We start from the raw sequence: 257,835 nt of genomic DNA, 5'->3' as shown, positions 1-257,835 counted from the left end.
AACTTTTTAAAATGATTTCATTCATGACACGTATTTCTCTAACCTGTGATTGTGGTCCATGCTCAATTTCTCTTTTCCTCATCCCCATCCTGATTCTACTTCTTGAGACACCAGGTTCACTTCTTTATCCACCCCAACCAATCAAGGTCACCAAATCTATCAAACAAGTCTGCCTGCATTCACTTTCACTTTAAGTACAAGATAAGTTGTATCATTTGAACAGAGAGCATGAGAAAAGGAAGTTTATGGTGAGTGGTGGCTGGGGTTTTGAGGATTCACCTCATTTTCCTGAGAGCCGAGGTATCTGGGAGCTATAGTGTTTTGAGAGGAAAGAAATTAAAATCTCCAAGGTGCCACTGCTCGAGCCCTATAACGCTCGTTATGTGGAAGCAGATTGAGCAGAAAGAGAGGTCAGATACTCGCTCAACCTTTCCAAGGGACGGTAAACATTGAGTTATTATCTGGTTTTGCCTAGCAGGGTGAGAACAGCGTTTGTCAGGCGTTTGTCAGGCAATCGGAAGGGGAGACGAATGAGTCGTAGTTCTCTGGTATTATTCAAGTCTTCTTGCTAAGATAAAAGCAGAAAAGGGAACGTTGACAATAAGCAAGCTTAAAACGAGGTGTGATTCCTAGGTGAAATAACTTGAAAAGAGTTAAGATTTAAAAGATAAACAGAAGACCCTGATGAGGATTGAACTCGTGTCCCCTGGTTCCAAAAAATCCGTGCTTTGCCACCGAGCTACAAAGCCGGAGGTTTTCCATATCTCAGAGTGCCATATGTAGTCTTAAGGCAGAATGTGGCCAGCTGTGAGTTTCAGAGTATGAGTGGAAACCTATGTACTTATGAATGTCAACATATAGGCACACATTAAACTACATTCTTAAGGCACTTTTCGTGGAAGGTGGCAAAACTCTATATTCTTAGGAGAATATTAAAGTACTCACATTACTCAGGATATGGATATCAGTAGTTAGTATCTCTGCAATCTGAGACATTTACAGGAAACTACTCATCAGAAGGGATATGTCAGTGCAGGGCAGACATAAATAAATGGCTCTTCAAACAGCTGACACTTTAGTAGTAAGAGCTGCTTTCTATTCCTTCCAGATATCCAAACTAAGTAGAAGGCCATGCTTGAAGGAAAGACATTCTTCTGGGCTCTCCATGAAAGACTAACTTTCTAATAAACACAACACCCTCTATTTTATTTAATGTATTTGCTACAATGGATTAGCCAGATGGGATCATCTAACGATTTCTGGATGTGTCTCGAAAGAGAGCGTAATTATACTGGGAGCAGTGCTGACCTTCAAAAACCAACATGATCGGACTTTGACGATGGTGGGATTTGTATCCACACATGCAGAGCACACTGTATGGGCAGTCCGCCACCTTAACCACTCACCCACTTCATCCACCCTGGAACAGGATTTAAAGCATTTGTACACACGAGGTACTCTGTTGACACTAGTCTGTAGCTAAAATGAAAACAGTTGAAGTAAGATATCCAACTACCCACCTTCCCCCAACTTGGGTCCAACATATCATTTTCTGGCTAAATTCCTACTTTGTGCTTATGAGACATAACAATTAGATTCCCCTAGACTTTGTCGGAACTGACGAGATATAATTGAATGTGGTTTTCAAAAGACTGAATTTTATGTTACAGGACAATTATAGAATCTTTTCCGGTTCCACTGTAATTGTAGTAATCAGGGTAACATGTTTGCATGTGAGCTGATCTTGCATACGGTATGTTGATGACGATCCTGTCGTCTACTAAGTCACCTCTAGGTGGCGCAGTTGGACTCATGGTGTATGTGTGAGCTCCAGTGGCGCAATCGGTTAGCGCGCGGTACTTATACAGCAGTACTTGCACTGAGCCATGCCGAGGTTGTGAGTTTGAGCCTCACCTGGAGAAACTGCATTATCTTTTTTAAATCATTTCAATGAAAGGAAAAATTAAACTCAGATTAAAGATGGCGCTTGCTAAAGATTATTTACTTCTATTCAGAATCTTCCTGTCTAACTCCTCCGGGTCCCTAGGATCACATCGCCTTCGGGACGATTCGTTTCACTGCATTATGATGTGCTGACTTGTGAACTATGCATTCACATCAGTGTATTCAAAAAGAAATTTGCTAAATAACAAGAATAATAAAAACAGTATAGTCGCATGAATAGCCATAAATTGAAGAGCTGCAAAAAATGTTGATCAACCAAATTGAATAAAATATAACTCATATAAATGGCAAAAGGATAGCATCATCACACAAAGGCCTTAGCCAATTATGCTATTCCTCTAAAGTAGATTGAACCTCTTGTGTGCTGTGATTGTTCCTCCAATACAAAATTCATTTTTAATTTGTCTGCAATTTTGAAAAATAATGCCTGCTAGAAGTCAATTTTTTAAAATGATTTCATTCATGACACGTATTTCTCTAACCTGTGATTGTGGTCCATGCTCAATTTCTCTTTTCCTCATCCCCATCCTGATTCTACTTCTTGAGACACCAGGTTCACTTCTTTATCCACCCCAACCAATCAAGGTCACCAAATCTATCAAACAAGTCTGCCTGCATTCACTTTCACTTTAAGTACAAGATAAGTTGTATCATTTGAACAGAGAGCATGAGAAAAGGAAGTTTATGGTGAGAGGTGGCTGGGGTTTTGAGGATTCACCTCATTTTCCTGAGAGCCGAGGTATCTGGGAGCTATAGTGTTTTGAGAGGAAAGAAATTAAAATCTCCAAGGTGCCACTGCTCGAGCCCTATAACGCTCGTTATGTGCAAGCAGATTGAGCAGAAAGAGAGGTCAGATACTCGCTCAACCTTTCCAAGGGACGGTAAACATTGAGTTATTATCTGGTTTTGCCTAGCAGGGTGAGAACAGCGTTTGTCAGGCGTTTGTCAGGCAATCGGAAGGGGAGACGAATGAGTCGTAGTTCTCTGGTATTATTCAAGTCTTCTTGCTAAGATAAAAGCAGAAAAGGGAACGTTGACAATAAGCAAGCTTAAAACGAGGTGTGATTCCTAGGTGAAATAATTTGAAAAGAGTTAAGATTTAAAAGATAAACAGAAGATCCTGATGAGGATTGAACTCGTGTCCCCTGGTTCCAAAAAATCCGTGCTTTGCCACTGAGCTACAAAGCCGGAGGATTTCCATATCTCAGAGTGCCATATGTAGTCTCAAGGCAGAATGTGGCCAGCTGTGAGTTTCAGAGTATGAGTGGAAACCTATGTACTTATGAATGTCAACATATAGGCACACATTAAACTACATTCTTAAGGCACTTTTCGTGGAAGGTGGCAAAACTCTATATTCTTAGGAGAATATTAAAGAACTCACATTACTCAGGATATGGATATCAGTAGTTAGTATCTCTGCAATCTGAGACATTTACAGGAAACTACTCATCAGAAGGGATATGTCAGTGCAGGGCAGACATAAATAAATGGCTCTTCAAACAGCTGACACTTTAGTAGTAAGAGCTGCTTTCTATTCCTTCCAGATATCCAAACTAAGTAGAAGGCCATGCTTGAAGGAAAGACATTCTTCTGGGCTCTCCATGAAAGACTAACTTTCTAATAAACACAACACCCTCTATTTTATTTAATGTATTTGCTACAATGGATTAGCCAGATGGGATCATCTAACGATTTCTGGATGTGTCTCGAAAGAGAGCGTAATTATACTGGGAGCAGTGCTGACCTTCAAAAACCAACATGATCGGACTTTGACGATGGTGGGATTTGTATCCACACATGCAGAGCACACTGTATGGGCAGTCCGCCACCTTAACCACTCACCCACTTCATCCACCCTGTAACAGGATTTAAAGCATTTGTACACACGAGGTACTCTGTTGACACTAGTCTGTAGCTAAAATTAAAACAGTTGAAGTAAGATATCCAACTACCCACCTTCCCCCAACTTGGGTCCAACATATCATTTTCTGGCTAAATTCCTCCTTTGTGCTTATGAGACATAACAATTAGATTCCTCTAGACTTTGTCGGAACTGACGAGATATAATTGAATGTGGTTTTCAAAAGACTGAATTTTATGTTACAGGACAATTATAGAATCTTTTCCGGTTCCACTGTAATTGTAGTAATCAGGGTAACATGTTTGCATGTGAGCTGATCTTGCATACGGTATGTTGATGACGATCCTGTCGTCTACTAAGTCACCTCTAGGTGGCGCAGTTGGACTCATGGTGTATGTGTGAGCTCCAGTGGCGCAATCGATTAGCGCGCGGTACTTATACAGCAATACTTGCACTGAGCCATGCCGAGGTTGTGAGTTCGAGCCTCACCTCGAGCAACTGCATTATCTTTTTTAAATCATTACACTGAAAGGAAAAATTAAACTCAGATTAAAGATGGCGCTTGCTAAAGATTATTCACTTCTATTCAGAATCTTCCTGTCTGACTCCTCCGGGTCCCTAGGATCACATCACCTTCGGGACGATTCGTTTCACTGCATTATGATGTGCTGACTTGTGAACTATGCATTCACATCAGTGTATTCAAAAAGAAATTTGCTAAATAACAAGAATAATAAAAACAGTATAGTCGCATGAATAGCCATAAATTGAAGAGCTGCAAAAAATGTTGATCAACCAAATTGAATAAAATATAACTCATATAAATGGCAAAAGGATAGCATCATCACACAAAGGCCTTAGCCAAATATGCTATTCCTCTAAAGTAGATTGTACCTCTTGTGTGCTGTGATTGTTCCTCCAATACTAAATTCATTTTTAATTTGTCTGCAATTTTGAAAAATAATGCCTGCTAGAAGTCAACTTTTTAAAATGATTTCATTCATGACACGTATTTCTCTAACCTGTGATTGTGGTCCATGCTCAATTTCTCTTTTCCTCATCCCCATCCTGATTCTACTTCTTGAGACACCAGGTTCACTTCTTTATCCACCCCAACCAATCAAGGTCACCAAATCTATCAAACAAGTCTGCCTGCATTCACTTTCACTTTAAGTACAAGATAAGTTGTATCATTTGAACAGAGAGCATGAGAAAAGGAAGTTTATGGTGAGTGGTGGCTGGGGTTTTGAGGATTCACCTCATTTTCCTGAGAGCCGAGGTATCTGGGAGCTATAGTGTTTTGAGAGGAAAGAAATTAAAATCTCCAAGGTGCCACTGCTCGAGCCCTATAACGCTCGTTATGTGGAAGCAGATTGAGCAGAAAGAGAGGTCAGATACTCGCTCAACCTTTCCAAGGGACGGTAAACATTGAGTTATTATCTGGTTTTGCCTAGCAGGGTGAGAACAGCGTTTGTCAGGCGTTTGTCAGGCAATCGGAAGGGGAGACGAATGAGTCGTAGTTCTCTGGTATTATTCAAGTCTTCTTGCTAAGATAAAAGTAGAAAAGGGAACGTTGACAATAAGCAAGCTTAAAACGAGGTGTGATTCCTAGGTGAAATAACTTGAAAAGAGTTAAGATTTAAAAGATAAACAGAAGACCCTGATGAGGATTGAACTCGTGTCCCCTGGTTCCAAAAAATTAGTGCTTTGCCACTGAGCTTCAAAGCCAGACGGTTTCCGATCTCAGAGTGCCATATGTAGTCTTAAGGCAGAATGTGGCCAGCTGTGACTTTCAGAGTATGAGTGGAAGCCTATGTACTTATGAATGTCAACATATAGGCACAAATTAAACTACATTCTTAAGGCACTTTTCTTGGAAGGTGGCAAAACTCTATATTCTTAGGAGAATATTAAAGTACTCACATTACTCAGGATATGGATATCAGTAGTTAGTATCTCTGCAATCTGAGACATTTACAGGAAACTGCTCATCAGAAGGGATATGTCAGTGCAGGGCAGACATAAATAAATGGCTCTTCAAACAGCTGACACTTTAGTAGTAACAGCTGCTTTCTATTCCTTCCAGATATCCAAACTAAGTAGAAGGCCATGCTTGAAGGAAAGACATTCTTCTGGGCTCTCCATGAAAGACTAACTTTCTAATAAACACAAAACCCTCTATTTTATTTAATGTATTTGCTACAATGGATTAGCCAGATGGGATCATCTAACGATTTCTGGATGTGTCTCGAAAGAGAGCGTAATTATACTGGGAGCAGTGCTGACCTTCAAAAACCAACATGATCGGACTTTGACGATGGTGGCATTTGTATCCACACATGCAGAGCACACTGTATGGGCAGTCCGCCACCTTAACCACTCACCCACTTCATCCACCCTGTAACATGATTTAAAGCATTTGTACACACGAGGTACTCTGTTGACACTAGTCTGTAGCTAAAATGAAAACAGTTGAAGTAAGATATCCAACTACCCACCTTCCCCCAACTTGGGTCCAACATATCATTTTCTGGCTAAATTCCTCCTTTGTGCTTATGAGACATAACAATTAGATTCCCCTAGACTTTGTCGGAACTGACAAGATATAATTGAATGTGGTTTTCAAAAGACTGAATTTTATGTTACAGGACAATTATAGAATCTTTTCCGGTTCCACTGTAATTGTAGTAATCAGGGTAACATGTTTGCATGTGAGCTGATCTTGCATACGGTATGTTGATGACGATCCTGTCGTCTACTAAGTCACCTCTAGGTGGCGCAGTTGGACTCATGGTGTATGTGTGAGCTCCAGTGGCGCAATCGGTTAGCGCGCGGTACTTATACAGCAGTACTTGCACTGAGCCATGCCGAGGTTGTGAGTTCGAGCCTCACCTGGAGCAACTGCATTAACTTTTTTAAATCATTTCAATGAAAGGAAAAATTAAACTCAGATTAAAGATGGCGCTTGCTAAAGATTATTCACTTCTATTCAGAATCTTCCTGTCTAACTCCTCCGGGTCCCTAGGATCACATCACCTTCGGGACGATTCGTTTCACTGCATTATGATGTGCTGACTTGTGAACTATGCATTCACATCAGTGTATTCAAAAATAAATTTGCTAAATAACAAGAATAATAAAAACAGTATAGTCGTATGAATAGCCATAAATTGAAGAGCTGCAAAAAATGTTGATCAACCAAATTGAATAAAATATAACTCAAATAAATGGCAAAAGGATAGCATCATCACACAAAGGCCTTCGCCAAATATGCTATTCCTCTAAAGTAGATTGTACCTCTTGTGTGCTGTGATTGTTCCTCCAATACAAAATTCATTTTTAATTTGTCTGCAATTTTGAAAAATAATGCCTGCTAGAAGTCAACTTTTTAAAATGATTTCATTCATGACACGTATTTCTCTAACCTGTGATTGTGGTCCCTGCTCAATTTCTCTTTTCCTCATCCCCATCCTGATTCTACTTCTTGAGACACCAGGTTCACTTCTTTATCCATCCCAACCAATCAAGGTCACCAAATCTATCAAACAAGTCTGCCTGCATTCACTTTCACTTTAAGTACAAGATAAGTTGTATCATTTGAACAGAGAGCATGAGAAAAGGAAGTTTATGGTGAGTGGTGGCTGGGGTTTTGAGGATTCACCTCATTTTCCTGAGAGCCGAGGTATCTGGGAGCTATAGTGTTTTGAGAGGAAAGAAATTAAAATCTCCAAGGTGCCACTGCTCGAGCCCTATAACGCTCGTTATGTGGAAGCAGATTGAGCAGAAAGAGAGGTCAGATACTCGCTCAACCTTTCCAAGGGACGGTAAACATTGAGTTATTATCTGGTTTTGCCTTGCAGGGTGAGAACAGCGTTTGTCAGGCAATCGGAAGGGGAGACGAATGAGTCGTAGTTCTCTGGTATTATTCAAGTCTTCTTGTTAAGATAAAAGCAGAAAAGGGAACGTTGACAATAAGCAAGCTTAAAACGAGGTGTGATTCCTAGGTGAAATAACTTGAAAAGAGTTAAGATTTAAAAGATAAACAGAAGATCCTGATGAGGATTGAACTCGTGTCCCCTGGTTCCAAAAAATCAGTGCTTTGCCACTGAGCTACAAAGCCGGAGGATTTCCATATCTCAGAGTGCCATATGTAGTCTTAAGGCAGAATGTGGCCAGCTGTGAGTTTCAGAGTATGAGTGGAAACCTATGTACTTATGAATGTCAACATATAGGCACACATTAAACTACATTCTTAAGGCACTTTTCGTGGAAGGTGGCAAAACTCTATATTCTTAGGAGAATATTAAAGAACTCACATTACTCAGGATATGGATATCAGTAGTTAGTATCTCTGCAATCTGAGACATTTACAGGAAACTACTCATCAGAAGGGATATGTCAGTGCAGGGCAGACATAAATAAATGGCTCTTCAAACAGCTGACACTTTAGTAGTAAGAGCTGCTTTCTATTCCTTCCAGATATCCAAACTAAGTTGAAGGCTATGCTTGAAGGAAAGACATTCTTCTGGGCTCTCCATGAAAGACTAACTTTCTAATAAACACAACACCCTCTATTTTATTTAATGTATTTGCTACAATGGATTAGCCAGATGGGATCATCTAACGATTTTTGGATGTGTCTCGAAAGAGAGCGTGATTATACTGGGAGCAGTGCTGACCTTCAAAAACCAACATGATCGGACTTTGACGATGGAGGGATTTGTATCCACACATGCAGAGCACACTGTATGGGCAGTCCGCCACCTTAACCACTCACCCACTTCATCCACCCTGTAACAGGATTTAAAGCATTTGTACACATGAGGTACTCTGTTGACACTAGTCTGTAGCTAAAATGAAAACAGTTGAAGTAAGATATCCAACTACCCACCTTCCCCCAACTTGGGTCCAACATATCATTTTCTGGCTAAATTCCTCCTTTGTGCTTATGAGACATAACAATTAGATTCCCCTAGACTTTGTCGGAACTGACAAGATATAATTGAATGTGGTTTTCAAAAGACTGAATTTTATGTTACAGGACAATTATAGAATCTTTTCCGGTTCCACTGTAATTGTAGTAATCAGGGTAACATGTTTGCATGTGAGCTGATCTTGCATACGGTATGTTGATGACGATCCTGTCGTCTACTAAGTCACCTCTAGGTGGCGCAGTTGGACTCATGGTGTATGTGTGAGCTCCAGTGGCGCAATCGGTTAGCGCGCGGTACTTATACAGCAGTACTTGCACTGAGCCATGCCGAGGTTGTGAGTTCGAGCCTCACCTGGAGCAACTGCATTAACTTTTTTAAATCATTTCAATGAAAGGAAAAATTAAACTCAGATTAAAGATGGCGCTTGCTAAAGATTATTTACTTCTATTCAGAATCTTCCTGTCTAACTCCTCCGGGTCCCTAGGATCACATCACCTTCGGGACGATTCGTTTCACTGCATTATGATGTGCTGACTTGTGAACTATGCATTCACATCAGTGTATTCAAAAATAAATTTGCTAAATAACAAGAATAATAAAAACAGTATAGTCGCATGAATAGCCATAAATTGAAGTGCTGCAAAAAATGTTGATCAACCAAATTGAATAAAATATAACTCATATAAATGGCAAAAGGATAGCATCATCACACAAAGGCCTTAGCCAAATATGCTATTCCTCTAAAGTAGATTGTACCTCTTGTGTGCTGTGATTGTTCCTCCAATACAAAATTCATTTTTAATTTGTCTGCAATTTTGAAAAATAATGCCTGCTAGAAGTCAACTTTTTAAAATGATTTCATTCATGACACGTATTTCTCTAACCTGTGATTGTGGTCCCTGCTCAATTTCTCTTTTCCTCATCCCCATCCTGATTCTACTTCTTGAGACACCAGGTTCACTTCTTTATCCATCCCAACCAATCAAGGTCACCAAATCTATCAAACAAGTCTGCCTGCATTCACTTTCACTTTAAGTACAAGATAAGTTGTATCATTTGAACAGAGAGCATGAGAAAAGGAAGTTTATGGTGAGTGGTGGCTGGGGTTTTGAGGATTCACCTCATTTTCCTGAGAGCCGAGGTATCTGGGAGCTATAGTGTTTTGAGAGGAAAGAAATTAAAATCTCCAAGGTGCCACTGCTCGAGCCCTATAACGCTCGTTATGTGGAAGCAGATTGAGCAGAAAGAGAGGTCAGATACTCGCTCAACCTTTCCAAGGGACGGTAAACATTGAGTTATTATCTGGTTTTGCCTAGCAGGGTGAGAACAGCGTTTGTCAGGCGTTTGTCAGGCAATCGGAAGGGGAGACGAATGAGTCGTAGTTCTCTGGTATTATTCAAGTCTTCTTGCTAAGATAAAAGTAGAAAAGGGAACGTTGACAATAAGCAAGCTTAAAACGAGGTGTGATTCCTAGGTGAAATAACTTGAAAAGAGTTAAGATTTAAAAGATAAACAGAAGATCCTGATGAGGATTGAACTCGTGTCCCCTGGTTCCAAAAAATCAGTGCTTTGCCACTGAGCTACAAAGCCGGAGGATTTCCATATCTCAGAGTGCCATATGTAGTCTTAAGGCAGAATGTGGCCAGCTGTGAGTTTCAGAGTATGAGTGGAAACCTATGTACTTATGAATGTCAACATATAGGCACACATTAAACTACATTCTTAAGGCACTTTTCGTGGAAGGTGGCAAAACTCTATATTCTTAGGAGAATATTAAAGAACTCACATTACTCAGGATATGGATATCAGTAGTTAGTATCTCTGCAATCTGAGACATTTACAGGAAACTACTCATCAGAAGGGATATGTCAGTGCAGGGCAGACATAAATAAATGGCTCTTCAAACAGCTGACACTTTAGTAGTAAGAGCTGCTTTCTATTCCTTCCAGATATCCAAACTAAGTTGAAGGCTATGCTTGAAGGAAAGACATTCTTCTGGGCTCTCCATGAAAGACTAACTTTCTAATAAACACAACACCCTCTATTTTATTTAATGTATTTGCTACAATGGATTAGCCAGATGGGATCATCTAACGATTTTTGGATGTGTCTCGAAAGAGAGCGTGATTATACTGGGAGCAGTGCTGACCTTCAAAAACCAACATGATCGGACTTTGACGATGGAGGGATTTGTATCCACACATGCAGAGCACACTGTATGGGCAGTCCGCCACCTTAACCACTCACCCACTTCATCCACCCTGTAACAGGATTTAAAGCATTTGTACACATGAGGTACTCTGTTGACACTAGTCTGTAGCTAAAATGAAAACAGTTGAAGTAAGATATCCAACTACCCACCTTCCCCCAACTTGGGTCCAACATATCATTTTCTGGCTAAATTCCTCCTTTGTGCTTATGAGACATAACAATTAGATTCCCCTAGACTTTGTCGGAACTGACAAGATATAATTGAATGTGGTTTTCAAAAGACTGAATTTTATGTTACAGGACAATTATAGAATCTTTTCCGGTTCCACTGTAATTGTAGTAATCAGGGTAACATGTTTGCATGTGAGCTGATCTTGCATACGGTATGTTGATGACGATCCTGTCGTCTACTAAGTCACCTCTAGGTGGCGCAGTTGGACTCATGGTGTATGTGTGAGCTCCAGTGGCGCAATCGGTTAGCGCGCGGTACTTATACAGCAGTACTTGCACTGAGCCATGCCGAGGTTGTGAGTTCGAGCCTCACCTGGAGCAACTGCATTAACTTTTTTAAATCATTTCAATGAAAGGAAAAATTAAACTCAGATTAAAGATGGCGCTTGCTAAAGATTATTTACTTCTATTCAGAATCTTCCTGTCTAACTCCTCCGGGTCCCTAGGATCACATCACCTTCGGGACGATTCGTTTCACTGCATTATGATGTGCTGACTTGTGAACTATGCATTCACATCAGTGTATTCAAAAATAAATTTGCTAAATAACAAGAATAATAAAAACAGTATAGTCGCATGAATAGCCATAAATTGAAGTGCTGCAAAAAATGTTGATCAACCAAATTGAATAAAATATAACTCATATAAATGGCAAAAGGATAGCATCATCACACAAAGGCCTTAGCCAAATATGCTATTCCTCTAAAGTAGATTGTACCTCTTGTGTGCTGTGATTGTTCCTCCAATACAAAATTCATTTTTAATTTGTCTGCAATTTTGAAAAATAATGCCTGCTAGAAGTCAACTTTTTAAAATGATTTCATTCATGACACGTATTTCTCTAACCTGTGATTGTGGTCCCTGCTCAATTTCTCTTTTCCTCATCCCCATCCTGATTCTACTTCTTGAGACACCAGGTTCACTTCTTTATCCATCCCAACCAATCAAGGTCACCAAATCTATCAAACAAGTCTGCCTGCATTCACTTTCACTTTAAGTACAAGATAAGTTGTATCATTTGAACAGAGAGCATGAGAAAAGGAAGTTTATGGTGAGTGGTGGCTGGGGTTTTGAGGATTCACCTCATTTTCCTGAGAGCCGAGGTATCTGGGAGCTATAGTGTTTTGAGAGGAAAGAAATTAAAATCTCCAAGGTGCCACTGCTCGAGCCCTATAACGCTCGTTATGTGGAAGCAGATTGAGCAGAAAGAGAGGTCAGATACTCGCTCAACCTTTCCAAGGGACGGTAAACATTGAGTTATTATCTGGTTTTGCCTTGCAGGGTGAGAACAGCGTTTGTCAGGCAATCGGAAGGGGAGACGAATGAGTCGTAGTTCTCTGGTATTATTCAAGTCTTCTTGTTAAGATAAAAGCAGAAAAGGGAACGTTGACAATAAGCAAGCTTAAAACGAGGTGTGATTCCTAGGTGAAATAACTTGAAAAGAGTTAAGATTTAAAAGATAAACAGAAGACCCTGATGAGGATTGAACTCGTGTCCCCTGGTTCCAAAAAATTAGTGCTTTGCCACTGAGCTACAAAGCCAGACGGTTTCCGATCTCAGAGTGCCATATGTAGTCTTAAGGCAGAATGTGGCCAGCTGTGACTTTCAGAGTATGAGTGGAAGCCTATGTACTTATGAATGTCAACATATAGGCACAAATTAAACTACATTCTTAAGGCACTTTTGTTGGAAGGTGGCAAAACTCTATATTCTTAGGAGAATATTAAAGTACTCACATTACTCAGGATATGGATATCAGTAGTTAGTATCTCTGCAATCTGAGACATAAACAGGAAACTGCTCATCAGAAGGGATATGTCAGTGCAGGGCAGACATAAATAAATGGCTCTTCAAACAGCTGACACTTTAGTAGTAAGAGCTGCTTTCTATTCCTTCCAGATATCCAAACTAAGTAGAAGGCCATGCTTGAAGGAAAGACATTCTTCTGGGCTCTCCATGAAAGACTAACTTTCTAATAAACACAACACCCTCTATTTTATTTAATGTATTTGCTACAATGGATTAGCCAGATGGGATCATCTAACGATTTCTGGATGTGTCTCGAAAGAGAGCGTAATTATACTGGGAGCAGTGCTGACCTTCAAAAACCAACATGATCGGACTTTGACGATGGTGGGATTTGTATCCACACATGCAGAGCACACTGTATGGGCAGTCCGCCACCTTAACCACTCACCCACTTCATCCACCCTGTAACATGATTTAAAGCATTTGTACACACGAGGTACTCTGTTGACACTAGTCTGTAGCTAAAATGAAAACAGTTGAAGTAAGATATCCAACTACCCACCTTCCCCCAACTTGGGTCCAACATATCATTTTCTGGCTAAATTCCTCCTTTGTGCTTATGAGACATAACAATTAGATTCCCCTAGACTTTGTCGGAACTGACGAGATATAATTGAATGTGGTTTTCAAAAGACTGAATTTTATGTTACAGGACATTTATAGAATCTTTTCCGGTTCCACTGTAATTGTAGTAATCAGGGTAACATGTTTGCATGTGAGCTGATCTTGCATACGGTATGTTGATGACGATCCTGTCGTCTATTAAGTCACCTCTAGGTCACGCAGTTGGACTCATGATGTATGTGTGAGCTCCAGTGGCGCAATCGATTAGCGCGGTACTTATACAGCAATACTTGCACTGAGCCATGCCGAGGTTGTGAGTTCGAGCCTCACCTCGAGCAACTGCATTATCTTTTTTAAATCATTACACTGAAAGGAAAAATTAAACTCAGATTAAAGATGGCGCTTGCTAAAGATTATTCACTTCTATTCAGAATCTTCCTGTCTGACTCCTCCGGGTCCCTAGGATCACATCGCCTTCGGGACGATTCGTTTCACTGCATTATGATGTGCTGACTTGTGAACTATGCATTCACATCAGTGTATTCAAAAAGAAATTTGCTAAATAACAAGAATAATAAAAACAGTATAGTCGCATGAATAGCCATAAATTGAAGAGCTGCAAAAAATGTTGATCAACCAAATTGAATAAAATATTACTCATATAAATGGCAAAAGGATAGCATCATCACACAAAGGCCTTAGCCAAATATGCTATTCCTCTAAAGTAGATTGTACCTCTTGTGTGCTGTGATTGTTCCTCCAATACAAAATTCATTTTTAATTTGTCTGCAATTTTGAAAAATAATGCCTGCTAGAAGTCAACTTTTTAAAATGATTTCATTCATGACACGTATTTCTCTAACCTGTGATTGTGGTCCATGCTCAATTTCTCTTTTCCTCATCCCCATCCTGATTCTACTTCTTGAGACACCAGGTTCACTTCTTTATCCACCCCAACCAATCAAGGTCACCAAATCTATCAAACAAGTCTGCCTGCATTCACTTTCACTTTAAGTACAAGATAAGTTGTATCATTTGAACAGAGAGCATGAGAAAAGGAAGTTTATGGTGAGTGGTGGCTGGGGTTTTGAGGATTCACCTCATTTTCCTGAGAGCCGAGGTATCTGGGAGCTATAGTGTTTTGAGAGGAAAGAAATTAAAATCTCCAAGGTGCCACTGCTCGAGCCCTATAACGCTCGTTATGTGGAAGCAGATTGAGCAGAAAGAGAGGTCAGATACTCGCTCAACCTTTCCAAGGGACGGTAAACATTGAGTTATTATCTGGTTTTGCCTAGCAGGGTGAGAACAGCGTTTGTCAGGCGTTTGTCAGGCAATGGAAGGGGAGACGAATGAGTCGTAGTTCTCTGGTATTATTCAAGTCTTCTTGCTAAGATAAAAGCAGAAAAGGGAACGTTGACAATAAGCAAGCTCAAAACGAGGTGTGATTCCTAGGTGAAATAACTTGAAAAGAGTTAAGATTTAAAAGATAAACAGAAGATCCTGATGAGGATTGAACTCGTGTCCCCTGGTTCCAAAAAATCCGTGCTTTGCCACCGAGCTACAAAGCCGGAGGTTTTCCATATCTCAGAGTGCCATATGTAGTCTTAAGGCAGAATGTGGCCAGCTGTGAGTTTCAGAGTATGAGTGGAAACCTATGTACTTATGAATGTCAACATATAGGCACACATTAAACTACATTCTTAAGGCACTTTTCGTGGAAGGTGGCAAAACTCTATATTCTTAGGAGAATATTAAAGTACTCACATTACTCAGGATATGGATATCAGTAGTTAGTATCTCTGCAATCTGAGACATTTACAGGAAACTACTCATCAGAAGGGATATGTCAGTGCAGGGCAGACATAAATAAATGGCTCTTCAAACAGCTGACACTTTAGTAGTAAGAGCTGCTTTCTATTCCTTCCAGATATCCAAACTAAGTAGAAGGCCATGCTTGAAGGAAAGACATTCTTCTGGGCTCTCCATGAAAGACTAACTTTCTAATAAACACAACACCCTCTATTTTATTTAATGTATTTGCTACAATGGATTAGCCAGATGGGATCATCTAACGATTTCTGGATGTGTCTCGAAAGAGAGCGTAATTATACTGGGAGCAGTGCTGACCTTCAAAAACCAACATGATCGGACTTTGACGATGGTGGGATTTGTATCCACACATGCAGAGCACACTGTATGGGCAGTCCGCCACCTTAACCACTCACCCACTTCATCCACCCTGGAACAGGATTTAAAGCATTTGTACACACGAGGTACTCTGTTGACACTAGTCTGTAGCTAAAATGAAAACAGTTGAAGTAAGATATCCAACTACCCACCTTCCCCCAACTTGGGTCCAACATATCATTTTCTGGCTAAATTCCTACTTTGTGCTTATGAGACATAACAATTAGATTCCCCTAGACTTTGTCGGAACTGACGAGATATAATTGAATGTGGTTTTCAAAAGACTGAATTTTATGTTACAGGACAATTATAGAATCTTTTCCGGTTCCACTGTAATTGTAGTAATCAGGGTAACATGTTTGCATGTGAGCTGATCTTGCATACGGTATGTTGATGACGATCCTGTCGTCTACTAAGTCACCTCTAGGTGGCGCAGTTGGACTCATGGTGTATGTGTGAGCTCCAGTGGCGCAATCGGTTAGCGCGCGGTACTTATACAGCAGTACTTGCACTGAGCCATGCCGAGGTTGTGAGTTTGAGCCTCACCTGGAGCAACTGCATTATCTTTTTTAAATCATTTCAATGAAAGGAAAAATTAAACTCAGATTAAAGATGGCGCTTGCTAAAGATTATTTACTTCTATTCAGAATCTTCCTGTCTAACTCCTCCGGGTCCCTAGGATCACATCGCCTTCGGGACGATTCGTTTCACTGCATTATGATGTGCTGACTTGTGAACTATGCATTCACATCAGTGTATTCAAAAAGAAATTTGCTAAATAACAAGAATAATAAAAACAGTATAGTCGCATGAATAGCCATAAATTGAAGAGCTGCAAAAAATGTTGATCAACCAAATTGAATAAAATATAACTCATATAAATGGCAAAAGGATAGCATCATCACACAAAGGCCTTAGCCAAATATGCTATTCCTCTAAAGTAGATTGTACCTCTTGTGTGCTGTGATTGTTCCTCCAATACAAAATTCATTTTTAATTTGTCTGCAATTTTGAAAAATAATGCCTGCTAGAAGTCAACTTTTTAAAATGATTTCATTCATGACACGTATTTCTCTAACCTGTGATTGTGGTCCATGCTCAATTTCTCTTTTCCTCATCCCCATCCTGATTCTACTTCTTGAGACACCAGGTTCACTTCTTTATCCACCCCAACCAATCAAGGTCACCAAATCTATCAAACAAGTCTGCCTGCATTCACTTTCACTTAAAGTACAAGATAAGTTGTATCATTTGAACAGAGAGCATGAGAAAAGGAAGTTTATGGTGAGTGGTGGCTGGGGTTTTGAGGATTCACCTCATTTTCCTGAGAGCCGAGGTATCTGGGAGCTATAGTGTTTTGAGAGGAAAGAAATTAAAATCTCCAAGGTGCCACTGCTCGAGCCCTATAACGCTCGTTATGTGGAAGCAGATTGAGCAGAAAGAGAGGTCAGATACTCGCTCAACCTTTCCAAGGGACGGTAAACATTGAGTTATTATCTGGTTTTGCCTAGCAGGGTGAGAACAGCGTTTGTCAGGCGTTTGTCAGGCAATCGGAAGGGGAGACGAATGAGTCGTAGTTCTCTGGTATTATTCAAGTCTTCTTGCTAAGATAAAAGCAGAAAAGGGAACGTTGACAATAAGCAAGCTTAAAACGAGGTGTGGTTCCTAGGTGAAATAACTTGAAAAGAGTTAAGATTTAAAAGATAAACAGAAGATCCTGATGAGGATTGAACTCGTGTCCCCTGGTTCCAAAAAATCCGTGCTTTGCCACTGAGCTACAAAGCCGGAGGATTTCCATATCTCAGAGTGCCATATGTGGTCTTAAGGCAGAATGTGGCCAGCTGTGAGTTTCAGAGTATGAGTGGAAACCTATGTACTTATGAATGTCAACATATAGGCACACATTAAACTACATTCTTAAGGCACTTTTCGTGGAAGGTGGCAAAACTCTATATTCTTAGGAGAATATTAAAGAACTCACATTACTCAGGATACGGATATCAGTAGTTAGTATCTCTGCAATCTGAGACATTTACAGGAAACTACTCATCAGAAGGGATATGTCAGTGCAGGGCAGACATAAATAAATGGCTCTTCAAACAGCTGACACTTTAGTAGTAAGAGCTGCTTTCTATTCCTTCCAGATATATAAACTAAGTAGAAGGCCATGCTTGAAGGAAAGACATTCTTCTGGGCTCTCCATGAAAGACTAACTTTCTAATAAACACAACACCCTCTATTTTATTTAATGTATTTGCTACAATGGATTAGCCAGATGGGATCATCTAACGATTTCTGGATGTGTCTCGAAAGAGAGCGTAATTATACTGGGAGCAGTGCTGACCTTCAAAAACCAACATGATCGGACTTTGACGATGGTGGGATTTGTATCCACACATGCAGAGCACACTGTATGGGCAGTCCGCCACCTTAACCACTCACCCACTTCATCCACCCTGTAACAGGATTTAAAGCATTTGTTAACATGAGGTACTCTGTTGACACTAGTCTGTAGCTAAAATTAAAACAGTTGAAGTAAGATATCCAACTACCCACCTTCCCCCAACTTGGGTCCAACATATCATTTTCTGGCTAAATTCCTCCTTTGTGCTTATGAGACATAACAATTAGATTCCTCTAGACTTTGTCGGAACTGACGAGATATAATTGAATGTGGTTTTCAAAAGACTGAATTTTATGTTACAGGACAATTATAGAATCTTTTCCGGTTCCACTGTAATTGTAGTAATCAGGGTAACATGTTTGCATGTGAGCTGATCTTGCATACGGTATGTTGATGACGATCCTGTCGTCTACTAAGTCACCTCTAGGTGGCGCAGTTGGACTCATGGTGTATGTGTGAGCTCCAGTGGCGCAATCGATTAGCGCGCGGTACTTATACAGCAATACTTGCACTGAGCCATGCCGAGGTTGTGAGTTCGAGCCTCACCTCGAGCAACTGCATTATCTTTTTTAAATCATTACACTGAAAGGAAAAATTAAACTCAGATTAAAGATGGCGCTTGCTAAAGATTATTCACTTCTATTCAGAATCTTCCTGTCTGACTCCTCCGGGTCCCTAGGATCACATCACCTTCGGGACGATTCGTTTCACTGCATTATGATGTGCTGACTTGTGAACTATGCATTCACATCAGTGTATTCAAAAAGAAATTTGCTAAATAACAAGAATAATAAAAACAGTATAGTCGCATGAATAGCCATAAATTGAAGAGCTGCAAAAAATGTTGATCAACCAAATTGAATAAAATATAACTCATATAAATGGCAAAAGGATAGCATCATCACACAAAGGCCTTAGCCAAATATGCTATTCCTCTAAAGTAGATTGTACCTCTTGTGTGCTGTGATTGTTCCTCCAATACTAAATTCATTTTTAATTTGTCTGCAATTTTGAAAAATAATGCCTGCTAGAAGTCAACTTTTTAAAATGATTTCATTCATGACACGTATTTCTCTAACCTGTGATTGTGGTCCATGCTCAATTTCTCTTTTCCTCATCCCCATCCTGATTCTACTTCTTGAGACACCAGGTTCACTTCTTTATCCACCCCAACCAATCAAGGTCACCAAATCTATCAAACAAGTCTGCCTGCATTCACTTTCACTTTAAGTACAAGATAAGTTGTATCATTTGAACAGAGAGCATGAGAAAAGGAAGTTTATGGTGAGTGGTGGCTGGGGTTTTGAGGATTCACCTCATTTTCCTGAGAGCCGAGGTATCTGGGAGCTATAGTGTTTTGAGAGGAAAGAAATTAAAATCTCCAAGGTGCCACTGCTCGAGCCCTATAACGCTCGTTATGTGGAAGCAGATTGAGCAGAAAGAGAGGTCAGATACTCGCTCAACCTTTCCAAGGGACGGTAAACATTGAGTTATTATCTGGTTTTGCCTAGCAGGGTGAGAACAGCGTTTGTCAGGCGTTTGTCAGGCAATCGGAAGGGGAGACGAATGAGTCGTAGTTCTCTGGTATTATTCAAGTCTTCTTGCTAAGATAAAAGTAGAAAAGGGAACGTTGACAATAAGCAAGCTTAAAACGAGGTGTGATTCCTAGGTGAAATAACTTGAAAAGAGTTAAGATTTAAAAGATAAACAGAAGACCCTGATGAGGATTGAACTCGTGTCCCCTGGTTCCAAAAAATTAGTGCTTTGCCACTGAGCTACAAAGCCAGACGGTTTCCGATCTCAGAGTGCCATATGTAGTCTTAAGGCAGAATGTGGCCAGCTGTGACTTTCAGAGTATGAGTGGAAGCCTATGTACTTATGAATGTCAACATATAGGCACAAATTAAACTACATTCTTAAGGCACTTTTCTTGGAAGGTGGCAAAACTCTATATTCTTAGGAGAATATTAAAGTACTCACATTACTCAGGATATGGATATCAGTAGTTAGTATCTCTGCAATCTGAGACATTTACAGGAAACTGCTCATCAGAAGGGATATGTCAGTGCAGGGCAGACATAAATAAATGGCTCTTCAAACAGCTGACACTTTAGTAGTAAGAGCTGCTTTCTATTCCTTCCAGATATCCAAACTAAGTAGAAGGCCATGCTTGAAGGAAAGACATTCTTCTGGGCTCTCCATGAAAGACTAACTTTCTAATAAACACAAAACCCTCTATTTTATTTAATGTATTTGCTACAATGGATTAGCCAGATGGGATCATCTAACGATTTCTGGATGTGTCTCGAAAGAGAGCGTAATTATACTGGGAGCAGTGCTGACCTTCAAAAACCAACATGATCGGACTTTGACGATGGTGGGATTTGTATCCACACATGCAGAGCACACTGTATGGGCAGTCCGCCACCTTAACCACTCACCCACTTCATCCACCCTGTAACATGATTTAAAGCATTTGTACACACGAGGTACTCTGTTGACACTAGTCTGTAGCTAAAATGAAAACAGTTGAAGTAAGATATCCAACTACCCACCTTCCCCCAACTTGGGTCCAACATATCATTTTCTGGCTAAATTCCTCCTTTGTGCTTATGAGACATAACAATTAGATTCCCCTAGACTTTGTCGGAACTGACAAGATATAATTGAATGTGGTTTTCAAAAGACTGAATTTTATGTTACAGGACAATTATAGAATCTTTTCCGGTTCCACTGTAATTGTAGTAATCAGGGTAACATGTTTGCATGTGAGCTGATCTTGCATACGGTATGTTGATGACGATCCTGTCGTCTACTAAGTCACCTCTAGGTGGCGCAGTTGGACTCATGGTGTATGTGTGAGCTCCAGTGGCGCAATCGGTTAGCGCGCGGTACTTATACAGCAGTACTTGCACTGAGCCATGCCGAGGTTGTGAGTTCGAGCCTCACCTGGAGCAACAGCATTAACTTTTTTAAATCATTTCAATGAAAGGAAAAATTAAACTCAGATTAAAGATGGCGCTTGCTAAAGATTATTCACTTCTATTCAGAATCTTCCTGTCTAACTCCTCCGGGTCCCTAGGATCACATCACCTTCGGGACGATTCGTTTCACTGCATTATGATGTGCTGACTTGTGAACTATGCATTCACATCAGTGTATTCAAAAAGAAATTTGCTAAATAACAAGAATAATAAAAACAGTATAGTCGCATGAATAGCCATAAATTGAAGAGCTGCAAAAAATGTTGATCAACCAAATTGAATAAAATATAACTCATATAAATGGCAAAAGGATAGCATCATCACACAAAGGCCTTAGCCAAATATGCTATTCCTCTAAAGTAGATTGTACCTCTTGTGTGCTGTGATTGTTCCTCCAATACAAAATTCATTTTTAATTTGTCTGCAATTTTGAAAAATAATGCCTGCTAGAAGTCAACTTTTTAAAATGATTTCATTCATGACACGTATTTCTCTAACCTGTGATTGTGGTCCATGCTCAATTTCTCTTTTCCTCATCCCCATCCTGATTCTACTTCTTGAGACACCAGGTTCACTTCTTTATCCATCCCAACCAATCAAGGTCACCAAATCTATCAAACAAGTCTGCCTGCATTCACTTTCACTTTAAGTACAAGATAAGTTGTATCATTTGAACAGAGAGCATGAGAAAAGGAAGTTTATGGTGAGTGGTGGCTGGGGTTTTGAGGATTCACCTCATTTTCCTGAGAGCCGAGGTATCTGGGAGCTATAGTGTTTTGAGAGGAAATAAATTAAAATCTCCAAGGTGCCACTGCTCGAGCCCTATAACGCTCGTTATGTGGAAGCAGATTGAGCAGAAAGAGAGGTCAGATACTCGCTCAACCTTTCCAAGGGACGGTAAACATTGAGTTATTATCTGGTTTTGCCTAGCAGGGTGAGAACAGCGTTTGTCAGGCGTTTGTCAGGCAATGGAAGGGGAGACGAATGAGTCGTAGTTCTCTGGTATTATTCAAGTCTTCTTGCTAAGATAAAAGCAGAAAAGGGAACGTTGACAATAAGCAAGCTCAAAACGAGGTGTGATTCCTAGGTGAAATAACTTGAAAAGAGTTAAGATTTAAAAGATAAACAGAAGATCCTGATGAGGATTGAACTCGTGTCCCCTGGTTCCAAAAAATCCGTGCTTTGCCACCGAGCTACAAAGCCGGAGGTTTTCCATATCTCAGAGTGCCATATGTAGTCTTAAGGCAGAATGTGGCCAGCTGTGAGTTTCAGAGTATGAGTGGAAACCTATGTACTTATGAATGTCAACATATAGGCACACATTAAACTACATTCTTAAGGCACTTTTCGTGGAAGGTGGCAAAACTCTATATTCTTAGGAGAATATTAAAGTACTCACATTACTCAGGATATGGATATCAGTAGTTAGTATCTCTGCAATCTGAGACATTTACAGGAAACTACTCATCAGAAGGGATATGTCAGTGCAGGGCAGACATAAATAAATGGCTCTTCAAACAGCTGACACTTTAGTAGTAAGAGCTGCTTTCTATTCCTTCCAGATATCCAAACTAAGTAGAAGGCCATGCTTGAAGGAAAGACATTCTTCTGGGCTCTCCATGAAAGACTAACTTTCTAATAAACACAACACCCTCTATTTTATTTAATGTATTTGCTACAATGGATTAGCCAGATGGGATCATCTAACGATTTCTGGATGTGTCTCGAAAGAGAGCGTAATTATACTGGGAGCAGTGCTGACCTTCAAAAACCAACATGATCGGACTTTGACGATGGTGGGATTTGTATCCACACATGCAGAGCACACTGTATGGGCAGTCCGCCACCTTAACCACTCACCCACTTCATCCACCCTGGAACAGGATTTAAAGCATTTGTACACACGAGGTACTCTGTTGACACTAGTCTGTAGCTAAAATGAAAACAGTTGAAGTAAGATATCCAACTACCCACCTTCCCCCAACTTGGGTCCAACATATCATTTTCTGGCTAAATTCCTACTTTGTGCTTATGAGACATAACAATTAGATTCCCCTAGACTTTGTCGGAACTGACGAGATATAATTGAATGTGGTTTTCAAAAGACTGAATTTTATGTTACAGGACAATTATAGAATCTTTTCCGGTTCCACTGTAATTGTAGTAATCAGGGTAACATGTTTGCATGTGAGCTGATCTTGCATACGGTATGTTGATGACGATCCTGTCGTCTACTAAGTCACCTCTAGGTGGCGCAGTTGGACTCATGGTGTATGTGTGAGCTCCAGTGGCGCAATCGGTTAGCGCGCGGTACTTATACAGCAGTACTTGCACTGAGCCATGCCGAGGTTGTGAGTTTGAGCCTCACCTGGAGCAACTGCATTATCTTTTTTAAATCATTTCAATGAAAGGAAAAATTAAACTCAGATTAAAGATGGCGCTTGCTAAAGATTATTTACTTCTATTCAGAATCTTCCTGTCTAACTCCTCCGGGTCCCTAGGATCACATCGCCTTCGGGACGATTCGTTTCACTGCATTATGATGTGCTGACTTGTGAACTATGCATTCACATCAGTGTATTCAAAAAGAAATTTGCTAAATAACAAGAATAATAAAAACAGTATAGTCGCATGAATAGCCATAAATTGAAGAGCTGCAAAAAATGTTGATCAACCAAATTGAATAAAATATAACTCATATAAATGGCAAAAGGATAGCATCATCACACAAAGGCCTTAGCCAAATATGCTATTCCTCTAAAGTAGATTGTACCTCTTGTGTGCTGTGATTGTTCCTCCAATACAAAATTCATTTTTAATTTGTCTGCAATTTTGAAAAATAATGCCTGCTAGAAGTCAACTTTTTAAAATGATTTCATTCATGACACGTATTTCTCTAACCTGTGATTGTGGTCCATGCTCAATTTCTCTTTTCCTCATCCCCATCCTGATTCTACTTCTTGAGACACCAGGTTCACTTCTTTATCCACCCCAACCAATCAAGGTCACCAAATCTATCAAACAAGTCTGCCTGCATTCACTTTCACTTAAAGTACAAGATAAGTTGTATCATTTGAACAGAGAGCATGAGAAAAGGAAGTTTATGGTGAGTGGTGGCTGGGGTTTTGAGGATTCACCTCATTTTCCTGAGAGCCGAGGTATCTGGGAGCTATAGTGTTTTGAGAGGAAAGAAATTAAAATCTCCAAGGTGCCACTGCTCGAGCCCTATAACGCTCGTTATGTGGAAGCAGATTGAGCAGAAAGAGAGGTCAGATACTCGCTCAACCTTTCCAAGGGACGGTAAACATTGAGTTATTATCTGGTTTTGCCTAGCAGGGTGAGAACAGCGTTTGTCAGGCGTTTGTCAGGCAATCGGAAGGGGAGACGAATGAGTCGTAGTTCTCTGGTATTATTCAAGTCTTCTTGCTAAGATAAAAGCAGAAAAGGGAACGTTGACAATAAGCAAGCTTAAAACGAGGTGTGGTTCCTAGGTGAAATAACTTGAAAAGAGTTAAGATTTAAAAGATAAACAGAAGATCCTGATGAGGATTGAACTCGTGTCCCCTGGTTCCAAAAAATCCGTGCTTTGCCACTGAGCTACAAAGCCGGAGGATTTCCATATCTCAGAGTGCCATATGTAGTCTTAAGGCAGAATGTGGCCAGCTGTGAGTTTCAGAGTATGAGTGGAAACCTATGTACTTATGAATGTCAACATATAGGCACACATTAAACTACATTCTTAAGGCACTTTTCGTGGAAGGTGGCAAAACTCTATATTCTTAGGAGAATATTAAAGAACTCACATTACTCAGGATACGGATATCAGTAGTTAGTATCTCTGCAATCTGAGACATTTACAGGAAACTACTCATCAGAAGGGATATGTCAGTGCAGGGCAGACATAAATAAATGGCTCTTCAAACAGCTGACACTTTAGTAGTAAGAGCTGCTTTCTATTCCTTCCAGATATCCAAACTAAGTAGAAGGCCATGCTTGAAGGAAAGACATTCTTCTGGGCTCTCCATGAAAGACTAACTTTCTAATAAACACAACACCCTCTATTTTATTTAATGTATTTGCTACAATGGATTAGCCAGATGGGATCATCTAACGATTTCTGGATGTGTCTCGAAAGAGAGCGTAATTATACTGGGAGCAGTGCTGACCTTCAAAAACCAACATGATCGGACTTTGACGATGGTGGGATTTGTATCCACACATGCAGAGCACACTGTATGGGCAGTCCGCCACCTTAACCACTCACCCACTTCATCCACCCTGTAACAGGATTTAAAGCATTTGTTAACATGAGGTACTCTGTTGACACTAGTCTGTAGCTAAAATTAAAACAGTTGAAGTAAGATATCCAACTACCCACCTTCCCCCAACTTGGGTCCAACATATCATTTTCTGGCTAAATTCCTCCTTTGTGCTTATGAGACATAACAATTAGATTCCTCTAGACTTTGTCGGAACTGACGAGATATAATTGAATGTGGTTTTCAAAAGACTGAATTTTATGTTACAGGACAATTATAGAATCTTTTCCGGTTCCACTGTAATTGTAGTAATCAGGGTAACATGTTTGCATGTGAGCTGATCTTGCATACGGTATGTTGATGACGATCCTGTCGTCTACTAAGTCACCTCTAGGTGGCGCAGTTGGACTCATGGTGTATGTGTGAGCTCCAGTGGCGCAATCGATTAGCGCGCGGTACTTATACAGCAATACTTGCACTGAGCCATGCCGAGGTTGTGAGTTCGAGCCTCACCTCGAGCAACTGCATTATCTTTTTTAAATCATTACACTGAAAGGAAAAATTAAACTCAGATTAAAGATGGCGCTTGCTAAAGATTATTCACTTCTATTCAGAATCTTCCTGTCTGACTCCTCCGGGTCCCTAGGATCACATCACCTTCGGGACGATTCGTTTCACTGCATTATGATGTGCTGACTTGTGAACTATGCATTCACATCAGTGTATTCAAAAAGAAATTTGCTAAATAACAAGAATAATAAAAACAGTATAGTCGCATGAATAGCCATAAATTGAAGAGCTGCAAAAAATGTTGATCAACCAAATTGAATAAAATATAACTCATATAAATGGCAAAAGGATAGCATCATCACACAAAGGCCTTAGCCAAATATGCTATTCCTCTAAAGTAGATTGTACCTCTTGTGTGCTGTGATTGTTCCTCCAATACTAAATTCATTTTTAATTTGTCTGCAATTTTGAAAAATAATGCCTGCTAGAAGTCAACTTTTTAAAATGATTTCATTCATGACACGTATTTCTCTAACCTGTGATTGTGGTCCATGCTCAATTTCTCTTTTCCTCATCCCCATCCTGATTCTACTTCTTGAGACACCAGGTTCACTTCTTTATCCACCCCAACCAATCAAGGTCACCAAATCTATCAAACAAGTCTGCCTGCATTCACTTTCACTTTAAGTACAAGATAAGTTGTATCATTTGAACAGAGAGCATGAGAAAAGGAAGTTTATGGTGAGTGGTGGCTGGGGTTTTGAGGATTCACCTCATTTTCCTGAGAGCCGAGGTATCTGGGAGCTATAGTGTTTTGAGAGGAAAGAAATTAAAATCTCCAAGGTGCCACTGCTCGAGCCCTATAACGCTCGTTATGTGGAAGCAGATTGAGCAGAAAGAGAGGTCAGATACTCGCTCAACCTTTCCAAGGGACGGTAAACATTGAGTTATTATCTGGTTTTGCCTAGCAGGGTGAGAACAGCGTTTGTCAGGCGTTTGTCAGGCAATCGGAAGGGGAGACGAATGAGTCGTAGTTCTCTGGTATTATTCAAGTCTTCTTGCTAAGATAAAAGTAGAAAAGGGAACGTTGACAATAAGCAAGCTTAAAACGAGGTGTGATTCCTAGGTGAAATAACTTGAAAAGAGTTAAGATTTAAAAGATAAACAGAAGACCCTGATGAGGATTGAACTCGTGTCCCCTGGTTCCAAAAAATTAGTGCTTTGCCACTGAGCTACAAAGCCAGACGGTTTCCGATCTCAGAGTGCCATATGTAGTCTTAAGGCAGAATGTGGCCAGCTGTGACTTTCAGAGTATGAGTGGAAGCCTATGTACTTATGAATGTCAACATATAGGCACAAATTAAACTACATTCTTAAGGCACTTTTCTTGGAAGGTGGCAAAACTCTATATTCTTAGGAGAATATTAAAGTACTCACATTACTCAGGATATGGATATCAGTAGTTAGTATCTCTGCAATCTGAGACATTTACAGGAAACTGCTCATCAGAAGGGATATGTCAGTGCAGGGCAGACATAAATAAATGGCTCTTCAAACAGCTGACACTTTAGTAGTAAGAGCTGCTTTCTATTCCTTCCAGATATCCAAACTAAGTAGAAGGCCATGCTTGAAGGAAAGACATTCTTCTGGGCTCTCCATGAAAGACTAACTTTCTAATAAACACAAAACCCTCTATTTTATTTAATGTATTTGCTACAATGGATTAGCCAGATGGGATCATCTAACGATTTCTGGATGTGTCTCGAAAGAGAGCGTAATTATACTGGGAGCAGTGCTGACCTTCAAAAACCAACATGATCGGACTTTGACGATGGTGGGATTTGTATCCACACATGCAGAGCACACTGTATGGGCAGTCCGCCACCTTAACCACTCACCCACTTCATCCACCCTGTAACATGATTTAAAGCATTTGTACACACGAGGTACTCTGTTGACACTAGTCTGTAGCTAAAATGAAAACAGTTGAAGTAAGATATCCAACTACCCACCTTCCCCCAACTTGGGTCCAACATATCATTTTCTGGCTAAATTCCTCCTTTGTGCTTATGAGACATAACAATTAGATTCCCCTAGACTTTGTCGGAACTGACAAGATATAATTGAATGTGGTTTTCAAAAGACTGAATTTTATGTTACAGGACAATTATAGAATCTTTTCCGGTTCCACTGTAATTGTAGTAATCAGGGTAACATGTTTGCATGTGAGCTGATCTTGCATACGGTATGTTGATGACGATCCTGTCGTCTACTAAGTCACCTCTAGGTGGCGCAGTTGGACTCATGGTGTATGTGTGAGCTCCAGTGGCGCAATCGGTTAGCGCGCGGTACTTATACAGCAGTACTTGCACTGAGCCATGCCGAGGTTGTGAGTTCGAGCCTCACCTGGAGCAACAGCATTAACTTTTTTAAATCATTTCAATGAAAGGAAAAATTAAACTCAGATTAAAGATGGCGCTTGCTAAAGATTATTCACTTCTATTCAGAATCTTCCTGTCTAACTCCTCCGGGTCCCTAGGATCACATCACCTTCGGGACGATTCGTTTCACTGCATTATGATGTGCTGACTTGTGAACTATGCATTCACATCAGTGTATTCAAAAATAAATTTGCTAAATAACAAGAATAATAAAAACAGTATAGTCGCATGAATAGCCATAAATTGAAGAGCTGCAAAAAATGTTGATCAACCAAATTGAATAAAATATAACTCATATAAATGGCAAAAGGATAGCATCATCACACAAAGGCCTTAGCCAAATATGCTATTCCTCTAAAGTAGATTGTACCTCTTGTGTGCTGTGATTGTTCCTCCAATACAAAATTCATTTTTAATTTGTCTGCAATTTTGAAAAATAATGCCTGCTAGAAGTCAACTTTTTAAAATGATTTCATTCATGACACGTATTTCTCTAACCTGTGATTGTGGTCCCTGCTCAATTTCTCTTTTCCTCATCCCCATCCTGATTCTACTTCTTGAGACACCAGGTTCACTTCTTTATCCATCCCAACCAATCAAGGTCACCAAATCTATCAAACAAGTCTGCCTGCATTCACTTTCACTTTAAGTACAAGATAAGTTGTATCATTTGAACAGAGAGCATGAGAAAAGGAAGTTTATGGTGAGTGGTGGCTGGGGTTTTGAGGATTCACCTCATTTTCCTGAGAGCCGAGGTATCTGGGAGCTATAGTGTTTTGAGAGGAAAGAAATTAAAATCTCCAAGGTGCCACTGCTCGAGCCCTATAACGCTCGTTATGTGGAAGCAGATTGAGCAGAAAGAGAGGTCAGATACTCGCTCAACCTTTCCAAGGGACGGTAAACATTGAGTTATTATCTGGTTTTGCCTTGCAGGGTGAGAACAGCGTTTGTCAGGCAATCGGAAGGGGAGACGAATGAGTCGTAGTTCTCTGGTATTATTCAAGTCTTCTTGTTAAGATAAAAGCAGAAAAGGGAACGTTGACAATAAGCAAGCTTAAAACGAGGTGTGATTCCTAGGTGAAATAACTTGAAAAGAGTTAAGATTTAAAAGATAAACAGAAGACCCTGATGAGGATTGAACTCGTGTCCCCTGGTTCCAAAAAATTAGTGCTTTGCCACTGAGCTACAAAGCCAGACGGTTTCCGATCTCAGAGTGCCATATGTAGTCTTAAGGCAGAATGTGGCCAGCTGTGACTTTCAGAGTATGAGTGGAAGCCTATGTACTTATGAATGTCAACATATAGGCACAAATTAAACTACATTCTTAAGGCACTTTTCTTGGAAGGTGGCAAAACTCTATATTCTTAGGAGAATATTAAAGTACTCACATTACTCAGGATATGGATATCAGTAGTTAGTATCTCTGCAATCTGAGACATTTACAGGAAACTGCTCATCAGAAGGGATATGTCAGTGCAGGGCAGACATAAATAAATGGCTCTTCAAACAGCTGACACTTTAGTAGTAAGAGCTGCTTTCTATTCCTTCCAGATATCCAAACTAAGTAGAAGGCCATGCTTGAAGGAAAGACATTCTTCTGGGCTCTCCATGAAAGACTAACTTTCTAATAAACACAACACCCTCTATTTTATTTAATGTATTTGCTACAATGGATTAGCCAGATGGGATCATCTAACGATTTCTGGATGTGTCTCGAAAGAGAGCGTAATTATACTGGGAGCAGTGCTGACCTTCAAAAACCAACATGATCGGACTTTGACGATGGTGGGATTTGTATCCACACATGCAGAGCACACTGTATGGGCAGTCCGCCACCTTAACCACTCACCCACTTCATCCACCCTGTAACATGATTTAAAGCATTTGTACACACGAGGTACTCTGTTGACACTAGTCTGTAGCTAAAATGAAAACAGTTGAAGTAAGATATCCAACTACCCACCTTCCCCCAACTTGGGTCCAACATATCATTTTCTGGCTAAATTCCTCCTTTGTGCTTATGAGACATAACAATTAGATTCCCCTAGACTTTGTCGGAACTGACGAGATATAATTGAATGTGGTTTTCAAAAGACTGAATTTTATGTTACAGGACAATTATAGAATCTTTTCCGGTTCCACTGTAATTGTAGTAATCAGGGTAACATGTTTGCATGTGAGCTGATCTTGCATACGGTATGTTGATGACGATCCTGTCGTCTACTAAGTCACCTCTAGGTGGCGCAGTTGGACTCATGGTGTATGTGTGAGCTCCAGTGGCGCAATCGGATAGCGCGCGGTACTTATACAGCAGTACTTGCACTGAGCCATGCCGAGGTTGTGAGTTCGAGCCTCACCTGGAGCAACTGCATTAACTTTTTTAAATCATTTCAATGAAAGGAAAAATTAAACTCAGATTAAAGATGGCGCTTGCTAAAGATTATTCACTTCTATTCAGAATCTTCCTGTCTAACTCCTCCGGGTCCCTAGGATCACATCACCTTCGGGACGATTCGTTTCACTGCATTATGATGTGCTGACTTGTGAACTATGCATTCACATCAGTGTATTCAAAAAGAAATTTGCTAAATAACAAGAATAATAAAAACAGTATAGTCGCATGAATAGCCATAAATTGAAGAGCTGCAAAAAATGTTGATCAACCAAATTGAATAAAATATAACTCATATAAATGGCAAAAGGATAGCATCATCACACAAAGGCCTTAGCCAAATATGCTATTCCTCTAAAGTAGATTGTACCTCTTGTGTGCTGTGATTGTTCCTCCAATACAAAATTCATTTTTAATTTGTCTGCAATTTTGAAAAATAATGCCTGCTAGAAGTCAACTTTTTAAAATGATTTCATTCATGACACGTATTTCTCTAACCTGTGATTGTGGTCCATGCTCAATTTCTCTTTTCCTCATCCCCATCCTGATTCTACTTCTTGAGACACCAGGTTCACTTCTTTATCCATCCCAACCAATCAAGGTCACCAAATCTATCAAACAAGTCTGCCTGCATTCACTTTCACTTTAAGTACAAGATAAGTTGTATCATTTGAACAGAGAGCATGAGAAAAGGAAGTTTATGGTGAGTGGTGGCTGGGGTTTTGAGGATTCACCTCATTTTCCTGAGAGCCGAGGTATCTGGGAGCTATAGTGTTTTGAGAGGAAATAAATTAAAATCTCCAAGGTGCCACTGCTCGAGCCCTATAACGCTCGTTATGTGGAAGCAGATTGAGCAGAAAGAGAGGTCAGATACTCGCTCAACCTTTCCAAGGGACGGTAAACATTGAGTTATTATCTGGTTTTGCCTTGCAGGCTGAGAACAGCGTTTGTCAGGCGTTTGTCAGGCAATCGGAAGGGGAGACGAATGAGTCGTAGTTCTCTGGTATTATTCAAGTCTTCTTGCTAAGATAAAAGTAGAAAAGGGAACGTTGACAATAAGCAAGCTTAAAACGAGGTGTGATTCCTAGGTGAAATAACTTGAAAAGAGTTAAGATTTAAAAGATAAACAGAAGATCCTGATGAGGATTGAACTCGTGTCCCCTGGTTCCAAAAAATCCGTGCTTTGCCACCGAGCTACAAAGCCGGAGGGTTTACATATCTCAGAGTGCCATATGTAGTCTTAAGGCAGAATGTGGCCAGCTGTGAGTTTCAGAGTATGAGTGGAAACCTATGTACTTATGAATGTCAACATATAGGCACACATTAAACTACATTCTTAAGGCACTTTTCGTGGAAGGTGGCAAAACTCTATATTCTTAGGAGAATATTAAAGAACTCACATTACTCAGGATATGGATATCAGTAGTTAGTATCTCTGCAATCTGAGACATTTACAGGAAACTACTCATCAGAAGGGATATGTCAGTGCAGGGCAGACATAAATAAATGGCTCTTCAAACAGCTGACACTTTAGTAGTAAGAGCTGCTTTCTATTCCTTCCAGATATCCAAACTAAGTTGAAGGCCATGCTTGAAGGAAAGACATTCTTCTGGGCTCTCCATGAAAGACTAACTTTCTAATAAACACAACACCCTCTATTTTATTTAATGTATTTGCTACAATGGATTAGCCAGATGGGATCATCTAACGATTTCTGGATGTGTCTCGAAAGAGAGCGTAATTATACTGGGAGCAGTGCTGACCTTCAAAAACCAACATGATCGGACTTTGACGATGGTGGGATTTGTATCCACACATGCAGAGCACACTGTATGGGCAGTCCGCCACCTTAACCACTCACCCACTTCATCCACCCTGTAACATGATTTAAAGCATTTGTACACACGAGGTACTCTGTTGACACTAGTCTGTAGCTAAAATGAAAACAGTTGAAGTAAGATATCCAACTACCCACCTTCCCCCAACTTGGGTCCAACATATCATTTTCTGGCTAAATTCCTCCTTTGTGCTTATGAGACATAACAATTAGATTCCCCTAGACTTTGTCGGAACTGACGAGATATAATTGAATGTGGTTTTCAAAAGACTGAATTTTATGTTACAGGACAATTATAGAATCTTTTCCGGTTCCACTGTAATTGTAGTAATCAGGGTAACATGTTTGCATGTGAGCTGATCTTGCATACGGTATGTTGATGACGATCCTGTCGTCTATTAAGTCACCTCTAGGTCACGCAGTTGGACTCATGGTGTATGTGTGAGCTCCAGTGGCGCAATCGATTAGCGCGCGGTACTTATACAGCAATACTTGCACTGAGCCATGCCGAGGTTGTGAGTTCGAGCCTCACCTCGAGCAACTGCATTATCTTTTTTAAATCATTACACTGAAAGGAAAAATTAAACTCAGATTAAAGATGGCGCTTGCTAAAGATTATTCACTTCTATTCAGAATCTTCCTGTCTGACTCCTCCGGGTCCCTAGGATCACATCGCCTTCGGGACGATTCGTTTCACTGCATTATGATGTGCTGACTTGTGAACTATGCATTCACATCAGTGTATTCAAAAAGAAATTTGCTAAATAACAAGAATAATAAAAACAGTATAGTCGCATGAATAGCCATAAATTGAAGAGCTGCAAAAAATGTTGATCAACCAAATTGAATAAAATATAACTCATATAAATGGCAAAAGGATAGCATCATCACACAAAGGCCTTAGCCAAATATGCTATTCCTCTAAAGTAGATTGTACCTCTTGTGTGCTGTGATTGTTCCTCCAATACAAAATTCATTTTTAATTTGTCTGCAATTTTGAAAAATAATGCCTGCTAGAAGTCAACTTTTTAAAATGATTTCATTCATGGCACGTATTTCTCTAACCTGTGATTGTGGTCCATGCTCAATTTCTCTTTTCCTCATCCCCATCCTGATTCTACTTCTTGAGACACCAGGTTCACTTTTTTATCCACCCCAACCAATCAAGGTCACCAAATCTATCAAACAAGTCTGCCTGCATTCACTTTCACTTTAAGTACAAGATAAGTTGTATCATTTGAACAGAGAGCATGAGAAAAGGAAGTTTATGGTGAGTGGTGGCTGGGGTTTTGAGGATTCACCTCATTTTCCTGAGAGCCGAGGTATCTGGGAGCTATAGTGTTTTGAGAGGAAATAAATTAAAATCTCCAAGGTGCCACTGCTCGAGCCCTATAACGCTCGTTATGTGGAAGCAGATTGAGCAGAAAGAGAGGTCAGATACTCGCTCAACCTTTCCAAGGGACGGTAAACATTGAGTTATTATCTGGTTTTGCCTTGCAGGGTGAGAACAGCGTTTGTCAGGCGTTTGTCAGGCAATCGGAAGGGGAGACGAATGAGTCGTAGTTCTCTGGTATTATTCAAGTCTTCTTGCTAAGATAAAAGTAGAAAAGGGAACGTTGACAATAAGCAAGCTTAAAACGAGGTGTGATTCCTAGGTGAAATAACTTGAAAAGAGTTAAGATTTAAAAGATAAACAGAAGATCCTGATGAGGATTGAACTCGTGTCCCCTGGTTCCAAAAAATCCGTGCTTTGCCACTGAGCTACAAAGCCGGAGGATTTCCATATCTCAGAGTGCCATATGTAGTCTTAAGGCAGAATGTGGCCAGCTGTGAGTTTCAGAGTATGAGTGGAAACCTATGTACTTATGAATGTCAACATATAGGCACACATTAAACTACATTCTTAAGGCACTTTTCGTGGAAGGTGGCAAAACTCTATATTCTTAGGAGAATATTAAAGAACTCACATTACTCAGGATATGGATATCAGTAGTTAGTATCTCTGCAATCTGAGACATTTACAGGAAACTACTCATCAGAAGGGATATGTCAGTGCAGGGCAGACATAAATAAATGGCTCTTCAAACAGCTGACACTTTAGTAGTAAGAGCTGCTTTCTATTCCTTCCAGATATCCAAACTAAGTTGAAGGCCATGCTTGAAGGAAAGACATTCTTCTGGGCTCTCCATGAAAGACTAACTTTCTAATAAACACAACACCCTCTATTTTATTTAATGTATTTGCTACAATGGATTAGCCAGATGGGATCATCTAACGATTTCTGGATGTGTCTCGAAAGAGAGCGTAATTATACTGGGAGCAGTGCTGACCTTCAAAAACCAACATGATCGGACTTTGACGATGGTGGGATTTGTATCCACACATGCAGAGCACACTGTATGGGCAGTCCGCCACCTTAACCACTCACCCACTTCATCCACCCTGTAACATGATTTAAAGCATTTGTACACACGAGGTACTCTGTTGACACTAGTCTGTAGCTAAAATGAAAACAGTTGAAGTAAGATATCCAACTACCCACCTTCCCCCAACTTGGGTCCAACATATCATTTTCTGGCTAAATTCCTCCTTTGTGCTTATGAGACATAACAATTAGATTCCCCTAGACTTTGTCGGAACTGACGAGATATAATTGAATGTGGTTTTCAAAAGACTGAATTTTATGTTACAGGACAATTATAGAATCTTTTCCGGTTCCACTGTAATTGTAGTAATCAGGGTAACATGTTTGCATGTGAGCTGATCTTGCATACGGTATGTTGATGACGATCCTGTCGTCTATTAAGTCACCTCTAGGTCACGCAGTTGGACTCATGGTGTATGTGTGAGCTCCAGTGGCGCAATCGATTAGCGCGCGGTACTTATACAGCAATACTTGCACTGAGCCATGCCGAGGTTGTGAGTTCGAGCCTCACCTCGAGCAACTGCATTATTTTTTTTAAATCATTACACTGAAAGGAAAAATTAAACTCAGATTAAAGATGGCGCTTGCTAAAGATTATTCACTTCTATTCAGAATCTTCCTGTCTGACTCCTCCGGGTCCCTAGGATCACATCGCCTTCGGGACGATTCGTTTCACTGCATTATGATGTGCTGACTTGTGAACTATGCATTCACATCAGTGTATTCAAAAATAAATTTGCTAAATAACAAGAATAATAAAAACAGTATAGTCGCATGAATAGCCATAAATTGAAGAGCTGCAAAAAATGTTGATCAACCAAATTGAATAAAATATAACTCATATAAATGGCAAAAGGATAGCATCATCACACAAAGGCCTTAGCCAAATATGCTATTCCTCTAAAGTAGATTGTACCTCTTGTGTGCTGTGATTGTTCCTCCAATACAAAATTCATTTTTAATTTGTCTGCAATTTTGAAAAATAATGCCTGCTAGAAGTCAACTTTTTAAAATAATTTCATTCATGACACGTATTTCTCTAACCTGTGATTGTGGTCCATGCTCAATTTCTCTTTTCCTCATCCCCATCCTGATTCTACTTCTTGAGACACCAGGTTCACTTTTTTATCCACCCCAACCAATCAAGGTCACCAAATCTATCAAACAAGTCTGCCTGCATTCACTTTCACTTTAAGTACAAGATAAGTTGTATCATTTGAACAGAGAGCATGAGAAAAGGAAGTTTATGGTGAGTGGTGGCTGGGGTTTTGAGGATTCACCTCATTTTCCTGAGAGCCGAGGTATCTGGGAGCTATAGTGTTTTGAGAGGAAAGAAATTAAAATCTCCAAGGTGCCACTGCTCGAGCCCTATAACGCTCGTTATGTGGAAGCAGATTGAGCAGAAAGAGAGGTCAGATACTCGCTCAACCTTTCCAAGGGACGGTAAACATTGAGTTATTATCTGGTTTTGCCTAGCAGGGTGAGAACAGCGTTTGTCAGGCGTTTGTCAGGCAATCGGAAGGGGAGACGAATGAGTCGTAGTTCTCTGGTATTATTCAAGTCTTCTTGCTAAGATAAAAGCAGAAAAGGGAACGTTGACAATAAGCAAGCTTAAAACGAGGTGTGATTCCTAGGTGAAATAACTTGAAAAGAGTTAAGATTTAAAAGATAAACAGAAGATCCTGATGAGGATTGAACTCGTGTCCCCTGGTTCCAAAAAATCCGTGCTTTGCCACTGAGCTACAAAGCCGGAGGATTTCCATATCTCAGAGTGCCATATGTAGTCTTAAGGCAGAATGTGGCCAGCTGTGACTTTCAGAGTATGAGTGGAAGCCTATGTACTTATGAATGTCAACATATAGGCACAAATTAAACTACATTCTTAAGGCACTTTTCTTGGAAGGTGGCAAAACTCTATATTCTTAGGAGAATATTAAAGTACTCACATTACTCAGGATATGGATATCAGTAGTTAGTATCTCTGCAATCTGAGACATTTACAGGAAACTGCTCATCAGAAGGGATATGTCAGTGCAGGGCAGACATAAATAAATGGCTCTTCAAACAGCTGACACTTTAGTAGTAAGAGCTGCTTTCTATTCCTTCCAGATATCCAAACTAAGTAGAAGGCCATGCTTGAAGGAAAGACATTCTTCTGGGCTCTCCATGAAAGACTAACTTTCTAATAAACACAACACCCTCTATTTTATTTAATGTATTTGCTACAATGGATTAGCCAGATGGGATCATCTAACGATTTCTGGATGTGTCTCGAAAGAGAGCGTAATTATACTGGGAGCAGTGCTGACCTTCAAAAACCAACATGATCGGACTTTGACGATGGTGGGATTTGTATCCACACATGCAGAGCACACTGTATGGGCAGTCCGCCACCTTAACCACTCACCCACTTCATCCACCCTGTAACATGATTTAAAGCATTTGTACACACGAGGTACTCTGTTGACACTAGTCTGTAGCTAAAATGAAAACAGTTGAAGTAAGATATCCAACTACCCACCTTCCCCCAACTTGGGTCCAACATATCATTTTCTGGCTAAATTCCTCCTTTGTGCTTATGAGACATAACAATTAGATTCCCCTAGACTTTGTCGGAACTGACGAGATATAATTGAATGTGGTTTTCAAAAGACTGAATTTTATGTTACAGGACAATTATAGAATCTTTTCCGGTTCCACTGTAATTGTAGTAATCAGGGTAACATGTTTGCATGTGAGCTGATCTTGCATACGGTATGTTGATGACGATCCTGTCGTCTATTAAGTCACCTCTAGGTCACGCAGTTGGACTCATGATGTATGTGTGAGCTCCAGTGGCGCAATCGATTAGCGCGCGGTACTTATACAGCAATACTTGCACTGAGCCATGCCGAGGTTGTGAGTTCGAGCCTCACCTCGAGCAACTGCATTATCTTTTTTAAATCATTACACTGAAAGGAAAAATTAAACTCAGATTAAAGATGGCGCTTGCTAAAGATTATTCACTTCTATTGAGAATCTTCCTGTCTGACTCCTCCGGGTCCCTAGGATCACATCGCCTTCGGGACGATTCGTTTCACTGCATTATGATGTGCTGACTTGTGAACTATGCATTCACATCAGTGTATTCAAAAAGAAATTTGCTAAATAACAAGAATAATAAAAACAGTATAGTCGCATGAATAGCCATAAATTGAAGAGCTGCAAAAAATGTTGATCAACCAAATTGAATAAAATATTACTCATATAAATGGCAAAAGGATAGCATCATCACACAAAGGCCTTAGCCAAATATGCTATTCCTCTAAAGTAGATTGTACCTCTTGTGTGCTGTGATTGTTCCTCCAATACAAAATTCATTTTTAATTTGTCTGCAATTTTGAAAAATAATGCCTGCTAGAAGTCAACTTTTTAAAATGATTTCATTCATGACACGTATTTCTCTAACCTGTGATTGTGGTCCATGCTCAATTTCTCTTTTCCTCATCCCCATCCTGATTCTACTTCTTGAGACACCAGGTTCACTTCTTTATCCACCCCAACCAATCAAGGTCACCAAATCTATCAAACAAGTCTGCCTGCATTCACTTTCACTTTAAGTACAAGATAAGTTGTATCATTTGAACAGAGAGCATGAGAAAAGGAAGTTTATGGTGAGTGGTGGCTGGGGTTTTGAGGATTCACCTCATTTTCCTGAGAGCCGAGGTATCTGGGAGCTATAGTGTTTTGAGAGGAAAGAAATTAAAATCTCCAAGGTGCCACTGCTCGAGCCCTATAACGCTCGTTATGTGGAAGCAGATTGAGCAGAAAGAGAGGTCAGATACTCGCTCAACCTTTCCAAGGGACGGTAAACATTGAGTTATTATCTGGTTTTGCCTAGCAGGGTGAGAACAGCGTTTGTCAGGCGTTTGTCAGGCAATGGAAGGGGAGACGAATGAGTCGTAGTTCTCTGGTATTATTCAAGTCTTCTTGCTAAGATAAAAGCAGAAAAGGGAACGTTGACAATAAGCAAGCTCAAAACGAGGTGTGATTCCTAGGTGAAATAACTTGAAAAGAGTTAAGATTTAAAAGATAAACAGAAGATCCTGATGAGGATTGAACTCGTGTCCCCTGGTTCCAAAAAATCCGTGCTTTGCCACCGAGCTACAAAGCCGGAGGTTTTCCATATCTCAGAGTGCCATATGTAGTCTTAAGGCAGAATGTGGCCAGCTGTGAGTTTCAGAGTATGAGTGGAAACCTATGTACTTATGAATGTCAACATATAGGCACACATTAAACTACATTCTTAAGGCACTTTTCGTGGAAGGTGGCAAAACTCTATATTCTTAGGAGAATATTAAAGTACTCACATTACTCAGGATATGGATATCAGTAGTTAGTATCTCTGCAATCTGAGACATTTACAGGAAACTACTCATCAGAAGGGATATGTCAGTGCAGGGCAGACATAAATAAATGGCTCTTCAAACAGCTGACACTTTAGTAGTAAGAGCTGCTTTCTATTCCTTCCAGATATCCAAACTAAGTAGAAGGCCATGCTTGAAGGAAAGACATTCTTCTGGGCTCTCCATGAAAGACTAACTTTCTAATAAACACAACACCCTCTATTTTATTTAATGTATTTGCTACAATGGATTAGCCAGATGGGATCATCTAACGATTTCTGGATGTGTCTCGAAAGAGAGCGTAATTATACTGGGAGCAGTGCTGACCTTCAAAAACCAACATGATCGGACTTTGACGATGGTGGGATTTGTATCCACACATGCAGAGCACACTGTATGGGCAGTCCGCCACCTTAACCACTCACCCACTTCATCCACCCTGGAACAGGATTTAAAGCATTTGTACACACGAGGTACTCTGTTGACACTAATCTGTAGCTAAAATGAAAACAGTTGAAGTAAGATATCCAACTACCCACCTTCCCCCAACTTGGGTCCAACATATCATTTTCTGGCTAAATTCCTACTTTGTGCTTATGAGACATAACAATTAGATTCCCCTAGACTTTGTCGGAACTGACGAGATATAATTGAATGTGGTTTTCAAAAGACTGAATTTTATGTTACAGGACAATTATAGAATCTTTTCCGGTTCCACTGTAATTGTAGTAATCAGGGTAACATGTTTGCATGTGAGCTGATCTTGCATACGGTATGTTGATGACGATCCTGTCGTCTACTAAGTCACCTCTAGGTGGCGCAGTTGGACTCATGGTGTATGTGTGAGCTCCAGTGGCGCAATCGGTTAGCGCGCGGTACTTATACAGCAGTACTTGCACTGAGCCATGCCGAGGTTGTGAGTTTGAGCCTCACCTGGAGCAACTGCATTATCTTTTTTAAATCATTTCAATGAAAGGAAAAATTAAACTCAGATTAAAGATGGCGCTTGCTAAAGATTATTTACTTCTATTCAGAATCTTCCTGTCTAACTCCTCCGGGTCCCTAGGATCACATCGCCTTCGGGACGATTCGTTTCACTGCATTATGATGTGCTGACTTGTGAACTATGCATTCACATCAGTGTATTCAAAAAGAAATTTGCTAAATAACAAGAATAATAAAAACAGTATAGTCGCATGAATAGCCATAAATTGAAGAGCTGCAAAAAATGTCGATCAACCAAATTGAATAAAATATAACTCATATAAATGGCAAAAGGATAGCATCATCACACAAAGGCCTTAGCCAAATATGCTATTCCTCTAAAGTAGATTGTACCTCTTGTGTGCTGTGATTGTTCCTCCAATACAAAATTCATTTTTAATTTGTCTGCAATTTTGAAAAATAATGCCTGCTAGAAGTCAACTTTTTAAAATGATTTCATTCATGACACGTATTTCTCTAACCTGTGATTGTGGTCCATGCTCAATTTCTCTTTTCCTCATCCCCATCCTGATTCTACTTCTTGAGACACCAGGTTCACTTCTTTATCCACCCCAACCAATCAAGGTCACCAAATCTATCAAACAAGTCTGCCTGCATTCACTTTCACTTAAAGTACAAGATAAGTTGTATCATTTGAACAGAGAGCATGAGAAAAGGAAGTTTATGGTGAGTGGTGGCTGGGGTTTTGAGGATTCACCTCATTTTCCTGAGAGCCGAGGTATCTGGGAGCTATAGTGTTTTGAGAGGAAAGAAATTAAAATCTCCAAGGTGCCACTGCTCGAGCCCTATAACGCTCGTTATGTGGAAGCAGATTGAGCAGAAAGAGAGGTCAGATACTCGCTCAACCTTTCCAAGGGACGGTAAACATTGAGTTATTATCTGGTTTTGCCTTGCAGGGTGAGAACAGCGTTTGTCAGGCAATCGGAAGGGGAGACGAATGAGTCGTAGTTCTCTGGTATTATTCAAGTCTTCTTGTTAAGATAAAAGCAGAAAAGGGAACGTTGACAATAAGCAAGCTTAAAACGAGGTGTGATTCCTAGGTGAAATAACTTGAAAAGAGTTAAGATTTAAAAGATAAACAGAAGACCCTGATGAGGATTGAACTCGTGTCCCCTGGTTCCAAAAAATTAGTGCTTTGCCACTGAGCTACAAAGCCAGACGGTTTCCGATCTCAGAGTGCCATATGTAGTCTTAAGGCAGAATGTGGCCAGCTGTGACTTTCAGAGTATGAGTGGAAGCCTATGTACTTATGAATGTCAACATATAGGCACAAATTAAACTACATTCTTAAGGCACTTTTCTTGGAAGGTGGCAAAACTCTATATTCTTAGGAGAATATTAAAGTACTCACATTACTCAGGATATGGATATCAGTAGTTAGTATCTCTGCAATCTGAGACATTTACAGGAAACTGCTCATCAGAAGGGATATGTCAGTGCAGGGCAGACATAAATAAATGGCTCTTCAAACAGCTGACACTTTAGTAGTAAGAGCTGCTTTCTATTCCTTCCAGATATCCAAACTAAGTTGAAGGCCATGCTTGAAGGAAAGACATTCTTCTGGGCTCTCCATGAAAGACTAACTTTCTAATAAACACAACACCCTCTATTTTATTTAATGTATTTGCTACAATGGATTAGCCAGATGGGATCATCTAACGATTTCTGGATGTGTCTCGAAAGAGAGCGTAATTATACTGGGAGCAGTGCTGACCTTCAAAAACCAACATGATCGGACTTTGACGATGGTGGGATTTGTATCCACACATGCAGAGCACACTGTATGGGCAGTCCGCCACCTTAACCACTCACCCACTTCATCCACCCTGTAACATGATTTAAAGCATTTGTACACACGAGGTACTCTGTTGACACTAGTCTGTAGCTAAAATGAAAACAGTTGAAGTAAGATATCCAACTACCCACCTTCCCCCAACTTGGGTCCAACATATCATTTTCTGGCTAAATTCCTCCTTTGTGCTTATGAGACATTACAATTAGATTCCCCTAGACTTTGTCGGAACTGACGAGATATAATTGAATGTGGTTTTCAAAAGACTGAATTTTATGTTACAGGACAATTACAGAATCTTTTCCGGTTCCACTGTAATTGTAGTAATCAGGGTAACATGTTTGCATGTGAGCTGATCTTGCATACGGTATGTTGATGACGATCCTGTCGTCTATTAAGTCACCTCTAGGTCACGCAGTTGGACTCATGGTGTATGTGTGAGCTCCAGTGGCGCAATCCATTAGCGCGCGGTACTTATACAGCAATACTTGCACTGAGCCATGCCGAGGTTGTGAGCTCGAGCAACTGCATTATCTTTTTTAAATCATTACACTGAAAGGAAAAATTAAACTCAGATTAAAGATGGCGCTTGCTAAAGATTATTCACTTCTATTCAGAATCTTCCTGTCTGACTCCTCCGGGTCCCTAGGATCACATCGCCTTCGGGACGATTCGTTTCACTGCATTATGATGTGCTGACTTGTGAACTATGCATTCACATCAGTGTATTCAAAAAGAAATTTGCTAAATAACAAGAATAATAAAAACAGTATAGTCGCATGAATAGCCATAAATTGAAGAGCTGCAAAAAATGTTGATCAACCAAATTGAATAAAATATAACTCATATAAATGGCAAAAGGATAGCATCATCACACAAAGGCCTTAGCCAAATATGCTATTCCTCTAAAGTAGATTGTACCTCTTGTGTGCTGTGATTGTTCCTCCAATACAAAATTCATTTTTAATTTGTCTGCAATTTTGAAAAATAATGCCTGCTAGAAGTCAACTTTTTAAAATGATTTCATTCATGGCACGTATTTCTCTAACCTGTGATTGTGGTCCATGCTCAATTTCTCTTTTCCTCATCCCCATCCTGATTCTACTTCTTGAGACACCAGGTTCACTTTTTTATCCACCCCAACCAATCAAGGTCACCAAATCTATCAAACAAGTCTGCCTGCATTCACTTTCACTTTAAGTACAAGATAAGTTGTATCATTTGAACAGAGAGCATGAGAAAAGGAAGTTTATGGTGAGTGGTGGCTGGGGTTTTGAGGATTCACCTCATTTTCCTGAGAGCCGAGGTATCTGGGAGCTATAGTGTTTTGAGAGGAAATAAATTAAAATCTCCAAGGTGCCACTGCTCGAGCCCTATAACGCTCGTTATGTGGAAGCAGATTGAGCAGAAAGAGAGGTCAGATACTCGCTCAACCTTTCCAAGGGACGGTAAACATTGAGTTATTATCTGGTTTTGCCTTGCAGGGTGAGAACAGCGTTTGTCAGGCGTTTGTCAGGCAATCGGAAGGGGAGACGAATGAGTCGTAGTTCTCTGGTATTATTCAAGTCTTCTTGCTAAGATAAAAGTAGAAAAGGGAACGTTGACAATAAGCAAGCTTAAAACGAGGTGTGATTCCTAGGTGAAATAACTTGAAAAGAGTTAAGATTTAAAAGATAAACAGAAGATCCTGATGAGGATTGAACTCGTGTCCCCTGGTTCCAAAAAATCAGTGCTTTGCCACTGAGCTACAAAGCCGGAGGATTTCCATATCTCAGAGTGCCATATGTAGTCTTAAGGCAGAATGTGGCCAGCTGTGAGTTTCAGAGTATGAGTGGAAACCTATGTACTTATGAATGTCAACATATAGGCACACATTAAACTACATTCTTAAGGCACTTTTCGTGGAAGGTGGCAAAACTCTATATTCTTAGGAGAATATTAAAGAACTCACATTACTCAGGATATGGATATCAGTAGTTAGTATCTCTGCAATCTGAGACATTTACAGGAAACTACTCATCAGAAGGGATATGTCAGTGCAGGGCAGACATAAATAAATGGCTCTTCAAACAGCTGACACTTTAGTAGTAAGAGCTGCTTTCTATTCCTTCCAGATATCCAAACTAAGTTGAAGGCCATGCTTGAAGGAAAGACATTCTTCTGGGCTCTCCATGAAAGACTAACTTTCTAATAAACACAACACCCTCTATTTTATTTAATGTATTTGCTACAATGGATTAGCCAGATGGGATCATCTAACGATTTCTGGATGTGTCTCGAAAGAGAGCGTAATTATACTGGGAGCAGTGCTGACCTTCAAAAACCAACATGATCGGACTTTGACGATGGTGGGATTTGTATCCACACATGCAGAGCACACTGTATGGGCAGTCCGCCACCTTAACCACTCACCCACTTCATCCACCCTGTAACATGATTTAAATCATTTGTACACACGAGGTACTCTGTTGAGAATAGTCTGTAGCTAAAATGAAAACAGTTGAAGTAAGATATCCAACTACCCACCTTCCCCCAACTTGGGTCCAACATATCATTTTCTGGCTAAATTCCTCCTTTGTGCTTATGAGACATAACAATTAGATTCCCCTAGACTTTGTCGGAACTGACGAGATATAATTGAATGTGGTTTTCAAAAGACTGAATTTTATGTTACAGGACAATTATAGAATCTTTTCCGGTTCCACTGTAATTGTAGTAATCAGGGTAACATGTTTGCATGTGAGCTGATCTTGCATACGGTATGTTGATGACGATCCTGTCGTCTATTAAGTCACCTCTAGGTCACGCAGTTGGACTCATGGTGTATGTGTGAGCTCCAGTGGCGCAATCGATTAGCGCGCGGTACTTATACAGCAATACTTGTACTGAGCCATGCCGAGGTTGTGAGTTCGAGCCTCACCTCGAGCAACTGCATTATCTTTTTTAAATCATTACACTGAAAGGAAAAATTAAACTCAGATTAAAGATGGCGCTTGCTAAAGATTATTCACTTCTATTCAGAATCTTCCTGTCTGACTCCTCCGGGTCCCTAGGATCACATCGCCTTCGGGACGATTCGTTTCACTGCATTATGATGTGCTGACTTGTGAACTATGCATTCACATCAGTGTATTCAAAAAGAAATTTGCTAAATAACAAGAATAATAAAAACAGTATAGTCGCATGAATAGCCATAAATTGAAGAGCTGCAAAAAATGTTGATCAACCAAATTGAATAAAATATAACTCATATAAATGGCAAAAGGATAGCATCATCACACAAAGGCCTTAGCCAAATATGCTATTCCTCTAAAGTAGATTGTACCTCTTGTGTGCTGTGATTGTTCCTCCAATACAAAATTCATTTTTAATTTGTCTGCAATTTTTAAAAATAATGCCTGCTAGAAGTCAACTTTTTAAAATGATTTCATTCATGACACGTATTTCTCTAACCTGTGATTGTGGTCCATGCTCAATTTCTCTTTTCCTCATCCCCATCCTGATTCTACTTCTTGAGACACCAGGTTCACTTTTTTATCCACCCCAACCAATCAAGGTCACCAAATCTATCAAACAAGTCTGCCTGCATTCACTTTCACTTTAAGTACAAGATAAGTTGTATCATTTGAACAGAGAGCATGAGAAAAGGAAGTTTATGGTGAGTGGTGGCTGGGGTTTTGAGGATTCACCTCATTTTCCTGAGAGCCGAGGTATCTGGGAGCTATAGTGTTTTGAGAGGAAAGAAATTAAAATCTCCAAGGTGCCACTGCTCGAGCCCTATAACGCTCGTTATGTGGAAGCAGATTGAGCAGAAAGAGAGGTCAGATACTCGCTCAACCTTTCCAAGGGACGGTAAACATTGAGTTATTATCTGGTTTTGCCTAGCAGGGTGAGAACAGCGTTTGTCAGGCGTTTGTCAGGCAATCGGAAGGGGAGACGAATGAGTCGTAGTTCTCTGGTATTATTCAAGTCTTCTTGCTAAGATAAAAGTAGAAAAGGGAACGTTGACAATAAGCAAGCTTAAAACGAGGTGTGATTCCTAGGTGAAATAACTTGAAAAGAGTTAAGATTTAAAAGATAAACAGAAGATCCTGATGAGGATTGAACTCGTGTCCCCTGGTTCCAAAAAATCAGTGCTTTGCCACTGAGCTACAAAGCCGGAGGATTTCCATATCTCAGAGTGCCATATGTAGTCTTAAGGCAGAATGTGGCCAGCTGTGAGTTTCAGAGTATGAGTGGAAACCTATGTACTTATGAATGTCAACATATAGGCACACATTAAACTACATTCTTAAGGCACTTTTCGTGGAAGGTGGCAAAACTCTATATTCTTAGGAGAATATTAAAGAACTCACATTACTCAGGATATGGATATCAGTAGTTAGTATCTCTGCAATCTGAGACATTTACAGGAAACTACTCATCAGAAGGGATATGTCAGTGCAGGGCAGACATAAATAAATGGCTCTTCAAACAGCTGACACTTTAGTAGTAAGAGCTGCTTTCTATTCCTTCCAGATATCCAAACTAAGTTGAAGGCTATGCTTGAAGGAAAGACATTCTTCTGGGCTCTCCATGAAAGACTAACTTTCTAATAAACACAACACCCTCTATTTTATTTAATGTATTTGCTACAATGGATTAGCCAGATGGGATCATCTAACGATTTTTGGATGTGTCTCGAAAGAGAGCGTGATTATACTGGGAGCAGTGCTGACCTTCAAAAACCAACATGATCGGACTTTGACGATGGAGGGATTTGTATCCACACATGCAGAGCACACTGTATGGGCAGTCCGCCACCTTAACCACTCACCCACTTCATCCACCCTGTAACAGGATTTAAAGCATTTGTACACATGAGGTACTCTGTTGACACTAGTCTGTAGCTAAAATGAAAACAGTTGAAGTAAGATATCCAACTACCCACCTTCCCCCAACTTGGGTCCAACATATCATTTTCTGGCTAAATTCCTCCTTTGTGCTTATGAGACATAACAATTAGATTCCCCTAGACTTTGTCGGAACTGACAAGATATAATTGAATGTGGTTTTCAAAAGACTGAATTTTATGTTACAGGACAATTATAGAATTTTTTCCGGTTCCACTGTAATTGTAGTAATCAGGGTAACATGTTTGCATGTGAGCTGATCTTGCATACGGTATGTTGATGACGATCCTGTCGTCTACTAAGTCACCTCTAGGTGGCGCAGTTGGACTCATGGTGTTGTGTGAGCTCCAGTGGCGCAATCGGTTAGCGCGCGGTACTTATACAGCAGTACTTGCACTGAGCCATGCCGAGGTTGTGAGTTCGAGCCTCACCTGGAGCAACTGCATTAACTTTTTTAAATCATTTCAATGAAAGGAAAAATTAAACTCAGATTAAAGATGGCGCTTGCTAAAGATTATTTACTTCTATTCAGAATCTTCCTGTCTAACTCCTCCGGGTCCCTAGGATCACATCACCTTCGGGACGATTCGTTTCACTGCATTATGATGTGCTGACTTGTGAACTATGCATTCACATCAGTGTATTCAAAAATAAATTTGCTAAATAACAAGAATAATAAAAACAGTATAGTCGCATGAATAGCCATAAATTGAAGTGCTGCAAAAAATGTTGATCAACCAAATTGAATAAAATATAACTCATATAAATGGCAAAAGGATAGCATCATCACACAAAGGCCTTAGCCAAATATGCTATTCCTCTAAAGTAGATTGTACCTCTTGTGTGCTGTGATTGTTCCTCCAATACAAAATTCATTTTTAATTTGTCTGCAATTTTGAAAAATAATGCCTGCTAGAAGTCAACTTTTTAAAATGATTTCATTCATGACACGTATTTCTCTAACCTGTGATTGTGGTCCCTGCTCAATTTCTCTTTTCCTCATCCCCATCCTGATTCTACTTCTTGAGACACCAGGTTCACTTCTTTATCCATCCCAACCAATCAAGGTCACCAAATCTATCAAACAAGTCTGCCTGCATTCACTTTCACTTTAAGTACAAGATAAGTTGTATCATTTGAACAGAGAGCATGAGAAAAGGAAGTTTATGGTGAGTGGTGGCTGGGGTTTTGAGGATTCACCTCATTTTCCTGAGAGCCGAGGTATCTGGGAGCTATAGTGTTTTGAGAGGAAATAAATTAAAATCTCCAAGGTGCCACTGCTCGAGCCCTATAACGCTCGTTATGTGGAAGCAGATTGAGCAGAAAGAGAGGTCAGATACTCGCTCAACCTTTCCAAGGGACGGTAAACATTGAGTTATTATCTGGTTTTGCCTTGCAGGCTGAGAACAGCGTTTGTCAGGCGTTTGTCAGGCAATCGGAAGGGGAGACGAATGAGTCGTAGTTCTCTGGTATTATTCAAGTCTTCTTGCTAAGATAAAAGTAGAAAAGGGAACGTTGACAATAAGCAAGCTTAAAACGAGGTGTGATTCCTAGGTGAAATAACTTGAAAAGAGTTAAGATTTAAAAGATAAACAGAAGATCCTGATGAGGATTGAACTCGTGTCCCCTGGTTCCAAAAAATCCGTGCTTTGCCACTGAGCTACAAAGCCGGAGGATTTCCATATCTCACAGTGCCATATGTAGTCTTAAGGCAGAATGTGGCCAGCTGTGAGTTTCAGAGTATGAGTGGAAACCTATGTACTTATGAATGTCAACATATAGGCACACATTAAACTACATTCTTAAGGCACTTTTCGTGGAAGGTGGCAAAACTCTATATTCTTAGGAGAATATTAAAGAACTCACATTACTCAGGATATGGATATCAGTAGTTAGTATCTCTGCAATCTGAGACATTTACAGGAAACTACTCATCAGAAGGGATATGTCAGTGCAGGGCAGACATAAATAAATGGCTCTTCAAACAGCTGACACTTTAGTAGTAAGAGCTGCTTTCTATTCCTTCCAGATATCCAAACTAAGTTGAAGGCCATGCTTGAAGGAAAGACATTCTTCTGGGCTCTCCATGAAAGACTAACTTTCTAATAAACACAACACCCTCTATTTTATTTAATGTATTTGCTACAATGGATTAGCCAGATGGGATCATCTAACGATTTCTGGATGTGTCTCGAAAGAGAGCGTAATTATACTGGGAGCAGTGCTGACCTTCAAAAACCAACATGATCGGACTTTGACGATGGTGGGATTTGTATCCACACATGCAGAGCACACTGTATGGGCAGTCCGCCACCTTAACCACTCACCCACTTCATCCACCCTGTAACATGATTTAAATCATTTGTACACACGAGGTACTCTGTTGAGAATAGTCTGTAGCTAAAATGAAAACAGTTGAAGTAAGATATCCAACTACCCACCTTCCCCCAACTTGGGTCCAACATATCATTTTCTGGCTAAATTCCTCCTTTGTGCTTATGAGACATAACAATTAGATTCCCCTAGACTTTGTCGGAACTGACGAGATATAATTGAATGTGGTTTTCAAAAGACTGAATTTTATGTTACAGGACAATTATAGAATCTTTTCCGGTTCCACTGTAATTGTAGTAATCAGGGTAACATGTTTGCATGTGAGCTGATCTTGCATACGGTATGTTGATGACGATCCTGTCGTCTATTAAGTCACCTCTAGGTCACGCAGTTGGACTCATGGTGTATGTGTGAGCTCCAGTGGCGCAATCGATTAGCGCGCGGTACTTATACAGCAATACTTGTACTGAGCCATGCCGAGGTTGTGAGTTCGAGCCTCACCTCGAGCAACTGCATTATCTTTTTTAAATCATTACACTGAAAGGAAAAATTAAACTCAGATTAAAGATGGCGCTTGCTAAAGATTATTCACTTCTATTCAGAATCTTCCTGTCTGACTCCTCCGGGTCCCTAGGATCACATCGCCTTCGGGACGATTCGTTTCACTGCATTATGATGTGCTGACTTGTGAACTATGCATTCACATCAGTGTATTCAAAAAGAAATTTGCTAAATAACAAGAATAATAAAAACAGTATAGTCGCATGAATAGCCATAAATTGAAGAGCTGCAAAAAATGTTGATCAACCAAATTGAATAAAATATAACTCATATAAATGGCAAAAGGATAGCATCATCACACAAAGGCCTTAGCCAAATATGCTATTCCTCTAAAGTAGATTGTACCTCTTGTGTGCTGTGATTGTTCCTCCAATACAAAATTCATTTTTAATTTGTCTGCAATTTTTAAAAATAATGCCTGCTAGAAGTCAACTTTTTAAAATGATTTCATTCATGACACGTATTTCTCTAACCTGTGATTGTGGTCCATGCTCAATTTCTCTTTTCCTCATCCCCATCCTGATTCTACTTCTTGAGACACCAGGTTCACTTTTTTATCCACCCCAACCAATCAAGGTCACCAAATCTATCAAACAAGTCTGCCTGCATTCACTTTCACTTTAAGTACAAGATAAGTTGTATCATTTGAACAGAGAGCATGAGAAAAGGAAGTTTATGGTGAGTGGTGGCTGGGGTTTTGAGGATTCACCTCATTTTCCTGAGAGCCGAGGTATCTGGGAGCTATAGTGTTTTGAGAGGAAAGAAATTAAAATCTCCAAGGTGCCACTGCTCGAGCCCTATAACGCTCGTTATGTGGAAGCAGATTGAGCAGAAAGAGAGGTCAGATACTCGCTCAACCTTTCCAAGGGACGGTAAACATTGAGTTATTATCTGGTTTTGCCTAGCAGGGTGAGAACAGCGTTTGTCAGGCGTTTGTCAGGCAATGGAAGGGGAGACGAATGAGTCGTAGTTCTCTGGTATTATTCAAGTCTTCTTGCTAAGATAAAAGCAGAAAAGGGAACGTTGACAATAAGCAAGCTCAAAACGAGGTGTGATTCCTAGGTGAAATAACTTGAAAAGAGTTAAGATTTAAAAGATAAACAGAAGATCCTGATGAGGATTGAACTCGTGTCCCCTGGTTCCAAAAAATCCGTGCTTTGCCACCGAGCTACAAAGCCGGAGGTTTTCCATATCTCAGAGTGCCATATGTAGTCTTAAGGCAGAATGTGGCCAGCTGTGAGTTTCAGAGTATGAGTGGAAACCTATGTACTTATGAATGTCAACATATAGGCACACATTAAACTACATTCTTAAGGCACTTTTCGTGGAAGGTGGCAAAACTCTATATTCTTAGGAGAATATTAAAGTACTCACATTACTCAGGATATGGATATCAGTAGTTAGTATCTCTGCAATCTGAGACATTTACAGGAAACTACTCATCAGAAGGGATATGTCAGTGCAGGGCAGACATAAATAAATGGCTCTTCAAACAGCTGACACTTTAGTAGTAAGAGCTGCTTTCTATTCCTTCCAGATATCCAAACTAAGTAGAAGGCCATGCTTGAAGGAAAGACATTCTTCTGGGCTCTCCATGAAAGACTAACTTTCTAATAAACACAACACCCTCTATTTTATTTAATGTATTTGCTACAATGGATTAGCCAGATGGGATCATCTAACGATTTCTGGATGTGTCTCGAAAGAGAGCGTAATTATACTGGGAGCAGTGCTGACCTTCAAAAACCAACATGATCGGACTTTGACGATGGTGGGATTTGTATCCACACATGCAGAGCACACTGTATGGGCAGTCCGCCACCTTAACCACTCACCCACTTCATCCACCCTGGAACAGGATTTAAAGCATTTGTACACACGAGGTACTCTGTTGACACTAATCTGTAGCTAAAATGAAAACAGTTGAAGTAAGATATCCAACTACCCACCTTCCCCCAACTTGGGTCCAACATATCATTTTCTGGCTAAATTCCTACTTTGTGCTTATGAGACATAACAATTAGATTCCCCTAGACTTTGTCGGAACTGACGAGATATAATTGAATGTGGTTTTCAAAAGACTGAATTTTATGTTACAGGACAATTATAGAATCTTTTCCGGTTCCACTGTAATTGTAGTAATCAGGGTAACATGTTTGCATGTGAGCTGATCTTGCATACGGTATGTTGATGACGATCCTGTCGTCTACTAAGTCACCTCTAGGTGGCGCAGTTGGACTCATGGTGTATGTGTGAGCTCCAGTGGCGCAATCGGTTAGCGCGCGGTACTTATACAGCAGTACTTGCACTGAGCCATGCCGAGGTTGTGAGTTTGAGCCTCACCTGGAGCAACTGCATTATCTTTTTTAAATCATTTCAATGAAAGGAAAAATTAAACTCAGATTAAAGATGGCGCTTGCTAAAGATTATTTACTTCTATTCAGAATCTTCCTGTCTAACTCCTCCGGGTCCCTAGGATCACATCGCCTTCGGGACGATTCGTTTCACTGCATTATGATGTGCTGACTTGTGAACTATGCATTCACATCAGTGTATTCAAAAAGAAATTTGCTAAATAACAAGAATAATAAAAACAGTATAGTCGCATGAATAGCCATAAATTGAAGAGCTGCAAAAAATGTCGATCAACCAAATTGAATAAAATATAACTCATATAAATGGCAAAAGGATAGCATCATCACACAAAGGCCTTAGCCAAATATGCTATTCCTCTAAAGTAGATTGTACCTCTTGTGTGCTGTGATTGTTCCTCCAATACAAAATTCATTTTTAATTTGTCTGCAATTTTGAAAAATAATGCCTGCTAGAAGTCAACTTTTTAAAATGATTTCATTCATGACACGTATTTCTCTAACCTGTGATTGTGGTCCATGCTCAATTTCTCTTTTCCTCATCCCCATCCTGATTCTACTTCTTGAGACACCAGGTTCACTTCTTTATCCACCCCAACCAATCAAGGTCACCAAATCTATCAAACAAGTCTGCCTGCATTCACTTTCACTTAAAGTACAAGATAAGTTGTATCATTTGAACAGAGAGCATGAGAAAAGGAAGTTTATGGTGAGTGGTGGCTGGGGTTTTGAGGATTCACCTCATTTTCCTGAGAGCCGAGGTATCTGGGAGCTATAGTGTTTTGAGAGGAAAGAAATTAAAATCTCCAAGGTGCCACTGCTCGAGCCCTATAACGCTCGTTATGTGGAAGCAGATTGAGCAGAAAGAGAGGTCAGATACTCGCTCAACCTTTCCAAGGGACGGTAAACATTGAGTTATTATCTGGTTTTGCCTTGCAGGGTGAGAACAGCGTTTGTCAGGCAATCGGAAGGGGAGACGAATGAGTCGTAGTTCTCTGGTATTATTCAAGTCTTCTTGTTAAGATAAAAGCAGAAAAGGGAACGTTGACAATAAGCAAGCTTAAAACGAGGTGTGATTCCTAGGTGAAATAACTTGAAAAGAGTTAAGATTTAAAAGATAAACAGAAGACCCTGATGAGGATTGAACTCGTGTCCCCTGGTTCCAAAAAATTAGTGCTTTGCCACTGAGCTACAAAGCCAGACGGTTTCCGATCTCAGAGTGCCATATGTAGTCTTAAGGCAGAATGTGGCCAGCTGTGACTTTCAGAGTATGAGTGGAAGCCTATGTACTTATGAATGTCAACATATAGGCACAAATTAAACTACATTCTTAAGGCACTTTTCTTGGAAGGTGGCAAAACTCTATATTCTTAGGAGAATATTAAAGTACTCACATTACTCAGGATATGGATATCAGTAGTTAGTATCTCTGCAATCTGAGACATTTACAGGAAACTGCTCATCAGAAGGGATATGTCAGTGCAGGGCAGACATAAATAAATGGCTCTTCAAACAGCTGACACTTTAGTAGTAAGAGCTGCTTTCTATTCCTTCCAGATATCCAAACTAAGTTGAAGGCCATGCTTGAAGGAAAGACATTCTTCTGGGCTCTCCATGAAAGACTAACTTTCTAATAAACACAACACCCTCTATTTTATTTAATGTATTTGCTACAATGGATTAGCCAGATGGGATCATCTAACGATTTCTGGATGTGTCTCGAAAGAGAGCGTAATTATACTGGGAGCAGTGCTGACCTTCAAAAACCAACATGATCGGACTTTGACGATGGTGGGATTTGTATCCACACATGCAGAGCACACTGTATGGGCAGTCCGCCACCTTAACCACTCACCCACTTCATCCACCCTGTAACATGATTTAAAGCATTTGTACACACGAGGTACTCTGTTGACACTAGTCTGTAGCTAAAATGAAAACAGTTGAAGTAAGATATCCAACTACCCACCTTCCCCCAACTTGGGTCCAACATATCATTTTCTGGCTAAATTCCTCCTTTGTGCTTATGAGACATTACAATTAGATTCCCCTAGACTTTGTCGGAACTGACGAGATATAATTGAATGTGGTTTTCAAAAGACTGAATTTTATGTTACAGGACAATTATAGAATCTTTTCCGGTTCCACTGTAATTGTAGTAATCAGGGTAACATGTTTGCATGTGAGCTGATCTTGCATACGGTATGTTGATGACGATCCTGTCGTCTATTAAGTCACCTCTAGGTCACGCAGTTGGACTCATGGTGTATGTGTGAGCTCCAGTGGCGCAATCGATTAGCGCGCGGTACTTATACAGCAATACTTGCACTGAGCCATGCCGAGGTTGTGAGCTCGAGCAACTGCATTATCTTTTTTAAATCATTACACTGAAAGGAAAAATTAAACTCAGATTAAAGATGGCGCTTGCTAAAGATTATTCACTTCTATTCAGAATCTTCCTGTCTGACTCCTCCGGGTCCCTAGGATCACATCGCCTTCGGGACGATTCGTTTCACTGCATTATGATGTGCTGACTTGTGAACTATGCATTCACATCAGTGTATTCAAAAAGAAATTTGCTAAATAACAAGAATAATAAAAACAGTATAGTCGCATGAATAGCCATAAATTGAAGAGCTGCAAAAAATGTTGATCAACCAAATTGAATAAAATATAACTCATATAAATGGCAAAAGGATAGCATCATCACACAAAGGCCTTAGCCAAATATGCTATTCCTCTAAAGTAGATTGTACCTCTTGTGTGCTGTGATTGTTCCTCCAATACAAAATTCATTTTTAATTTGTCTGCAATTTTGAAAAATAATGCCTGCTAGAAGTCAACTTTTTAAAATGATTTCATTCATGGCACGTATTTCTCTAACCTGTGATTGTGGTCCATGCTCAATTTCTCTTTTCCTCATCCCCATCCTGATTCTACTTCTTGAGACACCAGGTTCACTTTTTTATCCACCCCAACCAATCAAGGTCACCAAATCTATCAAACAAGTCTGCCTGCATTCACTTTCACTTTAAGTACAAGATAAGTTGTATCATTTGAACAGAGAGCATGAGAAAAGGAAGTTTATGGTGAGTGGTGGCTGGGGTTTTGAGGATTCACCTCATTTTCCTGAGAGCCGAGGTATCTGGGAGCTATAGTGTTTTGAGAGGAAATAAATTAAAATCTCCAAGGTGCCACTGCTCGAGCCCTATAACGCTCGTTATGTGGAAGCAGATTGAGCAGAAAGAGAGGTCAGATACTCGCTCAACCTTTCCAAGGGACGGTAAACATTGAGTTATTATCTGGTTTTGCCTTGCAGGGTGAGAACAGCGTTTGTCAGGCGTTTGTCAGGCAATCGGAAGGGGAGACGAATGAGTCGTAGTTCTCTGGTATTATTCAAGTCTTCTTGCTAAGATAAAAGTAGAAAAGGGAACGTTGACAATAAGCAAGCTTAAAACGAGGTGTGATTCCTAGGTGAAATAACTTGAAAAGAGTTAAGATTTAAAAGATAAACAGAAGATCCTGATGAGGATTGAACTCGTGTCCCCTGGTTCCAAAAAATCAGTGCTTTGCCACTGAGCTACAAAGCCGGAGGATTTCCATATCTCAGAGTGCCATATGTAGTCTTAAGGCAGAATGTGGCCAGCTGTGAGTTTCAGAGTATGAGTGGAAACCTATGTACTTATGAATGTCAACATATAGGCACACATTAAACTACATTCTTAAGGCACTTTTCGTGGAAGGTGGCAAAACTCTATATTCTTAGGAGAATATTAAAGAACTCACATTACTCAGGATATGGATATCAGTAGTTAGTATCTCTGCAATCTGAGACATTTACAGGAAACTACTCATCAGAAGGGATATGTCAGTGCAGGGCAGACATAAATAAATGGCTCTTCAAACAGCTGACACTTTAGTAGTAAGAGCTGCTTTCTATTCCTTCCAGATATCCAAACTAAGTTGAAGGCCATGCTTGAAGGAAAGACATTCTTCTGGGCTCTCCATGAAAGACTAACTTTCTAATAAACACAACACCCTCTATTTTATTTAATGTATTTGCTACAATGGATTAGCCAGATGGGATCATCTAACGATTTCTGGATGTGTCTCGAAAGAGAGCGTAATTATACTGGGAGCAGTGCTGACCTTCAAAAACCAACATGATCGGACTTTGACGATGGTGGGATTTGTATCCACACATGCAGAGCACACTGTATGGGCAGTCCGCCACCTTAACCACTCACCCACTTCATCCACCCTGTAACATGATTTAAATCATTTGTACACACGAGGTACTCTGTTGAGAATAGTCTGTAGCTAAAATGAAAACAGTTGAAGTAAGATATCCAACTACCCACCTTCCCCCAACTTGGGTCCAACATATCATTTTCTGGCTAAATTCCTCCTTTGTGCTTATGAGACATAACAATTAGATTCCCCTAGACTTTGTCGGAACTGACGAGATATAATTGAATGTGGTTTTCAAAAGACTGAATTTTATGTTACAGGACAATTATAGAATCTTTTCCGGTTCCACTGTAATTGTAGTAATCAGGGTAACATGTTTGCATGTGAGCTGATCTTGCATACGGTATGTTGATGACGATCCTGTCGTCTATTAAGTCACCTCTAGGTCACGCAGTTGGACTCATGGTGTATGTGTGAGCTCCAGTGGCGCAATCGATTAGCGCGCGGTACTTATACAGCAATACTTGTACTGAGCCATGCCGAGGTTGTGAGTTCGAGCCTCACCTCGAGCAACTGCATTATCTTTTTTAAATCATTACACTGAAAGGAAAAATTAAACTCAGATTAAAGATGGCGCTTGCTAAAGATTATTCACTTCTATTCAGAATCTTCCTGTCTGACTCCTCCGGGTCCCTAGGATCACATCGCCTTCGGGACGATTCGTTTCACTGCATTATGATGTGCTGACTTGTGAACTATGCATTCACATCAGTGTATTCAAAAAGAAATTTGCTAAATAACAAGAATAATAAAAACAGTATAGTCGCATGAATAGCCATAAATTGAAGAGCTGCAAAAAATGTTGATCAACCAAATTGAATAAAATATAACTCATATAAATGGCAAAAGGATAGCATCATCACACAAAGGCCTTAGCCAAATATGCTATTCCTCTAAAGTAGATTGTACCTCTTGTGTGCTGTGATTGTTCCTCCAATACAAAATTCATTTTTAATTTGTCTGCAATTTTTAAAAATAATGCCTGCTAGAAGTCAACTTTTTAAAATGATTTCATTCATGACACGTATTTCTCTAACCTGTGATTGTGGTCCATGCTCAATTTCTCTTTTCCTCATCCCCATCCTGATTCTACTTCTTGAGACACCAGGTTCACTTTTTTATCCACCCCAACCAATCAAGGTCACCAAATCTATCAAACAAGTCTGCCTGCATTCACTTTCACTTTAAGTACAAGATAAGTTGTATCATTTGAACAGAGAGCATGAGAAAAGGAAGTTTATGGTGAGTGGTGGCTGGGGTTTTGAGGATTCACCTCATTTTCCTGAGAGCCGAGGTATCTGGGAGCTATAGTGTTTTGAGAGGAAAGAAATTAAAATCTCCAAGGTGCCACTGCTCGAGCCCTATAACGCTCGTTATGTGGAAGCAGATTGAGCAGAAAGAGAGGTCAGATACTCGCTCAACCTTTCCAAGGGACGGTAAACATTGAGTTATTATCTGGTTTTGCCTAGCAGGGTGAGAACAGCGTTTGTCAGGCGTTTGTCAGGCAATCGGAAGGGGAGACGAATGAGTCGTAGTTCTCTGGTATTATTCAAGTCTTCTTGCTAAGATAAAAGTAGAAAAGGGAACGTTGACAATAAGCAAGCTTAAAACGAGGTGTGATTCCTAGGTGAAATAACTTGAAAAGAGTTAAGATTTAAAAGATAAACAGAAGATCCTGATGAGGATTGAACTCGTGTCCCCTGGTTCCAAAAAATCAGTGCTTTGCCACTGAGCTACAAAGCCGGAGGATTTCCATATCTCAGAGTGCCATATGTAGTCTTAAGGCAGAATGTGGCCAGCTGTGAGTTTCAGAGTATGAGTGGAAACCTATGTACTTATGAATGTCAACATATAGGCACACATTAAACTACATTCTTAAGGCACTTTTCGTGGAAGGTGGCAAAACTCTATATTCTTAGGAGAATATTAAAGAACTCACATTACTCAGGATATGGATATCAGTAGTTAGTATCTCTGCAATCTGAGACATTTACAGGAAACTACTCATCAGAAGGGATATGTCAGTGCAGGGCAGACATAAATAAATGGCTCTTCAAACAGCTGACACTTTAGTAGTAAGAGCTGCTTTCTATTCCTTCCAGATATCCAAACTAAGTTGAAGGCTATGCTTGAAGGAAAGACATTCTTCTGGGCTCTCCATGAAAGACTAACTTTCTAATAAACACAACACCCTCTATTTTATTTAATGTATTTGCTACAATGGATTAGCCAGATGGGATCATCTAACGATTTTTGGATGTGTCTCGAAAGAGAGCGTGATTATACTGGGAGCAGTGCTGACCTTCAAAAACCAACATGATCGGACTTTGACGATGGAGGGATTTGTATCCACACATGCAGAGCACACTGTATGGGCAGTCCGCCACCTTAACCACTCACCCACTTCATCCACCCTGTAACAGGATTTAAAGCATTTGTACACATGAGGTACTCTGTTGACACTAGTCTGTAGCTAAAATGAAAACAGTTGAAGTAAGATATCCAACTACCCACCTTCCCCCAACTTGGGTCCAACATATCATTTTCTGGCTAAATTCCTCCTTTGTGCTTATGAGACATAACAATTAGATTCCCCTAGACTTTGTCGGAACTGACAAGATATAATTGAATGTGGTTTTCAAAAGACTGAATTTTATGTTACAGGACAATTATAGAATTTTTTCCGGTTCCACTGTAATTGTAGTAATCAGGGTAACATGTTTGCATGTGAGCTGATCTTGCATACGGTATGTTGATGACGATCCTGTCGTCTACTAAGTCACCTCTAGGTGGCGCAGTTGGACTCATGGTGTTGTGTGAGCTCCAGTGGCGCAATCGGTTAGCGCGCGGTACTTATACAGCAGTACTTGCACTGAGCCATGCCGAGGTTGTGAGTTCGAGCCTCACCTGGAGCAACTGCATTAACTTTTTTAAATCATTTCAATGAAAGGAAAAATTAAACTCAGATTAAAGATGGCGCTTGCTAAAGATTATTTACTTCTATTCAGAATCTTCCTGTCTAACTCCTCCGGGTCCCTAGGATCACATCACCTTCGGGACGATTCGTTTCACTGCATTATGATGTGCTGACTTGTGAACTATGCATTCACATCAGTGTATTCAAAAATAAATTTGCTAAATAACAAGAATAATAAAAACAGTATAGTCGCATGAATAGCCATAAATTGAAGTGCTGCAAAAAATGTTGATCAACCAAATTGAATAAAATATAACTCATATAAATGGCAAAAGGATAGCATCATCACACAAAGGCCTTAGCCAAATATGCTATTCCTCTAAAGTAGATTGTACCTCTTGTGTGCTGTGATTGTTCCTCCAATACAAAATTCATTTTTAATTTGTCTGCAATTTTGAAAAATAATGCCTGCTAGAAGTCAACTTTTTAAAATGATTTCATTCATGACACGTATTTCTCTAACCTGTGATTGTGGTCCCTGCTCAATTTCTCTTTTCCTCATCCCCATCCTGATTCTACTTCTTGAGACACCAGGTTCACTTCTTTATCCATCCCAACCAATCAAGGTCACCAAATCTATCAAACAAGTCTGCCTGCATTCACTTTCACTTTAAGTACAAGATAAGTTGTATCATTTGAACAGAGAGCATGAGAAAAGGAAGTTTATGGTGAGTGGTGGCTGGGGTTTTGAGGATTCACCTCATTTTCCTGAGAGCCGAGGTATCTGGGAGCTATAGTGTTTTGAGAGGAAATAAATTAAAATCTCCAAGGTGCCACTGCTCGAGCCCTATAACGCTCGTTATGTGGAAGCAGATTGAGCAGAAAGAGAGGTCAGATACTCGCTCAACCTTTCCAAGGGACGGTAAACATTGAGTTATTATCTGGTTTTGCCTTGCAGGCTGAGAACAGCGTTTGTCAGGCGTTTGTCAGGCAATCGGAAGGGGAGACGAATGAGTCGTAGTTCTCTGGTATTATTCAAGTCTTCTTGCTAAGATAAAAGTAGAAAAGGGAACGTTGACAATAAGCAAGCTTAAAACGAGGTGTGATTCCTAGGTGAAATAACTTGAAAAGAGTTAAGATTTAAAAGATAAACAGAAGATCCTGATGAGGATTGAACTCGTGTCCCCTGGTTCCAAAAAATCCGTGCTTTGCCACTGAGCTACAAAGCCGGAGGATTTCCATATCTCAGAGTGCCATATGTAGTCTTAAGGCAGAATGTGGCCAGCTGTGAGTTTCAGAGTATGAGTGGAAACCTATGTACTTATGAATGTCAACATATAGGCACACATTAAACTACATTCTTAAGGCACTTTTCGTGGAAGGTGGCAAAACTCTATATTCTTAGGAGAATATTAAAGAACTCACATTACTCAGGATATGGATATCAGTAGTTAGTATCTCTGCAATCTGAGACATTTACAGGAAACTACTCATCAGAAGGGATATGTCAGTGCAGGGCAGACATAAATAAATGGCTCTTCAAACAGCTGACACTTTAGTAGTAAGAGCTGCTTTCTATTCCTTCCAGATATCCAAACTAAGTTGAAGGCCATGCTTGAAGGAAAGACATTCTTCTGGGCTCTCCATGAAAGACTAACTTTCTAATAAACACAACACCCTCTATTTTATTTAATGTATTTGCTACAATGGATTAGCCAGATGGGATCATCTAACGATTTCTGGATGTGTCTCGAAAGAGAGCGTAATTATACTGGGAGCAGTGCTGACCTTCAAAAACCAACATGATCGGACTTTGACGATGGTGGGATTTGTATCCACACATGCAGAGCACACTGTATGGGCAGTCCGCCACCTTAACCACTCACCCACTTCATCCACCCTGTAACATGATTTAAATCATTTGTACACACGAGGTACTCTGTTGAGAATAGTCTGTAGCTAAAATGAAAACAGTTGAAGTAAGATATCCAACTACCCACCTTCCCCCAACTTGGGTCCAACATATCATTTTCTGGCTAAATTCCTCCTTTGTGCTTATGAGACATAACAATTAGATTCCCCTAGACTTTGTCGGAACTGACGAGATATAATTGAATGTGGTTTTCAAAAGACTGAATTTTATGTTACAGGACAATTATAGAATCTTTTCCGGTTCCACTGTAATTGTAGTAATCAGGGTAACATGTTTGCATGTGAGCTGATCTTGCATACGGTATGTTGATGACGATCCTGTCGTCTATTAAGTCACCTCTAGGTCACGCAGTTGGACTCATGGTGTATGTGTGAGCTCCAGTGGCGCAATCGATTAGCGCGCGGTACTTATACAGCAATACTTGTACTGAGCCATGCCGAGGTTGTGAGTTCGAGCCTCACCTCGAGCAACTGCATTATCTTTTTTAAATCATTACACTGAAAGGAAAAATTAAACTCAGATTAAAGATGGCGCTTGCTAAAGATTATTCACTTCTATTCAGAATCTTCCTGTCTGACTCCTCCGGGTCCCTAGGATCACATCGCCTTCGGGACGATTCGTTTCACTGCATTATGATGTGCTGACTTGTGAACTATGCATTCACATCAGTGTATTCAAAAAGAAATTTGCTAAATAACAAGAATAATAAAAACAGTATAGTCGCATGAATAGCCATAAATTGAAGAGCTGCAAAAAATGTTGATCAACCAAATTGAATAAAATATAACTCATATAAATGGCAAAAGGATAGCATCATCACACAAAGGCCTTAGCCAAATATGCTATTCCTCTAAAGTAGATTGTACCTCTTGTGTGCTGTGATTGTTCCTCCAATACAAAATTCATTTTTAATTTGTCTGCAATTTTTAAAAATAATGCCTGCTAGAAGTCAACTTTTTAAAATGATTTCATTCATGACACGTATTTCTCTAACCTGTGATTGTGGTCCATGCTCAATTTCTCTTTTCCTCATCCCCATCCTGATTCTACTTCTTGAGACACCAGGTTCACTTTTTTATCCACCCCAACCAATCAAGGTCACCAAATCTATCAAACAAGTCTGCCTGCATTCACTTTCACTTTAAGTACAAGATAAGTTGTATCATTTGAACAGAGAGCATGAGAAAAGGAAGTTTATGGTGAGTGGTGGCTGGGGTTTTGAGGATTCACCTCATTTTCCTGAGAGCCGAGGTATCTGGGAGCTATAGTGTTTTGAGAGGAAAGAAATTAAAATCTCCAAGGTGCCACTGCTCGAGCCCTATAACGCTCGTTATGTGGAAGCAGATTGAGCAGAAAGAGAGGTCAGATACTCGCTCAACCTTTCCAAGGGACGGTAAACATTGAGTTATTATCTGGTTTTGCCTAGCAGGGTGAGAACAGCGTTTGTCAGGCGTTTGTCAGGCAATCGGAAGGGGAGACGAATGAGTCGTAGTTCTCTGGTATTATTCAAGTCTTCTTGCTAAGATAAAAGTAGAAAAGGGAACGTTGACAATAAGCAAGCTTAAAACGAGGTGTGATTCCTAGGTGAAATAACTTGAAAAGAGTTAAGATTTAAAAGATAAACAGAAGATCCTGATGAGGATTGAACTCGTGTCCCCTGGTTCCAAAAAATCAGTGCTTTGCCACTGAGCTACAAAGCCGGAGGATTTCCATATCTCAGAGTGCCATATGTAGTCTTAAGGCAGAATGTGGCCAGCTGTGAGTTTCAGAGTATGAGTGGAAACCTATGTACTTATGAATGTCAACATATAGGCACACATTAAACTACATTCTTAAGGCACTTTTCGTGGAAGGTGGCAAAACTCTATATTCTTAGGAGAATATTAAAGAACTCACATTACTCAGGATATGGATATCAGTAGTTAGTATCTCTGCAATCTGAGACATTTACAGGAAACTACTCATCAGAAGGGATATGTCAGTGCAGGGCAGACATAAATAAATGGCTCTTCAAACAGCTGACACTTTAGTAGTAAGAGCTGCTTTCTATTCCTTCCAGATATCCAAACTAAGTTGAAGGCTATGCTTGAAGGAAAGACATTCTTCTGGGCTCTCCATGAAAGACTAACTTTCTAATAAACACAACACCCTCTATTTTATTTAATGTATTTGCTACAATGGATTAGCCAGATGGGATCATCTAACGATTTTTGGATGTGTCTCGAAAGAGAGCGTGATTATACTGGGAGCAGTGCTGACCTTCAAAAACCAACATGATCGGACTTTGACGATGGAGGGATTTGTATCCACACATGCAGAGCACACTGTATGGGCAGTCCGCCACCTTAACCACTCACCCACTTCATCCACCCTGTAACAGGATTTAAAGCATTTGTACACATGAGGTACTCTGTTGACACTAGTCTGTAGCTAAAATGAAAACAGTTGAAGTAAGATATCCAACTACCCACCTTCCCCCAACTTGGGTCCAACATATCATTTTCTGGCTAAATTCCTCCTTTGTGCTTATGAGACATAACAATTAGATTCCCCTAGACTTTGTCGGAACTGACAAGATATAATTGAATGTGGTTTTCAAAAGACTGAATTTTATGTTACAGGACAATTATAGAATTTTTTCCGGTTCCACTGTAATTGTAGTAATCAGGGTAACATGTTTGCATGTGAGCTGATCTTGCATACGGTATGTTGATGACGATCCTGTCGTCTACTAAGTCACCTCTAGGTGGCGCAGTTGGACTCATGGTGTTGTGTGAGCTCCAGTGGCGCAATCGGTTAGCGCGCGGTACTTATACAGCAGTACTTGCACTGAGCCATGCCGAGGTTGTGAGTTCGAGCCTCACCTGGAGCAACTGCATTAACTTTTTTAAATCATTTCAATGAAAGGAAAAATTAAACTCAGATTAAAGATGGCGCTTGCTAAAGATTATTTACTTCTATTCAGAATCTTCCTGTCTAACTCCTCCGGGTCCCTAGGATCACATCACCTTCGGGACGATTCGTTTCACTGCATTATGATGTGCTGACTTGTGAACTATGCATTCACATCAGTGTATTCAAAAATAAATTTGCTAAATAACAAGAATAATAAAAACAGTATAGTCGCATGAATAGCCATAAATTGAAGTGCTGCAAAAAATGTTGATCAACCAAATTGAATAAAATATAACTCATATAAATGGCAAAAGGATAGCATCATCACACAAAGGCCTTAGCCAAATATGCTATTCCTCTAAAGTAGATTGTACCTCTTGTGTGCTGTGATTGTTCCTCCAATACAAAATTCATTTTTAATTTGTCTGCAATTTTGAAAAATAATGCCTGCTAGAAGTCAACTTTTTAAAATGATTTCATTCATGACACGTATTTCTCTAACCTGTGATTGTGGTCCCTGCTCAATTTCTCTTTTCCTCATCCCCATCCTGATTCTACTTCTTGAGACACCAGGTTCACTTCTTTATCCATCCCAACCAATCAAGGTCACCAAATCTATCAAACAAGTCTGCCTGCATTCACTTTCACTTTAAGTACAAGATAAGTTGTATCATTTGAACAGAGAGCATGAGAAAAGGAAGTTTATGGTGAGTGGTGGCTGGGGTTTTGAGGATTCACCTCATTTTCCTGAGAGCCGAGGTATCTGGGAGCTATAGTGTTTTGAGAGGAAATAAATTAAAATCTCCAAGGTGCCACTGCTCGAGCCCTATAACGCTCGTTATGTGGAAGCAGATTGAGCAGAAAGAGAGGTCAGATACTCGCTCAACCTTTCCAAGGGACGGTAAACATTGAGTTATTATCTGGTTTTGCCTTGCAGGCTGAGAACAGCGTTTGTCAGGCGTTTGTCAGGCAATCGGAAGGGGAGACGAATGAGTCGTAGTTCTCTGGTATTATTCAAGTCTTCTTGCTAAGATAAAAGTAGAAAAGGGAACGTTGACAATAAGCAAGCTTAAAACGAGGTGTGATTCCTAGGTGAAATAACTTGAAAAGAGTTAAGATTTAAAAGATAAACAGAAGATCCTGATGAGGATTGAACTCGTGTCCCCTGGTTCCAAAAAATCCGTGCTTTGCCACTGAGCTACAAAGCCGGAGGATTTCCATATCTCAGAGTGCCATATGTAGTCTTAAGGCAGAATGTGGCCAGCTGTGAGTTTCAGAGTATGAGTGGAAACCTATGTACTTATGAATGTCAACATATAGGCACACATTAAACTACATTCTTAAGGCACTTTTCGTGGAAGGTGGCAAAACTCTATATTCTTAGGAGAATATTAAAGAACTCACATTACTCAGGATATGGATATCAGTAGTTAGTATCTCTGCAATCTGAGACATTTACAGGAAACTACTCATCAGAAGGGATATGTCAGTGCAGGGCAGACATAAATAAATGGCTCTTCAAACAGCTGACACTTTAGTAGTAAGAGCTGCTTTCTATTCCTTCCAGATATCCAAACTAAGTTGAAGGCCATGCTTGAAGGAAAGACATTCTTCTGGGCTCTCCATGAAAGACTAACTTTCTAATAAACACAACACCCTCTATTTTATTTAATGTATTTGCTACAATGGATTAGCCAGATGGGATCATCTAACGATTTCTGGATGTGTCTCGAAAGAGAGCGTAATTATACTGGGAGCAGTGCTGACCTTCAAAAACCAACATGATCGGACTTTGACGATGGTGGGATTTGTATCCACACATGCAGAGCACACTGTATGGGCAGTCCGCCACCTTAACCACTCACCCACTTCATCCACCCTGTAACATGATTTAAAGCATTTGTACACACGAGGTACTCTGTTGACACTAGTCTGTAGCTAAAATGAAAACAGTTGAAGTAAGATATCCAACTACCCACCTTCCCCCAACTTGGGTCCAACATATCATTTTCTGGCTAAATTCCTCCTTTGTGCTTATGAGACATAACAATTAGATTCCCCTAGACTTTGTCGGAACTGACGAGATATAATTGAATGTGGTTTTCAAAAGACTGAATTTTATGTTACAGGACAATTATAGAATCTTTTCCGGTTCCACTGTAATTGTAGTAATCAGGGTAACATGTTTGCATGTGAGCTGATCTTGCATACGGTATGTTGATGACGATCCTGTTGTCTATTAAGTCACCTCTAGGTCACGCAGTTGGACTCATGGTGTATGTGTGAGCTCCAGTGGCGCAATCGATTAGCGCGCGGTACTTATACAGCAATACTTGTACTGAGCCATGCCGAGGTTGTGAGTTCGAGCCTCACCTCGAGCAACTGCATTATCTTTTTTAAATCATTACACTGAAAGGAAAAATTAAACTCAGATTAAAGATGGCGCTTGCTAAAGATTATTCACTTCTATTCAGAATCTTCCTGTCTGACTCCTCCGGGTCCCTAGGATCACATCGCCTTCGGGACGATTCGTTTCACTGCATTATGATGTGCTGACTTGTGAACTATGCATTCACATCAGTGTATTCAAAAAGAAATTTGCTAAATAACAAGAATAATAAAAACAGTATAGTCGCATGAATAGCCATAAATTGAAGAGCTGCAAAAAATGTTGATCAACCAAATTGAATAAAATATAACTCATATAAATGGCAAAAGGATAGCATCATCACACAAAGGCCTTAGCCAAATATGCTATTCCTCTAAAGTAGATTGTACCTCTTGTGTGCTGTGATTGTTCCTCCAATACAAAATTCATTTTTAATTTGTCTGCAATTTTTAAAAATAATGCCTGCTAGAAGTCAACTTTTTAAAATGATTTCATTCATGACACGTATTTCTCTAACCTGTGATTGTGGTCCATGCTCAATTTCTCTTTTCCTCATCCCCATCCTGATTCTACTTCTTGAGACACCAGGTTCACTTTTTTATCCACCCCAACCAATCAAGGTCACCAAATCTATCAAACAAGTCTGCCTGCATTCACTTTCACTTTAAGTACAAGATAAGTTGTATCATTTGAACAGAGAGCATGAGAAAAGGAAGTTTATGGTGAGTGGTGGCTGGGGTTTTGAGGATTCACCTCATTTTCCTGAGAGCCGAGGTATCTGGGAGCTATAGTGTTTTGAGAGGAAAGAAATTAAAATCTCCAAGGTGCCACTGCTCGAGCCCTATAACGCTCGTTATGTGGAAGCAGATTGAGCAGAAAGAGAGGTCAGATACTCGCTCAACCTTTCCAAGGGACGGTAAACATTGAGTTATTATCTGGTTTTGCCTAGCAGGGTGAGAACAGCGTTTGTCAGGCGTTTGTCAGGCAATCGGAAGGGGAGACGAATGAGTCGTAGTTCTCTGGTATTATTCAAGTCTTCTTGCTAAGATAAAAGTAGAAAAGGGAACGTTGACAATAAGCAAGCTTAAAACGAGGTGTGATTCCTAGGTGAAATAACTTGAAAAGAGTTAAGATTTAAAAGATAAACAGAAGATCCTGATGAGGATTGAACTCGTGTCCCCTGGTTCCAAAAAATCAGTGCTTTGCCACTGAGCTACAAAGCCGGAGGATTTCCATATCTCAGAGTGCCATATGTAGTCTTAAGGCAGAATGTGGCCAGCTGTGAGTTTCAGAGTATGAGTGGAAACCTATGTACTTATGAATGTCAACATATAGGCACACATTAAACTACATTCTTAAGGCACTTTTCGTGGAAGGTGGCAAAACTCTATATTCTTAGGAGAATATTAAAGAACTCACATTACTCAGGATATGGATATCAGTAGTTAGTATCTCTGCAATCTGAGACATTTACAGGAAACTACTCATCAGAAGGGATATGTCAGTGCAGGGCAGACATAAATAAATGGCTCTTCAAACAGCTGACACTTTAGTAGTAAGAGCTGCTTTCTATTCCTTCCAGATATCCAAACTAAGTTGAAGGCTATGCTTGAAGGAAAGACATTCTTCTGGGCTCTCCATGAAAGACTAACTTTCTAATAAACACAACACCCTCTATTTTATTTAATGTATTTGCTACAATGGATTAGCCAGATGGGATCATCTAACGATTTTTGGATGTGTCTCGAAAGAGAGCGTGATTATACTGGGAGCAGTGCTGACCTTCAAAAACCAACATGATCGGACTTTGACGATGGAGGGATTTGTATCCACACATGCAGAGCACACTGTATGGGCAGTCCGCCACCTTAACCACTCACCCACTTCATCCACCCTGTAACAGGATTTAAAGCATTTGTACACATGAGGTACTCTGTTGACACTAGTCTGTAGCTAAAATGAAAACAGTTGAAGTAAGATATCCAACTACCCACCTTCCCCCAACTTGGGTCCAACATATCATTTTCTGGCTAAATTCCTCCTTTGTGCTTATGAGACATAACAATTAGATTCCCCTAGACTTTGTCGGAACTGACAAGATATAATTGAATGTGGTTTTCAAAAGACTGAATTTTATGTTACAGGACAATTATAGAATTTTTTCCGGTTCCACTGTAATTGTAGTAATCAGGGTAACATGTTTGCATGTGAGCTGATCTTGCATACGGTATGTTGATGACGATCCTGTCGTCTACTAAGTCACCTCTAGGTGGCGCAGTTGGACTCATGGTGTTGTGTGAGCTCCAGTGGCGCAATCGGTTAGCGCGCGGTACTTATACAGCAGTACTTGCACTGAGCCATGCCGAGGTTGTGAGTTCGAGCCTCACCTGGAGCAACTGCATTAACTTTTTTAAATCATTTCAATGAAAGGAAAAATTAAACTCAGATTAAAGATGGCGCTTGCTAAAGATTATTTACTTCTATTCAGAATCTTCCTGTCTAACTCCTCCGGGTCCCTAGGATCACATCACCTTCGGGACGATTCGTTTCACTGCATTATGATGTGCTGACTTGTGAACTATGCATTCACATCAGTGTATTCAAAAATAAATTTGCTAAATAACAAGAATAATAAAAACAGTATAGTCGCATGAATAGCCATAAATTGAAGTGCTGCAAAAAATGTTGATCAACCAAATTGAATAAAATATAACTCATATAAATGGCAAAAGGATAGCATCATCACACAAAGGCCTTAGCCAAATATGCTATTCCTCTAAAGTAGATTGTACCTCTTGTGTGCTGTGATTGTTCCTCCAATACAAAATTCATTTTTAATTTGTCTGCAATTTTGAAAAATAATGCCTGCTAGAAGTCAACTTTTTAAAATGATTTCATTCATGACACGTATTTCTCTAACCTGTGATTGTGGTCCCTGCTCAATTTCTCTTTTCCTCATCCCCATCCTGATTCTACTTCTTGAGACACCAGGTTCACTTCTTTATCCATCCCAACCAATCAAGGTCACCAAATCTATCAAACAAGTCTGCCTGCATTCACTTTCACTTTAAGTACAAGATAAGTTGTATCATTTGAACAGAGAGCATGAGAAAAGGAAGTTTATGGTGAGTGGTGGCTGGGGTTTTGAGGATTCACCTCATTTTCCTGAGAGCCGAGGTATCTGGGAGCTATAGTGTTTTGAGAGGAAATAAATTAAAATCTCCAAGGTGCCACTGCTCGAGCCCTATAACGCTCGTTATGTGGAAGCAGATTGAGCAGAAAGAGAGGTCAGATACTCGCTCAACCTTTCCAAGGGACGGTAAACATTGAGTTATTATCTGGTTTTGCCTTGCAGGCTGAGAACAGCGTTTGTCAGGCGTTTGTCAGGCAATCGGAAGGGGAGACGAATGAGTCGTAGTTCTCTGGTATTATTCAAGTCTTCTTGCTAAGATAAAAGTAGAAAAGGGAACGTTGACAATAAGCAAGCTTAAAACGAGGTGTGATTCCTAGGTGAAATAACTTGAAAAGAGTTAAGATTTAAAAGATAAACAGAAGATCCTGATGAGGATTGAACTCGTGTCCCCTGGTTCCAAAAAATCCGTGCTTTGCCACTGAGCTACAAAGCCGGAGGATTTCCATATCTCAGAGTGCCATATGTAGTCTTAAGGCAGAATGTGGCCAGCTGTGAGTTTCAGAGTATGAGTGGAAACCTATGTACTTATGAATGTCAACATATAGGCACACATTAAACTACATTCTTAAGGCACTTTTCGTGGAAGGTGGCAAAACTCTATATTCTTAGGAGAATATTAAAGAACTCACATTACTCAGGATATGGATATCAGTAGTTAGTATCTCTGCAATCTGAGACATTTACAGGAAACTACTCATCAGAAGGGATATGTCAGTGCAGGGCAGACATAAATAAATGGCTCTTCAAACAGCTGACACTTTAGTAGTAAGAGCTGCTTTCTATTCCTTCCAGATATCCAAACTAAGTTGAAGGCCATGCTTGAAGGAAAGACATTCTTCTGGGCTCTCCATGAAAGACTAACTTTCTAATAAACACAACACCCTCTATTTTATTTAATGTATTTGCTACAATGGATTAGCCAGATGGGATCATCTAACGATTTCTGGATGTGTCTCGAAAGAGAGCGTAATTATACTGGGAGCAGTGCTGACCTTCAAAAACCAACATGATCGGACTTTGACGATGGTGGGATTTGTATCCACACATGCAGAGCACACTGTATGGGCAGTCCGCCACCTTAACCACTCACCCACTTCATCCACCCTGTAACATGATTTAAAGCATTTGTACACACGAGGTACTCTGTTGACACTAGTCTGTAGCTAAAATGAAAACAGTTGAAGTAAGATATCCAACTACCCACCTTCCCCCAACTTGGGTCCAACATATCATTTTCTGGCTAAATTCCTCCTTTGTGCTTATGAGACATAACAATTAGATTCCCCTAGACTTTGTCGGAACTGACGAGATATAATTGAATGTGGTTTTCAAAAGACTGAATTTTATGTTACAGGACAATTATAGAATCTTTTCCGGTTCCACTGTAATTGTAGTAATCAGGGTAACATGTTTGCATGTGAGCTGATCTTGCATACGGTATGTTGATGACGATCCTGTTGTCTATTAAGTCACCTCTAGGTCACGCAGTTGGACTCATGGTGTATGTGTGAGCTCCAGTGGCGCAATCGATTAGCGCGCGGTACTTATACAGCAATACTTGTACTGAGCCATGCCGAGGTTGTGAGTTCGAGCCTCACCTCGAGCAACTGCATTATCTTTTTTAAATCATTACACTGAAAGGAAAAATTAAACTCAGATTAAAGATGGCGCTTGCTAAAGATTATTCACTTCTATTCAGAATCTTCCTGTCTGACTCCTCCGGGTCCCTAGGATCACATCGCCTTCGGGACGATTCGTTTCACTGCATTATGATGTGCTGACTTGTGAACTATGCATTCACATCAGTGTATTCAAAAAGAAATTTGCTAAATAACAAGAATAATAAAAACAGTATAGTCGCATGAATAGCCATAAATTGAAGAGCTGCAAAAAATGTTGATCAACCAAATTGAATAAAATATAACTCATATAAATGGCAAAAGGATAGCATCATCACACAAAGGCCTTAGCCAAATATGCTATTCCTCTAAAGTAGATTGTACCTCTTGTGTGCTGTGATTGTTCCTCCAATACAAAATTCATTTTTAATTTGTCTGCAATTTTTAAAAATAATGCCTGCTAGAAGTCAACTTTTTAAAATGATTTCATTCATGACACGTATTTCTCTAACCTGTGATTGTGGTCCATGCTCAATTTCTCTTTTCCTCATCCCCATCCTGATTCTACTTCTTGAGACACCAGGTTCACTTTTTTATCCACCCCAACCAATCAAGGTCACCAAATCTATCAAACAAGTCTGCCTGCATTCACTTTCACTTTAAGTACAAGATAAGTTGTATCATTTGAACAGAGAGCATGAGAAAAGGAAGTTTATGGTGAGTGGTGGCTGGGGTTTTGAGGATTCACCTCATTTTCCTGAGAGCCGAGGTATCTGGGAGCTATAGTGTTTTGAGAGGAAAGAAATTAAAATCTCCAAGGTGCCACTGCTCGAGCCCTATAACGCTCGTTATGTGGAAGCAGATTGAGCAGAAAGAGAGGTCAGATACTCGCTCAACCTTTCCAAGGGACGGTAAACATTGAGTTATTATCTGGTTTTGCCTAGCAGGGTGAGAACAGCGTTTGTCAGGCGTTTGTCAGGCAATCGGAAGGGGAGACGAATGAGTCGTAGTTCTCTGGTATTATTCAAGTCTTCTTGCTAAGATAAAAGTAGAAAAGGGAACGTTGACAATAAGCAAGCTTAAAACGAGGTGTGATTCCTAGGTGAAATAACTTGAAAAGAGTTAAGATTTAAAAGATAAACAGAAGATCCTGATGAGGATTGAACTCGTGTCCCCTGGTTCCAAAAAATCAGTGCTTTGCCACTGAGCTACAAAGCCGGAGGATTTCCATGTCTCAGAGTGCCATATGTAGTCTTAAGGCAGAATGTGGCCAGCTGTGAGTTTCAGAGTATGAGTGGAAACCTATGTACTTATGAATGTCAACATATAGGCACACATTAAACTACATTCTTAAGGCACTTTTCGTGGAAGGTGGCAAAACTCTATATTCTTAGGAGAATATTAAAGAACTCACATTACTCAGGATATGGATATCAGTAGTTAGTATCTCTGCAATCTGAGACATTTACAGGAAACTACTCATCAGAAGGGATATGTCAGTGCAGGGCAGACATAAATAAATGGCTCTTCAAACAGCTGACACTTTAGTAGTAAGAGCTGCTTTCTATTCCTTCCAGATATCCAAACTAAGTTGAAGGCTATGCTTGAAGGAAAGACATTCTTCTGGGCTCTCCATGAAAGACTAACTTTCTAATAAACACAACACCCTCTATTTTATTTAATGTATTTGCTACAATGGATTAGCCAGATGGGATCATCTAACGATTTTTGGATGTGTCTCGAAAGAGAGCGTGATTATACTGGGAGCAGTGCTGACCTTCAAAAACCAACATGATCGGACTTTGACGATGGAGGGATTTGTATCCACACATGCAGAGCACACTGTATGGGCAGTCCGCCACCTTAACCACTCACCCACTTCATCCACCCTGTAACAGGATTTAAAGCATTTGTACACATGAGGTACTCTGTTGACACTAGTCTGTAGCTAAAATGAAAACAGTTGAAGTAAGATATCCAACTACCCACCTTCCCCCAACTTGGGTCCAACATATCATTTTCTGGCTAAATTCCTCCTTTGTGCTTATGAGACATAACAATTAGATTCCCCTAGACTTTGTCGGAACTGACAAGATATAATTGAATGTGGTTTTCAAAAGACTGAATTTTATGTTACAGGACAATTATAGAATCTTTTCCGGTTCCACTGTAATTGTAGTAATCAGGGTAACATGTTTGCATGTGAGCTGATCTTGCATACGGTATGTTGATGACGATCCTGTCGTCTACTAAGTCACCTCTAGGTGGCGCAGTTGGACTCATGGTGTATGTGTGAGCTCCAGTGGCGCAATCGGTTAGCGCGCGGTACTTATACAGCAGTACTTGCACTGAGCCATGCCGAGGTTGTGAGTTCGAGCCTCACCTGGAGCAACTGCATTAACTTTTTTAAATCATTTCAATGAAAGGAAAAATTAAACTCAGATTAAAGATGGCGCTTGCTAAAGATTATTTACTTCTATTCAGAATCTTCCTGTCTAACTCCTCCGGGTCCCTAGGATCACATCACCTTCGGGACGATTCGTTTCACTGCATTATGATGTGCTGACTTGTGAACTATGCATTCACATCAGTGTATTCAAAAATAAATTTGCTAAATAACAAGAATAATAAAAACAGTATAGTCGCATGAATAGCCATAAATTGAAGTGCTGCAAAAAATGTTGATCAACCAAATTGAATAAAATATAACTCATATAAATGGCAAAAGGATAGCATCATCACACAAAGGCCTTAGCCAAATATGCTATTCCTCTAAAGTAGATTGTACCTCTTGTGTGCTGTGATTGTTCCTCCAATACAAAATTCATTTTTAATTTGTCTGCAATTTTGAAAAATAATGCCTGCTAGAAGTCAACTTTTTAAAATGATTTCATTCATGACACGTATTTCTCTAACCTGTGATTGTGGTCCCTGCTCAATTTCTCTTTTCCTCATCCCCATCCTGATTCTACTTCTTGAGACACCAGGTTCACTTCTTTATCCATCCCAACCAATCAAGGTCACCAAATCTATCAAACAAGTCTGCCTGCATTCACTTTCACTTTAAGTACAAGATAAGTTGTATCATTTGAACAGAGAGCATGAGAAAAGGAAGTTTATGGTGAGTGGTGGCTGGGGTTTTGAGGATTCACCTCATTTTCCTGAGAGCCGAGGTATCTGGGAGCTATAGTGTTTTGAGAGGAAAGAAATTAAAATCTCCAAGGTGCCACTGCTCGAGCCCTATAACGCTCGTTATGTGGAAGCAGATTGAGCAGAAAGAGAGGTCAGATACTCGCTCAACCTTTCCAAGGGACGGTAAACATTGAGTTATTATCTGGTTTTGCCTAGCAGGGTGAGAACAGCGTTTGTCAGGCGTTTGTCAGGCAATCGGAAGGGGAGACGAATGAGTCGTAGTTCTCTGGTATTATTCAAGTCTTCTTGCTAAGATAAAAGTAGAAAAGGGAACGTTGACAATAAGCAAGCTTAAAACGAGGTGTGATTCCTAGGTGAAATAACTTGAAAAGAGTTAAGATTTAAAAGATAAACAGAAGATCCTGATGAGGATTGAACTCGTGTCCCCTGGTTCCAAAAAATCAGTGCTTTGCCACTGAGCTACAAAGCCGGAGGATTTCCATATCTCAGAGTGCCATATGTAGTCTTAAGGCAGAATGTGGCCAGCTGTGAGTTTCAGAGTATGAGTGGAAACCTATGTACTTATGAATGTCAACATATAGGCACACATTAAACTACATTCTTAAGGCACTTTTCGTGGAAGGTGGCAAAACTCTATATTCTTAGGAGAATATTAAAGAACTCACATTACTCAGGATATGGATATCAGTAGTTAGTATCTCTGCAATCTGAGACATTTACAGGAAACTACTCATCAGAAGGGATATGTCAGTGCAGGGCAGACATAAATAAATGGCTCTTCAAACAGCTGACACTTTAGTAGTAAGAGCTGCTTTCTATTCCTTCCAGATATCCAAACTAAGTTGAAGGCTATGCTTGAAGGAAAGACATTCTTCTGGGCTCTCCATGAAAGACTAACTTTCTAATATTCACAACACCCTCTATTTTATTTAATGTATTTGCTACAATGGATTAGCCAGATGGGATCATCTAACGATTTTTGGATGTGTCTCGAAAGAGAGCGTGATTATACTGGGAGCAGTGCTGACCTTCAAAAACCAACATGATCGGACTTTGACGATGGAGGGATTTGTATCCACACATGCAGAGCACACTGTATGGGCAGTCCGCCACCTTAACCACTCACCCACTTCATCCACCCTGTAACAGGATTTAAAGCATTTGTACACATGAGGTACTCTGTTGACACTAGTCTGTAGCTAAAATGAAAACAGTTGAAGTAAGATATCCAACTACCCACCTTCCCCCAACTTGGGTCCAACATATCATTTTCTGGCTAAATTCCTCCTTTGTGCTTATGAGACATAACAATTAGATTCCCCTAGACTGTGTCGGAACTGACAAGATATAATTGAATGTGGTTTTCAAAAGACTGAATTTTATGTTACAGGACAATTATAGAATCTTTTCCGGTTCCACTGTAATTGTAGTAATCAGGGTAACATGTTTGCATGTGAGCTGATCTTGCATACGGTATGTTGATGACGATCCTGTCGTCTACTAAGTCACCTCTAGGTGGCGCAGTTGGACTCATGGTGTATGTGTGAGCTCCAGTGGCGCAATCGGTTAGCGCGCGGTACTTATACAGCAGTACTTGCACTGAGCCATGCCGAGGTTGTGAGTTCGAGCCTCACCTGGAGCAACTGCATTAACTTTTTTAAATCATTTCAATGAAAGGAAAAATTAAACTCAGATTAAAGATGGCGCTTGCTAAAGATTATTTACTTCTATTCAGAATCTTCCTGTCTAACTCCTCCGGGTCCCTAGGATCACATCACCTTCGGGACGATTCGTTTCACTGCATTATGATGTGCTGACTTGTGAACTATGCATTCACATCAGTGTATTCAAAAATAAATTTGCTAAATAACAAGAATAATAAAAACAGTATAGTCGCATGAATAGCCATAAATTGAAGTGCTGCAAAAAATGTTGATCAACCAAATTGAATAAAATATAACTCATATAAATGGCAAAAGGATAGCATCATCACACAAAGGCCTTAGCCAAATATGCTATTCCTCTAAAGTAGATTGTACCTCTTGTGTGCTGTGATTGTTCCTCCAATACAAAATTCATTTTTAATTTGTCTGCAATTTTGAAAAATAATGCCTGCTAGAAGTCAACTTTTTAAAATGATTTCATTCATGACACGTATTTCTCTAACCTGTGATTGTGGTCCCTGCTCAATTTCTCTTTTCCTCATCCCCATCCTGATTCTACTTCTTGAGACACCAGGTTCACTTCTTTATCCATCCCAACCAATCAAGGTCACCAAATCTATCAAACAAGTCTGCCTGCATTCACTTTCACTTTAAGTACAAGATAAGTTGTATCATTTGAACAGAGAGCATGAGAAAAGGAAGTTTATGGTGAGTGGTGGCTGGGGTTTTGAGGATTCACCTCATTTTCCTGAGAGCCGAGGTATCTGGGAGCTATAGTGTTTTGAGAGGAAAGAAATTAAAATCTCCAAGGTGCCACTGCTCGAGCCCTATAACGCTCGTTATGTGGAAGCAGATTGAGCAGAAAGAGAGGTCAGATACTCGCTCAACCTTTCCAAGGGACGGTAAACATTGAGTTATTATCTGGTTTTGCCTAGCAGGGTGAGAACAGCGTTTGTCAGGCGTTTGTCAGGCAATGGAAGGGGAGACGAATGAGTCGTAGTTCTCTGGTATTATTCAAGTCTTCTTGCTAAGATAAAAGCAGAAAAGGGAACGTTGACAATAAGCAAGCTCAAAACGAGGTGTGATTCCTAGGTGAAATAACTTGAAAAGAGTTAAGATTTAAAAGATAAACAGAAGATCCTGATGAGGATTGAACTCGTGTCCCCTGGTTCCAAAAAATCCGTGCTTTGCCACCGAGCTACAAAGCCGGAGGTTTTCCATATCTCAGAGTGCCATATGTAGTCTTAAGGCAGAATGTGGCCAGCTGTGAGTTTCAGAGTATGAGTGGAAACCTATGTACTTATGAATGTCAACATATAGGCACACATTAAACTACATTCTTAAGGCACTTTTCGTGGAAGGTGGCAAAACTCTATATTCTTAGGAGAATATTAAAGTACTCACATTACTCAGGATATGGATATCAGTAGTTAGTATCTCTGCAATCTGAGACATTTACAGGAAACTACTCATCAGAAGGGATATGTCAGTGCAGGGCAGACATAAATAAATGGCTCTTCAAACAGCTGACACTTTAGTAGTAAGAGCTGCTTTCTATTCCTTCCAGATATCCAAACTAAGTAGAAGGCCATGCTTGAAGGAAAGACATTCTTCTGGGCTCTCCATGAAAGACTAACTTTCTAATAAACACAACACCCTCTATTTTATTTAATGTATTTGCTACAATGGATTAGCCAGATGGGATCATCTAACGATTTCTGGATGTGTCTTGAAAGAGAGCGTAATTATACTGGGAGCAGTGCTGACCTTCAAAAACCAACATGATCGGACTTTGACGATGGTGGGATTTGAATCCACACATGCAGAGCACACTGTATGGGCAGTCCGCCACCTTAACCACTCACCCACTTCATCCACCCTGGAACAGGATTTAAAGCATTTGTACACACGAGGTACTCTGTTGACACTAATCTGTAGCTAAAATGAAAACAGTTGAAGTAAGATATCCAACTACCCACCTTCCCCCAACTTGGGTCCAACATATCATTTTCTGGCTAAATTCCTACTTTGTGCTTATGAGACATAACAATTAGATTCCCCTAGACTTTGTCGGAACTGACGAGATATAATTGAATGTGGTTTTCAAAAGACTGAATTTTATGTTACAGGACAATTATAGAATCTTTTCCGGTTCCACTGTAATTGTAGTAATCAGGGTAACATGTTTGCATGTGAGCTGATCTTGCATACGGTATGTTGATGACGATCCTGTCGTCTACTAAGTCACCTCTAGGTGGCGCAGTTGGACTCATGGTGTATGTGTGAGCTCCAGTGGCGCAATCGGTTAGCGCGCGGTACTTATACAGCAGTACTTGCACTGAGCCATGCCGAGGTTGTGAGTTTGAGCCTCACCTGGAGCAACTGCATTAACTTTTTTAAATCATTTCAATGAAAGGAAAAATTAAACTCAGATTAAAGATGGCGCTTGCTAAAGATTATTTACTTCTATTCAGAATCTTCCTGTCTAACTCCTCCGGGTCCCTAGGATCACATCGCCTTCGGGACGATTCGTTTCACTGCATTATGATGTGCTGACTTGTGAACTATGCATTCACATCAGTGTATTCAAAAAGAAATTTGCTAAATAACAAGAATAATAAAAACAGTATAGTCGCATGAATAGCCATAAATTGAAGAGCTGCAAAAAATGTCGATCAACCAAATTGAATAAAATATAACTCATATAAATGGCAAAAGGATAGCATCATCACACAAAGGCCTTAGCCAAATATGCTATTCCTCTAAAGTAGATTGTACCTCTTGTGTGCTGTGATTGTTCCTCCAATACAAAATTCATTTTTAATTTGTCTGCAATTTTGAAAAATAATGCCTGCTAGAAGTCAACTTTTTAAAATGATTTCATTCATGACACGTATTTCTCTAACCTGTGATTGTGGTCCATGCTCAATTTCTCTTTTCCTCATCCCCATCCTGATTCTACTTCTTGAGACACCAGGTTCACTTCTTTATCCATCCCAACCAATCAAGGTCACCAAATCTATCAAACAAGTCTGCCTGCATTCACTTTCACTTTAAGTACAAGATAAGTTGTATCATTTGAACAGAGAGCATGAGAAAAGGAAGTTTATGGTGAGTGGTGGCTGGGGTTTTGAGGATTCACCTCATTTTCCTGAGAGCCGAGGTATCTGGGAGCTATAGTGTTTTGAGAGGAAAGAAATTAAAATCTCCAAGGTGCCACTGCTCGAGCCCTATAACGCTCGTTATGTGGAAGCAGATTGAGCAGAAAGAGAGGTCAGATACTCGCTCAACCTTTCCAAGGGACGGTAAACATTGAGTTATTATCTGGTTTTGCCTTGCAGGGTGAGAACAGCGTTTGTCAGGCAATCGGAAGGGGAGACGAATGAGTCGTAGTTCTCTGGTATTATTCAAGTCTTCTTGTTAAGATAAAAGCAGAAAAGGGAACGTTGACAATAAGCAAGCTTAAAACGAGGTGTGATTCCTAGGTGAAATAACTTGAAAAGAGTTAAGATTTAAAAGATAAACAGAAGACCCTGATGAGGATTGAACTCGTGTCCCCTGGTTCCAAAAAATTAGTGCTTTGCCACTGAGCTACAAAGCCAGACGGTTTCCGATCTCAGAGTGCCATATGTAGTCTTAAGGCAGAATGTGGCCAGCTGTGAGTTTCAGAGTATGAGTGGAAGCCTATGTACTTATGAATGTCAACATATAGGCACAAATTAAACTACATTCTTAAGGCACTTTTGTTGGAAGGTGGCAAAACTCTATATTCTTAGGAGAATATTAAAGTACTCACATTACTCAGGATATGGATATCAGTAGTTAGTATCTCTGCAATCTGAGACATAAACAGGAAACTGCTCATCAGAAGGGATATGTCAGTGCAGGGCAGACATAAATAAATGGCTCTTCAAACAGCTGACACTTTAGTAGTAAGAGCTGCTTTCTATTCCTTCCAGATATCCAAACTAAGTAGAAGGCCATGCTTGAAGGAAAGACATTCTTCTGGGCTCTCCATGAAAGACTAACTTTCTAATAAACACAACACCCTCTATTTTATTTAATGTATTTGCTACAATGGATTAGCCAGATGGGATCATCTAACGATTTCTGGATGTGTCTCGAAAGAGAGCGTGATTATACTGGGAGCAGTGCTGACCTTCAAAAACCAACATGATCGGACTTTGACGATGGTGGGATTTGTATCCACACATGCAGAGCACACTGTATGGGCAGTCCGCCACCTTAACCACTCACCCACTTCATCCACCCTGTAACATGATTTAAAGCATTTGTACACACGAGGTACTCTGTTGACACTAGTCTGTAGCTAAAATGAAAACAGTTGAAGTAAGATATCCAACTACCCACCTTCCCCCAACTTGGGTCCAACATATCATTTTCTGGCTAAATTCCTCCTTTGTGCTTATGAGACATAACAATTAGATTCCCCTAGACTTTGTCGGAACTGACGAGATATAATTGAATGTGGTTTTCAAAAGACTGAATTTTATGTTACAGGACATTTATAGAATCTTTTCCGGTTCCACTGTAATTGTAGTAATCAGGGTAACATGTTTGCATGTGAGCTGATCTTGCATACGGTATGTTGATGACGATCCTGTCGTCTATGAAGTCACCTCTAGGTCACGCAGTTGGACTCATGATGTATGTGTGAGCTCCAGTGGCGCAATCGATTAGCGCGCGGTACTTATACAGCAATACTTGCACTGAGCCATGCCGAGGTTGTGAGTTCGAGCCTCACCTCGAGCAACTGCATTATCTTTTTTAAATCATTACACTGAAAGGAAAAATTAAACTCAGATTAAAGATGGCGCTTGCTAAAGATTATTCACTTCTATTCAGAATCTTCCTGTCTGACTCCTCCGGGTCCCTAGGATCACATCGCCTTCGGGACGATTCGTTTCACTGCATTATGATGTGCTGACTTGTGAACTATGCATTCACATCAGTGTATTCAAAAAGAAATTTGCTAAATAACAAGAATAATAAAAACAGTATAGTCGCATGAATAGCCATAAATTGAAGAGCTGCAAAAAATGTTGATCAACCAAATTGAATAAAATATTACTCATATAAATGGCAAAAGGATAGCATCATCACACAAAGGCCTTAGCCAAATATGCTATTCCTCTAAAGTAGATTGTACCTCTTGTGTGCTGTGATTGTTCCTCCAATCCAAAATTCATTTTTAATTTGTCTGCAATTTTGAAAAATAATGCCTGCTAGAAGTCAACTTTTTAAAATGATTTCATTCATGACACGTATTTCTCTAACCTGTGATTGTGGTCCATGCTCAATTTCTCTTTTCCTCATCCCCATCCTGATTCTACTTCTTGAGACACCAGGTTCACTTCTTTATCCACCCCAACCAATCAAGGTCACCAAATCTATCAAACAAGTCTGCCTGCATTCACTTTCACTTTAAGTACAAGATAAGTTGTATCATTTGAACAGAGAGCATGAGAAAAGGAAGTTTATGGTGAGTGGTGGCTGGGGTTTTGAGGATTCACCTCATTTTCCTGAGAGCCGAGGTATCTGGGAGCTATAGTGTTTTGAGAGGAAAGAAATTAAAATCTCCAAGGTGCCACTGCTCGAGCCCTATAACGCTCGTTATGTGGAAGCAGATTGAGCAGAAAGAGAGGTCAGATACTCGCTCAACCTTTCCAAGGGACGGTAAACATTGAGTTATTATCTGGTTTTGCCTAGCAGGGTGAGAACAGCGTTTGTCAGGCGTTTGTCAGGCAATCGGAAGGGGAGACGAATGAGTCGTAGTTCTCTGGTATTATTCAAGTCTTCTTGCTAAGATAAAAGCAGAAAAGGGAACGTTGACAATAAGCAAGCTCAAAACGAGGTGTGATTCCTAGGTGAAATAACTTGAAAAGAGTTAAGATTTAAAAGATAAACAGAAGATCCTGATGACGATTGAACTCGTGTCCCCTGGTTCCAAAAAATCCGTGCTTTGCCACCGAGCTACAAAGCCGGAGGTTTTCCATATCTCAGAGTGCCATATGTAGTCTTAAGGCAGAATGTGGCCAGCTGTGAGTTTCAGAGTATGAGTGGAAACCTATGTACTTATGAATGTCAACATATAGGCACACATTAAACTACATTCTTAAGGCACATTTCGTGGAAGGTGGCAAAACTCTATATTCTTAGGAGAATATTAAAGTACTCACATTACTCAGGATATGGATATCAGTAGTTAGTATCTCTGCAATCTGAGACATTTACAGGAAACTACTCATCAGAAGGGATATGTCAGTGCAGGGCAGACATAAATAAATGGCTCTTCAAACAGCTGACACTTTAGTAGTAAGAGCTGCTTTCTATTCCTTCCAGATATCCAAACTAAGTAGAAGGCCATGCTTGAAGGAAAGACATTCTTCTGGGCTCTCCATGAAAGACTAACTTTCTAATAAACACAACACACTCTATTTTATTTAATGTATTTGCTACAATGGATTAGCCAGATGGGATCATCTAACGATTTCTGGATGTGTCTCGAAAGAGAGCGTAATTATACTGGGAGCAGTGCTGACCTTCAAAAACCAACATGATCGGACTTTGACGATGGTGGGATTTGTATCCACACATGCAGAGCACACTGTATGGGCAGTCCGCCACCTTAACCACTCACCCACTTCATCCACCCTGGAACAGGATTTAAAGCATTTGTACACACGAGGTACTCTGTTGACACTAGTCTGTAGCTAAAATGAAAACAGTTGAAGTAAGATATCCAACTACCCACCTTCCCCCAACTTGGGTCCAACATATCATTTTCTGGCTAAATTCCTACTTTGTGCTTATGAGACATAACAATTAGATTCCCCTAGACTTTGTCGGAACTGACGAGATATAATTGAATGTGGTTTTCAAAAGACTGAATTTTATGTTACAGGACAATTATAGAATCTTTTCCGGTTCCACTGTAATTGTAGTAATCAGGGTAACATGTTTGCATGTGAGCTGATCTTGCATACGGTATGTTGATGACGATCCTGTCGTCTACTAAGTCACCTCTAGGTGGCGCAGTTGGACTCATGGTGTATGTGTGAGCTCCAGTGGCGCAATCGGTTAGCGCGCGGTACTTATACAGCAGTACTTGCACTGAGCCATGCCGAGGTTGTGAGTTCGAGCCTCACCTGGAGCAACTGCATTATCTTTTTTAAATCATTTCAATGAAAGGAAAAATTAAACTCAGATTAAAGATGGCGCTTGCTAAAGATTATTTACTTCTATTCAGAATCTTCCTGTCTAACTCCTCCGGGTCCCTAGGATCACATCGCCTTCGGGACGATTCGTTTCACTGCATTATGATGTGCTGACTTGTGAACTATGCATTCACATCAGTGTATTCAAAAAGAAATTTGCTAAATAACAAGAATAATAAAAACAGTATAGTCGCATGAATAGCCATAAATTGAAGAGCTGCAAAAAATGTTGATCAACCAAATTGAATAAAATATAACTCATATAAATGGCAAAAGGATAGCATCATCACACAAAGGCCTTAGCCAAATATGCTATTCCTCTAAAGTAGATTGTACCTCTTGTGTGCTGTGATTGTTCCTCCAATACAAAATTCATTTTTAATTTGTCTGCAATTTTGAAAAATAATGCCTGCTAGAAGTCAACTTTTTAAAATGATTTCATTCATGACACGTATTTCTCTAACCTGTGATTGTGGTCCATGCTCAATTTCTCTTTTCCTCATCCCCATCCTGATTCTACTTCTTGAGACACCAGGTTCACTTCTTTATCCACCCCAACCAATCAAGGTCACCAAATCTATCAAACAAGTCTGCCTGCATTCACTTTCACTTAAAGTACAAGATAAGTTGTATCATTTGAACAGAGAGCATGAGAAAAGGAAGTTTATGGTGAGTGGTGGCTGGGGTTTTGAGGATTCACCTCATTTTCCTGAGAGCCGAGGTATCTGGGAGCTATAGTGTTTTGAGAGGAAATAAATTAAAATCTCCAAGGTGCCACTGCTCGAGCCCTATAACGCTCGTTATGTGGAAGCAGATTGAGCAGAAAGAGAGGTCAGATACTCGCTCAACCTTTCCAAGGGACGGTAAACATTGAGTTATTATCTGGTTTTGCCTAGCAGGGTGAGAACAGCGTTTGTCAGGCGTTTGTCAGGCAATCGGAAGGGGAGACGAATGAGTCGTAGTTCTCTGGTATTATTCAAGTCTTCTTGCTAAGATAAAAGCAGAAAAGGGAACGTTGACAATAAGCAAGCTTAAAACGAGGTGTGGTTCCTAGGTGAAATAACTTGAAAAGAGTTAAGATTTAAAAGATAAACAGAAGATCCTGATGAGGATTGAACTCGTGTCCCCTGGTTCCAAAAAATCCGTGCTTTGCCACTGAGCCGGAGGATTTCCATATCTCAGAGTGCCATATGTAGTCTTAAGGCAGAATGTGGCCAGCTGTGAGTTTCAGAGTATGAGTGGAAACCTATGTACTTATGAATGTCAACATATAGGCACACATTAAACTACATTCTTAAGGCACTTTTCGTGGAAGGTGGCAAAACTCTATATTCTTAGGAGAATATTAAAGAACTCACATTACTCAGGATACGGATATCAGTAGTTAGTATCTCTGCAATCTGAGACATTTACAGGAAACTACTCATCAGAAGGGATATGTCAGTGCAGGGCAGACATAAATAAATGGCTCTTCAAACAGCTGACACTTTAGTAGTAAGAGCTGCTTTCTATTCCTTCCAGATATCCAAACTAAGTAGAAGGCCATGCTTGAAGGAAAGACATTCTTCTGGGCTCTCCATGAAAGACTAACTTTCTAATAAACACAACACCCTCTATTTTATTTAATGTATTTGCTACAATGGATTAGCCAGATGGGATCATCTAACGATTTCTGGATGTGTCTCGAAAGAGAGCGTAATTATACTGGGAGCAGTGCTGACCTTCAAAAACCAACATGATCGGACTTTGACGATGGTGGGATTTGTATCCACACATGCAGAGCACACTGTATGGGCAGTCCGCCACCTTAACCACTCACCCACTTCATCCACCCTGTAACAGGATTTAAAGCATTTGTTAACATGAGGTACTCTGTTGACACTAGTCTGTAGCTAAAATTAAAACAGTTGAAGTAAGATATCCAACTACCCACCTTCCCCCAACTTGGGTCCAACATATCATTTTCTGGCTAAATTCCTCCTTTGTGCTTATGAGACATAACAATTAGATTCCCCTAGACTTTGTCGGAACTGACGAGATATAATTGAATGTGGTTTTCAAAAGACTGAATTTTATGTTACAGGACAATTATAGAATCTTTTCCGGTTCCACTGTAATTGTAGTAATCAGGGTAACATGTTTGCATGTGAGCTGATCTTGCATACGGTATGTTGATGACGATCCTGTCGTCTACTAAGTCACCTCTAGGTGGCGCAGTTGGACTCATGGTGTATGTGTGAGCTCCAGTGGCGCAATCGATTAGCGCGCGGTACTTATACAGCAATACTTGCACTGAGCCATGCCGAGGTTGTGAGTTCGAGCCTCACCTCGAGCAACTGCATTATCTTTTTTAAATCATTACACTGAAAGGAAAAATTAAACTCAGATTAAAGATGGCGCTTGCTAAAGATTATTCACTTCTATTCAGAATCTTCCTGTCTGACTCCTCCGGGTCCCTAGGATCACATCACCTTCGGGACGATTCGTTTCACTGCATTATGATGTGCTGACTTGTGAACTATGCATTCACATCAGTGTATTCAAAAAGAAATTTGCTAAATAACAAGAATAATAAAAACAGTATAGTCGCATGAATAGCCATAAATTGAAGAGCTGCAAAAAATGTTGATCAACCAAATTGAATAAAATATAACTCATATAAATGGCAAAAGGATAGCATCATCACACAAAGGCCTTAGCCAAATATGCTATTCCTCTAAAGTAGATTGTACCTCTTGTGTGCTGTGATTGTTCCTCCAATACTAAATTCATTTTTAATTTGTCTGCAATTTTGAAAAATAATGCCTGCTAGAAGTCAACTTTTTAAAATGATTTCATTCATGACACGTATTTCTCTAACCTGTGATTGTGGTCCATGCTCAATTTCTCTTTTCCTCATCCCCATCCTGATTCTACTTCTTGAGACACCAGGTTCACTTCTTTATCCACCCCAACCAATCAAGGTCACCAAATCTATCAAACAAGTCTGCCTGCATTCACTTTCACTTTAAGTACAAGATAAGTTGTATCATTTGAACAGAGAGCATGAGAAAAGGAAGTTTATGGTGAGTGGTGGCTGGGGTTTTGAGGATTCACCTCATTTTCCTGAGAGCCGAGGTATCTGGGAGCTATAGTGTTTTGAGAGGAAAGAAATTAAAATCTCCAAGGTGCCACTGCTCGAGCCCTATAACGCTCGTTATGTGGAAGCAGATTGAGCAGAAAGAGAGGTCAGATACTCGCTCAACCTTTCCAAGGGACGGTAAACATTGAGTTATTATCTGGTTTTGCCTAGCAGGGTGAGAACAGCGTTTGTCAGGCGTTTGTCAGGCAATCGGAAGGGGAGACGAATGAGTCGTAGTTCTCTGGTATTATTCAAGTCTTCTTGCTAAGATAAAAGTAGAAAAGGGAACGTTGACAATAAGCAAGCTTAAAACGAGGTGTGATTCCTAGGTGAAATAACTTGAAAAGAGTTAAGATTTAAAAGATAAACAGAAGACCCTGATGAGGATTGAACTCGTGTCCCCTGGTTCCAAAAAATCAGTGCTTTGCCACTGAGCTACAAAGCCAGACGGTTTCCGATCTCAGAGTGCCATATGTAGTCTTAAGGCAGAATGTGGCCAGCTGTGACTTTCAGAGTATGAGTGGAAGCCTATGTACTTATGAATGTCAACATATAGGCACAAATTAAACTACATTCTTAAGGCACTTTTCTTGGAAGGTGGCAAAACTCTATATTCTTAGGAGAATATTAAAGTACTCACATTACTCAGGATATGGATATCAGTAGTTAGTATCTCTGCAATCTGAGACATTTACAGGAAACTGCTCATCAGAAGGGATATGTCAGTGCAGGGCAGACATAAATAAATGGCTCTTCAAACAGCTGACACTTTAGTAGTAAGAGCTGCTTTCTATTCCTTCCAGATATCCAAACTAAGTAGAAGGCCATGCTTGAAGGAAAGACATTCTTCTGGGCTCTCCATGAAAGACTAACTTTCTAATAAACACAAAACCCTCTATTTTATTTAATGTATTTGCTACAATGGATTAGCCAGATGGGATCATCTAACGATTTCTGGATGTGTCTCGAAAGAGAGCGTAATTATACTGGGAGCAGTGCTGACCTTCAAAAACCAACATGATCGGACTTTGACGATGGTGGGATTTGTATCCACACATGCAGAGCACACTGTATGGGCAGTCCGCCACCTTAACCACTCACCCACTTCATCCACCCTGTAACATGATTTAAAGCATTTGTACACACGAGGTACTCTGTTGACACTAGTCTGTAGCTAAAATGAAAACAGTTGAAGTAAGATATCCAACTACCCACCTTCCCCCAACTTGGGTCCAACATATCATTTTCTGGCTAAATTCCTCCTTTGTGCTTATGAGACATAACAATTAGATTCCCCTAGACTTTGTCGGAACTGACAAGATATAATTGAATGTGGTTTTCAAAAGACTGAATTTTATGTTACAGGACAATTATAGAATCTTTTCCGGTTCCACTGTAATTGTAGTAATCAGGGTAACATGTTTGCATGTGAGCTGATCTTGCATACGGTATGTTGATGACGATCCTGTCGTCTACTAAGTCACCTCTAGGTGGCGCAGTTGGACTCATGGTGTATGTGTGAGCTCCAGTGGCGCAATCGGTTAGCGCGCGGTACTTATACAGCAGTACTTGCACTGAGCCATGCCGAGGTTGTGAGTTCGAGCCTCACCTGGAGCAACAGCATTAACTTTTTTAAATCATTTCAATGAAAGGAAAAATTAAACTCAGATTAAAGATGGCGCTTGCTAAAGATTATTCACTTCTATTCAGAATCTTCCTGTCTAACTCCTCCGGGTCCCTAGGATCACATCACCTTCGGGACGATTCGTTTCACTGCATTATGATGTGCTGACTTGTGAACTATGCATTCACATCAGTGTATTCAAAAAGAAATTTGCTAAATAACTTGAATAATAAAAACAGTATAGTCGCATGAATAGCCATAAATTGAAGAGCTGCAAAAAATGTTGATCAACCAAATTGAATAAAATATAACTCATATAAATGGCAAAAGGATAGCATCATCACACAAAGGCCTTAGCCAAATATGCTATTCCTCTAAAGTAGATTGTACCTCTTGTGTGCTGTGATTGTTCCTCCAATACAAAATTCATTTTTAATTTGTCTGCAATTTTGAAAAATAATGCCTGCTAGAAGTCAACTTTTTAAAATGATTTCATTCATGACACGTATTTCTCTAACCTGTGATTGTGGTCCCTGCTCAATTTCTCTTTTCCTCATCCCCATCCTGATTCTACTTCTTGAGACACCAGGTTCACTACTTTATCCATCCCAACCAATCAAGGTCACCAAATCTATCAAACAAGTCTGCCTGCATTCACTTTCACTTTAAGTACAAGATAAGTTGTATCATTTGAACAGAGAGCATGAGAAAAGGAAGTTTATGGTGAGTGGTGGCTGGGGTTTTGAGGATTCACCTCATTTTCCTGAGAGCCGAGGTATCTGGGAGCTATAGTGTTTTGAGAGGAAAGAAATTAAAATCTCCAAGGTGCCACTGCTCGAGCCCTATAACGCTCGTTATGTGGAAGCAGATTGAGCAGAAAGAGAGGTCAGATACTCGCTCAACCTTTCCAAGGGACGGTAAACATTGAGTTATTATCTGGTTTTGCCTTGCAGGGTGAGAACAGCGTTTGTCAGGCAATCGGAAGGGGAGACGAATGAGTCGTAGTTCTCTGGTATTATTCAAGTCTTCTTGTTAAGATAAAAGCAGAAAAGGGAACGTTGACAATAAGCAAGCTTAAAACGAGGTGTGATTCCTAGGTGAAATAACTTGAAAAGAGTTAAGATTTAAAAGATAAACAGAAGATCCTGATGACGATTGAACTCGTGTCCCCTGGTTCCAAAAAATCCGTGCTTTGCCACCGAGCTACAAAGCCGGAGGTTTTCCATATCTCAGAGTGCCATATGTAGTCTTAAGGCAGAATGTGGCCAGCTGTGAGTTTCAGAGTATGAGTGGAAACCTATGTACTTATGAATGTCAACATATAGGCACACATTAAACTACATTCTTAAGGCACATTTCGTGGAAGGTGGCAAAACTCTATATTCTTAGGAGAATATTAAAGTACTCACATTACTCAGGATATGGATATCAGTAGTTAGTATCTCTGCAATCTGAGACATTTACAGGAAACTACTCATCAGAAGGGATATGTCAGTGCAGGGCAGACATAAATAAATGGCTCTTCAAACAGCTGACACTTTAGTAGTAAGAGCTGCTTTCTATTCCTTCCAGATATCCAAACTAAGTAGAAGGCCATGCTTGAAGGAAAGACATTCTTCTGGGCTCTCCATGAAAGACTAACTTTCTAATAAACACAACACACTCTATTTTATTTAATGTATTTGCTACAATGGATTAGCCAGATGGGATCATCTAACGATTTCTGGATGTGTCTCGAAAGAGAGCGTAATTATACTGGGAGCAGTGCTGACCTTCAAAAACCAACATGATCGGACTTTGACGATGGTGGGATTTGTATCCACACATGCAGAGCACACTGTATGGGCAGTCCGCCACCTTAACCACTCACCCACTTCATCCACCCTGGAACAGGATTTAAAGCATTTGTACACACGAGGTACTCTGTTGACACTAGTCTGTAGCTAAAATGAAAACAGTTGAAGTAAGATATCCAACTACCCACCTTCCCCCAACTTGGGTCCAACATATCATTTTCTGGCTAAATTCCTACTTTGTGCTTATGAGACATAACAATTAGATTCCCCTAGACTTTGTCGGAACTGACGAGATATAATTGAATGTGGTTTTCAAAAGACTGAATTTTATGTTACAGGACAATTATAGAATCTTTTCCGGTTCCACTGTAATTGTAGTAATCAGGGTAACATGTTTGCATGTGAGCTGATCTTGCATACGGTATGTTGATGACGATCCTGTCGTCTACTAAGTCACCTCTAGGTGGCGCAGTTGGACTCATGGTGTATGTGTGAGCTCCAGTGGCGCAATCGGTTAGCGCGCGGTACTTATACAGCAGTACTTGCACTGAGCCATGCCGAGGTTGTGAGTTCGAGCCTCACCTGGAGCAACTGCATTATCTTTTTTAAATCATTTCAATGAAAGGAAAAATTAAACTCAGATTAAAGATGGCGCTTGCTAAAGATTATTTACTTCTATTCAGAATCTTCCTGTCTAACTCCTCCGGGTCCCTAGGATCACATCGCCTTCGGGACGATTCGTTTCACTGCATTATGATGTGCTGACTTGTGAACTATGCATTCACATCAGTGTATTCAAAAAGAAATTTGCTAAATAACAAGAATAATAAAAACAGTATAGTCGCATGAATAGCCATAAATTGAAGAGCTGCAAAAAATGTTGATCAACCAAATTGAATAAAATATAACTCATATAAATGGCAAAAGGATAGCATCATCACACAAAGGCCTTAGCCAAATATGCTATTCCTCTAAAGTAGATTGTACCTCTTGTGTGCTGTGATTGTTCCTCCAATACAAAATTCATTTTTAATTTGTCTGCAATTTTGAAAAATAATGCCTGCTAGAAGTCAACTTTTTAAAATGATTTCATTCATGACACGTATTTCTCTAACCTGTGATTGTGGTCCATGCTCAATTTCTCTTTTCCTCATCCCCATCCTGATTCTACTTCTTGAGACACCAGGTTCACTTCTTTATCCACCCCAACCAATCAAGGTCACCAAATCTATCAAACAAGTCTGCCTGCATTCACTTTCACTTAAAGTACAAGATAAGTTGTATCATTTGAACAGAGAGCATGAGAAAAGGAAGTTTATGGTGAGTGGTGGCTGGGGTTTTGAGGATTCACCTCATTTTCCTGAGAGCCGAGGTATCTGGGAGCTATAGTGTTTTGAGAGGAAATAAATTAAAATCTCCAAGGTGCCACTGCTCGAGCCCTATAACGCTCGTTATGTGGAAGCAGATTGAGCAGAAAGAGAGGTCAGATACTCGCTCAACCTTTCCAAGGGACGGTAAACATTGAGTTATTATCTGGTTTTGCCTAGCAGGGTGAGAACAGCGTTTGTCAGGCGTTTGTCAGGCAATCGGAAGGGGAGACGAATGAGTCGTAGTTCTCTGGTATTATTCAAGTCTTCTTGCTAAGATAAAAGCAGAAAAGGGAACGTTGACAATAAGCAAGCTTAAAACGAGGTGTGGTTCCTAGGTGAAATAACTTGAAAAGAGTTAAGATTTAAAAGATAAACAGAAGATCCTGATGAGGATTGAACTCGTGTCCCCTGGTTCCAAAAAATCCGTGCTTTGCCACTGAGCCGGAGGATTTCCATATCTCAGAGTGCCATATGTAGTCTTAAGGCAGAATGTGGCCAGCTGTGAGTTTCAGAGTATGAGTGGAAACCTATGTACTTATGAATGTCAACATATAGGCACACATTAAACTACATTCTTAAGGCACTTTTCGTGGAAGGTGGCAAAACTCTATATTCTTAGGAGAATATTAAAGAACTCACATTACTCAGGATACGGATATCAGTAGTTAGTATCTCTGCAATCTGAGACATTTACAGGAAACTACTCATCAGAAGGGATATGTCAGTGCAGGGCAGACATAAATAAATGGCTCTTCAAACAGCTGACACTTTAGTAGTAAGAGCTGCTTTCTATTCCTTCCAGATATCCAAACTAAGTAGAAGGCCATGCTTGAAGGAAAGACATTCTTCTGGGCTCTCCATGAAAGACTAACTTTCTAATAAACACAACACCCTCTATTTTATTTAATGTATTTGCTACAATGGATTAGCCAGATGGGATCATCTAACGATTTCTGGATGTGTCTCGAAAGAGAGCGTAATTATACTGGGAGCAGTGCTGACCTTCAAAAACCAACATGATCGGACTTTGACGATGGTGGGATTTGTATCCACACATGCAGAGCACACTGTATGGGCAGTCCGCCACCTTAACCACTCACCCACTTCATCCACCCTGTAACAGGATTTAAAGCATTTGTTAACATGAGGTACTCTGTTGACACTAGTCTGTAGCTAAAATTAAAACAGTTGAAGTAAGATATCCAACTACCCACCTTCCCCCAACTTGGGTCCAACATATCATTTTCTGGCTAAATTCCTCCTTTGTGCTTATGAGACATAACAATTAGATTCCCCTAGACTTTGTCGGAACTGACGAGATATAATTGAATGTGGTTTTCAAAAGACTGAATTTTATGTTACAGGACAATTATAGAATCTTTTCCGGTTCCACTGTAATTGTAGTAATCAGGGTAACATGTTTGCATGTGAGCTGATCTTGCATACGGTATGTTGATGACGATCCTGTCGTCTACTAAGTCACCTCTAGGTGGCGCAGTTGGACTCATGGTGTATGTGTGAGCTCCAGTGGCGCAATCGATTAGCGCGCGGTACTTATACAGCAATACTTGCACTGAGCCATGCCGAGGTTGTGAGTTCGAGCCTCACCTCGAGCAACTGCATTATCTTTTTTAAATCATTACACTGAAAGGAAAAATTAAACTCAGATTAAAGATGGCGCTTGCTAAAGATTATTCACTTCTATTCAGAATCTTCCTGTCTGACTCCTCCGGGTCCCTAGGATCACATCACCTTCGGGACGATTCGTTTCACTGCATTATGATGTGCTGACTTGTGAACTATGCATTCACATCAGTGTATTCAAAAAGAAATTTGCTAAATAACAAGAATAATAAAAACAGTATAGTCGCATGAATAGCCATAAATTGAAGAGCTGCAAAAAATGTTGATCAACCAAATTGAATAAAATATAACTCATATAAATGGCAAAAGGATAGCATCATCACACAAAGGCCTTAGCCAAATATGCTATTCCTCTAAAGTAGATTGTACCTCTTGTGTGCTGTGATTGTTCCTCCAATACTAAATTCATTTTTAATTTGTCTGCAATTTTGAAAAATAATGCCTGCTAGAAGTCAACTTTTTAAAATGATTTCATTCATGACACGTATTTCTCTAACCTGTGATTGTGGTCCATGCTCAATTTCTCTTTTCCTCATCCCCATCCTGATTCTACTTCTTGAGACACCAGGTTCACTTCTTTATCCACCCCAACCAATCAAGGTCACCAAATCTATCAAACAAGTCTGCCTGCATTCACTTTCACTTTAAGTACAAGATAAGTTGTATCATTTGAACAGAGAGCATGAGAAAAGGAAGTTTATGGTGAGTGGTGGCTGGGGTTTTGAGGATTCACCTCATTTTCCTGAGAGCCGAGGTATCTGGGAGCTATAGTGTTTTGAGAGGAAAGAAATTAAAATCTCCAAGGTGCCACTGCTCGAGCCCTATAACGCTCGTTATGTGGAAGCAGATTGAGCAGAAAGAGAGGTCAGATACTCGCTCAACCTTTCCAAGGGACGGTAAACATTGAGTTATTATCTGGTTTTGCCTAGCAGGGTGAGAACAGCGTTTGTCAGGCGTTTGTCAGGCAATCGGAAGGGGAGACGAATGAGTCGTAGTTCTCTGGTATTATTCAAGTCTTCTTGCTAAGATAAAAGTAGAAAAGGGAACGTTGACAATAAGCAAGCTTAAAACGAGGTGTGATTCCTAGGTGAAATAACTTGAAAAGAGTTAAGATTTAAAAGATAAACAGAAGACCCTGATGAGGATTGAACTCGTGTCCCCTGGTTCCAAAAAATCAGTGCTTTGCCACTGAGCTACAAAGCCAGACGGTTTCCGATCTCAGAGTGCCATATGTAGTCTTAAGGCAGAATGTGGCCAGCTGTGACTTTCAGAGTATGAGTGGAAGCCTATGTACTTATGAATGTCAACATATAGGCACAAATTAAACTACATTCTTAAGGCACTTTTCTTGGAAGGTGGCAAAACTCTATATTCTTAGGAGAATATTAAAGTACTCACATTACTCAGGATATGGATATCAGTAGTTAGTATCTCTGCAATCTGAGACATTTACAGGAAACTGCTCATCAGAAGGGATATGTCAGTGCAGGGCAGACATAAATAAATGGCTCTTCAAACAGCTGACACTTTAGTAGTAAGAGCTGCTTTCTATTCCTTCCAGATATCCAAACTAAGTAGAAGGCCATGCTTGAAGGAAAGACATTCTTCTGGGCTCTCCATGAAAGACTAACTTTCTAATAAACACAAAACCCTCTATTTTATTTAATGTATTTGCTACAATGGATTAGCCAGATGGGATCATCTAACGATTTCTGGATGTGTCTCGAAAGAGAGCGTAATTATACTGGGAGCAGTGCTGACCTTCAAAAACCAACATGATCGGACTTTGACGATGGTGGGATTTGTATCCACACATGCAGAGCACACTGTATGGGCAGTCCGCCACCTTAACCACTCACCCACTTCATCCACCCTGTAACATGATTTAAAGCATTTGTACACACGAGGTACTCTGTTGACACTAGTCTGTAGCTAAAATGAAAACAGTTGAAGTAAGATATCCAACTACCCACCTTCCCCCAACTTGGGTCCAACATATCATTTTCTGGCTAAATTCCTCCTTTGTGCTTATGAGACATAACAATTAGATTCCCCTAGACTTTGTCGGAACTGACAAGATATAATTGAATGTGGTTTTCAAAAGACTGAATTTTATGTTACAGGACAATTATAGAATCTTTTCCGGTTCCACTGTAATTGTAGTAATCAGGGTAACATGTTTGCATGTGAGCTGATCTTGCATACGGTATGTTGATGACGATCCTGTCGTCTACTAAGTCACCTCTAGGTGGCGCAGTTGGACTCATGGTGTATGTGTGAGCTCCAGTGGCGCAATCGGTTAGCGCGCGGTACTTATACAGCAGTACTTGCACTGAGCCATGCCGAGGTTGTGAGTTCGAGCCTCACCTGGAGCAACAGCATTAACTTTTTTAAATCATTTCAATGAAAGGAAAAATTAAACTCAGATTAAAGATGGCGCTTGCTAAAGATTATTCACTTCTATTCAGAATCTTCCTGTCTAACTCCTCCGGGTCCCTAGGATCACATCACCTTCGGGACGATTCGTTTCACTGCATTATGATGTGCTGACTTGTGAACTATGCATTCACATCAGTGTATTCAAAAAGAAATTTGCTAAATAACTTGAATAATAAAAACAGTATAGTCGCATGAATAGCCATAAATTGAAGAGCTGCAAAAAATGTTGATCAACCAAATTGAATAAAATATAACTCATATAAATGGCAAAAGGATAGCATCATCACACAAAGGCCTTAGCCAAATATGCTATTCCTCTAAAGTAGATTGTACCTCTTGTGTGCTGTGATTGTTCCTCCAATACAAAATTCATTTTTAATTTGTCTGCAATTTTGAAAAATAATGCCTGCTAGAAGTCAACTTTTTAAAATGATTTCATTCATGACACGTATTTCTCTAACCTGTGATTGTGGTCCCTGCTCAATTTCTCTTTTCCTCATCCCCATCCTGATTCTACTTCTTGAGACACCAGGTTCACTACTTTATCCATCCCAACCAATCAAGGTCACCAAATCTATCAAACAAGTCTGCCTGCATTCACTTTCACTTTAAGTACAAGATAAGTTGTATCATTTGAACAGAGAGCATGAGAAAAGGAAGTTTATGGTGAGTGGTGGCTGGGGTTTTGAGGATTCACCTCATTTTCCTGAGAGCCGAGGTATCTGGGAGCTATAGTGTTTTGAGAGGAAAGAAATTAAAATCTCCAAGGTGCCACTGCTCGAGCCCTATAACGCTCGTTATGTGGAAGCAGATTGAGCAGAAAGAGAGGTCAGATACTCGCTCAACCTTTCCAAGGGACGGTAAACATTGAGTTATTATCTGGTTTTGCCTTGCAGGGTGAGAACAGCGTTTGTCAGGCAATCGGAAGGGGAGACGAATGAGTCGTAGTTCTCTGGTATTATTCAAGTCTTCTTGTTAAGATAAAAGCAGAAAAGGGAACGTTGACAATAAGCAAGCTTAAAACGAGGTGTGATTCCTAGGTGAAATAACTTGAAAAGAGTTAAGATTTAAAAGATAAACAGAAGATCCTGATGACGATTGAACTCGTGTCCCCTGGTTCCAAAAAATCCGTGCTTTGCCACCGAGCTACAAAGCCGGAGGTTTTCCATATCTCAGAGTGCCATATGTAGTCTTAAGGCAGAATGTGGCCAGCTGTGAGTTTCAGAGTATGAGTGGAAACCTATGTACTTATGAATGTCAACATATAGGCACACATTAAACTACATTCTTAAGGCACATTTCGTGGAAGGTGGCAAAACTCTATATTCTTAGGAGAATATTAAAGTACTCACATTACTCAGGATATGGATATCAGTAGTTAGTATCTCTGCAATCTGAGACATTTACAGGAAACTACTCATCAGAAGGGATATGTCAGTGCAGGGCAGACATAAATAAATGGCTCTTCAAACAGCTGACACTTTAGTAGTAAGAGCTGCTTTCTATTCCTTCCAGATATCCAAACTAAGTAGAAGGCCATGCTTGAAGGAAAGACATTCTTCTGGGCTCTCCATGAAAGACTAACTTTCTAATAAACACAACACACTCTATTTTATTTAATGTATTTGCTACAATGGATTAGCCAGATGGGATCATCTAACGATTTCTGGATGTGTCTCGAAAGAGAGCGTAATTATACTGGGAGCAGTGCTGACCTTCAAAAACCAACATGATCGGACTTTGACGATGGTGGGATTTGTATCCACACATGCAGAGCACACTGTATGGGCAGTCCGCCACCTTAACCACTCACCCACTTCATCCACCCTGGAACAGGATTTAAAGCATTTGTACACACGAGGTACTCTGTTGACACTAGTCTGTAGCTAAAATGAAAACAGTTGAAGTAAGATATCCAACTACCCACCTTCCCCCAACTTGGGTCCAACATATCATTTTCTGGCTAAATTCCTACTTTGTGCTTATGAGACATAACAATTAGATTCCCCTAGACTTTGTCGGAACTGACGAGATATAATTGAATGTGGTTTTCAAAAGACTGAATTTTATGTTACAGGACAATTATAGAATCTTTTCCGGTTCCACTGTAATTGTAGTAATCAGGGTAACATGTTTGCATGTGAGCTGATCTTGCATACGGTATGTTGATGACGATCCTGTCGTCTACTAAGTCACCTCTAGGTGGCGCAGTTGGACTCATGGTGTATGTGTGAGCTCCAGTGGCGCAATCGGTTAGCGCGCGGTACTTATACAGCAGTACTTGCACTGAGCCATGCCGAGGTTGTGAGTTCGAGCCTCACCTGGAGCAACTGCATTATCTTTTTTAAATCATTTCAATGAAAGGAAAAATTAAACTCAGATTAAAGATGGCGCTTGCTAAAGATTATTTACTTCTATTCAGAATCTTCCTGTCTAACTCCTCCGGGTCCCTAGGATCACATCGCCTTCGGGACGATTCGTTTCACTGCATTATGATGTGCTGACTTGTGAACTATGCATTCACATCAGTGTATTCAAAAAGAAATTTGCTAAATAACAAGAATAATAAAAACAGTATAGTCGCATGAATAGCCATAAATTGAAGAGCTGCAAAAAATGTTGATCAACCAAATTGAATAAAATATAACTCATATAAATGGCAAAAGGATAGCATCATCACACAAAGGCCTTAGCCAAATATGCTATTCCTCTAAAGTAGATTGTACCTCTTGTGTGCTGTGATTGTTCCTCCAATACAAAATTCATTTTTAATTTGTCTGCAATTTTGAAAAATAATGCCTGCTAGAAGTCAACTTTTTAAAATGATTTCATTCATGACACGTATTTCTCTAACCTGTGATTGTGGTCCATGCTCAATTTCTCTTTTCCTCATCCCCATCCTGATTCTACTTCTTGAGACACCAGGTTCACTTCTTTATCCACCCCAACCAATCAAGGTCACCAAATCTATCAAACAAGTCTGCCTGCATTCACTTTCACTTAAAGTACAAGATAAGTTGTATCATTTGAACAGAGAGCATGAGAAAAGGAAGTTTATGGTGAGTGGTGGCTGGGGTTTTGAGGATTCACCTCATTTTCCTGAGAGCCGAGGTATCTGGGAGCTATAGTGTTTTGAGAGGAAATAAATTAAAATCTCCAAGGTGCCACTGCTCGAGCCCTATAACGCTCGTTATGTGGAAGCAGATTGAGCAGAAAGAGAGGTCAGATACTCGCTCAACCTTTCCAAGGGACGGTAAACATTGAGTTATTATCTGGTTTTGCCTAGCAGGGTGAGAACAGCGTTTGTCAGGCGTTTGTCAGGCAATCGGAAGGGGAGACGAATGAGTCGTAGTTCTCTGGTATTATTCAAGTCTTCTTGCTAAGATAAAAGCAGAAAAGGGAACGTTGACAATAAGCAAGCTTAAAACGAGGTGTGGTTCCTAGGTGAAATAACTTGAAAAGAGTTAAGATTTAAAAGATAAACAGAAGATCCTGATGAGGATTGAACTCGTGTCCCCTGGTTCCAAAAAATCCGTGCTTTGCCACTGAGCCGGAGGATTTCCATATCTCAGAGTGCCATATGTAGTCTTAAGGCAGAATGTGGCCAGCTGTGAGTTTCAGAGTATGAGTGGAAACCTATGTACTTATGAATGTCAACATATAGGCACACATTAAACTACATTCTTAAGGCACTTTTCGTGGAAGGTGGCAAAACTCTATATTCTTAGGAGAATATTAAAGAACTCACATTACTCAGGATACGGATATCAGTAGTTAGTATCTCTGCAATCTGAGACATTTACAGGAAACTACTCATCAGAAGGGATATGTCAGTGCAGGGCAGACATAAATAAATGGCTCTTCAAACAGCTGACACTTTAGTAGTAAGAGCTGCTTTCTATTCCTTCCAGATATCCAAACTAAGTAGAAGGCCATGCTTGAAGGAAAGACATTCTTCTGGGCTCTCCATGAAAGACTAACTTTCTAATAAACACAACACCCTCTATTTTATTTAATGTATTTGCTACAATGGATTAGCCAGATGGGATCATCTAACGATTTCTGGATGTGTCTCGAAAGAGAGCGTAATTATACTGGGAGCAGTGCTGACCTTCAAAAACCAACATGATCGGACTTTGACGATGGTGGGATTTGTATCCACACATGCAGAGCACACTGTATGGGCAGTCCGCCACCTTAACCACTCACCCACTTCATCCACCCTGTAACAGGATTTAAAGCATTTGTTAACATGAGGTACTCTGTTGACACTAGTCTGTAGCTAAAATTAAAACAGTTGAAGTAAGATATCCAACTACCCACCTTCCCCCAACTTGGGTCCAACATATCATTTTCTGGCTAAATTCCTCCTTTGTGCTTATGAGACATAACAATTAGATTCCCCTAGACTTTGTCGGAACTGACGAGATATAATTGAATGTGGTTTTCAAAAGACTGAATTTTATGTTACAGGACAATTATAGAATCTTTTCCGGTTCCACTGTAATTGTAGTAATCAGGGTAACATGTTTGCATGTGAGCTGATCTTGCATACGGTATGTTGATGACGATCCTGTCGTCTACTAAGTCACCTCTAGGTGGCGCAGTTGGACTCATGGTGTATGTGTGAGCTCCAGTGGCGCAATCGATTAGCGCGCGGTACTTATACAGCAATACTTGCACTGAGCCATGCCGAGGTTGTGAGTTCGAGCCTCACCTCGAGCAACTGCATTATCTTTTTTAAATCATTACACTGAAAGGAAAAATTAAACTCAGATTAAAGATGGCGCTTGCTAAAGATTATTCACTTCTATTCAGAATCTTCCTGTCTGACTCCTCCGGGTCCCTAGGATCACATCACCTTCGGGACGATTCGTTTCACTGCATTATGATGTGCTGACTTGTGAACTATGCATTCACATCAGTGTATTCAAAAAGAAATTTGCTAAATAACAAGAATAATAAAAACAGTATAGTCGCATGAATAGCCATAAATTGAAGAGCTGCAAAAAATGTTGATCAACCAAATTGAATAAAATATAACTCATATAAATGGCAAAAGGATAGCATCATCACACAAAGGCCTTAGCCAAATATGCTATTCCTCTAAAGTAGATTGTACCTCTTGTGTGCTGTGATTGTTCCTCCAATACTAAATTCATTTTTAATTTGTCTGCAATTTTGAAAAATAATGCCTGCTAGAAGTCAACTTTTTAAAATGATTTCATTCATGACACGTATTTCTCTAACCTGTGATTGTGGTCCATGCTCAATTTCTCTTTTCCTCATCCCCATCCTGATTCTACTTCTTGAGACACCAGGTTCACTTCTTTATCCACCCCAACCAATCAAGGTCACCAAATCTATCAAACAAGTCTGCCTGCATTCACTTTCACTTTAAGTACAAGATAAGTTGTATCATTTGAACAGAGAGCATGAGAAAAGGAAGTTTATGGTGAGTGGTGGCTGGGGTTTTGAGGATTCACCTCATTTTCCTGAGAGCCGAGGTATCTGGGAGCTATAGTGTTTTGAGAGGAAAGAAATTAAAATCTCCAAGGTGCCACTGCTCGAGCCCTATAACGCTCGTTATGTGGAAGCAGATTGAGCAGAAAGAGAGGTCAGATACTCGCTCAACCTTTCCAAGGGACGGTAAACATTGAGTTATTATCTGGTTTTGCCTAGCAGGGTGAGAACAGCGTTTGTCAGGCGTTTGTCAGGCAATCGGAAGGGGAGACGAATGAGTCGTAGTTCTCTGGTATTATTCAAGTCTTCTTGCTAAGATAAAAGTAGAAAAGGGAACGTTGACAATAAGCAAGCTTAAAACGAGGTGTGATTCCTAGGTGAAATAACTTGAAAAGAGTTAAGATTTAAAAGATAAACAGAAGACCCTGATGAGGATTGAACTCGTGTCCCCTGGTTCCAAAAAATCAGTGCTTTGCCACTGAGCTACAAAGCCAGACGGTTTCCGATCTCAGAGTGCCATATGTAGTCTTAAGGCAGAATGTGGCCAGCTGTGACTTTCAGAGTATGAGTGGAAGCCTATGTACTTATGAATGTCAACATATAGGCACAAATTAAACTACATTCTTAAGGCACTTTTCTTGGAAGGTGGCAAAACTCTATATTCTTAGGAGAATATTAAAGTACTCACATTACTCAGGATATGGATATCAGTAGTTAGTATCTCTGCAATCTGAGACATTTACAGGAAACTGCTCATCAGAAGGGATATGTCAGTGCAGGGCAGACATAAATAAATGGCTCTTCAAACAGCTGACACTTTAGTAGTAAGAGCTGCTTTCTATTCCTTCCAGATATCCAAACTAAGTAGAAGGCCATGCTTGAAGGAAAGACATTCTTCTGGGCTCTCCATGAAAGACTAACTTTCTAATAAACACAAAACCCTCTATTTTATTTAATGTATTTGCTACAATGGATTAGCCAGATGGGATCATCTAACGATTTCTGGATGTGTCTCGAAAGAGAGCGTAATTATACTGGGAGCAGTGCTGACCTTCAAAAACCAACATGATCGGACTTTGACGATGGTGGGATTTGTATCCACACATGCAGAGCACACTGTATGGGCAGTCCGCCACCTTAACCACTCACCCACTTCATCCACCCTGTAACATGATTTAAAGCATTTGTACACACGAGGTACTCTGTTGACACTAGTCTGTAGCTAAAATGAAAACAGTTGAAGTAAGATATCCAACTACCCACCTTCCCCCAACTTGGGTCCAACATATCATTTTCTGGCTAAATTCCTCCTTTGTGCTTATGAGACATAACAATTAGATTCCCCTAGACTTTGTCGGAACTGACAAGATATAATTGAATGTGGTTTTCAAAAGACTGAATTTTATGTTACAGGACAATTATAGAATCTTTTCCGGTTCCACTGTAATTGTAGTAATCAGGGTAACATGTTTGCATGTGAGCTGATCTTGCATACGGTATGTTGATGACGATCCTGTCGTCTACTAAGTCACCTCTAGGTGGCGCAGTTGGACTCATGGTGTATGTGTGAGCTCCAGTGGCGCAATCGGTTAGCGCGCGGTACTTATACAGCAGTACTTGCACTGAGCCATGCCGAGGTTGTGAGTTCGAGCCTCACCTGGAGCAACAGCATTAACTTTTTTAAATCATTTCAATGAAAGGAAAAATTAAACTCAGATTAAAGATGGCGCTTGCTAAAGATTATTCACTTCTATTCAGAATCTTCCTGTCTAACTCCTCCGGGTCCCTAGGATCACATCACCTTCGGGACGATTCGTTTCACTGCATTATGATGTGCTGACTTGTGAACTATGCATTCACATCAGTGTATTCAAAAAGAAATTTGCTAAATAACTTGAATAATAAAAACAGTATAGTCGCATGAATAGCCATAAATTGAAGAGCTGCAAAAAATGTTGATCAACCAAATTGAATAAAATATAACTCATATAAATGGCAAAAGGATAGCATCATCACACAAAGGCCTTAGCCAAATATGCTATTCCTCTAAAGTAGATTGTACCTCTTGTGTGCTGTGATTGTTCCTCCAATACAAAATTCATTTTTAATTTGTCTGCAATTTTGAAAAATAATGCCTGCTAGAAGTCAACTTTTTAAAATGATTTCATTCATGACACGTATTTCTCTAACCTGTGATTGTGGTCCCTGCTCAATTTCTCTTTTCCTCATCCCCATCCTGATTCTACTTCTTGAGACACCAGGTTCACTACTTTATCCATCCCAACCAATCAAGGTCACCAAATCTATCAAACAAGTCTGCCTGCATTCACTTTCACTTTAAGTACAAGATAAGTTGTATCATTTGAACAGAGAGCATGAGAAAAGGAAGTTTATGGTGAGTGGTGGCTGGGGTTTTGAGGATTCACCTCATTTTCCTGAGAGCCGAGGTATCTGGGAGCTATAGTGTTTTGAGAGGAAAGAAATTAAAATCTCCAAGGTGCCACTGCTCGAGCCCTATAACGCTCGTTATGTGGAAGCAGATTGAGCAGAAAGAGAGGTCAGATACTCGCTCAACCTTTCCAAGGGACGGTAAACATTGAGTTATTATCTGGTTTTGCCTTGCAGGGTGAGAACAGCGTTTGTCAGGCAATCGGAAGGGGAGACGAATGAGTCGTAGTTCTCTGGTATTATTCAAGTCTTCTTGTTAAGATAAAAGCAGAAAAGGGAACGTTGACAATAAGCAAGCTTAAAACGAGGTGTGATTCCTAGGTGAAATAACTTGAAAAGAGTTAAGATTTAAAAGATAAACAGAAGACCCTGATGAGGATTGAACTCGTGTCCCCTGGTTCCAAAAAATTAGTGCTTTGCCACTGAGCTACAAAGCAAGACGGTTTCCGATCTCAGAGTGCCATATGTAGTCTTAAGGCAGAATGTGGCCAGCTGTGACTTTCAGAGTATGAGTGGAAGCCTATGTACTTATGAATGTCAACATATAGGCACAAATTAAACTACATTCTTAAGGCACTTTTCTTGGAAGGTGGCAAAACTCTATATTCTTAGGAGAATATTAAAGTACTCACATTACTCAGGATATGGATATCAGTAGTTAGTATCTCTGCAATCTGAGACATTTACAGGAAACTGCTCATCAGAAGGGATATGTCAGTGCAGGGCAGACATAAATAAATGGCTCTTCAAACAGCTGACACTTTAGTAGTAAGAGCTGCTTTCTATTCCTTCCAGATATCCAAACTAAGTAGAAGGCCATGCTTGAAGGAAAGACATTCTTCTGGGCTCTCCATGAAAGACTAACTTTCTAATAAACACAACACCCTCTATTTTATTTAATGTATTTGCTACAATGGATTAGCCAGATGGGATCATCTAACGATTTCTGGATGTGTCTCGAAAGAGAGCGTAATTATACTGGGAGCAGTGCTGACCTTCAAAAACCAACATGATCGGACTTTGACGATGGTGGGATTTGTATCCACACATGCAGAGCACACTGTATGGGCAGTCCGCCACCTTAACCACTCACCCACTTCATCCACCCTGTAACATGATTTAAAGCATTTGTACACACCAGGTACTCTGTTGACACTAGTCTGTAGCTAAAATGAAAACAGTTGAAGTAAGATATCCAACTACCCACCTTCCCCCAACTTGGGTCCAACATATCATTTTCTGGCTAAATTCCTCCTTTGTGCTTATGAGACATAACAATTAGATTCCCCTAGACTTTGTCGGAACTGACGAGATATAATTGAATGTGGTTTTCAAAAGACTGAATTTTATGTTACAGGACAATTATAGAATCTTTTCCGGTTCCACTGTAATTGTAGTAATCAGGGTAACATGTTTGCATGTGAGCTGATCTTGCATACGGTATGTTGATGACGATCCTGTCGTCTACTAAGTCACCTCTAGGTGGCGCAGTTGGACTCATGGTGTATGTGTGAGCTCCAGTGGCGCAATCGGATAGCGCGCGGTACTTATACAGCAGTACTTGCACTGAGCCATGCCGAGGTTGTGAGTTCGAGCCTCACCTGGAGCAACTGCATTAACTTTTTTAAATCATTTCAATGAAAGGAAAAATTAAACTCAGATTAAAGATGGCGCTTGCTAAAGATTATTCACTTCTATTCAGAATCTTCCTGTCTGACTCCTCCGGGTCCCTAGGATCACATCGCCTTCGGGACGATTCGTTTCACTGCATTATGATGTGCTGACTTGTGAACTATGCATTCACATCAGTGTATTCAAAAATAAATTTGCTAAATAACAAGAATAATAAAAACAGTATAGTCGCATGAATAGCCATAAATTGAAGAGCTGCAAAAAATGTTGATCAACCAAATTGAATAAAATATTACTCATATAAATGGCAAAAGGATAGCATCATCACACAAAGGCCTTAGCCAAATATGCTATTCCTCTAAAGTAGATTGTACCTCTTGTGTGCTGTGATTGTTCCTCCAATACAAAATTCATTTTTAATTTGTCTGCAATTTTGAAAAATAATGCCTGCTAGAAGTCAACTTTTTAAAATGATTTCATTCATGACACGTATTTCTCTAACCTGTGATTGTGGTCCATGCTCAATTTCTCTTTTCCTCATCCCCATCCTGATTCTACTTCTTGAGACACCAGGTTCACTTCTTTATCCACCCCAACCAATCAAGGTCACCAAATCTATCAAACAAGTCTGCCTGCATTCACTTTCACTTTAAGTACAAGATAAGTTGTATCATTTGAACAGAGAGCATGAGAAAAGGAAGTTTATGGTGAGTGGTGGCTGGGGTTTTGAGGATTCACCTCATTTTCCTGAGAGCCGAGGTATCTGGGAGCTATAGTGTTTTGAGAGGAAAGAAATTAAAATCTCCAAGGTGCCACTGCTCGAGCCCTATAACGCTCGTTATGTGGAAGCAGATTGAGCAGAAAGAGAGGTCAGATACTCGCTCAACCTTTCCAAGGGACGGTAAACATTGAGTTATTATCTGGTTTTGCCTAGCAGGGTGAGAACAGCGTTTGTCAGGCGTTTGTCAGGCAATGGAAGGGGAGACGAATGAGTCGTAGTTCTCTGGTATTATTCAAGTCTTCTTGCTAAGATAAAAGCAGAAAAGGGAACGTTGACCATAAGCAAGCTCAAAACGAGGTGTGATTCCTAGGTGAAATAACTTGAAAAGAGTTAAGATTTAAAAGATAAACAGAAGATCCTGATGAGGATTGAACTCGTGTCCCCTGGTTCCAAAAAATCCGTGCTTTGCCACTGAGCTACAAAGCCGGAGGATTTCCATATCTCAGAGTGCCATATGTAGTCTTAAGGCAGAATGTGGCCAGCTGTGAGTTTCAGAGTATGAGTGGAAACCTATGTACTTATGAATGTCAACATATAGGCACACATTAAACTACATTCTTAAGGCACTTTTCGTGGAAGGTGGCAAAACTCTATATTCTTAGGAGAATATTAAAGTACTCACATTACTCAGGATATGGATATCAGTAGTTAGTATCTCTGCAATCTGAGACATTTACAGGAAACTACTCATCAGAAGGGATATGTCAGTGCAGGGCAGACATAAATAAATGGCTCTTCAAACAGCTGACACTTTAGTAGTAAGAGCTGCTTTCTATTCCTTCCAGATATCCAAACTAAGTAGAAGCCCATGCTTGAAGGAAAGACATTCTTCTGGGCTCTCCATGAAAGACTAACTTTCTAATAAACACAACACCCTCTATTTTATTTAATGTATTTGCTACAATGGATTAGCCAGATGGGATCATCTAACGATTTCTGGATGTGTCTCGAAAGAGAGCGTAATTATACTGGGAGCAGTGCTGACCTTCAAAAACCAACATGATCGGACTTTGACGATGGTGGGATTTGTATCCACACATGCAGAGCACACTGTATGGGCAGTCCGCCACCTTAACCACTCACCCACTTCATCCACCCTGGAACAGGATTTAAAGCATTTGTACACACGAGGTACTCTGTTGACACTAGTCTGTAGCTAAAATGAAAACAGTTGAAGTAAGATATCCAACTACCCACCTTCCCCCAACTTGGGTCCAACATATCATTTTCTGGCTAAATTCCTACTTTGTGCTTATGAGACATAACAATTAGATTCCCCTAGACTTTGTCGGAACTGACGAGATATAATTGAATGTGGTTTTCAAAAGACTGAATTTTATGTTACAGGACAATTATAGAATCTTTTCCGGTTCCACTGTAATTGTAGTAATCAGGGTAACATGTTTGCATGTGAGCTGATCTTGCATACGGTATGTTGATGACGATCCTGTCGTCTACTAAGTCACCTCTAGGTGGCGCAGTTGGACTCATGGTGTATGTGTGAGCTCCAGTGGCGCAATCGGTTAGCGCGCGGTACTTATACAGCAGTACTTGCACTGAGCCATGCCGAGGTTGTGAGTTTGAGCCTCACCTGGAGCAACTGCATTATCTTTTTTAAATCATTTCAATGAAAGGAAAAATTAAACTCAGATTAAAGATGGCGCTTGCTAAAGATTATTTACTTCTATTCAGAATCTTCCTGTCTAACTCCTCCGGGTCCCTAGGATCACATCGCCTTCGGGACGATTCGTTTCACTGCATTATGATGTGCTGACTTGTGAACTATGCATTCACATCAGTGTATTCAAAAAGAAATTTGCTAAATAACAAGAATAATAAAAACAGTATAGTCGCATGAATAGCCATAAATTGAAGAGCTGCAAAAAATGTTGATCAACCAAATTGAATAAAATATAACTCATATAAATGGCAAAAGGATAGCATCATCACACAAAGGCCTTAGCCAAATATGCTATTCCTCTAAAGTAGATTGTACCTCTTGTGTGCTGTGATTGTTCCTCCAATACAAAATTCATTTTTAATTTGTCTGCAATTTTGAAAAATAATGCCTGCTAGAAGTCAACTTTTTAAAATGATTTCATTCATGACACGTATTTCTCTAACCTGTGATTGTGGTCCATGCTCAATTTCTCTTTTCCTCATCCCCATCCTGATTCTACTTCTTGAGACACCAGGTTCACTTCTTTATCCACCCCAACCAATCAAGGTCACCAAATCTATCAAACAAGTCTGCCTGCATTCACTTTCACTTAAAGTACAAGATAAGTTGTATCATTTGAACAGAGAGCATGAGAAAAGGAAGTTTATGGTGAGTGGTGGCTGGGGTTTTGAGGATTCACCTCATTTTCCTGAGAGCCGAGGTATCTGGGAGCTATAGTGTTTTGAGAGGAAAGAAATTAAAATCTCCAAGGTGCCACTGCTCGAGCCCTATAACGCTCGTTATGTGGAAGCAGATTGAGCAGAAAGAGAGGTCAGATACTCGCTCAACCTTTCCAAGGGACGGTAAACATTGAGTTATTATCTGGTTTTGCCTAGCAGGGTGAGAACAGCGTTTGTCAGGCGTTTGTCAGGCAATCGGAAGGGGAGACGAATGAGTCGTAGTTCTCTGGTATTATTCAAGTCTTCTTGCTAAGATAAAAGCAGAAAAGGGAACGTTGACAATAAGCAAGCTTAAAACGAGGTGTGGTTCCTAGGTGAAATAACTTGAAAAGAGTTAAGATTTAAAAGATAAACAGAAGATCCTGATGAGGATTGAACTCGTGTCCCCTGGTTCCAAAAAATCCGTGCTTTGCCACTGAGCTACAAAGCCGGAGGATTTCCATATCTCAGAGTGCCATATGTAGTCTTAAGGCAGAATGTGGCCAGCTGTGAGTTTCAGAGTATGAGTGGAAACCTATGTACTTATGAATGTCAACATATAGGCACACATTAAACTACATTCTTAAGGCACTTTTCGTGGAAGGTGGCAAAACTCTATATTCTTAGGAGAATATTAAAGAACTCACATTACTCAGGATACGGATATCAGTAGTTAGTATCTCTGCAATCTGAGACATTTACAGGAAACTACTCATCAGAAGGGATATGTCAGTGCAGGGCAGACATAAATAAATGGCTCTTCAAACAGCTGACACTTTAGTAGTAAGAGCTGCTTTCTATTCCTTCCAGATATCCAAACTAAGTAGAAGGCCATGCTTGAAGGAAAGACATTCTTCTGGGCTCTCCATGAAAGACTAACTTTCTAATAAACACAACACCCTCTATTTTATTTAATGTATTTGCTACAATGGATTAGCCAGATGGGATCATCTAACGATTTCTGGATGTGTCTCGAAAGAGAGCGTAATTATACTGGGAGCAGTGCTGACCTTCAAAAACCAACATGATCGGACTTTGACGATGGTGGGATTTGTATCCACACATGCAGAGCACACTGTATGGGCAGTCCGCCACCTTAACCACTCACCCACTTCATCCACCCTGTAACAGGATTTAAAGCATTTGTTAACATGAGGTACTCTGTTGACACTAGTCTGTAGCTAAAATTAAAACAGTTGAAGTAAGATATCCAACTACCCACCTTCCCCCAACTTGGGTCCAACATATCATTTTCTGGCTAAATTCCTCCTTTGTGCTTATGAGACATAACAATTAGATTCCTCTAGACTTTGTCGGAACTGACGAGATATAATTGAATGTGGTTTTCAAAAGACTGAATTTTATGTTACAGGACAATTATAGAATCTTTTCCGGTTCCACTGTAATTGTAGTAATCAGGGTAACATGTTTGCATGTGAGCTGATCTTGCATACGGTATGTTGATGACGATCCTGTCGTCTACTAAGTCACCTCTAGGTGGCGCAGTTGGACTCATGGTGTATGTGTGAGCTCCAGTGGCGCAATCGATTAGCGCGCGGTACTTATACAGCAATACTTGCACTGAGCCATGCCGAGGTTGTGAGTTCGAGCCTCACCTCGAGCAACTGCATTATCTTTTTTAAATCATTACACTGAAAGGAAAAATTAAACTCAGATTAAAGATGGCGCTTGCTAAAGATTATTCACTTCTATTCAGAATCTTCCTGTCTGACTCCTCCGGGTCCCTAGGATCACATCACCTTCGGGACGATTCGTTTCACTGCATTATGATGTGCTGACTTGTGAACTATGCATTCACATCAGTGTATTCAAAAAGAAATTTGCTAAATAACAAGAATAATAAAAACAGTATAGTCGCATGAATAGCCATAAATTGAAGAGCTGCAAAAAATGTTGATCAACCAAATTGAATAAAATATAACTCATATAAATGGCAAAAGGATAGCATCATCACACAAAGGCCTTAGCCAAATATGCTATTCCTCTAAAGTAGATTGTACCTCTTGTGTGCTGTGATTGTTCCTCCAATACTAAATTCATTTTTAATTTGTCTGCAATTTTGAAAAATAATGCCTGCTAGAAGTCAACTTTTTAAAATGATTTCATTCATGACACGTATTTCTCTAACCTGTGATTGTGGTCCATGCTCAATTTCTCTTTTCCTCATCCCCATCCTGATTCTACTTCTTGAGACACCAGGTTCACTTCTTTATCCACCCCAACCAATCAAGGTCACCAAATCTATCAAACAAGTCTGCCTGCATTCACTTTCACTTTAAGTACAAGATAAGTTGTATCATTTGAACAGAGAGCATGAGAAAAGGAAGTTTATGGTGAGTGGTGGCTGGGGTTTTGAGGATTCACCTCATTTTCCTGAGAGCCGAGGTATCTGGGAGCTATAGTGTTTTGAGAGGAAAGAAATTAAAATCTCCAAGGTGCCACTGCTCGAGCCCTATAACGCTCGTTATGTGGAAGCAGATTGAGCAGAAAGAGAGGTCAGATACTCGCTCAACCTTTCCAAGGGACGGTAAACATTGAGTTATTATCTGGTTTTGCCTAGCAGGGTGAGAACAGCGTTTGTCAGGCGTTTGTCAGGCAATCGGAAGGGGAGACGAATGAGTCGTAGTTCTCTGGTATTATTCAAGTCTTCTTGCTAAGATAAAAGTAGAAAAGGGAACGTTGACAATAAGCAAGCTTAAAACGAGGTGTGATTCCTAGGTGAAATAACTTGAAAAGAGTTAAGATTTAAAAGATAAACAGAAGACCCTGATGAGGATTGAACTCGTGTCCCCTGGTTCCAAAAAATTAGTGCTTTGCCACTGAGCTACAAAGCCAGACGGTTTCCGATCTCAGAGTGCCATATGTAGTCTTAAGGCAGAATGTGGCCAGCTGTGACTTTCAGAGTATGAGTGGAAGCCTATGTACTTATGAATGTCAACATATAGGCACAAATTAAACTACATTCTTAAGGCACTTTTCTTGGAAGGTGGCAAAACTCTATATTCTTAGGAGAATATTAAAGTACTCACATTACTCAGGATATGGATATCAGTAGTTAGTATCTCTGCAATCTGAGACATTTACAGGAAACTGCTCATCAGAAGGGATATGTCAGTGCAGGGCAGACATAAATAAATGGCTCTTCAAACAGCTGACACTTTAGTAGTAAGAGCTGCTTTCTATTCCTTCCAGATATCCAAACTAAGTAGAAGGCCATGCTTGAAGGAAAGACATTCTTCTGGGCTCTCCATGAAAGACTAACTTTCTAATAAACACAAAACCCTCTATTTTATTTAATGTATTTGCTACAATGGATTAGCCAGATGGGATCATCTAACGATTTCTGGATGTGTCTCGAAAGAGAGCGTAATTATACTGGGAGCAGTGCTGACCTTCAAAAACCAACATGATCGGACTTTGACGATGGTGGGATTTGTATCCACACATGCAGAGCACACTGTATGGGCAGTCCGCCACCTTAACCACTCACCCACTTCATCCACCCTGTAACATGATTTAAAGCATTTGTACACACGAGGTACTCTGTTGACACTAGTCTGTAGCTAAAATGAAAACAGTTGAAGTAAGATATCCAACTACCCACCTTCCCCCAACTTGGGTCCAACATATCATTTTCTGGCTAAATTCCTCCTTTGTGCTTATGAGACATAACAATTAGATTCCCCTAGACTTTGTCGGAACTGACAAGATATAATTGAATGTGGTTTTCAAAAGACTGAATTTTATGTTACAGGACAATTATAGAATCTTTTCCGGTTCCACTGTAATTGTAGTAATCAGGGTAACATGTTTGCATGTGAGCTGATCTTGCATACGGTATGTTGATGACGATCCTGTCGTCTACTAAGTCACCTCTAGGTGGCGCAGTTGGACTCATGGTGTATGTGTGAGCTCCAGTGGCGCAATCGGTTAGCGCGCGGTACTTATACAGCAGTACTTGCACTGAGCCATGCCGAGGTTGTGAGTTCGAGCCTCACCTGGAGCAACAGCATTAACTTTTTTAAATCATTTCAATGAAAGGAAAAATTAAACTCAGATTAAAGATGGCGCTTGCTAAAGATTATTCACTTCTATTCAGAATCTTCCTGTCTAACTCCTCCGGGTCCCTAGGATCACATCACCTTCGGGACGATTCGTTTCACTGCATTATGATGTGCTGACTTGTGAACTATGCATTCACATCAGTGTATTCAAAAAGAAATTTGCTAAATAACTTGAATAATAAAAACAGTATAGTCGCATGAATAGCCATAAATTGAAGAGCTGCAAAAAATGTTGATCAACCAAATTGAATAAAATATAACTCATATAAATGGCAAAAGGATAGCATCATCACACAAAGGCCTTAGCCAAATATGCTATTCCTCTAAAGTAGATTGTACCTCTTGTGTGCTGTGATTGTTCCTCCAATACAAAATTCATTTTTAATTTGTCTGCAATTTTGAAAAATAATGCCTGCTAGAAGTCAACTTTTTAAAATGATTTCATTCATGACACGTATTTCTCTAACCTGTGATTGTGGTCCCTGCTCAATTTCTCTTTTCCTCATCCCCATCCTGATTCTACTTCTTGAGACACCAGGTTCACTTCTTTATCCATCCCAACCAATCAAGGTCACCAAATCTATCAAACAAGTCTGCCTGCATTCACTTTCACTTTAAGTACAAGATAAGTTGTATCATTTGAACAGAGAGCATGAGAAAAGGAAGTTTATGGTGAGTGGTGGCTGGGGTTTTGAGGATTCACCTCATTTTCCTGAGAGCCGAGGTATCTGGGAGCTATAGTGTTTTGAGAGGAAAGAAATTAAAATCTCCAAGGTGCCACTGCTCGAGCCCTATAACGCTCGTTATGTGGAAGCAGATTGAGCAGAAAGAGAGGTCAGATACTCGCTCAACCTTTCCAAGGGACGGTAAACATTGAGTTATTATCTGGTTTTGCCTTGCAGGGTGAGAACAGCGTTTGTCAGGCAATCGGAAGGGGAGACGAATGAGTCGTAGTTCTCTGGTATTATTCAAGTCTTCTTGTTAAGATAAAAGCAGAAAAGGGAACGTTGACAATAAGCAAGCTTAAAACGAGGTGTGATTCCTAGGTGAAATAACTTGAAAAGAGTTAAGATTTAAAAGATAAACAGAAGACCCTGATGAGGATTGAACTCGTGTCCCCTGGTTCCAAAAAATTAGTGCTTTGCCACTGAGCTACAAAGCCAGACGGTTTCCGATCTCAGAGTGCCATATGTAGTCTTAAGGCAGAATGTGGCCAGCTGTGACTTTCAGAATATGAGTGGAAGCCTATGTACTTATGAATGTCAACATATAGGCACAAATTAAACTACATTCTTAAGGCACTTTTCTTGGAAGGTGGCAAAACTCTATATTCTTAGGAGAATATTAAAGTACTCACATTACTCAGGATATGGATATCAGTAGTTAGTATCTCTGCAATCTGAGACATTTACAGGAAACTGCTCATCAGAAGGGATATGTCAGTGCAGGGCAGACATAAATAAATGGCTCTTCAAACAGCTGACACTTTAGTAGTAAGAGCTGCTTTCTATTCCTTCCAGATATCCAAACTAAGTAGAAGGCCATGCTTGAAGGAAAGACATTCTTCTGGGCTCTCCATGAAAGACTAACTTTCTAATAAACACAACACCCTCTATTTTATTTAATGTATTTGCTACAATGGATTAGCCAGATGGGATCATCTAACGATTTCTGGATGTGTCTCGAAAGAGAGCGTAATTATACTGGGAGCAGTGCTGACCTTCAAAAACCAACATGATCGGACTTTGACGATGGTGGGATTTGTATCCACACATGCAGAGCACACTGTATGGGCAGTCCGCCACCTTAACCACTCACCCACTTCATCCACCCTGTAACATGATTTAAAGCATTTGTACACACCAGGTACTCTGTTGACACTAGTCTGTAGCTAAAATGAAAACAGTTGAAGTAAGATATCCAACTACCCACCTTCCCCCAACTTGGGTCCAACATATCATTTTCTGGCTAAATTCCTCCTTTGTGCTTATGAGACATAACAATTAGATTCCCCTAGACTTTGTCGGAACTGACGAGATATAATTGAATGTGGTTTTCAAAAGACTGAATTTTATGTTACAGGACAATTATAGAATCTTTTCCGGTTCCACTGTAATTGTAGTAATCAGGGTAACATGTTTGCATGTGAGCTGATCTTGCATACGGTATGTTGATGACGATCCTGTCGTCTACTAAGTCACCTCTAGGTGGCGCAGTTGGACTCATGGTGTATGTGTGAGCTCCAGTGGCGCAATCGGATAGCGCGCGGTACTTATACAGCAGTACTTGCACTGAGCCATGCCGAGGTTGTGAGTTCGAGCCTCACCTGGAGCAACTGCATTAACTTTTTTAAATCATTTCAATGAAAGGAAAAATTAAACTCAGATTAAAGATGGCGCTTGCTAAAGATTATTCACTTCTATTCAGAATCTTCCTGTCTGACTCCTCCGGGTCCCTAGGATCACATCGCCTTCGGGACGATTCGTTTCACTGCATTATGATGTGCTGACTTGTGAACTATGCATTCACATCAGTGTATTCAAAAATAAATTTGCTAAATAACAAGAATAATAAAAACAGTATAGTCGCATGAATAGCCATAAATTGAAGAGCTGCAAAAAATGTTGATCAACCAAATTGAATAAAATATTACTCATATAAATGGCAAAAGGATAGCATCATCACACAAAGGCCTTAGCCAAATATGCTATTCCTCTAAAGTAGATTGTACCTCTTGTGTGCTGTGATTGTTCCTCCAATACAAAATTCATTTTTAATTTGTCTGCAATTTTGAAAAATAATGCCTGCTAGAAGTCAACTTTTTAAAATGATTTCATTCATGACACGTATTTCTCTAACCTGTGATTGTGGTCCATGCTCAATTTCTCTTTTCCTCATCCCCATCCTGATTCTACTTCTTGAGACACCAGGTTCACTTCTTTATCCACCCCAACCAATCAAGGTCACCAAATCTATCAAACAAGTCTGCCTGCATTCACTTTCACTTTAAGTACAAGATAAGTTGTATCATTTGAACAGAGAGCATGAGAAAAGGAAGTTTATGGTGAGTGGTGGCTGGGGTTTTGAGGATTCACCTCATTTTCCTGAGAGCCGAGGTATCTGGGAGCTATAGTGTTTTGAGAGGAAAGAAATTAAAATCTCCAAGGTGCCACTGCTCGAGCCCTATAACGCTCGTTATGTGGAAGCAGATTGAGCAGAAAGAGAGGTCAGATACTCGCTCAACCTTTCCAAGGGACGGTAAACATTGAGTTATTATCTGGTTTTGCCTAGCAGGGTGAGAACAGCGTTTGTCAGGCGTTTGTCAGGCAATGGAAGGGGAGACGAATGAGTCGTAGTTCTCTGGTATTATTCAAGTCTTCTTGCTAAGATAAAAGCAGAAAAGGGAACGTTGACAATAAGCAAGCTCAAAACGAGGTGTGATTCCTAGGTGAAATAACTTGAAAAGAGTTAAGATTTAAAAGATAAACAGAAGATCCTGATGAGGATTGAACTCGTGTCCCCTGGTTCCAAAAAATCCGTGCTTTGCCACCGAGCTACAAAGCCGGAGGTTTTCCATATCTCAGAGTGCCATATGTAGTCTTAAGGCAGAATGTGGCCAGCTGTGAGTTTCAGAGTATGAGTGGAAACCTATGTACTTATGAATGTCAACATATAGGCACACATTAAACTACATTCTTAAGGCACTTTTCGTGGAAGGTGGCAAAACTCTATATTCTTAGGAGAATATTAAAGTACTCACATTACTCAGGATATGGATATCAGTAGTTAGTATCTCTGCAATCTGAGACATTTACAGGAAACTACTCATCAGAAGGGATATGTCAGTGCAGGGCAGACATAAATAAATGGCTCTTCAAACAGCTGACACTTTAGTAGTAAGAGCTGCTTTCTATTCCTTCCAGATATCCAAACTAAGTAGAAGCCCATGCTTGAAGGAAAGACATTCTTCTGGGCTCTCCATGAAAGACTAACTTTCTAATAAACACAACACCCTCTATTTTATTTAATGTATTTGCTACAATGGATTAGCCAGATGGGATCATCTAACGATTTCTGGATGTGTCTCGAAAGAGAGCGTAATTATACTGGGAGCAGTGCTGACCTTCAAAAACCAACATGATCGGACTTTGACGATGGTGGGATTTGTATCCACACATGCAGAGCACACTGTATGGGCAGTCCGCCACCTTAACCACTCACCCACTTCATCCACCCTGGAACAGGATTTAAAGCATTTGTACACACGAGGTACTCTGTTGACACTAGTCTGTAGCTAAAATGAAAACAGTTGAAGTAAGATATCCAACTACCCACCTTCCCCCAACTTGGGTCCAACATATCATTTTCTGGCTAAATTCCTACTTTGTGCTTATGAGACATAACAATTAGATTCCCCTAGACTTTGTCGGAACTGACGAGATATAATTGAATGTGGTTTTCAAAAGACTGAATTTTATGTTACAGGACAATTATAGAATCTTTTCCGGTTCCACTGTAATTGTAGTAATCAGGGTAACATGTTTGCATGTGAGCTGATCTTGCATACGGTATGTTGATGACGATCCTGTCGTCTACTAAGTCACCTCTAGGTGGCGCAGTTGGACTCATGGTGTATGTGTGAGCTCCAGTGGCGCAATCGGTTAGCGCGGGGTACTTATACAGCAGTACTTGCACTGAGCCATGCCGAGGTTGTGAGTTTGAGCCTCACCTGGAGCAACTGCATTATCTTTTTTAAATCATTTCAATGAAAGGAAAAATTAAACTCAGATTAAAGATGGCGCTTGCTAAAGATTATTTACTTCTATTCAGAATCTTCCTGTCTAACTCCTCCGGGTCCCTAGGATCACATCGCCTTCGGGACGATTCGTTTCACTGCATTATGATGTGCTGACTTGTGAACTATGCATTCACATCAGTGTATTCAAAAAGAAATTTGCTAAATAACAAGAATAATAAAAACAGTATAGTCGCATGAATAGCCATAAATTGAAGAGCTGCAAAAAATGTTGATCAACCAAATTGAATAAAATATAACTCATATAAATGGCAAAAGGATAGCATCATCACACAAAGGCCTTAGCCAAATATGCTATTCCTCTAAAGTAGATTGTACCTCTTGTGTGCTGTGATTGTTCCTCCAATACAAAATTCATTTTTAATTTGTCTGCAATTTTGAAAAATAATGCCTGCTAGAAGTCAACTTTTTAAAATGATTTCATTCATGACACGTATTTCTCTAACCTGTGATTGTGGTCCATGCTCAATTTCTCTTTTCCTCATCCCCATCCTGATTCTACTTCTTGAGACACCAGGTTCACTTCTTTATCCACCCCAACCAATCAAGGTCACCAAATCTATCAAACAAGTCTGCCTGCATTCACTTTCACTTAAAGTACAAGATAAGTTGTATCATTTGAACAGAGAGCATGAGAAAAGGAAGTTTATGGTGAGTGGTGGCTGGGGTTTTGAGGATTCACCTCATTTTCCTGAGAGCCGAGGTATCTGGGAGCTATAGTGTTTTGAGAGGAAAGAAATTAAAATCTCCAAGGTGCCACTGCTCGAGCCCTATAACGCTCGTTATGTGGAAGCAGATTGAGCAGAAAGAGAGGTCAGATACTCGCTCAACCTTTCCAAGGGACGGTAAACATTGAGTTATTATCTGGTTTTGCCTAGCAGGGTGAGAACAGCGTTTGTCAGGCGTTTGTCAGGCAATCGGAAGGGGAGACGAATGAGTCGTAGTTCTCTGGTATTATTCAAGTCTTCTTGCTAAGATAAAAGCAGAAAAGGGAACGTTGACAATAAGCAAGCTTAAAACGAGGTGTGGTTCCTAGGTGAAATAACTTGAAAAGAGTTAAGATTTAAAAGATAAACAGAAGATCCTGATGAGGATTGAACTCGTGTCCCCTGGTTCCAAAAAATCCGTGCTTTGCCACTGAGCTACAAAGCCGGAGGATTTCCATATCTCAGAGTGCCATATGTAGTCTTAAGGCAGAATGTGGCCAGCTGTGAGTTTCAGAGTATGAGTGGAAACCTATGTACTTATGAATGTCAACATATAGGCACACATTAAACTACATTCTTAAGGCACTTTTCGTGGAAGGTGGCAAAACTCTATATTCTTAGGAGAATATTAAAGAACTCACATTACTCAGGATACGGATATCAGTAGTTAGTATCTCTGCAATCTGAGACATTTACAGGAAACTACTCATCAGAAGGGATATGTCAGTGCAGGGCAGACATAAATAAATGGCTCTTCAAACAGCTGACACTTTAGTAGTAAGAGCTGCTTTCTATTCCTTCCAGATATCCAAACTAAGTAGAAGGCCATGCTTGAAGGAAAGACATTCTTCTGGGCTCTCCATGAAAGACTAACTTTCTAATAAACACAACACCCTCTATTTTATTTAATGTATTTGCTACAATGGATTAGCCAGATGGGATCATCTAACGATTTCTGGATGTGTCTCGAAAGAGAGCGTAATTATACTGGGAGCAGTGCTGACCTTCAAAAACCAACATGATCGGACTTTGACGATGGTGGGATTTGTATCCACACATGCAGAGCACACTGTATGGGCAGTCCGCCACCTTAACCACTCACCCACTTCATCCACCCTGTAACAGGATTTAAAGCATTTGTTAACATGAGGTACTCTGTTGACACTAGTCTGTAGCTAAAATTAAAACAGTTGAAGTAAGATATCCAACTACCCACCTTCCCCCAACTTGGGTCCAACATATCATTTTCTGGCTAAATTCCTCCTTTGTGCTTATGAGACATAACAATTAGATTCCTCTAGACTTTGTCGGAACTGACGAGATATAATTGAATGTGGTTTTCAAAAGACTGAATTTTATGTTACAGGACAATTATAGAATCTTTTCCGGTTCCACTGTAATTGTAGTAATCAGGGTAACATGTTTGCATGTGAGCTGATCTTGCATACGGTATGTTGATGACGATCCTGTCGTCTACTAAGTCACCTCTAGGTGGCGCAGTTGGACTCATGGTGTATGTGTGAGCTCCAGTGGCGCAATCGATTAGCGCGCGGTACTTATACAGCAATACTTGCACTGAGCCATGCCGAGGTTGTGAGTTCGAGCCTCACCTCGAGCAACTGCATTATCTTTTTTAAATCATTACACTGAAAGGAAAAATTAAACTCAGATTAAAGATGGCGCTTGCTAAAGATTATTCACTTCTATTCAGAATCTTCCTGTCTGACTCCTCCGGGTCCCTAGGATCACATCACCTTCGGGACGATTCGTTTCACTGCATTATGATGTGCTGACTTGTGAACTATGCATTCACATCAGTGTATTCAAAAAGAAATTTGCTAAATAACAAGAATAATAAAAACAGTATAGTCGCATGAATAGCCATAAATTGAAGAGCTGCAAAAAATGTTGATCAACCAAATTGAATAAAATATAACTCATATAAATGGCAAAAGGATAGCATCATCACACAAAGGCCTTAGCCAAATATGCTATTCCTCTAAAGTAGATTGTACCTCTTGTGTGCTGTGATTGTTCCTCCAATACTAAATTCATTTTTAATTTGTCTGCAATTTTGAAAAATAATGCCTGCTAGAAGTCAACTTTTTAAAATGATTTCATTCATGACACGTATTTCTCTAACCTGTGATTGTGGTCCATGCTCAATTTCTCTTTTCCTCATCCCCATCCTGATTCTACTTCTTGAGACACCAGGTTCACTTCTTTATCCACCCCAACCAATCAAGGTCACCAAATCTATCAAACAAGTCTGCCTGCATTCACTTTCACTTTAAGTACAAGATAAGTTGTATCATTTGAACAGAGAGCATGAGAAAAGGAAGTTTATGGTGAGTGGTGGCTGGGGTTTTGAGGATTCACCTCATTTTCCTGAGAGCCGAGGTATCTGGGAGCTATAGTGTTTTGAGAGGAAAGAAATTAAAATCTCCAAGGTGCCACTGCTCGAGCCCTATAACGCTCGTTATGTGGAAGCAGATTGAGCAGAAAGAGAGGTCAGATACTCGCTCAACCTTTCCAAGGGACGGTAAACATTGAGTTATTATCTGGTTTTGCCTAGCAGGGTGAGAACAGCGTTTGTCAGGCGTTTGTCAGGCAATCGGAAGGGGAGACGAATGAGTCGTAGTTCTCTGGTATTATTCAAGTCTTCTTGCTAAGATAAAAGTAGAAAAGGGAACGTTGACAATAAGCAAGCTTAAAACGAGGTGTGATTCCTAGGTGAAATAACTTGAAAAGAGTTAAGATTTAAAAGATAAACAGAAGACCCTGATGAGGATTGAACTCGTGTCCCCTGGTTCCAAAAAATTAGTGCTTTGCCACTGAGCTACAAAGCCAGACGGTTTCCGATCTCAGAGTGCCATATGTAGTCTTAAGGCAGAATGTGGCCAGCTGTGACTTTCAGAGTATGAGTGGAAGCCTATGTACTTATGAATGTCAACATATAGGCACAAATTAAACTACATTCTTAAGGCACTTTTCTTGGAAGGTGGCAAAACTCTATATTCTTAGGAGAATATTAAAGTACTCACATTACTCAGGATATGGATATCAGTAGTTAGTATCTCTGCAATCTGAGACATTTACAGGAAACTGCTCATCAGAAGGGATATGTCAGTGCAGGGCAGACATAAATAAATGGCTCTTCAAACAGCTGACACTTTAGTAGTAAGAGCTGCTTTCTATTCCTTCCAGATATCCAAACTAAGTAGAAGGCCATGCTTGAAGGAAAGACATTCTTCTGGGCTCTCCATGAAAGACTAACTTTCTAATAAACACAAAACCCTCTATTTTATTTAATGTATTTGCTACAATGGATTAGCCAGATGGGATCATCTAACGATTTCTGGATGTGTCTCGAAAGAGAGCGTAATTATACTGGGAGCAGTGCTGACCTTCAAAAACCAACATGATCGGACTTTGACGATGGTGGGATTTGTATCCACACATGCAGAGCACACTGTATGGGCAGTCCGCCACCTTAACCACTCACCCACTTCATCCACCCTGTAACATGATTTAAAGCATTTGTACACACGAGGTACTCTGTTGACACTAGTCTGTAGCTAAAATGAAAACAGTTGAAGTAAGATATCCAACTACCCACCTTCCCCCAACTTGGGTCCAACATATCATTTTCTGGCTAAATTCCTCCTTTGTGCTTATGAGACATAACAATTAGATTCCCCTAGACTTTGTCGGAACTGACAAGATATAATTGAATGTGGTTTTCAAAAGACTGAATTTTATGTTACAGGACAATTATAGAATCTTTTCCGGTTCCACTGTAATTGTAGTAATCAGGGTAACATGTTTGCATGTGAGCTGATCTTGCATACGGTATGTTGATGACGATCCTGTCGTCTACTAAGTCACCTCTAGGTGGCGCAGTTGGACTCATGGTGTATGTGTGAGCTCCAGTGGCGCAATCGGTTAGCGCGCGGTACTTATACAGCAGTACTTGCACTGAGCCATGCCGAGGTTGTGAGTTCGAGCCTCACCTGGAGCAACAGCATTAACTTTTTTAAATCATTTCAATGAAAGGAAAAATTAAACTCAGATTAAAGATGGCGCTTGCTAAAGATTATTCACTTCTATTCAGAATCTTCCTGTCTAACTCCTCCGGGTCCCTAGGATCACATCACCTTCGGGACGATTCGTTTCACTGCATTATGATGTGCTGACTTGTGAACTATGCATTCACATCAGTGTATTCAAAAAGAAATTTGCTAAATAACTTGAATAATAAAAACAGTATAGTCGCATGAATAGCCATAAATTGAAGAGCTGCAAAAAATGTTGATCAACCAAATTGAATAAAATATAACTCATATAAATGGCAAAAGGATAGCATCATCACACAAAGGCCTTAGCCAAATATGCTATTCCTCTAAAGTAGATTGTACCTCTTGTGTGCTGTGATTGTTCCTCCAATACAAAATTCATTTTTAATTTGTCTGCAATTTTGAAAAATAATGCCTGCTAGAAGTCAACTTTTTAAAATGATTTCATTCATGACACGTATTTCTCTAACCTGTGATTGTGGTCCCTGCTCAATTTCTCTTTTCCTCAACCCATCCTGATTCTACTTCTTGAGACACCAGGTTCACTTCTTTATCCATCCCAACCAATCAAGGTCACCAAATCTATCAAACAAGTCTGCCTGCATTCACTTTCACTTTAAGTACAAGATAAGTTGTATCATTTGAACAGAGAGCATGAGAAAAGGAAGTTTATGGTGAGTGGTGGCTGGGGTTTTGAGGATTCACCTCATTTTCCTGAGAGCCGAGGTATCTGGGAGCTATAGTGTTTTGAGAGGAAAGAAATTAAAATCTCCAAGGTGCCACTGCTCGAGCCCTATAACGCTCGTTATGTGGAAGCAGATTGAGCAGAAAGAGAGGTCAGATACTCGCTCAACCTTTCCAAGGGACGGTAAACATTGAGTTATTATCTGGTTTTGCCTTGCAGGGTGAGAACAGCGTTTGTCAGGCAATCGGAAGGGGAGACGAATGAGTCGTAGTTCTCTGGTATTATTCAAGTCTTCTTGTTAAGATAAAAGCAGAAAAGGGAACGTTGACAATAAGCAAGCTTAAAACGAGGTGTGATTCCTAGGTGAAATAACTTGAAAAGAGTTAAGATTTAAAAGATAAACAGAAGACCCTGATGAGGATTGAACTCGTGTCCCCTGGTTCCAAAAAATTAGTGCTTTGCCACTGAGCTACAAAGCCAGACGGTTTCCGATCTCAGAGTGCCATATGTAGTCTTAAGGCAGAATGTGGCCAGCTGTGAGTTTCAGAGTATGAGTGGAAGCCTATGTACTTATGAATGTCAACATATAGGCACAAATTAAACTACATTCTTAAGGCACTTTTGTTGGAAGGTGGCAAAACTCTATATTCTTAGGAGAATATTAAAGTACTCACATTACTCAGGATATGGATATCAGTAGTTAGTATCTCTGCAATCTGAGACATAAACAGGAAACTGCTCATCAGAAGGGATATGTCAGTGCAGGGCAGACATAAATAAATGGCTCTTCAAACAGCTGACACTTTAGTAGTAAGAGCTGCTTTCTATTCCTTCCAGATATCCAAACTAAGTAGAAGGCCATGCTTGAAGGAAAGACATTCTTCTGGGCTCTCCATGAAAGACTAACTTTCTAATAAACACAACACCCTCTATTTTATTTAATGTATTTGCTACAATGGATTAGCCAGATGGGATCATCTAACGATTTCTGGATGTGTCTCGAAAGAGAGCGTAATTATACTGGGAGCAGTGCTGACCTTCAAAAACCAACATGATCGGACTTTGACGATGGTGGGATTTGTATCCACACATGCAGAGCACACTGTATGTGCAGTCCGCCACCTTAACCACTCACCCACTTCATCCACCCTGTAACATGATTTAAAGCATTTGTACACACGAGGTACTCTGTTGACACTAGTCTGTAGCTAAAATGAAAACAGTTGAAGTAAGATATCCAACTACCCACCTTCCCCCAACTTGGGTCCAACATATCATTTTCTGGCTAAATTCCTCCTTTGTGCTTATGAGACATAACAATTAGATTCCCCTAGACTTTGTCGGAACTGACGAGATATAATTGAATGTGGTTTTCAAAAGACTGAATTTTATGTTACAGGACATTTATAGAATCTTTTCCGGTTCCACTGTAATTGTAGTAATCAGGGTAACATGTTTGCATGTGAGCTGATCTTGCATACGGTATGTTGATGACGATCCTGTCGTCTATTAAGTCACCTCTAGGTCACGCAGTTGGACTCATGGTGTATGTGTGAGCTCCAGTGGCGCAATCGATTAGCGCGCGGTACTTATACAGCAATACTTGCACTGAGCCATGCCGAGGTTGTGAGTTCGAGCCTCACCTCGAGCAACTGCATTATCTTTTTTAAATCATTACACTGAAAGGAAAAATTAAACTCAGATTAAAGATGGCGCTTGCTAAAGATTATTCACTTCTATTCAGAATCTTCCTGTCTGACTCCTCCGGGTCCCTAGGATCACATCGCCTTCGGGACGATTCGTTTCACTGCATTATGATGTGCTGACTTGTGAACTATGCATTCACATCAGTGTATTCAAAAAGAAATTTGCTAAATAACAAGAATAATAAAAACAGTATAGTCGCATGAATAGCCATAAATTGAAGAGCTGCAAAAAATGTTGATCAACCAAATTGAATAAAATATTACTCATATAAATGGCAAAAGGATAGCATCATCACACAAAGGCCTTAGCCAAATATGCTATTCCTCTAAAGTAGATTGTACCTCTTGTGTGCTGTGATTGTTCCTCCAATCCAAAATTCATTTTTAATTTGTCTGCAATTTTGAAAAATAATGCCTGCTAGAAGTCAACTTTTTAAAATGATTTCATTCATGACACGTATTTCTCTAACCTGTGATTGTGGTCCATGCTCAATTTCTCTTTTCCTCATCCCCATCCTGATTCTACTTCTTGAGACACCAGGTTCACTTCTTTATCCACCCCAACCAATCAAGGTCACCAAATCTATCAAACAAGTCTGCCTGCATTCACTTTCACTTTAAGTACAAGATAAGTTGTATCATTTGAACAGAGAGCATGAGAAAAGGAAGTTTATGGTGAGTGGTGGCTGGGGTTTTGAGGATTCACCTCATTTTCCTGAGAGCCGAGGTATCTGGGAGCTATAGTGTTTTGAGAGGAAAGAAATTAAAATCTCCAAGGTGCCACTGCTCGAGCCCTATAACGCTCGTTATGTGGAAGCAGATTGAGCAGAAAGAGAGGTCAGATACTCGCTCAACCTTTCCAAGGGACGGTAAACATTGAGTTATTATCTGGTTTTGCCTAGCAGGGTGAGAACAGCGTTTGTCAGGCGTTTGTCAGGCAATCGGAAGGGGAGACGAATGAGTCGTAGTTCTCTGGTATTATTCAAGTCTTCTTGCTAAGATAAAAGCAGAAAAGGGAACGTTGACAATAAGCAAGCTCAAAACGAGGTGTGATTCCTAGGTGAAATAACTTGAAAAGAGTTAAGATTTAAAAGATAAACAGAAGATCCTGATGACGATTGAACTCGTGTCCCCTGGTTCCAAAAAATCCGTGCTTTGCCACCGAGCTACAAAGCCGGAGGTTTTCCATATCTCAGAGTGCCATATGTAGTCTTAAGGCAGAATGTGGCCAGCTGTGAGTTTCAGAGTATGAGTGGAAACCTATGTACTTATGAATGTCAACATATAGGCACACATTAAACTACATTCTTAAGGCACTTTTCGTGGAAGGTGGCAAAACTCTATATTCTTAGGAGAATATTAAAGTACTCACATTACTCAGGATATGGATATCAGTAGTTAGTATCTCTGCAATCTGAGACATTTACAGGAAACTACTCATCAGAAGGGATATGTCAGTGCAGGGCAGACATAAATAAATGGCTCTTCAAACAGCTGACACTTTAGTAGTAAGAGCTGCTTTCTATTCCTTCCAGATATCCAAACTAAGTAGAAGGCCATGCTTGAAGGAAAGACATTCTTCTGGGCTCTCCATGAAAGACTAACTTTCTAATAAACACAACACACTCTATTTTATTTAATGTATTTGCTACAATGGATTAGCCAGATGGGATCATCTAACGATTTCTGGATGTGTCTCGAAAGAGAGCGTAATTATACTGGGAGCAGTGCTGACCTTCAAAAACCAACATGATCGGACTTTGACGATGGTGGGATTTGTATCCACACATGCAGAGCACACTGTATGGGCAGTCCGCCACCTTAACCACTCACCCACTTCATCCACCCTGGAACAGGATTTAAAGCATTTGTACACACGAGGTACTCTGTTGACACTAGTCTGTAGCTAAAATGAAAACAGTTGAAGTAAGATATCCAACTACCCACCTTCCCCCAACTTGGGTCCAACATATCATTTTCTGGCTAAATTCCTACTTTGTGCTTATGAGACATAACAATTAGATTCCGCTAGACTTTGTCGGAACTGACGAGATATAATTGAATGTGGTTTTCAAAAGACTGAATTTTATGTTACAGGACAATTATAGAATCTTTTCCGGTTCCACTGTAATTGTAGTAATCAGGGTAACATGTTTGCATGTGAGCTGATCTTGCATACGGTATGTTGATGACGATCCTGTCGTCTACTAAGTCACCTCTAGGTGGCGCAGTTGGACTCATGGTGTATGTGTGAGCTCCAGTGGCGCAATCGGTTAGCGCGCGGTACTTATACAGCAGTACTTGCACTGAGCCATGCCGAGGTTGTGAGTTCGAGCCTCACCTGGAGCAACTGCATTATCTTTTTTAAATCATTTCAATGAAAGGAAAAATTAAACTCAGATTAAAGATGGCGCTTGCTAAAGATTATTTACTTCTATTCAGAATCTTCCTGTCTAACTCCTCCGGGTCCCTAGGATCACATCGCCTTCGGGACGATTCGTTTCACTGCATTATGATGTGCTGACTTGTGAACTATGCATTCACATCAGTGTATTCAAAAAGAAATTTGCTAAATAACAAGAATAATAAAAACAGTATAGTCGCATGAATAGCCATAAATTGAAGAGCTGCAAAAAATGTTGATCAACCAAATTGAATAAAATATAACTCATATAAATGGCAAAAGGATAGCATCATCACACAAAGGCCTTAGCCAAATATGCTATTCCTCTAAAGTAGATTGTACCTCTTGTGTGCTGTGATTGTTCCTCCAATACAAAATTCATTTTTAATTTGTCTGCAATTTTGAAAAATAATGCCTGCTAGAAGTCAACTTTTTAAAATGATTTCATTCATGACACGTATTTCTCTAACCTGTGATTGTGGTCCATGCTCAATTTCTCTTTTCCTCATCCCCATCCTGATTCTACTTCTTGAGACACCAGGTTCACTTCTTTATCCACCCCAACCAATCAAGGTCACCAAATCTATCAAACAAGTCTGCCTGCATTCACTTTCACTTAAAGTACAAGATAAGTTGTATCATTTGAACAGAGAGCATGAGAAAAGGAAGTTTATGGTGAGTGGTGGCTGGGGTTTTGAGGATTCACCTCATTTTCCTGAGAGCCGAGGTATCTGGGAGCTATAGTGTTTTGAGAGGAAATAAATTAAAATCTCCAAGGTGCCACTGCTCGAGCCCTATAACGCTCGTTATGTGGAAGCAGATTGAGCAGAAAGAGAGGTCAGATACTCGCTCAACCTTTCCAAGGGACGGTAAACATTGAGTTATTATCTGGTTTTGCCTAGCAGGGTGAGAACAGCGTTTGTCAGGCGTTTGTCAGGCAATCGGAAGGGGAGACGAATGAGTCGTAGTTCTCTGGTATTATTCAAGTCTTCTTGCTAAGATAAAAGCAGAAAAGGGAACGTTGACAATAAGCAAGCTTAAAACGAGGTGTGGTTCCTAGGTGAAATAACTTGAAAAGAGTTAAGATTTAAAAGATAAACAGAAGATCCTGATGAGGATTGAACTCGTGTCCCCTGGTTCCAAAAAATCCGTGCTTTGCCACTGAGCTACAAAGCCGGAGGATTTCCATATCTCAGAGTGCCATATGTAGTCTTAAGGCAGAATGTGGCCAGCTGTGAGTTTCAGAGTATGAGTGGAAACCTATGTACTTATGAATGTCAACATATAGGCACACATTAAACTACATTCTTAAGGCACTTTTCGTGGAAGGTGGCAAAACTCTATATTCTTAGGAGAATATTAAAGAACTCACATTACTCAGGATACGGATATCAGTAGTTAGTATCTCTGCAATCTGAGACATTTACAGGAAACTACTCATCAGAAGGGATATGTCAGTGCAGGGCAGACATAAATAAATGGCTCTTCAAACAGCTGACACTTTAGTAGTAAGAGCTGCTTTCTATTCCTTCCAGATATCCAAACTAAGTAGAAGGCCATGCTTGAAGGAAAGACATTCTTCTGGGCTCTCCATGAAAGACTAACTTTCTAATAAACACAACACCCTCTATTTTATTTAATGTATTTGCTACAATGGATTAGCCAGATGGGATCATCTAACGATTTCTGGATGTGTCTCGAAAGAGAGCGTAATTATACTGGGAGCAGTGCTGACCTTCAAAAACCAACATGATCGGACTTTGACGATGGTGGGATTTGTATCCACACATGCAGAGCACACTGTATGGGCAGTCCGCCACCTTAACCACTCACCCACTTCATCCACCCTGTAACAGGATTTAAAGCATTTGTTAACATGAGGTACTCTGTTGACACTAGTCTGTAGCTAAAATTAAAACAGTTGAAGTAAGATATCCAACTACCCACCTTCCCCCAACTTGGGTCCAACATATCATTTTCTGGCTAAATTCCTCCTTTGTGCTTATGAGACATAACAATTAGATTCCCCTAGACTTTGTCGGAACTGACGAGATATAATTGAATGTGGTTTTCAAAAGACTGAATTTTATGTTACAGGACAATTATAGAATCTTTTCCGGTTCCACTGTAATTGTAGTAATCAGGGTAACATGTTTGCATGTGAGCTGATCTTGCATACGGTATGTTGATGACGATCCTGTCGTCTACTAAGTCACCTCTAGGTGGCGCAGTTGGACTCATGGTGTATGTGTGAGCTCCAGTGGCGCAATCGATTAGCGCGCGGTACTTATACAGCAATACTTGCACTGAGCCATGCCGAGGTTGTGAGTTCGAGCCTCACCTCGAGCAACTGCATTATCTTTTTTAAATCATTACACTGAAAGGAAAAATTAAACTCAGATTAAAGATGGCGCTTGCTAAAGATTATTCACTTCTATTCAGAATCTTCCTGTCTGACTCCTCCGGGTCCCTAGGATCACATCACCTTCGGGACGATTCGTTTCACTGCATTATGATGTGCTGACTTGTGAACTATGCATTCACATCAGTGTATTCAAAAAGAAATTTGCTAAATAACAAGAATAATAAAAACAGTATAGTCGCATGAATAGCCATAAATTGAAGAGCTGCAAAAAATGTTGATCAACCAAATTGAATAAAATATAACTCATATAAATGGCAAAAGGATAGCATCATCACACAAAGGCCTTAGCCAAATATGCTATTCCTCTAAAGTAGATTGTACCTCTTGTGTGCTGTGATTGTTCCTCCAATACTAAATTCATTTTTAATTTGTCTGCAATTTTGAAAAATAATGCCTGCTAGAAGTCAACTTTTTAAAATGATTTCATTCATGACACGTATTTCTCTAACCTGTGATTGTGGTCCATGCTCAATTTCTCTTTTCCTCATCCCCATCCTGATTCTACTTCTTGAGACACCAGGTTCACTTCTTTATCCACCCCAACCAATCAAGGTCACCAAATCTATCAAACAAGTCTGCCTGCATTCACTTTCACTTTAAGTACAAGATAAGTTGTATCATTTGAACAGAGAGCATGAGAAAAGGAAGTTTATGGTGAGTGGTGGCTGGGGTTTTGAGGATTCACCTCATTTTCCTGAGAGCCGAGGTATCTGGGAGCTATAGTGTTTTGAGAGGAAAGAAATTAAAATCTCCAAGGTGCCACTGCTCGAGCCCTATAACGCTCGTTATGTGGAAGCAGATTGAGCAGAAAGAGAGGTCAGATACTCGCTCAACCTTTCCAAGGGACGGTAAACATTGAGTTATTATCTGGTTTTGCCTAGCAGGGTGAGAACAGCGTTTGTCAGGCGTTTGTCAGGCAATCGGAAGGGGAGACGAATGAGTCGTAGTTCTCTGGTATTATTCAAGTCTTCTTGCTAAGATAAAAGTAGAAAAGGGAACGTTGACAATAAGCAAGCTTAAAACGAGGTGTGATTCCTAGGTGAAATAACTTGAAAAGAGTTAAGATTTAAAAGATAAACAGAAGACCCTGATGAGGATTGAACTCGTGTCCCCTGGTTCCAAAAAATTAGTGCTTTGCCACTGAGCTACAAAGCCAGACGGTTTCCGATCTCAGAGTGCCATATGTAGTCTTAAGGCAGAATGTGGCCAGCTGTGACTTTCAGAGTATGAGTGGAAGCCTATGTACTTATGAATGTCAACATATAGGCACAAATTAAACTACATTCTTAAGGCACTTTTCTTGGAAGGTGGCAAAACTCTATATTCTTAGGAGAATATTAAAGTACTCACATTACTCAGGATATGGATATCAGTAGTTAGTATCTCTGCAATCTGAGACATTTACAGGAAACTGCTCATCAGAAGGGATATGTCAGTGCAGGGCAGACATAAATAAATGGCTCTTCAAACAGCTGACACTTTAGTAGTAAGAGCTGCTTTCTATTCCTTCCAGATATCCAAACTAAGTAGAAGGCCATGCTTGAAGGAAAGACATTCTTCTGGGCTCTCCATGAAAGACTAACTTTCTAATAAACACAAAACCCTCTATTTTATTTAATGTATTTGCTACAATGGATTAGCCAGATGGGATCATCTAACGATTTCTGGATGTGTCTCGAAAGAGAGCGTAATTATACTGGGAGCAGTGCTGACCTTCAAAAACCAACATGATCGGACTTTGACGATGGTGGGATTTGTATCCACACATGCAGAGCACACTGTATGGGCAGTCCGCCACCTTAACCACTCACCCACTTCATCCACCCTGTAACATGATTTAAAGCATTTGTACACACGAGGTACTCTGTTGACACTAGTCTGTAGCTAAAATGAAAACAGTTGAAGTAAGATATCCAACTACCCACCTTCCCCCAACTTGGGTCCAACATATCATTTTCTGGCTAAATTCCTCCTTTGTGCTTATGAGACATAACAATTAGATTCCCCTAGACTTTGTCGGAACTGACAAGATATAATTGAATGTGGTTTTCAAAAGACTGAATTTTATGTTACAGGACAATTATAGAATCTTTTCCGGTTCCACTGTAATTGTAGTAATCAGGGTAACATGTTTGCATGTGAGCTGATCTTGCATACGGTATGTTGATGACGATCCTGTCGTCTACTAAGTCACCTCTAGGTGGCGCAGTTGGACTCATGGTGTATGTGTGAGCTCCAGTGGCGCAATCGGTTAGCGCGCGGTACTTATACAGCAGTACTTGCACTGAGCCATGCCGAGGTTGTGAGTTCGAGCCTCACCTGGAGCAACAGCATTAACTTTTTTAAATCATTTCAATGAAAGGAAAAATTAAACTCAGATTAAAGATGGCGCTTGCTAAAGATTATTCACTTCTATTCAGAATCTTCCTGTCTAACTCCTCCGGGTCCCTAGGATCACATCACCTTCGGGACGATTCGTTTCACTGCATTATGATGTGCTGACTTGTGAACTATGCATTCACATCAGTGTATTCAAAAAGAAATTTGCTAAATAACTTGAATAATAAAAACAGTATAGTCGCATGAATAGCCATAAATTGAAGAGCTGCAAAAAATGTTGATCAACCAAATTGAATAAAATATAACTCATATAAATGGCAAAAGGATAGCATCATCACACAAAGGCCTTAGCCAAATATGCTATTCCTCTAAAGTAGATTGTACCTCTTGTGTGCTGTGATTGTTCCTCCAATACAAAATTCATTTTTAATTTGTCTGCAATTTTGAAAAATAATGCCTGCTAGAAGTCAACTTTTTAAAATGATTTCATTCATGACACGTATTTCTCTAACCTGTGATTGTGGTCCCTGCTCAATTTCTCTTTTCCTCAACCCATCCTGATTCTACTTCTTGAGACACCAGGTTCACTTCTTTATCCATCCCAACCAATCAAGGTCACCAAATCTATCAAACAAGTCTGCCTGCATTCACTTTCACTTTAAGTACAAGATAAGTTGTATCATTTGAACAGAGAGCATGAGAAAAGGAAGTTTATGGTGAGTGGTGGCTGGGGTTTTGAGGATTCACCTCATTTTCCTGAGAGCCGAGGTATCTGGGAGCTATAGTGTTTTGAGAGGAAAGAAATTAAAATCTCCAAGGTGCCACTGCTCGAGCCCTATAACGCTCGTTATGTGGAAGCAGATTGAGCAGAAAGAGAGGTCAGATACTCGCTCAACCTTTCCAAGGGACGGTAAACATTGAGTTATTATCTGGTTTTGCCTTGCAGGGTGAGAACAGCGTTTGTCAGGCAATCGGAAGGGGAGACGAATGAGTCGTAGTTCTCTGGTATTATTCAAGTCTTCTTGTTAAGATAAAAGCAGAAAAGGGAACGTTGACAATAAGCAAGCTTAAAACGAGGTGTGATTCCTAGGTGAAATAACTTGAAAAGAGTTAAGATTTAAAAGATAAACAGAAGACCCTGATGAGGATTGAACTCGTGTCCCCTGGTTCCAAAAAATTAGTGCTTTGCCACTGAGCTACAAAGCCAGACGGTTTCCGATCTCAGAGTGCCATATGTAGTCTTAAGGCAGAATGTGGCCAGCTGTGAGTTTCAGAGTATGAGTGGAAGCCTATGTACTTATGAATGTCAACATATAGGCACAAATTAAACTACATTCTTAAGGCACTTTTGTTGGAAGGTGGCAAAACTCTATATTCTTAGGAGAATATTAAAGTACTCACATTACTCAGGATATGGATATCAGTAGTTAGTATCTCTGCAATCTGAGACATAAACAGGAAACTGCTCATCAGAAGGGATATGTCAGTGCAGGGCAGACATAAATAAATGGCTCTTCAAACAGCTGACACTTTAGTAGTAAGAGCTGCTTTCTATTCCTTCCAGATATCCAAACTAAGTAGAAGGCCATGCTTGAAGGAAAGACATTCTTCTGGGCTCTCCATGAAAGACTAACTTTCTAATAAACACAACACCCTCTATTTTATTTAATGTATTTGCTACAATGGATTAGCCAGATGGGATCATCTAACGATTTCTGGATGTGTCTCGAAAGAGAGCGTAATTATACTGGGAGCAGTGCTGACCTTCAAAAACCAACATGATCGGACTTTGACGATGGTGGGATTTGTATCCACACATGCAGAGCACACTGTATGTGCAGTCCGCCACCTTAACCACTCACCCACTTCATCCACCCTGTAACATGATTTAAAGCATTTGTACACACGAGGTACTCTGTTGACACTAGTCTGTAGCTAAAATGAAAACAGTTGAAGTAAGATATCCAACTACCCACCTTCCCCCAACTTGGGTCCAACATATCATTTTCTGGCTAAATTCCTCCTTTGTGCTTATGAGACATAACAATTAGATTCCCCTAGACTTTGTCGGAACTGACGAGATATAATTGAATGTGGTTTTCAAAAGACTGAATTTTATGTTACAGGACATTTATAGAATCTTTTCCGGTTCCACTGTAATTGTAGTAATCAGGGTAACATGTTTGCATGTGAGCTGATCTTGCATACGGTATGTTGATGACGATCCTGTCGTCTATTAAGTCACCTCTAGGTCACGCAGTTGGACTCATGGTGTATGTGTGAGCTCCAGTGGCGCAATCGATTAGCGCGCGGTACTTATACAGCAATACTTGCACTGAGCCATGCCGAGGTTGTGAGTTCGAGCCTCACCTCGAGCAACTGCATTATCTTTTTTAAATCATTACACTGAAAGGAAAAATTAAACTCAGATTAAAGATGGCGCTTGCTAAAGATTATTCACTTCTATTCAGAATCTTCCTGTCTGACTCCTCCGGGTCCCTAGGATCACATCGCCTTCGGGACGATTCGTTTCACTGCATTATGATGTGCTGACTTGTGAACTATGCATTCACATCAGTGTATTCAAAAAGAAATTTGCTAAATAACAAGAATAATAAAAACAGTATAGTCGCATGAATAGCCATAAATTGAAGAGCTGCAAAAAATGTTGATCAACCAAATTGAATAAAATATTACTCATATAAATGGCAAAAGGATAGCATCATCACACAAAGGCCTTAGCCAAATATGCTATTCCTCTAAAGTAGATTGTACCTCTTGTGTGCTGTGATTGTTCCTCCAATCCAAAATTCATTTTTAATTTGTCTGCAATTTTGAAAAATAATGCCTGCTAGAAGTCAACTTTTTAAAATGATTTCATTCATGACACGTATTTCTCTAACCTGTGATTGTGGTCCATGCTCAATTTCTCTTTTCCTCATCCCCATCCTGATTCTACTTCTTGAGACACCAGGTTCACTTCTTTATCCACCCCAACCAATCAAGGTCACCAAATCTATCAAACAAGTCTGCCTGCATTCACTTTCACTTTAAGTACAAGATAAGTTGTATCATTTGAACAGAGAGCATGAGAAAAGGAAGTTTATGGTGAGTGGTGGCTGGGGTTTTGAGGATTCACCTCATTTTCCTGAGAGCCGAGGTATCTGGGAGCTATAGTGTTTTGAGAGGAAAGAAATTAAAATCTCCAAGGTGCCACTGCTCGAGCCCTATAACGCTCGTTATGTGGAAGCAGATTGAGCAGAAAGAGAGGTCAGATACTCGCTCAACCTTTCCAAGGGACGGTAAACATTGAGTTATTATCTGGTTTTGCCTAGCAGGGTGAGAACAGCGTTTGTCAGGCGTTTGTCAGGCAATCGGAAGGGGAGACGAATGAGTCGTAGTTCTCTGGTATTATTCAAGTCTTCTTGCTAAGATAAAAGCAGAAAAGGGAACGTTGACAATAAGCAAGCTCAAAACGAGGTGTGATTCCTAGGTGAAATAACTTGAAAAGAGTTAAGATTTAAAAGATAAACAGAAGATCCTGATGACGATTGAACTCGTGTCCCCTGGTTCCAAAAAATCCGTGCTTTGCCACCGAGCTACAAAGCCGGAGGTTTTCCATATCTCAGAGTGCCATATGTAGTCTTAAGGCAGAATGTGGCCAGCTGTGAGTTTCAGAGTATGAGTGGAAACCTATGTACTTATGAATGTCAACATATAGGCACACATTAAACTACATTCTTAAGGCACTTTTCGTGGAAGGTGGCAAAACTCTATATTCTTAGGAGAATATTAAAGTACTCACATTACTCAGGATATGGATATCAGTAGTTAGTATCTCTGCAATCTGAGACATTTACAGGAAACTACTCATCAGAAGGGATATGTCAGTGCAGGGCAGACATAAATAAATGGCTCTTCAAACAGCTGACACTTTAGTAGTAAGAGCTGCTTTCTATTCCTTCCAGATATCCAAACTAAGTAGAAGGCCATGCTTGAAGGAAAGACATTCTTCTGGGCTCTCCATGAAAGACTAACTTTCTAATAAACACAACACACTCTATTTTATTTAATGTATTTGCTACAATGGATTAGCCAGATGGGATCATCTAACGATTTCTGGATGTGTCTCGAAAGAGAGCGTAATTATACTGGGAGCAGTGCTGACCTTCAAAAACCAACATGATCGGACTTTGACGATGGTGGGATTTGTATCCACACATGCAGAGCACACTGTATGGGCAGTCCGCCACCTTAACCACTCACCCACTTCATCCACCCTGGAACAGGATTTAAAGCATTTGTACACACGAGGTACTCTGTTGACACTAGTCTGTAGCTAAAATGAAAACAGTTGAAGTAAGATATCCAACTACCCACCTTCCCCCAACTTGGGTCCAACATATCATTTTCTGGCTAAATTCCTACTTTGTGCTTATGAGACATAACAATTAGATTCCCCTAGACTTTGTCGGAACTGACGAGATATAATTGAATGTGGTTTTCAAAAGACTGAATTTTATGTTACAGGACAATTATAGAATCTTTTCCGGTTCCACTGTAATTGTAGTAATCAGGGTAACATGTTTGCATGTGAGCTGATCTTGCATACGGTATGTTGATGACGATCCTGTCGTCTACTAAGTCACCTCTAGGTGGCGCAGTTGGACTCATGGTGTATGTGTGAGCTCCAGTGGCGCAATCGGTTAGCGCGCGGTACTTATACAGCAGTACTTGCACTGAGCCATGCCGAGGTTGTGAGTTCGAGCCTCACCTGGAGCAACTGCATTATCTTTTTTAAATCATTTCAATGAAAGGAAAAATTAAACTCAGATTAAAGATGGCGCTTGCTAAAGATTATTTACTTCTATTCAGAATCTTCCTGTCTAACTCCTCCGGGTCCCTAGGATCACATCGCCTTCGGGACGATTCGTTTCACTGCATTATGATGTGCTGACTTGTGAACTATGCATTCACATCAGTGTATTCAAAAAGAAATTTGCTAAATAACAAGAATAATAAAAACAGTATAGTCGCATGAATAGCCATAAATTGAAGAGCTGCAAAAAATGTTGATCAACCAAATTGAATAAAATATAACTCATATAAATGGCAAAAGGATAGCATCATCACACAAAGGCCTTAGCCAAATATGCTATTCCTCTAAAGTAGATTGTACCTCTTGTGTGCTGTGATTGTTCCTCCAATACAAAATTCATTTTTAATTTGTCTGCAATTTTGAAAAATAATGCCTGCTAGAAGTCAACTTTTTAAAATGATTTCATTCATGACACGTATTTCTCTAACCTGTGATTGTGGTCCATGCTCAATTTCTCTTTTCCTCATCCCCATCCTGATTCTACTTCTTGAGACACCAGGTTCACTTCTTTATCCACCCCAACCAATCAAGGTCACCAAATCTATCAAACAAGTCTGCCTGCATTCACTTTCACTTAAAGTACAAGATAAGTTGTATCATTTGAACAGAGAGCATGAGAAAAGGAAGTTTATGGTGAGTGGTGGCTGGGGTTTTGAGGATTCACCTCATTTTCCTGAGAGCCGAGGTATCTGGGAGCTATAGTGTTTTGAGAGGAAATAAATTAAAATCTCCAAGGTGCCACTGCTCGAGCCCTATAACGCTCGTTATGTGGAAGCAGATTGAGCAGAAAGAGAGGTCAGATACTCGCTCAACCTTTCCAAGGGACGGTAAACATTGAGTTATTATCTGGTTTTGCCTAGCAGGGTGAGAACAGCGTTTGTCAGGCGTTTGTCAGGCAATCGGAAGGGGAGACGAATGAGTCGTAGTTCTCTGGTATTATTCAAGTCTTCTTGCTAAGATAAAAGCAGAAAAGGGAACGTTGACAATAAGCAAGCTTAAAACGAGGTGTGGTTCCTAGGTGAAATAACTTGAAAAGAGTTAAGATTTAAAAGATAAACAGAAGATCCTGATGAGGATTGAACTCGTGTCCCCTGGTTCCAAAAAATCCGTGCTTTGCCACTGAGCTACAAAGCCGGAGGATTTCCATATCTCAGAGTGCCATATGTAGTCTTAAGGCAGAATGTGGCCAGCTGTGAGTTTCAGAGTATGAGTGGAAACCTATGTACTTATGAATGTCAACATATAGGCACACATTAAACTACATTCTTAAGGCACTTTTCGTGGAAGGTGGCAAAACTCTATATTCTTAGGAGAATATTAAAGAACTCACATTACTCAGGATACGGATATCAGTAGTTAGTATCTCTGCAATCTGAGACATTTACAGGAAACTACTCATCAGAAGGGATATGTCAGTGCAGGGCAGACATAAATAAATGGCTCTTCAAACAGCTGACACTTTAGTAGTAAGAGCTGCTTTCTATTCCTTCCAGATATCCAAACTAAGTAGAAGGCCATGCTTGAAGGAAAGACATTCTTCTGGTCTCTCCATGAAAGACTAACTTTCTAATAAACACAACACCCTCTATTTTATTTAATGTATTTGCTACAATGGATTAGCCAGATGGGATCATCTAACGATTTCTGGATGTGTCTCGAAAGAGAGCGTAATTATACTGGGAGCAGTGCTGACCTTCAAAAACCAACATGATCGGACTTTGACGATGGTGGGATTTGTATCCACACATGCAGAGCACACTGTATGGGCAGTCCGCCACCTTAACCACTCACCCACTTCATCCACCCTGTAACAGGATTTAAAGCATTTGTTAACATGAGGTACTCTGTTGACACTAGTCTGTAGCTAAAATTAAAAGAGTTGAAGTAAGATATCCATCTACCCACCTTCCCCCAACTTGGGTCCAACATATCATTTTCTGGCTAAATTCCTCCTTTGTGCTTATGAGACATAACAATTAGATTCCCCTAGACTTTGTCGGAACTGACGAGATATAATTGAATGTGGTTTTCAAAAGACTGAATTTTATGTTACAGGACAATTATAGAATCTTTTCCGGTTCCACTGTAATTGTAGTAATCAGGGTAACATGTTTGCATGTGAGCTGATCTTGCATACGGTATGTTGATGACGATCCTGTCGTCTACTAAGTCACCTCTAGGTGGCGCAGTTGGACTCATGGTGTATGTGTGAGCTCCAGTGGCGCAATCGATTAGCGCGCGGTACTTATACAGCAATACTTGCACTGAGCCATGCCGAGGTTGTGAGTTCGAGCCTCACCTCGAGCAACTGCATTATCTTTTTTAAATCATTACACTGAAAGGAAAAATTAAACTCAGATTAAAGATGGCGCTTGCTAAAGATTATTCACTTCTATTCAGAATCTTCCTGTCTGACTCCTCCGGGTCCCTAGGATCACATCACCTTCGGGACGATTCGTTTCACTGCATTATGATGTGCTGACTTGTGAACTATGCATTCACATCAGTGTATTCAAAAAGAAATTTGCTAAATAACAAGAATAATAAAAACAGTATAGTCGCATGAATAGCCATAAATTGAAGAGCTGCAAAAAATGTTGATCAACCAAATTGAATAAAATATAACTCATATAAATGGCAAAAGGATAGCATCATCACACAAAGGCCTTAGCCAAATATGCTATTCCTCTAAAGTAGATTGTACCTCTTGTGTGCTGTGATTGTTCCTCCAATACTAAATTCATTTTTAATTTGTCTGCAATTTTGAAAAATAATGCCTGCTAGAAGTCAACTTTTTAAAATGATTTCATTCATGACACGTATTTCTCTAACCTGTGATTGTGGTCCATGCTCAATTTCTCTTTTCCTCATCCCCATCCTGATTCTACTTCTTGAGACACCAGGTTCACTTCTTTATCCACCCCAACCAATCAAGGTCACCAAATCTATCAAACAAGTCTGCCTGCATTCACTTTCACTTTAAGTACAAGATAAGTTGTATCATTTGAACAGAGAGCATGAGAAAAGGAAGTTTATGGTGAGTGGTGGCTGGGGTTTTGAGGATTCACCTCATTTTCCTGAGAGCCGAGGTATCTGGGAGCTATAGTGTTTTGAGAGGAAAGAAATTAAAATCTCCAAGGTGCCACTGCTCGAGCCCTATAACGCTCGTTATGTGGAAGCAGATTGAGCAGAAAGAGAGGTCAGATACTCGCTCAACCTTTCCAAGGGACGGTAAACATTGAGTTATTATCTGGTTTTGCCTAGCAGGGTGAGAACAGCGTTTGTCAGGCGTTTGTCAGGCAATCGGAAGGGGAGACGAATGAGTCGTAGTTCTCTGGTATTATTCAAGTCTTCTTGCTAAGATAAAAGTAGAAAAGGGAAGGTTGACAATAAGCAAGCTTAAAACGAGGTGTGATTCCTAGGTGAAATAACTTGAAAAGAGTTAAGATTTAAAAGATAAACAGAAGACCCTGATGAGGATTGAACTCGTGTCCCCTGGTTCCAAAAAATCAGTGCTTTGCCACTGAGCTACAAAGCCAGACGGTTTCCGATCTCAGAGTGCCATATGTAGTCTTAAGGCAGAATGTGGCCAGCTGTGACTGTCAGAGTATGAGTGGAAGCCTATGTACTTATGAATGTCAACATATAGGCACAAATTAAACTACATTCTTAAGGCACTTTTCTTGGAAGGTGGCAAAACTCTATATTCTTAGGAGAATATTAAAGTACTCACATTACTCAGGATATGGATATCAGTAGTTAGTATCTCTGCAATCTGAGACATTTACAGGAAACTGCTCATCAGAAGGGATATGTCAGTGCAGGGCAGACATAAATAAATGGCTCTTCAAACAGCTGACACTTTAGTAGTAAGAGCTGCTTTCTATTCCTTCCAGATATCCAAACTAAGTAGAAGGCCATGCTTGAAGGAAAGACATTCTTCTGGGCTCTCCATGAAAGACTAACTTTCTAATAAACACAAAACCCTCTATTTTATTTAATGTATTTGCTACAATGGATTAGCCAGATGGGATCATCTAACGATTTCTGGATGTGTCTCGAAAGAGAGCGTAATTATACTGGGAGCAGTGCTGACCTTCAAAAACCAACATGATCGGACTTTGACGATGGTGGGATTTGTATCCACACATGCAGAGCACACTGTATGGGCAGTCCGCCACCTTAACCACTCACCCACTTCATCCACCCTGTAACATGATTTAAAGCATTTGTACACACGAGGTACTCTGTTGACACTAGTCTGTAGCTAAAATGAAAACAGTTGAAGTAAGATATCCAACTACCCACCTTCCCCCAACTTGGGTCCAACATATCATTTTCTGGCTAAATTCCTCCTTTGTGCTTATGAGACATAACAATTAGATTCCCCTAGACTTTGTCGGAACTGACAAGATATAATTGAATGTGGTTTTCAAAAGACTGAATTTTATGTTACAGGACAATTATAGAATCTTTTCCGGTTCCACTGTAATTGTAGTAATCAGGGTAACATGTTTGCATGTGAGCTGATCTTGCATACGGTATGTTGATGACGATCCTGTCGTCTACTAAGTCACCTCTAGGTGGCGCAGTTGGACTCATGGTGTATGTGTGAGCTCCAGTGGCGCAATCGGTTAGCGCGCGGTACTTATACAGCAGTACTTGCACTGAGCCATGCCGAGGTTGTGAGTTCGAGCCTCACCTGGAGCAACAGCATTAACTTTTTTAAATCATTTCAATGAAAGGAAAAATTAAACTCAGATTAAAGATGGCGCTTGCTAAAGATTATTCACTTCTATTCAGAATCTTCCTGTCTAACTCCTCCGGGTCCCTAGGATCACATCACCTTCGGGACGATTCGTTTCACTGCATTATGATGTGCTGACTTGTGAACTATGCATTCACATCAGTGTATTCAAAAAGAAATTTGCTAAATAACTTGAATAATAAAAACAGTATAGTCGCATGAATAGCCATAAATTGAAGAGCTGCAAAAAATGTTGATCAACCAAATTGAATAAAATATAACTCATATAAATGGCAAAAGGATAGCATCATCACACAAAGGCCTTAGCCAAATATGCTATTCCTCTAAAGTAGATTGTACCTCTTGTGTGCTGTGATTGTTCCTCCAATACAAAATTCATTTTTAATTTGTCTGCAATTTTGAAAAATAATGCCTGCTAGAAGTCAACTTTTTAAAATGATTTCATTCATGACACGTATTTCTCTAACCTGTGATTGTGGTCCCTGCTCAATTTCTCTTTTCCTCATCCCCATCCTGATTCTACTTCTTGAGACACCAGGTTCACTTCTTTATCCATCCCAACCAATCAAGGTCACCAAATCTATCAAACAAGTCTGCCTGCATTCACTTTCACTTTAAGTACAAGATAAGTTGTATCATTTGAACAGAGAGCATGAGAAAAGGAAGTTTATGGTGAGTGGTGGCTGGGGTTTTGAGGATTCACCTCATTTTCCTGAGAGCCGAGGTATCTGGGAGCTATAGTGTTTTGAGAGGAAAGAAATTAAAATCTCCAAGGTGCCACTGCTCGAGCCCTATAACGCTCGTTATGTGGAAGCAGATTGAGCAGAAAGAGAGGTCAGATACTCGCTCAACCTTTCCAAGGGACGGTAAACATTGAGTTATTATCTGGTTTTGCCTTGCAGGGTGAGAACAGCGTTTGTCAGGCAATCGGAAGGGGAGACGAATGAGTCGTAGTTCTCTGGTATTATTCAAGTCTTCTTGTTAAGATAAAAGCAGAAAAGGGAACGTTGACAATAAGCAAGCTTAAAACGAGGTGTGATTCCTAGGTGAAATAACTTGAAAAGAGTTAAGATTTAAAAGATAAACAGAAGACCCTGATGAGGATTGAACTCGTGTCCCCTGGTTCCAAAAAATTAGTGCTTTGCCACTGAGCTACAAAGCCAGACGGTTTCCGATCTCAGGCCAGCTGTGACTTTCAGAGTATGAGCTGGAAGCCTATGTACTTATGAATGTCAACAGTATAGGCACAAAATTAAACTACATTCTTAAGGCACTTTTCTTGGAAGGTGGCAAAACTCTATATTCTTAGGAGAATATTAAAGTACTCACAGTTACTCAGGATATGGATATCAGTAGTTAGGTATCTCTGCAATCTGAGACATTTACAGGAAACTGCTCATCAGAAGGGATATGTCAGCTGCAGGGCAGACATAAATAAATGGCTCTTCAAACAGCTGACACTTTAGTAGTAAGAGCTGCTTTCTATTCCTTCCAGATATCCAAACTAAGTAGAAGGCCATGCTTGAAGGAAAGACATTCTTCTGGGCTCTCGCATGGAAAGACCTAACTCTTTCTAATAAACACAACACCCTCTATTTTATGTTAATGTATTTGCTACAATGGATTAGCCAGATGGGATCATCTAACGATTTCTGGATGTGTCTCGAAAGAGAGCGTAATTATACTGGGAGCAGTGCTGACCCTTCAAAAAACCAACATGATCGGACTTTGACGATGGGTGGGCATTTGTATCCACACATGCAGAGCACAGCTGTATGGGCAGTCCGCCACCTTAACCACTCACCCACTTCATCCACCCTGTAACATGATTTAAAGCATTTGTACACACCAGGTACTCTGTTGACACTAGTCTGTAGCTAAAATGAAAACAGTTGAAGTAAGATATCCAACTACCCACCTTCCCCCAACTTGGGTCCAACATATCATTTTCTGGCTAAATTCCTCTTTGTGCTTATGAGACATAACAATTAGATTCCCCTAGACTTTGTCGGAACTGACCGAGATATAATTGAATGTGGTTTTCAAAAGACTGAATTTTATGTTACAGGACAATTATAGAATCTTTTTCCGGTTCCACTGTAATTGTAGTAATCAGGGTAACATGTTTGCATGTGAGCTGATCTTGCATACGGTATGTCTGATGACGATCCTGTCGTCTACTAAGTCACCTCTAGGTGGCGCAGTTGGACTCATGGTGTATTGTGTGAGCTCCAGTGGCGCGAATCGGGATAGCGCGCGGGTACTTATTCAGCAGTACTTGCACTGAGCCATGCCGAGGTTGCTGAGTTCGAGCCTCACTGGAGCAACTGCATTAACTTTTTTAAATCATTTCAATTGAAAGGAAAAATTAAACTCAGATTAAAGATGGCGGCTTGCTAAAGATTATTCACTTCTATTCAGAATCTTCCTGTCTGACTCCTCCGGGTCCCTAGGATCACATCGCCTTCGCGGACCGATTCGTTTCACTGCATTATGATGTGCTGACTTGTGAACTATGCATTCACATCAGTGTATTCAAAAAGAAATTTGCTAAATAACAAGAATAATAAAAACAGTATAGTCGCATGAATAGCCATAAATTGAAGAGCTGCAAAAAATGGTTGATCAACCAAATTGAATAAAATATTACTCATATAAATGGCAAAAGGATAGCATCATCACACAAAGGCCTTAGCCAAATATGCTATTCCTCTAAAGTAGATTGTACCTCTTGTGTGCTGTGATTGTTCCTCCAATACAAAATTCATTTTTAATTTGTCTGCAATTTTGAAAAATAATGCCTGCTAGAAGTCAACTTTTTAAAATGATTTCATTCATGACACGTATTTCTCTAACCTGTGATTGTGGTCCATGCTCAATTTCTCTTTTCCTCATCCCCATCCTGATTCTACTTCTTGAGACACCAGGTTCACTTCTTTATCCACCCCAACCAATCAAGGTCACCAAATCTATCAAACAAGTCTGCCTGCATTCACTTTCACTTTAAGTACAAGATAAGTTGTATCATTTGAACAGAGAGCATGAGAAAAGGAAGTTTATGGTGAGTGGTGGCTGGGGTTTTGCAGGATTCACCTCATTTTCCTGAGAGCCGAGGTATCTGGGAGCTATAGTGTTTTGAGAGGAAAGAAATTAAAATCTCCAAGGTGCCACTGCTCGAGGCCGCTATAACGCTCGTTATGTGGAAGCAGATTGAGCAGAAAGAGAGGTCAGATACTCGCTCAACCTTTCCAAGGGACGGTAAACATTGAGTTATTATCTGGTTTTGCCTAGCAGGGTGAGAACAGCGTTTGTCAGGCGTTTGTCAGGCAATGGAAGGGGAGACGAATGAGTCGTAGTTCTCTGGTATTATTCAAGTCTTCTTGCTAAGATAAAAGCAGAAAAGGGAACGTTGACAATAAGCAAGCTCAAAACGAGGTGTGATTCCTAGGTGAAATAACTTGAAAAGAGTTAAGATTTAAAAGATAAACAGAAGATCCTGATGAGGATTGAACTCGTGTCCCCTGGTTCCAAAAAATCCGTGCTTTGCCACCGAGCTACAAAGCCGGAGGTTTTCCATATCTCAGAGTGCCATATGTAGTCTTAAGGCAGAATGTGGCCAGCTGTGAGTTTCAGAGTATGAGTGGAAACCTATGTACTTATGAATGTCAACATATAGGCACACATTAAACTACATTCTTAAGGCACTTTTCGTGGAAGGTGGCAAAACTCTATATTCTTAGGAGAATATTAAAGTACTCACATTACTCAGGATATGGATATCAGTAGTTAGTATCTCTGCAATCTGAGACATTTACAGGAAACTACTCATCAGAAGGGATATGTCAGTGCAGGGCAGACATAAATAAATGGCTCTTCAAACAGCTGACACTTTAGTAGTAAGAGCTGCTTTCTATTCCTTCCAGATATCCAAACTAAGTAGAAGCCCATGCTTGAAGGAAAGACATTCTTCTGGGCTCTCCATGAAAGACTAACTTTCTAATAAACACAACACCCTCTATTTTATTTAATGTATTTGCTACAATGGATTAGCCAGATGGGATCATCTAACGATTTCTGGATGTGTCTCGAAAGAGAGCGTAATTATACTGGGAGCAGTGCTGACCTTCAAAAACCAACATGATCGGACTTTGACGATGGTGGGATTTGTATCCACACATGCAGAGCACACTGTATGGGCAGTCCGCCACCTTAACCACTCACCCACTTCATCCACCCTGGAACAGGATTTAAAGCATTTGTACACACGAGGTACTCTGTTGACACTAGTCTGTAGCTAAAATGAAAACAGTTGAAGTAAGATATCCAACTACCCACCTTCCCCCAACTTGGGTCCAACATATCATTTTCTGGCTAAATTCCTACTTTGTGCTTATGAGACATAACAATTAGATTCCCCTAGACTTTGTCGGAACTGACGAGATATAATTGAATGTGGTTTTCAAAAGACTGAATTTTATGTTACAGGACAATTATAGAATCTTTTCCGGTTCCACTGTAATTGTAGTAATCAGGGTAACATGTTTGCATGTGAGCTGATCTTGCATACGGTATGTTGATGACGATCCTGTCGTCTACTAAGTCACCTCTAGGTGGCGCAGTTGGACTCATGGTGTATGTGTGAGCTCCAGTGGCGCAATCGGTTAGCGCGCGGTACTTATACAGCAGTACTTGCACTGAGCCATGCCGAGGTTGTGAGTTTGAGCCTCACCTGGAGCAACTGCATTATCTTTTTTAAATCATTTCAATGAAAGGAAAAATTAAACTCAGATTAAAGATGGCGCTTGCTAAAGATTATTTACTTCTATTCAGAATCTTCCTGTCTAACTCCTCCGGGTCCCTAGGATCACATCGCCTTCGGGACGATTCGTTTCACTGCATTATGATGTGCTGACTTGTGAACTATGCATTCACATCAGTGTATTCAAAAAGAAATTTGCTAAATAACAAGAATAATAAAAACAGTATAGTCGCATGAATAGCCATAAATTGAAGAGCTGCAAAAAATGTTGATCAACCAAATTGAATAAAATATAACTCATATAAATGGCAAAAGGATAGCATCATCACACAAAGGCCTTAGCCAAATATGCTATTCCTCTAAAGTAGATTGTACCTCTTGTGTGCTGTGATTGTTCCTCCAATACAAAATTCATTTTTAATTTGTCTGCAATTTTGAAAAATAATGCCTGCTAGAAGTCAACTTTTTAAAATGATTTCATTCATGACACGTATTTCTCTAACCTGTGATTGTGGTCCATGCTCAATTTCTCTTTTCCTCATCCCCATCCTGATTCTACTTCTTGAGACACCAGGTTCACTTCTTTATCCACCCCAACCAATCAAGGTCACCAAATCTATCAAACAAGTCTGCCTGCATTCACTTTCACTTAAAGTACAAGATAAGTTGTATCATTTGAACAGAGAGCATGAGAAAAGGAAGTTTATGGTGAGTGGTGGCTGGGGTTTTGAGGATTCACCTCATTTTCCTGAGAGCCGAGGTATCTGGGAGCTATAGTGTTTTGAGAGGAAAGAAATTAAAATCTCCAAGGTGCCACTGCTCGAGCCCTATAACGCTCGTTATGTGGAAGCAGATTGAGCAGAAAGAGAGGTCAGATACTCGCTCAACCTTTCCAAGGGACGGTAAACATTGAGTTATTATCTGGTTTTGCCTAGCAGGGTGAGAACAGCGTTTGTCAGGCGTTTGTCAGGCAATCGGAAGGGGAGACGAATGAGTCGTAGTTCTCTGGTATTATTCAAGTCTTCTTGCTAAGATAAAAGCAGAAAAGGGAACGTTGACAATAAGCAAGCTTAAAACGAGGTGTGGTTCCTAGGTGAAATAACTTGAAAAGAGTTAAGATTTAAAAGATAAACAGAAGATCCTGATGAGGATTGAACTCGTGTCCCCTGGTTCCAAAAAATCCGTGCTTTGCCACTGAGCTACAAAGCCGGAGGATTTCCATATCTCAGAGTGCCATATGTAGTCTTAAGGCAGAATGTGGCCAGCTGTGAGTTTCAGAGTATGAGTGGAAACCTATGTACTTATGAATGTCAACATATAGGCACACATTAAACTACATTCTTAAGGCACTTTTCGTGGAAGGTGGCAAAACTCTATATTCTTAGGAGAATATTAAAGAACTCACATTACTCAGGATACGGATATCAGTAGTTAGTATCTCTGCAATCTGAGACATTTACAGGAAACTACTCATCAGAAGGGATATGTCAGTGCAGGGCAGACATAAATAAATGGCTCTTCAAACAGCTGACACTTTAGTAGTAAGAGCTGCTTTCTATTCCTTCCAGATATCCAAACTAAGTAGAAGGCCATGCTTGAAGGAAAGACATTCTTCTGGGCTCTCCATGAAAGACTAACTTTCTAATAAACACAACACCCTCTATTTTATTTAATGTATTTGCTACAATGGATTAGCCAGATGGGATCATCTAACGATTTCTGGATGTGTCTCGAAAGAGAGCGTAATTATACTGGGAGCAGTGCTGACCTTCAAAAACCAACATGATCGGACTTTGACGATGGTGGGATTTGTATCCACACATGCAGAGCACACTGTATGGGCAGTCCGCCACCTTAACCACTCACCCACTTCATCCACCCTGTAACAGGATTTAAAGCATTTGTTAACATGAGGTACTCTGTTGACACTAGTCTGTAGCTAAAATTAAAACAGTTGAAGTAAGATATCCAACTACCCACCTTCCCCCAACTTGGGTCCAACATATCATTTTCTGGCTAAATTCCTCCTTTGTGCTTATGAGACATAACAATTAGATTCCTCTAGACTTTGTCGGAACTGACGAGATATAATTGAATGTGGTTTTCAAAAGACTGAATTTTATGTTACAGGACAATTATAGAATCTTTTCCGGTTCCACTGTAATTGTAGTAATCAGGGTAACATGTTTGCATGTGAGCTGATCTTGCATACGGTATGTTGATGACGATCCTGTCGTCTACTAAGTCACCTCTAGGTGGCGCAGTTGGACTCATGGTGTATGTGTGAGCTCCAGTGGCGCAATCGATTAGCGCGCGGTACTTATACAGCAATACTTGCACTGAGCCATGCCGAGGTTGTGAGTTCGAGCCTCACCTCGAGCAACTGCATTATCTTTTTTAAATCATTACACTGAAAGGAAAAATTAAACTCAGATTAAAGATGGCGCTTGCTAAAGATTATTCACTTCTATTCAGAATCTTCCTGTCTGACTCCTCCGGGTCCCTAGGATCACATCACCTTCGGGACGATTCGTTTCACTGCATTATGATGTGCTGACTTGTGAACTATGCATTCACATCAGTGTATTCAAAAAGAAATTTGCTAAATAACAAGAATAATAAAAACAGTATAGTCGCATGAATAGCCATAAATTGAAGAGCTGCAAAAAATGTTGATCAACCAAATTGAATAAAATATAACTCATATAAATGGCAAAAGGATAGCATCATCACACAAAGGCCTTAGCCAAATATGCTATTCCTCTAAAGTAGATTGTACCTCTTGTGTGCTGTGATTGTTCCTCCAATACTAAATTCATTTTTAATTTGTCTGCAATTTTGAAAAATAATGCCTGCTAGAAGTCAACTTTTTAAAATGATTTCATTCATGACACGTATTTCTCTAACCTGTGATTGTGGTCCATGCTCAATTTCTCTTTTCCTCATCCCCATCCTGATTCTACTTCTTGAGACACCAGGTTCACTTCTTTATCCACCCCAACCAATCAAGGTCACCAAATCTATCAAACAAGTCTGCCTGCATTCACTTTCACTTTAAGTACAAGATAAGTTGTATCATTTGAACAGAGAGCATGAGAAAAGGAAGTTTATGGTGAGTGGTGGCTGGGGTTTTGAGGATTCACCTCATTTTCCTGAGAGCCGAGGTATCTGGGAGCTATAGTGTTTTGAGAGGAAAGAAATTAAAATCTCCAAGGTGCCACTGCTCGAGCCCTATAACGCTCGTTATGTGGAAGCAGATTGAGCAGAAAGAGAGGTCAGATACTCGCTCAACCTTTCCAAGGGACGGTAAACATTGAGTTATTATCTGGTTTTGCCTAGCAGGGTGAGAACAGCGTTTGTCAGGCGTTTGTCAGGCAATCGGAAGGGGAGACGAATGAGTCGTAGTTCTCTGGTATTATTCAAGTCTTCTTGCTAAGATAAAAGTAGAAAAGGGAACGTTGACAATAAGCAAGCTTAAAACGAGGTGTGATTCCTAGGTGAAATAACTTGAAAAGAGTTAAGATTTAAAAGATAAACAGAAGACCCTGATGAGGATTGAACTCGTGTCCCCTGGTTCCAAAAAATTAGTGCTTTGCCACTGAGCTACAAAGCCAGACGGTTTCCGATCTCAGAGTGCCATATGTAGTCTTAAGGCAGAATGTGGCCAGCTGTGACTTTCAGAGTATGAGTGGAAGCCTATGTACTTATGAATGTCAACATATAGGCACAAATTAAACTACATTCTTAAGGCACTTTTCTTGGAAGGTGGCAAAACTCTATATTCTTAGGAGAATATTAAAGTACTCACATTACTCAGGATATGGATATCAGTAGTTAGTATCTCTGCAATCTGAGACATTTACAGGAAACTGCTCATCAGAAGGGATATGTCAGTGCAGGGCAGACATAAATAAATGGCTCTTCAAACAGCTGACACTTTAGTAGTAAGAGCTGCTTTCTATTCCTTCCAGATATCCAAACTAAGTAGAAGGCCATGCTTGAAGGAAAGACATTCTTCTGGGCTCTCCATGAAAGACTAACTTTCTAATAAACACAAAACCCTCTATTTTATTTAATGTATTTGCTACAATGGATTAGCCAGATGGGATCATCTAACGATTTCTGGATGTGTCTCGAAAGAGAGCGTAATTATACTGGGAGCAGTGCTGACCTTCAAAAACCAACATGATCGGACTTTGACGATGGTGGGATTTGTATCCACACATGCAGAGCACACTGTATGGGCAGTCCGCCACCTTAACCACTCACCCACTTCATCCACCCTGTAACATGATTTAAAGCATTTGTACACACGAGGTACTCTGTTGACACTAGTCTGTAGCTAAAATGAAAACAGTTGAAGTAAGATATCCAACTACCCACCTTCCCCCAACTTGGGTCCAACATATCATTTTCTGGCTAAATTCCTCCTTTGTGCTTATGAGACATAACAATTAGATTCCCCTAGACTTTGTCGGAACTGACAAGATATAATTGAATGTGGTTTTCAAAAGACTGAATTTTATGTTACAGGAGAATTATAGAATCTTTTCCGGTTCCACTGTAATTGTAGTAATCAGGGTAACATGTTTGCATGTGAGCTGATCTTGCATACGGTATGTTGATGACGATCCTGTCGTCTACTAAGTCACCTCTAGGTGGCGCAGTTGGACTCATGGTGTATGTGTGAGCTCCAGTGGCGCAATCGGTTAGCGCGCGGTACTTATACAGCAGTACTTGCACTGAGCCATGCCGAGGTTGTGAGTTCGAGCCTCACCTGGAGCAACAGCATTAACTTTTTTAAATCATTTCAATGAAAGGAAAAATTAAACTCAGATTAAAGATGGCGCTTGCTAAAGATTATTCACTTCTATTCAGAATCTTCCTGTCTAACTCCTCCGGGTCCCTAGGATCACATCACCTTCGGGACGATTCGTTTCACTGCATTATGATGTGCTGACTTGTGAACTATGCATTCACATCAGTGTATTCAAAAAGAAATTTGCTAAATAACTTGAATAATAAAAACAGTATAGTCGCATGAATAGCCATAAATTGAAGAGCTGCAAAAAATGTTGATCAACCAAATTGAATAAAATATAACTCATATAAATGGCAAAAGGATAGCATCATCACACAAAGGCCTTAGCCAAATATGCTATTCCTCTAAAGTAGATTGTACCTCTTGTGTGCTGTGATTGTTCCTCCAATACAAAATTCATTTTTAATTTGTCTGCAATTTTGAAAAATAATGCCTGCTAGAAGTCAACTTTTTAAAATGATTTCATTCATGACACGTATTTCTCTAACCTGTGATTGTGGTCCCTGCTCAATTTCTCTTTTCCTCATCCCCATCCTGATTCTACTTCTTGAGACACCAGGTTCACTTCTTTATCCATCCCAACCAATCAAGGTCACCAAATCTATCAAACAAGTCTGCCTGCATTCACTTTCACTTTAAGTACAAGATAAGTTGTATCATTTGAACAGAGAGCATGAGAAAAGGAAGTTTATGGTGAGTGGTGGCTGGGGTTTTGAGGATTCACCTCATTTTCCTGAGAGCCGAGGTATCTGGGAGCTATAGTGTTTTGAGAGGAAAGAAATTAAAATCTCCAAGGTGCCACTGCTCGAGCCCTATAACGCTCGTTATGTGGAAGCAGATTGAGCAGAAAGAGAGGTCAGATACTCGCTCAACCTTTCCAAGGGACGGTAAACATTGAGTTATTATCTGGTTTTGCCTTGCAGGGTGAGAACAGCGTTTGTCAGGCAATCGGAAGGGGAGACGAATGAGTCGTAGTTCTCTGGTATTATTCAAGTCTTCTTGTTAAGATAAAAGCAGAAAAGGGAACGTTGACAATAAGCAAGCTTAAAACGAGGTGTGATTCCTAGGTGAAATAACTTGAAAAGAGTTAAGATTTAAAAGATAAACAGAAGACCCTGATGAGGATTGAACTCGTGTCCCCTGGTTCCAAAAAATTAGTGCTTTGCCACTGAGCTACAAAGCCAGACGGTTTCCGATCTCAGAGTGCCATATGTAGTCTTAAGGCAGAATGTGGCCAGCTGTGACTTTCAGAGTATGAGTGGAAGCCTATGTACTTATGAATGTCAACATATAGGCACAAATTAAACTACATTCTTAAGGCACTTTTCTTGGAAGGTGGCAAAACTCTATATTCTTAGGAGAATATTAAAGTACTCACATTACTCAGGATATGGATATCAGTAGTTAGTATCTCTGCAATCTGAGACATTTACAGGAAACTGCTCATCAGAAGGGATATGTCAGTGCAGGGCAGACATAAATAAATGGCTCTTCAAACAGCTGACACTTTAGTAGTAAGAGCTGCTTTCTATTCCTTCCAGATATCCAAACTAAGTAGAAGGCCATGCTTGAAGGAAAGACATTCTTCTGGGCTCTCCATGAAAGACTAACTTTCTAATAAACACAACACCCTCTATTTTATTTAATGTATTTGCTACAATGGATTAGCCAGATGGGATCATCTAACGATTTCTGGATGTGTCTCGAAAGAGAGCGTAATTATACTGGGAGCAGTGCTGACCTTCAAAAACCAACATGATCGGACTTTGACGATGGTGGGATTTGTATCCACACATGCAGAGCACACTGTATGGGCAGTCCGCCACCTTAACCACTCACCCACTTCATCCACCCTGTAACATGATTTAAAGCATTTGTACACACCAGGTACTCTGTTGACACTAGTCTGTAGCTAAAATGAAAACAGTTGAAGTAAGATATCCAACTACCCACCTTCCCCCAACTTGGGTCCAACATATCATTTTCTGGCTAAATTCCTCCTTTGTGCTTATGAGACATAACAATTAGATTCCCCTAGACTTTGTCGGAACTGACGAGATATAATTGAATGTGGTTTTCAAAAGACTGAATTTTATGTTACAGGACAATTATAGAATCTTTTCCGGTTCCACTGTAATTGTAGTAATCAGGGTAACATGTTTGCATGTGAGCTGATCTTGCATACGGTATGTTGATGACGATCCTGTCGTCTACTAAGTCACCTCTAGGTGGCGCAGTTGGACTCATGGTGTATGTGTGAGCTCCAGTGGCGCAATCGGATAGCGCGCGGTACTTATACAGCAGTACTTGCACTGAGCCATGCCGAGGTTGTGAGTTCGAGCCTCACCTGGAGCAACTGCATTAACTTTTTTAAATCATTTCAATGAAAGGAAAAATTAAACTCAGATTAAAGATGGCGCTTGCTAAAGATTATTCACTTCTATTCAGAATCTTCCTGTCTGACTCCTCCGGGTCCCTAGGATCACATCGCCTTCGGGACGATTCGTTTCACTGCATTATGATGTGCTGACTTGTGAACTATGCATTCACATCAGTGTATTCAAAAAGAAATTTGCTAAATAACTTGAATAATAAAAACAGTATAGTCGCATGAATAGCCATAAATTGAAGAGCTGCAAAAAATGTTGATCAACCAAATTGAATAAAATATTACTCATATAAATGGCAAAAGGATAGCATCATCACACAAAGGCCTTAGCCAAATATGCTATTCCTCTAAAGTAGATTGTACCTCTTGTGTGCTGTGATTGTTCCTCCAATACAAAATTCATTTTTAATTTGTCTGCAATTTTGAAAAATAATGCCTGCTAGAAGTCAACTTTTTAAAATGATTTCATTCATGACACGTATTTCTCTAACCTGTGATTGTGGTCCATGCTCAATTTCTCTTTTCCTCATCCCCATCCTGATTCTACTTCTTGAGACACCAGGTTCACTTCTTTATCCACCCCAACCAATCAAGGTCACCAAATCTATCAAACAAGTCTGCCTGCATTCACTTTCACTTTAAGTACAAGATAAGTTGTATCATTTGAACAGAGAGCATGAGAAAAGGAAGTTTATGGTGAGTGGTGGCTGGGGTTTTGAGGATTCACCTCATTTTCCTGAGAGCCGAGGTATCTGGGAGCTATAGTGTTTTGAGAGGAAAGAAATTAAAATCTCCAAGGTGCCACTGCTCGAGCCCTATAACGCTCGTTATGTGGAAGCAGATTGAGCAGAAAGAGAGGTCAGATACTCGCTCAACCTTTCCAAGGGACGGTAAACATTGAGTTATTATCTGGTTTTGCCTAGCAGGGTGAGAACAGCGTTTGTCAGGCGTTTGTCAGGCAATGGAAGGGGAGACGAATGAGTCGTAGTTCTCTGGTATTATTCAAGTCTTCTTGCTAAGATAAAAGCAGAAAAGGGAACGTTGACAATAAGCAAGCTCAAAACGAGGTGTGATTCCTAGGTGAAATAACTTGAAAAGAGTTAAGATTTAAAAGATAAACAGAAGATCCTGATGAGGATTGAACTCGTGTCCCCTGGTTCCAAAAAATCCGTGCTTTGCCACCGAGCTACAAAGCCGGAGGTTTTCCATATCTCAGAGTGCCATATGTAGTCTTAAGGCAGAATGTGGCCAGCTGTGAGTTTCAGAGTATGAGTGGAAACCTATGTACTTATGAATGTCAACATATAGGCACACATTAAACTACATTCTTAAGGCACTTTTCGTGGAAGGTGGCAAAACTCTATATTCTTAGGAGAATATTAAAGTACTCACATTACTCAGGATATGGATATCAGTAGTTAGTATCTCTGCAATCTGAGACATTTACAGGAAACTACTCATCAGAAGGGATATGTCAGTGCAGGGCAGACATAAATAAATGGCTCTTCAAACAGCTGACACTTTAGTAGTAAGAGCTGCTTTCTATTCCTTCCAGATATCCAAACTAAGTAGAAGCCCATGCTTGAAGGAAAGACATTCTTCTGGGCTCTCCATGAAAGACTAACTTTCTAATAAACACAACACCCTCTATTTTATTTAATGTATTTGCTACAATGGATTAGCCAGATGGGATCATCTAACGATTTCTGGATGTGTCTCGAAAGAGAGCGTAATTATACTGGGAGCAGTGCTGACCTTCAAAAACCAACATGATCGGACTTTGACGATGGTGGGATTTGTATCCACACATGCAGAGCACACTGTATGGGCAGTCCGCCACCTTAACCACTCACCCACTTCATCCACCCTGGAACAGGATTTAAAGCATTTGTACACACGAGGTACTCTGTTGACACTAGTCTGTAGCTAAAATGAAAACAGTTGAAGTAAGATATCCAACTACCCACCTTCCCCCAACTTGGGTCCAACATATCATTTTCTGGCTAAATTCCTACTTTGTGCTTATGAGACATAACAATTAGATTCCCCTAGACTTTGTCGGAACTGACGAGATATAATTGAATGTGGTTTTCAAAAGACTGAATTTTATGTTACAGGACAATTATAGAATCTTTTCCGGTTCCACTGTAATTGTAGTAATCAGGGTAACATGTTTGCATGTGAGCTGATCTTGCATACGGTATGTTGATGACGATCCTGTCGTCTACTAAGTCACCTCTAGGTGGCGCAGTTGGACTCATGGTGTATGTGTGAGCTCCAGTGGCGCAATCGGTTAGCGCGCGGTACTTATACAGCAGTACTTGCACTGAGCCATGCCGAGGTTGTGAGTTTGAGCCTCACCTGGAGCAACTGCATTATCTTTTTTAAATCATTTCAATGAAAGGAAAAATTAAACTCAGATTAAAGATGGCGCTTGCTAAAGATTATTTACTTCTATTCAGAATCTTCCTGTCTAACTCCTCCGGGTCCCTAGGATCACATCGCCTTCGGGACGATTCGTTTCACTGCATTATGATGTGCTGACTTGTGAACTATGCATTCACATCAGTGTATTCAAAAAGAAATTTGCTAAATAACAAGAATAATAAAAACAGTATAGTCGCATGAATAGCCATAAATTGAAGAGCTGCAAAAAATGTTGATCAACCAAATTGAATAAAATATAACTCATATAAATGGCAAAAGGATAGCATCATCACACAAAGGCCTTAGCCAAATATGCTATTCCTCTAAAGTAGATTGTACCTCTTGTGTGCTGTGATTGTTCCTCCAATACAAAATTCATTTTTAATTTGTCTGCAATTTTGAAAAATAATGCCTGCTAGAAGTCAACTTTTTAAAATGATTTCATTCATGACACGTATTTCTCTAACCTGTGATTGTGGTCCATGCTCAATTTCTCTTTTCCTCATCCCCATCCTGATTCTACTTCTTGAGACACCAGGTTCACTTCTTTATCCACCCCAACCAATCAAGGTCACCAAATCTATCAAACAAGTCTGCCTGCATTCACTTTCACTTAAAGTACAAGATAAGTTGTATCATTTGAACAGAGAGCATGAGAAAAGGAAGTTTATGGTGAGTGGTGGCTGGGGTTTTGAGGATTCACCTCATTTTCCTGAGAGCCGAGGTATCTGGGAGCTATAGTGTTTTGAGAGGAAAGAAATTAAAATCTCCAAGGTGCCACTGCTCGAGCCCTATAACGCTCGTTATGTGGAAGCAGATTGAGCAGAAAGAGAGGTCAGATACTCGCTCAACCTTTCCAAGGGACGGTAAACATTGAGTTATTATCTGGTTTTGCCTAGCAGGGTGAGAACAGCGTTTGTCAGGCGTTTGTCAGGCAATCGGAAGGGGAGACGAATGAGTCGTAGTTCTCTGGTATTATTCAAGTCTTCTTGCTAAGATAAAAGCAGAAAAGGGAACGTTGACAATAAGCAAGCTTAAAACGAGGTGTGGTTCCTAGGTGAAATAACTTGAAAAGAGTTAAGATTTAAAAGATAAACAGAAGATCCTGATGAGGATTGAACTCGTGTCCCCTGGTTCCAAAAAATCCGTGCTTTGCCACTGAGCTACAAAGCTGGAGGATTTCCATATCTCAGAGTGCCATATGTAGTCTTAAGGCAGAATGTGGCCAGCTGTGAGTTTCAGAGTATGAGTGGAAGCCTATGTACTTATGAATGTCAACATATAGGCACACATTAAACTACATTCTTAAGGCACTTTTCGTGGAAGGTGGCAAAACTCTATATTCTTAGGAGAATATTAAAGAACTCACATTACTCAGGATACGGATATCAGTAGTTAGTATCTCTGCAATCTGAGACATTTACAGGAAACTACTCATCAGAAGGGATATGTCAGTGCAGGGCAGACATAAATAAATGGCTCTTCAAACAGCTGACACTTTAGTAGTAAGAGCTGCTTTCTATTCCTTCCAGATATCCAAACTAAGTAGAAGGCCATGCTTGAAGGAAAGACATTCTTCTGGGCTCTCCATGAAAGACTAACTTTCTAATAAACACAACACCCTCTATTTTATTTAATGTATTTGCTACAATGGATTAGCCAGATGGGATCATCTAACGATTTCTGGATGTGTCTCGAAAGAGAGCGTAATTATACTGGGAGCAGTGCTGACCTTCAAAAACCAACATGATCGGACTTTGACGATGGTGGGATTTGTATCCACACATGCAGAGCACACTGTATGGGCAGTCCGCCACCTTAACCACTCACCCACTTCATCCACCCTGTAACAGGATTTAAAGCATTTGTTAACATGAGGTACTCTGTTGACACTAGTCTGTAGCTAAAATTAAAACAGTTGAAGTAAGATATCCAACTACCCACCTTCCCCCAACTTGGGTCCAACATATCATTTTCTGGCTAAATTCCTCCTTTGTGCTTATGAGACATAACAATTAGATACCTCTAGACTTTGTCGGAACTGACGAGATATAATTGAATGTGGTTTTCAAAAGACTGAATTTTATGTTACAGGACAATTATAGAATCTTTTCCGGTTCCACTGTAATTGTAGTAATCAGGGTAACATGTTTGCATGTGAGCTGATCTTGCATACGGTATGTTGATGACGATCCTGTCGTCTACTAAGTCACCTCTAGGTGGCGCAGTTGGACTCATGGTGTATGTGTGAGCTCCAGTGGCGCAATCGATTAGCGCGCGGTACTTATACAGCAATACTTGCACTGAGCCATGCCGAGGTTGTGAGTTCGAGCCTCACCTCGAGCAACTGCATTATCTTTTTTAAATCATTACACTGAAAGGAAAAATTAAACTCAGATTAAAGATGGCGCTTGCTAAAGATTATTCACTTCTATTCAGAATCTTCCTGTCTGACTCCTCCGGGTCCCTAGGATCACATCACCTTCGGGACGATTCGTTTCACTGCATTATGATGTGCTGACTTGTGAACTATGCATTCACATCAGTGTATTCAAAAAGAAATTTGCTAAATAACAAGAATAATAAAAACAGTATAGTCGCATGAATAGCCATAAATTGAAGAGCTGCAAAAAATGTTGATCAACCAAATTGAATAAAATATAACTCATATAAATGGCAAAAGGATAGCATCATCACACAAAGGCCTTAGCCAAATATGCTATTCCTCTAAAGTAGATTGTACCTCTTGTGTGCTGTGATTGTTCCTCCAATACTAAATTCATTTTTAATTTGTCTGCAATTTTGAAAAATAATGCCTGCTAGAAGTCAACTTTTTAAAATGATTTCATTCATGACACGTATTTCTCTAACCTGTGATTGTGGTCCATGCTCAATTTCTCTTTTCCTCATCCCCATCCTGATTCTACTTCTTGAGACACCAGGTTCACTTCTTTATCCACCCCAACCAATCAAGGTCACCAAATCTATCAAACAAGTCTGCCTGCATTCACTTTCACTTTAAGTACAAGATAAGTTGTATCATTTGAACAGAGAGCATGAGAAAAGGAAGTTTATGGTGAGTGGTGGCTGGGGTTTTGAGGATTCACCTCATTTTCCTGAGAGCCGAGGTATCTGGGAGCTATAGTGTTTTGAGAGGAAAGAAATTAAAATCTCCAAGGTGCCACTGCTCGAGCCCTATAACGCTCGTTATGTGGAAGCAGATTGAGCAGAAAGAGAGGTCAGATACTCGCTCAACCTTTCCAAGGGACGGTAAACATTGAGTTATTATCTGGTTTTGCCTAGCAGGGTGAGAACAGCGTTTGTCAGGCGTTTGTCAGGCAATCGGAAGGGGAGACGAATGAGTCGTAGTTCTCTGGTATTATTCAAGTCTTCTTGCTAAGATAAAAGTAGAAAAGGGAACGTTGACAATAAGCAAGCTTAAAACGAGGTGTGATTCCTAGGTGAAATAACTTGAAAAGAGTTAAGATTTAAAAGATAAACAGAAGACCCTGATGAGGATTGAACTCGTGTCCCCTGGTTCCAAAAAATTAGTGCTTTGCCACTGAGCTACAAAGCCAGACGGTTTCCGATCTCAGAGTGCCATATGTAGTCTTAAGGCAGAATGTGGCCAGCTGTGACTTTCAGAGTATGAGTGGAAGCCTATGTACTTATGAATGTCAACATATAGGCACAAATTAAACTACATTCTTAAGGCACTTTTCTTGGAAGGTGGCAAAACTCTATATTCTTAGGAGAATATTAAAGTACTCACATTACAAAGGATATGGATATCAGTAGTTAGTATCTCTGCAATCTGAGACATTTACAGGAAACTGCTCATCAGAAGGGATATGTCAGTGCAGGGCAGACATAAATAAATGGCTCTTCAAACAGCTGACACTTTAGTAGTAAGAGCTGCTTTCTATTCCTTCCAGATATCCAAACTAAGTAGAAGGCCATGCTTGAAGGAAAGACATTCTTCTGGGCTCTCCATGAAAGACTAACTTTCTAATAAACACAAAACCCTCTATTTTATTTAATGTATTTGCTACAATGGATTAGCCAGATGGGATCATCTAACGATTTCTGGATGTGTCTCGAAAGAGAGCGTAATTATACTGGGAGCAGTGCTGACCTTCAAAAACCAACATGATCGGACTTTGACGATGGTGGGATTTGTATCCACACATGCAGAGCACACTGTATGGGCAGTCCGCCACCTTAACCACTCACCCACTTCATCCACCCTGTAACATGATTTAAAGCATTTGTACACACGAGGTACTCTGTTGACACTAGTCTGTAGCTAAAATGAAAACAGTTGAAGTAAGATATCCAACTACCCACCTTCCCCCAACTTGGGTCCAACATATCATTTTCTGGCTAAATTCCTCCTTTGTGCTTATGAGACATAACAATTAGATTCCCCTAGACTTTGTCGGAACTGACAAGATATAATTGAATGTGGTTTTCAAAAGACTGAATTTTATGTTACAGGAGAATTATAGAATCTTTTCCGGTTCCACTGTAATTGTAGTAATCAGGGTAACATGTTTGCATGTGAGCTGATCTTGCATACGGTATGTTGATGACGATCCTGTCGTCTACTAAGTCACCTCTAGGTGGCGCAGTTGGACTCATGGTGTATGTGTGAGCTCCAGTGGCGCAATCGGTTAGCGCGCGGTACTTATACAGCAGTACTTGCACTGAGCCATGCCGAGGTTGTGAGTTCGAGCCTCACCTGGAGCAACAGCATTAACTTTTTTAAATCATTTCAATGAAAGGAAAAATTAAACTCAGATTAAAGATGGCGCTTGCTAAAGATTATTCACTTCTATTCAGAATCTTCCTGTCTAACTCCTCCGGGTCCCTAGGATCACATCACCTTCGGGACGATTCGTTTCACTGCATTATGATGTGCTGACTTGTGAACTATGCATTCACATCAGTGTATTCAAAAAGAAATTTGCTAAATAACTTGAATAATAAAAACAGTATAGTCGCATGAATAGCCATAAATTGAAGAGCTGCAAAAAATGTTGATCAACCAAATTGAATAAAATATAACTCATATAAATGGCAAAAGGATAGCATCATCACACAAAGGCCTTAGCCAAATATGCTATTCCTCTAAAGTAGATTGTACCTCTTGTGTGCTGTGATTGTTCCTCCAATACAAAATTCATTTTTAATTTGTCTGCAATTTTGAAAAATAATGCCTGCTAGAAGTCAACTTTTTAAAATGATTTCATTCATGACACGTATTTCTCTAACCTGTGATTGTGGTCCCTGCTCAATTTCTCTTTTCCTCATCCCCATCCTGATTCTACTTCTTGAGACACCAGGTTCACTTCTTTATCCATCCCAACCAATCAAGGTCACCAAATCTATCAAACAAGTCTGCCTGCATTCACTTTCACTTTAAGTACAAGATAAGTTGTATCATTTGAACAGAGAGCATGAGAAAAGGAAGTTTATGGTGAGTGGTGGCTGGGGTTTTGAGGATTCACCTCATTTTCCTGAGAGCCGAGGTATCTGGGAGCTATAGTGTTTTGAGAGGAAAGAAATTAAAATCTCCAAGGTGCCACTGCTCGAGCCCTATAACGCTCGTTATGTGGAAGCAGATTGAGCAGAAAGAGAGGTCAGATACTCGCTCAACCTTTCCAAGGGACGGTAAACATTGAGTTATTATCTGGTTTTGCCTTGCAGGGTGAGAACAGCGTTTGTCAGGCAATCGGAAGGGGAGACGAATGAGTCGTAGTTCTCTGGTATTATTCAAGTCTTCTTGTTAAGATAAAAGCAGAAAAGGGAACGTTGACAATAAGCAAGCTTAAAACGAGGTGTGATTCCTAGGTGAAATAACTTGAAAAGAGTTAAGATTTAAAAGATAAACAGAAGACCCTGATGAGGATTGAACTCGTGTCCCCTGGTTCCAAAAAATTAGTGCTTTGCCACTGAGCTACAAAGCCAGACGGTTTCCGATCTCAGAGTGCCATATGTAGTCTTAAGGCAGAATGTGGCCAGCTGTGACTTTCAGAGTATGAGTGGAAGCCTATGTACTTATGAATGTCAACATATAGGCACAAATTAAACTACATTCTTAAGGCACTTTTCTTGGAAGGTGGCAAAACTCTATATTCTTAGGAGAATATTAAAGTACTCACATTACTCAGGATATGGATATCAGTAGTTAGTATCTCTGCAATCTGAGACATTTACAGGAAACTGCTCATCAGAAGGGATATGTCAGTGCAGGGCAGACATAAATAAATGGCTCTTCAAACAGCTGACACTTTAGTAGTAAGAGCTGCTTTCTATTCCTTCCAGATATCCAAACTAAGTAGAAGGCCATGCTTGAAGGAAAGACATTCTTCTGGGCTCTCCATGAAAGACTAACTTTCTAATAAACACAACACCCTCTATTTTATTTAATGTATTTGCTACAATGGATTAGCCAGATGGGATCATCTAACGATTTCTGGATGTGTCTCGAAAGAGAGCGTAATTATACTGGGAGCAGTGCTGACCTTCAAAAACCAACATGATCGGACTTTGACGATGGTGGGATTTGTATCCACACATGCAGAGCACACTGTATGGGCAGTCCGCCACCTTAACCACTCACCCACTTCATCCACCCTGTAACATGATTTAAAGCATTTGTACACACCAGGTACTCTGTTGACACTAGTCTGTAGCTAAAATGAAAACAGTTGAAGTAAGATATCCAACTACCCACCTTCCCCCAACTTGGGTCCAACATATCATTTTCTGGCTAAATTCCTCCTTTGTGCTTATGAGACATAACAATTAGATTCCCCTAGACTTTGTCGGAACTGACGAGATATAATTGAATGTGGTTTTCAAAAGACTGAATTTTATGTTACAGGACAATTATAGAATCTTTTCCGGTTCCACTGTAATTGTAGTAATCAGGGTAACATGTTTGCATGTGAGCTGATCTTGCATACGGTATGTTGATGACGATCCTGTCGTCTACTAAGTCACCTCTAGGTGGCGCAGTTGGACTCATGGTGTATGTGTGAGCTCCAGTGGCGCAATCGGATAGCGCGCGGTACTTATACAGCAGTACTTGCACTGAGCCATGCCGAGGTTGTGAGTTCGAGCCTCACCTGGAGCAACTGCATTAACTTTTTTAAATCATTTCAATGAAAGGAAAAATTAAACTCAGATTAAAGATGGCGCTTGCTAAAGATTATTCACTTCTATTCAGAATCTTCCTGTCTGACTCCTCCGGGTCCCTAGGATCACATCGCCTTCGGGACGATTCGTTTCACTGCATTATGATGTGCTGACTTGTGAACTATGCATTCACATCAGTGTATTCAAAAAGAAATTTGCTAAATAACAAGAATAATAAAAACAGTATAGTCGCATGAATAGCCATAAATTGAAGAGCTGCAAAAAATGTTGATCAACCAAATTGAATAAAATATTACTCATATAAATGGCAAAAGGATAGCATCATCACACAAAGGCCTTAGCCAAATATGCTATTCCTCTAAAGTAGATTGTACCTCTTGTGTGCTGTGATTGTTCCTCCAATACAAAATTCATTTTTAATTTGTCTGCAATTTTGAAAAATAATGCCTGCTAGAAGTCAACTTTTTAAAATGATTTCATTCATGACACGTATTTCTCTAACCTGTGATTGTGGTCCATGCTCAATTTCTCTTTTCCTCATCCCCATCCTGATTCTACTTCTTGAGACACCAGGTTCACTTCTTTATCCACCCCAACCAATCAAGGTCACCAAATCTATCAAACAAGTCTGCCTGCATTCACTTTCACTTTAAGTACAAGATAAGTTGTATCATTTGAACAGAGAGCATGAGAAAAGGAAGTTTATGGTGAGTGGTGGCTGGGGTTTTGAGGATTCACCTCATTTTCCTGAGAGCCGAGGTATCTGGGAGCTATAGTGTTTTGAGAGGAAAGAAATTAAAATCTCCAAGGTGCCACTGCTCGAGCCCTATAACGCTCGTTATGTGGAAGCAGATTGAGCAGAAAGAGAGGTCAGATACTCGCTCAACCTTTCCAAGGGACGGTAAACATTGAGTTATTATCTGGTTTTGCCTAGCAGGGTGAGAACAGCGTTTGTCAGGCGTTTGTCAGGCAATGGAAGGGGAGACGAATGAGTCGTAGTTCTCTGGTATTATTCAAGTCTTCTTGCTAAGATAAAAGCAGAAAAGGGAACGTTGACAATAAGCAAGCTCAAAACGAGGTGTGATTCCTAGGTGAAATAACTTGAAAAGAGTTAAGATTTAAAAGATAAACAGAAGATCCTGATGAGGATTGAACTCGTGTCCCCTGGTTCCAAAAAATCCGTGCTTTGCCACCGAGCTACAAAGCCGGAGGTTTTCCATATCTCAGAGTGCCATATGTAGTCTTAAGGCAGAATGTGGCCAGCTGTGAGTTTCAGAGTATGAGTGGAAACCTATGTACTTATGAATGTCAACATATAGGCACACATTAAACTACATTCTTAAGGCACTTTTCGTGGAAGGTGGCAAAACTCTATATTCTTAGGAGAATATTAAAGTACTCACATTACTCAGGATATGGATATCAGTAGTTAGTATCTCTGCAATCTGAGACATTTACAGGAAACTACTCATCAGAAGGGATATGTCAGTGCAGGGCAGACATAAATAAATGGCTCTTCAAACAGCTGACACTTTAGTAGTAAGAGCTGCTTTCTATTCCTTCCAGATATCCAAACTAAGTAGAAGCCCATGCTTGAAGGAAAGACATTCTTCTGGGCTCTCCATGAAAGACTAACTTTCTAATAAACACAACACCCTCTATTTTATTTAATGTATTTGCTACAATGGATTAGCCAGATGGGATCATCTAACGATTTCTGGATGTGTCTCGAAAGAGAGCGTAATTATACTGGGAGCAGTGCTGACCTTCAAAAACCAACATGATCGGACTTTGACGATGGTGGGATTTGTATCCACACATGCAGAGCACACTGTATGGGCAGTCCGCCACCTTAACCACTCACCCACTTCATCCACCCTGGAACAGGATTTAAAGCATTTGTACACACGAGGTACTCTGTTGACACTAGTCTGTAGCTAAAATGAAAACAGTTGAAGTAAGATATCCAACTACCCACCTTCCCCCAACTTGGGTCCAACATATCATTTTCTGGCTAAATTCCTACTTTGTGCTTATGAGACATAACAATTAGATTCCCCTAGACTTTGTCGGAACTGACGAGATATAATTGAATGTGGTTTTCAAAAGACTGAATTTTATGTTACAGGACAATTATAGAATCTTTTCCGGTTCCACTGTAATTGTAGTAATCAGGGTAACATGTTTGCATGTGAGCTGATCTTGCATACGGTATGTTGATGACGATCCTGTCGTCTACTAAGTCACCTCTAGGTGGCGCAGTTGGACTCATGGTGTATGTGTGAGCTCCAGTGGCGCAATCGGTTAGCGCGCGGTACTTATACAGCAGTACTTGCACTGAGCCATGCCGAGGTTGTGAGTTTGAGCCTCACCTGGAGCAACTGCATTATCTTTTTTAAATCATTTCAATGAAAGGAAAAATTAAACTCAGATTAAAGATGGCGCTTGCTAAAGATTATTTACTTCTATTCAGAATCTTCCTGTCTAACTCCTCCGGGTCCCTAGGATCACATCGCCTTCGGGACGATTCGTTTCACTGCATTATGATGTGCTGACTTGTGAACTATGCATTCACATCAGTGTATTCAAAAAGAAATTTGCTAAATAACAAGAATAATAAAAACAGTATAGTCGCATGAATAGCCATAAATTGAAGAGCTGCAAAAAATGTTGATCAACCAAATTGAATAAAATATAACTCATATAAATGGCAAAAGGATAGCATCATCACACAAAGGCCTTAGCCAAATATGCTATTCCTCTAAAGTAGATTGTACCTCTTGTGTGCTGTGATTGTTCCTCCAATACAAAATTCATTTTTAATTTGTCTGCAATTTTGAAAAATAATGCCTGCTAGAAGTCAACTTTTTAAAATGATTTCATTCATGACACGTATTTCTCTAACCTGTGATTGTGGTCCATGCTCAATTTCTCTTTTCCTCATCCCCATCCTGATTCTACTTCTTGAGACACCAGGTTCACTTCTTTATCCACCCCAACCAATCAAGGTCACCAAATCTATCAAACAAGTCTGCCTGCATTCACTTTCACTTAAAGTACAAGATAAGTTGTATCATTTGAACAGAGAGCATGAGAAAAGGAAGTTTATGGTGAGTGGTGGCTGGGGTTTTGAGGATTCACCTCATTTTCCTGAGAGCCGAGGTATCTGGGAGCTATAGTGTTTTGAGAGGAAAGAAATTAAAATCTCCAAGGTGCCACTGCTCGAGCCCTATAACGCTCGTTATGTGGAAGCAGATTGAGCAGAAAGAGAGGTCAGATACTCGCTCAACCTTTCCAAGGGACGGTAAACATTGAGTTATTATCTGGTTTTGCCTAGCAGGGTGAGAACAGCGTTTGTCAGGCGTTTGTCAGGCAATCGGAAGGGGAGACGAATGAGTCGTAGTTCTCTGGTATTATTCAAGTCTTCTTGCTAAGATAAAAGTAGAAAAGGGAACGTTGACAATAAGCAAGCTTAAAACGAGGTGTGATTCCTAGGTGAAATAACTTGAAAAGAGTTAAGATTTAAAAGATAAACAGAAGATCCTGATGAGGATTGAACTCGTGTCCCCTGGTTCCAAAAAATCAGTGCTTTGCCACTGAGCTACAAAGCCAGAGGATTTCCATATCTCAGAGTGCCATATGTAGTCTTAAGGCAGAATGTGGCCAGCTGTGAGTTTCAGAGTATGAGTGGAAACCTATGTACTTATGAATGTCAACATATAGGCACACATTAAACTACATTCTTAAGGCACTTTTCGTGGAAGGTGGCAAAACTCTATATTCTTAGGAGAATATTAAAGAACTCATATTACTCAGGATATGGATATCAGTAGTTAGTATCTCTGCAATCTGAGACATTTACAGGAAACTACTCATCAGAAGGGATATGTCAGTGCAGGGCAGACATAAATAAATGGCTCTTCAAACAGCTGACACTTTAGTAGTAAGAGCTGCTTTCTATTCCTTCCAGATATCCAAACTAAGTTGAAGGCTATGCTTGAAGGAAAGACATTCTTCTGGGCTCTCCATGAAAGACTAACTTTCTAATAAACACAACACCCTCTATTTTATTTAATGTATTTGCTACAATGGATTAGCCAGATGGGATCATCTAACGATTTTTGGATGTGTCTCGAAAGAGAGCGTGATTATACTGGGAGCAGTGCTGACCTTCAAAAACCAACATGATCGGACTTTGACGATGGAGGGATTTGTATCCACACATGCAGAGCACACTGTATGGGCAGTCCGCCACCTTAACCACTCACCCACTTCATCCACCCTGTAACAGGATTTAAAGCATTTGTACACATGAGGTACTCTGTTGACACTAGTCTGTAGCTAAAATGAAAACAGTTGAAGTAAGATATCCAACTACCCACCTTCCCCCAACTTGGGTCCAACATATCATTTTCTGGCTAAATTCCTCCTTTGTGCTTATGAGACATAACAATTAGATTCCCCTAGACTTTGTCGGAACTGACAAGATATAATTGAATGTGGTTTTCAAAAGACTGAATTTTATGTTACAGGACAATTATAGAATCTTTTCCGGTTCCACTGTAATTGTAGTAATCAGGGTAACATGTTTGCATGTGAGCTGATCTTGCATACGGTATGTTGATGACGATCCTGTCGTCTACTAAGTCACCTCTAGGTGGCGCAGTTGGACTCATGGTGTATGTGTGAGCTCCAGTGGCGCAATCGGTTAGCGCGCGGTACTTATACAGCAGTACTTGCACTGAGCCATGCCGAGGTTGTGAGTTCGAGCCTCACCTGGAGCAACTGCATTAACTTTTTTAAATCATTTCAATGAAAGGAAAAATTAAACTCAGATTAAAGATGGCGCTTGCTAAAGATTATTTACTTCTATTCAGAATCTTCCTGTCTAACTCCTCCGGGTCCCTAGGATCACATCACCTTCGGGACGATTCGTTTCACTGCATTATGATGTGCTGACTTGTGAACTATGCATTCACATCAGTGTATTCAAAAATAAATTTGCTAAATAACAAGAATAATAAAAACAGTATAGTCGCATGAATAGCCATAAATTGAAGTGCTGCAAAAAATGTTGATCAACCAAATTGAATAAAATATAACTCATATAAATGGCAAAAGGATAGCATCATCACACAAAGGCCTTAGCCAAATATGCTATTCCTCTAAAGTAGATTGTACCTCTTGTGTGCTGTGATTGTTCCTCCAATACAAAATTCATTTTTAATTTGTCTGCAATTTTGAAAAATAATGCCTGCTAGAAGTCAACTTTTTAAAATGATTTCATTCATGACACGTATTTCTCTAACCTGTGATTGTGGTCCCTGCTCAATTTCTCTTTTCCTCATCCCCATCCTGATTCTACTTCTTGAGACACCAGGTTCACTTCTTTATCCATCCCAACCAATCAAGGTCACCAAATCTATCAAACAAGTCTGCCTGCATTCACTTTCACTTTAAGTACAAGATAAGTTGTATCATTTGAACAGAGAGCATGAGAAAAGGAAGTTTATGGTGAGTGGTGGCTGGGGTTTTGAGGATTCACCTCATTTTCCTGAGAGCCGAGGTATCTGGGAGCTATAGTGTTTTGAGAGGAAAGAAATTAAAATCTCCAAGGTGCCACTGCTCGAGCCCTATAACGCTCGTTATGTGGAAGCAGATTGAGCAGAAAGAGAGGTCAGATACTCGCTCAACCTTTCCAAGGGACGGTAAACATTGAGTTATTATCTGGTTTTGCCTTGCAGGGTGAGAACAGCGTTTGTCAGGCAATCGGAAGGGGAGACGAATGAGTCGTAGTTCTCTGGTATTATTCAAGTCTTCTTGTTAAGATAAAAGCAGAAAAGGGAACGTTGACAATAAGCAAGCTTAAAACGAGGTGTGATTCCTAGGTGAAATAACTTGAAAAGAGTTAAGATTTAAAAGATAAACAGAAGACCCTGATGAGGATTGAACTCGTGTCCCCTGGTTCCAAAAAATTAGTGCTTTGCCACTGAGCTACAAAGCCAGACGGTTTCCGATCTCAGAGTGCCATATGTAGTCTTAAGGCAGAATGTGGCCAGCTGTGACTTTCAGAGTATGAGTGGAAGCCTATGTACTTATGAATGTCAACATATAGGCACAAATTAAACTACATTCTTAAGGCACTTTTCTTGGAAGGTGGCAAAACTCTATATTCTTAGGAGAATATTAAAGTACTCACATTACTCAGGATATGGATATCAGTAGTTAGTATCTCTGCAATCTGAGACATAAACAGGAAACTGCTCATCAGAAGGGATATGTCAGTGCAGGGCAGACATAAATAAATGGCTCTTCAAACAGCTGACACTTTAGTAGTAAGAGCTGCTTTCTATTCCTTCCAGATATCCAAACTAAGTAGAAGGCCATGCTTGAAGGAAAGACATTCTTCTGGGCTCTCCATGAAAGACTAACTTTCTAATAAACACAACACCCTCTATTTTATTTAATGTATTTGCTACAATGGATTAGCCAGATGGGATCATCTAACGATTTCTGGATGTGTCTCGAAAGAGAGCGTAATTATACTGGGAGCAGTGCTGACCTTCAAAAACCAACATGATCGGACTTTGACGATGGTGGGATTTGTATCCACACATGCAGAGCACACTGTATGGGCAGTCCGCCACCTTAACCACTCACCCACTTCATCCACCCTGTAACATGATTTAAAGCATTTGTACACACGAGGTACTCTGTTGACACTAGTCTGTAGCTAAAATGAAAACAGTTGAAGTAAGATATCCAACTACCCACCTTCCCCCAACTTGGGTCCAACATATCATTTTCTGGCTAAATTCCTCCTTTGTGCTTATGAGACATAACAATTAGATTCCCCTAGACTTTGTCGGAACTGACGAGATATAATTGAATGTGGTTTTCAAAAGACTGAATTTTATGTTACAGGACATTTATAGAATCTTTTCCGGTTCCACTGTAATTGTAGTAATCAGGGTAACATGTTTGCATGTGAGCTGATCTTGCATACGGTATGTTGATGACGATCCTGTCGTCTATTAAGTCACCTCTAGGTCACGCAGTTGGACTCATGATGTATGTGTGAGCTCCAGTGGCGCAATCGATTAGCGCGCGGTACTTATACAGCAATACTTGCACTGAGCCATGCCGAGGTTGTGAGTTCGAGCCTCACCTCGAGCAACTGCATTATCTTTTTTAAATCATTACACTGAAAGGAAAAATTAAACTCAGATTAAAGATGGCGCTTGCTAAAGATTATTCACTTCTATTCAGAATCTTCCTGTCTGACTCCTCCGGGTCCCTAGGATCACATCGCCTTCGGGACGATTCGTTTCACTGCATTATGATGTGCTGACTTGTGAACTATGCATTCACATCAGTGTATTCAAAAAGAAATTTGCTAAATAACAAGAATAATAAAAACAGTATAGTCGCATGAATAGCCATAAATTGAAGAGCTGCAAAAAATGTTGATCAACCAAATTGAATAAAATATTACTCATATAAATGGCAAAAGGATAGCATCATCACACAAAGGCCTTAGCCAAATATGCTATTCCTCTAAAGTAGATTGTACCTCTTGTGTGCTGTGATTGTTCCTCCAATACAAAATTCATTTTTAATTTGTCTGCAATTTTGAAAAATAATGCCTGCTAGAAGTCAACTTTTTAAAATGATTTCATTCATGACACGTATTTCTCTAACCTGTGATTGTGGTCCATGCTCAATTTCTCTTTTCCTCATCCCCATCCTGATTCTACTTCTTGAGACACCAGGTTCACTTCTTTATCCACCCCAACCAATCAAGGTCACCAAATCTATCAAACAAGTCTGCCTGCATTCACTTTCACTTTAAGTACAAGATAAGTTGTATCATTTGAACAGAGAGCATGAGAAAAGGAAGTTTATGGTGAGTGGTGGCTGGGGTTTTGAGGATTCACCTCATTTTCCTGAGAGCCGAGGTATCTGGGAGCTATAGTGTTTTGAGAGGAAAGAAATTAAAATCTCCAAGGTGCCACTGCTCGAGCCCTATAACGCTCGTTATGTGGAAGCAGATTGAGCAGAAAGAGAGGTCAGATACTCGCTCAACCTTTCCAAGGGACGGTAAACATTGAGTTATTATCTGGTTTTGCCTAGCAGGGTGAGAACAGCGTTTGTCAGGCGTTTGTCAGGCAATGGAAGGGGAGACGAATGAGTCGTAGTTCTCTGGTATTATTCAAGTCTTCTTGCTAAGATAAAAGCAGAAAAGGGAACGTTGACAATAAGCAAGCTCAAAACGAGGTGTGATTCCTAGGTGAAATAACTTGAAAAGAGTTAAGATTTAAAAGATAAACAGAAGATCCTGATGAGGATTGAACTCGTGTCCCCTGGTTCCAAAAAATCCGTGCTTTGCCACCGAGCTACAAAGCCGGAGGTTTTCCATATCTCAGAGTGCCATATGTAGTCTTAAGGCAGAATGTGGCCAGCTGTGAGTTTCAGAGTATGAGTGGAAACCTATGTACTTATGAATGTCAACATATAGGCACACATTAAACTACATTCTTAAGGCACTTTTCGTGGAAGGTGGCAAAACTCTATATTCTTAGGAGAATATTAAAGTACTCACATTACTCAGGATATGGATATCAGTAGTTAGTATCTCTGCAATCTGAGACATTTACAGGAAACTACTCATCAGAAGGGATATGTCAGTGCAGGGCAGACATAAATAAATGGCTCTTCAAACAGCTGACACTTTAGTAGTAAGAGCTGCTTTCTATTCCTTCCAGATATCCAAACTAAGTAGAAGGCCATGCTTGAAGGAAAGACATTCTTCTGGGCTCTCCATGAAAGACTAACTTTCTAATAAACACAACACCCTCTATTTTATTTAATGTATTTGCTACAATGGATTAGCCAGATGGGATCATCTAACGATTTCTGGATGTGTCTCGAAAGAGAGCGTAATTATACTGGGAGCAGTGCTGACCTTCAAAAACCAACATGATCGGACTTTGACGATGGTGGGATTTGTATCCACACATGCAGAGCACACTGTATGGGTAGTCCGCCACCTTAACCACTCACCCACTTCATCCACCCTGGAACAGGATTTAAAGCATTTGTACACACGAGGTACTCTGTTGACACTAGTCTGTAGCTAAAATGAAAACAGTTGAAGTAAGATATCCAACTACCCACCTTCCCCCAACTTGGGTCCAACATATCATTTTCTGGCTAAATTCCTACTTTGTGCTTATGAGACATAACAATTAGATTCCCCTAGACTTTGTCGGAACTGACGAGATATAATTGAATGTGGTTTTCAAAAGACTGAATTTTATGTTACAGGACAATTATAGAATCTTTTCCGGTTCCACTGTAATTGTAGTAATCAGGGTAACATGTTTGCATGTGAGCTGATCTTGCATACGGTATGTTGATGACGATCCTGTCGTCTACTAAGTCACCTCTAGGTGGCGCAGTTGGACTCATGGTGTATGTGTGAGCTCCAGTGGCGCAATCGGTTAGCGCGCGGTACTTATACAGCAGTACTTGCACTGAGCCATGCCGAGGTTGTGAGTTCGAGCCTCACCTGGAGCAACAGCATTAACTTTTTTAAATCATTTCAATGAAAGGAAAAATTAAACTCAGATTAAAGATGGCGCTTGCTAAAGATTATTCACTTCTATTCAGAATCTTCCTGTCTAACTCCTCCGGGTCCCTAGGATCACATCACCTTCGGGACGATTCGTTTCACTGCATTATGATGTGCTGACTTGTGAACTATGCATTCACATCAGTGTATTCAAAAAGAAATTTGCTAAATAACTTGAATAATAAAAACAGTATAGTCGCATGAATAGCCATAAATTGAAGAGCTGCAAAAAATGTTGATCAACCAAATTGAATAAAATATAACTCATATAAATGGCAAAAGGATAGCATCATCACACAAAGGCCTTAGCCAAATATGCTATTCCTCTAAAGTAGATTGTACCTCTTGTGTGCTGTGATTGTTCCTCCAATACAAAATTCATTTTTAATTTGTCTGCAATTTTGAAAAATAATGCCTGCTAGAAGTCAACTTTTTAAAATGATTTCATTCATGACACGTATTTCTCTAACCTGTGATTGTGGTCCCTGCTCAATTTCTCTTTTCCTCATCCCCATCCTGATTCTACTTCTTGAGACACCAGGTTCACTTCTTTATCCATCCCAACCAATCAAGGTCACCAAATCTATCAAACAAGTCTGCCTGCATTCACTTTCACTTTAAGTACAAGATAAGTTGTATCATTTGAACAGAGAGCATGAGAAAAGGAAGTTTATGGTGAGTGGTGGCTGGGGTTTTGAGGATTCACCTCATTTTCCTGAGAGCCGAGGTATCTGGGAGCTATAGTGTTTTGAGAGGAAAGAAATTAAAATCTCCAAGGTGCCACTGCTCGAGCCCTATAACGCTCGTTATGTGGAAGCAGATTGAGCAGAAAGAGAGGTCAGATACTCGCTCAACCTTTCCAAGGGACGGTAAACATTGAGTTATTATCTGGTTTTGCCTTGCAGGGTGAGAACAGCGTTTGTCAGGCAATCGGAAGGGGAGACGAATGAGTCGTAGTTCTCTGGTATTATTCAAGTCTTCTTGTTAAGATAAAAGCAGAAAAGGGAACGTTGACAATAAGCAAGCTTAAAACGAGGTGTGATTCCTAGGTGAAATAACTTGAAAAGAGTTAAGATTTAAAAGATAAACAGAAGACCCTGATGAGGATTGAACTCGTGTCCCCTGGTTCCAAAAAATTAGTGCTTTGCCACTGAGCTACAAAGCCAGACGGTTTCCGATCTCAGAGTGCCATATGTAGTCTTAAGGCAGAATGTGGCCAGCTGTGACTTTCAGAGTATGAGTGGAAGCCTATGTACTTATGAATGTCAACATATAGGCACAAATTAAACTACATTCTTAAGGCACTTTTCTTGGAAGGTGGCAAAACTCTATATTCTTAGGAGAATATTAAAGTACTCACATTACTCAGGATATGGATATCAGTAGTTAGTATCTCTGCAATCTGAGACATTTACAGGAAACTGCTCATCAGAAGGGATATGTCAGTGCAGGGCAGACATAAATAAATGGCTCTTCAAACAGCTGACACTTTAGTAGTAAGAGCTGCTTTCTATTCCTTCCAGATATCCAAACTAAGTAGAAGGCCATGCTTGAAGGAAAGACATTCTTCTGGGCTCTCCATGAAAGACTAACTTTCTAATAAACACAACACCCTCTATTTTATTTAATGTATTTGCTTCAATGGATTAGCCAGATGGGATCATCTAACGATTTCTGGATGTGTCTCGAAAGAGAGCGTAATTATACTGGGAGCAGTGCTGACCTTCAAAAACCAACATGATCGGACTTTGACGATGGTGGGATTTGTATCCACACATGCAGAGCACACTGTATGGGCAGTCCGCCACCTAAACCACTCACCCACTTCATCCACCCTGTAACATGATTTAAAGCATTTGTACACACCAGGTACTCTGTTGACACTAGTCTGTAGCTAAAATGAAAACAGTTGAAGTAAGATATCCAACTACCCACCTTCCCCCAACTTGGGTCCAACATATCATTTTCTGGCTAAATTCCTCCTTTGTGCTTATGAGACATAACAATTAGATTCCCCTAGACTTTGTCGGAACTGACGAGATATAATTGAATGTGGTTTTCAAAAGACTGAATTTTATGTTACAGGACAATTATAGAATCTTTTCCGGTTCCACTGTAATTGTAGTAATCAGGGTAACATGTTTGCATGTGAGCTGATCTTGCATACGGTATGTTGATGACGATCCTGTCGTCTACTAAGTCACCTCTAGGTGGCGCAGTTGGACTCATGGTGTATGTGTGAGCTCCAGTGGCGCAATCGGATAGCGCGCGGTACTTATACAGCAGTACTTGCACTGAGCCATGCCGAGGTTGTGAGTTGGAGCCTCACCTGGAGCAACTGCATTAACTTTTTTAAATCATTTCAATGAAAGGAAAAATTAAACTCAGATTAAAGATGGCGCTTGCTAAAGATTATTCACTTCTATTCAGAATCTTCCTGTCTGACTCCTCCGGGTCCCTAGGATCACATCGCCTTCGGGACGATTCGTTTCACTGCATTATGATGTGCTGACTTGTGAACTATGCATTCACATCAGTGTATTCAAAAAGAAATTTGCTAAATAACAAGAATAATAAAAACAGTATAGTCGCATGAATAGCCATAAATTGAAGAGCTGCAAAAAATGTTGATCAACCAAATTGAATAAAATATTACTCATATAAATGGCAAAAGGATAGCATCATCACACAAAGGCCTTAGCCAAATATGCTATTCCTCTAAAGTAGATTGTACCTCTTGTGTGCTGTGATTGTTCCTCCAATACAAAATTCATTTTTAATTTGTCTGCAATTTTGAAAAATAATGCCTGCTAGAAGTCAACTTTTTAAAATGATTTCATTCATGACACGTATTTCTCTAACCTGTGATTGTGGTCCATGCTCAATTTCTCTTTTCCTCATCCCCATCCTGATTCTACTTCTTGAGACACCAGGTTCACTTCTTTATCCACCCCAACCAATCAAGGTCACCAAATCTATCAAACAAGTCTGCCTGCATTCACTTTCACTTTAAGTACAAGATAAGTTGTATCATTTGAACAGAGAGCATGAGAAAAGGAAGTTTATGGTGAGTGGTGGCTGGGGTTTTGAGGATTCACCTCATTTTCCTGAGAGCCGAGGTATCTGGGAGCTATAGTGTTTTGAGAGGAAAGAAATTAAAATCTCCAAGGTGCCACTGCTCGAGCCCTATAACGCTCGTTATGTGGAAGCAGATTGAGCAGAAAGAGAGGTCAGATACTCGCTCAACCTTTCCAAGGGACGGTAAACATTGAGTTATTATCTGGTTTTGCCTAGCAGGGTGAGAACAGCGTTTGTCAGGCGTTTGTCAGGCAATGGAAGGGGAGACGAATGAGTCGTAGTTCTCTGGTATTATTCAAGTCTTCTTGCTAAGATAAAAGCAGAAAAGGGAACGTTGACAATAAGCAAGCTCAAAACGAGGTGTGATTCCTAGGTGAAATAACTTGAAAAGAGTTAAGATTTAAAAGATAAACAGAAGATCCTGATGAGGATTGAACTCGTGTCCCCTGGTTCCAAAAAATCCGTGCTTTGCCACCGAGCTACAAAGCCGGAGGTTTTCCATATCTCAGAGTGCCATATGTAGTCTTAAGGCAGAATGTGGCCAGCTGTGAGTTTCAGAGTATGAGTGGAAACCTATGTACTTATGAATGTCAACATATAGGCACACATTAAACTACATTCTTAAGGCACTTTTCGTGGAAGGTGGCAAAACTCTATATTCTTAGGAGAATATTAAAGTACTCACATTACTCAGGATATGGATATCAGTAGTTAGTATCTCTGCAATCTGAGACATTTACAGGAAACTACTCATCAGAAGGGATATGTCAGTGCAGGGCAGACATAAATAAATGGCTCTTCAAACAGCTGACACTTTAGTAGTAAGAGCTGCTTTCTATTCCTTCCAGATATCCAAACTAAGTAGAAGCCCATGCTTGAAGGAAAGACATTCTTCTGGGCTCTCCATGAAAGACTAACTTTCTAATAAACACAACACCCTCTATTTTATTTAATGTATTTGCTACAATGGATTAGCCAGATGGGATCATCTAACGATTTCTGGATGTGTCTCGAAAGAGAGCGTAATTATACTGGGAGCAGTGCTGACCTTCAAAAACCAACATGATCGGACTTTGACGATGGTGGGATTTGTATCCACACATGCAGAGCACACTGTATGGGCAGTCCGCCACCTTAACCACTCACCCACTTCATCCACCCTGGAACAGGATTTAAAGCATTTGTACACACGAGGTACTCTGTTGACACTAGTCTGTAGCTAAAATGAAAACAGTTGAAGTAAGATATCCAACTACCCACCTTCCCCCAACTTGGGTCCAACATATCATTTTCTGGCTAAATTCCTACTTTGTGCTTATGAGACATAACAATTAGATTCCCCTAGACTTTGTCGGAACTGACGAGATATAATTGAATGTGGTTTTCAAAAGACTGAATTTTATGTTACAGGACAATTATAGAATCTTTTCCGGTTCCACTGTAATTGTAGTAATCAGGGTAACATGTTTGCATGTGAGCTGATCTTGCATACGGTATGTTGATGACGATCCTGTCGTCTACTAAGTCACCTCTAGGTGGCGCAGTTGGACTCATGGTGTATGTGTGAGCTCCAGTGGCGCAATCGGTTAGCGCGCGGTACTTATACAGCAGTACTTGCACTGAGCCATGCCGAGGTTGTGAGTTTGAGCCTCACCTGGAGCAACTGCATTATCTTTTTTAAATCATTTCAATGAAAGGAAAAATTAAACTCAGATTAAAGATGGCGCTTGCTAAAGATTATTTACTTCTATTCAGAATCTTCCTGTCTAACTCCTCCGGGTCCCTAGGATCACATCGCCTTCGGGACGATTCGTTTCACTGCATTATGATGTGCTGACTTGTGAACTATGCATTCACATCAGTGTATTCAAAAAGAAATTTGCTAAATAACAAGAATAATAAAAACAGTATAGTCGCATGAATAGCCATAAATTGAAGAGCTGCAAAAAATGTTGATCAACCAAATTGAATAAAATATAACTCATATAAATGGCAAAAGGATAGCATCATCACACAAAGGCCTTAGCCAAATATGCTATTCCTCTAAAGTAGATTGTACCTCTTGTGTGCTGTGATTGTTCCTCCAATACAAAATTCATTTTTAATTTGTCTGCAATTTTGAAAAATAATGCCTGCTAGAAGTCAACTTTTTAAAATGATTTCATTCATGACACGTATTTCTCTAACCTGTGATTGTGGTCCATGCTCAATTTCTCTTTTCCTCATCCCCATCCTGATTCTACTTCTTGAGACACCAGGTTCACTTCTTTATCCACCCCAACCAATCAAGGTCACCAAATCTATCAAACAAGTCTGCCTGCATTCACTTTCACTTAAAGTACAAGATAAGTTGTATCATTTGAACAGAGAGCATGAGAAAAGGAAGTTTATGGTGAGTGGTGGCTGGGGTTTTGAGGATTCACCTCATTTTCCTGAGAGCCGAGGTATCTGGGAGCTATAGTGTTTTGAGAGGAAAGAAATTAAAATCTCCAAGGTGCCACTGCTCGAGCCCTATAACGCTCGTTATGTGGAAGCAGATTGAGCAGAAAGAGAGGTCAGATACTCGCTCAACCTTTCCAAGGGACGGTAAACATTGAGTTATTATCTGGTTTTGCCTAGCAGGGTGAGAACAGCGTTTGTCAGGCTTTTGTCAGGCAATCGGAAGGGGAGACGAATGAGTCGTAGTTCTCTGGTATTATTCAAGTCTTCTTGCTAAGATAAAAGCAGAAAAGGGAACGTTGACAATAAGCAAGCTTAAAACGAGGTGTGGTTCCTAGGTGAAATAACTTGAAAAGAGTTAAGATTTAAAAGATAAACAGAAGATCCTGATGAGGATTGAACTCGTGTCCCCTGGTTCCAAAAAATCCGTGCTTTGCCACTGAGCTACAAAGCCGGAGGATTTCCATATCTCAGAGTGCCATATGTAGTCTTAAGGCAGAATGTGGCCAGCTGTGAGTTTCAGAGTATGAGTGGAAACCTATGTACTTATGAATGTCAACATATAGGCACACATTAAACTACATTCTTAAGGCACTTTTCAAAAAGGTGGCAAAACTCTATATTCTTAGGAGAATATTAAAGAACTCACATTACTCAGGATACGGATATCAGTAGTTAGTATCTCTGCAATCTGAGACATTTACAGGAAACTACTCATCAGAAGGGATATGTCAGTGCAGGGCAGACATAAATAAATGGCTCTTCAAACAGCTGACACTTTAGTAGTAAGAGCTGCTTTCTATTCCTTCCAGATATCCAAACTAAGTAGAAGGCCATGCTTGAAGGAAAGACATTCTTCTGGGCTCTCCATGAAAGACTAACTTTCTAATAAACACAACACCCTCTATTTTATTTAATGTATTTGCTACAATGGATTAGCCAGATGGGATCATCTAACGATTTCTGGATGTGTCTCGAAAGAGAGCGTAATTATACTGGGAGCAGTGCTGACCTTCAAAAACCAACATGATCGGACTTTGACGATGGTGGGATTTGTATCCACACATGCAGAGCACACTGTATGGGCAGTCCGCCACCTTAACCACTCACCCACTTCATCCACCCTGTAACAGGATTTAAAGCATTTGTTAACATGAGGTACTCTGTTGACACTAGTCTGTAGCTAAAATTAAAACAGTTGAAGTAAGATATCCAACTACCCACCTTCCCCCAACTTGGGTCCAACATATCATTTTCTGGCTAAATTCCTCCTTTGTGCTTATGAGACATAACAATTAGATTCCTCTAGACTTTGTCGGAACTGACGAGATATAATTGAATGTGGTTTTCAAAAGACTGAATTTTATGTTACAGGACAATTATAGAATCTTTTCCGGTTCCACTGTAATTGTAGTAATCAGGGTAACATGTTTGCATGTGAGCTGATCTTGCATACGGTATGTTGATGACGATCCTGTCGTCTACTAAGTCACCTCTAGGTGGCGCAGTTGGACTCATGGTGTATTTGTGAGCTCCAGTGGCGCAATCGATTAGCGCGCGGTACTTATACAGCAATACTTGCACTGAGCCATGCCGAGGTTGTGAGTTCGAGCCTCACCTCGAGCAACTGCATTATCTTTTTTAAATCATTACACTGAAAGGAAAAATTAAACTCAGATTAAAGATGGCGCTTGCTAAAGATTATTCACTTCTATTCAGAATCTTCCTGTCTGACTCCTCCGGGTCCCTAGGATCACATCACCTTCGGGACGATTCGTTTCACTGCATTATGATGTGCTGACTTGTGAACTATGCATTCACATCAGTGTATTCAAAAAGAAATTTGCTAAATAACAAGAATAATAAAAACAGTATAGTCGCATGAATAGCCATAAATTGAAGAGCTGCAAAAAATGTTGATCAACCAAATTGAATAAAATATAACTCATATAAATGGCAAAAGGATAGCATCATCACACAAAGGCCTTAGCCAAATATGCTATTCCTCTAAAGTAGATTGTACCTCTTGTGTGCTGTGATTGTTCCTCCAATACTAAATTCATTTTTAATTTGTCTGCAATTTTGAAAAATAATGCCTGCTAGAAGTCAACTTTTTAAAATGATTTCATTCATGACACGTATTTCTCTAACCTGTGATTGTGGTCCATGCTCAATTTCTCTTTTCCTCATCCCCATCCTGATTCTACTTCTTGAGACACCAGGTTCACTTCTTTATCCACCCCAACCAATCAAGGTCACCAAATCTATCAAACAAGTCTGCCTGCATTCACTTTCACTTTAAGTACAAGATAAGTTGTATCATTTGAACAGAGAGCATGAGAAAAGGAAGTTTATGGTGAGTGGTGGCTGGGGTTTTGAGGATTCACCTCATTTTCCTGAGAGCCGAGGTATCTGGGAGCTATAGTGTTTTGAGAGGAAAGAAATTAAAATCTCCAAGGTGCCACTGCTCGAGCCCTATAACGCTCGTTATGTGGAAGCAGATTGAGCAGAAAGAGAGGTCAGATACTCGCTCAACCTTTCCAAGGGACGGTAAACATTGAGTTATTATCTGGTTTTGCCTAGCAGGGTGAGAACAGCGTTTGTCAGGCGTTTGTCAGGCAATCGGAAGGGGAGACGAATGAGTCGTAGTTCTCTGGTATTATTCAAGTCTTCTTGCTAAGATAAAAGTAGAAAAGGGAACGTTGACAATAAGCAAGCTTAAAACGAGGTGTGATTCCTAGGTGAAATAACTTGAAAAGAGTTAAGATTTAAAAGATAAACAGAAGACCCTGATGAGGATTGAACTCGTGTCCCCTGGTTCCAAAAAATTAGTGCTTTGCCACTGAGCTACAAAGCCAGACGGTTTCCGATCTCAGAGTGCCATATGTAGTCTTAAGGCAGAATGTGGCCAGCTGTGACTTTCAGAGTATGAGTGGAAGCCTATGTACTTATGAATGTCAACATATAGGCACAAATTAAACTACATTCTTAAGGCACTTTTCTTGGAAGGTGGCAAAACTCTATATTCTTAGGAGAATATTAAAGTACTCACATTACTCAGGATATGGATATCAGTAGTTAGTATCTCTGCAATCTGAGACATTTACAGGAAACTGCTCATCAGAAGGGATATGTCAGTGCAGGGCAGACATAAATAAATGGCTCTTCAAACAGCTGACACTTTAGTAGTAAGAGCTGCTTTCTATTCCTTCCAGATATCCAAACTAAGTAGAAGGCCATGCTTGAAGGAAAGACATTCTTCTGGGCTCTCCATGAAAGACTAACTTTCTAATAAACACAAAACCCTCTATTTTATTTAATGTATTTGCTACAATGGATTAGCCAGATGGGATCATCTAACGATTTCTGGATGTGTCTCGAAAGAGAGCGTAATTATACTGGGAGCAGTGCTGACCTTCAAAAACCAACATGATCGGACTTTGACGATGGTGGGATTTGTATCCACACATGCAGAGCACACTGTATGGGCAGTCCGCCACCTTAACCACTCACCCACTTCATCCACCCTGTAACATGATTTAAAGCATTTGTACACACGAGGTACTCTGTTGACACTAGTCTGTAGCTAAAATGAAAACAGTTGAAGTAAGATATCCAACTACCCACCTTCCCCCAACTTGGGTCCAACATATCATTTTCTGGCTAAATTCCTCCTTTGTGCTTATGAGACATAACAATTAGATTCCCCTAGACTTTGTCGGAACTGACAAGATATAATTGAATGTGGTTTTCAAAAGACTGAATTTTATGTTACAGGACAATTATAGAATCTTTTCCGGTTCCACTGTAATTGTAGTAATCAGGGTAACATGTTTGCATGTGAGCTGATCTTGCATACGGTATGTTGATGACGATCCTGTCGTCTACTAAGTCACCTCTAGGTGGCGCAGTTGGACTCATGGTGTATGTGTGAGCTCCAGTGGCGCAATCGGTTAGCGCGCGGTACTTATACAGCAGTACTTGCACTGAGCCATGCCGAGGTTGTGAGTTCGAGCCTCACCTGGAGCAACAGCATTAACTTTTTTAAATCATTTCAATGAAAGGAAAAATTAAACTCAGATTAAAGATGGCGCTTGCTAAAGATTATTCACTTCTATTCAGAATCTTCCTGTCTAACTCCTCCGGGTCCCTAGGATCACATCACCTTCGGGACGATTCGTTTCACTGCATTATGATGTGCTGACTTGTGAACTATGCATTCACATCAGTGTATTCAAAAATAAATTTGCTAAATAACTTGAATAATAAAAACAGTATAGTCGCATGAATAGCCATAAATTGAAGAGCTGCAAAAAATGTTGATCAACCAAATTGAATAAAATATAACTCATATAAATGGCAAAAGGATAGCATCATCACACAAAGGCCTTAGCCAAATATGCTATTCCTCTAAAGTAGATTGTACCTCTTGTGTGCTGTGATTGTTCCTCCAATACAAAATTCATTTTTAATTTGTCTGCAATTTTGAAAAATAATGCCTGCTAGAAGTCAACTTTTTAAAATGATTTCATTCATGACACGTATTTCTCTAACCTGTGATTGTGGTCCCTGCTCAATTTCTCTTTTCCTCATCCCCATCCTGATTCTACTTCTTGAGACACCAGGTTCACTTCTTTATCCATCCCAACCAATCAAGGTCACCAAATCTATCAAACAAGTCTGCCTGCATTCACTTTCACTTTAAGTACAAGATAAGTTGTATCATTTGAACAGAGAGCATGAGAAAAGGAAGTTTATGGTGAGTGGTGGCTGGGGTTTTGAGGATTCACCTCATTTTCCTGAGAGCCGAGGTATCTGGGAGCTATAGTGTTTTGAGAGGAAAGAAATTAAAATCTCCAAGGTGCCACTGCTCGAGCCCTATAACGCTCGTTATGTGGAAGCAGATTGAGCAGAAAGAGAGGTCAGATACTCGCTCAACCTTTCCAAGGGACGGTAAACATTGAGTTATTATCTGGTTTTGCCTTGCAGGGTGAGAACAGCGTTTGTCAGGCAATCGGAAGGGGAGACGAATGAGTCGTAGTTCTCTGGTATTATTCAAGTCTTCTTGTTAAGATAAAAGCAGAAAAGGGAACGTTGACAATAAGCAAGCTTAAAACGAGGTGTGATTCCTAGGTGAAATAACTTGAAAAGAGTTAAGATTTAAAAGATAAACAGAAGACCCTGATGAGGATTGAACTCGTGTCCCCTGGTTCCAAAAAATTAGTGCTTTGCCACTGAGCTACAAAGCCAGACGGTTTCCGATCTCAGAGTGCCATATGTAGTCTTAAGGCAGAATGTGGCCAGCTGTGACTTTCAGAGTATGAGTGGAAGCCTATGTACTTATGAATGTCAACATATAGGCACAAATTAAACTACATTCTTAAGGCACTTTTCTTGGAAGGTGGCAAAACTCTATATTCTTAGGAGAATATTAAAGTACTCACATTACTCAGGATATGGATATCAGTAGTTAGTATCTCTGCAATCTGAGACATTTACAGGAAACTGCTCATCAGAAGGGATATGTCAGTGCAGGGCAGACATAAATAAATGGCTCTTCAAACAGCTGACACTTTAGTAGTAAGAGCTGCTTTCTATTCCTTCCAGATATCCAAACTAAGTAGAAGGCCATGCTTGAAGGAAAGACATTCTTCTGGGCTCTCCATGAAAGACTAACTTTCTAATAAACACAACACCCTCTATTTTATTTAATGTATTTGCTACAATGGATTAGCCAGATGGGATCATCTAACGATTTCTGGATGTGTCTCGAAAGAGAGCGTAATTATACTGGGAGCAGTGCTGACCTTCAAAAACCAACATGATCGGACTTTGACGATGGTGGGATTTGTATCCACACATGCAGAGCACACTGTATGGGCAGTCCGCCACCTTAACCACTCACCCACTTCATCCACCCTGTAACATGATTTAAAGCATTTGTACACACCAGGTACTCTGTTGACACTAGTCTGTAGCTAAAATGAAAACAGTTGAAGTAAGATATCCAACTACCCACCTTCCCCCAACTTGGGTCCAACATATCATTTTCTGGCTAAATTCCTCCTTTGTGCTTATGAGACATAACAATTAGATTCCCCTAGACTTTGTCGGAACTGACGAGATATAATTGAATGTGGTTTTCAAAAGACTGAATTTTATGTTACAGGACAATTATAGAATCTTTTCCGGTTCCACTGTAATTGTAGTAATCAGGGTAACATGTTTGCATGTGAGCTGATCTTGCATACGGTATGTTGATGACGATCCTGTCGTCTACTAAGTCACCTCTAGGTGGCGCAGTTGGACTCATGGTGTATGTGTGAGCTCCAGTGGCGCAATCGGATAGCGCGCGGTACTTATACAGCAGTACTTGCACTGAGCCATGCCGAGGTTGTGAGTTCGAGCCTCACCTGGAGCAACTGCATTAACTTTTTTAAATCATTTCAATGAAAGGAAAAATTAAACTCAGATTAAAGATGGCGCTTGCTAAAGATTATTCACTTCTATTCAGAATCTTCCTGTCTAACTCCTCCGGGTCCCTAGGATCACATCACCTTCGGGACGATTCGTTTCACTGCATTATGATGTGCTGACTTGTGAACTATGCATTCACATCAGTGTATTCAAAAAGAAATTTGCTAAATAACAAGAATAATAAAAACAGTATAGTCGCATGAATAGCCATAAATTGAAGAGCTGCAAAAAATGTTGATCAACCAAATTGAATAAAATATAACTCATATAAATGGCAAAAGGATAGCATCATCACACAAAGGCCTTAGCCAAATATGCTATTCCTCTAAAGTAGATTGTACCTCTTGTGTGCTGTGATTGTTCCTCCAATCCAAAATTCATTTTTAATTTGTCTGCAATTTTGAAAAATAATGCCTGCTAGAAGTCAACTTTTTAAAATGATTTCATTCATGACACGTATTTCTCTAACCTGTGATTGTGGTCCATGCTCAATTTCTCTTTTCCTCATCCCCATCCTGATTCTACTTCTTGAGACACCAGGTTCACTTCTTTATCCATCCCAACCAATCAAGGTCACCAAATCTATCAAACAAGTCTGCCTGCATTCACTTTCACTTTAAGTACAAGATAAGTTGTATCATTTGAACAGAGAGCATGAGAAAAGGAAGTTTATGGTGAGTGGTGGCTGGGGTTTTGAGGATTCACCTCATTTTCCTGAGAGCCGAGGTATCTGGGAGCTATAGTGTTTTGAGAGGAAATAAATTAAAATCTCCAAGGTGCCACTGCTCGAGCCCTATAACGCTCGTTATGTGGAAGCAGATTGAGCAGAAAGAGAGGTCAGATACTCGCTCAACCTTTCCAAGGGACGGTAAACATTGAGTTATTATCTGGTTTTGCCTTGCAGGCTGAGAACAGCGTTTGTCAGGCGTTTGTCAGGCAATCGGAAGGGGAGACGAATGAGTCGTAGTTCTCTGGTATTATTCAAGTCTTCTTGCTAAGATAAAAGTAGAAAAGGGAACGTTGACAATAAGCAAGCTTAAAACGAGGTGTGATTCCTAGGTGAAATAACTTGAAAAGAGTTAAGATTTAAAAGATAAACAGAAGATCCTGATGAGGATTGAACTCGTGTCCCCTGGTTCCAAAAAATCCGTGCTTTGCCACTGAGCTACAAAGCCGGAGGATTTCCATATCTCAGAGTGCCATATGTAGTCTTAAGGCAGAATGTGGCCAGCTGTGAGTTTCAGAGTATGAGTGGAAACCTATGTACTTATGAATGTCAACATATAGGCACACATTAAACTACATTCTTAAGGCACTTTTCGTGGAAGGTGGCAAAACTCTATATTCTTAGGAGAATATTAAAGAACTCACATTACTCAGGATATGGATATCAGTAGTTAGTATCTCTGCAATCTGAGACATTTACAGGAAACTACTCATCAGAAGGGATATGTCAGTGCAGGGCAGACATAAATAAATGGCTCTTCAAACAGCTGACACTTTAGTAGTAAGAGCTGCTTTCTATTCCTTCCAGATATCCAAACTAAGTTGAAGGCCATGCTTGAAGGAAAGACATTCTTCTGGGCTCTCCATGAAAGACTAACTTTCTAATAAACACAACACCCTCTATTTTATTTAATGTATTTGCTACAATGGATTAGCCAGATGGGATCATCTAACGATTTCTGGATGTGTCTCGAAAGAGAGCGTAATTATACTGGGAGCAGTGCTGACCTTCAAAAACCAACATGATCGGACTTTGACGATGGTGGGATTTGTATCCACACATGCAGAGCACACTGTATGGGCAGTCCGCCACCTTAACCACTCACCCACTTCATCCACCCTGTAACATGATTTAAAGCATTTGTACACACGAGGTACTCTGTTGACACTAGTCTGTAGCTAAAATGAAAACAGTTGAAGTAAGATATCCAACTACCCACCTTCCCCCAACTTGGGTCCAACATATCATTTTCTGGCTAAATTCCTCCTTTGTGCTTATGAGACATAACAATTAGATTCCCCTAGACTTTGTCGGAACTGACGAGATATAATTGAATGTGGTTTTCAAAAGACTGAATTTTATGTTACAGGACAATTATAGAATCTTTTCCGGTTCCACTGTAATTGTAGTAATCAGGGTAACATGTTTGCATGTGAGCTGATCTTGCATACGGTATGTTGATGACGATCCTGTCGTCTATTAAGTCACCTCTAGGTCACGCAGTTGGACTCATGGTGTATGTGTGAGCTCCAGTGGCGCAATCGATTAGCGCGCGGTACTTATACAGCAATACTTGTACTGAGCCATGCCGAGGATGTGAGTTCGAGCCTCACCTCGAGCAACTGCATTATCTTTTTTAAATCATTACACTGAAAGGAAAAATTAAACTCAGATTAAAGATGGCGCTTGCTAAAGATTATTCACTTCTATTCAGAATCTTCCTGTCTGACTCCTCCGGGTCCCTAGGATCACATCGCCTTCGGGACGATTCGTTTCACTGCATTATGATGTGCTGACTTGTGAACTATGCATTCACATCAGTGTATTCAAAAAGAAATTTGCTAAATAACAAGAATAATAAAAACAGTATAGTCGCATGAATAGCCATAAATTGAAGAGCTGCAAAAAATGTTGATCAACCAAATTGAATAAAATATAACTCATATAAATGGCAAAAGGATAGCATCATCACACAAAGGCCTTAGCCAAATATGCTATTCCTCTAAAGTAGATTGTACCTCTTGTGTGCTGTGATTGTTCCTCCAATACAAAATTCATTTTTAATTTGTCTGCAATTTTTAAAAATAATGCCTGCTAGAAGTCAACTTTTTAAAATGATTTCATTCATGACACGTATTTCTCTAACCTGTGATTGTGGTCCATGCTCAATTTCTCTTTTCCTCATCCCCATCCTGATTCTACTTCTTGAGACACCAGGTTCACTTTTTTATCCACCCCAACCAATCAAGGTCACCAAATCTATCAAACAAGTCTGCCTGCATTCACTTTCACTTTAAGTACAAGATAAGTTGTATCATTTGAACAGAGAGCATGAGAAAAGGAAGTTTATGGTGAGTGGTGGCTGGGGTTTTGAGGATTCACCTCATTTTCCTGAGAGCCGAGGTATCTGGGAGCTATAGTGTTTTGAGAGGAAAGAAATTAAAATCTCCAAGGTGCCACTGCTCGAGCCCTATAACGCTCGTTATGTGGAAGCAGATTGAGCAGAAAGAGAGGTCAGATACTCGCTCAACCTTTCCAAGGGACGGTAAACATTGAGTTATTATCTGGTTTTGCCTAGCAGGGTGAGAACAGCGTTTGTCAGGCGTTTGTCAGGCAATCGGAAGGGGAGACGAATGAGTCGTAGTTCTCTGGTATTATTCAAGTCTTCTTGCTAAGATAAAAGTAGAAAAGGGAACGTTGACAATAAGCAAGCTTAAAACGAGGTGTGATTCCTAGGTGAAATAACTTGAAAAGAGTTAAGATTTAAAAGATAAACAGAAGATCCTGATGAGGATTGAACTCGTGTCCCCTGGTTCCAAAAAATCAGTGCTTTGCCACTGAGCTACAAAGCCGGAGGATTTCCATATCTCAGAGTGCCATATGTAGTCTTAAGGCAGAATGTGGCCAGCTGTGAGTTTCAGAGTATGAGTGGAAACCTATGTACTTATGAATGTCAACATATAGGCACACATTAAACTACATTCTTAAGGCACTTTTCGTGGAAGGTGGCAAAACTCTATATTCTTAGGAGAATATTAAAGAACTCACATTACTCAGGATATGGATATCAGTAGTTAGTATCTCTGCAATCTGAGACATTTACAGGAAACTACTCATCAGAAGGGATATGTCAGTGCAGGGCAGACATAAATAAATGGCTCTTCAAACAGCTGACACTTTAGTAGTAAGAGCTGCTTTCTATTCCTTCCAGATATCCAAACTAAGTTGAAGGCTATGCTTGAAGGAAAGACATTCTTCTGGGCTCTCCATGAAAGACTAACTTTCTAATAAACACAACACCCTCTATTTTATTTAATGTATTTGCTACAATGGATTAGCCAGATGGGATCATCTAACGATTTTTGGATGTGTCTCGAAAGAGAGCGTGATTATACTGGGAGCAGTGCTGACCTTCAAAAACCAACATGATCGGACTTTGACGATGGAGGGATTTGTATCCACACATGCAGAGCACACTGTATGGGCAGTCCGCCACCTTAACCACTCACCCACTTCATCCACCCTGTAACAGGATTTAAAGCATTTGTACACATGAGGTACTCTGTTGACACTAGTCTGTAGCTAAAATGAAAACAGTTGAAGTAAGATATCCAACTACCCACCTTCCCCCAACTTGGGTCCAACATATCATTTTCTGGCTAAATTCCTCCTTTGTGCTTATGAGACATAACAATTAGATTCCCCTAGACTTTGTCGGAACTGACAAGATATAATTGAATGTGGTTTTCAAAAGACTGAATTTTATGTTACAGGACAATTATAGAATCTTTTCCGGTTCCACTGTAATTGTAGTAATCAGGGTAACATGTTTGCATGTGAGCTGATCTTGCATACGGTATGTTGATGACGATCCTGTCGTCTACTAAGTCACCTCTAGGTGGCGCAGTTGGACTCATGGTGTATGTGTGAGCTCCAGTGGCGCAATCGGTTAGCGCGCGGTACTTATACAGCAGTACTTGCACTGAGCCATGCCGAGGTTGTGAGTTCGAGCCTCACCTGGAGCAACTGCATTAACTTTTTTAAATCATTTCAATGAAAGGAAAAATTAAACTCAGATTAAAGATGGCGCTTGCTAAAGATTATTTACTTCTATTCAGAATCTTCCTGTCTAACTCCTCCGGGTCCCTAGGATCACATCACCTTCGGGACGATTCGTTTCACTGCATTATGATGTGCTGACTTGTGAACTATGCATTCACATCAGTGTATTCAAAAATAAATTTGCTAAATAACAAGAATAATAAAAACAGTATAGTCGCATGAATAGCCATAAATTGAAGTGCTGCAAAAAATGTTGATCAACCAAATTGAATAAAATATAACTCATATAAATGGCAAAAGGATAGCATCATCACACAAAGGCCTTAGCCAAATATGCTATTCCTCTAAAGTAGATTGTACCTCTTGTGTGCTGTGATTGTTCCTCCAATACAAAATTCATTTTTAATTTGTCTGCAATTTTGAAAAATAATGCCTGCTAGAAGTCAACTTTTTAAAATGATTTCATTCATGACACGTATTTCTCTAACCTGTGATTGTGGTCCCTGCTCAATTTCTCTTTTCCTCATCCCCATCCTGATTCTACTTCTTGAGACACCAGGTTCACTTCTTTATCCATCCCAACCAATCAAGGTCACCAAATCTATCAAACAAGTCTGCCTGCATTCACTTTCACTTTAAGTACAAGATAAGTTGTATCATTTGAACAGAGAGCATGAGAAAAGGAAGTTTATGGTGAGTGGTGGCTGGGGTTTTGAGGATTCACCTCATTTTCCTGAGAGCCGAGGTATCTGGGAGCTATAGTGTTTTGAGAGGAAAGAAATTAAAATCTCCAAGGTGCCACTGCTCGAGCCCTATAACGCTCGTTATGTGGAAGCAGATTGAGCAGAAAGAGAGGTCAGATACTCGCTCAACCTTTCCAAGGGACGGTAAACATTGAGTTATTATCTGGTTTTGCCTAGCAGGGTGAGAACAGCGTTTGTCAGGCGTTTGTCAGGCAATCGGAAGGGGAGACGAATGAGTCGTAGTTCTCTGGTATTATTCAAGTCTTCTTGCTAAGATAAAAGTAGAAAAGGGAACGTTGACAATAAGCAAGCTTAAAACGAGGTGTGATTCCTAGGTGAAATAACTTGAAAAGAGTTAAGATTTAAAAGATAAACAGAAGATCCTGATGAGGATTGAACTCGTGTCCCCTGGTTCCAAAAAATCAGTGCTTTGCCACTGAGCTACAAAGCCGGAGGATTTCCATATCTCAGAGTGCCATATGTAGTCTTAAGGCAGAATGTGGCCAGCTGTGAGTTTCAGAGTATGAGTGGAAACCTATGTACTTATGAATGTCAACATATAGGCACACATTAAACTACATTCTTAAGGCACTTTTCGTGGAAGGTGGCAAAACTCTATATTCTTAGGAGAATATTAAAGAACTCACATTACTCAGGATATGGATATCAGTAGTTAGTATCTCTGCAATCTGAGACATTTACAGGAAACTACTCATCAGAAGGGATATGTCAGTGCAGGGCAGACATAAATAAATGGCTCTTCAAACAGCTGACACTTTAGTAGTAAGAGCTGCTTTCTATTCCTTCCAGATATCCAAACTAAGTTGAAGGCTATGCTTGAAGGAAAGACATTCTTCTGGGCTCTCCATGAAAGACTAACTTTCTAATAAACACAACACCCTCTATTTTATTTAATGTATTTGCTACAATGGATTAGCCAGATGGGATCATCTAACGATTTTTGGATGTGTCTCGAAAGAGAGCGTGATTATACTGGGAGCAGTGCTGACCTTCAAAAACCAACATGATCGGACTTTGACGATGGAGGGATTTGTATCCACACATGCAGAGCACACTGTATGGGCAGTCCGCCACCTTAACCACTCACCCACTTCATCCACCCTGTAACAGGATTTAAAGCATTTGTACACATGAGGTACTCTGTTGACACTAGTCTGTAGCTAAAATGAAAACAGTTGAAGTAAGATATCCAACTACCCACCTTCCCCCAACTTGGGTCCAACATATCATTTTCTGGCTAAATTCCTCCTTTGTGCTTATGAGACATAACAATTAGATTCCCCTAGACTTTGTCGGAACTGACAAGATATAATTGAATGTGGTTTTCAAAAGACTGAATTTTATGTTACAGGACAATTATAGAATCTTTTCCGGTTCCACTGTAATTGTAGTAATCAGGGTAACATGTTTGCATGTGAGCTGATCTTGCATACGGTATGTTGATGACGATCCTGTCGTCTACTAAGTCACCTCTAGGTGGCGCAGTTGGACTCATGGTGTATGTGTGAGCTCCAGTGGCGCAATCGGTTAGCGCGCGGTACTTATACAGCAGTACTTGCACTGAGCCATGCCGAGGTTGTGAGTTCGAGCCTCACCTGGAGCAACTGCATTAACTTTTTTAAATCATTTCAATGAAAGGAAAAATTAAACTCAGATTAAAGATGGCGCTTGCTAAAGATTATTTACTTCTATTCAGAATCTTCCTGTCTAACTCCTCCGGGTCCCTAGGATCACATCACCTTCGGGACGATTCGTTTCACTGCATTATGATGTGCTGACTTGTGAACTATGCATTCACATCAGTGTATTCAAAAATAAATTTGCTAAATAACAAGAATAATAAAAACAGTATAGTCGCATGAATAGCCATAAATTGAAGTGCTGCAAAAAATGTTGATCAACCAAATTGAATAAAATATAACTCATATAAATGGCAAAAGGATAGCATCATCACACAAAGGCCTTAGCCAAATATGCTATTCCTCTAAAGTAGATTGTACCTCTTGTGTGCTGTGATTGTTCCTCCAATACAAAATTCATTTTTAATTTGTCTGCAATTTTGAAAAATAATGCCTGCTAGAAGTCAACTTTTTAAAATGATTTCATTCATGACACGTATTTCTCTAACCTGTGATTGTGGTCCCTGCTCAATTTCTCTTTTCCTCATCCCCATCCTGATTCTACTTCTTGAGACACCAGGTTCACTTCTTTATCCATCCCAACCAATCAAGGTCACCAAATCTATCAAACAAGTCTGCCTGCATTCACTTTCACTTTAAGTACAAGATAAGTTGTATCATTTGAACAGAGAGCATGAGAAAAGGAAGTTTATGGTGAGTGGTGGCTGGGGTTTTGAGGATTCACCTCATTTTCCTGAGAGCCGAGGTATCTGGGAGCTATAGTGTTTTGAGAGGAAAGAAATTAAAATCTCCAAGGTGCCACTGCTCGAGCCCTATAACGCTCGTTATGTGGAAGCAGATTGAGCAGAAAGAGAGGTCAGATACTCGCTCAACCTTTCCAAGGGACGGTAAACATTGAGTTATTATCTGGTTTTGCCTTGCAGGGTGAGAACAGCGTTTGTCAGGCAATCGGAAGGGGAGACGAATGAGTCGTAGTTCTCTGGTATTATTCAAGTCTTCTTGTTAAGATAAAAGCAGAAAAGGGAACGTTGACAATAAGCAAGCTTAAAACGAGGTGTGATTCCTAGGTGAAATAACTTGAAAAGAGTTAAGATTTAAAAGATAAACAGAAGACCCTGATGAGGATTGAACTCGTGTCCCCTGGTTCCAAAAAATTAGTGCTTTGCCACTGAGCTACAAAGCCAGACGGTTTCCGATCTCAGAGTGCCATATGTAGTCTTAAGGCAGAATGTGGCCAGCTGTGACTTTCAGAGTATGAGTGGAAGCCTATGTACTTATGAATGTCAACATATAGGCACAAATTAAACTACATTCTTAAGGCACTTTTGTTGGAAGGTGGCAAAACTCTATATTCTTAGGAGAATATTAAAGTACTCACATTACTCAGGATATGGATATCAGTAGTTAGTATCTCTGCAATCTGAGACATAAACAGGAAACTGCTCATCAGAAGGGATATGTCAGTGCAGGGCAGACATAAATAAATGGCTCTTCAAACAGCTGACACTTTAGTAGTAAGAGCTGCTTTCTATTCCTTCCAGATATCCAAACTAAGTAGAAGGCCATGCTTGAAGGAAAGACATTCTTCTGGGCTCTCCATGAAAGACTAACTTTCTAATAAACACAACACCCTCTATTTTATTTAATGTATTTGCTACAATGGATTAGCCAGATGGGATCATCTAACGATTTCTGGATGTGTCTCGAAAGAGAGCGTAATTATACTGGGAGCAGTGCTGACCTTCAAAAACCAACATGATCGGACTTTGACGATGGTGGGATTTGTATCCACACATGCAGAGCACACTGTATGGGCAGTCCGCCACCTTAACCACTCACCCACTTCATCCACCCTGTAACATGATTTAAAGCATTTGTACACACGAGGTACTCTGTTGACACTAGTCTGTAGCTAAAATGAAAACAGTTGAAGTAAGATATCCAACTACCCACCTTCCCCCAACTTGGGTCCAACATATCATTTTCTGGCTAAATTCCTCCTTTGTGCTTATGAGACATAACAATTAGATTCCCCTAGACTTTGTCGGAACTGACGAGATATAATTGAATGTGGTTTTCAAAAGACTGAATTTTATGTTACAGGACATTTATAGAATCTTTTCCGGTTCCACTGTAATTGTAGTAATCAGGGTAACATGTTTGCATGTGAGCTGATCTTGCATACGGTATGTTGATGACGATCCTGTCGTCTATTAAGTCACCTCTAGGTCACGCAGTTGGACTCATGATGTATGTGTGAGCTCCAGTGGCGCAATCGATTAGCGCGCGGTACTTATACAGCAATACTTGCACTGAGCCATGCCGAGGTTGTGAGTTCGAGCCTCACCTCGAGCAACTGCATTATCTTTTTTAAATCATTACACTGAAAGGAAAAATTAAACTCAGATTAAAGATGGCGCTTGCTAAAGATTATTCACTTCTATTCAGAATCTTCCTGTCTGACTCCTCCGGGTCCCTAGGATCACATCGCCTTCGGGACGATTCGTTTCACTGCATTATGATGTGCTGACTTGTGAACTATGCATTCACATCAGTGTATTCAAAAAGAAATTTGCTAAATAACAAGAATAATAAAAACAGTATAGTCGCATGAATAGCCATAAATTGAAGAGCTGCAAAAAATGTTGATCAACCAAATTGAATAAAATATTACTCATATAAATGGCAAAAGGATAGCATCATCACACAAAGGCCTTAGCCAAATATGCTATTCCTCTAAAGTAGATTGTACCTCTTGTGTGCTGTGATTGTTCCTCCAATACAAAATTCATTTTTAATTTGTCTGCAATTTTGAAAAATAATGCCTGCTAGAAGTCAACTTTTTAAAATGATTTCATTCATGACACGTATTTCTCTAACCTGTGATTGTGGTCCATGCTCAATTTCTCTTTTCCTCATCCCCATCCTGATTCTACTTCTTGAGACACCAGGTTCACTTCTTTATCCACCCCAACCAATCAAGGTCACCAAATCTATCAAACAAGTCTGCCTGCATTCACTTTCACTTTAAGTACAAGATAAGTTGTATCATTTGAACAGAGAGCATGAGAAAAGGAAGTTTATGGTGAGTGGTGGCTGGGGTTTTGAGGATTCACCTCATTTTCCTGAGAGCCGAGGTATCTGGGAGCTATAGTGTTTTGAGAGGAAAGAAATTAAAATCTCCAAGGTGCCACTGCTCGAGCCCTATAACGCTCGTTATGTGGAAGCAGATTGAGCAGAAAGAGAGGTCAGATACTCGCTCAACCTTTCCAAGGGACGGTAAACATTGAGTTATTATCTGGTTTTGCCTAGCAGGGTGAGAACAGCGTTTGTCAGGCGTTTGTCAGGCAATGGAAGGGGAGACGAATGAGTCGTAGTTCTCTGGTATTATTCAAGTCTTCTTGCTAAGATAAAAGCAGAAAAGGGAACGTTGACAATAAGCAAGCTCAAAACGAGGTGTGATTCCTAGGTGAAATAACTTGAAAAGAGTTAAGATTTAAAAGATAAACAGAAGATCCTGATGAGGATTGAACTCGTGTCCCCTGGTTCCAAAAAATCCGTGCTTTGCCACCGAGCTACAAAGCCGGAGGTTTTCCATATCTCAGAGTGCCATATGTAGTCTTAAGGCAGAATGTGGCCAGCTGTGAGTTTCAGAGTATGAGTGGAAACCTATGTACTTATGAATGTCAACATATAGGCACACATTAAACTACATTCTTAAGGCACTTTTCGTGGAAGGTGGCAAAACTCTATATTCTTAGGAGAATATTAAAGTACTCACATTACTCAGGATATGGATATCAGTAGTTAGTATCTCTGCAATCTGAGACATTTACAGGAAACTACTCATCAGAAGGGATATGTCAGTGCAGGGCAGACATAAATAAATGGCTCTTCAAACAGCTGACACTTTAGTAGTAAGAGCTGCTTTCTATTCCTTCCAGATATCCAAACTAAGTAGAAGGCCATGCTTGAAGGAAAGACATTCTTCTGGGCTCTCCATGAAAGACTAACTTTCTAATAAACACAACACCCTCTATTTTATTTAATGTATTTGCTACAATGGATTAGCCAGATGGGATCATCTAACGATTTCTGGATGTGTCTCGAAAGAGAGCGTAATTATACTGGGAGCAGTGCTGACCTTCAAAAACCAACATGATCGGACTTTGACGATGGTGGGATTTGTATCCACACATGCAGAGCACACTGTATGGGCAGTCCGCCACCTTAACCACTCACCCACTTCATCAACCCTGGAACAGGATTTAAAGCATTTGTACACACGAGGTACTCTGTTGACACTAGTCTGTAGCTAAAATGAAAACAGTTGAAGTAAGATATCCAACTACCCACCTTCCCCCAACTTGGGTCCAACATATCATTTTCTGGCTAAATTCCTACTTTGTGCTTATGAGACATAACAATTAGATTCCCCTAGACTTTGTCGGAACTGACGAGATATAATTGAATGTGGTTTTCAAAAGACTGAATTTTATGTTACAGGACAATTATAGAATCTTTTCCGGTTCCACTGTAATTGTAGTAATCAGGGTAACATGTTTGCATGTGAGCTGATCTTGCATACGGTATGTTGATGACGATCCTGTCGTCTACTAAGTCACCTCTAGGTGGCGCAGTTGGACTCATGGTGTATGTGTGAGCTCCAGTGGCGCAATCGGTTAGCGCGCGGTACTTATACAGCAGTACTTGCACTGAGCCATGCCGAGGTTGTGAGTTTGAGCCTCACCTGGAGCAACTGCATTATCTTTTTTAAATCATTTCAATGAAAGGAAAAATTAAACTCAGATTAAAGATGGCGCTTGCTAAAGATTATTTACTTCTATTCAGAATCTTCCTGTCTAACTCCTCCGGGTCCCTAGGATCACATCGCCTTCGGGACGATTCGTTTCACTGCATTATGATGTGCTGACTTGTGAACTATGCATTCACATCAGTGTATTCAAAAAGAAATTTGCTAAATAACAAGAATAATAAAAACAGTATAGTCGCATGAATAGCCATAAATTGAAGAGCTGCAAAAAATGTTGATCAACCAAATTGAATAAAATATAACTCATATAAATGGCAAAAGGATAGCATCATCACACAAAGGCCTTAGCCAAATATGCTATTCCTCTAAAGTAGATTGTACCTCTTGTGTGCTGTGATTGTTCCTCCAATACAAAATTCATTTTTAATTTGTCTGCAATTTTGAAAAATAATGCCTGCTAGAAGTCAACTTTTTAAAATGATTTCATTCATGACACGTATTTCTCTAACCTGTGATTGTGGTCCATGCTCAATTTCTCTTTTCCTCATCCCCATCCTGATTCTACTTCTTGAGACACCAGGTTCACTTCTTTATCCACCCCAACCAATCAAGGTCACCAAATCTATCAAACAAGTCTGCCTGCATTCACTTTCACTTAAAGTACAAGATAAGTTGTATCATTTGAACAGAGAGCATGAGAAAAGGAAGTTTATGGTGAGTGGTGGCTGGGGTTTTGAGGATTCACCTCATTTTCCTGAGAGCCGAGGTATCTGGGAGCTATAGTGTTTTGAGAGGAAAGAAATTAAAATCTCCAAGGTGCCACTGCTCGAGCCCTATAACGCTCGTTATGTGGAAGCAGATTGAGCAGAAAGAGAGGTCAGATACTCGCTCAACCTTTCCAAGGGACGGTAAACATTGAGTTATTATCTGGTTTTGCCTAGCAGGGTGAGAACAGCGTTTGTCAGGCGTTTGTCAGGCAATCGGAAGGGGAGACGAATGAGTCGTAGTTCTCTGGTATTATTCAAGTCTTCTTGCTAAGATAAAAGTAGAAAAGGGAACGTTGACAATAAGCAAGCTTAAAACGAGGTGTGGTTCCTAGGTGAAATAACTTGAAAAGAGTTAAGATTTAAAAGATAAACAGAAGATCCTGATGAGGATTGAACTCGTGTCCCCTGGTTCCAAAAAATCCGTGCTTTGCCACTGAGCTACAAAGCCGGAGGATTTCCATATCTCAGAGTGCCATATGTAGTCTTAAGGCAGAATGTGGCCAGCTGTGAGTTTCAGAGTATGAGTGGAAACCTATGTACTTATGAATGTCAACATATAGGCACACATTAAACTACATTCTTAAGGCACTTTTCGTGGAAGGTGGCAAAACTCTATATTCTTAGGAGAATATTAAAGAACTCACATTACTCAGGATACGGATATCAGTAGTTAGTATCTCTGCAATCTGAGACATTTACAGGAAACTACTCATCAGAAGGGATATGTCAGTGCAGGGCAGACATAAATAAATGGCTCTTCAAACAGCTGACACTTTAGTAGTAAGAGCTGCTTTCTATTCCTTCCAGATATCCAAACTAAGTAGAAGGCCATGCTTGAAGGAAAGACATTCTTCTGGGCTCTCCATGAAAGACTAACTTTCTAATAAACACAACACCCTCTATTTTATTTAATGTATTTGCTACAATGGATTAGCCAGATGGGATCATCTAACGATTTCTGGATGTGTCTCGAAAGAGAGCGTAATTATACTGGGAGCAGTGCTGACCTTCAAAAACCAACATGATCGGACTTTGACGATGGTGGGATTTGTATCCACACATGCAGAGCACACTGTATGGGCAGTCCGCCACCTTAACCACTCACCCACTTCATCCACCCTGTAACAGGATTTAAAGCATTTGTTAACATGAGGTACTCTGTTGACACTAGTCTGTAGCTAAAATTAAAACAGTTGAAGTAAGATATCCAACTACCCACCTTCCCCCAACTTGGGTCCAACATATCATTTTCTGGCTAAATTCCTCCTTTGTGCTTATGAGACATAACAATTAGATTCCTCTAGACTTTGTCGGAACTGACGAGATATAATTGAATGTGGTTTTCAAAAGACTGAATTTTATGTTACAGGACAATTATAGAATCTTTTCCGGTTCCACTGTAATTGTAGTAATCAGGGTAACATGTTTGCATGTGAGCTGATCTTGCATACGGTATGTTGATGACGATCCTGTCGTCTACTAAGTCACCTCTAGGTGGCGCAGTTGGACTCATGGTGTATGTGTGAGCTCCAGTGGCGCAATCGATTAGCGCGCGGTACTTATACAGCAATACTTGCACTGAGCCATGCCGAGGTTGTGAGTTCGAGCCTCACCTCGAGCAACTGCATTATCTTTTTTAAATCATTACACTGAAAGGAAAAATTAAACTCAGATTAAAGATGGCGCTTGCTAAAGATTATTCACTTCTATTCAGAATCTTCCTGTCTGACTCCTCCGGGTCCCTAGGATCACATCACCTTCGGGACGATTCGTTTCACTGCATTATGATGTGCTGACTTGTGAACTATGCATTCACATCAGTGTATTCAAAAAGAAATTTGCTAAATAACAAGAATAATAAAAACAGTATAGTCGCATGAATAGCCATAAATTGAAGAGCTGCAAAAAATGTTGATCAACCAAATTGAATAAAATATAACTCATATAAATGGCAAAAGGATAGCATCATCACACAAAGGCCTTAGCCAAATATGCTATTCCTCTAAAGTAGATTGTACCTCTTGTGTGCTGTGATTGTTCCTCCAATACTAAATTCATTTTTAATTTGTCTGCAATTTTGAAAAATAATGCCTGCTAGAAGTCAACTTTTTAAAATGATTTCATTCATGACACGTATTTCTCTAACCTGTGATTGTGGTCCATGCTCAATTTCTCTTTTCCTCATCCCCATCCTGATTCTACTTCTTGAGACACCAGGTTCACTTCTTTATCCACCCCAACCAATCAAGGTCACCAAATCTATCAAACAAGTCTGCCTGCATTCACTTTCACTTTAAGTACAAGATAAGTTGTATCATTTGAACAGAGAGCATGAGAAAAGGAAGTTTATGGTGAGTGGTGGCTGGGGTTTTGAGGATTCACCTCATTTTCCTGAGAGCCGAGGAATCTGGGAGCTATAGTGTTTTGAGAGGAAAGAAATTAAAATCTCCAAGGTGCCACTGCTCGAGCCCTATAACGCTCGTTATGTGGAAGCAGATTGAGCAGAAAGAGAGGTCAGATACTCGCTCAACCTTTCCAAGGGACGGTAAACATTGAGTTATTATCTGGTTTTGCCTAGCAGGGTGAGAACAGCGTTTGTCAGGCGTTTGTCAGGCAATCGGAAGGGGAGACGAATGAGTCGTAGTTCTCTGGTATTATTCAAGTCTTCTTGCTAAGATAAAAGTAGAAAAGGGAACGTTGACAATAAGCAAGCTTAAAACGAGGTGTGATTCCTAGGTGAAATAACTTGAAAAGAGTTAAGATTTAAAAGATAAACAGAAGACCCTGATGAGGATTGAACTCGTGTCCCCTGGTTCCAAAAAATTAGTGCTTTGCCACTGAGCTACAAAGCCAGACGGTTTCCGATCTCAGAGTGCCATATGTAGTCTTAAGGCAGAATGTGGCCAGCTGTGACTTTCAGAGTATGAGTGGAAGCCTATGTACTTATGAATGTCAACATATAGGCACAAATTAAACTACATTCTTAAGGCACTTTTCTTGGAAGGTGGCAAAACTCTATATTCTTAGGAGAATATTAAAGTACTCACATTACTCAGGATATGGATATCAGTAGTTAGTATCTCTGCAATCTGAGACATTTACAGGAAACTGCTCATCAGAAGGGATATGTCAGTGCAGGGCAGACATAAATAAATGGCTCTTCAAACAGCTGACACTTTAGTAGTAAGAGCTGCTTTCTATTCCTTCCAGATATCCAAACTAAGTAGAAGGCCATGCTTGAAGGAAAGACATTCTTCTGGGCTCTCCATGAAAGACTAACTTTCTAATAAACACAAAACCCTCTATTTTATTTAATGTATTTGCTACAATGGATTAGCCAGATGGGATCATCTAACGATTTCTGGATGTGTCTCGAAAGAGAGCGTAATTATACTGGGAGCAGTGCTGACCTTCAAAAACCAACATGATCGGACTTTGACGATGGTGGGATTTGTATCCACACATGCAGAGCACACTGTATGGGCAGTCCGCCACCTTAACCACTCACCCACTTCATCCACCCTGTAACATGATTTAAAGCATTTGTACACACGAGGTACTCTGTTGACACTAGTCTGTAGCTAAAATGAAAACAGTTGAAGTAAGATATCCAACTACCCACCTTCCCCCAACTTGGGTCCAACATATCATTTTCTGGCTAAATTCCTCCTTTGTGCTTATGAGACATAACAATTAGATTCCCCTAGACTTTGTCGGAACTGACAAGATATAATTGAATGTGGTTTTCAAAAGACTGAATTTTATGTTACAGGACAATTATAGAATCTTTTCCGGTTCCACTGTAATTGTAGTAATCAGGGTAACATGTTTGCATGTGAGCTGATCTTGCATACGGTATGTTGATGACGATCCTGTCGTCTACTAAGTCACCTCTAGGTGGCGCAGTTGGACTCATGGTGTATGTGTGAGCTCCAGTGGCGCAATCGGTTAGCGCGCGGTACTTATACAGCAGTACTTGCACTGAGCCATGCCGAGGTTGTGAGTTCGAGCCTCACCTGGAGCAACAGCATTAACTTTTTTAAATCATTTCAATGAAAGGAAAAATTAAACTCAGATTAAAGATGGCGCTTGCTAAAGATTATTCACTTCTATTCAGAATCTTCCTGTCTAACTCCTCCGGGTCCCTAGGATCACATCACCTTCGGGACGATTCGTTTCACTGCATTATGATGTGCTGACTTGTGAACTATGCATTCACATCAGTGTATTCAAAAATAAATTTGCTAAATAACAAGAATAATAAAAACAGTATAGTCGCATGAATAGCCATAAATTGAAGAGCTGCAAAAAATGTTGATCAACCAAATTGAATAAAATATAACTCATATAAATGGCAAAAGGATAGCATCATCACACAAAGGCCTTAGCCAAATATGCTATTCCTCTAAAGTAGATTGTACCTCTTGTGTGCTGTGATTGTTCCTCCAATACAAAATTCATTTTTAATTTGTCTGCAATTTTGAAAAATAATGCCTGCTAGAAGTCAACTTTTTAAAATGATTTCATTCATGACACGTATTTCTCTAACCTGTGATTGTGGTCCCTGCTCAATTTCTCTTTTCCTCATCCCCATCCTGATTCTACTTCTTGAGACACCAGGTTCACTTCTTTATCCATCCCAACCAATCAAGGTCACCAAATCTATCAAACAAGTCTGCCTGCATTCACTTTCACTTTAAGTACAAGATAAGTTGTATCATTTGAACAGAGAGCATGAGAAAAGGAAGTTTATGGTGAGTGGTGGCTGGGGTTTTGAGGATTCACCTCATTTTCCTGAGAGCCGAGGTATCTGGGAGCTATAGTGTTTTGAGAGGAAAGAAATTAAAATCTCCAAGGTGCCACTGCTCGAGCCCTATAACGCTCGTTATGTGGAAGCAGATTGAGCAGAAAGAGAGGTCAGATACTCGCTCAACCTTTCCAAGGGACGGTAAACATTGAGTTATTATCTGGTTTTGCCTTGCAGGGTGAGAACAGCGTTTGTCAGGCAATCGGAAGGGGAGACGAATGAGTCGTAGTTCTCTGGTATTATTCAAGTCTTCTTGTTAAGATAAAAGCAGAAAAGGGAACGTTGACAATAAGCAAGCTTAAAACGAGGTGTGATTCCTAGGTGAAATAACTTGAAAAGAGTTAAGATTTAAAAGATAAACAGAAGACCCTGATGAGGATTGAACTCGTGTCCCCTGGTTCCAAAAAATTAGTGCTTTGCCACTGAGCTACAAAGCCAGACGGTTTCCGATCTCAGAGTGCCATATGTAGTCTTAAGGCAGAATGTGGCCAGCTGTGACTTTCAGAGTATGAGTGGAAGCCTATGTACTTATGAATGTCAACATATAGGCACAAATTAAACTACATTCTTAAGGCACTTTTCTTGGAAGGTGGCAAAACTCTATATTCTTAGGAGAATATTAAAGTACTCACATTACTCAGGATATGGATATCAGTAGTTAGTATCTCTGCAATCTGAGACATTTACAGGAAACTGCTCATCAGAAGGGATATGTCAGTGCAGGGCAGACATAAATAAATGGCTCTTCAAACAGCTGACACTTTAGTAGTAAGAGCTGCTTTCTATTCCTTCCAGATATCCAAACTAAGTAGAAGGCCATGCTTGAAGGAAAGACATTCTTCTGGGCTCTCCATGAAAGACTAACTTTCTAATAAACACAACACCCTCTATTTTATTTAATGTATTTGCTACAATGGATTAGCCAGATGGGATCATCTAACGATTTCTGGATGTGTCTCGAAAGAGAGCGTAATTATACTGGGAGCAGTGCTGACCTTCAAAAACCAACATGATCGGACTTTGACGATGGTGGGATTTGTATCCACACATGCAGAGCACACTGTATGGGCAGTCCTCCACCTTAACCACTCACCCACTTCATCCACCCTGTAACATGATTTAAAGCATTTGTACACACGAGGTACTCTGTTGACACTAGTCTGTAGCTAAAATGAAAACAGTTGAAGTAAGATATCCAACTACCCACCTTCCCCCAACTTGGGTCCAACATATCATTTTCTGGCTAAATTCCTCCTTTGTGCTTATGAGACATAACAATTAGATTCCCCTAGACTTTGTCGGAACTGACGAGATATAATTGAATGTGGTTTTCAAAAGACTGAATTTTATGTTACAGGACAATTATAGAATCTTTTCCGGTTCCACTGTAATTGTAGTAATCAGGGTAACATGTTTGCATGTGAGCTGATCTTGCATACGGTATGTTGATGACGATCCTGTCGTCTACTAAGTCACCTCTAGGTGGCGCAGTTGGACTCATGGTGTATGTGTGAGCTCCAGTGGCGCAATCGGATAGCGCGCGGTACTTATACAGCAGTACTTGCACTGAGCCATGCCGAGGTTGTGAGTTCGAGCCTCACCTGGAGCAACTGCATTAACTTTTTTAAATCATTTCAATGAAAGGAAAAATTAAACTCAGATTAAAGATGGCGCTTGCTAAAGATTATTCACTTCTATTCAGAATCTTCCTGTCTAACTCCTCCGGGTCCCTAGGATCACATCACCTTCGGGACGATTCGTTTCACTGCATTATGATGTGCTGACTTGTGAACTATGCATTCACATCAGTGTATTCAAAAAGAAATTTGCTAAATAACAAGAATAATAAAAACAGTATAGTCGCATGAATAGCCATAAATTGAAGAGCTGCAAAAAATGTTGATCAACCAAATTGAATAAAATATAACTCATATAAATGGCAAAAGGATAGCATCATCACACAAAGGCCTTAGCCAAATATGCTATTCCTCTAAAGTAGATTGTACCTCTTGTGTGCTGTGATTGTTCCTCCAATACAAAATTCATTTTTAATTTGTCTGCAATTTTGAAAAATAATGCCTGCTAGAAGTCAACTTTTTAAAATGATTTCATTCATGACACGTATTTCTCTAACCTGTGATTGTGGTCCATGCTCAATTTCTCTTTTCCTCATCCCCATCCTGATTCTACTTCTTGAGACACCAGGTTCACTTCTTTATCCATCCCAACCAATCAAGGTCACCAAATCTATCAAACAAGTCTGCCTGCATTCACTTTCACTTTAAGTACAAGATAAGTTGTATCATTTGAACAGAGAGCATGAGAAAAGGAAGTTTATGGTGAGTGGTGGCTGGGGTTTTGAGGATTCACCTCATTTTCCTGAGAGCCGAGGTATCTGGGAGCTATAGTGTTTTGAGAGGAAATAAATTAAAATCTCCAAGGTGCCACTGCTCGAGCCCTATAACGCTCGTTATGTGGAAGCAGATTGAGCAGAAAGAGAGGTCAGATACTCGCTCAACCTTTCCAAGGGACGGTAAACATTGAGTTATTATCTGGTTTTGACTTGCAGGCTGAGAACAGCGTTTGTCAGGCGTTTGTCAGGCAATCGGAAGGGGAGACGAATGAGTCGTAGTTCTCTGGTATTATTCAAGTCTTCTTGCTAAGATAAAAGTAGAAAAGGGAACGTTGACAATAAGCAAGCTTAAAACGAGGTGTGATTCCTAGGTGAAATAACTTGAAAAGAGTTAAGATTTAAAAGATAAACAGAAGATCCTGATGAGGATTGAACTCGTGTCCCCTGGTTCCAAAAAATCCGTGCTTTGCCACTGAGCTACAAAGCCGGAGGATTTCCATATCTCAGAGTGCCATATGTAGTCTTAAGGCAGAATGTGGCCAGCTGTGAGTTTCAGAGTATGAGTGGAAACCTATGTACTTATGAATGTCAACATATAGGCACACATTAAACTACATTCTTAAGGCACTTTTCGTGGAAGGTGGCAAAACTCTATATTCTTAGGAGAATATTAAAGAACTCACATTACTCAGGATATGGATATCAGTAGTTAGTATCTCTGCAATCTGAGACATTTACAGGAAACTACTCATCAGAAGGGATATGTCAGTGCAGGGCAGACATAAATAAATGGCTCTTCAAACAGCTGACACTTTAGTAGTAAGAGCTGCTTTCTATTCCTTCCAGATATCCAAACTAAGTTGAAGGCCATGCTTGAAGGAAAGACATTCTTCTGGGCTCTCCATGAAAGACTAACTTTCTAATAAACACAACACCCTCTATTTTATTTAATGTATTTGCTACAATGGATTAGCCAGATGGGATCATCTAACGATTTCTGGATGTGTCTCGAAAGAGAGCGTAATTATACTGGGAGCAGTGCTGACCTTCAAAAACCAACATGATCGGACTTTGACGATGGTGGGATTTGTATCCACACATGCAGAGCACACTGTATGGGCAGTCCGCCACCTTAACCACTCACCCACTTCATCCACCCTGTAACAGGATTTAAAGCATTTGTACACACGAGGTACTCTGTTGACACTAGTCTGTAGCTAAAATGAAAACAGTTGAAGTAAGATATCCAACTACCCACCTTCCCCCAACTTGGGTCCAACATATCATTTTCTGGCTAAATTCCTCCTTTGTGCTTATGAGACATAACAATTAGATTCCCCTAGACTTTGTCGGAACTGACGAGATATAATTGAATGTGGTTTTCAAAAGACTGAATTTTATGTTACAGGACAATTATAGAATCTTTTCCGGTTCCACTGTAATTGTAGTAATCAGGGTAACATGTTTGCATGTGAGCTGATCTTGCATACAGTATGTTGATGACGATCCTGTCGTCTATTCAGTCACCTCTAGGTCACGCAGTTGGACTCATGGTGTATGTGTGAGCTCCAGTGGCGCAATCGATTAGCGCGCGGTACTTATACAGCAATACTTGCACTGAGCCATGCCGAGGTTGTGAGTTCGAGCCTCACCTCGAGCAACTGCATTATTTTTTTTAAATCATTACACTGAAAGGAAAAATTAAACTCAGATTAAAGATGGCGCTTGCTAAAGATTATTCACTTCTATTCAGAATCTTCCTGTCTGACTCCTCCGGGTCCCTAGGATCACATCGCCTTCGGGACGATTCGTTTCACTGCATTATGATGTGCTGACTTGTGAACTATGCATTCACATCAGTGTATTCAAAAAGAAATTTGCTAAATAACAAGAATAATAAAAACAGTATAGTCGCATGAATAGCCATAAATTGAAGAGCTGCAAAAAATGTTGATCAACCAAATTGAATAAAATATAACTCATATAAATGGCAAAAGGATAGCATCATCACACAAAGGCCTTAGCCAAATATGCTATTCCTCTAAAGTAGATTGTACCTCTTGTGTGCTGTGATTGTTCCTCCAATACAAAATTCATTTTTAATTTGTCTGCAATTTTGAAAAATAATGCCTGCTAGAAGTCAACTTTTTAAAATGATTTCATTCATGGCACGTATTTCTCTAACCTGTGATTGTGGTCCATGCTCAATTTCTCTTTTCGTCATCCCCATCCTGATTCTACTTCTTGAGACACCAGGTTCACTTTTTTATCCACCCCAACCAATCAAGGTCACCAAATCTATCAAACAAGTCTGCCTGCATTCACTTTCACTTTAAGTACAAGATAAGTTGTATCATTTGAACAGAGAGCATGAGAAAAGGAAGTTTATGGTGAGTGGTGGCTGGGGTTTTGAGGATTCACCTCATTTTCCTGAGAGCCGAGGTATCTGGGAGCTATAGTGTTTTGAGAGGAAATAAATTAAAATCTCCAAGGTGCCACTGCTCGAGCCCTATAACGCTCGTTATGTGGAAGCAGATTGAGCAGAAAGAGAGGTCAGATACTCGCTCAACCTTTCCAAGGGACGGTAAACATTGAGTTATTATCTGGTTTTGCCTTGCAGGGTGAGAACAGCGTTTGTCAGGCGTTTGTCAGGCAATCGGAAGGGGAGACGAATGAGTCGTAGTTCTCTGGTATTATTCAAGTCTTCTTGCTAAGATAAAAGTAGAAAAGGGAACGTTGACAATAAGCAAGCTTAAAACGAGGTGTGATTCCTAGGTGAAATAACTTGAAAAGAGTTAAGATTTAAAAGATAAACAGAAGATCCTGATGAGGATTGAACTCGTGTCCCCTGGTTCCAAAAAATCCGTGCTTTGCCACTGAGCTACAAAGCCGGAGGATTTCCATATCTCAGAGTGCCATATGTAGTCTTAAGGCAGAATGTGGCCAGCTGTGAGTTTCAGAGTATGAGTGGAAACCTATGTACTTATGAATGTCAACATATAGGCACACATTAAACTACATTCTTAAGGCACTTTTCGTGGAAGGTGGCAAAACTCTATATTCTTAGGAGAATATTAAAGAACTCACATTACTCAGGATATGGATATCAGTAGTTAGTATCTCTGCAATCTGAGACATTTACAGGAAACTACTCATCAGAAGGGATATGTCAGTGCAGGGCAGACATAAATAAATGGCTCTTCAAACAGCTGACACTTTAGTAGTAAGAGCTGCTTTCTATTCCTTCCAGATATCCAAACTAAGTTGAAGGCCATGCTTGAAGGAAAGACATTCTTCTGGGCTCTCCATGAAAGACTAACTTTCTAATAAACACAACACCCTCTATTTTATTTAATGTATTTGCTACAATGGATTAGCCAGATGGGATCATCTAACGATTTCTGGATGTGTCTCGAAAGAGAGCGTAATTATACTGGGAGCAGTGCTGACCTTCAAAAACCAACATGATCGGACTTTGACGATGGTGGGATTTGTATCCACACATGCAGAGCACACTGTATGGGCAGTCCGCCACCTTAACCACTCACCCACTTCATCCACCCTGTAACAGGATTTAAAGCATTTGTACACACGAGGTACTCTGTTGACACTAGTCTGTAGCTAAAATGAAAACAGTTGAAGTAAGATATCCAACTACCCACCTTCCCCCAACTTGGGTCCAACATATCATTTTCTGGCTAAATTCCTCCTTTGTGCTTATGAGACATAACAATTAGATTCCCCTAGACTTTGTCGGAACTGACGAGATATAATTGAATGTGGTTTTCAAAAGACTGAATTTTATGTTACATGACAATTATAGAATCTTTTCCGGTTCCACTGTAATTGTAGTAATCAGGGTAACATGTTTGCATGTGAGCTGATCTTGCATACGGTATGTTGATGACGATCCTGTCGTCTATTAAGTCACCTCTAGGTCACGCAGTTGGACTCATGGTGTATGTGTGAGCTCCAGTGGCGCAATCGATTAGCGCGCGGTACTTATACAGCAATACTTGCACTGAGCCATGCCGAGGTTGTGAGTTCGAGCCTCACCTCGAGCAACTGCATTATTTTTTTTAAATCATTACACTGAAAGGAAAAATTAAACTCAGATTAAAGATGGCGCTTGCTAAAGATTATTCACTTCTATTCAGAATCTTCCTGTCTGACTCCTCCGGGTCCCTAGGATCACATCGCCTTCGGGACGATTCGTTTCACTGCATTATGATGTGCTGACTTGTGAACTATGCATTCACATCAGTGTATTCAAAAAGAAATTTGCTAAATAACAAGAATAATAAAAACAGTATAGTCGCATGAATAGCCATAAATTGAAGAGCTGCAAAAAATGTTGATCAACCAAATTGAATAAAATATAACTCATATAAATGGCAAAAGGATAGCATCATCACACAAAGGCCTTAGCCAAATATGCTATTCCTCTAAAGTAGATTGTACCTCTTGTGTGCTGTGATTGTTCCTCCAATACAAAATTCATTTTTAATTTGTCTGCAATTTTGAAAAATAATGCCTGCTAGAAGTCAACTTTTTAAAATAATTTCATTCATGACACGTATTTCTCTAACCTGTGATTGTGGTCCATGCTCAATTTCTCTTTTCCTCATCCCCATCCTGATTCTACTTCTTGAGACACCAGGTTCACTTTTTTATCCACCCCAACCAATCAAGGTCACCAAATCTATCAAACAAGTCTGCCTGCATTCACTTTCACTTTAAGTACAAGATAAGTTGTATCATTTGAACAGAGAGCATGAGAAAAGGAAGTTTATGGTGAGTGGTGGCTGGGGTTTTGAGGATTCACCTCATTTTCCTGAGAGCCGAGGTATCTGGGAGCTATAGTGTTTTGAGAGGAAAGAAATTAAAATCTCCAAGGTGCCACTGCTCGAGCCCTATAACGCTCGTTATGTGGAAGCAGATTGAGCAGAAAGAGAGGTCAGATACTCGCTCAACCTTTCCAAGGGACGGTAAACATTGAGTTATTATCTGGTTTTGCCTAGCAGGGTGAGAACAGCGTTTGTCAGGCGTTTGTCAGGCAATCGGAAGGGGAGACGAATGAGTCGTAGTTCTCTGGTATTATTCAAGTCTTCTTGCTAAGATAAAAGTAGAAAAGGGAACGTTGACAATAAGCAAGCTTAAAACGAGGTGTGATTCCTAGGTGAAATAACTTGAAAAGAGTTAAGATTTAAAAGATAAACAGAAGATCCTGATGAGGATTGAACTCGTGTCCCCTGGTTCCAAAAAATCCGTGCTTTGCCACTGAGCTACAAAGCCGGAGGATTTCCATATCTCAGAGTGCCATATGTAGTCTTAAGGCAGAATGTGGCCAGCTGTGAGTTTCAGAGTATGAGTGGAAACCTATGTACTTATGAATGTCAACATATAGGCACACATTAAACTACATTCTTAAGGCACTTTTCGTGGAAGGTGGCAAAACTCTATATTCTTAGGAGAATATTAAAGAACTCACATTACTCAGGATATGGATATCAGTAGTTAGTATCTCTGCAATCTGAGACATTTACAGGAAACTGCTCATCAGAAGGGATATGTCAGTGCAGGGCAGACATAAATAAATGGCTCTTCAAACAGCTGACACTTTAGTAGTAAGAGCTGCTTTCTATTCCTTCCAGATATCCAAACTAAGTTGAAGGCTATGCTTGAAGGAAAGACATTCTTCTGGGCTCTCCATGAAAGACTAACTTTCTAATAAACACAACACCCTCTATTTTATTTAATGTATTTGCTACAATGGATTAGCCAGATGGGATCATCTAACGATTTTTGGATGTGTCTCGAAAGAGAGCGTGATTATACTGGGAGCAGTGCTGACCTTCAAAAACCAACATGATCGGACTTTGACGATGGAGGGATTTGTATCCACACATGCAGAGCACACTGTATGGGCAGTCCGCCACCTTAACCACTCACCCACTTCATCCACCCTGTAACAGGATTTAAAGCATTTGTACACATGAGGTACTCTGTTGACACTAGTCTGTAGCTAAAATGAAAACAGTTGAAGTAAGATATCCAACTACCCACCTTCCCCCAACTTGGGTCCAACATATCATTTTCTGGCTAAATTCCTCCTTTGTGCTTATGAGACATAACAATTAGATTCCCCTAGACTTTGTCGGAACTGACAAGATGTAATTGAATGTGGTTTTCAAAAGACTGAATTTTATGTTACAGGACAATTATAGAATCTTTTCCGGTTCCACTGTAATTGTAGTAATCAGGGTAACATGTTTGCATGTGAGCTGATCTTGCATACGGTATGTTGATGACGATCCTGTCGTCTACTAAGTCACCTCTAGGTGGCGCAGTTGGACTCATGGTGTATGTGTGAGCTCCAGTGGCGCAATCGGTTAGCGCGCGGTACTTATACAGCAGTACTTGCACTGAGCCATGCCGAGGTTGTGAGTTCGAGCCTCACCTGGAGCAACTGCATTAACTTTTTTAAATCATTTCAATGAAAGGAAAAATTAAACTCAGATTAAAGATGGCGCTTGCTAAAGATTATTTACTTCTATTCAGAATCTTCCTGTCTAACTCCTCCGGGTCCCTAGGATCACATCACCTTCGGGACGATTCGTTTCACTGCATTATGATGTGCTGACTTGTGAACTATGCATTCACATCAGTGTATTCAAAAATAAATTTGCTAAATAACAAGAATAATAAAAACAGTATAGTCGCATGAATAGCCATAAATTGAAGTGCTGCTAAAAATGTTGATCAACCAAATTGAATAAAATATAACTCATATAAATGGCAAAAGGATAGCATCATCACACAAAGGCCTTAGCCAAATATGCTATTCCTCTAAAGTAGATTGTACCTCTTGTGTGCTGTGATTGTTCCTCCAATACAAAATTCATTTTTAATTTGTCTGCAATTTTGAAAAATAATGCCTGCTAGAAGTCAACTTTTTAAAATGATTTCATTCATGACACGTATTTCTCTAACCTGTGATTGTGGTCCCTGCTCAATTTCTCTTTTCCTCATCCCCATCCTGATTCTACTTCTTGAGACACCAGGTTCACTTATTTATCCATCCCAACCAATCAAGGTCACCAAATCTATCAAACAAGTCTGCCTGCATTCACTTTCACTTTAAGTACAAGATAAGTTGTATCATTTGAACAGAGAGCATGAGAAAAGGAAGTTTATGGTGAGTGGTGGCTGGGGTTTTGAGGATTCACCTCATTTTCCTGAGAGCCGAGGTATCTGGGAGCTATAGTGTTTTGAGAGGAAAGAAATTAAAATCTCCAAGGTGCCACTGCTCGAGCCCTATAACGCTCGTTATGTGGAAGCAGATTGAGCAGAAAGAGAGGTCAGATACTCGCTCAACCTTTCCAAGGGACGGTAAACATTGAGTTATTATCTGGTTTTGCCTTGCAGGGTGAGAACAGCGTTTGTCAGGCAATCGGAAGGGGAGACGAATGAGTCGTAGTTCTCTGGTATTATTCAAGTCTTCTTGTTAAGATAAAAGCAGAAAAGGGAACGTTGACAATAAGCAAGCTTAAAACGAGGTGTGATTCCTAGGTGAAATAACTTGAAAAGAGTTAAGATTTAAAAGATAAACAGAAGACCCTGATGAGGATTGAACTCGTGTCCCCTGGTTCCAAAAAATTAGTGCTTTGCCACTGAGCTACAAAGCCAGACGGTTTCCGATCTCAGAGTGCCATATGTAGTCTTAAGGCAGAATGTGGCCAGCTGTGACTTTCAGAGTATGAGTGGAAGCCTATGTACTTATGAATGTCAACATATAGGCACAAATTAAACTACATTCTTAAGGCACTTTTCTTGGAAGGTGGCAAAACTCTATATTCTTAGGAGAATATTAAAGTACTCACATTACTCAGGATATGGATATCAGTAGTTAGTATCTCTGCAATCTGAGACATTTACAGGAAACTGCTCATCAGAAGGGATATGTCAGTGCAGGGCAGACATAAATAAATGGCTCTTCAAACAGCTGACACTTTAGTAGTAAGAGCTGCTTTCTATTCCTTCCAGATATCCAAACTAAGTAGAAGGCCATGCTTGAAGGAAAGACATTCTTCTGGGCTCTCCATGAAAGACTAACTTTCTAATAAACACAACACCCTCTATTTTATTTAATGTATTTGCTACAATGGATTAGCCAGATGGGATCATCTAACGATTTCTGGATGTGTCTCGAAAGAGAGCGTAATTATACTGGGAGCAGTGCTGACCTTCAAAAACCAACATGATCGGACTTTGACGATGGTGGGATTTGTATCCACACATGCAGAGCACACTGTATGGGCAGTCCGCCACCTTAACCACTCACCCACTTCATCCACCCTGTAACATGATTTAAAGCATTTGTACACACGAGGTACTCTGTTGACACTAGTCTGTAGCTAAAATGAAAACAGTTGAAGTAAGATATCCAACTACCCACCTTCCCCCAACTTGGGTCCAACATATCATTTTCTGGCTAAATTCCTCCTTTGTGCTTATGAGACATAACAATTAGATTCCCCTAGACTTTGTCGGAACTGACGAGATATAATTGAATGTGGTTTTCAAAAGACTGAATTTTATGTTACAGGACAATTATAGAATCTTTTCCGGTTCCACTGTAATTGTAGTAATCAGGGTAACATGTTTGCATGTGAGCTGATCTTGCATACGGTATGTTGATGACGATCCTGTCGTCTATTAAGTCACCTCTAGGTCACGCAGTTGGACTCATGATGTATGTGTGAGCTCCAGTGGCGCAATCGATTAGCGCGCGGTACTTATACAGCAATACTTGCACTGAGCCATGCCGAGGTTGTGAGTTCGAGCCTCACCTCGAGCAACTGCATTATCTTTTTTAAATCATTACACTGAAAGGAAAAATTAAACTCAGATTAAAGATGGCGCTTGCTAAAGATTATTCACTTCTATTCAGAATCTTCCTGTCTGACTCCTCCGGGTCCCTAGGATCACATCGCCTTCGGGACGATTCGTTTCACTGCATTATGATGTGCTGACTTGTGAACTATGCATTCACATCAGTGTATTCAAAAAGAAATTTGCTAAATAACAAGAATAATAAAAACAGTATAGTCGCATGAATAGCCATAAATTGAAGAGCTGCAAAAAATGTTGATCAACCAAATTGAATAAAATATTACTCATATAAATGGCAAAAGGATAGCATCATCACACAAAGGCCTTAGCCAAATATGCTATTCCTCTAAAGTAGATTGTACCTCTTGTGTGCTGTGATTGTTCCTCCAATACAAAATTCATTTTTAATTTGTCTGCAATTTTGAAAAATAATGCCTGCTAGAAGTCAACTTTTTAAAATGATTTCATTCATGACACGTATTTCTCTAACCTGTGATTGTGGTCCATGCTCAATTTCTCTTTTCCTCATCCCCATCCTGATTCTACTTCTTGAGACACCAGGTTCACTTCTTTATCCACCCCAACCAATCAAGGTCACCAAATCTATCAAACAAGTCTGCCTGCATTCACTTTCACTTTAAGTACAAGATAAGTTGTATCATTTGAACAGAGAGCATGAGAAAAGGAAGTTTATGGTGAGTGGTGGCTGGGGTTTTGAGGATTCACCTCATTTTCCTGAGAGCCGAGGTATCTGGGAGCTATAGTGTTTTGAGAGGAAAGAAATTAAAATCTCCAAGGTGCCACTGCTCGAGCCCTATAACGCTCGTTATGTGGAAGCAGATTGAGCAGAAAGAGAGGTCAGATACTCGCTCAACCTTTCCAAGGGACGGTAAACATTGAGTTATTATCTGGTTTTGCCTAGCAGGGTGAGAACAGCGTTTGTCAGGCGTTTGTCAGGCAATGGAAGGGGAGACGAATGAGTCGTAGTTCTCTGGTATTATTCAAGTCTTCTTGCTAAGATAAAAGCAGAAAAGGGAACGTTGACAATAAGCAAGCTCAAAACGAGGTGTGATTCCTAGGTGAAATAACTTGAAAAGAGTTAAGATTTAAAAGATAAACAGAAGATCCTGATGAGGATTGAACTCGTGTCCCCTGGTTCCAAAAAATCCGTGCTTTGCCACCGAGCTACAAAGCCGGAGGTTTTCCATATCTCAGAGTGCCATATGTAGTCTTAAGGCAGAATGTGGCCAGCTGTGAGTTTCAGAGTATGAGTGGAAACCTATGTACTTATGAATGTCAACATATAGGCACACATTAAACTACATTCTTAAGGCACTTTTCGTGGAAGGTGGCAAAACTCTATATTCTTAGGAGAATATTAAAGTACTCACATTACTCAGGATATGGATATCAGTAGTTAGTATCTCTGCAATCTGAGACATTTACAGGAAACTACTCATCAGAAGGGATATGTCAGTGCAGGGCAGACATAAATAAATGGCTCTTCAAACAGCTGACACTTTAGTAGTAAGAGCTGCTTTCTATTCCTTCCAGATATCCAAACTAAGTAGAAGGCCATGCTTGAAGGAAAGACATTCTTCTGGGCTCTCCATGAAAGACTAACTTTCTAATAAACACAACACCCTCTATTTTATTTAATGTATTTGCTACAATGGATTAGCCAGATGGGATCATCTAACGATTTCTGGATGTGTCTCGAAAGAGAGCGTAATTATACTGGGAGCAGTGCTGACCTTCAAAAACCAACATGATCGGACTTTGACGATGGTGGGATTTGTATCCACACATGCAGAGCACACTGTATGGGCAGTCCGCCACCTTAACCACTCACCCACTTCATCCACCCTGGAACAGGATTTAAAGCATTTGTACACACGAGGTACTCTGTTGACACTAATCTGTAGCTAAAATGAAAACAGTTGAAGTAAGATATCCAACTACCCACCTTCCCCCAACTTGGGTCCAACATATCATTTTCTGGCTAAATTCCTACTTTGTGCTTATGAGACATAACAATTAGATTCCCCTAGACTTTGTCGGAACTGACGAGATATAATTGAATGTGGTTTTCAAAAGACTGAATTTTATGCTACAGGACAATTATAGAATCTTTTCCGGTTCCACTGTAATTGTAGTAATCAGGGTAACATGTTTGCATGTGAGCTGATCTTGCATACGGTATGTTGATGACGATCCTGTCGTCTACTAAGTCACCTCTAGGTGGCGCAGTTGGACTCATGGTGTATGTGTGAGCTCCAGTGGCGCAATCGGTTAGCGCGCGGTACTTATACAGCAGTACTTGCACTGAGCCATGCCGAGGTTGTGAGTTTGAGCCTCACCTGGAGCAACTGCATTATCTTTTTTAAATCATTTCAATGAAAGGAAAAATTAAACTCAGATTAAAGATGGCGCTTGCTAAAGATTATTTACTTCTATTCAGAATCTTCCTGTCTAACTCCTCCGGGTCCCTAGGATCACATCGCCTTCGGGACGATTCGTTTCACTGCATTATGATGTGCTGACTTGTGAACTATGCATTCACATCAGTGTATTCAAAAAGAAATTTGCTAAATAACAAGAATAATAAAAACAGTATAGTCGCATGAATAGCCATAAATTGAAGAGCTGCAAAAAATGTTGATCAACCAAATTGAATAAAATATAACTCATATAAATGGCAAAAGGATAGCATCATCACACAAAGGCCTTAGCCAAATATGCTATTCCTCTAAAGTAGATTGTACCTCTTGTGTGCTGTGATTGTTCCTCCAATACAAAATTCATTTTTAATTTGTCTGCAATTTTGAAAAATAATGCCTGCTAGAAGTCAACTTTTTAAAATGATTTCATTCATGACACGTATTTCTCTAACCTGTGATTGTGGTCCATGCTCAATTTCTCTTTTCCTCATCCCCATCCTGATTCTACTTCTTGAGACACCAGGTTCACTTCTTTATCCACCCCAACCAATCAAGGTCACCAAATCTATCAAACAAGTCTGCCTGCATTCACTTTCACTTAAAGTACAAGATAAGTTGTATCATTTGAACAGAGAGCATGAGAAAAGGAAGTTTATGGTGAGTGGTGGCTGGGGTTTTGAGGATTCACCTCATTTTCCTGAGAGCCGAGGTATCTGGGAGCTATAGTGTTTTGAGAGGAAAGAAATTAAAATCTCCAAGGTGCCACTGCTCGAGCCCTATAACGCTCGTTATGTGGAAGCAGATTGAGCAGAAAGAGAGGTCAGATACTCGCTCAACCTTTCCAAGGGACGGTAAACATTGAGTTATTATCTGGTTTTGCCTAGCAGGGTGAGAACAGCGTTTGTCAGGCGTTTGTCAGGCAATCGGAAGGGGAGACGAATGAGTCGTAGTTCTCTGGTATTATTCAAGTCTTCTTGCTAAGATAAAAGCAGAAAAGGGAACGTTGACAATAAGCAAGCTTAAAACGAGGTGTGGTTCCTAGGTGAAATAACTTGAAAAGAGTTAAGATTTAAAAGATAAACAGAAGATCCTGATGAGGATTGAACTCGTGTCCCCTGGTTCCAAAAAATTAGTGCTTTGCCACTGAGCTACAAAGCCGGAGGATTTCCATACCTCAGAGTGCCATATGTAGTCTTAAGGCAGAATGTGGCCAGCTGTGAGTTTCAGAGTATGAGTGGAAACCTATGTACTTATGAATGTCAACATATAGGCACACATTAAACTACATTCTTAAGGCACTTTTCGTGGAAGGTGGCAAAACTCTATATTCTTAGGAGAATATTAAAGAACTCACATTACTCAGGATACGGATATCAGTAGTTAGTATCTCTGCAATCTGAGACATTTACAGGAAACTACTCATCAGAAGGGATATGTCAGTGCAGGGCAGACATAAATAAATGGCTCTTCAAACAGCTGACACTTTAGTAGTAAGAGCTGCTTTCTATTCCTTCCAGATATCCAAACTAAGAAGAAGGCCATGCTTGAAGGAAAGACATTCTTCTGGGCTCTCCATGAAAGACTAACTTTCTAATAAACACAACACCCTCTATTTTATTTAATGTATTTGCTACAATGGATTAGCCAGATGGGATCATCTAACGATTTCTGGATGTGTCTCGAAAGAGAGCGTAATTATACTGGGAGCAGTGCTGACCTTCAAAAACCAACATGATCGGACTTTGACGATGGTGGGATTTGTATCCACACATGCAGAGCACACTGTATGGGCAGTCCGCCACCTTAACCACTCACCCACTTCATCCACCCTGTAACAGGATTTAAAGCATTTGTAAACATGAGGTACTCTGTTGACACTAGTCTGTAGCTAAAATTAAAACAGTTGAAGTAAGATATCCAACTACCCACCTTCCCCCAACTTGGGTCCAACATATCATTTTCTGGCTAAATTCCTCCTTTGTGCTTATGAGACATAACAATTAGATTCCTCTAGACTTTGTCGGAACTGACGAGATATAATTGAATGTGGTTTTCAAAAGACTGAATTTTATGTTACAGGACAATTATAGAATCTTTTCCGGTTCCACTGTAATTGTAGTAATCAGGGTAACATGTTTGCATGTGAGCTGATCTTGCATACGGTATGTTGATGACGATCCTGTCGTCTACTAAGTCACCTCTAGGTGGCGCAGTTGGACTCATGGTGTATGTGTGAGCTCCAGTGGCGCAATCGATTAGCGCGCGGTACTTATACAGCAATACTTGCACTGAGCCATGCCGAGGTTGTGAGTTCGAGCCTTACCTCGAGCAACTGCATTATCTTTTTTAAATCATTACACTGAAAGGAAAAATTAAACTCAGATTAAAGATGGCGCTTGCTAAAGATTATTCACTTCTATTCAGAATCTTCCTGTCTGACTCCTCCGGGTCCCTAGGATCACATCACCTTCGGGACGATTCGTTTCACTGCATTATGATGTGCTGACTTGTGAACTATGCATTCACATCAGTGTATTCAAAAAGAAATTTGCTAAATAACAAGAATAATAAAAACAGTATAGTCGCATGAATAGCCATAAATTGAAGAGCTGCAAAAAATGTTGATCAACCAAATTGAATAAAATATAACTCATATAAATGGCAAAAGGATAGCATCATCACACAAAGGCCTTAGCCAAATATGCTATTCCTCTAAAGTAGATTGTACCTCTTGTGTGCTGTGATTGTTCCTCCAATACTAAATTCATTTTTAATTTGTCTGCAATTTTGAAAAATAATGCCTGCTAGAAGTCAACTTTTTAAAATGATTTCATTCATGACACGTATTTCTCTAACCTGTGATTGTGGTCCATGCTCAATTTCTCTTTTCCTCATCCCCATCCTGATTCTACTTCTTGAGACACCAGGTTCACTTCTTTATCCACCCCAACCAATCAAGGTCACCAAATCTATCAAACAAGTCTGCCTGCATTCACTTTCACTTTAAGTACAAGATAAGTTGTATCATTTGAACAGAGAGCATGAGAAAAGGAAGTTTATGGTGAGTGGTGGCTGGGGTTTTGAGGATTCACCTCATTTTCCTGAGAGCCGAGGTATCTGGGAGCTATAGTGTTTTGAGAGGAAAGAAATTAAAATCTCCAAGGTGCCACTGCTCGAGCCCTATAACGCTCGTTATGTGGAAGCAGATTGAGCAGAAAGAGAGGTCAGATACTCGCTCAACCTTTCCAAGGGACGGTAAACATTGAGTTATTATCTGGTTTTGCCTAGCAGGGTGAGAACAGCGTTTGTCAGGCGTTTGTCAGGCAATCGGAAGGGGAGACGAATGAGTCGTAGTTCTCTGGTATTATTCAAGTCTTCTTGCTAAGATAAAAGTAGAAAAGGGAACGTTGACAATAAGCAAGCTTAAAACGAGGTGTGATTCCTAGGTGAAATAACTTGAAAAGAGTTAAGATTTAAAAGATAAACAGAAGACCCTGATGAGGATTGAACTCGTGTCCCCTGGTTCCAAAAAATTAGTGCTTTGCCACTGAGCTACAAAGCCAGACGGTTTCCGATCTCAGAGTGCCATATGTAGTCTTAAGGCAGAATGTGGCCAGCTGTGACTTTCAGAGTATGAGTGGAAGCCTATGTACTTATGAATGTCAACATATAGGCACAAATTAAACTACATTCTTAAGGCACTTTTCTTGGAAGGTGGCAAAACTCTATATTCTTAGGAGAATATTAAAGTACTCACATTACTCAGGATATGGATATCAGTAGTTAGTATCTCTGCAATCTGAGACATTTACAGGAAACTGCTCATCAGAAGGGATATGTCAGTGCAGGGCAGACATAAATAAATGGCTCTTCAAACAGCTGACACTTTAGTAGTAAGAGCTGCTTTCTATTCCTTCCAGATATCCAAACTAAGTAGAAGGCCATGCTTGAAGGAAAGACATTCTTCTGGGCTCTCCATGAAAGACTAACTTTCTAATAAACTCAAAACCCTCTATTTTATTTAATGTATTTGCTACAATGGATTAGCCAGATGGGATCATCTAACGATTTCTGGAGGTGTCTCGAAAGAGAGCGTAATTATACTGGGAGCAGTGCTGACCTTCAAAAACCAACATGATCGGACTTTGACGATGGTGGGATTTGTATCCACACATGCAGAGCACACTGTATGGGCAGTCCGCCACCTTAACCACTCACCCACTTCATCCACCCTGTAACATGATTTAAAGCATTTGTACACACGAGGTACTCTGTTGACACTAGTCTGTAGCTAAAATGAAAACAGTTGAAGTAAGATATCCAACTACCCACCTTCCCCCAACTTGGGTCCAACATATCATTTTCTGGCTAAATTCCTCCTTTGTGCTTATGAGACATAACAATTAGATTCCCCTAGACTTTGTCGGAACTGACAAGATATAATTGAATGTGGTTTTCAAAAGACTGAATTTTATGTTACAGGACAATTATAGAATCTTTTCCGGTTCCACTGTAATTGTAGTAATCAGGGTAACATGTTTGCATGTGAGCTGATCTTGCATACGGTATGTTGATGACGATCCTGTCGTCTACTAAGTCACCTCTAGGTGGCGCAGTTGGACTCATGGTGTATGTGTGAGCTCCAGTGGCGCAATCGGTTAGCGCGCGGTACTTATACAGCAGTACTTGCACTGAGCCATGCCGAGGTTGTGAGTTCGAGCCTCACCTGGAGCAACTGCATTAACTTTTTTAAATCATTTCAATGAAAGGAAAAATTAAACTCAGATTAAAGATGGCGCTTGCAAAAGATTATTCACTTCTATTCAGAATCTTCCTGTCTAACTCCTCCGGGTCCCTAGGATCACATCACCTTCGGGACGATTCGTTTCACTGCATTATGATGTGCTGACTTGTGAACTATGCATTCACATCAGTGTATTCAAAAAGAAATTTGCTAAATAACAAGAATAATAAAAACAGTATAGTCGCATGAATAGCCATAAATTGAAGAGCTGCAAAAAATGTTGATCAACCAAATTGAATAAAATATAACTCATATAAATGGCAAAAGGATAGCATCATCACACAAAGGCCTTAGCCAAATATGCTATTCCTCTAAAGTAGATTGTACCTCTTGTGTGCTGTGATTGTTCCTCCAATACAAAATTCATTTTTAATTTGTCTGCAATTTTGAAAAATAATGCCTGCTAGAAGTCAACTTTTTAAAATGATTTCATTCATGACACGTATTTCTCTAACCTGTGATTGTGGTCCCTGCTCAATTTCTCTTTTCCTCATCCCCATCCTGATTCTACTTCTTGAGACACCAGGTTCACTTCTTTATCCATCCCAACCAATCAAGGTCACCAAATCTATCAAACAAGTCTGCCTGCATTCACTTTCACTTTAAGTACAAGATAAGTTGTATCATTTGAACAGAGAGCATGAGAAAAGGAAGTTTATGGTGAGTGGTGGCTGGGGTTTTGAGGATTCACCTCATTTTCCTGAGAGCCGAGGTATCTGGGAGCTATAGTGTTTTGAGAGGAAAGAAATTAAAATCTCCAAGGTGCCACTGCTCGAGCCCTATAACGCTCGTTATGTGGAAGCAGATTGAGCAGAAAGAGAGGTCAGATACTCGCTCAACCTTTCCAAGGGACGGTAAACATTGAGTTATTATCTGGTTTTGCCTTGCAGGGTGAGAACAGCGTTTGTCAGGCAATCGGAAGGGGAGACGAATGAGTCGTAGTTCTCTGGTATTATTCAAGTCTTCTTGTTAAGATAAAAGCAGAAAAGGGAACGTTGACAATAAGCAAGCTTAAAACGAGGTGTGATTCCTAGGTGAAATAACTTGAAAAGAGTTAAGATTTAAAAGATAAACAGAAGACCCTGATGAGGATTGAACTCGTGTCCCCTGGTTCCAAAAAATTAGTGCTTTGCCACTGAGCTACAAAGCCAGACGGTTTCCGATCTCAGAGTGCCATATGTAGTCTTAAGGCAGAATGTGGCCAGCTGTGACTTTCAGAGTATGAGTGGAAGCCTATGTACTTATGAATGTCAACATATAGGCACAAATTAAACTACATTCTTAAGGCACTTTTCTTGGAAGGTGGCAAAACTCTATATTCTTAGGAGAATATTAAAGTACTCACATTACTCAGGATATGGATATCAGTAGTTAGTATCTCTGCAATCTGAGACATTTACAGGAAACTGCTCATCAGAAGGGATATGTCAGTGCAGGGCAGACATAAATAAATGGCTCTTCAAACAGCTGACACTTTAGAAGTAAGAGCTGCTTTCTATTCCTTCCAGATATCCAAACTAAGTAGAAGGCCATGCTTGAAGGAAAGACATTCTTCTGGGCTCTCCATGAAAGACTAACTTTCTAATAAACACAACACCCTCTATTTTATTTAATGTATTTGCTACAATGGATTAGCCAGATGGGATCATCTAACGATTTCTGGATGTGTCTCGAAAGAGAGCGTAATTATACTGGGAGCAGTGCTGACCTTCAAAAACCAACATGATCGGACTTTGACGATGGTGGGATTTGTATCCACACATGCAGAGCACACTGTATGGGCAGTCCGCCACCTTAACCACTCACCCACTTCATCCACCCTGTAACATGATTTAAAGCATTTGTACACACGAGGTACTCTGTTGACACTAGTCTGTAGCTAAAATGAAAACAGTTGAAGTAAGATATCCAACTACCCACCTTCCCCCAACTTGGGTCCAACATATCATTTTCTGGCTAAATTCCTCCTTTGTGCTTATGAGACATAACAATTAGATTCCCCTAGACTTTGTCGGAACTGACGAGATATAATTGAATGTGGTTTTCAAAAGACTGAATTTTATGTTACAGGACAATTATAGAATCTTTTCCGGTTCCACTGTAATTGTAGTAATCAGGGTAACATGTTTGCATGTGAGCTGATCTTGCATACGGTATGTTGATGACGATCCTGTCGTCTATTAAGTCACCTCTAGGTCACGCAGTTGGACTCATGGTGTATGTGTGAGCTCCAGTGGCGCAATCGATTAGCGCGCGGTACTTATACAGCAATACTTGCACTGAGCCATGCCGAGGTTGTGAGTTCGAGCCTCACCTCGAGCAACAGCATTATCTTTTTTAAATCATTACACTGAAAGGAAAAATTAAACTCAGATTAAAGATGGCGCTTGCTAAAGATTATTCACTTCTATTCAGAATCTTCCTGTCTGACTCCTCCGGGTCCCTAGGATCACATCGCCTTCGGGACGATTCGTTTCACTGCATTATGATGTGCTGACTTGTGAACTATGCATTCACATCAGTGTATTCAAAAAGAAATTTGCTAAATAACAAGAATAATAAAAACAGTATAGTCGCATGAATAGCCATAAATTGAAGAGCTGCAAAAAATGTTGATCAACCAAATTGAATAAAATATAACTCATATAAATGGCAAAAGGATAGCATCATCACACAAAGGCCTTAGCCAAATATGCTATTCCTCTAAAGTAGATTGTACCTCTTGTGTGCTGTGATTGTTCCTCCAATACAAAATTCATTTTTAATTTGTCTGCAATTTTGAAAAATAATGCCTGCTAGAAGTCAACTTTTTAAAATGATTTCATTCATGACACGTATTTCTCTAACCTGTGATTGTGGTCCATGCTCAATTTCTCTTTTCCTCATCCCCATCCTGATTCTACTTCTTGAGACACCAGGTTCACTTCTTTATCCACCCCAACCAATCAAGGTCACCAAATCTATCAAACAAGTCTGCCTGCATTCACTTTCACTTTAAGTACAAGATAAGTTGTATCATTTGAACAGAGAGCATGAGAAAAGGAAGTTTATGGTGAGTGGTGGCTGGGGTTTTGAGGATTCACCTCATTTTCCTGAGAGCCGAGGTATCTGGGAGCTATAGTGTTTTGAGAGGAAAGAAATTAAAATCTCCAAGGTGCCACTGCTCGAGCCCTATAACGCTCGTTATGTGGAAGCAGATTGAGCAGAAAGAGAGGTCAGATACTCGCTCAACCTTTCCAAGGGACGGTAAACATTGAGTTATTATCTGGTTTTGCCTAGCAGGGTGAGAACAGCGTTTGTCAGGCGTTTGTCAGGCAATGGAAGGGGAGACGAATGAGTCGTAGTTCTCTGGTATTATTCAAGTCTTCTTGCTAAGATAAAAGTAGAAAAGGGAACGTTGACAATAAGCAAGCTTAAAACGAGGTGTGATTCCTAGGTGAAATAACTTGAAAAGAGTTAAGATTTAAAAGATAAACAGAAGATCCTGATGAGGATTGAACTCGTGTCCCCTGGTTCCAAAAAATCCGTGCTTTGCCACTGAGCTACAAAGCCGGAGGATTTCCATATCTCAGAGTGCCATATGTAGTCTTAAGGCAGAATGTGGCCAGCTGTGAGTTTCAGAGTATGAGTGGAAACCTATGTACTTATGAATGTCAACATATAGGCACACATTAAACTACATTCTTAAGGCACTTTTCGTGGAAGGTGGCAAAACTCTATATTCTTAGGAGAATATTAAAGAACTCACATTACTCAGGATATGGATATCAGTAGTTAGTATCTCTGCAATCTGAGACATTTACAGGAAACTACTCATCAGAAGGGATATGTCAGTGCAGGGCAGACATAAATAAATGGCTCTTCAAACAGCTGACACTTTAGTAGTAAGAGCGGCTTTCTATTCCTTCCAGATATCCAAACTAAGTTGAAGGCCATGCTTGAAGGAAAGACATTCTTCTGGGCTCTCCATGAAAGACTAACTTTCTAATAAACACAACACCCTCTATTTTATTTAATGTATTTGCTACAATGGATTAGCCAGATGGGATCATCTAACGATTTTTGGATGTGTCTCGAAAGAGAGCGTAATTATACTGGGAGCAGTGCTGACCTTCAAAAACCAACATGATCGGACTTTGACGATGGAGGGATTTGTATCCACACATGCAGAGCACACTGTATGGGCAGTCCGCCACCTTAACCACTCACCCACTTCATCCACCCTGTAACAGGATTTAAAGCATTTGTACACATGAGGTACTCTGTTGACACTAGTCTGTAGCTAAAATGAAAACAGTTGAAGTAAGATATCCAACTACCCACCTTCCCCCAACTTGGGTCCAACATATCATTTTCTGGCTAAATTCCTCCTTTGTGCTTATGAGACATAACAATTAGATTCCCCTAGACTTTGTCGGAACTGACAAGATATAATTGAATGTGGTTTTCAAAAGACTGAATTTTATGTTACAGGACAATTATAGAATCTTTTCCGGTTCCACTGTAATTGTAGTAATCAGGGTAACATGTTTGCATGTGAGCTGATCTTGCATACGGTATGTTGATGACGATCCTGTCGTCTACTAAGTCACCTCTAGGTGGCGCAGTTGGACTCATGGTGTATGTGTGAGCTCCAGTGGCGCAATCGGTTAGCGCGCGGTACTTATACAGCAGTACTTGCACTGAGCCATGCCGAGGTTGTGAGTTCGAGCCTCACCTGGAGCAACTGCATTAACTTTTTTAAATCATTTCAATGAAAGGAAAAATTAAACTCAGATTAAAGATGGCGCTTGCTAAAGATTATTTACTTCTATTCAGAATCTTCCTGTCTAACTCCTCCGGGTCCCTAGGATCACATCACCTTCGGGACGATTCGTTTCACTGCATTATGATGTGCTGACTTGTGAACTATGCATTCACATCAGTGTATTCAAAAATAAATTTGCTAAATAACAAGAATAATAAAAACAGTATAGTCGCATGAATAGCCATAAATTGAAGTGCTGCAAAAAATGTTGATCAACCAAATTGAATAAAATATAACTCATATAAATGGCAAAAGGATAGCATCATCACACCAAGGCCTTAGCCAAATATGCTATTCCTCTAAAGTAGATTGTACCTCTTGTGTGCTGTGATTGTTCCTCCAATACAAAATTCATTTTTAATTTGTCTGCAATTTTGAAAAATAATGCCTGCTAGAAGTCAACTTTTTAAAATGATTTCATTCATGACACGTATTTCTCTAACCTGTGATTGTGGTCCCTGCTCAATTTCTCTTTTCCTCATCCCCATCCTGATTCTACTTCTTGAGACACCAGGTTCACTTCTTTATCCATCCCAACCAATCAAGGTCACCAAATCTATCAAACAAGTCTGCCTGCATTCACTTTCACTTTAAGTACAAGATAAGTTGTATCATTTGAACAGAGAGCATGAGAAAAGGAAGTTTATGGTGAGTGGTGGCTGGGGTTTTGAGGATTCACCTCATTTTCCTGAGAGCCGAGGTATCTGGGAGCTATAGTGTTTTGAGAGGAAAGAAATTAAAATCTCCAAGGTGCCACTGCTCGAGCCCTATAACGCTCGTTATGTGGAAGCAGATTGAGCAGAAAGAGAGGTCAGATACTCGCTCAACCTTTCCAAGGGACGGTAAACATTGAGTTATTATCTGGTTTTGCCTTGCAGGGTGAGAACAGCGTTTGTCAGGCAATCGGAAGGGGAGACGAATGAGTCGTAGTTCTCTGGTATTATTCAAGTCTTCTTGTTAAGATAAAAGCAGAAAAGGGAACGTTGACAATAAGCAAGCTTAAAACGAGGTGTGATTCCTAGGTGAAATAACTTGAAAAGAGTTAAGATTTAAAAGATAAACAGAAGACCCTGATGAGGATTGAACTCGTGTCCCCTGGTTCCAAAAAATTAGTGCTTTGCCACTGAGCTACAAAGCCAGACGGTTTCCGATCTCAGAGTGCCATATGTAGTCTTAAGGCAGAATGTGGCCAGCTGTGACTTTCAGAGTATGAGTGGAAGCCTATGTACTTATGAATGTCAACATATAGGCACAAATTAAACTACATTCTTGTTGGACTTTTGCTTTTGCAGGGTCATCCCCAGACTTTTTTGCCTCCTGCCTCCTATATTTTTCTGACATGTTGCTGTTGGCTTTTCAACTCTGAGCACTTTACCACTGCTAACCAGTGCTAAAGTGCATATGCTCTCCTGTTTAAATTGTATGTAAGTGGTTTATCCATGATTGGCATATTTGATTTACTAGTAAGTCCCTAGTAAGGTGCACTAGAGGTGCCAGGGCCTGTAAATCAAATGCTACTAGTGGGCCTGCAGCACTGGTTGTGCCACCCACATAAGTAGCTCTGTAATCATGTCTCAGACCTGCCACTGCAGTGTCTGTATGTGTATTTTTACACTGTAAATTCGACTTGGCAAGTGTACCCACTTGCCAGGCCTAAACCTTCCCTTTCCTTACATGTAAGGCACCCCTAAGGTATGCCCTAGGTAGCCCCAAGGGCAGGGTGCAGTGTATGGATAAGGTAGGACATATAGTAATGTGGTTTATATGTCCTGACAGTGAAATACTGCCAATTTCGTTTTCACTGTTGCAAGGTCTGTCTCTCTCATAGGATAATATGGGGGCTACCTTTAAATATGATTAAAGTGTAGATTCCCCTAGAGAAGAGATGGACAGGTGGAGTTTGGGATCCCTGAACTCACAATTTAAAAATGCATCTTTTAGTAAAGTTGATTTTGAGATTGTGAGTTGGGAAATGCCACTTTTAGAAAGTGAGCATTTTCTTGCTTAAACCATTCTGTGACTCTGCCTTGTTTGTGGATTCCCTGTCTGGGTCAGTTGACAGTTGGGTTGTTTTTCACCTCACACCAGACAGTGACACAAAGGGAGCTGGGGTGTGATCTGCATTCCTGATTAGCCATCTCTGCTAGGAGGGAGGGGTGGAGTGGTCACTCTCATCTGAAAGGACTGTGCCTGCCTCTGACAATGCTGTCTCCAGCCCCCTGGTGTGTGTCTGAGGCCTTGCCTGGGCAAGGCAGGATCTCACAAGAAGGTGTGAGTCCCCTTTGAAGAAAGGTGACTTCAAAGACTAAAATGAGTATAAGAAGGGCACCCAAACTTACAAACTTTAGAAACACTTCTGGAATCAAGAGGAACCTCTGCCTGGAGAAGAGCTGATCGCTGAGGAACAAGTGCTGCCCTGCCTGTGACTGTGCTTTGTGGAGCTTTCCTGCAGTGCTGCTTCTGCCTGAGTAAGAGGGCAAAGACTGGACTTTGTGTGCCTTCCATCTTGAAGAAGAAATCTCCAAGGGCTTGATGTAGAGCTTGCCTCCTGTTGTTGAAGTCTCAGGGATAGCAAAGACTTCTTCCTGCCAGCACCTGGAGTCTCTGGAGAGACCCCTACTCTGCTCTGTGGTGCCCTTCCAGTTCCTGGGACCCTGAAAGGAGAGGCTGGCAGCCTAAGGACAAAAATACACGCACCGAGCGGCGTGCGGAGAAAAGATCGACGCGAATCCGATCGCGGCTGAGAAAACGACGCGACGCCGGCTCCGCAGCTGAGAAACGACGCCGCAGGAAACGCGACCGGAGAATCGACGCCCGGAGTAGGAGAAACGACGCGCAGCATCGCTGACGAAGGCTGAGAGATCGCAACCAGCGCCGCGGGACTTTCGGACCGTCGCGTGGCTGGCTTTTTCGACGCGCCTCGCCGTGCCGAGCTGTTTTCGACGCATATACCCGTGCAGGGTTATTTCCGACGCACACCGCCCGTGCGGGGTTATTTTTGCCGCAAACCAGGTACATTTACACGCTAGCAGCGCTAGTGTGTTGTTACAACTACCTAAAGACTCTTTTTATTTTAAACCTTTAAAAAATCATAACTTGACTTGTGTATGTTGGATTTTTGTCGTTTTGGTCTTGTTTTGTCCAGATAAATATTTCCTATTTTTCTAAACTGGTGTTGTCATTTTGTAGTGTTTTCATTAAGTTACTGTGTGTGTTGGTACAAATACTTTACGCCCAGCACTCTGAGGTTAAGCCTACTGCTCTGCCAAGCTACCAAGGGGGTAAGCAGGGGTTAGCTGAGGGTGATTCTCTTTTATCCTAACTAGAGTGAGGGTCCTTGCTTGAACAGGGGGTAACCTGACTGTCAACCAAAGACCCCATTTCTAACATTGGTGACCAGCGGTCGGGATTGGACTTGTATTTGTACTTGACATACAGTAATTAAGTGTACACTACTGTTTTGATCTCAGACCACTACGTGACCACATACTACTTGTCTTGTGATTCTGCTTTTTGTTCTCTGATGTCCTCCTGGAAGTATTGATGATATTTTTGGACTTTGTTTTTTGGTTGTGAAGCCTTTGCAGAAATGGAAGTCAATTTCTGGCACCTATCTATGTATAAAAAGTGGCAGCTTAAAGCATTCTGCATGGAAAGGGGACTGGCTGTGAACAAGGAATCCAGAAGGGAGGATCTTGAGTCAGCCCTGTTTCAGGATGAATTGAAACGTTGTCAGGCAACACCACCAAATGACTCTGAGGAGGATAACTACTCTGAGGAGGAGGACTACTCCAAAGAGGAGGGCAGTGGCCCTGAGGAGGGAACAGAAAGAGATGATAGGCTCCTAGCTCGAATCCGGAGTCTGGAAGAGCTTAAGAGGGCCGAGGAGAAGAGGGCCTTAGTCCTGGCAGAAAGGAGGAGGGACTTAGAGATTAAAAAAATGATTTATGCTTACGAGCTTAAATTGAAAGAGCTGGAAGTCATGAGGGCTGAGTCCAGCTGGAATGGTGGCAGCAACAATTGTATATCCAGTGATGCTGCAGAAGTGCACATGCCCAGAGAGGTGGTGCCCTACTTGAAGGAGGGAGTTAACACACGCCAGGAGGTTCAGGGGTATGAGGTAGCTCCAGTGATGCACAGGGTCCCTGAGGTGGATTGGGGAACTGGCATGGGGAGTCATATTCCTACTGGTGGGAGGGACACTCTACTGACTCTAGGTGAGAGTGACAGGGAGAGGGGTTCCCCCCAGGTAGAAGTCCTGGTTATGGAGTGTGAAAACATCCCAGAAGAGTGTGGGTTGAGTGTCAGGGACAGTCAGGTACTGTCTCACCAGTCTCAGGAGGGTGATGTGGGGTGCTTTTTCAAAGCAGAGTCACTGGATGGTTGGGTGAAGGGTACTTTGGTTAATTCATGTGAGGGGCTGAGTGATGTAATTGCTGGAGAGCATATGTCTAGTCCTTATTTTCCAGAGCTATGCCAACACCAGGTGGAGTGTGAGTTCTCTGACCCCAGGGAGCTTACAATGGAGGCAGACTTCTGGGTGAGTACCAGAGAGTCTGAAGAGGCATTTGGGGGTGCTCCTGAGAGGAGTGGTCTAGGTAGTTCCCAACCAGGTGAGGTAGGGAAGGATTGTAGTGTCCCAGGTAGGTCCCAGTGTAGTGGGATGGGTGAGGGACCCCATGTCCAGTCTCAGAGGAGAGGGAATGGGGATGGGTTGAGGCCCAAGGTGCCCGAGATCCGGTCCCAGGTCCTGGAGGGTTCCCTGCGGGAACACCAGGAGGGGAGCCTAGCCTGTACCATAGGGCCATCTGTTGAGGGAGACCCCACAGTGTCAGGAGAACTTGGGGGGGCGGCTGTAGCCAGCGTCCCACCAGTTCTGGTGTCTGGCAGTACCACTCCTAGTGAGGGGGTGCAGAAGTCCAGACAGAGGGTTGAGAGGGGGTTGCGGACCCCAGTGGAGAACCTGGAGGGTCAGGGGTCAGCTCTGAGAGCAGAGCCCCCCATGAATGACCTTGGTGAGACCATTTCTGGGTTGGGGGGAATCCAGACTCTGTCAGATGGGCAGAGGTCAGGAGACCTGCGCCAGCCAGACTCTTGTGTGGCCCTTCGGGACAGTGTGTCCCTTGAGGGGGGTAAGTGTGCCCCCCTGGAAGTCCTGGTGTGCCAGGCAGTGGTTCAACCGCAGGGTGGTGACCCTGGGTTGGATGACCAGGTTCAGAGGGTAAACTCTGACCTGGTAGGGGGTAGGTATGCCCCCCAAGAAGTCCTGGTTTGCCAGGCAGTGATCCAGTCTGTGGGTACAGGCCCTGGATTGGGAAGCCAGGTTAAGGGTGTCCCCCCTGACCTGGAGGAAGGGGCTACTGCTAACAGTGCCCCTACCATGTTGTCTTCTGGGGGGGCCGCTCCTAGTTGGGTGGTTCAGGACCCCAGAAGAGAGGGCAGGGGGAGGGAAGCCTCACCCCTGGCCCTGGTCCAACCTGAAGGTACAGACCCCAGGTTGGAGGATCAGTTGCAGGTTAACATCCCTGCACTGATGGAAGAATTGTGCAGGACTGCTTATACAAGCACCCTGACAGTTTTTGACTCTGGGGGTGCCGCTTCTGCAGGGAGGGTACAGAGCCCCAGAGGGGAGGATCAGGGTCAGGTTGTCATCCCTGACCTGGTGGAAGAGAGAGTGGTCAAAGGGTGCCAGGCACCTGGGGCTACCACCCCCCACTCTCCACAGTCACAGTGGTTAGAGAGGCCTGAGGTCGGGCTCTCATCCCTGACAGTTGTCTGGGGCCACTGTGGCTTGCTGTCCTGGTGGACAGAGTTGCCCCTGGGGGGGGAAGGACGAAAGTCACACCCCAGGGGTGGAGTGGGCAACACCATTGTGTTGGCCCTGGTGGTACTATTTGCCCATTGCAATACATCTGTGAGCAAAGTAAAGTTAGGTGTTGCACAGATGGTGTCTGGAGATGTGGAGAAGGGTTCCCCATGGGTTAGCTTAGTGGGCCCTGAGAGTATGGACAGAGGGATCCAACTGGAGTCAGGAAGGCGTAGAACTGGAGCATGCCCCTGCTGTTGTGGGCCTGGGTCCCTGTTCTATCGCCCCAATCAGGGAAGTACATCAAGGTATTGATTGTTCTCCCCTGGCTTTAGGCTGGTAGGGGGTCGTGTTGGACTTTTGCTTTTGCAGGGTCATCCCCAGACTTTTTTGCCTCCTGCCTCCTATATTTTTCTGACATGTTGCTGTTGGCTTTTCAACTCTGAGCACTTTACCACTGCTAACCAGTGCTAAAGTGCATATGCTCTCCTGTTTAAATTGTATGTAAGTGGTTTATCCATGATTGGCATATTTGATTTACTAGTAAGTCCCTAGTAAGGTGCACTAGAGGTGCCAGGGCCTGTAAATCAAATGCTACTAGTGGGCCTGCAGCACTGGTTGTGCCACCCACATAAGTAGCTCTGTAATCATGTCTCAGACCTGCCACTGCAGTGTCTGTATGTGTATTTTTACACTGTAAATTCGACTTGGCAAGTGTACCCACTTGCCAGGCCTAAACCTTCCCTTTCCTTACATGTAAGGCACCCCTAAGGTATGCCCTAGGTAGCCCCAAGGGCAGGGTGCAGTGTATGGATAAGGTAGGACATATAGTAATGTGGTTTATATGTCCTGACAGTGAAATACTGCCAATTTCGTTTTCACTGTTGCAAGGTCTGTCTCTCTCATAGGATAATATGGGGGCTACCTTTAAATATGATTAAAGTGTAGATTCCCCTAGAGAAGAGATGGACAGGTGGAGTTTGGGATCCCTGAACTCACAATTTAAAAATGCATCTTTTAGTAAAGTTGATTTTGAGATTGTGAGTTGGGAAATGCCACTTTTAGAAAGTGAGCATTTTCTTGCTTAAACCATTCTGTGACTCTGCCTTGTTTGTGGATTCCCTGTCTGGGTCAGTTGACAGTTGGGTTGTTTTTCACCTCACACCAGACAGTGACACAAAGGGAGCTGGGGTGTGATCTGCATTCCTGATTAGCCATCTCTGCTAGGAGGGAGGGGTGGAGTGGTCACTCTCATCTGAAAGGACTGTGCCTGCCTCTGACAATGCTGTCTCCAGCCCCCTGGTGTGTGTCTGAGGCCTTGCCTGGGCAAGGCAGGATCTCACAAGAAGGTGTGAGTCCCCTTTGAAGAAAGGTGACTTCAAAGACTAAAATGAGTATAAGAAGGGCACCCAAACTTACAAACTTTAGAAACACTTCTGGAATCAAGAGGAACCTCTGCCTGGAGAAGAGCTGATCGCTGAGGAACAAGTGCTGCCCTGCCTGTGACTGTGCTTTGTGGAGCTTTCCTGCAGTGCTGCTTCTGCCTGAGTAAGAGGGCAAAGACTGGACTTTGTGTGCCTTCCATCTTGAAGAAGAAATCTCCAAGGGCTTGATGTAGAGCTTGCCTCCTGTTGTTGAAGTCTCAGGGATAGCAAAGACTTCTTCCTGCCAGCACCTGGAGTCTCTGGAGAGACCCCTACTCTGCTCTGTGGTGCCCTTCCAGTTCCTGGGACCCTGAAAGGAGAGGCTGGCAGCCTAAGGACAAAAATACACGCACCGAGCGCCGTGCGGAGAAAAGATCGACGCGAATCCGATCGCGGCTGAGAAAACGACGCGACGCCGGCTCCGCAGCTGAGAAACGCCGCCGCAGGAAACGCGACCGGAGAATCGACGCCCGGAGTAGGAGAAACGACGCGCAGCATCGCTGACGAAGGCTGAGAGATCGCAACCAGCGCCGCGGGACTTTCGGACCGTCGCGTGGCTGGCTTTTTCGACGCGCCTCGCCGTGCCGAGCTGTTTTCGACGCATATACCCGTGCAGGGTTATTTCCGACGCACACCGCCCGTGCGGGGTTATTTTTGCCGCAAACCAGGTACATTTACACGCTAGCAGCGCTAGTGTGTTGTTACAACTACCTAAAGACTCTTTTTATTTTAAACCTTTAAAAAATCATAACTTGACTTGTGTATGTTGGATTTTTGTCGTTTTGGTCTTGTTTTGTCCAGATAAATATTTCCTATTTTTCTAAACTGGTGTTGTCATTTTGTAGTGTTTTCATTAAGTTACTGTGTGTGTTGGTACAAATACTTTACGCCCAGCACTCTGAGGTTAAGCCTACTGCTCTGCCAAGCTACCAAGGGGGTAAGCAGGGGTTAGCTGAGGGTGATTCTCTTTTATCCTAACTAGAGTGAGGGTCCTTGCTTGAACAGGGGGTAACCTGACTGTCAACCAAAGACCCCATTTCTAACAATTCTTAAGGCACTTTTCTTGGAAGGTGGCAAAACTCTATATTCTTAGGAGAATATTAAAGTACTCACATTACTCAGGATATGGATATCAGTAGTTAGTATCTCTGCAATCTGAGACATTTACAGGAAACTGCTCATCAGAAGGGATATGTCAGTGCAGGGCAGACATAAATAAATGGCTCTTCAAACAGCTGACACTTTAGTAGTAAGAGCTGCTTTCTATTCCTTCCAGATATCCAAACTAAGTAGAAGGCCATGCTTGAAGGAAAGACATTCTTCTGGGCTCTCCATGAAAGACTAACTTTCTAATAAACACAACACCCTCTATTTTATTTAATGTATTTGCTACAATGGATTAGCCAGATGGGATCATCTAACGATTTCTGGATGTGTCTCGAATGAGAGCGTAATTATACTGGGAGCAGTGCTGACCTTCAAAAACCAACATGATCGGACTTTGACGATGGTGGGATTTGTATCCACACATGCAGAGCACACTGTATGGGCAGTCCGCCACCTTAACCACTCACCCACTTCATCCACCCTGTAACAGGATTTAAAGCATTTGTACACATGAGGTACTCTGTTGACACTAGTCTGTAGCTAAAATGAAAACAGTTGAAGTAAGATATCCAACTACCCACCTTCCCCCAACTTGGGTCCAACATATCATTTTCTGGCTAAATTCCTCCTTTGTGCTTATGAGACATAACAATTAGATTCCCCTAGACTTTGTCGGAACTGACGAGATATAATTGAATGTGGTTTTCAAAAGACTGAATTTTATGTTACAGGACAATTATAGAATCTTTTCCGGTTCCACTGTAATTGTAGTAATCAGGGTAACATGTTTGCATGTGAGCTGATCTTGCATACGGTATGTTGATGACGATCCTGTCGTCTATTAAGTCACCTCTAGGTCACGCAGTTGGACTCATGGTGTATGTGTGAGCTCCAGTGGCGCAATCGATTAGCGCGCGGTACTTATACAGCAATACTTGCACTGAGCCATGCCGAGGTTGTGAGTTCGAGCCTCACCTCGAGCAACTGCATTATCTTTTTTAAATCATTACACCGAAAGGAAAAATTAAACTCAGATTAAAGATGGCGCTTGCTAAAGATTATTCACTTCTATTCAGAATCTTCCTGTCTGACTCCTCCGGGTCCCTAGGATCACATCGCCTTCGGGACGATTCGTTTCACTGCATTATGATGTGCTGACTTGTGAACTATGCATTCACATCAGTGTATTCAAAAAGAAATTTGCTAAATAACAAGAATAATAAAAACAGTATAGTCGCATGAATAGCCATAAATTGAAGAGCTGCAAAAAATGTTGATCAACCAAATTGAATAAAATATTACTCATATAAATGGCAAAAGGATAGCATCATCACACAAAGGCCTTAGCCAAATATGCTATTCCTCTAAAGTAGATTGTACCTCTTGTGTGCTGTGATTGTTCCTCCAATACAAAATTCATTTTTAATTTGTCTGCAATTTTGAAAAATAATGCCTGCTAGAAGTCAACTTTTTAAAATGATTTCATTCATGACACGTATTTCTCTAACCTGTGATTGTGGTCCATGCTCAATTTCTCTTTTCCTCATCCCCATCCTGATTCTACTTCTTGAGACACCAGGTTCACTTCTTTATCCACCCCAACCAATCAAGGTCACCAAATCTATCAAACAAGTCTGCCTGCATTCACTTTCACTTTAAGTACAAGATAAGTTGTATCATTTGAACAGAGAGCATGAGAAAAGGAAGTTTATGGTGAGTGGTGGCTGGGGTTTTGAGGATTCACCTCATTTTCCTGAGAGCCGAGGTATCTGGGAGCTATAGTGTTTTGAGAGGAAAGAAATTAAAATCTCCAAGGTGCCACTGCTCGAGCCCTATAACGCTCGTTATGTGGAAGCAGATTGAGCAGAAAGAGAGGTCAGATACTCGCTCAACCTTTCCAAGGGACGGTAAACATTGAGTTATTATCTGGTTTTGCCTAGCAGGGTGAGAACAGCGTTTGTCAGGCGTTTGTCAGGCAATGGAAGGGGAGACGAATGAGTCGTAGTTCTCTGGTATTATTCAAGTCTTCTTGCTAAGATAAAAGCAGAAAAGGGAACGTTGACAATAAGCAAGCTTAAAACGAGGTGTGATTCCTAGGTGAAATAACTTGAAAAGAGTTAAGATTTAAAAGATAAACAGAAGATCCTGATGAGGATTGAACTCGTGTCCCCTGGTTCCAAAAAATCCGTGCTTTGCCACCGAGCTACAAAGCCGGAGGTTTTCCATATCTCAGAGTGCCATATGTAGTCTTAAGGCAGAATGTGGCCAGCTGTGAGTTTCAGAGTGTGAGTGGAAACCTATGTACTTATGAATGTCAACATATAGGCACACATTAAACTACATTCTTAAGGCACTTTTCGTGGAAGGTGGCAAAACTCTATATTCTTAGGAGAATATTAAAGTACTCACATTACTCAGGATATGGATATCAGTAGTTAGTATCTCTGCAATCTGAGACATTTACAGGAAACTACTCATCAGAAGGGATATGTCAGTGCAGGGCAGACATAAATAAATGGCTCTTCAAACAGCTGACACTTTAGTAGTAAGAGCTGCTTTCTATTCCTTCCAGATATCCAAACTAAGTAGAAGGCCATGCTTGAAGGAAAGACATTCTTCTGGGCTCTCCATGAAAGACTAACTTTCTAATAAACACAACACCCTCTATTTTATTTAATGTATTTGCTACAATGGATTAGCCAGATGGGATCATCTAACGATTTCTGGATGTGTCTCGAAAGAGAGCGTAATTATACTGGGAGCAGTGCTGACCTTCAAAAACCAACATGATCGGACTTTGACGATGGTGGGATTTGAATCCACACATGCAGAGCACACTGTATGGGCAGTCCGCCACCTTAACCACTCACCCACTTCATCCACCCTGGAACAGGATTTAAAGCATTTGTACACACGAGGTACTCTGTTGACACTAGTCTGTAGCTAAAATGAAAACAGTTGAAGTAAGATATCCAACTACCCACCTTCCCCCAACTTGGGTCCAACATATCATTTTCTGGCTAAATTCCTACTTTGTGCTTATGAGACATAACAATTAGATTCCCCTAGACTTTGTCGGAACTGACGAGATATAATTGAATGTGGTTTTCAAAAGACTGAATTTTATGTTACAGGACAATTATAGAATCTTTTCCGGTTCCACTGTAATTGTAGTAATCAGGGTAACATGTTTGCATGTGAGCTGATCTTGCATACGGTATGTTGATGACGATCCTGTCGTCTATTAAGTCACCTCTAGGTCACGCAGTTGGACTCATGGTGTATGTGTGAGCTCCAGTGGCGCAATCGATTAGCGCGTGGTACTTATACAGCAATACTTGCACTGAGCCTTGCCGAGGTTGTGAGTTCGAGCCTCACCTCGAGCAACTGCATTATCTTTTATAAATCATTACACTGAAAGGAAAAATTAAACTCAGATTAAAGATGGCGCTTGCTAAAGATTATTCACTTCTATTCAGAATCTTCCTGTCTGACTCCTCCGGGTCCCTAGGATCACATCGCCTTCGGGACGATTCGTTTCACTGCATTATGATGTGCTGACTTGTGAACTATGCATTCACATCAGTGTATTCAAAAAGAAATTTGCTAAATAACAAGAATAATAAAAACAGTATAGTCGCATGAATAGCCATAAATTGAAGTGCTGCAAAAAATGTTGATCAACCAAATTGAATAAAATATAACTCATATAAATGGCAAAAGGATAGCATCATCACACAAAGGCCTTAGCCAAATATGCTATTCCTCTAAAGTAGATTGTACCTCTTGTGTGCTGTGATTGTTCCTCCAATACAAAATTCATTTTTAATTTGTCTGCAATTTTGAAAAATAATGCCTGCTAGAAGTCAACTTTTTAAAATGATTTCATTCATGACACGTATTTCTCTAACCTGTGATTGTGGTCCCTGCTCAATTTCTCTTTTCCTCATCCCCATCCTGATTCTACTTCTTGAGACACCAGGTTCACTTCTTTATCCATCCCAACCAATCAAGGTCACCAAATCTATCAAACAAGTCTGCCTGCATTCACTTTCACTTTAAGTACAAGATAAGTTGTATCATTTGAACAGAGAGCATGAGAAAAGGAAGTTTATGGTGAGTGGTGGCTGGGGTTTTGAGGATTCACCTCATTTTCCTGAGAGCCGAGGTATCTGGGAGCTATAGTGTTTTGAGAGGAAAGAAATTAAAATCTCCAAGGTGCCACTGCTCGAGCCCTATAACGCTCGTTATGTGGAAGCAGATTGAGCAGAAAGAGAGGTCAGATACTCGCTCAACCTTTCCAAGGGACGGTAAACATTGAGTTATTATCTGGTTTTGCCTTGCAGGGTGAGAACAGCGTTTGTCAGGCAATCGGAAGGGGAGACGAATGAGTCGTAGTTCTCTGGTATTATTCAAGTCTTCTTGTTAAGATAAAAGCAGAAAAGGGAACGTTGTCAATAAGCAAGCTTAAAACGAGGTGTGATTCCTAGGTGAAATAACTTGAAAAGAGTTAAGATTTAAAAGATAAACAGAAGACCCTGATGAGGATTGAACTCGTGTCCCCTGGTTCCAAAAAATTAGTGCTTTGCCACTGAGCTACAAAGCCAGACGGTTTCCGATCTCAGAGTGCCATATGTAGTCTTAAGGCAGAATGTGGCCAGCTGTGACTTTCAGAGTATGAGTGGAAGCCTATGTACTTATGAATGTCAACATATAGGCACAAATTAAACTACATTCTTAAGGCACTTTTCTTGGAAGGTGGCAAAACTCTATATTCTTAGGAGAATATTAAAGTACTCACATTACTCAGGATATGGATATCAGTAGTTAGTATCTCTGCAATCTGAGACATTTACAGGAAACTGCTCATCAGAAGGGATATGTCAGTGCAGGGCAGACATAAATAAATGGCTCTTCAAACAGCTGACACTTTAGTAGTAAGAGCTGCTTTCTATTCCTTCCAGATATCCAAACTAAGTAGAAGGCCATGCTTGAAGGAAAGACATTCTTCTGGTCTCTCCATGAAAGACTAACTTTCTAATAAACACAACACCCTCTATTTTATTTAATGTATTTGCTACAATGGATTAGCCAGATGGGATCATCTAACGATTTCTGGATGTGTCTCGAAAGAGAGCGTAATTATACTGGGAGCAGTGCTGACCTTCAAAAACCAACATGATCGGACTTTGACGATGGTGGGATTTGTATCCACACATGCAGAGCACACTGTATGGGCAGTCTGCCACCTTAACCACTCACCCACTTCATCCACCCTGTAACATGATTTAAAGCATTTGTACACACGAGGTACTCTGTTGACACTAGTCTGTAGCTAAAATGAAAACAGTTGAAGTAAGATATCCAACTACCCACCTTCCCCCAACTTGGGTCCAACATATCATTTTCTGGCTAAATTCCTCCTTTGTGCTTATGAGACATAACAATTAGATTCCCCTAGACTTTGTCGGAACTGACGAGATATAATTGAATGTGGTTTTCAAAAGACTGAATTTTATGTTACAGGACAATTATAGAATCTTTTCCGGTTCCACTGTAATTGTAGTAATCAGGGTAACATGTTTGCATGTGAGCTGATCTTGCATACGGTATGTTGATGACGATCCTGTCGTCTATTAAGTCACCTCTAGGTCACGCAGTTGGACTCATGATGTATGTGTGAGCTCCAGTGGCGCAATCGATTAGCGCGCGGTACTTATACAGCAATACTTGCACTGAGCCATGCCGAGGTTGTGAGTTCGAGCCTCACCTCGAGCAACTGCATTATCTTTTTTAAATCATTACACTGAAAGGAAAAATTAAACTCAGATTAAAGATGGCGCTTGCTAAAGATTATTCACTTCTATTCAGAATCTTCCTGTCTGACTCCTCCGGGTCCCTAGGATCACATCGCCTTCGGGACGATTCGTTTCACTGCATTATGATGTGCTGACTTGTGAACTATGCATTCACATCAGTGTATTCAAAAAGAAATTTGCTAAATAACAAGAATAATAAAAACAGTATAGTCGCATGAATAGCCATAAATTGAAGAGCTGCAAAAAATGTTGATCAACCAAATTGAATAAAATATTACTCATATAAATGGCAAAAGGATAGCATCATCACACAAAGGCCTTAGCCAAATATGCTATTCCTCTAAAGTAGATTGTACCTCTTGTGTGCTGTGATTGTTCCTCCAATACAAAATTCATTTTTAATTTGTCTGCAATTTTGAAAAATAATGCCTGCTAGAAGTCAACTTTTTAAAATGATTTCATTCATGACACGTATTTCTCTAACCTGTGATTGTGGTCCATGCTCAATTTCTCTTTTCCTCATCCCCATCCTGATTCTACTTCTTGAGACACCAGGTTCACTTCTTTATCCACCCCAACCAATCAAGGTCACCAAATCTATCAAACAAGTCTGCCTGCATTCACTTTCACTTTAAGTACAAGATAAGTTGTATCATTTGAACAGAGAGCATGAGAAAAGGAAGTTTATGGTGAGTGGTGGCTGGGGTTTTGAGGATTCACCTCATTTTCCTGAGAGCCGAGGTATCTGGGAGCTATAGTGTTTTGAGAGGAAAGAAATTAAAATCTCCAAGGTGCCACTGCTCGAGCCCTATAACGCTCGTTATGTGGAAGCAGATTGAGCAGAAAGAGAGGTCAGATACTCGCTCAACCTTTCCAAGGGACGGTAAACATTGAGTTATTATCTGGTTTTGCCTAGCAGGGTGAGAACAGCGTTTGTCAGGCGTTTGTCAGGCAATGGAAGGGGAGACGAATGAGTCGTAGTTCTCTGGTATTATTCAAGTCTTCTTGCTAAGATAAAAGCAGAAAAGGGAACGTTGACAATAAGCAAGCTCAAAACGAGGTGTGATTCCTAGGTGAAATAACTTGAAAAGAGTTAAGATTTAAAAGATAAACAGAAGATCCTGATGAGGATTGAACTCGTGTCCCCTGGTTCCAAAAATCCGTGCTTTGCCACCGAGCTACAAAGCCGGAGGTTTTCCATATCTCAGAGTGCCATATGTAGTCTTAAGGCAGAATGTGGCCAGCTGTGAGTTTCAGAGTATGAGTGGAAACCTATGTACTTATGAATGTCAACATATAGGCACACATTAAACTACATTCTTAAGGCACTTTTCGTGGAAGGTGGCAAAACTCTATATTCTTAGGAGAATATTAAAGTACTCACATTACTCAGGATATGGATATCAGTAGTTAGTATCTCTGCAATCTGAGACATTTACAGGAAACTACTCATCAGAAGGGATATGTCAGTGCAGGGCAGACATAAATAAATGGCTCTTCAAACAGCTGACACTTTAGTAGTAAGAGCTGCTTTCTATTCCTTCCAGATATCCAAACTAAGTAGAAGGCCATGCTTGAAGGAAAGACATTCTTCTGGGCTCTCCATGAAAGACTAACTTTCTAATAAACACAACACCCTCTATTTTATTTAATGTATTTGCTACAATGGATTAGCCAGATGGGATCATCTAACGATTTCTGGATGTGTCTCGAAAGAGAGCGTAATTATACTGGGAGCAGTGCTGACCTTCAAAAACCAACATGATCGGACTTTGACGATGGTGGGATTTGTATCCACACATGCAGAGCACACTGTATGGGCAGTCCGCCACCTTAACCACTCACCCACTTCATCCACCCTGGAACAGGATTTAAAGCATTTGTACACACGAGGTACTCTGTTGACACTAATCTGTAGCTAAAATGAAAACAGTTGAAGTAAGATATCCAACTACCCACCTTCCCCCAACTTGGGTCCAACATATCATTTTCTGGCTAAATTCCTACTTTGTGCTTATGAGACATAACAATTAGATTCCCCTAGACTTTGTCGGAACTGACGAGATATAATTGAATGTGGTTTTCAAAAGACTGAATTTTATGTTACAGGACAATTATAGAATCTTTTCCGGTTCCACTGTAATTGTAGTAATCAGGGTAACATGTTTGCATGTGAGCTGATCTTGCATACGGTATGTTGATGACGATCCTGTCGTCTACTAAGTCACCTCTAGGTGGCGCAGTTGGACTCATGGTGTATGTGTGAGCTCCAGTGGCGCAATCGGTTAGCGCGCGGTACTTATATAGCAGTACTTGCACTGAGCCATGCCGAGGTTGTGAGTTTGAGCCTCACCTGGAGCAACTGCATTATCTTTTTTAAATCATTTCAATGAAAGGAAAAATTAAACTCAGATTAAAGATGGCGCTTGCTAAAGATTATTTACTTCTATTCAGAATCTTCCTGTCTAACTCCTCCGGGTCCCTAGGATCACATCGCCTTCGGGACGATTCGTTTCACTGCATTATGATGTGCTGACTTGTGAACTATGCATTCACATCAGTGTATTCAAAAAGAAATTTGCTAAATAACAAGAATAATAAAAACAGTATAGTCGCATGAATAGCCATAAATTGAAGAGCTGCAAAAAATGTTGATCAACCAAATTGAATAAAATATAACTCATATAAATGGCAAAAGGATAGCATCATCACACAAAGGCCTTAGCCAAATATGCTATTCCTCTAAAGTAGATTGTACCTCTTGTGTGCTGTGATTGTTCCTCCAATACAAAATTCATTTTTAATTTGTCTGCAATTTTGAAAAATAATGCCTGCTAGAAGTCAACTTTTTAAAATGATTTCATTCATGACACGTATTTCTCTAACCTGTGATTGTGGTCCATGCTCAATTTCTCTTTTCCTCATCCCCATCCTGATTCTACTTCTTGAGACACCAGGTTCACTTCTTTATCCACCCCAACCAATCAAGGTCACCAAATCTATCAAACAAGTCTGCCTGCATTCACTTTCACTTAAAGTACAAGATAAGTTGTATCATTTGAACAGAGAGCATGAGAAAAGGAAGTTTATGGTGAGTGGTGGCTGGGGTTTTGAGGATTCACCTCATTTTCCTGAGAGCCGAGGTATCTGGGAGCTATAGTGTTTTGAGAGGAAAGAAATTAAAATCTCCAAGGTGCCACTGCTCGAGCCCTATAACGCTCGTTATGTGGAAGCAGATTGAGCAGAAAGAGAGGTCAGATACTCGCTCAACCTTTCCAAGGGACGGTAAACATTGAGTTATTATCTGGTTTTGCCTAGCAGGGTGAGAACAGCGTTTGTCAGGCGTTTGTCAGGCAATCGGAAGGGGAGACGAATGAGTCGTAGTTCTCTGGTATTATTCAAGTCTTCTTGCTAAGATAAAAGCAGAAAAGGGAACGTTGACAATAAGCAAGCTTAAAACGAGGTGTGGTTCCTAGGTGAAATAACTTGAAAAGAGTTAAGATTTAAAAGATAAACAGAAGATCCTGATGAGGATTGAACTCGTGTCCCCTGGTTCCAAAAAATTAGTGCTTTGCCACTGAGCTACAAAGCCGGAGGATTTCCATATCTCAGAGTGCCATATGTAGTCTTAAGGCAGAATGTGGCCAGCTGTGAGTTTCAGAGTATGAGTGGAAACCTATGTACTTATGAATGTCAACATATAGGCACACATTAAACTACATTCTTAAGGCACTTTTCGTGGAAGGTGGCAAAACTCTATATTCTTAGGAGAATATTAAAGAACTCACATTACTCAGGATATGGATATCAGTAGTTAGTATCTCTGCAATCTGAGACATTTACAGGAAACTACTCATCAGAAGGGATATGTCAGTGCAGGGCAGACATAAATAAATGGCTCTTCAAACAGCTGACACTTTAGTAGTAAGAGCTGCTTTCTATTCCTTCCAGATATCCAAACTAAGAAGAAGGCCATGCTTGAAGGAAAGACATTCTTCTGGGCTCTCCATGAAAGACTAACTTTCTAATAAACACAACACCCTCTATTTTATTTAATGTATTTGCTACAATGGATTAGCCAGATGGGATCATCTAACGATTTCTGGATGTGTCTCGAAAGAGAGCGTAATTATACTGGGAGCAGTGCTGACCTTCAAAAACCAACATGATCGGACTTTGACGATGGTGGGATTTGTATCCACACATGCAGAGCACACTGTATGGGCAGTCCGCCACCTTAACCACTCACCCACTTCATCCACCCTGTAACAGGATTTAAAGCATTTGTAAACATGAGGTACTCTGTTGACACTAGTCTGTAGCTAAAATTAAAACAGTTGAAGTAAGATATCCAACTACCCACCTTCCCCCAACTTGGGTCCAACATATCATTTTCTGGCTAAATTCCTCCTTTGTGCTTATGAGACATAACAATTAGATTCCTCTAGACTTTGTCGGAACTGACGAGATATAATTGAATGTGGTTTTCAAAAGACTGAATTTTATGTTACAGGACAATTATAGAATCTTTTCCGGTTCCACTGTAATTGTAGTAATCAGGGTAACATGTTTGCATGTGAGCTGATCTTGCATACGGTATGTTGATGACGATCCTATCGTCTACTAAGTCACCTCTAGGTGGCGCAGTTGGACTCATGGTGTATGTGTGAGCTCCAGTGGCGCAATCGATTAGCGCGCGGTACTTATACAGCAATACTTGCACTGAGCCATGCCGAGGTTGTGAGTTCGAGCCTTACCTCGAGCAACTGCATTATCTTTTTTAAATCATTACACTGAAAGGAAAAATTAAACTCAGATTAAAGATGGCGCTTGCTAAAGATTATTCACTTCTATTCAGAATCTTCCTGTCTGACTCCTCCGGGTCCCTAGGATCACATCACCTTCGGGACGATTCGTTTCACTGCATTATGATGTGCTGACTTGTGAACTATGCATTCACATCAGTGTATTCAAAAAGAAATTTGCTAAATAACAAGAATAATAAAAACAGTATAGTCGCATGAATAGCCATAAATTGAAGAGCTGCAAAAAATGTTGATCAACCAAATTGAATAAAATATAACTCATATAAATGGCAAAAGGATAGCATCATCACACAAAGGCCTTAGCCAAATATGCTATTCCTCTAAAGTAGATTGTACCTCTTGTGTGCTGTGATTGTTCCTCCAATACTAAATTCATTTTTAATTTGTCTGCAATTTTGAAAAATAATGCCTGCTAGAAGTCAACTTTTTAAAATGATTTCATTCATGACACGTATTTCTCTAACCTGTGATTGTGGTCCATGCTCAATTTCTCTTTTCCTCATCCCCATCCTGATTCTACTTCTTGAGACACCAGGTTCACTTCTTTATCCACCCCAACCAATCAAGGTCACCAAATCTATCAAACAAGTCTGCCTGCATTCACTTTCACTTTAAGTACAAGATAAGTTGTATCATTTGAACAGAGAGCATGAGAAAAGGAAGTTTATGGTGAGTGGTGGCTGGGGTTTTGAGGATTCACCTCATTTTCCTGAGAGCCGAGGTATCTGGGAGCTATAGTGTTTTGAGAGGAAAGAAATTAAAATCTCCAAGGTGCCACTGCTCGAGCCCTATAACGCTCGTTATGTGGAAGCAGATTGAGCAGAAAGAGAGGTCAGATACTCGCTCAACCTTTCCAAGGGACGGTAAACATTGAGTTATTATCTGGTTTTGCCTAGCAGGGTGAGAACAGCGTTTGTCAGGCGTTTGTCAGGCAATCGGAAGGGGAGACGAATGAGTCGTAGTTCTCTGGTATTATTCAAGTCTTCTTGCTAAGATAAAAGTAGAAAAGGGAACGTTGACAATAAGCAAGCTTAAAACGAGGTGTGATTCCTAGGTGAAATAACTTGAAAAGAGTTAAGATTTAAAAGATAAACAGAAGACCCTGATGAGGATTGAACTCGTGTCCCCTGGTTCCAAAAAATTAGTGCTTTGCCACTGAGCTACAAAGCCAGACGGTTTCCGATCTCAGAGTGCCATATGTAGTCTTAAGGCAGAATGTGGCCAGCTGTGACTTTCAGAGTATGAGTGGAAGCCTATGTACTTATGAATGTCAACATATAGGCACAAATTAAACTACATTCTTAAGGCACTTTTCTTGGAAGGTGGCAAAACTCTATATTCTTAGGAGAATATTAAAGTACTCACATTACTCAGGATATGGATATCAGTAGTTAGTATCTCTGCAATCTGAGACATTTACAGGAAACTGCTCATCAGAAGGGATATGTCAGTGCAGGGCAGACATAAATAAATGGCTCTTCAAACAGCTGACACTTTAGTAGTAAGAGCTGCTTTCTATTCCTTCCAGATATCCAAACTAAGTAGAAGGCCATGCTTGAAGGAAAGACATTCTTCTGGGCTCTCCATGAAAGACTAACTTTCTAATAAACACAAAACCCTCTATTTTATTTAATGTATTTGCTACAATGGATTAGCCAGATGGGATCATCTAACGATTTCTGGAGGTGTCTCGAAAGAGAGCGTAATTATACTGGGAGCAGTGCTGACCTTCAAAAACCAACATGATCGGACTTTGACGATGGTGGGATTTGTATCCACACATGCAGAGCACACTGTATGGGCAGTCCGCCACCTTAACCACTCACCCACTTCATCCACCCTGTAACATGATTTAAAGCATTTGTACACACGAGGTACTCTGTTGACACTAGTCTGTAGCTAAAATGAAAACAGTTGAAGTAAGATATCCAACTACCCACCTTCCCCCAACTTGGGTCCAACATATCATTTTCTGGCTAAATTCCTCCTTTGTGCTTATGAGACATAACAATTAGATTCCCCTAGACTTTGTCGGAACTGACAAGATATAATTGAATGTGGTTTTCAAAAGACTGAATTTTATGTTACAGGACAATTATAGAATCTTTTCCGGTTCCACTGTAATTGTAGTAATCAGGGTAACATGTTTGCATGTGAGCTGATCTTGCATACGGTATGTTGATGACGATCCTGTCGTCTACTAAGTCACCTCTAGGTGGCGCAGTTGGACTCATGGTGTATGTGTGAGCTCCAGTGGCGCAATCGGTTAGCGCGCGGTACTTATACAGCAGTACTTGCACTGAGCCATGCCGAGGTTGTGAGTTCGAGCCTCACCTGGAGCAACTGCATTAACTTTTTTAAATCATTTCAATGAAAGGAAAAATTAAACTCAGATTAAAGATGGCGCTTGCTAAAGATTATTCACTTCTATTCAGAATCTTCCTGTCTAACTCCTCCGGGTCCCTAGGATCACATCACCTTCGGGACGATTCGTTTCACTGCATTATGATGTGCTGACTTGTGAACTATGCATTCACATCAGTGTATTCAAAAAGAAATTTGCTAAATAACAAGAATAATAAAAACAGTATAGTCGCATGAATAGCCATAAATTGAAGAGCTGCAAAAAATGTTGATCAACCAAATTGAATAAAATATAACTCATATAAATGGCAAAAGGATAGCATCATCACACAAAGGCCTTAGCCAAATATGCTATTCCTCTAAAGTAGATTGTACCTCTTGTGTGCTGTGATTGTTCCTCCAATACAAAATTCATTTTTAATTTGTCTGCAATTTTGAAAAATAATGCCTGCTAGAAGTCAACTTTTTAAAATGATTTCATTCATGACACGTATTTCTCTAACCTGTGATTGTGGTCCCTGCTCAATTTCTCTTTTCCTCATCCCCATCCTGATTCTACTTCTTGAGACACCAGGTTCACTTCTTTATCCATCCCAACCAATCAAGGTCACCAAATCTATCAAACAAGTCTGCCTGCATTCACTTTCACTTTAAGTACAAGATAAGTTGTATCATTTGAACAGAGAGCATGAGAAAAGGAAGTTTATGGTGAGTGGTGGCTGGGGTTTTGAGGATTCACCTCATTTTCCTGAGAGCCGAGGTATCTGGGAGCTATAGTGTTTTGAGAGGAAAGAAATTAAAATCTCCAAGGTGCCACTGCTCGAGCCCTATAACGCTCGTTATGTGGAAGCAGATTGAGCAGAAAGAGAGGTCAGATACTCGCTCAACCTTTCCAAGGGACGGTAAACATTGAGTTATTATCTGGTTTTGCCTTGCAGGGTGAGAACAGCGTTTGTCAGGCAATCGGAAGGGGAGACGAATGAGTCGTAGTTCTCTGGTATTATTCAAGTCTTCTTGTTAAGATAAAAGCAGAAAAGGGAACGTTGACAATAAGCAAGCTTAAAACGAGGTGTGATTCCTAGGTGAAATAACTTGAAAAGAGTTAAGATTTAAAAGATAAACAGAAGACCCTGATGAGGATTGAACTCGTGTCCCCTGGTTCCAAAAAATTAGTGCTTTGCCACTGAGCTACAAAGCCAGACGGTTTCCGATCTCAGAGTGCCATATGTAGTCTTAAGGCAGAATGTGGCCAGCTGTGACTTTCAGAGTATGAGTGGAAGCCTATGTACTTATGAATGTCAACATATAGGCACAAATTAAACTACATTCTTAAGGCACTTTTCTTGGAAGGTGGCAAAACTCTATATTCTTAGGAGAATATTAAAGTACTCACATTACTCAGGATATGGATATCAGTAGTTAGTATCTCTGCAATCTGAGACATTTACAGGAAACTGCTCATCAGAAGGGATATGTCAGTGCAGGGCAGACATAAATAAATGGCTCTTCAAACAGCTGACACTTTAGAAGTAAGAGCTGCTTTCTATTCCTTCCAGATATCCAAACTAAGTAGAAGGCCATGCTTGAAGGAAAGACATTCTTCTGGGCTCTCCATGAAAGACTAACTTTCTAATAAACACAACACCCTCTATTTTATTTAATGTATTTGCTACAATGGATTAGCCAGATGGGATCATCTAACGATTTCTGGATGTGTCTCGAAAGAGAGCGTAATTATACTGGGAGCAGTGCTGACCTTCAAAAACCAACATGATCGGACTTTGACGATGGTGGGATTTGTATCCACACATGCAGAGCACACTGTATGGGCAGTCCGCCACCTTAACCACTCACCCACTTCATCCACCCTGTAACATGATTTAAAGCATTTGTACACACGAGGTACTCTGTTGACACTAGTCTGTAGCTAAAATGAAAACAGTTGAAGTAAGATATCCAACTACCCACCTTCCCCCAACTTGGGTCCAACATATCATTTTCTGGCTAAATTCCTCCTTGGTGCTTATGAGACATAACAATTAGATTCCCCTAGACTTTGTCGGAACTGACGAGATATAATTGAATGTGGTTTTCAAAAGACTGAATTTTATGTTACAGGACAATTATAGAATCTTTTCCGGTTCCACTGTAATTGTAGTAATCAGGGTAACATGTTTGCATGTGAGCTGATCTTGCATACGGTATGTTGATGACGATCCTGTCGTCTATTAAGTCACCTCTAGGTCACGCAGTTGGACTCATGGTGTATGTGTGAGCTCCAGTGGCGCAATCGATTAGCGCGCGGTACTTATACAGCAATACTTGCACTGAGCCATGCCGAGGTTGTGAGTTCGAGCCTCACCTCGAGCAACAGCATTATCTTTTTTAAATCATTACACTGAAAGGAAAAATTAAACTCAGATTAAAGATGGCGCTTGCTAAAGATTATTCACTTCTATTCAGAATCTTCCTGTCTGACTCCTCCGGGTCCCTAGGATCACATCGCCTTCGGGACGATTCGTTTCACTGCATTATGATGTGCTGACTTGTGAACTATGCATTCACATCAGTGTATTCAAAAAGAAATTTGCTAAATAACAAGAATAATAAAAACAGTATAGTCGCATGAATAGCCATAAATTGAAGAGCTGCAAAAAATGTTGATCAACCAAATTGAATAAAATATAACTCATATAAATGGCAAAAGGATAGCATCATCACACAAAGGCCTTAGCCAAATATGCTATTCCTCTAAAGTAGATTGTACCTCTTGTGTGCTGTGATTGTTCCTCCAATACAAAATTCATTTTTAATTTGTCTGCAATTTTGAAAAATAATGCCTGCTAGAAGTCAACTTTTTAAAATGATTTCATTCATGACACGTATTTCTCTAACCTGTGATTGTGGTCCATGCTCAATTTCTCTTTTCCTCATCCCCATCCTGATTCTACTTCTTGAGACACCAGGTTCACTTCTTTATCCACCCCAACCAATCAAGGTCACCAAATCTATCAAACAAGTCTGCCTGCATTCACTTTCACTTTAAGTACAAGATAAGTTGTATCATTTGAACAGAGAGCATGAGAAAAGGAAGTTTATGGTGAGTGGTGGCTGGGGTTTTGAGGATTCACCTCATTTTCCTGAGAGCCGAGGTATCTGGGAGCTATAGTGTTTTGAGAGGAAAGAAATTAAAATCTCCAAGGTGCCACTGCTCGAGCCCTATAACGCTCGTTATGTGGAAGCAGATTGAGCAGAAAGAGAGGTCAGATACTCGCTCAACCTTTCCAAGGGACGGTAAACATTGAGTTATTATCTGGTTTTGCCTAGCAGGGTGAGAACAGCGTTTGTCAGGCGTTTGTCAGGCAATCGGAAGGGGAGACGAATGAGTCGTAGTTCTCTGGTATTATTCAAGTCTTCTTGCTAAGATAAAAGTAGAAAAGGGAACGTTGACAATAAGCAAGCTTAAAACGAGGTGTGATTCCTAGGTGAAATAACTTGAAAAGAGTTAAGATTTAAAAGATAAACAGAAGATCCTGATGAGGATTGAACTCGTGTCCCCTGGTTCCAAAAAATCCGTGCTTTGCCACTGAGCTACAAAGCCGGAGGATTTCCATATCTCAGAGTGCCATATGTAGTCTTAAGGCAGAATGTGGCCAGCTGTGAGTTTCAGAGTATGAGTGGAAACCTATGTACTTATGAATGTCAACATATAGGCACACATTAAACTACATTCTTAAGGCACTTTTCGTGGAAGGTGGCAAAACTCTATATTCTTAGGAGAATATTAAAGAACTCACATTACTCAGGATATGGATATCAGTAGTTAGTATCTCTGCAATCTGAGACATTTACAGGAAACTACTTATCAGAAGGGATATGTCAGTGCAGGGCAGACATAAATAAATGGCTCTTCAAACAGCTGACACTTTAGTAGTAAGAGCTGCTTTCTATTCCTTCCAGATATCCAAACTAAGTTGAAGGCCATGCTTGAAGGAAAGACATTCTTCTGGGCTCTCCATGAAAGACTAACTTTCTAATAAACACAACACCCTCTATTTTATTTAATGTATTTGCTACAATGGATTAGCCAGATGGGATCATCTAACGATTTTTGGATGTGTCTCGAAAGAGAGCGTAATTATACTGGGAGCAGTGCTGACCTTCAAAAACCAACATGATCGGACTTTGACGATGGAGGGATTTGTATCCACACATGCAGAGCACACTGTATGGGCAGTCCGCCACCTTAACCACTCACCCACTTCATCCACCCTGTAACAGGATTTAAAGCATTTGTACACATGAGGTACTCTGTTGACACTAGTCTGTAGCTAAAATGAAAACAGTTGAAGTAAGATATCCAACTACCCACCTTCCCCCAACTTGGGTCCAACATATCATTTTCTGGCTAAATTCCTCCTTTGTGCTTATGAGACATAACAATTAGATTCCCCTAGACTTTGTCGGAACTGACAAGATATAATTGAATGTGGTTTTCAAAAGACTGAATTTTATGTTACAGGACAATTATAGAATCTTTTCCGGTTCCACTGTAATTGTAGTAATCAGGGTAACATGTTTGCATGTGAGCTGATCTTGCATACGGTATGTTGATGACGATCCTGTCGTCTACTAAGTCACCTCTAGGTGGCGCAGTTGGACTCATGGTGTATGTGTGAGCTCCAGTGGCGCAATCGGTTAGCGCGCGGTACTTATACAGCAGTACTTGCACTGAGCCATGCCGAGGTTGTGAGTTCGAGCCTCACCTGGAGCAACTGCATTAACTTTTTTAAATCATTTCAATGAAAGGAAAAATTAAACTCAGATTAAAGATGGCGCTTGCTAAAGATTATTTACTTCTATTCAGAATCTTCCTGTCTAACTCCTCCGGGTCCCTAGGATCACATCACCTTCGGGACGATTCGTTTCACTGCATTATGATGTGCTGACTTGTGAACTATGCATTCACATCAGTGTATTCAAAAATAAATTTGCTAAATAACAAGAATAATAAAAACAGTATAGTCGCATGAATAGCCATAAATTGAAGTGCTGCAAAAAATGTTGATCAACCAAATTGAATAAAATATAACTCATATAAATGGCAAAAGGATAGCATCATCACACCAAGGCCTTAGCCAAATATGCTATTCCTCTAAAGTAGATTGTACCTCTTGTGTGCTGTGATTGTTCCTCCAATACAAAATTCATTTTTAATTTGTCTGCAATTTTGAAAAATAATGCCTGCTAGAAGTCAACTTTTTAAAATGATTTCATTCATGACACGTATTTCTCTAACCTGTGATTGTGGTCCCTGCTCAATTTCTCTTTTCCTCATCCCCATCCTGATTCTACTTCTTGAGACACCAGGTTCACTTCTTTATCCATCCCAACCAATCAAGGTCACCAAATCTATCAAACAAGTCTGCCTGCATTCACTTTCACTTTAAGTACAAGATAAGTTGTATCATTTGAACAGAGAGCATGAGAAAAGGAAGTTTATGGTGAGTGGTGGCTGGGGTTTTGAGGATTCACCTCATTTTCCTGAGAGCCGAGGTATCTGGGAGCTATAGTGTTTTGAGAGGAAAGAAATTAAAATCTCCAAGGTGCCACTGCTCGAGCCCTATAACGCTCGTTATGTGGAAGCAGATTGAGCAGAAAGAGAGGTCAGATACTCGCTCAACCTTTCCAAGGGACGGTAAACATTGAGTTATTATCTGGTTTTGCCTTGCAGGGTGAGAACAGCGTTTGTCAGGCAATCGGAAGGGGAGACGAATGAGTCGTAGTTCTCTGGTATTATTCAAGTCTTCTTGTTAAGATAAAAGCAGAAAAGGGAACGTTGACAATAAGCAAGCTTAAAACGAGGTGTGATTCCTAGGTGAAATAACTTGAAAAGAGTTAAGATTTAAAAGATAAACAGAAGACCCTGATGAGGATTGAACTCGTGTCCCCTGGTTCCAAAAAATTAGTGCTTTGCCACTGAGCTACAAAGCCAGACGGTTTCCGATCTCAGAGTGCCATATGTAGTCTTAAGGCAGAATGTGGCCAGCTGTGACTTTCAGAGTATGAGTGGAAGCCTATGTACTTATGAATGTCAACATATAGGCACAAATTAAACTACATTCTTGTTGGACTTTTGCTTTTGCAGGGTCATCCCCAGACTTTTTTGCCTCCTGCCTCCTATATTTTTCTGACATGTTGCTGTTGGCTTTTCAACTCTGAGCACTTTACCACTGCTAACCAGTGCTAAAGTGCATATGCTCTCCTGTTTAAATTGTATGTAAGTGGTTTATCCATGATTGGCATATTTGATTTACTAGTAAGTCCCTAGTAAGGTGCACTAGAGGTGCCAGGGCCTGTAAATCAAATGCTACTAGTGGGCCTGCAGCACTGGTTGTGCCACCCACATAAGTAGCTCTGTAATCATGTCTCAGACCTGCCACTGCAGTGTCTGTATGTGTATTTTTACACTGTAAATTCGACTTGGCAAGTGTACCCACTTGCCAGGCCTAAACCTTCCCTTTCCTTACATGTAAGGCACCCCTAAGGTATGCCCTAGGTAGCCCCAAGGGCAGGGTGCAGTGTATGGATAAGGTAGGACATATAGTAATGTGGTTTATATGTCCTGACAGTGAAATACTGCCAATTTCGTTTTCACTGTTGCAAGGTCTGTCTCTCTCATAGGATAATATGGGGGCTACCTTTAAATATGATTAAAGTGTAGATTCCCCTAGAGAAGAGATGGACAGGTGGAGTTTGGGATCCCTGAACTCACAATTTAAAAATGCATCTTTTAGTAAAGTTGATTTTGAGATTGTGAGTTGGGAAATGCCACTTTTAGAAAGTGAGCATTTTCTTGCTTAAACCATTCTGTGACTCTGCCTTGTTTGTGGATTCCCTGTCTGGGTCAGTTGACAGTTGGGTTGTTTTTCACCTCACACCAGACAGTGACACAAAGGGAGCTGGGGTGTGATCTGCATTCCTGATTAGCCATCTCTGCTAGGAGGGAGGGGTGGAGTGGTCACTCTCATCTGAAAGGACTGTGCCTGCCTCTGACAATGCTGTCTCCAGCCCCCTGGTGTGTGTCTGAGGCCTTGCCTGGGCAAGGCAGGATCTCACAAGAAGGTGTGAGTCCCCTTTGAAGAAAGGTGACTTCAAAGACTAAAATGAGTATAAGAAGGGCACCCAAACTTACAAACTTTAGAAACACTTCTGGAATCAAGAGGAACCTCTGCCTGGAGAAGAGCTGATCGCTGAGGAACAAGTGCTGCCCTGCCTGTGACTGTGCTTTGTGGAGCTTTCCTGCAGTGCTGCTTCTGCCTGAGTAAGAGGGCAAAGACTGGACTTTGTGTGCCTTCCATCTTGAAGAAGAAATCTCCAAGGGCTTGATGTAGAGCTTGCCTCCTGTTGTTGAAGTCTCAGGGATAGCAAAGACTTCTTCCTGCCAGCACCTGGAGTCTCTGGAGAGACCCCTACTCTGCTCTGTGGTGCCCTTCCAGTTCCTGGGACCCTGAAAGGAGAGGCTGGCAGCCTAAGGACAAAAATACACGCACCGAGCGGCGTGCGGAGAAAAGATCGACGCGAATCCGATCGCGGCTGAGAAAACGACGCGACGCCGGCTCCGCAGCTGAGAAACGACGCCGCAGGAAACGCGACCGGAGAATCGACGCCCGGAGTAGGAGAAACGACGCGCAGCATCGCTGACGAAGGCTGAGAGATCGCAACCAGCGCCGCGGGACTTTCGGACCGTCGCGTGGCTGGCTTTTTCGACGCGCCTCGCCGTGCCGAGCTGTTTTCGACGCATATACCCGTGCAGGGTTATTTCCGACGCACACCGCCCGTGCGGGGTTATTTTTGCCGCAAACCAGGTACATTTACACGCTAGCAGCGCTAGTGTGTTGTTACAACTACCTAAAGACTCTTTTTATTTTAAACCTTTAAAAAATCATAACTTGACTTGTGTATGTTGGATTTTTGTCGTTTTGGTCTTGTTTTGTCCAGATAAATATTTCCTATTTTTCTAAACTGGTGTTGTCATTTTGTAGTGTTTTCATTAAGTTACTGTGTGTGTTGGTACAAATACTTTACGCCCAGCACTCTGAGGTTAAGCCTACTGCTCTGCCAAGCTACCAAGGGGGTAAGCAGGGGTTAGCTGAGGGTGATTCTCTTTTATCCTAACTAGAGTGAGGGTCCTTGCTTGAACAGGGGGTAACCTGACTGTCAACCAAAGACCCCATTTCTAACATTGGTGACCAGCGGTCGGGATTGGACTTGTATTTGTACTTGACATACAGTAATTAAGTGTACACTACTGTTTTGATCTCAGACCACTACGTGACCACATACTACTTGTCTTGTGATTCTGCTTTTTGTTCTCTGATGTCCTCCTGGAAGTATTGATGATATTTTTGGACTTTGTTTTTTGGTTGTGAAGCCTTTGCAGAAATGGAAGTCAATTTCTGGCACCTATCTATGTATAAAAAGTGGCAGCTTAAAGCATTCTGCATGGAAAGGGGACTGGCTGTGAACAAGGAATCCAGAAGGGAGGATCTTGAGTCAGCCCTGTTTCAGGATGAATTGAAACGTTGTCAGGCAACACCACCAAATGACTCTGAGGAGGATAACTACTCTGAGGAGGAGGACTACTCCAAAGAGGAGGGCAGTGGCCCTGAGGAGGGAACAGAAAGAGATGATAGGCTCCTAGCTCGAATCCGGAGTCTGGAAGAGCTTAAGAGGGCCGAGGAGAAGAGGGCCTTAGTCCTGGCAGAAAGGAGGAGGGACTTAGAGATTAAAAAAATGATTTATGCTTACGAGCTTAAATTGAAAGAGCTGGAAGTCATGAGGGCTGAGTCCAGCTGGAATGGTGGCAGCAACAATTGTATATCCAGTGATGCTGCAGAAGTGCACATGCCCAGAGAGGTGGTGCCCTACTTGAAGGAGGGAGTTAACACACGCCAGGAGGTTCAGGGGTATGAGGTAGCTCCAGTGATGCACAGGGTCCCTGAGGTGGATTGGGGAACTGGCATGGGGAGTCATATTCCTACTGGTGGGAGGGACACTCTACTGACTCTAGGTGAGAGTGACAGGGAGAGGGGTTCCCCCCAGGTAGAAGTCCTGGTTATGGAGTGTGAAAACATCCCAGAAGAGTGTGGGTTGAGTGTCAGGGACAGTCAGGTACTGTCTCACCAGTCTCAGGAGGGTGATGTGGGGTGCTTTTTCAAAGCAGAGTCACTGGATGGTTGGGTGAAGGGTACTTTGGTTAATTCATGTGAGGGGCTGAGTGATGTAATTGCTGGAGAGCATATGTCTAGTCCTTATTTTCCAGAGCTATGCCAACACCAGGTGGAGTGTGAGTTCTCTGACCCCAGGGAGCTTACAATGGAGGCAGACTTCTGGGTGAGTACCAGAGAGTCTGAAGAGGCATTTGGGGGTGCTCCTGAGAGGAGTGGTCTAGGTAGTTCCCAACCAGGTGAGGTAGGGAAGGATTGTAGTGTCCCAGGTAGGTCCCAGTGTAGTGGGATGGGTGAGGGACCCCATGTCCAGTCTCAGAGGAGAGGGAATGGGGATGGGTTGAGGCCCAAGGTGCCCGAGATCCGGTCCCAGGTCCTGGAGGGTTCCCTGCGGGAACACCAGGAGGGGAGCCTAGCCTGTACCATAGGGCCATCTGTTGAGGGAGACCCCACAGTGTCAGGAGAACTTGGGGGGGCGGCTGTAGCCAGCGTCCCACCAGTTCTGGTGTCTGGCAGTACCACTCCTAGTGAGGGGGTGCAGAAGTCCAGACAGAGGGTTGAGAGGGGGTTGCGGACCCCAGTGGAGAACCTGGAGGGTCAGGGGTCAGCTCTGAGAGCAGAGCCCCCCATGAATGACCTTGGTGAGACCATTTCTGGGTTGGGGGGAATCCAGACTCTGTCAGATGGGCAGAGGTCAGGAGACCTGCGCCAGCCAGACTCTTGTGTGGCCCTTCGGGACAGTGTGTCCCTTGAGGGGGGTAAGTGTGCCCCCCTGGAAGTCCTGGTGTGCCAGGCAGTGGTTCAACCGCAGGGTGGTGACCCTGGGTTGGATGACCAGGTTCAGAGGGTAAACTCTGACCTGGTAGGGGGTAGGTATGCCCCCCAAGAAGTCCTGGTTTGCCAGGCAGTGATCCAGTCTGTGGGTACAGGCCCTGGATTGGGAAGCCAGGTTAAGGGTGTCCCCCCTGACCTGGAGGAAGGGGCTACTGCTAACAGTGCCCCTACCATGTTGTCTTCTGGGGGGGCCGCTCCTAGTTGGGTGGTTCAGGACCCCAGAAGAGAGGGCAGGGGGAGGGAAGCCTCACCCCTGGCCCTGGTCCAACCTGAAGGTACAGACCCCAGGTTGGAGGATCAGTTGCAGGTTAACATCCCTGCACTGATGGAAGAATTGTGCAGGACTGCTTATACAAGCACCCTGACAGTTTTTGACTCTGGGGGTGCCGCTTCTGCAGGGAGGGTACAGAGCCCCAGAGGGGAGGATCAGGGTCAGGTTGTCATCCCTGACCTGGTGGAAGAGAGAGTGGTCAAAGGGTGCCAGGCACCTGGGGCTACCACCCCCCACTCTCCACAGTCACAGTGGTTAGAGAGGCCTGAGGTCGGGCTCTCATCCCTGACAGTTGTCTGGGGCCACTGTGGCTTGCTGTCCTGGTGGACAGAGTTGCCCCTGGGGGGGGAAGGACGAAAGTCACACCCCAGGGGTGGAGTGGGCAACACCATTGTGTTGGCCCTGGTGGTACTATTTGCCCATTGCAATACATCTGTGAGCAAAGTAAAGTTAGGTGTTGCACAGATGGTGTCTGGAGATGTGGAGAAGGGTTCCCCATGGGTTAGCTTAGTGGGCCCTGAGAGTATGGACAGAGGGATCCAACTGGAGTCAGGAAGGCGTAGAACTGGAGCATGCCCCTGCTGTTGTGGGCCTGGGTCCCTGTTCTATCGCCCCAATCAGGGAAGTACATCAAGGTATTGATTGTTCTCCCCTGGCTTTAGGCTGGTAGGGGGTCGTGTTGGACTTTTGCTTTTGCAGGGTCATCCCCAGACTTTTTTGCCTCCTGCCTCCTATATTTTTCTGACATGTTGCTGTTGGCTTTTCAACTCTGAGCACTTTACCACTGCTAACCAGTGCTAAAGTGCATATGCTCTCCTGTTTAAATTGTATGTAAGTGGTTTATCCATGATTGGCATATTTGATTTACTAGTAAGTCCCTAGTAAGGTGCACTAGAGGTGCCAGGGCCTGTAAATCAAATGCTACT

The 257,835-nt window shown here is 40.6% G+C and overlaps 95 non-coding genes across 95 annotated transcripts; all 95 read left to right on the top strand.

Annotated features, from left to right (window-relative positions):
* The first annotated feature begins 1,827 nt into the window (after positions 1-1,827).
* On the top strand, positions 1,828-1,922 carry TRNAI-UAU (transfer RNA isoleucine (anticodon UAU)). Its single transcript has 2 exons — positions 1,828-1,865; positions 1,887-1,922. It is a non-coding gene; the product is annotated as a tRNA-Ile (tRNA).
* Positions 1,923-4,231: 2,309 nt separating this feature from the next.
* TRNAI-UAU (transfer RNA isoleucine (anticodon UAU)) lies at positions 4,232-4,326 on the top strand. The gene is made up of 2 exons: positions 4,232-4,269; positions 4,291-4,326. It is a non-coding gene; the product is annotated as a tRNA-Ile (tRNA).
* Positions 4,327-6,634: 2,308 nt separating this feature from the next.
* On the top strand, positions 6,635-6,729 carry TRNAI-UAU (transfer RNA isoleucine (anticodon UAU)). The gene is made up of 2 exons: positions 6,635-6,672; positions 6,694-6,729. It is a non-coding gene; the product is annotated as a tRNA-Ile (tRNA).
* A 2,298-nt stretch (positions 6,730-9,027) lies between these two features.
* On the top strand, positions 9,028-9,122 carry TRNAI-UAU (transfer RNA isoleucine (anticodon UAU)). The gene is made up of 2 exons: positions 9,028-9,065; positions 9,087-9,122. It is a non-coding gene; the product is annotated as a tRNA-Ile (tRNA).
* Positions 9,123-11,431: 2,309 nt separating this feature from the next.
* TRNAI-UAU (transfer RNA isoleucine (anticodon UAU)) lies at positions 11,432-11,526 on the top strand. Its single transcript has 2 exons — positions 11,432-11,469; positions 11,491-11,526. It is a non-coding gene; the product is annotated as a tRNA-Ile (tRNA).
* A 4,698-nt stretch (positions 11,527-16,224) lies between these two features.
* On the top strand, positions 16,225-16,319 carry TRNAI-UAU (transfer RNA isoleucine (anticodon UAU)). Its single transcript has 2 exons — positions 16,225-16,262; positions 16,284-16,319. It is a non-coding gene; the product is annotated as a tRNA-Ile (tRNA).
* Positions 16,320-18,628: 2,309 nt separating this feature from the next.
* TRNAI-UAU (transfer RNA isoleucine (anticodon UAU)) lies at positions 18,629-18,723 on the top strand. Its single transcript has 2 exons — positions 18,629-18,666; positions 18,688-18,723. It is a non-coding gene; the product is annotated as a tRNA-Ile (tRNA).
* Positions 18,724-21,031: 2,308 nt separating this feature from the next.
* On the top strand, positions 21,032-21,126 carry TRNAI-UAU (transfer RNA isoleucine (anticodon UAU)). The gene is made up of 2 exons: positions 21,032-21,069; positions 21,091-21,126. It is a non-coding gene; the product is annotated as a tRNA-Ile (tRNA).
* Positions 21,127-23,434: 2,308 nt separating this feature from the next.
* TRNAI-UAU (transfer RNA isoleucine (anticodon UAU)) lies at positions 23,435-23,529 on the top strand. Its single transcript has 2 exons — positions 23,435-23,472; positions 23,494-23,529. It is a non-coding gene; the product is annotated as a tRNA-Ile (tRNA).
* A 2,309-nt stretch (positions 23,530-25,838) lies between these two features.
* TRNAI-UAU (transfer RNA isoleucine (anticodon UAU)) lies at positions 25,839-25,933 on the top strand. The gene is made up of 2 exons: positions 25,839-25,876; positions 25,898-25,933. It is a non-coding gene; the product is annotated as a tRNA-Ile (tRNA).
* A 2,308-nt stretch (positions 25,934-28,241) lies between these two features.
* TRNAI-UAU (transfer RNA isoleucine (anticodon UAU)) lies at positions 28,242-28,336 on the top strand. The gene is made up of 2 exons: positions 28,242-28,279; positions 28,301-28,336. It is a non-coding gene; the product is annotated as a tRNA-Ile (tRNA).
* Positions 28,337-30,633: 2,297 nt separating this feature from the next.
* On the top strand, positions 30,634-30,728 carry TRNAI-UAU (transfer RNA isoleucine (anticodon UAU)). The gene is made up of 2 exons: positions 30,634-30,671; positions 30,693-30,728. It is a non-coding gene; the product is annotated as a tRNA-Ile (tRNA).
* Positions 30,729-33,037: 2,309 nt separating this feature from the next.
* Positions 33,038-33,132, top strand: TRNAI-UAU (transfer RNA isoleucine (anticodon UAU)). The gene is made up of 2 exons: positions 33,038-33,075; positions 33,097-33,132. It is a non-coding gene; the product is annotated as a tRNA-Ile (tRNA).
* Positions 33,133-35,441: 2,309 nt separating this feature from the next.
* TRNAI-UAU (transfer RNA isoleucine (anticodon UAU)) lies at positions 35,442-35,536 on the top strand. Its single transcript has 2 exons — positions 35,442-35,479; positions 35,501-35,536. It is a non-coding gene; the product is annotated as a tRNA-Ile (tRNA).
* A 2,309-nt stretch (positions 35,537-37,845) lies between these two features.
* TRNAI-UAU (transfer RNA isoleucine (anticodon UAU)) lies at positions 37,846-37,940 on the top strand. The gene is made up of 2 exons: positions 37,846-37,883; positions 37,905-37,940. It is a non-coding gene; the product is annotated as a tRNA-Ile (tRNA).
* A 2,308-nt stretch (positions 37,941-40,248) lies between these two features.
* On the top strand, positions 40,249-40,343 carry TRNAI-UAU (transfer RNA isoleucine (anticodon UAU)). Its single transcript has 2 exons — positions 40,249-40,286; positions 40,308-40,343. It is a non-coding gene; the product is annotated as a tRNA-Ile (tRNA).
* A 4,689-nt stretch (positions 40,344-45,032) lies between these two features.
* TRNAI-UAU (transfer RNA isoleucine (anticodon UAU)) lies at positions 45,033-45,127 on the top strand. The gene is made up of 2 exons: positions 45,033-45,070; positions 45,092-45,127. It is a non-coding gene; the product is annotated as a tRNA-Ile (tRNA).
* Positions 45,128-47,435: 2,308 nt separating this feature from the next.
* TRNAI-UAU (transfer RNA isoleucine (anticodon UAU)) lies at positions 47,436-47,530 on the top strand. The gene is made up of 2 exons: positions 47,436-47,473; positions 47,495-47,530. It is a non-coding gene; the product is annotated as a tRNA-Ile (tRNA).
* A 2,309-nt stretch (positions 47,531-49,839) lies between these two features.
* Positions 49,840-49,934, top strand: TRNAI-UAU (transfer RNA isoleucine (anticodon UAU)). Its single transcript has 2 exons — positions 49,840-49,877; positions 49,899-49,934. It is a non-coding gene; the product is annotated as a tRNA-Ile (tRNA).
* A 2,308-nt stretch (positions 49,935-52,242) lies between these two features.
* TRNAI-UAU (transfer RNA isoleucine (anticodon UAU)) lies at positions 52,243-52,337 on the top strand. The gene is made up of 2 exons: positions 52,243-52,280; positions 52,302-52,337. It is a non-coding gene; the product is annotated as a tRNA-Ile (tRNA).
* A 4,689-nt stretch (positions 52,338-57,026) lies between these two features.
* TRNAI-UAU (transfer RNA isoleucine (anticodon UAU)) lies at positions 57,027-57,121 on the top strand. Its single transcript has 2 exons — positions 57,027-57,064; positions 57,086-57,121. It is a non-coding gene; the product is annotated as a tRNA-Ile (tRNA).
* Positions 57,122-59,429: 2,308 nt separating this feature from the next.
* TRNAI-UAU (transfer RNA isoleucine (anticodon UAU)) lies at positions 59,430-59,524 on the top strand. The gene is made up of 2 exons: positions 59,430-59,467; positions 59,489-59,524. It is a non-coding gene; the product is annotated as a tRNA-Ile (tRNA).
* A 2,309-nt stretch (positions 59,525-61,833) lies between these two features.
* TRNAI-UAU (transfer RNA isoleucine (anticodon UAU)) lies at positions 61,834-61,928 on the top strand. Its single transcript has 2 exons — positions 61,834-61,871; positions 61,893-61,928. It is a non-coding gene; the product is annotated as a tRNA-Ile (tRNA).
* Positions 61,929-64,236: 2,308 nt separating this feature from the next.
* Positions 64,237-64,331, top strand: TRNAI-UAU (transfer RNA isoleucine (anticodon UAU)). The gene is made up of 2 exons: positions 64,237-64,274; positions 64,296-64,331. It is a non-coding gene; the product is annotated as a tRNA-Ile (tRNA).
* A 2,309-nt stretch (positions 64,332-66,640) lies between these two features.
* Positions 66,641-66,735, top strand: TRNAI-UAU (transfer RNA isoleucine (anticodon UAU)). Its single transcript has 2 exons — positions 66,641-66,678; positions 66,700-66,735. It is a non-coding gene; the product is annotated as a tRNA-Ile (tRNA).
* A 2,308-nt stretch (positions 66,736-69,043) lies between these two features.
* Positions 69,044-69,138, top strand: TRNAI-UAU (transfer RNA isoleucine (anticodon UAU)). Its single transcript has 2 exons — positions 69,044-69,081; positions 69,103-69,138. It is a non-coding gene; the product is annotated as a tRNA-Ile (tRNA).
* Positions 69,139-71,447: 2,309 nt separating this feature from the next.
* TRNAI-UAU (transfer RNA isoleucine (anticodon UAU)) lies at positions 71,448-71,542 on the top strand. Its single transcript has 2 exons — positions 71,448-71,485; positions 71,507-71,542. It is a non-coding gene; the product is annotated as a tRNA-Ile (tRNA).
* A 2,309-nt stretch (positions 71,543-73,851) lies between these two features.
* TRNAI-UAU (transfer RNA isoleucine (anticodon UAU)) lies at positions 73,852-73,946 on the top strand. The gene is made up of 2 exons: positions 73,852-73,889; positions 73,911-73,946. It is a non-coding gene; the product is annotated as a tRNA-Ile (tRNA).
* A 2,309-nt stretch (positions 73,947-76,255) lies between these two features.
* TRNAI-UAU (transfer RNA isoleucine (anticodon UAU)) lies at positions 76,256-76,350 on the top strand. Its single transcript has 2 exons — positions 76,256-76,293; positions 76,315-76,350. It is a non-coding gene; the product is annotated as a tRNA-Ile (tRNA).
* Positions 76,351-78,658: 2,308 nt separating this feature from the next.
* Positions 78,659-78,753, top strand: TRNAI-UAU (transfer RNA isoleucine (anticodon UAU)). The gene is made up of 2 exons: positions 78,659-78,696; positions 78,718-78,753. It is a non-coding gene; the product is annotated as a tRNA-Ile (tRNA).
* A 2,297-nt stretch (positions 78,754-81,050) lies between these two features.
* Positions 81,051-81,145, top strand: TRNAI-UAU (transfer RNA isoleucine (anticodon UAU)). The gene is made up of 2 exons: positions 81,051-81,088; positions 81,110-81,145. It is a non-coding gene; the product is annotated as a tRNA-Ile (tRNA).
* A 2,309-nt stretch (positions 81,146-83,454) lies between these two features.
* On the top strand, positions 83,455-83,549 carry TRNAI-UAU (transfer RNA isoleucine (anticodon UAU)). The gene is made up of 2 exons: positions 83,455-83,492; positions 83,514-83,549. It is a non-coding gene; the product is annotated as a tRNA-Ile (tRNA).
* Positions 83,550-85,850: 2,301 nt separating this feature from the next.
* Positions 85,851-85,945, top strand: TRNAI-UAU (transfer RNA isoleucine (anticodon UAU)). The gene is made up of 2 exons: positions 85,851-85,888; positions 85,910-85,945. It is a non-coding gene; the product is annotated as a tRNA-Ile (tRNA).
* A 2,308-nt stretch (positions 85,946-88,253) lies between these two features.
* TRNAI-UAU (transfer RNA isoleucine (anticodon UAU)) lies at positions 88,254-88,348 on the top strand. The gene is made up of 2 exons: positions 88,254-88,291; positions 88,313-88,348. It is a non-coding gene; the product is annotated as a tRNA-Ile (tRNA).
* Positions 88,349-90,646: 2,298 nt separating this feature from the next.
* Positions 90,647-90,741, top strand: TRNAI-UAU (transfer RNA isoleucine (anticodon UAU)). The gene is made up of 2 exons: positions 90,647-90,684; positions 90,706-90,741. It is a non-coding gene; the product is annotated as a tRNA-Ile (tRNA).
* A 2,301-nt stretch (positions 90,742-93,042) lies between these two features.
* On the top strand, positions 93,043-93,137 carry TRNAI-UAU (transfer RNA isoleucine (anticodon UAU)). Its single transcript has 2 exons — positions 93,043-93,080; positions 93,102-93,137. It is a non-coding gene; the product is annotated as a tRNA-Ile (tRNA).
* Positions 93,138-95,445: 2,308 nt separating this feature from the next.
* On the top strand, positions 95,446-95,540 carry TRNAI-UAU (transfer RNA isoleucine (anticodon UAU)). Its single transcript has 2 exons — positions 95,446-95,483; positions 95,505-95,540. It is a non-coding gene; the product is annotated as a tRNA-Ile (tRNA).
* Positions 95,541-97,838: 2,298 nt separating this feature from the next.
* On the top strand, positions 97,839-97,933 carry TRNAI-UAU (transfer RNA isoleucine (anticodon UAU)). The gene is made up of 2 exons: positions 97,839-97,876; positions 97,898-97,933. It is a non-coding gene; the product is annotated as a tRNA-Ile (tRNA).
* A 2,301-nt stretch (positions 97,934-100,234) lies between these two features.
* TRNAI-UAU (transfer RNA isoleucine (anticodon UAU)) lies at positions 100,235-100,329 on the top strand. Its single transcript has 2 exons — positions 100,235-100,272; positions 100,294-100,329. It is a non-coding gene; the product is annotated as a tRNA-Ile (tRNA).
* Positions 100,330-102,637: 2,308 nt separating this feature from the next.
* On the top strand, positions 102,638-102,732 carry TRNAI-UAU (transfer RNA isoleucine (anticodon UAU)). Its single transcript has 2 exons — positions 102,638-102,675; positions 102,697-102,732. It is a non-coding gene; the product is annotated as a tRNA-Ile (tRNA).
* Positions 102,733-105,029: 2,297 nt separating this feature from the next.
* On the top strand, positions 105,030-105,124 carry TRNAI-UAU (transfer RNA isoleucine (anticodon UAU)). Its single transcript has 2 exons — positions 105,030-105,067; positions 105,089-105,124. It is a non-coding gene; the product is annotated as a tRNA-Ile (tRNA).
* A 2,308-nt stretch (positions 105,125-107,432) lies between these two features.
* TRNAI-UAU (transfer RNA isoleucine (anticodon UAU)) lies at positions 107,433-107,527 on the top strand. Its single transcript has 2 exons — positions 107,433-107,470; positions 107,492-107,527. It is a non-coding gene; the product is annotated as a tRNA-Ile (tRNA).
* A 2,309-nt stretch (positions 107,528-109,836) lies between these two features.
* TRNAI-UAU (transfer RNA isoleucine (anticodon UAU)) lies at positions 109,837-109,931 on the top strand. The gene is made up of 2 exons: positions 109,837-109,874; positions 109,896-109,931. It is a non-coding gene; the product is annotated as a tRNA-Ile (tRNA).
* Positions 109,932-112,239: 2,308 nt separating this feature from the next.
* On the top strand, positions 112,240-112,334 carry TRNAI-UAU (transfer RNA isoleucine (anticodon UAU)). The gene is made up of 2 exons: positions 112,240-112,277; positions 112,299-112,334. It is a non-coding gene; the product is annotated as a tRNA-Ile (tRNA).
* Positions 112,335-114,631: 2,297 nt separating this feature from the next.
* TRNAI-UAU (transfer RNA isoleucine (anticodon UAU)) lies at positions 114,632-114,726 on the top strand. Its single transcript has 2 exons — positions 114,632-114,669; positions 114,691-114,726. It is a non-coding gene; the product is annotated as a tRNA-Ile (tRNA).
* Positions 114,727-117,034: 2,308 nt separating this feature from the next.
* On the top strand, positions 117,035-117,129 carry TRNAI-UAU (transfer RNA isoleucine (anticodon UAU)). The gene is made up of 2 exons: positions 117,035-117,072; positions 117,094-117,129. It is a non-coding gene; the product is annotated as a tRNA-Ile (tRNA).
* Positions 117,130-119,438: 2,309 nt separating this feature from the next.
* On the top strand, positions 119,439-119,533 carry TRNAI-UAU (transfer RNA isoleucine (anticodon UAU)). Its single transcript has 2 exons — positions 119,439-119,476; positions 119,498-119,533. It is a non-coding gene; the product is annotated as a tRNA-Ile (tRNA).
* Positions 119,534-121,841: 2,308 nt separating this feature from the next.
* TRNAI-UAU (transfer RNA isoleucine (anticodon UAU)) lies at positions 121,842-121,936 on the top strand. Its single transcript has 2 exons — positions 121,842-121,879; positions 121,901-121,936. It is a non-coding gene; the product is annotated as a tRNA-Ile (tRNA).
* A 2,296-nt stretch (positions 121,937-124,232) lies between these two features.
* On the top strand, positions 124,233-124,327 carry TRNAI-UAU (transfer RNA isoleucine (anticodon UAU)). Its single transcript has 2 exons — positions 124,233-124,270; positions 124,292-124,327. It is a non-coding gene; the product is annotated as a tRNA-Ile (tRNA).
* Positions 124,328-126,636: 2,309 nt separating this feature from the next.
* On the top strand, positions 126,637-126,731 carry TRNAI-UAU (transfer RNA isoleucine (anticodon UAU)). The gene is made up of 2 exons: positions 126,637-126,674; positions 126,696-126,731. It is a non-coding gene; the product is annotated as a tRNA-Ile (tRNA).
* A 2,309-nt stretch (positions 126,732-129,040) lies between these two features.
* Positions 129,041-129,135, top strand: TRNAI-UAU (transfer RNA isoleucine (anticodon UAU)). The gene is made up of 2 exons: positions 129,041-129,078; positions 129,100-129,135. It is a non-coding gene; the product is annotated as a tRNA-Ile (tRNA).
* Positions 129,136-131,443: 2,308 nt separating this feature from the next.
* Positions 131,444-131,538, top strand: TRNAI-UAU (transfer RNA isoleucine (anticodon UAU)). The gene is made up of 2 exons: positions 131,444-131,481; positions 131,503-131,538. It is a non-coding gene; the product is annotated as a tRNA-Ile (tRNA).
* Positions 131,539-133,834: 2,296 nt separating this feature from the next.
* On the top strand, positions 133,835-133,929 carry TRNAI-UAU (transfer RNA isoleucine (anticodon UAU)). Its single transcript has 2 exons — positions 133,835-133,872; positions 133,894-133,929. It is a non-coding gene; the product is annotated as a tRNA-Ile (tRNA).
* A 2,309-nt stretch (positions 133,930-136,238) lies between these two features.
* TRNAI-UAU (transfer RNA isoleucine (anticodon UAU)) lies at positions 136,239-136,333 on the top strand. Its single transcript has 2 exons — positions 136,239-136,276; positions 136,298-136,333. It is a non-coding gene; the product is annotated as a tRNA-Ile (tRNA).
* Positions 136,334-138,642: 2,309 nt separating this feature from the next.
* TRNAI-UAU (transfer RNA isoleucine (anticodon UAU)) lies at positions 138,643-138,737 on the top strand. The gene is made up of 2 exons: positions 138,643-138,680; positions 138,702-138,737. It is a non-coding gene; the product is annotated as a tRNA-Ile (tRNA).
* A 2,308-nt stretch (positions 138,738-141,045) lies between these two features.
* TRNAI-UAU (transfer RNA isoleucine (anticodon UAU)) lies at positions 141,046-141,140 on the top strand. Its single transcript has 2 exons — positions 141,046-141,083; positions 141,105-141,140. It is a non-coding gene; the product is annotated as a tRNA-Ile (tRNA).
* Positions 141,141-145,840: 4,700 nt separating this feature from the next.
* Positions 145,841-145,935, top strand: TRNAI-UAU (transfer RNA isoleucine (anticodon UAU)). Its single transcript has 2 exons — positions 145,841-145,878; positions 145,900-145,935. It is a non-coding gene; the product is annotated as a tRNA-Ile (tRNA).
* A 2,309-nt stretch (positions 145,936-148,244) lies between these two features.
* TRNAI-UAU (transfer RNA isoleucine (anticodon UAU)) lies at positions 148,245-148,339 on the top strand. Its single transcript has 2 exons — positions 148,245-148,282; positions 148,304-148,339. It is a non-coding gene; the product is annotated as a tRNA-Ile (tRNA).
* A 2,308-nt stretch (positions 148,340-150,647) lies between these two features.
* On the top strand, positions 150,648-150,742 carry TRNAI-UAU (transfer RNA isoleucine (anticodon UAU)). The gene is made up of 2 exons: positions 150,648-150,685; positions 150,707-150,742. It is a non-coding gene; the product is annotated as a tRNA-Ile (tRNA).
* Positions 150,743-153,039: 2,297 nt separating this feature from the next.
* Positions 153,040-153,134, top strand: TRNAI-UAU (transfer RNA isoleucine (anticodon UAU)). The gene is made up of 2 exons: positions 153,040-153,077; positions 153,099-153,134. It is a non-coding gene; the product is annotated as a tRNA-Ile (tRNA).
* A 2,308-nt stretch (positions 153,135-155,442) lies between these two features.
* Positions 155,443-155,537, top strand: TRNAI-UAU (transfer RNA isoleucine (anticodon UAU)). The gene is made up of 2 exons: positions 155,443-155,480; positions 155,502-155,537. It is a non-coding gene; the product is annotated as a tRNA-Ile (tRNA).
* Positions 155,538-157,846: 2,309 nt separating this feature from the next.
* On the top strand, positions 157,847-157,941 carry TRNAI-UAU (transfer RNA isoleucine (anticodon UAU)). Its single transcript has 2 exons — positions 157,847-157,884; positions 157,906-157,941. It is a non-coding gene; the product is annotated as a tRNA-Ile (tRNA).
* Positions 157,942-160,249: 2,308 nt separating this feature from the next.
* TRNAI-UAU (transfer RNA isoleucine (anticodon UAU)) lies at positions 160,250-160,344 on the top strand. The gene is made up of 2 exons: positions 160,250-160,287; positions 160,309-160,344. It is a non-coding gene; the product is annotated as a tRNA-Ile (tRNA).
* Positions 160,345-162,641: 2,297 nt separating this feature from the next.
* TRNAI-UAU (transfer RNA isoleucine (anticodon UAU)) lies at positions 162,642-162,736 on the top strand. Its single transcript has 2 exons — positions 162,642-162,679; positions 162,701-162,736. It is a non-coding gene; the product is annotated as a tRNA-Ile (tRNA).
* A 2,308-nt stretch (positions 162,737-165,044) lies between these two features.
* TRNAI-UAU (transfer RNA isoleucine (anticodon UAU)) lies at positions 165,045-165,139 on the top strand. Its single transcript has 2 exons — positions 165,045-165,082; positions 165,104-165,139. It is a non-coding gene; the product is annotated as a tRNA-Ile (tRNA).
* A 2,309-nt stretch (positions 165,140-167,448) lies between these two features.
* TRNAI-UAU (transfer RNA isoleucine (anticodon UAU)) lies at positions 167,449-167,543 on the top strand. Its single transcript has 2 exons — positions 167,449-167,486; positions 167,508-167,543. It is a non-coding gene; the product is annotated as a tRNA-Ile (tRNA).
* Positions 167,544-169,840: 2,297 nt separating this feature from the next.
* TRNAI-UAU (transfer RNA isoleucine (anticodon UAU)) lies at positions 169,841-169,935 on the top strand. Its single transcript has 2 exons — positions 169,841-169,878; positions 169,900-169,935. It is a non-coding gene; the product is annotated as a tRNA-Ile (tRNA).
* Positions 169,936-172,243: 2,308 nt separating this feature from the next.
* Positions 172,244-172,338, top strand: TRNAI-UAU (transfer RNA isoleucine (anticodon UAU)). Its single transcript has 2 exons — positions 172,244-172,281; positions 172,303-172,338. It is a non-coding gene; the product is annotated as a tRNA-Ile (tRNA).
* Positions 172,339-174,635: 2,297 nt separating this feature from the next.
* Positions 174,636-174,730, top strand: TRNAI-UAU (transfer RNA isoleucine (anticodon UAU)). The gene is made up of 2 exons: positions 174,636-174,673; positions 174,695-174,730. It is a non-coding gene; the product is annotated as a tRNA-Ile (tRNA).
* A 2,308-nt stretch (positions 174,731-177,038) lies between these two features.
* TRNAI-UAU (transfer RNA isoleucine (anticodon UAU)) lies at positions 177,039-177,133 on the top strand. Its single transcript has 2 exons — positions 177,039-177,076; positions 177,098-177,133. It is a non-coding gene; the product is annotated as a tRNA-Ile (tRNA).
* Positions 177,134-179,441: 2,308 nt separating this feature from the next.
* TRNAI-UAU (transfer RNA isoleucine (anticodon UAU)) lies at positions 179,442-179,536 on the top strand. The gene is made up of 2 exons: positions 179,442-179,479; positions 179,501-179,536. It is a non-coding gene; the product is annotated as a tRNA-Ile (tRNA).
* A 2,308-nt stretch (positions 179,537-181,844) lies between these two features.
* On the top strand, positions 181,845-181,939 carry TRNAI-UAU (transfer RNA isoleucine (anticodon UAU)). Its single transcript has 2 exons — positions 181,845-181,882; positions 181,904-181,939. It is a non-coding gene; the product is annotated as a tRNA-Ile (tRNA).
* A 2,297-nt stretch (positions 181,940-184,236) lies between these two features.
* On the top strand, positions 184,237-184,331 carry TRNAI-UAU (transfer RNA isoleucine (anticodon UAU)). Its single transcript has 2 exons — positions 184,237-184,274; positions 184,296-184,331. It is a non-coding gene; the product is annotated as a tRNA-Ile (tRNA).
* Positions 184,332-186,640: 2,309 nt separating this feature from the next.
* On the top strand, positions 186,641-186,735 carry TRNAI-UAU (transfer RNA isoleucine (anticodon UAU)). The gene is made up of 2 exons: positions 186,641-186,678; positions 186,700-186,735. It is a non-coding gene; the product is annotated as a tRNA-Ile (tRNA).
* A 2,309-nt stretch (positions 186,736-189,044) lies between these two features.
* On the top strand, positions 189,045-189,139 carry TRNAI-UAU (transfer RNA isoleucine (anticodon UAU)). The gene is made up of 2 exons: positions 189,045-189,082; positions 189,104-189,139. It is a non-coding gene; the product is annotated as a tRNA-Ile (tRNA).
* Positions 189,140-191,448: 2,309 nt separating this feature from the next.
* Positions 191,449-191,543, top strand: TRNAI-UAU (transfer RNA isoleucine (anticodon UAU)). The gene is made up of 2 exons: positions 191,449-191,486; positions 191,508-191,543. It is a non-coding gene; the product is annotated as a tRNA-Ile (tRNA).
* A 2,297-nt stretch (positions 191,544-193,840) lies between these two features.
* On the top strand, positions 193,841-193,935 carry TRNAI-UAU (transfer RNA isoleucine (anticodon UAU)). Its single transcript has 2 exons — positions 193,841-193,878; positions 193,900-193,935. It is a non-coding gene; the product is annotated as a tRNA-Ile (tRNA).
* A 2,308-nt stretch (positions 193,936-196,243) lies between these two features.
* TRNAI-UAU (transfer RNA isoleucine (anticodon UAU)) lies at positions 196,244-196,338 on the top strand. The gene is made up of 2 exons: positions 196,244-196,281; positions 196,303-196,338. It is a non-coding gene; the product is annotated as a tRNA-Ile (tRNA).
* A 2,309-nt stretch (positions 196,339-198,647) lies between these two features.
* TRNAI-UAU (transfer RNA isoleucine (anticodon UAU)) lies at positions 198,648-198,742 on the top strand. The gene is made up of 2 exons: positions 198,648-198,685; positions 198,707-198,742. It is a non-coding gene; the product is annotated as a tRNA-Ile (tRNA).
* Positions 198,743-201,050: 2,308 nt separating this feature from the next.
* On the top strand, positions 201,051-201,145 carry TRNAI-UAU (transfer RNA isoleucine (anticodon UAU)). The gene is made up of 2 exons: positions 201,051-201,088; positions 201,110-201,145. It is a non-coding gene; the product is annotated as a tRNA-Ile (tRNA).
* Positions 201,146-203,442: 2,297 nt separating this feature from the next.
* TRNAI-UAU (transfer RNA isoleucine (anticodon UAU)) lies at positions 203,443-203,537 on the top strand. Its single transcript has 2 exons — positions 203,443-203,480; positions 203,502-203,537. It is a non-coding gene; the product is annotated as a tRNA-Ile (tRNA).
* A 2,309-nt stretch (positions 203,538-205,846) lies between these two features.
* Positions 205,847-205,941, top strand: TRNAI-UAU (transfer RNA isoleucine (anticodon UAU)). The gene is made up of 2 exons: positions 205,847-205,884; positions 205,906-205,941. It is a non-coding gene; the product is annotated as a tRNA-Ile (tRNA).
* Positions 205,942-208,250: 2,309 nt separating this feature from the next.
* TRNAI-UAU (transfer RNA isoleucine (anticodon UAU)) lies at positions 208,251-208,345 on the top strand. The gene is made up of 2 exons: positions 208,251-208,288; positions 208,310-208,345. It is a non-coding gene; the product is annotated as a tRNA-Ile (tRNA).
* Positions 208,346-210,654: 2,309 nt separating this feature from the next.
* On the top strand, positions 210,655-210,749 carry TRNAI-UAU (transfer RNA isoleucine (anticodon UAU)). The gene is made up of 2 exons: positions 210,655-210,692; positions 210,714-210,749. It is a non-coding gene; the product is annotated as a tRNA-Ile (tRNA).
* A 2,297-nt stretch (positions 210,750-213,046) lies between these two features.
* Positions 213,047-213,141, top strand: TRNAI-UAU (transfer RNA isoleucine (anticodon UAU)). The gene is made up of 2 exons: positions 213,047-213,084; positions 213,106-213,141. It is a non-coding gene; the product is annotated as a tRNA-Ile (tRNA).
* Positions 213,142-215,449: 2,308 nt separating this feature from the next.
* TRNAI-UAU (transfer RNA isoleucine (anticodon UAU)) lies at positions 215,450-215,544 on the top strand. Its single transcript has 2 exons — positions 215,450-215,487; positions 215,509-215,544. It is a non-coding gene; the product is annotated as a tRNA-Ile (tRNA).
* A 4,712-nt stretch (positions 215,545-220,256) lies between these two features.
* Positions 220,257-220,351, top strand: TRNAI-UAU (transfer RNA isoleucine (anticodon UAU)). The gene is made up of 2 exons: positions 220,257-220,294; positions 220,316-220,351. It is a non-coding gene; the product is annotated as a tRNA-Ile (tRNA).
* Positions 220,352-222,648: 2,297 nt separating this feature from the next.
* On the top strand, positions 222,649-222,743 carry TRNAI-UAU (transfer RNA isoleucine (anticodon UAU)). Its single transcript has 2 exons — positions 222,649-222,686; positions 222,708-222,743. It is a non-coding gene; the product is annotated as a tRNA-Ile (tRNA).
* Positions 222,744-225,051: 2,308 nt separating this feature from the next.
* TRNAI-UAU (transfer RNA isoleucine (anticodon UAU)) lies at positions 225,052-225,146 on the top strand. The gene is made up of 2 exons: positions 225,052-225,089; positions 225,111-225,146. It is a non-coding gene; the product is annotated as a tRNA-Ile (tRNA).
* A 9,307-nt stretch (positions 225,147-234,453) lies between these two features.
* On the top strand, positions 234,454-234,548 carry TRNAI-UAU (transfer RNA isoleucine (anticodon UAU)). Its single transcript has 2 exons — positions 234,454-234,491; positions 234,513-234,548. It is a non-coding gene; the product is annotated as a tRNA-Ile (tRNA).
* Positions 234,549-239,248: 4,700 nt separating this feature from the next.
* TRNAI-UAU (transfer RNA isoleucine (anticodon UAU)) lies at positions 239,249-239,343 on the top strand. The gene is made up of 2 exons: positions 239,249-239,286; positions 239,308-239,343. It is a non-coding gene; the product is annotated as a tRNA-Ile (tRNA).
* Positions 239,344-241,650: 2,307 nt separating this feature from the next.
* TRNAI-UAU (transfer RNA isoleucine (anticodon UAU)) lies at positions 241,651-241,745 on the top strand. The gene is made up of 2 exons: positions 241,651-241,688; positions 241,710-241,745. It is a non-coding gene; the product is annotated as a tRNA-Ile (tRNA).
* Positions 241,746-246,457: 4,712 nt separating this feature from the next.
* Positions 246,458-246,552, top strand: TRNAI-UAU (transfer RNA isoleucine (anticodon UAU)). The gene is made up of 2 exons: positions 246,458-246,495; positions 246,517-246,552. It is a non-coding gene; the product is annotated as a tRNA-Ile (tRNA).
* Positions 246,553-248,849: 2,297 nt separating this feature from the next.
* On the top strand, positions 248,850-248,944 carry TRNAI-UAU (transfer RNA isoleucine (anticodon UAU)). Its single transcript has 2 exons — positions 248,850-248,887; positions 248,909-248,944. It is a non-coding gene; the product is annotated as a tRNA-Ile (tRNA).
* Positions 248,945-251,253: 2,309 nt separating this feature from the next.
* TRNAI-UAU (transfer RNA isoleucine (anticodon UAU)) lies at positions 251,254-251,348 on the top strand. The gene is made up of 2 exons: positions 251,254-251,291; positions 251,313-251,348. It is a non-coding gene; the product is annotated as a tRNA-Ile (tRNA).
* Positions 251,349-257,835: the final 6,487 nt, after the last annotated feature.

Source organism: Pleurodeles waltl, chromosome 6, assembly GCF_031143425.1.
Source record: "Pleurodeles waltl isolate 20211129_DDA chromosome 6, aPleWal1.hap1.20221129, whole genome shotgun sequence".
Taxonomy (NCBI): domain Eukaryota; kingdom Metazoa; phylum Chordata; class Amphibia; order Caudata; family Salamandridae; genus Pleurodeles; species Pleurodeles waltl.
This window is presented reverse-complemented; position numbering and strand designations above follow the sequence as displayed.